Source organism: Lycorma delicatula, chromosome 4 (assembly GCF_047948215.1).
Source record: "Lycorma delicatula isolate Av1 chromosome 4, ASM4794821v1, whole genome shotgun sequence".
NCBI classification, from domain to species: Eukaryota; Metazoa; Arthropoda; class Insecta; order Hemiptera; family Fulgoridae; genus Lycorma; species Lycorma delicatula.
Window position 1 is genome coordinate 18,756,530 of NC_134458.1, and position 204,787 is coordinate 18,961,316.

Consider the following 204,787-nt stretch of genomic DNA (forward strand, 5'->3'; position numbering starts at 1 on the left):
CATAATTGTTTAATTTGTTTGCTCCCTCTGAGACCAAGCTTTCTTATTTTCGTATTTTTCTGGTATTTTTTCTTCCTACTACACGATGACTTCCACGACATATGCAATTTCCCTGGATAGATTGGCTAACACGAGCCAAGGTTTGGCGGGTGCTGGTCCAATATCCGGCACCTCGCCGCAGATTGGCGAACCTCTCCTGCGGCCAGAGCAGGAGAAATTAGAGCGACTTTGATCTGATGTGTTTGGCGCATTAGAGAATGATAAGGCGCGCAAAGTAAACAAGGAGAATGGATAAAGTCGATGGCGAAACATTCGTTTCCTGTTCGGCGCGATGCGGCTGGAACAGGCCAGATAGGTGGGCCAGATATCTTGCTTGCAGCAGGCTTCGAAAGAGGCAGTAGTAGCCGAAGTCACTTTGGCGAGCGCATCGTCGTTCAGGGGGAATGGGAAAAAAATGGGGACCATTCGAAGGAAGGCAGCTATGCCTTCCTTCGCTGTGGTAACCAAGAAGACGCCGCCGGCCATCCGTGCTAATATAAACGTCCCTTATGCGATTCAGAAGCAACCCCGACGGGCCAGTTCGGCTGTATATGTTTCCCAAGGAGGGAAGCAAAATGACTTGGAGAAAAAGGCCAAGAAAGTACTGCGGCCAGTTGTGAACATCCTGCAGGTCAGGCGTCTCAAGCGGATTACTGGTGGTGTTATGCTCTTGGTGGCGAACAAGACTCCCCCAGCATGCGAGATCTCCTGCGCAGTCGAGACCGGTGGTTCATCGGCTTTGGCTGCTGTAGGATCATTGATCATGTGTCCCCGTTGCACTGCATTAAGTGCTTCGCTTTTGGCCACTTGGTCAAGCGATGCTCGAGTGAGTCTCTCTGCCGTCCCTGCGGTAAGGAGAGTCACAAGATGTGGGACTGTCCTGTTACACAGGAGAATCAACTGACCTGCCTTAATTGCACTAGGGCCGGCAAGTCGGGTGAAGAAGTGAAGCATGCCACCATCAGTGTAGACTGCCCGGTGAGGAGGAGAGCCTACGCCAGGGAGCTGCAATGCACCTCCTATGAGTAGGCTGAAGATAGGCCAGGTGAATGTATCCCGTTCCAGGACCTCCCTCGACAACTACGTTAGAATCGCGGAGAAATCAAAATAGACGTAGTATTAATTCAGGAGCCTTATTGTATACGTAATCAGGTCCCAGGGCCGCGAGGATCAAAAATCTACATAAGAGTTGAGCTGGCCACGTATGGGCTGCCACATATGTGGCGAACCCGGGTCTTGAAGCACTTTTGGTGACACAGTGTTTGACTGAGCACTATGTATGTAACGAAATCAAAATTGGTAGGGAAAGCATGTTTGTTTTCAACATATATTGTCAGTTTCGTGACCCGCCAGGGAGATACATTAATGTACTGCGGCAAATTGCTCGTACGTATGAGAATGTGAACCTTGTGATCCTAGGCGATCTTAACGCGCAGTCAGCGCTTTAGTACGGCGAAAGAGTTACTGACAAAAGTAGGGCATATGAAGAGGCAATCATTGAGTCGAGCCTCAATGTGCTGAATCAGCCTTCCAGGTTTTGTACTTTTGAAACTCTACGAGGGAGTGCTGACATAGATCTGACTGTGTAATAGACTTGCGTTGGGCAAAAATAGTAATTGTAGGATACATCCTGAACAGTTTAGCGATCATCGACTGATCGTGCTTAAATTTTCTCTGGGACCTGGTGTGGGGGTCGCTCTCGCTGTGGAGGGACGGCTACTCACTCGAAAAGCAGATTGGAGATGAACTCCTGCAAGCTACTGATTGGGAAGTAGAGGCCTCAATGCCGCGTGCAATAGGGGCATTGAAGTCATTTGCCTGGTGGATGTAATGCAGCCTATGACATAGGGTCAGATATCGCGTCGGTATGGTTTCCCACGGTATACCCGATTTAACGTAACTTATGTAATGTATATGTACATAACAGAACCGCCGTAACGGAGATGCAGTGACTGATTTAAAGCGAGATTTCTGTAGTCGTTTTGAAGGTATGGCTTAGTCAAACAAGGCAAACAAGGTAAACAGGTTTACCAACGATAAAACCTGGCGAAATGATATTTTCTAAACCAAACTTAATCTTAAAAATCTGATGTGGAGATCACATGACTTCTTTGTACGCCTATTAAATTGCATATACACATTTTTTTCTAAATGAAAAATACATAAAATTTTATTTCATTAATAACTTATGATATTTTTCTGTTTTTTATTGTTGTTATTGCATTCTTATGTATTGTATTTTTTTTTACAATCAGAGGTTAATAATAATTAATAAATCAATATATTTAAATTAAAAGAAAGAAAAAAAAGGAAGTTAAGTCGGTTTCGAACCGATGTGCCTTCCCGTTGTAAGATCCAAATATATCATTAATTAAAATTTTATTTGGCTATAACTCTGGAACAAATGAAAATAAGTACCACTTATGATATATCGTTAAAAAACTCTCAATAAAGGCTTATTATTGCAGTTAAGAAAAAGTACAAAAATCCAAATTTGTTTGATTTTGGACTTTTTTGGACACTTTTGATCTAGTCGATTGCAATAAAAAGGGGAGGTGCACAACTAGATGTTACAACAGTCCTAAATCCAAAATTTCAACATCCTACGGTTAATTGTTTTTGAGTTATGCGAGATACATTCATACGTACGTTCCTACAGATTCACGCCGAAACTAGTCAAAATGAATTCAGGGATGGTCAAAATGGATATCTCCGTTGAAATCCGAAATTTTTCGCGATCACAATACTTCCTTTATTTCGTACAAGGAAATAAAAATGAAAGCAGTAAATACTCGATACGGACGTTCTCTGTTAGCCACTGTATTAACAGACGCCGAAGGGCAGTCCTTAATACAGTCCTTATTGCTTCTAGTTAGATACGCTAATGCCTTCACCGATGAGGAATTAACACAGTTTAAAACCCCAGAAATTAAGTTACGTTACAACGGTATAATTAACAAATCACACAATCTGACAATAACAGAATAATACCGCATTCCATATAGATTTAATGAGTAGATGCAGTAATAGTAGTTAATTAGTAGGTATTAGTAGCTGTGTTGTATGCCGATGCAGAACTAGGTCGATTCAGTGCGTTATAGTGGAAGCGAATACCGTGTGATCTAATTGCGATATTTATAGAGGAGTTAAGATTACATATATTAGATCAACTAAAGTAATTCATGAAATAGAAACTAGAAATCAGACGGATGTAGATTAGATTAAGCGAATTACAGTAGAAATGTACGAGTATCTCGTATCTCTCTCGATTTATATATTTATTTTTATAATGCGAATGAAATAAACGAATTACATCGTCAGTTTTGTTTTTACGGTCGACTATTAAAATGTATACGGACTGGTGGTACTTTCTTAAAGATTGTTATTATCACGCTTTCAATCGGTTCACCAAACAAGAGGCAGAAACTAAGAGAGTAAACCTCAGCAAGTTTGGAGCAAAGCGCTATAGTAATTCTCTAAGGAATGAGCTTAAAGATCTGCTTTTAAGTTATGCGGTATCATCCAAAGCATAGAATTTTATATCACCTCGATACACCTTACCATTCGGTAGCTACTCTGATGACGTCACAGCATAGCAGTGCCTCGGTAGTAGCACAGTTCACGGTTATACGACGTCATAAAGTTAGTAACATACCTCCATACCTCAAGGTCGTATGACGTCACTAAACTTTAATCGTTTCTTCACTGTATGGAATGGCGTTGGGGGTAAAATCTGTGCTAATATCAACACCAGACAATATCCCTTATGCGCTCATATTGACTCAGGTATCTGCCGTGACAGCCTTTAACATGGATTTCGTCAAGTCGATCCTGGTGACCGAGTTATGTGCTAATTTAACACCAGGCACGACCCCTTGTGTGCTAACACCAAAACCAGGCGACTTCCTTCATAACCTCACATACACTCAGGTTCAGCCCCTAACATAGATCACACAACAAAGGGGGAGGGGATAAAATCTGTGCTTGAAGCGGTCAACTGTATCTACTCCGGTGTGAAGGCGCTTGATATAACTGCAAGAGAACGGAAGAAGATTAGAAAGTCGGATAGGTGTAAAGATGAAAAAAAGTTTTACGTATGAAAAAACGTACGTCTACGTTTCACTGTTACGTTCAGCGATTTAATCGGCTTCAGTAAAAATCCTTTGCACGGCACACAACAATAATAAACACGAGACTGCAGATTTACTGAGGATAAATATATGTTTTTTTTTTAAACTAACACTGAAAATCTAGACTGTTCACAGTTACTTTCTTTAAACTATTGCAGAAACATAAGGACATGGACCGATCGATAAAAATCTAAATTAATTTAGTATACCTCTAAAAATATGAATAAAGTACGCGAGCTGTTCAATAATAATTGAGAAAAAGATAGTTTTATACGATGGCAAACTATTCAGAATATCTATTATGTTATCACTGTTTCTGACGATATAACGTGTAATGTCTTAGTCGTCGAACAAATAGCCTGATCAAAAATAGCTACATTAAATGTAATCTACTTACAACAAAAATAACAGCGGTAAATTTAAAATGTTTATTAAGTTAAAAAATAAATTTCATAACTCTTTAAGTACGTGACTTAAAAACTCGGTTTTGAATCCTTTATTTATTATTAGCGGTCGAAATTTAGAGCGATTAAAATTTCGGACCAATAACGAAATAGCGGTCGCAAATCTACAATACAGAACTGTTTATAACTGAAAGTAAACAGTGCGACGAGGATAATATCCAGGATTCTTAGGATCAATAATTATATAAAAATATCATTTTTAAACAAACTCTTTCCTCAGAACTCTACAGTATACTTGGTATAATAAAAATTTATATTTTTTGATATCGGAGTATCCAATTTTGAAGTATGAAGTACTTTTTACCTATAGACCGCCAGAAGAATTTCAAACAATTTTGATTTTTTAATAACTGCAACTACCGTCACCGTTTTGTATTCTTCAAACAGTCTTTTACTCTGTGTCACTTGCATTATCGAGACGAATTGTTTGATACCTAATTCATAAAAAAAATCGGTGTAGCTGTTCGAAGTTACAAGAGCGCAAAGTTACACTCGCACAAATAATTCACCGTCTGAATATATAACTTTTGGTTCTTTTGTGTAGTCAGATAAAAATTATAAAAGATTGTGGTTTTAACTGAAGTTTAATTATACAAGAGAGTTATTCTTGTAACGACGTGAGAAATATTACACGGTTTCGTTTCTTGTTTTTTCATACAGTAGTTTACGAAACTAATTTTATTGTGCAAATAATTATTATTTATTTTCCCGGCGAATATACTTAGAATAACTATATTAAACGGGAAAGTACGGTGATTCTGTCAAAAATGGGTTTTCGGGTTTTTTTGCAAATCTTTACGTTTTAAGATCAGGCGAGTTCATCTAGATCGAAAAAAAATTATGCATATATCAAAACTACGTAAGTATGTGTGTCGCACTGCTTTTGACCTTATATCTCAGGATCGACAGAACCGATTTTCTTCAGATTCGGTTCAAATATTTCTATATTCGGGGCATTGTTCGTATTCATTTTTTTTTTCAAAATTCGTTTAGGAGGTAGGGAATATCACGAAAAAACCTATTTCTTCAGAGACGATTATTGAGAAAATGTTATAGAAGTGAATTTTTTACCTACAATTCATATATAAAGAATCCAAAAACTTATTTTAAAAAAAACAACTCCCCGACTCTTAAAATTGAAGTATATGTTTTATTTATTCTTTCGCTTTATCACCCTTCGGATTAAATATTTTCAAAACGTTTTTGAAATATGTTTGATATATATAGAGCTATCGAGAAACGTTTACAGTTTTTTAAATTATAAACCCTTGACCTTAAATGCCGAAAAAGTTTTTGAAAATTTCCTTTTTCTTACTTTAGCCTTTATCGAAATGAGTGTTAGATTTTACTTAAGCGAATCCGTTAAGCTTAACCTATATATGTATATTTTAGGAAACATTTCCCCCGCACCGCTAAAAAATTTATATCCTGCATAATTGTTTTTTGTATAACCCTTTTAATTTTTATTATTAATAGCCGGGAAAGTCACACGATACTTTGTCAGCTCTTTTTTAAGTGCGACAGTCATTTGAAACCACAGATTTCAAACCGATTTATTGTTACCCGTGAAATCTGAGCTGCAGGCACAGGTAACGTATACGGAATCGAATCTGTATTAGTTCAATCCGTAGATCGGGTTGATAAAAATCAACTTGATTTTATCAAAAGATAAAATTCCTTTTAACAGAATTAGAAGAGGGGCATAATTTTAACGGTTACGTAGAATTTTAAGGTTATCTTGGTATTTTTATCGTGAGATAGAATTCGTTATACAATATAATAGTAATAATAATTCGTACTACGATGCGGTTCAATCTTTATCTAATCATATTCTACCTTAGAAACGATTTACCAGTAGTAAGCTACTTGTTTATCGATAAAACGAAACTATAAATTTTGATTTATTCGTTATCAAGCTGCAGTTATCATTTATCGAAGATAAATTATATTTATTAACGTAAATTATTCCTTCTATATGTCTACGGTTTGCCGTTACTGTTCCCTATACAGCTTGTAATAGCAGGAAGTAAAGTTTAAAATTCGTGCTTTAATTTTCTCTATATTTTTGTGTTCTTGCTGATTCAGATGCTTAAGAACGGTTATAGATATTTTAAAACTACGTTACATTTTTTTATGTTGACCTCAAACAAAACGGTAAGAAATTTATCACGACTTAATTTAAAAAAAAGTTAATTATAAATTTTTAACACTGTATTTCATTTTAGCGTTCAATAGATTTATTAACAAGTAAAACAAGACAATTTTCTTAATTTTACTTGTACGATTACTTTTTATCCACGCGTAACTTTGAGAATCTCAGAACTGATTGCGATTACAGGCATCTACTGATCGCGAGTTTTAGGGATTTCTTTATGATGCTGAAACTATTCTATATGACTGCTTTATTTAAATAAAAAAAAGGTTATCTTTAACTAATAAAATAATTTGAATTAGAAAGCGCGATAAAATAATATTTTCCATAAAAATAGAAGCGCCTTCCAGTTTTAAATCGGTACAAAATTATTCAGGGAAATTATTATTTTGACCTGCCGCGGAAAAAATTCTATAAAACTGAATATTTGCTTAGACATATTTTCTTCTACAATAATATTTAACAAGCCGTGTCAGATCTGACCGATTTTTGAATACTATTTAGTAAAACGGTGTCTAAAATAATCCTTTCTTTTATAATTACATACCCCTCATCAGATTAGTTTTAAAGTAAAGAACCGAAATGTTCTTAGCAAAAATGTTCATGAAACAGTTTTTTTCTTAAAACTAGATTCTTGCAGCAAGAGGAATTTTAATTTTAAGAATATAACCACGACAAAGCGAATATTCTACCCCATTCTTTTGTGTCTGTCGTATCAGGAGTCTGCTGGCCGATTAGAGGCCTATTTGTTCTGTATTTTCTCCAACATCTTTACCGAATGTACCTTTATCGAGTTGTAAATCTTTCCCGAATAAAGATTCGGTGTTAAAAAAGACAATTCTATATTTTTTTATTTAACCGCTAGAAAGCGCGTATATAAAATCGGGAAAATCTAAAATGTCAACTACATACAAAAAAAACCTTGGTTTTAAAATTCCATTTACAGCCAAAGTTTGATAAATAATGAAGAAAAAAATTGTTTTCGGACGCACAGACTGCCCGTAGGATTCTACATACAATAAAGGAAATTTCTGTCCTCTGATTTACATTTAGAGTAATAAATCCGATGCGAGGGTTAAGACGGTTCACGGCCCGGCTGGACGGGTTACATTTTATCGGTAACGATTCTTTTGTACCGTTATCGGGTTCTAATTAACAACAGTCCTAACCTGGCGATCAAGAGGTAAGATCAAGAGGCCCAGCACATAAAAAAATTACAAGGAATGCGGCTACCTAAGGCCCTCTAATAGAAAAAAGGCTTCAAAAGAAGATTAGACATAGGATAATATCTTTTTGAAAATCGTGTAAGTCAATCGGCTGAAATTTACAACACAAAACCGTCGAAGCGGCGCAGTCTCAGAGGGGTCGCTCCGACATTTATCCAGGAATATTTCAGCGCTTGTTCGATTGCGCCGAGCCGACCATTCGGTAGTAAACGGTAAGTAAACGTAAAAAAAGTTAATTTTATTATTTTTGTACGTATCGATATGCTTACCCGGCGGTGATACGCAGCTATTGCAGCCGTTTACCTCATCCGTTTTCCTTTACCGAAGACATCATTTAATCGTCTCTTCTGAATCATCCGCTCCCCTTACCGTCTTCTTCTTGACGTTCCCCTTTTCTTTCTTCGTTGTGAAGTCCACCCCCGAACCTTTTGTGGCGGCCGATCGTCACGCGTACTACGCGCGTTCCCGTACCCAAGCTGTTACATTTCCATTTCGACGCGCGCTCTAACGACGAGTCTATTCCCGTTTCTTCCGTAATCCTTCGGTTACTTACAAGAAGATCAATCAGAGAGTCCTCTGACATTTTCTTCAAAATATCATATTTGTCGTGATTCTTCTTTTCAGGTTTTTGTTCGACGTCCAACCCTCTGCGCAGTATGTAACTTCACTCTATAATTGAAGCGAAAACTTGTTTTTTCGTTTTTTAAACTACGCTGGAGTTGCAGAGAACAGAGAATATACAAGTATTTATAACACAGTATTAAAATTTTACCGTTATACCTTGACATTACTTATAGAAATTAAGGCTATTTGGTTATTTAGTATAAATACTGAAGTACGATAATAGATTTATTTTACTACATCGTACGAGTATAAAAAGGATTACTCCTTTTTTATGGATATTATAATTTAGTTCACGATTATCTTACGATTAACATTTTTAACTGTAACAAAGTTTTACGTGTTATTAACCGACCGATTCAGTGAATTTATGTTTAATTATTATTATTATTTTTTACGACTGAAAAATTTTTATATTTGTATTTCAGGGTCTAATCGTAATATTACTGTCTACGTATAACGTAGCGCTTTGCTCAAATAATATTATTTATAAATATAATGAAAGGATCGATTTTAAACAATTTCTTCATAACGAGTTACATAGAGCAAAAGTTGAAATAACAAAAAGTTTTCTGGGATCGAGTCACTTACATAATAAATTTAAAAGAGGTAAGTATACCGAATTGAATTTATAATATCGTTATGGGAGGACGATCGGTTTTAAAGGTATATTATTTTTATCGAATAATTAATAATGCGACTATTTTACAGCAGCGTAAGAGAAAAATGGACTCTGAATAATTATTGAAAACAGTCGCGATCGATAATGTGTGTGTATTTTATCGACAGAAAGACAAGTAAAGTTCCAAGGAGGAAAATGTGGCCCTCCTCTCCCTTATAAATTTGATCTCGATGAAAACCAGTGTCATATAGATTTATTGCCGTGTCCTGCTTCATTCCGCTTGTACTTGTAGGTATGTGTTGAATACGGAATAAATCGGTGACAAGATCCGAGTCTGTTTTACTTTAAAAAAAAAATTAACTTTGCTGTATTCTACACTATATATTATTCATTTAATTTACAAAAAAATCCAAAGTTTTTATATTTAAGAAAGCAAACTACCAAATTGTAATTCAAAGCTGCGAAAAGGAGGACGGTCTTATTTTACTTAATTATACTTTTGATAAAAAATGTAAAATTTTTTCTATCTCTATTCTCAATTGTCAATCGTACACGACGTATTGTCGATCGTACGTATGCGAATTATACCCGAATCGAATGAAAGAAAAAAGTTAAAATTTAATGAGAAAAAAGTAATGAAGGTTTTTCTAAAGGTAAAAAGTAAAAAAAAAATTCGTTGAAAAAATAACATTTTATTAAAATCAAATTAAAATTTTTGCCCGCGACTACACCAAAACGTAGCGTTAAAAGATTTTCCTTAGCCTAGTTCTCTTGATGCAAGACAATTTATAATTTTTCCGATAGCTTAACAAAATACAATACATGCACGACTGTACGATACAATAGGTCAGTAAAACAAAGAAAAGATATAATCCGATTCTCTCGTAACAATATTAAACGGTTGAAAAAACGAGTTGTAAAAATGAATTTATTTAAAGGAAAGCGATAATGAGGTCCCCGGCTTGAGGGAGACCGATCTTAAACTTAGTTTATTTTTTTTAACTTTTTTGTCCGAATTACCTTACTCTACTCAAAGATTTTTGTTCTCATGTCTACCTTGTATGGGTAGCGTAATCTCTACGTACATTATAAATACCAGTATTATAAAGACCGATGAGGTATGCGGTCGTGAATAAAAATTGATGTTTAGACATCAAACGTAAAGTTTCATGTCTAAACATTATAGCTAATAAAATGATATGATTGCAGCTGAAATTTGCTTGCGATAAACACGCAGCAGTATGCTTCGCTAAAGATTAAAGAATTGAATTTAGAAAAAAAATTCATTTCTAAATTTAGGTATCGCTAAAGTTGTTTAATGTAGGTTTTTCTTCAGGAACGTCAGATTTAATATCTACAATAAAAAAATGTTAAACTTTGCTGGTTAATTAATACATACTTCTTCTACAATTACTTAATTATTCCTAAATGGTTTTTCAGATATTAAGATGTTTTAAGTGTACAAAGCATTTTTATTAAAGATCATCAAATTTTAGTAAAAATTTATTTGTACTGATATATTCCTTAAGCATTCTAGTGTTTATTTGCAGTTTTTTAACTGGAGAAGTCTGAATTTAATAATTGTTATTGTGTTAACCGTTTTGAAACCGCTAAAAATACTAGTTGCCGTTTGTGTATTATAACACTGCGGCAGCTGCATCGACTGACCGTGACCAGAAAGGGCTCTAGTTTGCTCATATTCCTTTTCGTCCGATCGAGTGTTAGCCACGATACAAAGTAAACAAACCTGTGTAATACACGACGAACAGTATCCCAGTGATTTCATTCTTATTAATTAAAACGGTATCTAAGAGACTCGCATTACAGATCGGACGTGAATGAAGACAAATACAGGTAGATAATTTTTCCTAAAGCTGATGCGACGATTAAAAAAAAATTTACTCCTGCCCAGGAAGTTACTGCGGCTGCATGTTCTTTCTCGTTACGTACGACGCAGAAGATTTGTTCCGAAGCAAATCGTAGTGTTTTCGCTAGCGTAATCGACCGACCCGTTATTTGAATCTCCTAAGAAAAACATTTTACATAAAAATCGGGTTACGGAATCAGACGGTCCGATAAATCCGGTGTTCGGTTCAGAAGTTCTACAAGCGAGGGCAGCACCCGATGATTACAAAAATAAAAGCGGTTTTGAGCGATAAAATAAATTTCGGTGGATCTAAGCCCTCAGTTCCGGTAATTAAAAAAAAAAACTGCTGTTTGAATACCGAAGATTAATGACGCTAGGAAATTTTTATTAGAAAGAAGAGACGTTGTCGCTACAGGAATTAAATTCTTAAGAAAAATGCATTCTGTAAAAAAATAAAAAAATATCCTCGATCCGTGGTTTACCCGAGCGGAACTCAGGTGAATCAAAATCATTCCAGAAATTATGTGCGGCAGAATAATGCAAGCAGCGGTTGTCTTTGAGTTCCTCTCGGAAAAGAAACACGATTATCTGCCGCGCCAGATCCTTCAAGCTTCAAGGTTTTATACAGAGAATGCCGAGAGTTAATCTTTTAATCGAATCGCAAAGGAGATTACCACCAGGAAACAAACAATAAAGTAATGTTACGCTAGAGTGATTTATAAATTTGCTGCAAAGTTTGGAAGAGGCCTGCGTAACGGTTACGAATAACGCAAGTTACCGTTCTGTGCTTCTAGACAAGAACCTAACAGAAATAAAAAAATTAAGCAAAATAAAAAAGTTAGAAATTATATCCTGGTTAAACGAAGATAACGCACAGCATGACGCTTATCATACGAATCCAGAGATCCTGAAGATTGCCGATCGGCACCGGCAGAATTACCATATATACGAGCCAGACGAAATCGCAGTACAGATGGAACACAAGGTAGTAATTCTACCACCTTCCTACCGTAGGTAATATAATCCCTTAGAGCTAATTGGGATCCGAATAAAGGGAGAGGTAGAAAAAAAAAAAAAATTGAAATCGAAGGATAAGAAATTGTTCGAGGACGCTTTAAAACTAATGACGATAAAGGACTGGAAGAAATGTGTCGAACATTCTGAAAATTAAAAGGAGATTTTTATTAGAGAAGTTTACGAAATGAAAGTTTACGACAATATTTAATAAAATTATATGACGATAGTGATGACAGCGATCGATCGAGTGAGGTAAATTCTGAAAAGTTATGTGTAATTATACTCGGTGCAGGAACTAAGATTATTAGATCAAATCTTTAAATCAAAGATGTAAGGAAAAACATGTTCCCGGGCAAACAAATATTTCATCTTTTTGCCTACATATAAACTGCCGAGATAATTTTCATTTTAAGCATACGTGCTTTATTTGTTATTCTTACTGTATGCTTTTTTATCTTCACTGTATTAAAATTAAATTACCATTTGTTAAAATAAAATAACTATTATTTTATATAAATAAAGGATATTTAGATTCTTTTGGCAGTTAACATGCTTTTAATTTAATTATACTATTTATTAACATAAAGAAATAAAATTGAGATTAAATATCTACTAGAAATATACATCCGAGTGCAGTAAATAACTTTTAAAACATTATTTGTAATAAGAATTTACCGTTTGTAATACTATACAGCAGTGATTCTCAACTTTTTAGCCCCACGACTTCCAAAAAGTAAACAAAATATATAATAAAAAATTCGCTACCCCCCCCCCCCCCACCAGCCACAAACCGATGAAACCTAGTTAAAACTATTTAGCTGCGTTGATAGCGACGAGTATGAACATGGAAGTGTATAAACATGAGCGATTTACAGGTTCTGACTTGATGTGTAGTGCTCCTTATAATTTGATCAGCTTGCATAAAATTCGCTGCGAGAGCGTCATGTTCGAACATCCATATGATACGTTTGAACACGTCATCGTAAAACCAAAACCTTAGAATTAATTATCGAAAGATAACTACATACATTGAGAAATCAACAAGCTTCTATTTGTAAATCAAGCCGTACTGATACAAGTACACTTGAAGCTGTCTAATCTCATAGCATTAAGATGTCCAGACCCATATCATCACAAAAAACTCATATCGCCTGCTGCAGTTGATACGGTCAATATTTTAATAGGCGTGGAATAAGCCAAAAGATAGAAGAAAATGCCGCTTTCTAACAACACAGTATCAAGACGAATCGATGACGTAGCTGCCGATGTTCGCGATCAAATAATTCAGCTAGTAAGTTTAAGTGAATTTTTAGTATTTAGTCTGATGAATCGACAGACGCGGCAAAAATTTCTCAGTTCTTACGTTTTGCGAGATAGAATGCGATAGGGACAGATCGATCAAAGAAAATATGTTATTTTCCAGATGCCTCACCTGGTCTTGCAAAAAGATAATGTCTCTTTGATGTTTTTTATGAAGGTACTAAAAACTATAACATAGATCATTGGAAAAAAATGTATTATAGTATGTAATGACAGGTGATAACAGGAAAGAACAGTGGCTTTCTGAAAAAATCAAAAGATCGTCTTATACCGAGGGCGGAATGGACACACCGCTTCCTTCACCGACATGCTCTTGCCACAAAAAATATGCCGGAAAATCTCAAACAAATTCTTTGTAAAAATGGTTTATTTTATACAAAGTCTACCGTAGGTTGTTTGCTAAAGCTTTGAAATTAGCAAAAAGAAAAAATCTCTTCTTTTCCATACAGAAGTTAGACGGTTATCGTGGACGAAAGTGTTAACCCGGTTATTGGAATTGCAAGATGAATTAATATATTTCTAGGATAAACAAAGGATATTCTCAATGTTTTTACAGAATAATGAGTACATGTTGCCGTCGACTTACTTAGCTGATGTATTTTCGAATTTAAACGACCTGAATGTGAATTTACAAGGACGCGATAAAAACATTTTATTAATGACAAACAAAGTTCACGCTTTCATTAAGAAGCTCAATAACTGATAACTCGCCTTCAAATAACTCGCCTTCAAAGCCAAAATTTTGATGTTTCCGCTCACTTCCGATTATACTGAGAAAAATTTGGATGAAGAAGACACTATTATTCACTTCAGTTCGGATAGCATGAAGATCCATTTGTGTTAGCTAAAATTCAGTCGGCGGAGTATTTCCCAGAAGATAAAAATGATTTCTCGAAGAGATGGGTACTGAATCCGTTCAGTGAAAACGTTGCACCTGCTAAGTTACCGGTTGGGATTCACGACCGGCTCATCGAAATGTCTGCCGATAAAACGTTACAATTACAATTGACATCTGAAGATTTAGATAAGTTTTGGCTCGCTTATCGAAGTGAATATGGAAATTTAGTCACAGAAGCATTGAAAATATTAATTCTTTCACCACGTCTTCCCTCTGTGAAAAGGGTTTTTCGTGTATGATTGCACTAAAAACTAAATATAGGAATCGTCTTTCATCAGTTAAGAACGATTTGCTTTTGAGTGTATTTCTAATATAAATCCACGTATGGAGAAACTTTTAAATGAAAAACAAACGGAACCGTCTCGTTAATTTATTTTCTTTACATGCGTGCTTATAAATGTAACTAAAATGTTAATAGTAATTTTTTTTTTCATAAAATGATTTCATTATTGTTTACGTGTAAAGTTGTACGCTAATTTTGCGACCCCCCCCCCTTTCATATCACCGCGAACCCGTGGGGATCGCAACCCCTAGGTTGAGAAACGCTAACCCACCGGGTTGGTCTAGTGGTGGAAGCGTCTTCCCAAATCAGCTGATTTGGAAGTCGAGAGTTCCACTGTTCAAGTCCTAGTAAAGCCAGTTATTTTTTACACGGATTTGAATATAGATCGTGGATACCGGTGTTCTTTGGTGGTTGGGTTTCAATTAACCACACATTTCAGGAACGGTCGAACTGAGACCGTACAAGACTACACTTCATTTACACTCATACATATCATCCTCATTCACCCTCTGAAGTACTATCTGAACGGTAATTACCGGAGGCTAAACAAGAAAAAGAGAGAGAGAGAGTGAGGTTGAGAAACGCTGCTATACAGCATCTAAGGGAAATCACACCGAAGGACATGGAAGGGATACACGCGGTAGAAATGGACCCGCCTATATTTATCGTATTCACTGTAACACTAGAACAACGTAAACTGTGGGTGCTCCATCAATACCGTCGAGTAATCAACCATATTGTGCGCATAATATAACATTAGATCACGTCATAGTATAAAAGAAGACCAGAGAAATCAGTAACTGGTTCCTTTCATTCCAATTTTCATTTTTCTTGTCCGTTTCTTTACTACAGTATTTGAACTTGTAACTCTATATCCTTCTTTTCTGAAAATATCACTTTGTTAGATTAAACATAAATTTCATACGTTCTTGTGAATTTTGTAATCGGTATTTAAATAAACATACATTTTAATGTGTCTGTAATGAAATGTATTCATAATTATAAAACATTTTGTAAGATTTATTTTTTGTACTTTTCAGATTCTTTCCTACCCTTAAATGTCTCGTGGAACAGAATATTGGTAAATAATAAAACTGTCAGTACACAAAAACAATATGCTTTTAATGAAATATTTTTAAATGAAGGAATACTTTATATTGTAAATGCTAGTGAACAAAGCACTGGAAAAGTTGATAAAAATACAGAATTGGTTTCTCGCGGTTCTTTTACTTTTTTAAAGGTTTGTTTCTATTTGTGTATATGTACACAAAATTAAGTGTGTGTGTATATATATATATATATATATATATATATATATATATATATATATTTATTTATTTATTTATTTAGGTTAAACTTTTTATAGTCCATTTTTTCCTCTGTACGTAAATATCTATATATACAATATATAATATTCCTTCAGCCTCCGCAAAGCACAGAATTAGAGAAACAATTTTACCTTCATTTTTTACATCATCAAAACGCTTTCGGGCCTAAGCCGATCCTCAGTGATATCTTTTATAAATACTTAAACTCTTTACAATTTACATAATAACTTTGTTAGCTTTTTACATTTTGTAAAAATTGTTTTTTTTTAAATTAAAATAAATTAAAAAAATCTTTAAAAACATTTTAAATTTGTTTAAATTTGTTCAGTCAAGAATGAAAAAGATCTTTTTCATTCTTGACCGAACAAATACAATTTTTACAAAATGTAAAAAGCTAATAGAGTTATTGTGTAAAATGTAAACAGTTTAAGAATTTATAAAATATATCACTGAGGATGGGTATAGGCCCGAAAGCGTTTTGATGAAGTAAAAAATTAAAGGTAAAAGTGTTTCTGTAATTCTGTGCTTTGCGGAGGCTGAAAGAATATTACATTTTATATATAGATATTATATATATAATATATAATATTATATTATATTATATATATAATATTATATTATATTATTATATTATATATATATATATATATATATATATATATATATATATATATATCATACGGTTTAATTTTAATTGAAAGTTTTGTTTCAGAGATTTGATTGGAATAATCTTCAGTTATTTTTACTTGGAAGTAAAACAGGTGAATGTTTTCTGTATACTTTATCTTCTGATTCCGGCGATAAATATATTCAACTGCCTGCACTGCATCACCCGAATTCTAAAGGAAGTTATGCTGTAGATGGAGAATTTTTTTTGCATAATAATAATTTATATCTTTTTCTGATTTACGATACATCAACTCATGAAAGTGTAACCTCAGTGTAAGTGGTAATTTTATTTAAAAAAATCCCTTCCGGCACACAGGAAGGCGGAGGTAGATTTCACCGGTGCTAAGTAGGGGATAAAAAATATTTCCACCTTAAAGTTAAGAAAAACTTCAAATTTACTCAATACGACAACGGTTGCATCTAAAAAAAAGTTTCACATGTTTAGCATACAAGCCCCATCTTCTTACAATTCCAGCAAAAGTTTGGTCAACCCTTGCTGTAAGGGTTAGTCATATCAAAAATTATTTCAGACAAAAGTTTTAGGTGATATAAAGAGAACTAACGACCACTTTAAACCGATTCGATACTGTGCCTATTAAAGGAGGTATGATTTTTTTGGTCTTTAAAACCCCATTTTTCCACCCTCTGGGCCAACGGTTGGTGATATCAAAAAACTTTACTTAGTTAAGTTTTAGGCCCTTATCCAAAGAATAGTAAGAACTTTAAACGAATTCGATATTTTACTTAATAAGAAAGTTATAGCGATATTTTGTTTTTTCGAAAAAGTCCCTCTCCCATTTCCACTTCCATGGTCCGATTTTGGCCGTTAACGAACTCGACCGAGATTTTGGAGCGAGTTATTTTTAAGGAACAATTTGAAAGTGTTTGGCACAAAATGATGGCAGTTATCGTGTCCACAATAAAGTGAAATATATTTATATATAGATATATATATATAAACCTATATATAAACGTTTGAGCTGACTGTGGTTTTGGGGTTTGAGGGATGTAAAACGCGAAGATATGTCGGAATTTTCCAGAAGTCGAATCATGGTACCTATTACAATAGGTAGCTTTCTTATGAAATTTACCTAAAAAAAAGAAACATCATAATATAATCTTTTTAAATCATACAATATATATTTTAATTATAATTACATTCTTTCTCTTTAATATTTGTTAAAAACTACTGATATTAATAACTGCATTTTCATACTATATATTAGTGCATTATAAACGATATGGTTTTACATAGAATAATTCGATTTTATATAGAAATATTAGAAATATAAAAAAAAACTGATAGTATGAACATGTGCTCTCAGTCATGTCTTAACAAAACTAATAGCAGATCGTGATGATACTGTCAAATATGATCGAGATAGCATATTTTTCTTTCCTACAGAAAAAATTGTTAAAAAAGCAGTATGGACTAAATACTTTACAAATAAATAAGGAATTGCATATTGAAAAAAATTTGAATTTATTTGATTTTTGCAAGAATGAATTCCATGAAATATTTTCAGTTTTATTTATTGTTTATATGATGAAAAAATTATTTCAAATGATACCCTTTAATAACAGGCTTTGTGCAAAGCAATTTGCTGTTGCAGAATTACAACGATTGGCTTTCATTAAATTGCTAACAGATACATTAATTTTTTTCATTTTTCTTAAAAAAATATTGAATTTAACTGTAGTTAGAGGTAATTCTTTTTTTATTAACCTGAAGTGTTCCTGAATAGAGCGTATATGTATTGAAATATATTCATAATGCGATACGTTGCGATACAATCTACTTACATTGTAGGGTTTTTCAACAAAAGGGGGGAAAAATAATTAATATTATCAGTATCACTCTAACCGTTTGGTCTCAGCCTTTCTAAATGTGTGAAGCATCTGAATAACACAATGTAAGAGTCGCTTTCTCCGAGATTAATCATTTTTATTGTACAGTCAATCTCAGTGGGAAACAGAATGAAAAATGTCACTTCTAAGGCTGAATATCACTTGCATTTTGATGGGTTCAGAATACTGGTAACTAACTGTCCAGTTACAGAAAATGGAAAACATAACCTAAAGTTTAACTCTAAGTAATCTTCGTCAGACTAAATCACAATAATTTATTTTTGTAACAAAATTAATATTTATTTCTTTTTTGTTTTTTTTAATATTTAGTCTGTACAAGTGGCAGAATATGTATTTTGATACTGAAATAGAAGATGTATCGACCAAAGGAGCAGTTGGAGTAACATCATTAATATATGGTTCTTCCATTATAATTGTTGTAATTCAATCTGGAAATGATGAAAGTAATCAGGTATAAAGTTTGTACGCATTTATAAAAGTTACTAATAATAAACATTATAATCACTTTTTAGGCGATAACATACATTTTCTTACCGTGCAGTAACGGTCATAGAAATATTATGTATACATATATATCTATATAAATAAAAATGTAAATGTTCGTTTGTTCAAAATCTTAACTCTTCTAAAGTTCTTCACCGATTGCTTTGAAATTTTGACACAACGTTGCATCCGAATACGCGCGTGTTTTTATATACCTACTATTTATAGACCTAAGATGTCACATCTGTGACAGGTAAAAACGTACTTTTTTGAAAAAAGCTCTATCTGTTGGACGTAAAAGCAACACACGCTATACTAAATATTTTACGATTCCATTTCAATGTTTCCGATATGAGTATTCGCTATAACTAAAAAACTACTGAACCGAATTACACGCAGGGAAAAAGGCAGAAAGGGAAAATCGAAAAAGGTAAAAGAGAATAAGGGAAATGGAAATAGGGAAAAGAGAAGTGAGGAAGGAAGGGGAAATGGGGGAAAGTGAAAGGTAATATGGTAAAAATGAAAATGGGAAAAGGGAAAGGTTAAATTTTGTGAAGTTCTGTAATGTTCATTTTGTTAATGTTTTATCAAACTTTCAATTGTGTTTATTTAATCTATATATATACTCAAATCTAGCAGACTCAGCAATTCTTTGTTATTGCTAGATTTGAGTATATATATATATATATATATACATACTTTTTTAACATATATTAGTCTTTCTTATGGTTGTTGAACTTCTAAAGCATCGGAATTACAGAATGTACTATTTGTTAACCTAAGTTATTTCCTTGAGTTATTTTCTCTGAGAGTAATAATTTGTACTATAGAGTCAATCCCAATTTATCAATTTTACAATTAACATCATTAAGGGCTCTTTTTAAATTATTGAAGGTAACAAATTTTTAAACCTATTAATAATAATAAAACTAGTAGTTAAATGTGAACTTGAGATTTTGGGTAAAGTGATAAACTAACCTGATATCTACCCCGACGAGTAGGACTGTTCTTTTTTAGTACCTACCCCTTACTTTATGTTGAACCCTTCTTCCCTGTTATTGGTTCTGTGAGTACAGGCAGGTCTGACTGTTAGGTTCTTCATGCTTAAAACATCAGGACCTGAAGAATCTTGGTATCCTGTAAGAAGGACTGCCTATGTATCGACTTGGAGAATTTTATTTCCAGTACCTGTTGGCTGTACTACTAGCCTAATGACTGTGTGCCTATCAGGTAAAGTCGGACCTCATAATCCCCCTCCCAATTATCTGGACAGTATGAGATGACCTTCCTCAAGGTCATTTCATATTATCCTGAGGACTTATTACCACAATTAAATTTTAATCTAAGTTAATGAAAGCAAAATGAATTTTTGATGCGGGAAGGCAGAAGATGTTTGGTGTAGTGGGAGCAACATAAAGATGTAAGCTGTGAGTACATTTTGGGGAGATAATAGAAAAGCACTTTCTTCTTTTATAGTCTAGTCTACATGTTGGCTGGCAGAGTGAAATCTAGCTGTCCTATGAAGAATGATCTTTTACAGTGTTTTTATAGGTTTTTTGGCTACTCTTAGTATTTTTATTGTTTGGTCAGTTAATGTTATAAATATAACTTCCCAGAGTTGTTTACTGAGGCTGATACTTATAATTTTTCAGTTTTATAAAGCTGTAACTTTTGTAGAAACAATCTTCTCTCACACTCATACAATGGAGGAAAGTAGTGTTTGTCTTCTTCAATGATAATTGACATTCAGCCAAATTCAGTCATGAAGCTCTAGTATTATTTCTAAAATATTCAAGTTCTATAAATTATCAAGACTTATTCATAAGTACAGTGCACCTTAAGTACAGAACCTAAGACACCTTAAGTACAGTGCAAGATACTAAAATTAAATACTATTTAAAAGTAAAGCCTAGATACCACTCAAACTCTTAGATTGTTTTGAATGTGTTTTTTGACACTAAATAATAATAATATATCACAAAAATGAATATGGTTATTTAAAGTAGAGTGATGGCAAATCTGAGACTAATTTAAGTTGCCAGACAAAATATTCTTTCTTACGATTAAAATTCAATAAATTAATCGAGTAGCTTACAATGACAAGTAAACTTTGACCAGAAATCTGTTGTTATCAATTTCTATATTGATATTATTATTCTCTTTATTGTTGTTATCAATTGAATAATATTATACATTTTGGATATAGATTCCCCAATATTTTCTATCTTCTTCAACAGTTTTTACTTTTTTGTTGTGAAATGCGCTCGCAACAAATTAGATGTCAATTGATTCAAAATAAGATGCTTAATGTTTTATTTAATACAACATAATTTTATATAACTGTTAATTACAGAGAAACTAATGATTTAAAAATAAAATGGTTGGCTTTATGATATTTCAGAAGGTAAAATCAGCCCCCATTTTTTTTACACACTCATGTGTGTTTTTTTTTCGTGTGTACACTTTCAGTGTACACACTTCATTAAACAGTATTGAGATCTATTTTAAAGTTATACATTTCTGTAAGAAACACAAAAGATAATGAAGCAAGATATGGTACAAAATAAATATACTTTAGTAGGTAGATTTCACTTACTAGAGTTCGATCAAGTAACAGACTATGATATTGGAAAAGTTGACCTTTGAGGTCAACCAGTCGATCAAATGGTCATTTATATCCAGCTATCAACTTACAGACATCATAATTTATATTCTGAATAATCAATTTCCAAAAAAAATTGATACAAATTTTTATTAAACTAAAAAATTCTTATCTTATTTAACTTTCATGAAAAATTACTAGCTCAAAATTGGTAATTTCATTTTATATATAAATAATAAAAACAATGATTATATTGAGTAAGGCAATGAGCTGCACTCTTTACTACTTGATCATTCTATAACAATTGGATTGTCACAGAGAGTAGCATGCTGGAAATTGAAGTTCTGAAGTAAAATAAAATACCAATGGCAAAAGCTATATTTAATAAAATTGACAGAGATCGCTGAAGATAAACGGCACTGGGTGCAGTTTCACAGCATGCTCTTGACATTTGTTATTGGCTAATGATTGTAATAGTTGATACACTTAAAAATTGTTATATTAAAAAATATAATTAATATATTTTGGATGTATAAGAAATAGAGGTGTGTTTTTTACATAGTGCATTTTTATTTTATTGGTTATTTTACAGACTGGTTCACTGGTTTTGAAATTTTCTCGAAAAGATCAACAAAAGATTAAACTAGAAAGAATACAATTTCTACCGACTAAAAAGCCTTATGGTGTCATAAATTTCCGATTGTTTAATAACAAGTACATTTTAGTTAATGAAAAGGAATCTCCCAGCAAAATATATTGGTGGGAAGGTATACAAATTCATTTGTGAATAATCGATTTCAATAATTATTTAATTTAAGTCTGTATAAATTGCTTACTATAATCTTATATCAGAATTATGAACAATAATTTTATAATATTGTACGATTCAGTTAAATTTTGTAAATGCAAAACAATTCATATAAATTTTTGAAACAAAAACATGTTATTTCTTGGAAGTGGATAAAAGTAGAACAGTCGGCAAAGCTAGACATAAAACTTCATTTTGTATATCGTAAAAATGAATTGACTTTTTTCACAAAAATTATAGAAAAACTGTTTTGCAACAATTTAAAGTTTTGTTTTGAATGGTTTCTAATTTCATGTATATAATCAGTTTCCACACAAAAGACTGCTTTCATGGTCCAATTTGAAGTACGAATAAACAATTATGAAAATATTTTCATAATGAGATGTAAAACACGATTCTAAAACATTGACTGACCTTACAGATACCTGATGCATATCACATTTATGAGTGATAATTTATTAAAATTTTATTGACTTGATGAATTTTATTATAGCCTATCAACTTTTATAAATTTTAAAGAATAAATGTAATGTAAAGTTTTCTTAAAATATAAGGTCTGGTTATAAAATCATAGGTCAGAATCTTTATTATCATGAAATATTAATTTAGAGTTTGCACTTAAATTGCTAAAAAGCATTTTGAAAATGTTTTTTAATTGTTGAACTCTATTAATTCCTGTAAAGTATCTAAAGATTATAGTGTAATTAATATTGGGGTAGAGCAGGAAAAAAGTTAAAATCTCGATACCTAGACCTGCAACTCCTAACTATCTAACTGGGTTATGTCATGTTACATCCCATTTTTTATTTCATAAAATAATATAGGTCAGCTAAATTTTATCATAGTATACTCGTATTAGTTTGTTATACTTAAGCGACAAGAATGTATTATTGTTCATTTTTTTGACTGGTTAATGATACAGTGAAAAGTGGTTAATGATTCAATTTTATATTGAAACATAAGTTATGGAAAAAACCTAAAACAATATATCCAGTTTCTTGATTTCAAAGCTGAAGGGATGTAATCAAGTGAAGGATTTTTCATATCTCAGTCATGTCTAAATTATGAACAATGATTTCATAAAATTCTACTGTAAGTTAAATTTTATTATTACTTAACATTTTCTATATATATATAATTTAGTAAAATCAATTCTTTTTTTTATTGTTCCCCATATCTTCTTCTGTAGTAATATATTAAAGACTAACAAGTCAAATTCAGCAATCCACCACAGTACAGAGTGTAATAATATTTCTTACCTTATTATTACTTCTTCATTTTTCATCAAAAGCGCTTTTGAGGATTTTCCCTCATTGTCAGTTGATCAAAAAATTAAAAACTTCAACATTACACATTAAAAAATTATACATTAAGAATTTTAAATTATCACATACATAGTGTAAAATATGCTGTTAAAAATTAAACATTCTTAATAACATCAATTTTTTTATATTTCCTATACATGCCTGTGGCCAGCCACTACATACAGTACCACTGACAGTACTCTGTGTAATGGCTGGCCACAGGCAGGTATAGGAAATTTAAAAAAAAATTATAAAAAAAATTTGATGTTATTAAGAATGTTTAATTTTTAACACTTAATTTTAATTTTTGACTACATATTTTACATTATATATGCTATAATGTTAATTCCTTAATGTATAATCTTTTAACGTGTAATTTAAAAATTTTTAATTTTTTGTTTAACTGACGATGAGGGAAAATCCTCAAAAGCACTTTTGATGTACAAATGAAGGAGTAATAATAAGGTAAGAAGTATTATTAGATCCCGTACTGTGATGGATTGCTGAACTTAACTTTTGGTCTAATTATATATTTATATATTTTTTTTTTTTAGAAAAGATTATTTTTAAAAAGTTAATAGTGATACAAGAGTCTGTATAAGTAATGAAGTTTCAAATTGCATGATATCATTTTTATATCTTTTCACCAAAACTACTGAAAACCTTTTAAATTTATTTTTCTATAATTTTTGGGTTCCAAAATAACATTTTTTATGCAGGTTTGACAGCATAATAAAAGCTGGGGTATATAAATTCAAATCAATGTATGTAAACTATATTGTTAAAATCCATTGGCTGGTTAACATAACTTCATTCTCCAGCTATATTACCTACAGTAATTTCTTACAATTCTATAATTTGGTTGAATTTTACCATTATCTATCATTTTTTCAAAGTTAATCAGAATATACATTTATTTTTTCAATTGGGTTAAGATGCAGTTATATATGCAGGTAGAAACAGAACAGAATTATTTTTATCATGAAATAATTTTTTTTAATTTTTCACCTAAATATTGAAAAAAATAAAATAATTTCTAACTTATTACTTTCGAATACTTCATCCACCAAAATAATTGTTTTGACAATGGAATAAATTATGAACACAAAAAAAATTTATTTAAAATTTTAAAAGACGCTGTGCCTCTTATAATTTACACAATTTTATAAAAGTTTGGATTTATTTAAAATGACTGGTTAGAAAATTCAGATTTACCCAGGTTAGTAATGGTGAATATTCCAATTAAATAAAAATCAGATTAAGAAAGTAATTTTTAGATAAAAAATTGGTGTGTGAATACTGGTTTTGAAAAAATTATAGCATGCTTGATAAGTAATGTTTTAAGCATCAACAAGTAACTTTTCTGAATAAAAATTAATGAAGTTGTTTCCTTCCACTGCTTAAAACAATTGTTTCAATCAGTAACAGGATATTTGTAGTTTTCATTGTTCATACAAAGCCTGTCTGTAATAAATACGATTAATTTTTTTAATTCTCGTTAAATCATTTACAGGTTTTTAATTTCCATTCTTTGGTAAACTGGTGGAGATTAGAATATGATAACTATTATAGATAAGACAGTTTTATTATTCTTCTGGCTCTTCAAATTTTAGAAATCAACCACAGTATTTATATATGTTTTAATTATATATAACTTTATTAAAAATAATAATATGTTAAGGTTTAGTCCAAATTTTATTTTTTTTTTACAGGTGGTGAATTTACGGAATGGCTTGAAGTTCCACATATTCTGATGAATAAATCTGTTATTTCTGGGTATATTCATGGTTACACATTACTGTTAATTTATGAGAATGTAAGTCAATAAAGTTGTAATAAATTTATAGTTTGCATAGTCATATGGATAGGAAATGGAGTTCCAGTAGTCCCTCAGGCAGAATCACTGTCTCATTCAGCCCCCAGTTAACAAACTGCAGTCATACTGGATGGGGGGTTGAACTAGAAGGTATTAGTGAAGCAACATAGATGGAACCAGGATCAGCAACTGATACATTTCCCATTGTACTTATCCAAGAAGAAGTGATAAAGGATATGGTAATGGGAGGGGAATGGTGGTGGAAGGGGACATGAACCTGCAGAAGAATGGTTTCTGATTAGGTAGAGCAAGGTATTTTACAGAATTGCTCATTGCTAATATTTTGCTTCTAGCTTTTTAAACGATAATACTTTATGATTTCTGTTTGAATTGATTATTTATGACTAGACTTATCAGCTGCTGTTACTGACTTATCTGGGGTTCTTTAAGGGAACTAGGTCTAAATTTCATTGCGATTAACACTTTTAGTGGGAAATTTGTTGTTTATTGCCTCAAATTGAGACATTCATGAAATTGGCTCATTTAATTGTTAGAACTAGGCGCAGGGTCTTCAATCCGCGGTTAGGTTTCTAGCTTAGTTCCTGAGGGCGACGTGGTAGCTATAGGTGTCCGTTGTCTTCTTCAGAAAGCATAAATCTAAAACTATCTTGGGGTGAATTTACCGATGTAGATGTCCCTCGGGGCATCTGCATTGGTGGCATCTCAGCAGGGCCTGAACTGAACGCTGTGGTATGTGATCAGTTTGAGGGCGAGAAGATGTCCTTCGTTAAAGCCACTACTGGTTAGGAACGGAGGGGGTGGTGTAGCGACCGGACACGCTACAAGGCGGGATCTTCTCCCCTTGTGGGGGGGGGAATCAAGATGTTACTGACCTATCCAGTACTCTGTATCTGTTGGTAAGGTTGTACTTCTCTGTTGTTTTTTTCCTAAATAAAACTATTCTCAGATTTCTGAAGAGCTTCCTTTTTGATCACACATTGCATGCTTCTTTTTACTGTTTCTGCTTAATTATTTGTAGTATTATATTGTTTCATCCATTTAGCTTTACATTCTTTTTTGGAGCAGTTGTGTCCATTAAATATTTAGCTTATGTTTTGGTAAGCATAAATTATTAGGATTACACAAATTCGAGATTCAAATCAATTTGTTTTGTTTTGAGTGCACCTGAATTTAAAAATATCCCTTTCAAAAAATATTAGGCTACTATACGGGTTGTAGCTCAGTATTGTACATCTATCCTGCTACTTATAAAATACTCTTCTCCAGTGAAGTGAGATATATTACATACAGAGGCTATATTTTATTTGCCGAAGATAATCTGCACAAAATAGCAGTCTTTAGCACAAAGAAAATTCACCGAAATCAGTTCAAATTGCAATTTGGCATACATACTAATACAGTTTATTCAGTTAAATACAATCTTCTCCTGCCCCTACACACAGGCTTCTTTCATCATTCAAAATAGTGCTGGAACTCAGTTTTTGTCACCGGTTTTCGTACATAATCTCTCTGTAATAGTTTACTTCATTAATAAGTATTTTATTCGGATTGGCTTGTAATAATACACTATTAGGTCACATCAGGAACAAACATTTTATGTGATATATATATTAAATTTGTTTCAAATGTCATATTTCAGTGACCTCTTAACTCTCGTTAGAGAAAATGAAGTCACATGGTGTTGCCAGATGAGTATGATGAGTCATCTAACAACAGGATATTTTTTGTTAGTAAAATTTTTGTCACAATAATCATATGATGAATTGTAATGAAGTGCTGATGCAAGAACTAACAAATTTTCATAAGGATTGGCTCTCTCTTTCCTCAGATTTGCTTCTTAAGCTTGATAAAATTGTTTTTGTTAAAGCATCAGTTGACTCTTTGACCATCAGGAAGCTATTCAGTTAACTCCAATTCTGGAATATAAAAAATCATTACCGTGAATTTTTATTTGCTTTTTTGAAGGATGTGGTTTAACTACCAACACCAGCTAAATGTAATTACCAACTCCAATAACTATAGGTTTTGTTGGATCCTGTCCAAATGTGTTATCAAATCAGTAAGCAGTTTTTCTTTTGGTCCACTTTGACTGCTCCTGAATCAGCATTTGGACAGATTTTGTGTCCTCAGTTTTTCTAAACATTGTCCAAAAAATTATCATTTACAATTTTTCACTGTTGTTTTAATTGTGAATCAATAATCATTTTAGACAACTTCATTAATCTTTTAAACCTTCCTTAATATTTTATTGATCTCAAATTTTTGTTCATTTATCAGTCTTCACAGATATTTATACTATGATAACTCTCTCTCTCTCTCTCTCTCTCTCTCTCTCTCTCTCTCTCTCTCTCTCTCTCTCTCCCCCCCCTCTCTCTCTCTCTCTCTCTCCCTCTCTCTCTCTCTCTCTCTCTCTCTCTCTCTCTCTCTCTCTCTCTCTGTGTGTGTGTGTGTGTGTGTGTGTGTGTGTGTGTGTGTGTGTGTGTGTGTGTGTGCGCGCGTGCGCGTGTGTGATAAATAATATAAAAAACAATCATTATTTACTGTTATTTATTGTTGTTATATTTTATATCCAGACACAGATTACCTTGTATGTGATGACATGGAAAGATTTGAAAGAAGTCGGGTCAATTTCATTTGATGATGAAATCATTCATTTATCTATAGATTCTACCATATTAAAGGTTGTTTTAAAAAAAGAAAAAAAATTAACGTTTAAAGTTATAGAAATATCTGTAGAAGCTTCAGAAGGAGGTATGTGTAATATTAATTTTTTATATCTTTTTATGGAGAATTTGATTTATTAAAATTTTCTTTTTAATTTTCCTGAATTTATTTTAATGCTGAAAGTGTGTCTTTAGAATTATAACTGACGTTTTAATATTGTAGAACCTTCTGATTTTTTTTATTAATTAAAATGTTAACTTTTAAGAAAATTTAAGTTCAGAGAAAAAAAATATTTAGGCTTCTGTACATATTTCATTCTAGAAATGATTACACAGAATAGTCAGAATCCAACTGTTTTCTGATACAGCAGAGAGCACTGATCTTAGCTGGGCATTTGTGTTGCAGTTTCTAAATATATAAATTCAGAAACTGCAACTGCTATATTTATGTATTTAAATTTATAAATATTTTATTATTATTTTTTTTTTCTGAATTTTTATGGGCATCGACTGCTAAGGTCATTCATTAGCCCTCGTCACATTCTTTAAAAGAAATTACTATCACCATCTGGATCGTTATATGTAAGGGTGTAAAGGGCCCTTATATTTTATTTAAAAACACAAACTTCACAATAAACATTAAGACATAAAAGACAAGGACAATCACAAACACTTACGGGGTGTAAAGGGTCCCAATATTAAAATTTGAGATAGGGTTCTCAAAAGACCATGAAATTAAAATTTCAACTTATCAATACCATTTCTTTCTTTATATATATATATATATATATATATATATATATATATATATATATATAAAACTACCGCTTAGAGATTCTTTTATCACAGCTTTAAACTTTCATTTTATAGACTTTTAAGAAGTCCACTGGCGTGTAAAAATGCAACTATATTTTCTTCATTTCCATTATCCAGATCAGCACTAATATTATTTCTAAGACGGAACCTCTTTCTGAGATCCTCATATATGGTACACTCTTCTATTAGATGCTTGATTGTCAGTGTTTTATTACAAACACCGCACATTGGTCTCACTTCGCCGGTTAACAAATATAAATTTGTTAGTCGCGTGTGACCGATTCTAAATCTGGTCACCGCTACTTGTTCACGACGAGTCAACTTAAAGTCGCTTTTCCATTTATAAGGAGAAGTTTTTACTGAGTTTAATTTTGTATTTAAACTCCTCCATTCAGCATTCCACTTGTTTTTTACTATGTTTTTTAGACGGTTTTTAACATCTGCCACTCTTACAGGAAATGCATCCAAATCATCGCAGACTGTTGCCTTTCTGGCAGCTTCGTCTGCGATTTCATTACCTGTAATATCAGCATGTCCCGGAGTCCATACAAATACGCATCGCTGTCCTCGTTGTTTTAGAACGTATAAAATGAACAGGATGTTTGCGATTAGGACATCCTTAATGTTCTTGTTCCGAATTGCGACAAGTGCACTTAAAGAATCGGAACATATTAACACTCTCTCTTTGCAATAGTGTTCAGTGTAGCGAAGAGCTTGCTGAATTGCAGTGAGTTCTGCCGTGTAGACACTGGCCACATCTGGCAGTTTCCAAAAGTGGGCTTCTCCATTTACATATATTGAGCATCCAACAACATGTTCGGTTTTAGAACCGTCAGTATAAATTCTAATATGTTCTTCGTAACTACTGACGGTTGCCAAAAATTCCTGTTGGATGATCACTGCTGGTTTCTTTTTTATTTCTCCTTGAGAGATATCCAAACTTGTATTTACCGCTGGCAAGAGCCATGGCGGTATTTCTCTAGTAGAAATTGCCAATGTATCTGGAAAGGCAATTTCGTATTTACTTCTTAATTCGTGGTACCTAATTCCGGCTGGTCTGGAATAGGTAGCACGACGTTCGTATAATGCAGCCATAGGATGGTTATTGAAAAGTTTATTATTTATATGGGCAGGATAAGCCCATATATTTGCTGCGTATCTTAGTAAAAGGATCTCTCTTCTATAATGTAGTGGCATTATTCCGGCTTCAGACATCAGACCAGCCGCCGGACTTGTGCGGAAAGCACCGGTTGCATATCTTATTCCGCTATTATGAACTACGTCTAACTTTTTTAAATGCGACTTTCTAGCGGATGAATATACGATACATCCGTAGTCTAGATTAGATTGAACCAATGCTTTATACAATCTCATTAATGTCTCTTTGTCTGAGCCCCAATTTAAGTTCGATAGACATTTTATAATGTTTAGGGCTCTTTTGCATCTATCACTCAAGTCCTGTATATGTAATCCCCATGTAAGGGATTTATCCAATACTAGTCCTAAATATCTGACATTGTCTTTATATTGTATTGGATTATCATCAATCGTCAACGCAGGACTTTGATGAGGAATTCTCTTCCTACAAAAGTGTACACAGCACGTGTATATCTGAAATAGTTGTGCACTGTTTCATTCAAACCAAATCTTTTTCATCTAACTAATAATTTCAAGTAATTTTACAGGTGCATATTAATATTTTATTTTTATTTCAGTTTTTATCACAAATGGTTTTACCACAACATATGATCGTTTATCTGACTGCATGAATAATGTGGAATCAGAAATGTCTACTACAACAAATAAACTGCATTATATTCACAGAAATTTTACCAACATGTTGTTTACAGATTCTGAAATTATTATCGATGGAAAAATTAAAGGTAGGATTCCAATTGGTTTAAAAAGAATTAAATAATTTGTATTGTTTTTTTTATTTTAAAAACTGTACAGATAGGTTGTGTAACATATAATTGTGCTTCTAAAATGTATTATTACAAATGATCAGTTGGTTTACTGATGTTTAATCTTGCACATTAAAGCAAAAAATGTATGTAGAAGTCTTTCAGCTCAAATCCTCTAATGATTGTTTTATTAACTTGTGAATAAACTATACATAATAAGATTGAAATAAAAATGTATAATAATAATTATTATTATTATTGTTATTACCATGAAACTGATATGGCTGTTTACACTTAATTATTTTTATTCAAAGAACAAGAATAAATGCTATGATTTCTTTATAAAAATTTTGTTACATAATTTATTTATATTTTTATTATTATAAAAAAAAGTTCTAAGTTCGTATCATTACTCTCAAAGAAAACAACTTGAAATAATGCCTGATGAATCTCAGGTGATGCAACAGTAAGTTCTAATGTAAAAGTCAAGATTTTTTTAAATGTAAAATATAACTAACATGAGTCACTTATACGACAGTACAGATTACAATGCTTTCATTTTACTAGATTAATTAATTAAAGTAAAATTAAAAAAGAGCATGAATCATTCAATGGCATTCTTTCATATAATTATTGTTAATTAAATCTAATAATTTAATCTGTGGTCATTGATTCCTGTAATCTTTGATATATTCTTAATGAATGCCTGACCTCTTGAAATGACAGTTAACTAATTAAACTTTGACAAATTTTCAGGTTATTTGGAATATCTAGGTTAATATTATATTAATAAAAACATATTTTCAGCAAAATTCAGAATAATTTGTTTATGTTCAATAGATTTGTATTCTTTATTTTGTTGATTTACAACTTTTAGATAAAGTGCTAATGTATAAAAACGCTCAGAAACTCTGATGAATTTGAAACTGATGTTAAAATAACTCTTTATTTTTATTATGTAAAGTTATAGGAACCAACAGCAGTGTAAATGTAACAACAGGATCTGTTAAATGTATGAAGACAGAATTACAATCAAGATTACTTAATAATTCAATTCATAACTATTTAAATGATTTAGCTGATCGCTATGATAAATTTTTACAAGTCATTAAACAAACCAATGAAAGGAATTTTAAAAATAATTTTGATGTAATATTTCAAAAAAATCTTTTTCTAAATTATTTAAAAATAAATCTGATCAAAGCTTTTAGTATAAATGGTTATCATATAGATGATAATAAATTTTTAAGGCTGAACAGAAGTCAGAATTTGAATTATATCAAAACAAAATTTGTTAACATTGATTGGCTGACAACTAACACCTTAGCAACAAAATTTATAAATGGTGAGTGATATTGTAATTATGTAACTTCAGGAAAGTAAAGTTTAGTATGAGTAATTACATTTTATTTTTCTGTTACTAATTCTTTTTTTTTAAGACATTAAAATCCTTCTGTATTTGTTTCATCTGTCAAATAGTAAGGTTTATTTTTTTTTACATTAGAATTAGTTTATGACTAGCCTGATGACAGTTAACTACACTTGCTTGACAGATGAATTCAGATTACAAAAAATGATTCTTTTAATTCTTGGTATATTCTTTACATGCTCAATTAAATTAAGCTAAATACAACTTTACTGCTATTATATATTATGTAAATTAATACTACAATGCCAGTAATAAACATAATTGTATTAATATAATTTTTTAGCATATAATGATTGAGATAACTGTGTTTTAGATCTGATTCTCAATAACCTAGATGATAAAGAGTGGTCACATCATGTATCTGTTAACAACTTGACTTGTTATTACTTAGTATTTAGCAAAAAACCTTTAATAAATAATATTGACTTGAATGATGTTGTGCTTATCAGCAACATAACTAATATAGCTGGGTTAAAGAAAAACACATGTGTAGAAGCACCAAGAATTTCACTTAACAACATTAATGAAGTAAGTTTTATTAAAAATCCAGGAGGTAAAAGTTTACGATAACATTTTTTTTTTCAGTTTTTTGTTTCACAATGTTTAAATTAGTATGTACATATGCTTTGGCAGCAGATTGATGTAGTAAACTGGATTTAAGTTCAGAATTGTAGAATGTCAGTCTATATTTCTGTTAAGCTATTTCAAATTCTTTTAATTAAACATGAAATGAATTTGTTTCTCTCTTATAATGTGATCTGCTTCTCTGGTAACATGATGTAACATATGCTATCCCAAAAATCAGAAACATCCTTCCAAAATCTAGTAAAGCAAAGAAAAGAAACTACCCGAACCCTAAGGAAAGTAAAAAGACAACACCATAAAGACACACTGAAATCAATAAAAGAATAATTTAAGAAAACGCAGTCAAGAAACTACCACAAAACCCTAAAAAAATAACTCCAAAAATATGGACCCCCCAACCCTACAAATGAAGAATGAAAACCGTAATCCAGCCCATAACAATAAAGCCTACATGGAAATGCCAGCTAAATATTTCAATAAACTCCAAAATTGCAAAGAAACAATAGAATTCCTAAACTTTGGCACCAGCACCCCAATAACAGCACCACCAGAAAACATCAAACCTCTCACAATAAAAGAAGTCTACCAAGCACTGGATGAGATGAAGAATTACAAAGCAGCAGGAGATCTGGAAACCAGTGGTGGCTCGGGTATGGGCACTGTGGAACTGCAGCACCCCCTGTTTCCACTTGATATTATCGATAACATTTAATATGAGTTTTTTTTATTTAATTCTTTCTTTATATCTATACATTATATAATCCTTAAGCTTAATGTCAGTAGCCATCCCCCAGTTTATGAAAAAGATACAAAAATCATTGTATGGAACTGTGTGCTTCACAGTTCCAGCAGCGTGTGTTTGACTGTTGTGCGCATGCACACATAGGCAGCTGCATGCGAAGCTGCAAGGGAGAGAGACCACTGCCACTCCCACAGTGCCAACCCTGGCATACTGGTGGAAGGTAGTTTTTTTTTTTACTCCATGTATGTATGGAACATTCCTTGTTCATTTCCCTTTTCTAGGTTAGTTGGTGGAAGGAATATGAAAGTGGTTTAGTTATTTTTTCAGTAGTGATAAGAAGATGGCAGAAAGCAAGGACATTTTGATTGCTAAATCTGTCTAAAAACATGCTGGAAGGGCAAAAGAGAAGGTAATTAGTAAAAACTAATTATGTATTTGTTTCTATGTACATAGAAATTTAAATTAAACACCGTTGGACATTTTTAGTTATTATCTAACAACACTAAAAAATATTATCTGCATTGACATTTTATTATTTATTCAGTTACCATATTCTTGAATGTGATAAAGTGTAGAATTAGATTATTACCCTACTTCCAGTTATTCTATTTGTTCTATTTGAATCATTTTTTTTAGATTCTTTTAATTTACAGAAAACTTTTAACCATGGCCTTGAAAAGGCCCAGAAAAAATTTTCTGGAGCAGCACCCTCTCTAATTTTAGCTACGAGTTGCCACTGCTAGGAACATGCAGGAAAGCCAGCAAAAATCACCCTTCATCAACAGCTTGTCAACATTTTGAACAAAGAAGAACTACCAGAACACTGGACAACAGCCCTTATCCACCTGCTGCACAAAAAAGCAGACAAAGCAGACCCTAACTATAGGGGAATCTCACTCCTACACAAAACTTAAAAAATTCTTTAAAAAATCATCCTGAACAGGATTGGTGTACTACTTGAGAAAGAACTAGGAGAATACCAGGGAGGTTTCAGACCCTGGGGAAGCTGTCCAGACCAGATCTTGAGTCGCAAGCTAATAATGGATTACAACAGAAAAAGAAACAGAGATAGAGTGATAATGTTTTTAGACTTCAAGATAACATACAATTCCACCCACAGAGAGTCTTTACTAAGAATTCCAAGACATCTCAGACTACATTCCAAATAAATAAACATGATAAAACTAACCCTCATACCCTCAAGTCAAAAGTGAAATTCAGAGGTGAACTCTCGAAACTGTTTGAGATAAAAGAGGACTGCGCCAAGGGATGGACTTTCACCACTGTTATTCAACTTTGGAAATGCTAATGAAGGAATGGCTCAAAAAATGCCCCCAAAAATTAAATAGGTCAAAAATTCAAAACAAACGGCCTTTGTTTCACCATGTACTTGGCACTGCTAATGAATGATTTTGTTGAAGCTAAAACACAGATATTAGAACATCAAAACATTATTCGAAGACAAAAAATATGCTCCCAAAACCAACACAATTAAAAGAAGCAAACATAAACAGTAATAAAGTCAAGATAGTAACCCAATCAAAATACCCTAGAGAAATAATAACAAACAACCTAAATAAAAAAACCTCAATCAAAAACAAAAACAAACAAACTAACTAAAGCACAGAAATTAACCTGATACACCTATAGTAAAAAAAGTTTATCCATAAATGCAAAAATAAGACACTACAACACAGTTATAAAATCAGAAGCCACATATGCAGCAGAAACTCTTCCACCTGAACGCAAACAATCAAAAACTGACACAGACTCCAGAAAATCGAAAGAAGAATTGGAAGAACCTGCAACAAAAATTACCAGAAAGATGGGCAGTGTTGGATTGTGCCCTACAAAAATGTGTACAAAGAGTTAGAACCCATCAATACAATACATAAGAGGAGACTAGGATTTTGTAGACACATCATGAGAATTAAGATTTGAGACTTCTGAAACAGCTGGTACAGCACAATCTCAACTCAAATAACACCAAAAGAGAATGCAGATGGTTCAGAAAAATAAGAGATCTGAAGGAAATTAGCCTTACACCAGAAGATACCAGACATGATAAAATTAAATGAAAAAAATCAAGGATTAAAACACTCGTTTCACACTCACTAGAAAGAAACTCACAACACAAACATTTTCAACACCAGAAAAGGCACCAAGATTGGAACATATGAAAACATACTGGGAGGACTGCAAGGCCAAAACATTCCCTTCGAAAAGACTTGGATAATGGACTGACTAAAGTGATCCTATGTGATCATAAAAGATGAAAAAAAAATGGTGATGTGCATTTCTTGTTATATAAACTATTAGTTGTATAAACTAAATAATATGGAGGGAAGTGGACTAGATTTAATGGTATTGTGACTGTCACAAGTAGTCTAGATTGCAAAAAATTCTTGTTATAGAATTTCTTTCTAATTATTATCAGAAATGTTGAAGATAAAAATAGACCGATTAGTTAAAGGAATTGTTTGTTTTAAGTAATCTAAAAGTTCAGAAATGTTTATAAACTCATATTTTGCTTTAAGTCAATCTACTGGTTCAATAAACAACACCCTTTCTTTATTATTTTTAATATCCATATCTTTTTTATATCCTACACTTTCAATTATTTGCTTTTTGCATTCTAATCTTCATTTTACGTCTATCTTACAGTTTTTATTCACTTTACTTAAATCATACAAGTTTCATCTATTATGTTATTCTAATAAGATTTTGGTGTTAGCCTCTTTGTATTATTCCATCTGATGTGTCTTAAAACATTTTCATTTTAATCTTTATCAACTCACCATATTTTCAACATTCTGATAACAATTCAAATACCTTTTTTCCTGGACATTCTTATTTTCATATTGTTTACATTTACCTGTCATAAAGCATTAAATATTCTTTTTAAATATCACTTAATAACTCTGAAATATTCTATTTCTTACTAATTAACTATTTTTCTGCAGTATGGCTTCCTTTGTTTGCTGGTATCTAAAAAGATACTAATAGGAACATAATAGATGTTATAAACCATCTTTACGTTTCATATATACTTTTTGAGGTTTACTACCTAAAATAGAGTACCTTTTAAGTTCTAGTGTTCCTTGATCTTAAGTTATAAGATTTTTTTATCTTACTTGTGATGTTTCATTAATTTGTTTTTTTATAACTTTTGTAGATTTAATTCCTCTCTAGCAGAACATATATTGTTGAAATTATTCTGAATTAGTTTCAGTTTTAGCCAACAAATTATCATAGTATACCCTTAACATTTTTTTCTTCATTATACTGTTATTTTAGTAAAATATTTTTGTTGACTGAATCTAATTTTAAATATCATACACAGTAGGTCTGAAAAGTTACCGAACTAAATTTCTGTAGTCGATACAAGTAGCACCATTTCTCGGAGAAACAAGGAAATATGTAGTACGATGTCTGACGAGTGTGTGTACAAAATTTCATCACTCCAGTCTCGAGTTATACTCGGCCGTGTACGTTGTGTTCATGTGACCTTGTACGAGCTCGCGACATGGAACAGAGAATCGCAATAAAATTTTGTATTTGACCTCAAAGATCTTTCGTTGAAACTTATTTTATGATATAGTAAGCACTCGGTGATGAAGCTGCATCTCTTACTACAGCATATACGTGGAGTAAGCGGTTTAAAGACGGTAGAGAGTCGTTGGATGACGACGAACAGCTGTTCACAACGAAAACGTTGCAAAAGTGCGCGTGCTCCTGCTCGGGCCTTAGCAGAAGAGCTAAACATCGGTAAAGATGCGGTACGTACAATTCTAATAGGAAAAATGAACCGTCGAAAGGTGTGCTCTCGTTTCGTTCCACACTTCTTGATCGAAGAATAAAAACAAACGCGTCTTTCTTGCGTTCAAGACTTCGTTGAAATTGCCGATAGCGACCCGAATTTTTTTATATCAATTGTAACGGGATAAAAATTGGTGCTTCATGTATGATTCGCAAACGAAGCGTCAATCCGCTGCTTGGTTGAGTCCTGGAGCTTAAGACCGGCGAAAGTCAGGCAGCAAAAATCAAGAGTGAAAACTATGTTGATTGCATTCTTCGACTCAAAGGGTCTGATTCATCATGAATTTTTCCCAACTGCTCAAACCGCGAATTCTAAATTCTATTTGGAAGTAATGAAACGCCTGATGCGTCGAATCCGGCCCGAGTACAGGGATCCGGGCAGTTGGACCATCTTGTACGACAATGCCCCAATAGTTCTAACCCGTTATTACGCAAATAAAATCACCGTCTTACCCCATTTGCCCTATTCACCCGACTTGGCTTCAGCAGACTACTTTCTGTTCCCGAAACTCAAGTTGTTGATAAAAGGCCACTTTTTGGACTACATTCCAGCCATCCAAAGGGCTTGCATCGAGTAGTTAAAGGCGATCCTACAAAGTGATTTCTTCAGGGCGTTTGGCGGGCTCTATCGGTACTGCAACGAATGTATAACTAAAGAAGGGTTCTATGTAGAAGACTGGTGTGAGTAAATTCGTTTATATTTAAATCTGTATTTTTATTTAAATTAGTTCAAGAACTTTTCAGACATACTGTGTAGAGTACTTGACTATAGCCACTCGATCGACATTAACCTGTAGACACTCTGTAGTTGACATTTACATTTGATGTCGCTTAAAATGTTGAAAGAAACACTATAGTTGAAGAGGAAAAAAAGATGTTAAGAATATTCTTTTTCCTGAAAGTGAAACCAAGTTAAAAGAGTATGTATTAATTACAAAAAGAGATGCTATAAATACTTGTGTTTTATAACAACATATCTGGCAGGAAAATAACTGGTACAAAACAATGAGTTTAAGATGGTCAATGAAAGAAAATTTTAAGGTTGAGTCCAGCTTGTCAGTCAGTGAACATGCACACAAAGAGAATCAAATTCTTTCTTCATAAGCAGAACACTAATTAATATAAAAACATTATGATTGGAGCTTCAGGATGATAGCCAACAATTCTAATGCGAAGTAAAGAAAAATTTTGATTATAAAAATTAGAGCAGAATATGCAAATAAAATTTAAAAAATATAAATGTTTTTAACTGTAGTTAGTGATCTAAGAAAACCAAATCATTAAACATGGCTTTAGCCATTGAAATTATATCCTTACTTAACAGTTTTTGGTTTTTAGGATGCTACTCCATGAGCTGTGCAAGTTTTTCTGGTACCATCACTTGTTTGGAATGCAGTCAATACATTCTTATCCATGACCTAGGTCACTTCTTAACATTAAGATTCATTGGAATAGATCGCATCTTACTTTTAAACATTCTTTGTTGGAAGTTCTTATTCATCTACTTTTTTAAGAATAATTTTTATTAATTTAATGATTATTTTCTATACTTTATAATTTTCAGATTACTTTCATGAAGTGGTTTGATGAATTAACGAGTAATCATTTGAACACATCCTGGTTTCATCTGGATGGTGATACTGAAATTCATCATTTAAATGCAAATTATATTGATAATATTGAAATAAATACAATTTTACAAAATATATTTGTACCTGATGCCAGTAATAACATCATCGGTAAGTTTAATAAAGTATTATAATATTTTTCTAAAACAAAAATTATAATTTTTAACATTTTTAGTTTTACAGAGCATTACAAATATTTTATTTTGCTGTTGGAATTTATAATTTATGTCGGTACTGTTAGAGCTTTGCTTTTGAAATGGAACTTGACAGCTTATTTTTCTGAAATAGAGAACATTTTAGAGAATTTTGTAACGTATTAATATTATTAGAATATTGGAGAAATTCATTCAAATTTTGTGAACTTTTCTTTAGGAATCAATGATATGTACAAAAACATGAACAAAAATTCAGATTCAAAGTATACATAAGTTTAGTCAAAGCTGTTACTATAAAAATGAAATTCCTAAACTAATTTTTATACAGTACAATTAGTATTTCTTTGGTTATATTATTGTACATCTTTCTTTAATGTAAAAAAGAATTGTAGATACTAAAATAAAATGTTCAAGCTTGTTTTAAACTTAGTTACTGAACAAAATGATAAAAGAAATGTTTGATTATATGTTTTTAGGTGTTTAATGAATCCATAACAGGGTTAATCACTTTAAAAATGGATCAATATCTATTTATTTTTTTACTTTTTTTATTATTACTTTTTTACATTTGTAAATTTAATTCCTCTCTAGCAGAACGTATATTGTTGAAATTATTCTGATTTAGTTTCAGTTTTAGCCAACAAATTATCATAGTATACCCTTAACATTTTTTTCTTCATTATACTGTTATTTTAGTAAAATATTTTTGTTGACTGAATCTAATTTTAAATATCATAAAGTACTTAACTATAACCACTAAATGTTACCAACATTAGCCTGTAGACACTCTGTTGTTATTGACATTTACATTTGATTTCGCATTTGAAAGAAACACTATAGTTGAAGAGAAAAAGAAATGTTAAGAATATTCTTTTTCCTGAAAGTGAAACCAAGTTAAAAGAGTATGTATTAATTATAATAAGAGATGCTACAAATAACATCTTTTTTTATGACAACACATATCTGGCAGGAAAATAACCGGTGCAAAACAATGAGTTTTAAGATGGTCAATGAAAGAAAATTTTAAGGTTGAGTCCAGCTTGTCAGTCAGTGAACATGCACACAAACAGAATCAAATTCTCTCTTCATAAGCATAACACTAATTAATATAAAAACATTATGATTGGAGCTTCAAGATGTCAACCAACAATTCTGTGTGATACAAAGAAAAATCTTGATTATAACACCAGAAGCCTTAAATTTATTTTTATAAAATATAAAGCAAAATATAGAGTTAAATTACAGAGCACTTTCAACTTACCTAAAATGTGGTAGTTGTTTTCCTTTTTTGTTTGGCAACTGGAACATCCCTCTTTAGCATCTGACAATAAACTGCAAGCATTCTTACACTCCACTGGTGCTGGCACCTGTTTTCCATTACTGAGATTTGCTAGCGGAAGTGTTCTTTAAGTTCAGCACTGACATTGCCTGGAAACAAATCCAGGTGTGAATCCAAGAGTGAATTTTTAGGAACATATTAACAATCTGTATATTTGTATGACTGTACTAATTCATCCACAATGTCATGGTAGTTGGGGATTTAAGACTTCCTAAAAGGTTTTGCACAACACTTTTGATTTGGCTTAATGTTCTTTGAATTGTTCAACTCTAATCAAAGTTCTTATTTGGGCCCGAAAAAAATTCCTTCCCTAATTTTAGCATCACTAACACAAGGAAATTTTTCTTTCAAATAATGAAATCCAGCACCATTTTTATCCATCACCTTAATAAAGTTTTTGAAAAGCCCTGCATTTATATAAAGTGGAAGTAGAAGAATTTTTTTTGTCAAGTAGTGGGAGAATATTTATTCAGGCGCAACTGCTTCATACTTTGGCCATTACTTCCTAATGTAATGATTTGTCTGGTCCTTTCTGTCCCATTCACACAAAAAACAACAAAATTTAGTGTAACCAAGCTGCAAACCTGATAATAACACAATAACTTTTAAATCACAAAATACAGTCCAATGGTGTTGTACTGAATTTTTTCTAACAGTATTTTCATATTGTCATATGTTTCTTTCATGTCAGTGGCATAAGTTAATACCACAAAAGAAAATTTGTTTATCATTTTGTAAAAGGACAGCCTTTAAATTAGTTTTCAAAGAATCTGTTAACAGTTTTCATTCAGTAGAGTTATGTTCAGGATGAAGTGCATCCATGACAACACAAATATTGTTACAGTACACTAAACTATTTCTTCAGAATACAAGTTTGAAGCTCTTCTTGACAAGACACTTTAGTGTCGGTTACGGAGAAGATTCCAGCCGTTTAGCTAGATCCCAAAAGCTTGGCTCATTTCTTCAGGTTCAAATTCTGAACAAGGTTGTTTAATTCACCTTGAGTTATCAGATGAGATTCATGAGAAGATGATTCTTTTTCAGACGTAGGATCATCTTACCACTCGTGTTGAACACCAGTGGCTAGCTCATATTCAGATTCATCTTCTAAAGTTTGATGTGTTGGAGGATGTGGTATAGGTAAGTCCTCACCATGAGGCACTGGCCTTATAGCCAGTGCCTCACTAAATGCCAGTGTCACTAAATTCGGATACAGCATTGTGTGTTTGGATTTACTACTTATTCTTTTTATCTTCTAGTGCAGAAATAACAGTTCAACAAATAGTCTTGTGGTTCACACCACTCCACTGGTATGGCAAAACTCGTGTGCCAGATTACCCCTAAACTCAGTCTGTCAGACATATCATGTAAGTCAAACAGCAGGTGTGAGGGGCTCAGTTTTTATCTTGTTCCCCCAACTTTACAACCAAAATGTAATTCCTAACATTTTTAACCAATGAAGTCAAATTTCATTGTTTTTTTTAAACATCAAATTCCCATACTCATAACATAAGTTAACCAGATAATTTACACACTTTCTTGGCATATTTATTCACTAACACAACACATATGACACAGTAATTATAAATTACAAAACAGAATGGAACCACAAAATATGTGCATACACAACAAAGATTTAAACAATACTGGTGTGTTAATTGTATGACTCAAATGACTGATCTGTGCTAACTTGCCTACAGTAAATGAAGAATCGTCATGCATATACAGCTATTGCTTTCATAATGTTATGTTTGTACCCCACTTTCTGTTACAAATCATTTGAAATGCTCTTTTTTGTACGTAAGTTTTACTTTAAAAAGAATACACAGAATTCTGCAAAATCAATACTTCAAAAATTGTTAACTGATGTGACAATTTTTGCATTGTTTTTAACACATTTTTTGCAATGGTCTGTAAACAAATTATTTCTTGTTATTGTTCTTATTGTTGTTGATCATCGATCGTTGTGGCTCAGCTGGTCCCAGGCACATTATAAGCAGGCGCATTATAAACAGGAAGATGAAACACATTGCCACATAACATTTCACAATCTCATCCATGCCCCCCACCTTGAAGAGGTTGCTTCAAAAATACTACATAGATATACACAAATAATAATGACAATATTAAATAAGTTAATGTCTAATGTTTCCTTCAAAAGAAATTGGCAATAAATATAATTTGTTAATTGGTCTCTTCAATACACCATTTGAAGTCTTGATAGTGACAACCCAAACCTTGTTATCTTCTGCTGGATGAAGTTCTACAATTCAGGCTACTTTCCATTGTAAAGGGGAAAGAGAGTCTTCCTTGATGATAACCATGTCACCAATGCTTAAATGTGGTGAAAAAGTGGTCCACTTTTTTTTTCTGCTGTAGGTCATTCAAGTAGTCTCGCGACCACTGTGACCAGAAGTGTTGTAACAACTGCTGGATTTGTTGCCAGTGAGATAGTTTATTTGCTGGAAGATCAGATATGGAAGATTCAGGATTAGTTGTGAGTACATCACCGATTAAGAAGTGAGAAGGAGTTAAAGGAGAAAGATCGGTTGGGTTATCTGAGAAAGGAACTAATGGACATGAATTTATGCATGCCTCTACCTGTGTTAACAATGTTACAAACTGAACATAAGTTAAAACTGATGTTTCATGATACATTTTAGGTGTGTTTTGACAAGTTTCACTGACAACTCCGATAAACCTCCAAAATATGGAGCCTTGGGTGATATCAAATGCCATATTATCCCTTCTTGGGATAGAGAAGTTAAGAAAGAACTCTTGAATTCCTTGTACTTCTGTATATCAGCTAATTCTAGCAGTTTTCGCTGAGCACCAACAAAATTAGTACCGTTATTCAAGTACATATCTTTGGGTTTCCCCTGTCTTGAGATAAATCTTTGAAGTGCTGCCAAGAAAGACTCTGTAGTAAGATCTTCTACTAGTTCTAAATGTAAAGCCTTTGTACTAAAGCAAATGAAAAGTGCAATATAACATTTCACTGGTGTAGCTCCTCTTCGTTAATTAATTTAACATAAAATGGACCACAATAGTTTACATCTATGGTGTAGAAAGGACAAGGTGGTGTCTGAACTCTTGATCTTGGTAAATCACCCATAATTTGTGTCTGAAGTTTTGAATTTACCTTGAAGCATATGATGCGTTGACTGAAGATTTTACTAGCTAAACTCCTGCCATTGATCGGCCAATATTTTTGACTAATAATGTTTAACAATAACTGTGGCCCTGCATGAAGCATTTTGATGTGAAAATGTCTGGCAATCAAATTAGTAAATGTACGACTCTTTGGTAAGACGATGGGGTGAATTTAATCTGGATTTAAATCTGAGTACTGTAATCTTCCACTGACTCATATTACATTGTTTTTGTGTAAGAATGGACTTAGAGAAATGAGTTTGCTGGTTTTGGTTAGTGGTTTTCTTAGCTGCTAATTGTTAAGCTCACTTGGAAACAATTCCTTTTGCACAATCTTCACCAAAGCATGCTCTGCTAATCGAAGTTCAGAAGCTGATAATGGACCATGAAGTCACAAATTTTGTGCTTGAGAATTATTAATAAAGCGTAAACAGTAACTCATTACATGTTAGGCCCTCGTAAAACTAGAAAAATTAACTCATTACATGTTAGGCCCTTGTAAAACTAGAAAAATTATTTAAATTGATCATTTGGTTTTCAGCTGTAACACATGATAACACTGTATGACAACGCTCTGGAATTTGATTGCCAATTGGTAGACTAACTGGCTCTTCTGGAGATTCCTGTGACATATATAAAAATGAAAGCCCCTCCAATACAAATCCGCCTTTGTAATCTCATCTGGCATTAAGCTTCTCAACAGATAGTCAGCAGGATTGTTTTGACTCTTCAAACGCTTCCACAAACTGATGTTGGTGTTATATCTTAGATACCTTGTTAGCAACAAATGTTGTCCAATGACAAGATGGAGCCTTAATCCATGCTAATGTTATAGTGGAATCAGTGTAATATGAAATTGAATCAACTTGAAAATGTAATGCATTAGCAGTTGATTTGTGTAGTTCAAATAACAACAAAGCACCACACAACTCTAGTCTGGGTAACAAAATTTTCTTTAATGGTACAACACGAGATTTTGATGTGACTAAATTAACAGTGATGATACCGTCATGGTCAATACACTTGAGATATGTACAGGAACCATATGTGGATTCTGAAGCATCTGCAAATCCAAGTATCTCTAACTACAGAACACCTTTCTGTTTAGGGACTATGGCCATTTAGACTTGAATTTTTGATAGCATATGCAATGATTCTTGAAACTGAGTCCACTCTTTAAGTAATTCATCAAGTACTCTTTCATCTATCCTAGTGAATAGGACCACAATTTTTGCATAATTAATTTTGCGGTTAAAATTACTGGACCTATGATTCCAAGGGGATCAAAAATCCTTCCGATTGCCGACAAAATAGTGTGTTTAGTTGTTTTTACAGCTGTGTTTTCTTCACAAAAGAAAATTAGAATACATCTTGTCTTGGATTCCACATAAGACCCAGTGTCTTGATCAATCTCAACGCAACCCTTAGCCACATCTTCTAATAGAATGTCAGATAGAATATCTGGATTGTTAGTGCTCCACTTTCTAAGATGAAAACTACCTTGATGAAGCAGATCATTTAAATCACGCCGTAGTTGTTTTGCTTCTTTATTACCTTGGCTCCAGTCATAACAATTACCTAGATGTGACTGGAAAGGCGGATTTTTCATCCAATGCTAACTGCTTTAGAGTTCTCGTTGCTAGGTAAGGAGCACTAGTGGTGCCATAAGAAATTGTCAGCAATTTAAATGTTTTAATAGGATCTTCTGGTTGGTCTCTCCAAAAGATTAGTTGTAAATTTTGTTGAGCTGATTGGATGTTAATCTGACGATATATTTTTTTCAATATTTGTTGTTACAATTTATGGATGTGTTCTGTCTGAATCTTAATACAATACTGACAAGATTTGATTGTACTGTTGGAACAACAATTGAGATGTCATTCCATGAAACACCGGAGCTTGTTTTTGAGGATGCATCAAATACTACGTAATTTGGTGGTTGTGGAATCTTACATTGCGTGATGCAGAATGTAATAAGCCTTTGATGAATTAGCTTCAGTCATTGTAATTTCCTTCATATGCCCTAGCTCCATATTCTTTCATGAATTGGATGTATTGTGAACGCATCTCTGGGTTAACGAATAAACGCCTCTCTAATGATAAAAATCTTTTGAATGCAGAATCCTTTGTTTCACTGAGCTCATAAATATCACCTTTCAAGGGAATTTGCACACAGTACCTTCCAAGATCATCCCTGAAGGTTGTATTCATATATAAGTCTTCGCACAATTTGTTGTTTCCAGTGTACTGCCTTTCAGGGCAACTATCATCTATGTCCCAAAATTTCTGAATGGTTTTATTGATGTCGTCCAACATAGATAGATGGCAAACTGTAGTTATGTGCAACATAGTATTGGTTTACCTAGTATTGGTTTAGTATTGGTATTACCTTGCCGGAAATGATCTAACCAAGCACGGTATTTTGAAGGGTTGGAGATGAATCATGAAGTTTTAGTCTTCTATCACATAGCAAGTCAAAAAATAACCCTGCTCCAATGAGCAGGTCAATGTCTCTCGATTGACTGAAATGAGAATCTACTAACTGAACATTAGGTAGCATTTTCATGTCTGATTTCTCAATTGACACAGTGGGTAAATGTTTGTTACTAGATGTTATGACTACACAATCTATAGTGAAGGAAAATGTATTAAATCTTGAGTTAATGACACATTTAACAACTTTAGAAGTTTTGGTAGTGGATGATGTTATTCCATTCACTTCTACATACACATTTGTAAATGGCAAGCCTACTTTTCTGAGCCTTCTCAGTCATAAAATTTGACTCTGACCCTGAATCTAATAGTGCACAACAAGATGAGGAGCCCCACGATGATCAAGAACAGACACTAGGACAGTAGATAACAACACTGAAGAAGAAACACCTTGGCGTGATATACATGACGTGAACACAATTGATTGATTTTGACTATGGATTCAGCCTTGGAAATTGATGTATTTGATTCAGGATGCAAAGATTTAGTTTTCTTTTCTGAATAATGCAATAACATATTGTGATGTTTAACACAAAGTTTGCATGAGCCTGCAGCACAATTTTTACTTTATGACCACCAGAAGAAAGGCAACACAGTTCTAACTTCCACACTTCCCTTTCTCTATCATTAATGGATAATGATTTGAACTTATCACACAAATACAATGGGTGGGAATTGTCACATAATGAACATTTCTTTATAGAAGATAAGTAATTAGACGTGGATATATTAATTTTTGATATTTGTTTGAGTTTTGATTGGGAATTTCCGGTTCGAGATTGTTTTAATAAGGGTGCTGGTTTAGATTCAACATATTCTATGATTTGACCTCTTTTTTGTAGAAATTTTATTAAATTAGATAAAACGGGCACATTATTAGAATCTATCTCTGATTTCCACTGACTGTAAGTAGTTTTATCCAACTTGCTGATAATCAAGTGAATTATTCGTGTATCAGTGTTCAGTGGGTTGACCTAATGTATGAAGGGCATGCATGACATGTTTTTGTACATCGGCAATTAATTTTCTAAAATTAGAACTGCACTCTTTGTCTCATTTATTTAAATAGACGTGTTTGTTGATTAAATAAATTTTGTTTTGAAACCTCTGCACTAAGAGGTCCCAAGCAATTTTATAATATTCGGATGGCCCTTCTAGAGATTGTAAGACACTGGCGGCATTGTCCCTTAAAGATAATTTCAGATAGTGAAATTTCTGACAATTAGACAGATTTCGATTGTCATGAATTAATGATTTAAAACTGTCATGGAATGATGGCCATTCGTCATATTCTCCCGAAAATGTGGGCAGCTTGATAGCTGGTAAGGAAAAGCGGGGATAAGCCCAACTTGACTCCTTATTTTCGTCGGTTGTTTCATGGTTTACACCGATAGTGTCAGCGTTACTGAGCTGCTGAATTTTAGTTTGGGCTAGCGTAGTTAATTGATAGAATGCATCTTCAAATTGAGCCGAATCATCATCATGGCTTTCAGAATCGTCTAAAATGTCGATTTCAAATTTTTCGAAATCCAATAACAATTCTTGAAATTTATCTAACCTGAATTTAAGCTGAGTAACATCATCTGATTTATTTAAGTAACTATTGAATCTCGTCATCTGTCCCTTAACTACACCTCGTTTTTTAATAAAAGCCTTAACTGTTCTGAACTCTCTATTTTTAAATTAATGATAATAAAGGTATGATTATTCACAAATAGTCGTATTATACGGCAGGAGTAATAATAATATTTAAAACAGCACAAGTTTTATGATTGAATAAAAGCAAGCACATGGAAATAGGAATGATTAAAAATAGGCTATTGTTTTAGGACGAAATGATATCTTAAACTATGACTAATCTGAATTCTTCTGGTCACAGGGCGTTGACTCAAAGATTGCTGGATGATGTCAGCGTAGGCTGTACGCAGTAGCCTATGTCACTAGTGATAAGTGTCGGATGTAACTAGTAGTTAAATTAACACAAACACGAAAATTACACTTGCATTGAATTTTTATTATACTTGATGGATAGGACGCTGGTCGGTCTTGACTATCCTGATCGGTAGGACCATTTGAATGATGTTAACTGATGTGACACAATTTTGCACTGCTTTAACACATTTTTTGCAATGGACTGTAAACAAATTATTTCTTGTTATTGTTCTTATTGTTGTTGATCACCGATCGTTGTGGCTCAGCCGATCACAGACACGTAAACACACAGAACAGAAACAGGAAACTTTAGATCGAGGATACCGGTGTTCTTTGGTGGTTGGGTTTCAATTAACCACACATTTCAGGAACGGTCGAACTGAGACTGTACAAGACGACACTTCATTTACACTCATACATATCATCCTCGTTCATCCTCTGACGTATTATCTGAACGGTAATTATCGGAGGCTAAACAGGAAAAATAAAGAAAGGAACAGGAAACTCATTGCCACAAAGCTTTTCACAATCTCATCCAAAAATGTTATCGCACAAAAACTGTAGGTCGGATTATGGAAAAATTCAGATTTCACTTTTGAATTCAGCATAAAAAGTTACATTAAGAGGACAGTAAAACTTTCATGAACCGAAAACTGTGTTTTTGCTGAAGCGGTGCAATTCTTGATGTTTTAACTTCATCTGAAAACAATAAATCATTTTACGTGATGGTTAAATTCCTGATATCATAGAGGATATTCAACAAGGATTATAGTTGAAATGTTAAAGAGCTTTCTGAATATCTTTGGATCACATTAGAAACTTACATAGGTAGATGAGTTACATCAAGATATTAGATGGTAGTTACTAATGAGGTTAGAGTACATTTTTACAGGTTTCTGTTGCTTTTGTGAAACAGATTATAATAATTTTTAAGTTAATTTAAAATATACATCTTTATAGATATTTAAAATATGAATTATCATTTAACCGATATTTTCCTGTTCATTTTGGTATATTTATTTAGGTTTTTTCAAACGGATAATATGGTATTGATAATATGTTGGTGCAGCATACCATCACGGTACTGATAATACTATAATAAGGTGAGTTTAATGGAATCGATATTAAAAACAGTTTAAGCCTTTAAAAGAACTAGTTTTGTTCTGTTTCTTGTACGCATGAATAGACCCTGATGCCTGCTTCTTTTTAACAAGAGTATATTATACCTGCAAATTACACATATAAATCAGACCGTAGAATAATTTTTAACTTCTACGTACACGAATATAACAGGCTTTTTGCCTGTTTTGTACGGTAATAAACTAAGAAATATTTTCTCATTCCCAATTTTCATTTAACCTGAACAAAAAAAAAACCTTTTTTGTATCGCATCGGTTAGACATTGATTTTTTGACAAAATTGCCACAATACCCTTTTATATTTCTTGAATATTTCAACCAGTTTAGACTTATTATTTGGGTCATTTTTAACAAATTTAATCATGTTTTATAATTTCTTTTACAGGCGATTTGTATTTTGAAAAAGGTTTTCAAGCAAAAAAACTTAAAATTCAGACCGTTAATAGTACTTATCAGAATCAGGTCTTTAATCCGTCCTTTAATGCAAAACAATCATCACCCGGTAAGTCGTAAATAAATAACCATTTCATTCAGACTAAAACAGATTTAGTATCTTGCATATTAGATTTGAAGTACAATAAATAGGTATAAATTGAGTAACCTCAGTCAAAGAAGCATTAGAAAATAAAAAGTTAATAGGTAAAGAATGTAGGTTATAAATCATATCGGTACATGAAAATAATTACTTGAAATAATAACGCTTCGGGTTCGTGAAGATATAATAGCGATATCGACGATAATAATAATAATCTATATTTTTGTTCAGATTCATCATTTGTTTTCTTTGTCCTCTCTCTTGCTAAATGTAAACATCTCCTGTCATTTTCTTCTTTCTTCTTATTTGTTAATGAACCAGCTGATCTTTATTGTTAGAATTATTAACGTATGAATTTTTACTTTCCTTTATAATGTGAAGGAATTAAAATGAAAATGTATATCTGTGCTAGCCAGAATGTTTAATATTCCATAAAATGTGGGATTAACCTAAAAGTCGTAATTTAATACAACGTTTAACTGATTTAATGTAAAATTAAAAAGTAAATAAAGGAAGCTATTATTAACAACTGATTATCCGGCATTACTTAATGTACACAGTTTACACAACCAACGAATTGCTCCGGGGCTGAAAGTGTTGTACGACTCTTCTTTGATAAATGAACACTGTAGTAGAAATTGTCAGTTTAACACAAACTATACTAGTACAATAATAAAAAAACAATAACATTGTAATATGAAAAAATAAAAATATACTTAATGCCGGTTTAGACTGCATACAGTACTTACAACAAAATATTTTAAAAACTAAGTTTACTACACATTGAAGTAGTATTTATAAGAATTACAAAATACTTTTAACTAGTTTAAGTTCGTTTACGGAACTTCTCTGGCTTTACCGGTAACTTTATTTGGAAAAAACTATTTCTATTATCGGGCAGCTAGCTATTTTAAATGAACATTATTTTTTTAAATATTATTTCAGCCTACCAAACGGGGTCACAATATTACTCTTATTTTTACAATTACAGTTGTGATTACTGTTTGTTCCTTAAGATTAATGTCTGCAATGTTCTGTTCGGTCCTTATTCAGCATCATTCAAACCATTTTTACCTCTACTATAACATTTGTTGTGATCGACCTGATTTTGAAATAATCGGCTCAAATGTTCCCCGTACGCAGAGCAAACCACCATTGAGGTATATTCTCAATTTCCTCGACAAAAATATAACTTAACACACGGATGTTTGTCTAAATCGATTTGTACGTACCTCAGAATTATGTTGTGTGTGTTGAGTTTTGCCGATTGAATTTAAGTCGATAGTTGTATCCTTCATATGATTTTAACAGTTTTAACTTCTCTTTGAAGTCGTGTTAAACTTCAAAACGTGGGGATAAAATATTGTAATTTGTATTGACTTTTTTAAGCCTTTTGACCTGTATTGTTTCAGTTTCCCTCCTAAACGCGGTAAGACTTGCTTAAACTACATTATCACAAATTTTCCTAGGTTTTATTATAATATCGGATACATAAAGCGCATTTTTCTCACCACTTCTGCATTTTAATGTGTTTAGATAAAAGATGTATACGTGAAAATCAACTCCGAGCGATAAAAAAGTACTACCGCAATATTACTCTTGACGCTGAAGTTGAGTTCTTAAAAACTATGACTAGGAAACATTAACGATTACAAATTTACGGCACGGTTTAAAATGATAGGTAATCGTAAATTATTTAACGCGTTTTAGATGTTAATACTGAAATGAAACGACTAGCACTAGATAGGGAATCTTGGAGAGCTGCATCAAACCAGTCAAATGACTGAAGACAAAAAAAAAAGATGTTAATAAAAGAATAACAAAGGAATTACTTACAGTTTGTTTGGCGAGTGGTGGCGCATGAGCTGTGCGAACTCTTGTCCTTATCAGAGAGAATTTCGATCTGCAGACAGGAATACACAGCAAACCGTCATCTGGGATCTTATATACCGGTAGTTAATATAATATAGTTAATCGTACGTAGTTATACGTACGATCGTGTATAGTTTAGGACACTCGACTCCATGATTTCGTTTTCGCCAAAGGTCTGTATGTCCCTAATATATTACACTTCAGTAGCTAATCGTAAATTTACTTCGGTAAAGCAAAGTTTATCTTTGACCTTGTCTTAACTGTGCGTAATTGTATGATCGTTATGTTGACATTAATTTATGATTATTTTTATTTCTAAGAATCGTTACCTCACGTCCAATGTACACGATTAACGACACTATACGCAAATGAAACGTATTAAACAAAAGCCGTTTATAAATCATTTCGTAAATCTTAACCGTTTGATGTCAATAGAATCTAATTTGTCTGCGAAATAATAAAAAAAAATCTTTAAAAAATATTATGAAAATAATACATTAGTATCACGATCATAATATTTTAGTAGTAACGATTGAAGTACTTTAATCATAATTAGTAGTAATTTAAAAAAAGTAACTTATTAAAAAACCTTAATACCAAAATTAATCGATTTATATTATTACACCGTTTGCAAATCGGTTCTATAAGTAATTTTTTACTAGTACCTAACACACAACATATTTCATTTCTTTCCGAGTTGTACTATATGTTCGACTCCACTCAGTATGTCCTCTTCTTCGTCATCGCTGTCGAACTGAGAACAGTTTCATGTAATTTTAAAATAAATCTCTCAGAAATTTCGTCTAACATCGGTTGAAGTTTTAAATAATCTGTCACAATTTTCCAGTTTTGCAAACTGCCTTCACGAAGTTTACATTTATTTCTCTAAATTCTTCTTTGGCCGGTTCTGTTGTGTCTTCCAAATTGATCTTTACATTCTTTTGGGCAATGTAATTTTTAACACGTGCCCAGACATTATCAAAAGCATTTAAGTCGGGATGATAAGGTGGTAATCTGACAATAGTATGTCCTTTTTTAGCAAACAAAGAATCTATTTTTACGTTTTAAATCGCGGTTAGTGTAGTTTAATTGGCGTATAAGATTCAGGTTTGAACATTTCATTTGAAAACGATATCTTGTTTTTATTGAGCCGGTCGATCGTGTCTTGGTTTTTTGAATTCGAAGTAGGGGCTAGATTTGTTTGAACGTTGTTGTACGGTGCATTGTCCGTGACTATCATAGATCTCGGTGACAGATTCGGTAGCGATTGAGACGCAAACCGTTTTTGAAAATTATTAAAACTCATATCGTCATGGTAATCGCCCGTTTTTTGACGCGACTTAAATATTAGAACATTTTCGATAAAACCGTCTTCTCCTTCCGCATTAACTATTACTGCTGGATTCCCCTTAAAAATGGGATCTTTCAGTCGGTCTGAAGAACCATAAGTCCACGCATGACCCTTCGCGTGGGAAGAATGTATTTAGGTTTCATCTACTTATATAATTGGAGGATTTTCTTCTCTGTACCGCGATATGGAGCGCAGATAATGCAGCCATTTATCTCGTATATTATCGTTTTCGAAGAAAACGTTTCTGTTGTTTGCAGATTTTTTTCCATCGGAAGCCTCTTCCTTCAAACGTTATTTGCTCTTTTTCTAATGGTAAAAGTTTCCTCAGAAAGGAGTGTTCTCCATGCCGTAAGTGAAACTCATTTGCCGTCCTCCGAATAACACCTTTGTTGAAATCGTACAGGTTAGTTTTCGACTTCTTCCTTGGCCGTTTTTTACGAAGAGTACTGAATTCACTTCCACTACTTTCGTGTTGTTCTTGTCGCTTTAAAATGCTCTGAAAGGATCTAACGGATTCACTGGTCGCTTTAGAAAACGAGTCTGAATTTGTTTTAAATGTTTTGCTTCTCCTTCGGCTTCTTTCTTCATAAAATTATAAATATTGAGAATAACCGCTCGAGTCTGACTTTTGATAATCCTTTTTCCCCCCAGTTTTACCGGTTTTTGCCGACATAATGGGATTTGCTAAACTACAAAAAACTAAATTTACGAACAATTGAAAAAGTTAACTAAAAAATAACTTTTCTTTAACGACACTAACACTATTAATAAACTTATTAACAAATAAAAAAGGTCGATTATGTAAGTATTAAATCTAGTTATCGGTTATAAAAAACGTATACAATATTTTCAGAAACGTTCGTAAACACGATGTTTTGATCTCAACTGACAAGTTGTTTACCCCCATTGCAAACTATTGCTGCGATGCTACGGCGCATCCGATTTCTATCCACCACCGTCGAAAAAATAAGCTGAACATGCGTGTTTTGTTGTTGAACAGGGTGGTTCAAACGGTTTAGTTTACAACACTTATTGACTTCAAACAAGTTCCACACGAACACCTTTTGTGGCGCATAAAATATCTAGATTACTCGAATTCACACCACATATTACGAAGAATATCTGGAACGCTACATCGCTTTATTTCATTTTTTATTAACTGTTAATATGCGCTGGATAATTTACATTCACCCTCTGTTTATTGAAACGTTCCTTAAATTTAGAGATGCAGTATTTGTCAAAAAAAAGAACTTGATGGCAGTGTGGGAACATAAACAATGATGTATACTACATCATATAAAAAGTAAAATAACAAACTAAAGCGTATAAAAGAAAGGAATTCACCGTACCGACTCGTTAAGGAAGTTACTTGTTTTTTAAAAACCCTATAATAAGAAGCAGAAGATACCAAAAAAGAAAGCTTATGAAAATTATATTAGCTCTGAGCCAAGTAAGAGTAAAACACGCGATAACTTATTAGGTGTGAAAGAATTGTGCGACCCAACTTTTTCCAGTTGAAATCAAACCGATAAATTTCACGGGTACTGAATGAAGTATGTAAAAAAAGAAACGGATAAAAATTTTGCCACGGGTAATAATTATATTAATAGTTACATTTCCAGTATTATTAGAAAAAAAACGTTGAGTTTGACTGGGTGGCAGTTAACGAGAAACAGGCTGTAATGAGAGCCTTTGCGATTCAAATTCCACTGATATTTATAGTACATATAATAACTTTATTAAACAAACTGTAAGTTCTATTATTACATTTTTTGATGAATCATACTTTGTCGGTGAAACCTTTCTTTGAAGGCGTTATAACTAAAAAATATCTGGTACATATTTTAATACATGTTAAACAAGGATGCAGGAAAATTCAGTTTATTTAATCGGTAATAGTTAAGAACTGTTTAATAAAGTAATATTGTTTTTTCAGTAGAAAAATCTTTTAATGTAATTCTAAATAATTTTGTTAAACAGCAACTGTTCTGCATAGTCGTACGGGCTCGTAACCGATTATTGCAATAGCACATGTTAGAAGTATTCTAATGGATTTAAAATCCTAAAATTAATTTCCTGAATTTAATCGGAACGAGCGCTTTAAGTTTTAAATATTTCAACTCGTTACGGTTTGTTACTGCAGCTTATCCATTAAAAAGCATTACATTTAATATTACACCTACATTTAACTGGTTGACTACGGCATGTAGTAAAAACATTCTGTTGTGCATCGATTATGTTGTCTTGTTCGTGTATAATATTTAGGGTTAGATAACACTGATTCCTTTTATTTTTATTTTAAATGGCGCAAAATATTAAGTTAGCACTGAAGAACGTCGAACAACAGCCAGGAGTTTTTAACATTACTGATTTACAGGAATAAAATCATAATAATGTTAAAATGTGACTTTGATCGCTGGCATTTTACCGTTAATTGACAAGATTCAATCCTGAGACGCATCAGGAATTTTAGAACCGTTTAGTTGTAGCGGGTATAGTTTACGTCTTATCCGAACTCGGATTCATTATTATTATTAATCTCCAAATTTTTACATTTCTTGTACGGTTATTAAATTAGGATCGTTTTAACCGTGCGCAATTTCTTCCCGATTAGTAATTAAAAATTTCTAAGTTGGGTGAAGTCAGTTTAATAATAAGATTTGCTAAGTAGTTCCGTCGATTCAATAATCATCTTTTCATCCGTTGTTGTTCTGATATTCCGGGGTATATTGTTTTCTGATTCAACCGTATAAGAGATTTTCATTGTATGAAATAAAATATTATTACGGTTAATATTTTTATAAATTTAAAACGATCGTTAACTAAAGTTCTAAACTGAAATTTTTCTATAGGTAATGAAAATTTGGAAGTAAAATACAAAATCGGTGAAAGGGGAGAGAGTAATCCAGACGATATTTACCTAGATAAATTTCAGACTGAAGGCTGCGTTCAGGTAATTAATTTATCACTTCTTTTAAATTAAAATTAATTACAGTTTTAAAGTAATAATTATATTATTTTTTTTTGTATTTGAAATTTTTAAAGTCCACTGAAAATATTTTACCGTGCAACGAGGAAGTATTATTTTTTTAAATATCACAAACGTATTTAAAAAATAGAGAAAAAATTGATAAATCTCGTTATTGATAGTTTATTCTTTATTTTACTTTTACAATTACTTATCTGACTGAAACTCAATCGGTAGCGTCAGCTAAAAAAGGACTTCTTTTCTGATTTTTCTTCCTAATTACAAGGAAAGTAAGAGGTTTATACAAAAGTAATTCACCTACCAGGTAATGTTAATATAAAAACCGTAAATGAAAGAGTAAGTGTCGAGTGGAACTCGAATAAAGTAGATAATCTCATAAAACGTTCCTCATCGTAAAAAAGTATCTACTTGACGGTCGCTTCCTGTACTTCGATGTTTCATAATCCGAGAAGTTACTTTAATAAAAGCGACAGTTTTTTACTTTTCCTTGAATATATACAAGGTTCCAAAGCTCTGTATGCTAATCTTATAACAAGAAAACTGTAACAGTGGACCGAGACAAGATTACACTTCGGACAATACTTTTGCTTTTGGACCTCTGAAATATTAGTTTACCCGATATAGTATTCGGTTTCCATTAAATATTATATTAGTTTAATTGAGCAAGCCGATCGCACATTCACTGTCAGATGCAAACGCACCCGCGCACGATGTAGAAATCAAATTCAACCTACGCTAACCGCTTCGTAGAAGCAGGGTGCAGAAAAACTAAACGATAATTACAAAGTTAACATAATTACAAAGTGTAATATATCAAACCGAGTGTTTACGCCAATGCGTAAAGCAGTTTTAAGTTAATTCAACTGGTTTGGTATTTGACTTATTTTCATCTAAAATTTAACAGTATTTCGATCTAATGAATATTTCAATTATAAAGAAGAAATTTTTCATACACTGAAATTTATGCATTCCATTCAACATACGTATAAATATATGCTCAGTTGATTTTTATTTATGACTTTTGTATTGATTATTTATTAAGATTTAACTCTGTATTATTTCATGTGTATAATGTTTAAAAAAAATAAAATAAAAAAATAAGAAGAACAAAACGTAAACATGTTACATTCACTCGGCTCCTTTCGGATGCGCTCGGCTCCTGACGATCTAGCGGCTCTTCACAGTTCACACAGCTCCTTTCGGATGCACTCGGCTTCTATCGACATCACTCGGCTCTTTACAGTTCACCCGGCTCCACCTACACTATATAAGCCGGCTCCCCACTAGAGTCAGGTCAGAAGAACGAAGAGGTCTTCGGGAGAAGAAGAGGGAGAAGATGAAGAAGAAGGAAGACCAACCACTCGCCTCAACATCACGGACTGGAGTCCGGAACAGAGCCCAGCAGAGATGCGACCTGAAGGGCAGCCATACCAGAAGCGGATGAAGAGCTTCTACACAACCTCTCCTATTTTTCTAACTTACAATCTGACAAAATAACCCAGCAATTGCGACTCCTCCGGAAAAGGGGACGCATTGCTCCCTCCTTACAGGTAGTGCCCCGTTGTGGCGTATTCCTGCTAGCCTATTAAAGAGTTAGCACCGAAAGGACTTCAGTGGACGGTCTGAAGGGGAATTACGTCGGGAGGACAGGCTTTATAAGCCTAGCCTTCCGCGGTCGGCCCATAAAATGAGTTCGATAACGCTGGTTCAACAACGGATTGGAATGCAATTAAATCCGTCTTAAATTCACTATAATAATAATATACAAAAATTGAAAAAATTAGATCCGAGATTAAAAATAACCCTTTTAAAAAACAAGCCCGATTAGAAAGATCCAGCAGCAAGGGACTCTGTCCAGGTTCTGCGATGGAGTAGGGAGTAATAGACTCCTGCCAACTTTGCATTCCATGCATTCCGAGTCAGGTCATTCTTTGGCAGCCTCTCGTTGAGTGTTTTTCACTCTCGCAGTCTCTCGTAGTGTCATCTGGCAGTCTCTCGTCAGTGTCTCTCTCAGTCTCTCTCTGATCACAGTCTCTGACCATCATTCGAAGAATCATTAGTGCGTCTTACAATTCTAATATTGTTTAGTCAAAGTTTACACTTCATGCAGTTAACAAGTAAATTACACATATTCTTCAACAATGAATCTTTTTATTGTATGTTAAAGATCCTTTAAACATTATGTTTGTGCTATTTCTTCTCTATAATTGTTAATTGTATGATAAAATATTAACTTAAGGGAATTTATATAGACATATATAAAATGCACGATTGTGAGATTATATTTTGTGCAAGTGAATATCAAGATATTAGTGTTTTTCGTCCGTTAACCTCTTTGTTATTATAATCCAGATTACATCCTGCGTAAGTGAATATCAATATATTAATGTTTTTCATTCTACAGTAATCGTCTACTAAATATTAAGGTAATCCTCTGTTAAATAATAAGATAGTGTTATTATACTCTGTATTGTTATTATGCACTGTGTTTATCTAAAAGAAATATTTAAGGTAATAAGTTTACCTATACTTTACTTAAGGATTGCTATATATAAATATCGCACAGGGAGATGTTTGTGCAAAGCATTTGTCTTAACAAAACAATAATATGTAACAATGTATTTATGCATTTTGTTTTTATGAACATGGTTATATAATTCTGATTTTCATTCTGTTAAAAATAAAGTCCAATTTTCTTTTGGCAAAAACGAGCTATTTGTAATTTAATTTTGTAACTTTCCCCAACACCGAGCGTATCATTACCTCAGCATCGAACTACGTTATTAATTCAGTAATAATTATTTTATCGAAGATAAATAACGATTAATTAATATATTTAATATAAGACGTTAGCGAAATTATATTCGAATAATTTCATATTTAATTAATTATCGGACGAATCATTTTTTATACGTATAATTTTGGTATAGCACTAATAATGTACTTATTGTATTTTGGGTACGTTTGCTTTGGGTTAGTGTTATTATTTTTTTAATTTTAACGTCATATAACCGATCTGTTATCGACTGATTTTCATCGTATGTTTTTCTGATTCTCTTATTTTAGGCTTATGAAGTGATTTTCGATAACGGCAGTTTGTTTACCGGCAATGAAATCGTACCGATTACATCTTTGGAAAAATTATACTGGATATCAAGTAAAAATCAGGTTTGTTAGTTTAATTTCACATATCTAACTTTTAGCATTAAGAGTATTGTACCCGACACCGCGAAAATGGAACTTAATTACGCGGCCAAAAAAGGCTTGTTTTTCTTAGAATATCGTTATCGATGCGTGCGTACTATTATTTTTCAAGGACTTATTATTATTAGTAATGTAATCCATTATTCAGTGCGAGTAAAAAACAATTACAGATGAATGCATTTTTAAAAGAGTTTTGGTATAACATTTGAAAAACAAATTCTGTACGTTTTAAACGATAAATAAAATAATCGCAAGCGATGGAAAATGTATCGTTTAAAACGATGAATATCATTACTTCATCGCTCGTAAATACCATTCGTAAATTTAACATTTTTAATCGTATTAAAGTACCGTATTTATTCGAGTACCCCCGCACTTTTTTTCTTGGAATTGGAGAGAAAAAATATGGGTGCGGGGCTTGCTTGAAACATACCCTTTAGCCAGGATAATTTACATAAAGTAAAGGTTTTCTTAGAAGTACCTAAATTCAATCACATAAATATAGTTACATTAGGCTTTCGTTTATCTATACCGGATGCCGCTTATACAGAATATATCCTCAATTATTAACATCCTGTTCATATTATCAATAGGAACGAAGTTACAGTATTTTTATAAAACCGATTCATTCTCTATAGGCTGCATCCGGTTCTAATGACACCACAGTTACAGTATCAATTACCTATCATCGTCTTGTCTATTCGCCATAGTCATTGTACTGTTTGTATATGTAGACGGTTATGTGCATTTTATCTGTTTAGTTTATCTTGTAAAGTTTAATACGGTGATTTATTTTAATTACGGCATTAAAATGAGTAAAAAAGAACAGCGTCTACGATCTTTTACAGTAAATGAAAAACTGCACGTTATAGAAGAGGCTGAAAAAATTGGAAATCGGGCGGCAGGAAAAAATTTGACGTAAATAAAAGCTGCATTCGAGACTGGCGTAAGAAGAAATAACTTCTAGTGAAATACACTGGTAATAAAAGAGCTTTTTGTGGCTTAAAACCAAAATACACAGACATAGAAAGAAAATTGTATGACTTTGTTATGGAAAAAGGAAATGCGGTTATGCTGTCACGACAGAAATGTGTCAATCATATGCTCGTGAAATCGCTAAACCGTTGCATAAAGTTGATTTTAAAGCAAGTTGTGGATGGATAACACGATTTTTTTCACGAAATGATTTGTCAATAAGACGAAAGACGACCATTTCTCAACGACTTCCAGACGCTTATGAACAAAATATATTACATTTTCACAAATACATAATAAATCTTAGAAAAGATATAGGCTATTTGCCTTCTCAAATAGGAGACGGTGATCAAATCCCTGTATATTTTGAAATGCCATTTGATAAAATCGTAAAGAAAAAAAGTGTTACGATTCGCACTGGTGGTAATGAAAACCAAAGGTAGTATTATGCTTTGCATTACTTCTGATGGATCAAAATTACCTCCGTACATTGTTTTTAAAAGAAAAACTCTTCCTACCGTACAGCTAAATGGAGTTATTATCAGAGCACAGGAATCAGGTTGGATGGACGAAACCTTAATTTTAGATCGGATCAGGTATGTATGGCAAAAGCGACCAGAAGATTTACTTAATAAAAAAAATACCGGTATGCTAGTAACGGATAGTTATCGGGGGCATACGACTGATAAAGTCGTATGCCCCCTCAGACGCCATACCCCCTACAGCATAATCAATGACGTATTAATAATTAAAAATCTTGGCTTAGGTACACTATAGCCAAATAGGCTTTTACGTAAGTCTATACTAATTCTATCAGCATCTTTCTTGATTTTGTCACACTCTTTACTCTTTTTCCTCTTCGCTTGTGGCGAATCGGAGGATTCTAAACGAGGGTGTTTACATGGACACTCTGCCACGTTTGATTGTTCAATATTCATGAACGGTTAATCCCTTCTGTAGCAAGGCTAGCTGCCGCGGTACACCCCCACTCCAGGGCTACTAACCTTGGAGGTCCGATCCGGTACTCCGGTGGAACCGGCATATGTCCTGGCAGAGAGCGAATGCGCAGTCTCTGCACTGACTCCAGGCTCCTACTCACCGAAGCTGTCAGAGCTCCCATGCACCGACATACATGGGCACTATTGCTACATGCTTGCCATCGCAGGGGGCATGTGGACAACGGAAGGGTCTCAGTTACACCTGCAATAACATTGACCCTGGCCGCCACATCGCCAGCTCTAAGAGTGGTATGAGTCCATTTCCAAAATCGTTTATTATTCAATTTCCTGCAGGTAGCCGAAAAATCCAGTCCGTTTAGTGACCTGAAGTTGGAAACAGGTCAAAGGTAAAAAAACATAACCGAGGAATTTACTCGGAACCCCGTTAGCCAGCTATATGTAATGCACGTAAGTACAGCTGTTTCCGCCCTGGACGTGAAACATAGATGTTGTGTTCAGGACGTGGGGATTATCTACCTCAGGGCATTATTATTATTTTTTTTTTATCTGAATTTTTACGGGCATCTACTGCTAATGTCATTAGCCCTCGGCACATTCTTTAAAAGAAAACTACTATCACCATCTGGATCGTTATATGTAAGGGTGTAAAGGGCCCTTACATTTTATTTAAAAGCACAAACTACACAAAACATTAAGACACAAAAGACAAGAAAAATCACAACACTTACGGGGTGTAAAGGGCCCCGATATTAAAATTTGAGATAAGGTTCTCAAAAGACCATGAAATTAAAAATTCAACTTATCAATACCATTTCTTTCTTTCTTTCTTCAACGAGTCTCGTTTATAGTTTGATTAAGCACCCTCAAAGCGACCAGAATCGTCGTTGAGCAGTATATCAGTCGCGCCAGGGTGCCGTGGCAGTTGAATCCTTCTTAAAAACAGGCTACAGGCATGCACCGCGCACACCATAGCCTCGCGCCCTCAAGCCAGCTTTGAGGGTCCTCCATGCCATCATCGGACACACCCCGACTCACTGCTCTTGAATGCAGGTGAGCCAAAATGACCTAAACAAGAAAGGTACCTCCCGTTACTACACGTGCCACGCTTCGAGACTTCCACATTTAAATGAAACCACCTCTTAGAGATTTAACACAGCTTTAAACATTCATTTTATAGACTTTTAAGAAGTCCACTAACGTGTAAAAATGGAACTATATTTTCTTCATTTCCATTATCCAGATCAGCAGTAATATTATTTCTAAAACGGAACCTCTTTCTGAGGTCCTCATATATGGTACACTCTTCTGTTAGATGCTTGATTGTCAGTGTTTTATTACAAACACCGCACATTGGTCTCACTTCGCCGGTTAATAAATATGAATTTGTTAATTGCGTGTGACCGATTCTAAGTCTGGTCGCCGCTTCTTCTTCACGGCGAGTCAACTTAAAGTCGCTTTTCCATTTATATGGTGAAGTTTTTACTGAGTTTAGTTTTGTATTTAAACTCCTCCATTCAGCATTCCACTTGTTTTTTACTATGTTTGTTAGACGGTTTTTAACATCTGCCACTCTCACAGGAAATGCATCCAAATCATTGCAGACTGTTGCCTTTCTGGCAGCTTCGTCTGTGATTTCATTACCTGTAATACCAGCATGCCCCGGAGTCCATACAAATACGCATCACTGTCCTCGTTGATTTAGAACGTATAAAATGGACAGGTTGTTTGCAATTAGGACATCCTTAATGTTCTTATTCCGAATTGCGACAAGTGCACTTGAAGAATCGGAACATATTAACACTCTCTCTTCGCAATAGTTTTCAGTGTAGCGAAGAGCGTGCTGAATTGCAGTGAGTTCTGCCGTGTAGACACTGGCCACATCTGGCAGTTTCCAAAAGTGGGCTTCTCCATTTACATATATTGAGCATCCAACAACATGTTCGGTTTTAGAACCGTCAGTATAAATTCTAATATGTTCTTCGTAACTACTGACGGTTGCCAAAAATTCCTGTTGGATGATCACTGCTGGTTTCTTTTTTATTTCTCCTTGAGAGATATCCAAACTTGTATTTACCGCTGGCAAGAGCCATGGCGGTATTTCTCTAGTAGAAATTGCCAATGTATCTGGAAAGGCAATTTCGTATTTACTTCTTAATTCGTGGTACCAAATTCCGGCTGGTCTGGAATAGGTAGCACGACGTTCGTATAATGCAGCCATAGGATGGTTATTGAAAAGTTTATTATTTATATGGGCAGGATAAGCCCATATATTTGCTGCGTATCTTAGTAAAAGGATCTCTCTTCTATAATGTAGTGGCATTATTCCGGCTTCAGACATCAGACCAGCCGCCGGACTTGTGCGGAAAGCACCAGTTGCATATCTTATTCCGCTATTATGAACTACGTCTAACTTTTTTAAATGCGACTTTCTAGCAGATGAATATACGATACATCCGTAGTCTAGATTAGATTGAACCAATGCTTTATACAATCTCAATAATGTCTCTTTGTCTGAGCCCCAATTTAAGTTCGATAGACATTTTATAATGTTTAGCGTTCTTTTGCATCTATCACTCAAGTCCTGTATATGTAATCCCCATGTAAGGGATTTATCCAATACTAGTCCTAAATATCTTACATTGTCTTTATATTGTATTGGATTATCATCAATTGTCAACGCAGGACTTTGATGAGGAATTCTCTTCCTACAAAAGTGTACACAGCACGTTTTTTTCTGGTGACAATTGGATTCCGTTATTCCTTGCAACTTCATTTAGAGCATTGATCGCTCGTTGCAATTTGTACCTCACCATAGCAGTCTTGTTGCTTGCATACGCAATTGCCAGATCATCAACATAGACGCTTTTGCTGATTTCTACTGGAATGGCTAATATCAATTTATTAATGGCAATGGTAAACAAGGTACCGCTCAACGGCGAACCTTGTGGTATGCCATTTTCCAAGATGCTTTCACATGAATATTCATTGTTGACGCGTACTTGGAAGGTACGGTCATTCATATAGTTGCTGAGCAGTACAGGCAGATTGCCACGAATGCCACATTCATGTATCTGGAGCATTATACCATGACGCCAGGTCATATCGAAAGCCTTCTGAAGATCAAAGAAGACTCCGACAAAATGTTTCGTTGTAATGAAGCTGTTATATACAAAGTCCTCTAAGTTGATCATTTGATCAGTGGTAGAATGGTATTGCCGAAAACCTGCTTGATACGGTGATATCAGGTTTTCTTTTTCCAAAACTTAGAGGAGTCGACTATTAATCATTGGATTAGTAGGCCGTTTTACGGGCCTACTGATTCTGAACTAAACTAGTGCTTACGGTAATTAATTATTAATGTAATTTAAATGAACGAATTATATGCTTTACTTTCTGAATATTTACGTATTTTTTTTATTATATCTGTTGTACTTAAAAATACCGGTGTATACTCGATTATTTTGTTTAGATTTTCGGCCCGGAAAATCGTTGTGCGGGGCTTATTCGTGGGCGGGGGGTACTCGAATAAATACGGTATTTACAAGGAGGTATAAATAATAGTCGACTTCAAAAGCAGTTTAATTTGTAACTATCCATTGATAACCTTGTAACTGCAAAAGACTTATTAAAATGACCGACAGATTAACGACAAAACAACTTACAACAGATATGTAAATACTATAAATCCTCATCTGTAAATCTTAGCGATTTCATCTCACGGTAATAGTAGTTACCTAAAACGTTTTCTGAACTGTTAAAAATTAGGTTCTATTTTGAAAGCTTGCTACTTTTTCTTTTTTTTACATAAAACAGAACAAAAAGGCTGATATTTTACGATTTGTTTTAACGTAAATGCAAAATTTTGGCTAAATCGGGCGGTAAATAAATCCCTAAAACCGAAATAAAATTAGGAAACTAGTATTACTTTTCCTTAATTCCTGATACGTTTGTCTTATTTCTCCAGTCGTATTCAATTTAAAAGGTAAATTATACAGACACAATTATTTCAAAAGATTTTAAAAACGACACGCGGGGTTGTGACATCGTTTTGATATTTATTGATGTGTAAAATGTTTACGCCTATTAAAATACTTTAATCGAGCCAGATCTTAACCGAGAAATTTTTTCATTAAAAAAAATACATATTCAAATAGAATTAATCGGAGACTGAAAACCGACGGAGAGTTGATCTACCTGTAATTACGGAGGCTAATTATTGATTTACAGTTATGCAGGATGTTACAATCGCTGGACATGTGCGGTCGCAGTTTGTCAAACGATTATAAAAGCTAGTTTCCACTTAAAAATGCTTGTAACATTGTTTGCTAAGTTTCTTTTTTAGATTTGTTGAGCGAAAACAATAATCTTTTTCAGAAAACTTTAAATTTTGATACCGAGCACAGGTCTCGGTCGATGTTTAAAGCCTGTAAGTTCTACTTTGATACCAAAGACAAATGGTTTTCCTGATCCCTAAGTTTTACCTATGAATTTCAGTTAAATATATTGTTCTGATTTAAAATTAATAATCTTAAAATAAAAATTGTAGTTGCACTTCCCCCACCTTTTGTTATATGCGGGGAATGGAGCAGCCGTTAGATTAGGGGTAAGTTCATTTATCCCGTTATTTCATATCATTGCAGTCCGATTTTTCTCTTTTATAAAACTTTTATTGCGGTATATTTTATTTATATATATATTATTTATTTATACCTTCCTTTAACGCTGTACAAAAGCTATGCGATTTAAGTAGTTAGGAGCATCCGTTTGACACGTAAATCGATACACGGGCTAAATTATTCGTTAGTTAAAAATTGTTAAATCGTTGTTTATAAATTCTTTCTACTGCTGTATTATAACTTTTGAATTTCGCGGCTGGAACCTGTATCGTAACGAGGGTCATTATGATACAGGTGTTCAAAGCCTACTCCTTTCTACCGGAAATCGATCACAAGCGGATATCGTTTAATGTATCGGCTGTTTTTTTTTACTTTGAGTTTTATCCGATTTCGTAGTTAGCGAACAGAGGTTAATTTGAAAGTACAGCAATAGATAACTAAATTTCTATATTACACGTTTAACCTTTGTTAATTACGTCGGATACTAAGGAAGAAATGTCTTTAACGCCGGTCGATGTTAAAAAAAAAGCAGAATTTATGGCCGACAACCTATCTCCACAGAAATGTATTGATTAATATATTTTTTGAAAAATTATAAAAAAATATTCCGTAAACAATGTATTCTATCGTCGGTTTAAATCGATAATCCCAGTATTTTCTCGACCGCAGAAAAAATACGGTATGCGACTCTCTACAGTGGCCGTTAATGCACTCTTGCAAAGTTTACGACGCTCACCGAGGCTCGTGTCGTAACTTATTTCGCACTTTTGCGTTAACAGCTATCGCTATATGGTCGTCGCATAATGTATTATTACACGACTGTTTGTGTAAGTACACCGATCTAGTGTTATTATAGCCTGTACAGTACATTTATCGGAAAAAATAGTTAAAAATGAAAAATTAATTTATGAAAAATAGTTAATTAGTAAACAAATTTGGGCTGGTGATTACGCTGTCGAACGTTTACAAATGTATTCGTACAATCATTAATAAAAATTGATGACGATTATGCCGGATGGAAAAGATTAGGGAAAACTGATCTTTTTCAAGTTACGATGATTTTGTGCAACTCTGTGTTTTTACACGACTGCCCAAAAAGGATTGTAATATATTTAGGGTGTATGTTCCACCGTAGCAGCTTAACAGCTGAACCGATTTTGATGTATGACCCCGCGTTGGAATCTTTACATAACCGGGAGGCTATATATATGTACTTATAATAGTGGAGATTTGCCGGTAGAAACACAAATTTTAATGAACTATGAAAATCTATCACTGTGTGAACTGGGTTTGAACTGAATGATTCACGGTTATTCACTAAATTTTGTTGTATCTTTGCAACCGATCTTCCGATTTTCAAAGTTCGGGCGCGGTATTTGCTAGAATAGTACAAAATCACGATGGAACCAACCAAAACAATAAAAGCAATGTTTGTCAGCAATGTTTATTTTTTGGCAGTCGTGTTTTTTTCATTCTTAATATTTATCTTTTGCTTGTAAAATAAAAGTCTGTAGCTTCTTACAATTTAAAAGAACTAAACAAAATAAAAATCGGGCTATTATAAACTCGCTCAGAATTCTCTTTACATTGCAACTTATGGAAAATTGTTTTATCTGATAGCAATGATAAAAAATAAGTTTAAAACACTTCACCGTAGAGTTTTTTAACCGATTCACCACGAAGCTTACAAAGAAGCTTGTACCTGGGAATAAGAAGATAGAAATTTGTAGCGTATGAAAAATGTCTTACCTGACCGGAATTCAAACCCAGGAACTCCGGATGAAAGGTGAAGATGCAACCACCCCGCCGCGAAAATCGGCAGTGAGTTTTACTTTCTTCATTTATTTGAAGAAAACAGGTTTTTTTTAAGACTATAAATTTAATATTTAATGAAAATCATAAAATTTGGTCGTTACTCTGAAAAAATTTGTTTTATAACAAACGTTTTTACTTATATTTTTAAAATTATGTGAAATGAATCTGTTTTTATTATGTTTAATTTGTATATGTATTTTACCGGTTTCAGATTATTCGAAACGCAGTAAAATCTTATAATAAACTGTATGTCGATGGTAATATGAAGGATTTAAAAACTATCAACGGCATTAATATAGATGACCTTCTTGATGCTGACGATGTAAGAAAAATAAATCGATCGTTGTCTTTTAAAAATGTTACAATTGTAGGTAATGTAGAATCAAAAAATTCAGATGGAAATCCAAAGTGTTTCGACATAACAAAGTTAAATCGATCAGCTACTGCATTATCGTCAATCGACTTTGAACAGGTGTGTGGTATCGCATGAAGTTGAAACGGAAAATTTGTTATTTTTAATGATAGCTGTTAATTTTTACAGGAGTTGCAATGGGAGGCGGCAGGTCTGTCTTCGCTTCCGGCGGACCAGATCAAACGTCCAGTCAACGTTAAAGTGAAAGTCGGTCGCTTATTCATCGTGTACTATTAAATTAAGAGCAAAATTAGGTCTAAATTACCGTAGTTGCGAACAACAAATTTTGCGAGTTACGAGTTAGTGCTGAATTTAAACTCGTAACAAAGTTACATTTACAGTCATTCGTAGCTAGTTAAATTAAAGTACTGGATTAGGCGCGGGGTTAGCGCTTCCGCGAATTCGGTTAGTTAGTTCTGAGGACAACGAGTACGACAGAAAAGAGATGTCCGAAAGAAGCCTGCAGGGAAGGCAAAGGCCGAGCGAAAAATCACTGATATAAATGTCTATCGAGACATTTGCATCATTGACATCCCTACTGAGGCCTGGCTGATGACTGTGAATGTAATCAGTTAAAGCAGTGGTTTCCAAACTTTTCCGAGTCGCGGCGCCCTTTTTCAATTAAACTTTTTCTATGGCGCCCTACCCTAAGTAAAAGTATGACTCTCGTAAATAAGAAATAAAAATAAATAAAAATCTTGTATCTTCATTACTTTTTTACTTTATTAACATTAAATTAATAACTTTAAATGTCTTGGTTCAATTAATTACGAAGCTTTTACAATATTTTGCGGCGCCCCTGTGAGGAAGCCGCGGCTCCCCAGGGCGCCGTGGCGCACAGTTTGGGAATAACGAGTTAGAGGGTCGATGAGACGACCTCCGTTAAAGCCCATCCGGGCTTGAACGTGGAGGAGTGGTATGGTGACCGAAATCGCCACAAGGTGGGTGTCTTTCCCTACAGAGGTTGGGATGTTAATCTTTACGATCGTGCGACCGTGCTAATTTTTTTACCGCTGAGTTGTTGTTAGACTCATTTGATTATAGCATTCTACTAGTTCGTATAAGATCGATTAGGAGTAGATCTTCCCGTTCAAGTCGAGTGAAAAATTAGGTCGCGTTAGTTATCTCAGATAAACTGGATTATGTAATTCTATTAACGTAGATATATTTTAATATCTAATGTATGTACAGAATACTCTAATATATTTATTTACAGCTATTAAAAAGTTTCAGTGTTTTAAACATTTCATATTTTGTATCATAAATATGAAGAATATAAACAGCCTGCACTAAAGTGTTATTGAAATAAAAGAAGGCAGATAGATATAAAGCGGTCAAAAGTTGACGCTAAAACCCGTTTTTTGTTAACGAAAGTAATTTTTTCAATAAAATAATTTTTAAAAAAATTAATAAGTTTTTAGGAATATATTACTCAATTCAAAAAATCGATTCAACACTGGTGATAAATAATGAGGGAATTTTCAATAATCCATGAGATTATACATTACATAATGTTATGTAACAGAGTGATGACTTATCGTCTGGCCTGTCCGTATTAATATCAGTTGATTGTTTCACGGCGCCTGTCGCTACAAATCGATTACAATCGTATTGTCTTTCCAGCGACGACACGTCGCTTTCATCCCAGTCCTTTGTATTCAAACTTTTATTTTCTAGGCCTTTTAAGATATAGAAAAATCGAAGGCGATTTTAATGCCTGGTCGACCGAGTGGGGACCTGCCAGGACAAACGCAAGAGGTTCGGTGCTTATGGACATGATTGCAGCACTGGATTTAGTAGTGCTAAATGTTGGCGATGCATATTCATTTCGGAGAGGGCCCTTGGGCTTTCTAATCGACGTGACTTTTGCCTTTTCTGAGCTTGCTGCCCGCATTGCAGACTGGAGAGTGTGGGAAGGCTACACGGCCAGCGATCATCAAGCGATCTTGATGACACTCGCTGGCACCGGAGCTGGTAGTGATGGACCACCTATATTCACGGGCTAGAGCACCAGGGACTTCGACTGTTTTTACCGAACGGCTTGACCTACGTGCAGTACGTCGGGTCTCCACGGCGGAGGGGAAAGCCACATGTCCTGCCGATTGTCTTGAAGAAGCCTGCGAATTTCTCCCACGTAAGTACGTCTGCAGGGGTTATCCGTCTGCATATTGGTGGACTGCCGATATAGCAAGGACGCGAGAAGAATGCCACCGGGCTAGAAGGCATATGACAAGGGCGTACTTGCATTCGGTGAAAATCGTATACGCTGAGCTGTATAAGAAAAAGAGGAGAGAGCTTGCTAAGCTCATCGTACAGTCAAAGAGAAAATGTTGGCTTCAGTTAATCGAGGAGGTGAAGACGGACCCGTGGGGGAGGTTCTATGCGGTTCTAATGAAGAAAGCAGTAAGACCTAGAGCTACAGTTATGAGGTGTCCGCAAGAAGTGTTGAACGTAGTTGATGGGCTCTTCCCCTCGGGGGATGAATTACTCCGGGAGGTAAGAGGCGCGGCTGGGACTGCACCGCTGTTTACCGATGCACAACTGGAGACCGCGATCACAGGAAGATCGTCGGCCAGGGCCCCTGGCCCGGATCTCCTGCCTAATATGGTTATGAAGGTAGCGGCACGGGCTGAGCCAGAGGCGTCTTTAGAGACATACAACGCCTGTCTTAACGAGGCAGTTTTTCCTGGTAGATGGAAGCATCAGCCGTGCTGGTAGTTCCTAAACCGGGGAGGGATTTGGTACTTTCCTCCTCGTACCGGCCGCTGGCGATGATTGATGCGCTAAGGAAGGTACTGGAACGTATGCTTCAGCAAAGGATAATTGGTGTACTGGAAGAGCAGGGCGGGCTCTCCGCGAATCAGTATGGATTTCGCCGGAGTAAGTCCGCCATCGATGCTGTGGCTGTTGTCTGAGACTTGGCGGGAAGAGCCTTGAGGAGAGGTGATGGTAGGATCTGCGTCCTAGTTACACTGAACGTACGAAACGCGTTTAACTACATTCACCACTCAGCAGTAATGGGAGTAATGGAGGACCTTCGTGTCCCTTCTTACCTGCGACGGATGGTGCGAAATTACCTCATCGGACGTCAGATGATCTTTAGACTGCATGATGAGTATGTTGAGAAGAACCTCGATAGAGCGGTGCCACAGGGTCGGTCCAAGGACCGACCCTGTTTTATAATGGAGCGTTTCGGGTTGTTCTCCCACAAACGGTTACATTATTTGGCTACGCAGATGATATAGCGTTGCTAGTGGAGGCGGAAACAAGGTATATGAGGCTGTAGACAAAATAACTGAGTCGTATACAAGGATTAGTGAGTGGATAGCTGGGGTAAAACTGGAGTTGGCTTCTGAAAGGACGGAGATGGTGGTGATCTCTGCCGGCAGGAGGAGGCCAACTTTACGTCTGATCCTTGATAGCAGAGAAAGTTTATTTCAGGTGGCCATAAAATACTTGGGAATCTGGGTTGACTCCAGACTAAGATTTAGTACTCACGTACTCCGGGCTTGTGAGAAGGCGGAGAAAACGAGGACTCTTATTGCTAGCCTACTTCCGAATACAAGAGGGCCCACCCAACATAGGAGGCAATTTCTTACTGGTGTGGTCTATTCAGCCCTGCTATGTGGCGACGAGTTATGGGAGATACGGGCTTGTGTGTTGTTGTCGGTGTATGTGTTTGACGTGCTGTATGTGTTGCTTCCAGTAGTGTTGTTTGTGTGGTGTGTGACATTGTTGGATGTTGTTATCACTGTGTATGTGGGCGATTCCCCCTTCTTCTGATGAAATGTTTTTATAAGCAGTCCCAGAAAGGGGTAAACCATGGGTGGAGGTCTAGTCGGTAATGTACATACGCCCTTGGTTATGACTGGCGGAACCTGTTAGCGAGCCCGACACTGCTTAGGCACCCGTAAATGGAGTACCTCTTTAAAAAAATAAATAAATAAAAAAACAAATATATATATATATATATAGAAAAATAACATTTAAGAATCTTTTAACACTATCGACGACTTCAAATGAACCTTCGATAAGACATATTTTCTCGTTTAAATTATTGACTTTACTGAAATTGCTTTATATATATTGCTTATATCATTATTATTTACACTACGTTTAAATTTCTTTGTTATTTCTAAAAATAAACAATCGTAATGGCCGGTTAAAGTAAACGCTCCTGTTATTTTACGTGCAAATAAAACCGATTCATTATTTAATACAAGAACTAAAAAACTGTACCGACAAATAAATACCATTTATAGTAACCGAATTCGGTAATTATGTAAATGACAGTAATAAATGAATAAGTAAATCTAAATTTAAACGTGAAAATAAATCGAATAAATCCGTAAAATTAAACGAGACTAAAGTAAACGTAAATATAACTTTAATGTTTACATCTGTTTGAGTTATAACATAAACAAGAATACTTAAAAGAAAGAAAAAATTTAATTATAAAGTCGTTAAGTATGAACAAAAAATAATGTAAAATAACAAGTCCGATTCTAATATTCATAATAAAGCAGGTTTCTATAAAATAATATCTGGAGCCTAAAACTAATAATTCTACACGAGTAAAGCGAATAGAAATGTAGAAAAAGGTTTTCGGGAATATTTACAAGGATATAGATACAAAAAAATGTATCCATTCATTCCGAACACTTTAGGGAAAATAAACAAAGTACTCGTATTTTCAGTCGAAGAAAGTATCATCGTAAGAAATCGTTAATAACAAACTAAAATTTGTCGCATTTGAAAAATATATACATCAGAAACAGCAGCGCGAAAGTATAATTAATAAACAAATAAAATTCAATCAAGGCAATCGAATCGAGGAAATAACATATTTAACTTAAACTATTCAAAAAATAATAATTTACGTTTAAATATGTTTCTAAAATATTAGTTTTATTATATCTGTTAGCAGATTGAAATAGCAAAAGAACAAACAGTTTATTTCATTCACTTCAGTATATATGGAATTAAAAATAAAGTCTATATATATATATATATATATATATAATTTTGACAAATCATAAATAAATATGTTTTAATATAATTATAGAATTTAATAACGACTGAAGTTTTCCACCTATCTCTCTTTTCATTGAATTTCAAGTAAAGGTTAGCTAAACGAGGGCCTGTATCGGTATACTTCAGTTTATTTATTTTTTAATGGTCCTAGAGAATTTATCTCTGCTATTTCTATAACGATACATATAAAAAAAAAATTGTAATGTAACCGATAAAAAGTGGAATAGCACAGCTAAAACTGTACCGATCGTATAATCTTACCTACATATTTGCAATTTTAATTCTAATCATCGTCCGCTTAATATTTTGTACTTATTCCGTTGTAGGTATTCAGCTGTTTCAGTTATGTTGTGTGTAAATGGACATCGAAAGAGAACAGGTGTGCCTTTTTCGCTGCGTTGTTCTTGTTTTCTAAGTTATATTCAAGTCAGACGATCACCTAATAATTATTTCAATTAAATGTTGACTCTCGACAAAAAATGTTTCAGGATCATCAAGGAAAAGGTTTACAAGAAAAGAATACAGATAAACTCGAAGTCAGAAGAGGTGACATCTACGACTTATCACATAAATTGGATGATTTGGCGAAAACTCTTGGTAAAATATTATCTTCATTTATTAATTTTAGACGGTCTGTAAATTTCAGCATGTAAGATGTAATTTGCGTTTCAAAAAACGCTGTCAAGATTATTTTATCGATGTTCCCTTAGGTTCTTACTTTGTTTTCAGGCAAGATAATAAACTAAACGCTTCCTAATTTGATTTTTCTTTACATTTGTAGCATCTCAGGAAGTAGTTTCATTAAATTTAAAACAGGATGAAATATGCTTAAAACACTTACGATGAAATACGCATTTAATAAGCTGGCTCATGAAGATTGCTAAAATTATTAGATGGTGCAGTGCATTTTCCCTCTGGATCGGTAATAGCAAGGTGGTGTGATATGGTAGTTAATTTCTATGGTGATCGGTGCAGCCGTATAAAAAAAAGTACATCCTTCACCGGCTGAATTATGTTTTTTTTTATAAATCATAATTTTACACTCGTTATATATCCAGTATTTACTGATTTTAGATCTAAAAGATTTTTTTTCTTGGTAAGGGTTATTGTTACTGAACTGTGATTATTATTATTTGCCGACATCACGTTCTGACAATTTTATCTTTTAACCTTTCTTTAATTGCTTTATTGAACGCGATTCAGACATTGTCATTTTATCTGTTAACGCGCTTCAATTTCCAGGATTGTAGTACTTGGGTTATTCCAGTCGTGGAAAACCATCAATTGCGAGAAGATACAGCCCGATTAATAATCCATGGAAAATTTGTGCCTAAAAGAAAACTTTATACGACTAAGGTTTGAGTAACTATCGCGAGGCAAATATAAAATATTCTACTTTTATCCTTATAAAATATCCCTACTTTTAAGTGAGTGACGGTATTATAATATCGCGTAAATCTCATTTAAAAAAATCCTATTCGATAAACAAAGTAAACGTAATTGAAAACATCATTTCATTAGACGATTTTTTGGCGACTAAATTTTATTTAGTTTTTCGGCTTCAGTGAATTGTTAGTATCGTTTTTTCTCTGAATAATTTTTTACACGTTCTATAAAATCGCCCAGAACAAGGGTAAGCTCTTTTACATTTTCAATCTTTTCGTAACCAAAGGTATCATAGACGGGTTCAATGACGTATAACTAATGAAAACTTTTACAAATCTGATTTCTCATTAAATTAATTTTTAAATAACTTAAGGATCTGCAGATCGACACACTATGAACGAGAATACTTTTTTGCAGGCTATTATTTGTTTAAGGAAAAAGCGCCTCTAGTATCAGTTTTACTTATATCCATCATTTTTAAAGTTATCTTAAAACGGATTAATAGTATAGAAAATGGTATCGTGCAACTTAAAGTACGATGAAATCTTCACATAAGCCTAACCGTTAAAGAGCTATTTGGAAAAACCCACTAATTTGTTTGCTTTTATTGTGATTTTTAATCCAGACATCAGAAAATAAAACCTTGATGTCGCATTTATGTAATATATCAAGAAATGTAACAGAATAATAAACACGGTTTTTATTTTTGTTCGTTAACAGTGATCGAAATTTTTGTTAATTAATTACTTTAAATACGTGTATATATATATATATATATATATATATATATATATAAAACAATCGAGAACTTGGGAAAAAATTTATTTCAAAATACAAAACTTGCATAAACATTGCATGTAAACTTGCATGTAAAACATGGCCTCGGAGTGAAAAATGATGTCTTGACATTCTCAGTACTGTATGCCAAATCGACCTGGATCTTCCCGGAGGCTTAGATCCCGCAAAACATTTTCTGCAACCGATTGAAGAAAAATCACGCTATCATTTCCTTGGCGATAGTAGACATAAAATACATAGTTCAGATCAGACCCTCTCCATGGAGACAATTCTTCACATTTTTTATACGCTTATTAATAGGACATCTTGTATCAGAAAATCTATCATATCTATTTGCTCTCTACCGCTCAAAACCGAAAGGATGTTTATAAAAATGTATAAGCCGATACACAGTGTTTAGGATATTTTCACATTTACTTTATATGTAATTTTTTTATTTTATAAACAATAAATACGTACTTTCAAGTTAACGTAAATCGATTATATTACATACATATATACAGTTTGTACTTTCACAGCGCCGAAGTAATATTATGCAACCTCTTAATTGGAAATAAGACCTAGCAATAAAATATTTACATAATTTTTGAATAGCGTATAAAATGTTACATTTCATACAGCATTATTACATCTCTGTGTATGAAAGGCTTTTATTATGAAATAAATTATACTATATCATTTCATTTCTTATATTATTTTTCTCAGTTGGAAAAATTGAAAAAGAGCCAAGCAAAAAACCTTTTAGGTCTGGGGAGCTCTAGGAGATTTCGAAGTCAATTTAAATATAAAAATCATTCGGTAAATAACTTCTGCGCTCTATGTAGCTTAACTCTATTTAGCTTATCATTGCCCTACAGTAATGCTGTCTACAGTTTGTTTTTAAACTTTCCAATAAGTTCTGTAGTTTGCATATAAAAACATTCATTGCGATGTTAAAACGAATAGCAGCTATTAAATGATAATTACATTAGTGAAAATGTATTTATACCGTATAATTACTTTCTAATAAGTTTATTATTGTAGATAAATATATTATTATATTAGCATGCGTCGTCTTATCGGGAAAACTGTAACTTCTCTCGATGACAGTGGTACGTAATATAGAGGACCTGGATGAAGGCAAAATTCTCAACTGGACTTCGTTGCATCGCCAAAGTAGCGTAGCTTTCGTTCGTAGTCTTCCATTTAGCGCCTGTAAGATTTTTCCGATTGACCTCTACGTTACAGCAGACCCGGTCATAATAAAATCTAACAATTATATTGTATATTGAAATACTAAATACGTTTACTTATTAACAACTTATAATTGATTTATTTCGATTCGATCAGGATAATCTTGAAAAATTTCACATGTAGACGCCTAAATGTTTACGACTGTATTTTATATTATGATGAAAACTTCAAACAGATTGAAATCAGAGGGTTAAAGAAAATTATACTGCGGTTACGTTCATTGTACGGGTTGGGCGGGAAGTCTCTTTAGGCTAGTTATGAAATTATTAGGATAGGTGAGGCTTACCTTCTAAGGATCTAAAACCACTGTGCGGGTTTCACCAAGTTAAAAGCACGGCTGAATGTGCCTCCATGTCCGGTTGTTCATCCGCATCAGCATGTCAGTGGTGCTTGGAGCTGCTCGTTGTTGACGTATCTGTGTTTTCGGATCTCTTTTTTACAAAACCCCAAGTGCATTTGCAGGTACGGTGAGGTCAGGGCTTCTTGCTGGCTAAGGTAATGGAGTCGGTAACTCTGCTGACCCACGTCCAATCTAGCGATTCGGAAAAATTTCATCGAGGTGTCTGCGGACATTCAAAGCAAAATACGCTGAAGGACCGTCTTGCTGAAACGTAAAGATCTTAGCGATCCCTTTTGCCGTTAATTCAGGAGCAATCACTCGTCGACCGTTCTCAAATAACGCTGTTGATTAACTGCGCTATCGAAAAAATAAGGACCAAGATGTTCAGCTGACATCCCAGCTCAAATCATAACATTAAGCGGATAGTGTTCGATTTCCTTAAAAAAGTGAGGATTGTCTTTCGCCCAGAAATATACATTTCGGTTTCGCCAGCTTCGATAAATCTCACACTCTTCTGAGTGCATGACGTTCTTTTTATCGTTTGCTCTCGGAAAGCGTTCAAGCAGTAATTGACGCGCATAAACACGTCGATCAGATTATCTTCATTCGACTCATTAACTGTGGTTGAATGAAAACATTTAACGTTCAAGTCCTTCTGCATACGGTCTCGCATTGTCGATCTTGGAATGTCTAACTCTGCAGAACGTTTGCGTGTTGATTTCATTCGTTTAATCGATGTCTCAGCTCGAGTGCTCGGCCTCCTGCTGCGTAGCGCATCAAGAACACTTCCCGTTGCAAAAGCCTTCTTCTCACCCGTGACGGTGACGATTTCCCAAAACACACAAAAAATCATACATAACGTTTTCCAGTATTTTACCAGTGCGTGGACATTCGTGGATCCACACACAAGCTGACAAACGCTCTTTCACAGTGAACGCTCTCGTGTGGTTGAAGAGTCATAAGAGAAAACATATTCACAGTAAAACACCAACGAAAAATTGGTGTTTTCATTTCATCCTTTGTTTACACTTTATACGTCGTTCCTCACTCGACTACGACTAAGGTCATCCCACCACGAATGAACACGGCGGATGATCCCCACCACGGCTTATCCTCCCCACCTTTTCCAGCAGCAGTGAGCGATATTAGCGGTGAGAATTGACAGCAGTAAAGCCCGATTAAGGGCATTTATTACAGTGTAAAGGGACTTCCCGCCCACAAGTTGTAATAAAAAAAATATATGTTTTTGTTTTTAAATATAATTTACTAAAATAATTATGTAATTAATGTGTTTTAAAATTTTATTTTGTGTTTACAGAAAAACATTTTGTAACAGAACGAAAACATACCTTTTATGGTAATGTAAAAGTCCAAGGGAATATTAAAATGGATTACATCAACGACGTTGTCGTATCAAATTTTTCTAATAAAAATCTGTATTATCAAAAAAATTCTAAGCTTCCAGATATCTTAGGTAGGTAAATCATGACTTCAATTGTATAATACATCTCACTTTACCTTAAAACACTTAATAAATAATAATAGGAGCTTTCTTCGTGACAGTGAGATTCAAGACGTTTTGTGTAATTGCATCTACAACATTGTAAGAAATCAATTACACACTGAAAATTATTTCTTATGAATAGTTATTTATTACTTACTATTCTAATGATAAATTGTTTCTAATGAAAATTATTTCTTATAACAAAAATATCTAAATGAATTATTATTCTGTTCGCTACGTAATAATACATTGTACAGATTATGTCAGGAATGGATATGTACATTACTCCACAGATAAAAAATGAAACTCTCCCATTAGTTGCAGTGCTTGAGATCAACTGAAACATTGATCAGAGCAATATCACACAATACACAATTAATTATAACATAACAAAATAGATGTGATTAAAAATTCATATTAATTATAAACACAGTAAATAATAATGAATGTTATTATACAGTGTTTCATTTTAATCGCCCCAGGCGATTTTCTCGTAAACTACACACAATACGAAAATTTACATAAAAAAACTTACTCGGATTGTAGAGGGACACCTCAAAGTGATATTTTATTTGATTCACTTTGACACCTCAAAGTGATATTGTTAACCTTATTTCAAGGTTAACACAATTTTTTCAACTGAAAGACCTATTTCTGACCCCACCAATGAAAAGAGCATGAAATGTTACATTGAAATATGTGGTCACACATATGAACTTGGACATTTTTTGAAGGTCATACGGCTATCCATCAGAGATTATACGATAGTGTGAAGTCATTTGTATGCTCTTTCCCAGAGATTTTGAGATAAATGACCTGAAATATAATAAATATTCCAGGAATATTGTATGACCTTCAAAAACGTGAAACTCGTGTAACAATCTCCGTATATTATTAAAATGAAACACCCTGAAAAAAAGATAGATCCAAGGTCATATTGGGACCACACATATCAATATAAGTTTTTCTGCTCATTTCATTGGTGGGGTCAAAAATAGACCGTTCCATTTTAAAAAATCGTGTTAACCTTGAAATAACTGTCAAGGTCAAGTTCAAGGTCAAATTCAAGATCACCTTGAAGTGTCCCTCTCCAATCTGAGTGACCTTTGTTAGGATCATTTTTTTTGTATTGTGCGTAGTTTACGAGAAAATCGCCTGAGCAATGAAAATGATACAACTTATGAAAACAGGAAGAGGGTTTTTCTTTGTTCGGGATAAACAAAAAAACTACTCGATCAATCGCAACAAAATTTTAACCCATGTTTCTTGGCATAACTGAGAAGGATTTTACATATGTTTCATATCGAAAAATTTCGTAAATATATATATACGTACATATGAAGTGGAGATTTGGGTTGAAACACAAACTTTAATAAATTGAATTAATGAACTGTGAGTCTATCATTGTGTGACCTAAGTTTCAACTGAACGATTGGAATCATCGAATGAATAATATTACAAAAATAACAGAAATAAATTTACCTTAAATAAAATAATATTAGATAAATTTAAAAAATATCTATTTAACAATAATGGGCTTCCCGTGGAGAATGCGTGTGAGGTTAGGAAGGTGAGGTGATGCTAGCACCTCGTTAGACCAATCATCATCATCAACTGGTAACAAATGGGGGTGCTGTTTGGGGAGGTGCAATAGGGTGCTCTTATAATATTTCTGCAAACAGTCGTCCGATTTTCTAAATTTAAACGGGGTATTTGTAAGTAGGTTGAAGGCTAACTTTTGCATGCATCAGGTGCACTCTCCATCTAACAGATCACGGTTATTTGGAAATATATATATATACATATAAAGCTTGTCTGTTAGTTCGTTATCGCATCACACGAAAACCAACCGACCGATTACTTTCAAATTTTCAGGATACGTTCGTGTTATCCCAGGGAAGGTTTTAAGCCATCGACCGAGGCCCTTGCTTCCTTGAAGGTTAAGATATTCAAAATATCTATTATTTCTTCACCCCCAAGGAGGGTAAATTAAAGATAATCATTAAGGAAAAAATCGATTAATCCTTTTACTTTATTATTATATTTCCGCCACCATGGCAATGAAATAAGTTATGAATTTTTTGTCATCAAAAATGTATGTACTTTAGTTATCATAGTTACTATTATTCTATCTTTTGTAATTTAGTTCCTTTTTCAGGTTTCTGTAAAGCCTGAATACTATAACTATTATTTATCAGTATTATTCTCACAACCATGAGATAACGTACAGTGCGGAGGTCCAGGGGGGAGCCATCTGGGTAAATTGGAATGGCGACGCCGATCCCCCTGGCAAATTGGGAATGGCGAGCGAAGCGAGCTCTGCGGTTATGGGGTAGGCCCCCCTGGCCCCGAGGAGCCCCTGAGTTGGCTCCGGGATTCGCCTGGGCTGACTTGAGCCCCAAGGGTCCAGGTTCTGACTAGACAGGCCGGCTAGTAGGCTATATTAAGATACTAAATACGCGTATAACAAATAACTACCAACTAAATCACAGTTCAGAAGTCGTTTCGATGAAAATTATTTTTTGAGAAATTATCTACGCACATGTTAAAATGGAGCTGTAATACATTTTGGATTTTTTTTCAAATTTTTAATCTGTATTATTTAAAAAATTATCAATAGAGTAATATTGTTTCTGTAAGAGTTTCTCATATAAGTACAGTTTCTATTGCAGTTGATAAAAAAAATTTCCAACGGGTTAATGATGATTTTATAATCTATTTTTACTAAGTGTATTTAAGTGAAGTAATCTTTACAGTTAGTAAGGAGTGTGTTGTGTTGTTTTATATAATTTTACACATTTTACAATTTTACACAATATAGTTAAAGTTGAACTTCTTTTTCAGCCAAAAATATAAATGTAACAGAATTAAATGGTGTACCTTTTACCAAAATTACCCGTTCTGGAACTTATGTTAATGATAGAAAAATAATAAAGAAATTGAAGATTATAAATGATATAAACTTAAAAGAGATTACTGCTGAAAAAATTAATGATATGAACTTGAATTCAATACTGACAAAGGTGAGTCAAGTTACATTATTTGCATGCATAATAGTGGCTATTGAGAATTTTTTTTCTTTTTAATTCGATTTTGCTACCTGACCAGATTCTTTTTTATTTTTCTTTGTTGTATTTAAATTTTCACATAACAAAAATCACATTATTGTATTTTAATTCAACAATTCTTCATTCATTTTATTATTATTGTTATTATTACTATACGCACGGCTGCCTTGCGAGTCGCTTTCCTGTTTCGGGCGGTTTCCAAGCCTGCCGTTCTGGTGGTTGCGGCGTCATACCCATTGGTCTTTTCGCAAGGGAGTGCCATCAAGACTGGCTGCGATAGGATCCTATGGCGGCCTCTGCCAATGGACAAACACTTGGGTAGTAGCCAGTCCGCTGATCTACGAGTCCCTGGAGCTTTCTGCTTCCGGGGAGTCGTCTGTTAGACGCAGGCGGAAACCCGGGAAAAAGTGGTGGTCCTCTGACCTGAGAATGCTGCGCGCAAGAGTTAGAAACGCGCGTAGAAGATACCAGCATCGCCCCCTAACGGGGATTATCGTTGACGACGTGCGCGCTGAGGGTCTGCGGATCTACCGTTGGGCCCGTAGTGAGTATGTTCATGCTATCAAGGAAGCCAAACTCAAATTTTGGCAAGACTCTATGCGCGAGTTGCAGCGCAACCCCTGGCAGGTCGCTAAGTCATGTTACCGGGATACTATGTTTTCAGATTCTCTAGAGGATGAAGCAGAAGTCGGGGCGTCGGGCGGATGAGGCACCATTCACGGCTTAATTGATGAGATGACGTATTGTTTGATGAGAAGTTGCTGTTTAGCAACCACATTAGGCAAGTAACGGCGGACGCCATTTCAGTGATCAGCCTCAGTGAACTTAGGAGAATTGCTCGGAAGGACTATCGGTTGTCTGGCTGTCAAATGTACATGGTGTACCGAGGTGTCTTCGAAAGCACGATCTCTTATGCGGCTCCCATTTGGGTGCATAGGTTGGATATGAATAGAGCACTTGTTAAAAATTTAAGGAGTGCCCAGCGCAGAGCCTTGATTGCAGGCACTGGTGTTTTTAAAACAACCTCCTACGAGGCTACCACCGCATTGGGAAAGGCTCTCCCAATAGATTTAGTGGTGAAAGTTCGGGCAGCCATATGGAAATTGCAAAGAGGCCGGGAGGCCGAGGTATTTGGGATGCGGTTTCCAGACGGGCCAGTACCGGAACGGAACGGTGATCATAATGCACCGGATCTAAATTTCGTTCAGTTGCCCATCTCCCGCCTGTGGAAGAGGTTGCAGAGCCTCGCGATGGAAGCATGGCAGCTGGAATGGGACACCACAACTAAGGGAAGATCCTGTACAAGTTTATGCAGGATCTCGGGGGGATGGTATGCCTCGAGTTCGTTTTTAAGAGAACGGGTGCCCAGGTGCTCACCAACCATGTTAATTTGAACCAATATCCGTTTCGATACCGCCTGGCAGCTGATGAGCTGTGCGTCTGCAGGGAGGTCCAGTCAGATGAACACCTGATGTTTGACTGCCCTGCTCTTGGGGGGGGGGGGCAGAGACCGGGCCACCCTGGAAATTAGAGATCAAGGGCCACTCGCAAGCGGCGAGTTAATGTCGCGAGAGCCGCATTGTCGGACCGTGCTATGTTCAACCGACATCAGTAGTTTACTTAAGGGAAAGACTCCTAAAGCACTGCTGTGGGAAGCTAACCTTGAGATATATGGCTGACCACTAGCCAATTATTATGGCTCCAAGCGCTTTAATATGGTGGACAGGTACTTGCTGACATTCAGCGACCTAGGCGTGGCAGCGAATTTCTGTCTTGTCAAGAGTAAATTTTAATTTATGGATGTCATATATATATTTTTAGTAGTTGATGGGGTGCGCCTATCCATTTTAGTAAATATATGACAAGTGAGCGGTTGAGACACGTAAGCCGGTGGTGTGTGGCACCGCGCTTAGTCCGCTCACGCTGTTAGATAAGTTCTAGGAGCTATTAAGGACTCTCATCGCTAAACTGTTTCGAGGTTCAGTAGCCGTTTGTGGCACAGACATTCGGTCTTATGCATTAGGACGACATAATGCGGTGGTGGCTGGAGAAATTACAAGCCAACCAATTCTCTGGCGTACGGGCTGTGGAACCCGTAGATATAGACCGAGTGGTTTCTCGAATAGCACTGACAAAGGCACCGCGGATTGACCAGCTTGACCCGGACATATATTATCATCTGCTGCCTGTCATAAGAGAGCCGCTTGGCAGGGTGTTCTCGGAGTGCCTTAGCTGGGGTTGCTTTCCGACTTATTGGAAGGTGTCTTTGGTGAGGGTGCTCTTAAAATCAGGAAAGGATACTAAGTGAGGTCGGCAATTATCGACCCATCAACCTCTTTCCGGTGATCGGCCAGATGCTTGAACGGCTGGTGGTGGAACGGCTCTGGGAAAACATCGATACGAACGGTTTTCTAAATCGAGGCCAACACGGCTTCATGAAAGGGGTTGGCACCGAAGATTGCATCTTAAACGCTCTTGACCAGGTGGAAAACGCCGACTGTAAATATGTTTTGGCAATTTTTATTGATATAGAGGCAGCATTTCCTTTCTTGTGTTGGAGTTCTGTTCATTATGAGTTGGAACGTCGCAATGTTCCCGTAGCCCTAGAGGCCGTGGTACATGACTATTTGTCTAACCGTACACCTCTGTTTAAGGATGCGCGCCTAGTTGTGGAAAAATCCGTCATCAGGGGAAGCCCGCAGGATTCTGTTCTCGGTCACTTGCTGTGGAACTTGGTATTCGACGGATTTCTGGGATTGACATTCCCAAAAGGGGTCACGGCCCAGGCTTTAGCTGATGACTGTCTCCTGTGAGTTCGTGGTAATTCACAACCACAGCTAGAAAAACGGTCGCAGGCGGCTTTGTCAAACGCAGAGGACTAGATGGACATGCAAAATTTAAAGATTTCTGTGCCCAAGACGAGGTTTATGCTTCTCAAGGCTGCAGACAAAGTATCGTACAGTCGTAACCCCCATATTAACTATAAAGGGTGTGCAATCAGCCGAGTAAGAGTGCATAAGTACCTAACTGTTTTGTTTTATGAGAAGTTGCTGTTTAGCAACCACATTAGGGAAGTAGCGGTCGACGCCGTCTCTGTGATGCACAAGCTTAAGAGGATTGGTCGTCATTTGTACATGATGTACCGAGGTATCTTCGAAAGTATGACCTATTACGCTGTTTGGGCGCACAGGTTAGAAAGACCTCGACTTATTCTTTAAAACTTTGGGGGTTGGCGTCCCCACGGGCTTAGCCTCTGCAGCTTTTCTTAGAGAAACATGTACTTGGAGAAACATGGCTTTTTATCTCCAGAACTGTGTGGTTTCCGACAAGGACGATCTTCCATTAAACAGCCATACAAAACGCTTTCCTCAATCGCCAGCACCTCGTCGCTATCTCCTTTGATATTAAAAAAGGCATACGACACAGCCTGGCGACGTGATATTCTTAACACCCTCAAAGAATGGGGAATCAAGGGCAATATGCTTGCTTTTATCCGGGGATTCTTAAATCACCGAACGGCTCGTGTTCGTGTGGACGATTCGCTGTTAGGTAGTGTCATCTTGGAGAATGGAGTGCCTCAAGGTAGTGTATTAAGTGCCACCTTATTTTCTGTAACCATAAACTGTATTACCAAATGTGTGCAGGCTTCTGTCTCATGTTCTCCATTTGCTGACGATTTTGCTATTTACATTGCGAGCCGTTCAACACCCACAGCAGAGAGACTACTACAGAACGCTATATCTCACCTTGAAGCTTGGTGCAGAATATCTATGGGTTTATTGCCAGCGATTATTGAGACTGTCTCTCGCAAGACAGTTCTGTAGCCCCCGACAACAGATAGTAATAGAAGACACTGGGCTTGCAATAAAATATCCCTATAACACTGAAATTGCATAAGATGAGCCCCCAGATGGGCGCAGTGTACATTATTGTGGCCTCACAGACACCTTTATAAAGAATCCGTATGGTACGGAAATTCAACCCCCAATCAGGGTCGACTACCCTACGAACACCAAGAAGGCATCAGTTGCCTTCTTTGCGACATACTGCAGGTGCTCCTTGAATTGAAGTTTCTCATCAAGGATTACAATCTGATATTTTTTAATGATGACATACTTTACGGAAGGTCGCCCATCACGACTTGTGGATAACGAGTCGCGGCTAGGCGACATTTCAGAAACATCATAGTAGTCTTTTCTGGGCTAAAGACCATCTTATGCTAAAGACTCTACGACCTTAGTACCTTGCATGCCTGTATTGCTCGGCATTCTATCTCATTCCTCGAGTTTCCTTTGACCAGCAGCAATTCATCATCTGCGTAAGCGATGATGCGGCAACCAGTGGGCAATCTCAACCGCATCAGAGAGTCGAATTCGACAATCCAGACGAGAAGATCTATAACACTGCCCTGTGAATATCCTTTTGACAGGGTCTTTCTTACTTCCGACCCGCCGTTGCGAAGGACGATGGTTCGGTTGCTGAAGTAGCCCGAGAGAATCTCTATCTCATTTTGCGTGCAACCACGCCTCTGCAATTGGAACGCAGAAGGCCAGCACAGATTATTGAAAGCCTCGGATATATCCAAGAAGACACCAATAACATATTTGAAAACACTAGTAGATGCTATGTCTAATACCTTGAGAATTACGTCCTCTGTGCCCTTGCCCGGGCGAAAACCATACTGGTCGTCCATTAACAAATGATCGGAAGTTAACCTACTATTTATTCGGAGGTACAAGGCCTTCTCGAAGACTTAACTATTAACGGCAAGAGTGTCAGAAGCCAGTAAGAAGAGCTTACGGTGCGATCCTTGACGCCACCTTTGGAAAGTAACTTCAATACACCACGTTTCCAACAAACTGGAAAATATCCAGCGAAGAGCATTCTATTGAAAACCCTAGTGAGGGACCTATGATTATTGACAATGTGCGAACAAGGAGCTCCACCGTGATACAATCATATTCGGAGGCTTTATTCCTACCTAGACTGCAGATTACTTGACGGATATCCGCCTCGGTAATCTCAGAACACTGAATCTCAGAACTAAAACTTGCAACTTTCCTTCGGACTCGGCGATGATACGAGGTTTCACCAACCTCAGCATCATCTGGAAGTAGGTCGTTCATCAGAAGAGTGAGAACACGATCCTTATCTATTACAACGCCGTCCTGTGTCGAGAGAGCCGACAGAAGAACGTCTTTTTTCTTCTTATGCCAGAAAACTCTATAAACTACATCCCATGGGTCCTTATTTACCTGGTCTTTCACAAAAGAGGGCCAGGAATCTCGCTTAGAAGACCTAATCTTATGAAAGTACTCGGTCCTTGTTCGGCGATAGCCCACAAGCAGAGCTGCATGTCGATCAGGGTCGCCCTTACGTTGTGCGGCTCTCCTGAGCCGGCCCACAGTCTGCTTTATCGCAATCAAGTCCCGAGTTCACCAGCCGGCTACTCTCTCTCGGCCTGTACCTCGAAAAATGGATTGATCGGCGGCTTCAATAACTGCCGAAGAAAGACTCTCTGCCAGGTTCTTTAACTGGAGCTCGTCCAAGCTTCGAGCAAAGCAAACACCCAAAGCCTGGCCGCAAGAAGATTAAAAATTTATGCCAGTCCGCTTTTCTGTGCAGGAAGCGTCCCCTTTGAACAGGAATGTTCCCATTATAAACTTCCCGCAGCCGTTTCACTATGTCAAAAACTATTAGCCGATGATCACTCGCGCAATCATCAACTACAAACCAGCTCTGAATCCTACCAGGGATATACTTGCCAATGATAACTTCAATCTTGGTACCATGGAAGGCCCTACGTCCATTTATCGTGCCGGCATAGGTAGCAACTCGCTCGAAATATTGAAAAATCTAAATTATGCTGCGCGATGACACCTTTGACCAGTTCACCGCCTTCATCCGTGATCCCACTGTACCAAAGAGGCGATTTGGCGTTCGCATCAAAACCTATCAGAACAAGACAACCTAAGCATCCTATCCCATTTTTCCAAATGCTGTTCAGTGGAATCCCTGTACTGGATGTACGAACTAACAACTACTTGGTCCAAACCATTCACGGCAAGCTTGACAACGACATGATGCGTGTCAGAGGGCTGCTACGAAAACACTATCAACGACTTCCTGCACAGAATTTCGACTTTATTGTCTTGTCCAACGAAAAACCTTTTCCATCCTTAGAAACCTGGATCACCCTGGACCATGTACGGGTGCTGTAGAAGTACGATATCCGCTATTCAACAAACTCACCTAACTCTGGTTGGACAACATAGGCACCCTGGGCGTTCAATTGACCGAATCTAATCATCCAGAGAGTAGAAATACCCTCAACTGCCCTTAGATAGCAACCACAATCCCTATTATTGACGGAGTGCCTGTGATTCTTGCGCAACCTTTTACAGTTGACACAAGACGGAGTCTCTTTCTTTTGCGGACAGTCGTCCCGCTTGTGACTTTTCTCACCAACGCATATTTGAAAATTTGGCCCTATGACCGATCCTGCAGACAAAACATCGTTGCAAGATGTGAAAATTGGAGATATTAAAGAGACCAGCAAAGGGCTGGTTGTAGTTGCAGACAATAAGGAGACAGTCCGAGTCATCAAGGACTATCCGGCCGTCAAGAAACTTGAGGTGAAAGTTGATCCCAAAAGGAAACGTAAGTCCCGGATCATTGTCTACGACATTGACCGCAGTTTGTCCGATGAGAAGGTGCTGACTCTCATAAGAGAGCATAACACCGATTTGGACAAGGCTGCAAGATTTGGACAAGACGTGGCAAGATGTGAAATCAACATAAATCCTTCCCTCAGCTAAGAATTTCTGGAAGAGATCAGCACCTACTTCAAAAACTCCGTGATACCGCTGGGTATCACGTTTACCGGTCTTGAAAACCATCCTACATTCCTTCTCGAAGGCAGCCTTGTCCAAGTCGGTGTTCTGCTCTCTTATGAGATTCTCTCATTATCTCTTATGAGATAGCGCCTAGGCTGTGCTGGAGCCAGGACTGAAACCGGTTTTTGAACAACTTTGACCTCCTTGGACTGGGAGGCCAAATTTTCATAACCTTCCGCCAATGCAGACAGAACCTCCTTGAAACGCCGAATCTTTGGAATCAATTTAGTTCCCACCATTGAGCTGACGCTCCGGGGGTTTTCTACGAAAACCAATAGATTATCTAGCTCTTCTTGCATTGTTCTAACCATCGAGGCAGAAATGCCTGGTCTGCCCTTCTCGCTTTGAAATTTTTCCACTAGTGGATTTGCCTTAACTGCCCGGTGAGCACTCCGGTGCCATCGAGGACCCTTCATCCTCTGATGTCGAGGAGGTCGAAGAAAAAAGCTCCGGCGACCATATCTCCGTTAGACAGCTTGGAGTTTTGTACAAGTCTTAGACAAGTACAAAGCCGTTGTCCTCCCTGGACGTGGATCGTACATGTTGGGGATGATTTTTTTTATATGGGAATCGATTTCTACGGTCATTAGCCCTCGTCAGATTCTTTAAAATAGGGTTTAAATCACCACTTTTTTTAAGAAGAGGAGGAACCTCATTTAAATCTCCTGGGCAGTGTCGGGTTCCGCCAGATGTTATTAAATGCGTATGTGTTCCTGCGCACTACCGACTAAACCTCCACCCCTGACTACCCTCCCTTCTGGTACAGCTGGTGTGCATTAAGAGGGGAATACGCCCTCACACACATTCAGACACCACAGTCAACAGACACGGACCTTACACCCACAAAGTTCCAAACATGAGACTAAAATCTCACTACGCACTCCACGATATCCAATCATCACTCAGAAAACATACCTCACGGCGTATATTCCACACATCACATCAAAGCCATTCACATTCAATCACATAAACAAACACCTCACAGACAATTAAACACTACACCGTGCTTACCTCACGGGTCACCATCGGATGCGGGAGCGGAGTGCCCACGACGTCATCGCACCCAGGCGATCCCCACACGTACGCGGAACCCCCTAGGCTCTAAGCCGCGTGCCTGTCCGCCCCCACACCCTCCGATGACCCCTTCTTCTACCCCTGCGAGACTTCTTCCAGACGTACTCCTCCATGATCTTCCTATCAAACCTTGCTACAGCCGTCCACTATTCCGCGCTTTCCAACATGATTTGCTGCAGTTCTTCTGGGAGGAACATTTCATAAGAGCCCTTACATTTTATTTAAAAACACATAACGCTTAACACTCGTATATATTACTACACTGATAACACTTACAGGGTGTAAAGGGCCCTGATATCAAAATGAGACAATAAATAACACACAAAAACAAAATGATAAAAACTAATATCTTAACAATACCAACATTATTAAAAAAATATCCTTATTGATAGAATAAAAACTACTTCACATAGAGATTCCTTAAACAACACTTGAATTAACTTATAGACTTGTTAATAGTCCACTGGCGTGCAGATACGGAATTATATTTTCTTTTCCATTTTTTAGAACAGCAGGAATATTATTTATTAGACCGAACCTCTTTCTGAGGTCCTCATATATGGTCCACTCTTCCATTAGATGCTTGACTCTAATAAAGTAATAAAGTAATTTATTACAAACACCGCACATTGGTCTTTGGTCGCCTGTTACAAATATGGATTTGTTATTCGTGTGATTCTGAGTCTGGTCACCGCCACTTGTTCTCGGCGAGTCAGCTTCACATCGTTCTTCCATTTGTATGGAGAAGTTTTAACTGCGTTTAGTTTCGTATTTAATCTTCTCCATTCATTACGCCACCTGTTTCTAATTGTAGTAGATAATTTTTAACATCTGCCACTCGAACAGAAATTATATCCAAGTTATCACAGACTGTTGCCGTTCTGGCAGCTTCGTCGGCGCTTTCGTTTCCTGCAATACCAGCATACTCTGGAGTCCATGCAAATACAGATCGCTGTCCTCGTCGATTAAAACGTGCAAAATGGACAGGATGTTTGCAATAACGACGTCCTTAATATTCTTGTTCCGAATTGCAGTAAGTGCACTTAACGAGTTGAAACATATAAGCACTCTGTTTTCGTAGAAATGTTCCGAGTAGCGAAGAACTTGCTGTATGGCAGTAAATTCTGCCGTATAAGCGCTTGCCATATCTGGCAGTTTCCAAGAATGGGCTTCTCGATTTACATATATGGAGCATCCAACACCGTGTTCATTTTTAGAACCGTGATTATAAACTTTTATGTATTCTTCGTAATTGCTGACGGTTGATAAAATTTTCCTGTTGTACGATTACTAGTGGTTTTTCTTTTATTTCACCACGGAAGAGATCCAATCCTGTGTTTACCGCTGGTAAGAGCCATGGCGGTATTTCTCTTGTAGAAATTGCTAATGTCTCTGGTAAAGCAATTTCATATTTTCTTTTCAATTCGTGATACCGTATTCCGGCTGGTCTGGAATAGGTAGCACGACTTTCATATAATGAAGCCAAAGCATGATTGTTAAATGTTTAATTATTTATATTGGTAGGAAAGGCCCATATATTTGCCGCATATTTTAACAATAGGATCTCTCTTCTATAAAGTAGTAGCATTATTCCGGCTTCCAACATTAAACTAGTCACCGGACTTTTACGGAAAGCGCCTGTGGCATATGTTATTCCTCAGTTATGTATTACGTCAAACTTTCGTAAATGCGACTTTCTAGCGGATCAATATACAATACATCCGTAGTCGAGCTTCGATTGAACCAATTCTTTATACATCCTCAGTAGTATTTTTTTATCTGAGCCTCAATTGATGTTTGATAAGCATTTAATAATGTTTAGGGCTTTCTTGGATCTAACAATAAAATCCTGTATATGTAATCCCCATGTAAGGGACTTATCTAATAATAGGCCTAAAAATCATACATTATCGTTGTATTGTATTGGATGATCATCGATGGTCAAGACAGGACTTCGGTGAGGAATTCTCTTCCTACAGAAGAGTATTCAGCACGTTTTCTCTGGTGAAAAATTGAAAACATTATTCCTCACAACTTCGTTGAGGACATTATCGCTCCTTGCAATTTGCACTTCACCACAGCTGTATTGCTGCTGGAACACACAATAGTCAGATCATGGACATAAGTACTTTAGCTGATTTCTGTTGGAACGGCTAACATCAGTTTATTGATGGTGATCGTGAACCAGGCACCACTCAACGGTGAGCCTTGTGGTATGCCATTTTCCAGTTTTTTTCTGATGAATATTCATTGTTAACACGCACTTGAAGAGTACAGAATGGTTGTTCATATAGTTGCTGAGTAATACTGGTAGATTGCTGCGAATACCCCATTCATGTAATTGAAACATTATTCCATGTTGCCAGAATCAAATGACTTCTGCAGGTCAAAGAAGACTTAATAGAGTGTCAAGACTCAAATATTACGTCAAAGAAGACACATCATTTTCTTGTGAAGCTTTTATATATGATATTCTCTAAATTAATCATTTGATCAGTAGTCGAGTGGTATTGCTGGAAACCTGCTTGATGTGATGATAAAAGATTTTCTTTTTCTAAAACCCAAACAAGTTGATTAATTATCATTCTTTCAAAAATTTTTCCCATAGCCCACATCAAAGATATAGGACAGTAACTATTGGGATCTGTCAGATTTATCTTTCTTTGGAACTGGAACAATATGTGCTTTTTTCCTCTGTTGTGTGTACATTTCATCTCACCATATCTGATTATATAATTCTAACAATCTATGTTTTGCAATGGTATTCAGCTGCCTGATCATGACATAATGAATTTCATCCGGACCAGAAGCTATATTGCCAGCTTTCTCCAATGCTTTCATAAGTTTTTCTATATCGAAATGTATATTTTATGAATAATTCATTTTAGTTCTGAAATTTAGCAGACCCTCAAATTCTGTTTTTTCGCTCTAAAAAATTCATCATAGTTAGCTGTTTTGCCGGCTTCTTTGAAATGATTGGCTAGTATCTCTGCAACTTTGTTTGGAGTATCTCTAACTTCATCTTCATATTGAAGGCATGTTATGGGAGTAAATTTTGTATGTCCACAAACAGCCTTCACTTTCTTCCAAACGTGTGATGCAGTCATGTGTCTGTTAATGGATGACAGATATTGTTGCCAGGATCGTTTTTTAGAATCTATCATAAGCCTTTTTGCATACGCCCTGTATTTTTTAAAGGCATTTAAATTTTCTAATGTTCAATGCTTCTTTAAAGCATTATATGCTTTATTCTTTCTTTTATAGCATTCATTTATTTCATCATTCCACCACAGAACGGGTCACTTCTCGAGTTTCCCAGATGTTCTGGAAATATATCTTGATGCCGAGTCAAATATGGTGATATAGCATCGACATCAGCTTCGATAACCCCAGTTGTTTCAGAGAGTATCATATTAGCTTTGAAGCTCGTCCAATCTGCCTTATTCAACAGCCATCTTTTGGAGATGGGCTATATTTTTCTTGTAACATCAGCTACAATTTACACCAAATTGTTACTGGAAATTTTTGAATGTTCTGGAATGCTTATGGAGCGGATTCATCTTTTTATATCATCTATATGTTAGATGGAAGTTCTTTGTAGTTAAAGTAACTGTTTCAAATTCATATCCTTTATGTACTATTAGTCTGTCTAAATGATACGATTTGACAAAATTAATACTTGGATAAATGCAAATCATAGTGCCTAAATATTTATCTCACATAGAATAGAAAAAAAAACATGTTGAAGTTCTTTTTACCCCAATAATTTGTTGCAGGTTGTAAACGGATCCAAATCAAATACTGTTAAAGGAAAGAAAGTATTTCAGTCTACGCTTATTATCGAGAACAATTTAAAAACTGAGAGTGTAAATTTTGTTCCTATTCAAGATATGTTTACTAATTGTTTTTCAAAAAGGGAATCACAAGTTATTATGGCAAAATACAACCTAACTAATGTTTCAATAGGTAAAATAAGCTATTTTCAATAATAATGTTTTATCTTAAGCCTTCCTGTCTAATTCAAGCAGTTAGCACATTTAAAAATAATAACAACAATAATACTGTCATTTGTATAGTATAAACATTTACAAAAAAAGAAAAACTAAACTGTAAAACATACAAAGTAGATTTATCTTCAGTCCATACTTTAATACAGTATTTCCCAGACTATATATCCAGTATACCAGGGCTGTCTCAACGGTAGTCAGGGGCACTGTAGCTATTGAAATTAACCATTGTTATTCTTTTACCGGTACTACTATAAATGTTTTGCCTGGGTATCAGTATTTCTTTTTTAATTTTATTTTTCATTGTTTTTATCCTTGATTAATAATTATGAAGTAAATTTTGATGAATAGAAATATTAATGTTCACTATAGATTCCATATTTTGATGTCCAGTAATTACTTATATCTTTGTATTGCTCAGGCACTATATTGCCAGGAACATACTGCTTGGACAATAATAACACTGATAAACATAATTTTTGTTTCCTAACATACAATACATGATTTTAATCTATTTTTTGATGATGAAAATGAATATAAACTCAGAATCTTTCTATCACCCACCATTTTTGAAAAATTTTTTAATTTTAATTACAGGATTTTTTTCATTTTTCAACATATAGTTAGCACTTTAAGCTCCTATATTGTATTTTGTTAGCTCATTTTTTGTCGTTTAACTTTGTTGACATAATCTTTAAATTACAAATAAACAATACTAGACAAAGAATTAAATCATATCATAGTTACATATTATGACATCATATCTAATACTGAAGAGTGAGCCTTCATGGACAAGATTAATCATGTCTGTGCAGGTCAAAACATGTAGCTGAAAACACAACTGTACTGTTTGTATTAAGCACTGGATTTAGGAAGGAATTAATTTTGTTCAGTCTTATTGCTGTCTTAAGTTTGTTAACAGTGCAGTGTCATAATGCCTCGAAATTGTGTAAATGATGTGGATGCCTTTTGTTATGTATGTGGTGAGTTTACCGCAAAATCAAATAGAAAAAACATTACACCTTTAATTAAAAAAGCATATCATTTATACTTTCAATGTAAAATTGGTGATCAGTATAAGACGTGGGCTCCTGACATAATATGCACTAATTGTTCTGTATATTTAAGAGAATTGCTGAAAGATACACAGAAGGCTTTGCCATTTGGTGTACCTATGGTTTGGCGTTAACAAAAGGATCATGTAACTAATTGGTTCCTTTATTTAACAAGTGTGTCTGGAATATCTAAAAAATCTAAACATACTTAAAATATCCTTCATTGCAATCTGCAGTCAGGTCTGTACCTCACAGTGAAATTATTCTAGTTCCTGAGCCACCTGTGAATGTATGTTTCGAAAGCAGCAATGAAGAATCAGGCAGTACTGAAGAAGACAACAATGATTTTGATTTTGAATTATCTTCCAATAAGCCACATCTTATATCACAAGGTGAATTAAATGACTTGGTTAGGGATTGAAATTTATCAAAAAATCAAGCTGAACTGTTAGGATCAAGACTGCAAGGTTGGAACAAGAAAATACAAAGTTTTTGGGCTTTTGAAGCCAACAAAAAGAACTTTCTCAGTACTTTATTGATAAAAATAATTTGGTTTATTGCAAAAATATTGATGAGCTTATGTTGCCCTTAGCACAAGATCATAAACCTGAGGACTGGCGCCTTTTCATAGATTCGTTCAAGTATAGTTTAAAAGTGGTTCTACTACACTAGATAAAAAATATCCTTCGATACCAATCGTTTATGGTATTAATTTGAAAGAGACATATGATCTGATGAAAGACATTCTTGAAAAAATAAATTATAAAAAACATAGCAGGAACAAATGTAGTGTTTTGAAAGTTATAGTGATTTTGTTAGGCATGCAGTTAGGCTATACTAAGTACATGTGTTTTCTTTGCGAATGGGACAGCCGAGCAGGGATAAACACTATGGTACCAAAGAGTGGAAGAAACGAAACAACTTAACTCTAAATGGGAGAAATATTATTGATGAGCCCTTAGTTGAATCCAAAAAAATATTTTTACCCCCTCTCCATATCAAGCTAGGACTAATGAAAAATTTTGTAAAAGCAATGAACGAGGATAGTCCTAGAATTTTGTACATCAGGCAGAAATGTAATGTTCAGGCCGAATGTAAGTGAAGGAAAAATTAATGAAGGAATATTTGTTGGTCCTCAAATAAGAGAGTTGGTCAAAGATGATATATTTAACTCGATGTTAAATAATGTAGAAAGTGCAGCTTGGACTTCATTTAATGATGATTGCAAAAGTTTTTTCAGCAAACAAAAATCCGACTATTACCACAATATTGTTAATCAACTTCTTACTTCATACAGAGCTAAGGATGTAATATGTCTTTGAAAATACGTTTCCTCCACTCACATCAGGATTTTTTCCCAGACAACCTCGGAGACATAAGTGATGAACATGGTGAATGTTTCCACCAAGACATTTCGATTATGGAAAGCCACTAAAAAGGGAAATGGAATACTAACATGTTAGCTGATTACTGTTGGACATTAATTCGGGATGTGCCTGGAGCTATTTATGAAAGAAAAGCATCAGCGAAATCATTCTTATACAGGTATGGCCATGCAAAATTATAAATTTTACAGATTTTATCTATATTTCCCCTTATTTTTTTTTGAAACATAATTTATTTAAAACTAAGGGTAATAGAAAAATTGTATTTACAGATCTGTAATTTATGCAAAAAAGCAATTAAAGAAATGTATCACTTAGAGAAACATTAAAAAAATTTTTTTTTTACTTTCAGTGTAACCATCTACTACTTGTCATCCAATCAATCGTGTACCTTTGATCGTTTTAATTCATTTTGGATGTTCTTTCTTATACGTTTTGGCTCTGCAAATAAAAAAATATTATTTTCAGACTATCCAGTACAGTTATAAGATGAACAGAGAACTATTAAATGTTTATTTGATTAAATTTTTTAATAATAATATTTATATTTAGAAATAGGAATATGAATGTGTGCATCTGCAAACAAAAAGAAATTAAGAAAACTTTAAAAGTATTAGAAATGCTGCTTAAAGGTTATGTACTCTGCCAGTTAAAAGTGGAATCATTCAGACTGATTTATATCAGATATCATTGGATATTATTAAAAGAAAAGATTTCTCCTTGTCTTTTGGCTGAGAAGACAAAGATGAAAGAAATTTTTTAATGATCTTTGTTTCAGTTTTATTTACTTGAAATTATCAAATTTATACACATACAGATACATAGAAAAACTCCTGTTTTCAGTTTAGATACAATATTTCTTTGATTTTATATATAATGAATATATGTTTGTAGGTGATAGAAACTACTTGTAGAATTATTTTAATTCAGTGATCTACAAATACATATTTTTTTATGTAGAACATGTGGATTTATTTCCAATTTATTATTTTTTTTCCTAAGACTGTTAAGTGGCTATGGAACTAATTAGTTAACTTTTTTTTTGTATTTATTATTATCATTATTTCTCAGAATTAAGTAGAAATTTATTTTTACAGATTCATTGGAAATTAATAATCTAAATGCAATTGATATGCTATCCTTGATAGATACAAGTAGTGAAGACATATTTATTAATTCTTCAGAAATGCATTTTGAAAAATTATTTATCAGTGGTAATATTACTGCTCAAACTGTTCATCACGGCTGTCATTTACCAAAGGTAAAGACATAATAGTAAAATAATGATACTTGATCATCTAGGAATATTTATGCAGTAGACTGTGTAAATTGCCAAGCAATAATTGCTCCTATTTGTAATATTTAACCATGCTATTGTGTATTTAGGTCTCTCACTGTTATTATACAGCACCCCTTAATTTACTTTCCTGTAGCATTCAAAAACTTCTCTGTATTGCCTTCTAAGTTTCATGTTTGAGGAGAGTGCACAAAAAGTACTTTTCTCTACATACTTCCTATTTGTTCTATGGTTTTTTATCTCACCACTAATGGCTATTCTTACTCAATTATTCTCTGTTTATTCTCACTCCAATATAATGTACACCCACTTCTTAGTTCTTTTTCTCCTTTACCTTTCACTCAGTCCTTAAAAATTTAATCTTTTTTCCATTATGCACTCTTATTCCTTTCAACCCTACCTTTAAATGACATTACAATCATTATAGCCAACTCTAGTACTTCCTCTTTACCTATCATTCACCTGGTTGTATGCTTACCATGGTAACCTAGGTATTATTCATCACTTGCAGAGGATGCACTAATCTTGTTCTACTTCTATCATGAAAATACATAATATACAAGTTTCATATACAGTAATGGCACTGACTCAAAGGCCATCTCACAGCTACTGCCAGCAAAAATAAAGATGTCAGGAAAGCTTAATCCCCTAGCCCTCAAGTCTTCTAATATTGTTAAAGTTATAAGTTGTAATAATATAAAAGGATAAGCCAAGAGGAGAGGCTGAAGACAACTTCAGAAAAAGTAATAAAACTACTGTAGACAATACCCTAGAGGAAAAGATTCTGGGGTGCATAAAAGAACAAAAACGATTCGAGATAGGCTGCTTGACATTGCAAAACCATGGGAAGGTGCGGCCATCATATCCCTATATCAAAAATTAAAAACAAAAAGTAGAAAGACAGTGTCAGTATCAATTACATTTTAGTTACATTTTAGTTTAGATAACTTCTTTCTTATCAGTTCAATTTTAATATTTAAAAAAAAATTATTACTTTAAATAAAAAATAAAAATAAGTAATCTTAACTGAATTGCAGATTTTATTGGTGCTGATAACTTACCCTTTCTTTGTGAAGACAAAAAATTAAAACGCTTTTTATTCATCAACGGTAATTACTGTTTATTGGTTTAAAGAATTTGTTTTTTCTTGAATTAAGATCTTTATTCAGAAATTAATAAGTACAGAATTTTGTTATGAACTGAATAATTTTGTAGTGAATGATAGCAAATAAAATTTTAAAAATTTCATTATTTTGCAACAAAAGTTAATCTAAATGCTATATAGACTGATGCAGTGTAATTTGTTTTGTAGCAAATTTATCCAATTTTTTTTGATAAATCTAATAAGTGGCAATCCATTGACGCAACAGAAAATGTACATTGGAATAACAAGAATGAGAAAAGCAAAGGAGCTATTCAGACATTATTTGATGATGCAGTTGTTAAAAATCGTATTCAAAGGATTAGTGGAGCTGTTACATTTAGTCAGGATCTTATTGCTTCTAATGTTTACACAGAATATAACATTAATTTTACAAATGTATCGCACATCATTTCCGATGCTGTACTTACAAGCAAAAAAAAACAGGTAATAATTTAATTAACTACTTATTTAGTTTGCATATTTTCCAATAACCACTTTTTTTTCTTTTTTTATTTTTTTCTATAAATATATTTCTTTATTTAAATTCATCAGTCAGGTAATGTATGTGACCTACTATCAAATCTTTTTTTACACAAATGTTGTAAAAAGAAAAGCCTTGCCGCAAATCAAGTAACCATGTAACCTTCTCTGCTATCACTGAAAAATATTCAAAAAGTCCTTGTTCTACCACGTCATGATCACTTTCAGAAAATATTTCATCTGACTTTGAATTTTGGGGATTGATGAGAGAGCAGGTGGTCAATGTGATGAATAAATTCCTCTCCACAACCTCTGTTGCACGGGAAACTAAACTTAATAACCTACCTAGACCTAAACCTAGTCAACCATAATTTCCAAATATGTGTCTACACAAGTTGTTTCTGCTAAGCTTTAGCAGATTTATGATAAAACTTGAATGGCTTTTATGTATATAGAAAAAAGTAACACAAGATTAGTCTCTTTCCATGCATGCAGGAGCATTGCAAGATGGATCGGAGAATTTTAATTTGCAACAAGATTGGTGCTCCTCACTGCCATAACTCTGTACGGGATTGGTTGATTAAATGTTTTCCCCAATTGCTGGATCGTTCAGCGATGAACCTGATGACACAGCTTGTTTGTGGTGGCCTCTGTGATCATTTCATCTGACCCGATGTGATTTTTTTTGGGGGGATTTTATGTGATTGTCCCTCTGCTACCTACTGATCTACCTGGTTTGAGGTACAGGATTGAAGCAGCCATCACTTCTATTTCTCCAGACATGCTAGTTAAAATATATCTCTTCTATCAGTTGGATGTGTGTCGCATGAAGAAAGGTGTTCACATTGAATACTTGTACGGAAAACTTGCAAGTTACTCTTTCATTTTATTTGCGATTCATTACTGTATGTCAAAGTTAAAAGATATTAAATAGTTTTAAAACTCTGATATCTTTTTTTTGTACACTATTGTAACACAGTATTGTGTCTGATAATGATGAAAAATCATTACAGCTAATACATCAGTGATACTGATATAACAAGTACCTTATAAAAATTCTAACCTATTATTTTTGATACTGAAATTTAACTAACTACTGGACATTATCTATCGAAGAACAGTCGGTGAATGTTCTACAGTTAAAAAATAAATCAGAAAATAACACGGTTTAAATCAATGTCTCAACCATCGGTACGAGAAATAATACTACCGGTACCTGAATAAATTGGCCTGCAAAAAAATTAAGCTTTAAAAATATGAGAAAAAGATGAACGTTAAAAAATTCAAAAAACGGTAATAAAAAATTTATATAATTATTTAATAATGTTCTGTACATATATAATGGTGAATACCTGTGAATATTTAATTTATTGAATACATCGTGTTTTTGCACAATCGGCAACAATAAACTACCCCGCAACGCATGAAGTGTAGTAGCGGAAGATATCAAAACAACGCCGTACTAAAGAGTGCGGCTTTAGCGGTACCTTTGTTTATGACAGCTATGCGCACGATCAATTTATTGAAAACATTACATACACAATTACATTCTTTACTTTACGCAGTCGACTACTAGTGTTATAGTGAAGCGGTTTACCTTTAATTATTGAAACAACATAAACTTTTATTCCTCTTAGATGAGTAAAAAAAATCGAGGAACTTTATTTATTTTTTCCGCACTGAAAGTTGTACTCCAGGAAATGGATATATAGAAAAATCGATCGAAGCAGAAAATTAATGTCCCCAAACCAAAGCAATAAATCTGCTTTCACAAGACACTGCAACGAGTACTTGAAATACGGTTTTATACTTTGGCCGGGTTCTACAGACGATGTACGTCCGATGTGCATAATGTAAGGAAGTTAAGAATAATGATACCATGAAACCGTCCAAATGTTACAACATTTAAAATCAAGACATCCCGAATTATAACAGAAAACACTGGAATATTTTGAACGACAAAAACATGAATTTCATCTCCAAAATAAACAATTTTAGGAAACTTTTATTCAAAATAAATAACGATCGAAATAAACGTACATATTTAGTTGCACTTTGTATAACCAAAACAAAAAAAAATCGTTCACAACCAGAGAAAATAATTAAACCACTGTTAACTGGTGTTTGCAATGAAATGTTTGGACCCACAGCTGCAGAACAGATCAATTCCTCTCTCAAATGATACGATTAGTCGTCGAATTGAAACTATCTGAAAATATTGAATACCGGTTAATAAAAAGTATTAAAAAATCACTGATGTTTGTCATCCAGATTGACGAATCATGTGATATTTCTAAAAAAAAGCTATTTTGTTCTGCTACGTACGGTGCATTGACTATTTTTCTGAAGAAATGAAAGAATTTTTATTATTTTACAAAGATTTAGATTCCAACACAAGTTCCGAAATTTTTTATTCGTTGAATTCGTATATTACTAACCGTTCCTTAAACTGAAAAAATTGTATCGGTATGTGTACCGACAGAGTAGTAAATATGACCGGCAAACATTGCGGAGCAACAAAAAGGATTCAAGAAATCGCTTCTCCTGATATATTACTAGCACACTGCATAATACATCGCCAGCACTTAGCAGCCAGAAACGACAAAAATTGTTAATTTCGTAAAGAAAAGCGATCTTAACTCTCCATTATTTGCCATTTTGTCAAGAGGTAGGAGCAAAATACCAACATCTCTTACTACATGCAGAAGTAAGATGGCTCTCGCGAGGAAAAGTGCTTACCAGACTTTACGAATTAAGGACGGAAGTGGAGTTTTTGGTAGAAAAACAGTCTCCATTATCAAAATGTTTTTCCAATTTGTATTGGATTGCGAAACTGCCGTATTTAAGCAACATATTTTCTTACATAAATGACTTAAAACTTAAGTTTGCAGGGAAGTATGACAATTACAGTTAATTTATTTAACAAAATTGATGTTTAAAAAAAATTCAATTTTGGTTAAACAAACTTAAAGAAAATAATCCTTAAGTATTTAATTCTTAATACGATTTTATTACTACACAAAAGGAATTAATAGCCCGATAATCTGATTGTAGTAATAAGTCAACATTTGCACTCATTATATGATGGATTTAAAAAATATTTCCCTACAAGCATAAACTTGCAGATGAATTTTTACGGATAACTAATCCTTTTATTAAGAATAATTGCAATAATATAAATTTAAGTAACAAAGACCAATAACCTCTCTTCGAACCGCATTCAAACACATTAAAAACAATGAAAATGTTACTTCCCTTTGCAAGCACAAATTTGTGTGAAGCTGAATTCTCAGCTATGACACTTATTAGAACCAAAACAAGAAATCGTTTATCAATAAATTCATCTCTTCGATTAGGTTTAACAAAATTACAACCAAACATCGAGACAATTGCGCAAAATGTGCGACAACAAATTTCTCACTAACTTTCATTATTTACAATTAGTTTGTAATATGATTTGTTTGTACTACCTATTTTTAAATAAAACAAACTACATTTATTTTTTGATTTTCACTTACATATTGTTTTGTTGTTTATAGATAGAAATGATATCAATTAATATTACGTATATGTAAATTTAATTACCAATAAAATAAAAATATGATTATAAGTATTTTCTTTTTTCTCGTCAAAAAATCTAAGCTTAGGTTCTGCTGGTCTCTGTATATTTTTCTATAATTTTATCGGTCCACCATAAAAAAAGGGTTGAGAAACACTGGTTTAAGTCATTACCTTTATTTTAAGTCATAATATAGAATAAAATCTTTGAGATTTGTTTAAAATATGTATATTATAAAGTATTTATGTGTCTAATTTCCAAGGTTAACAACAGTTTATTACTGCCGGCTGTAATAACCTTTAAAAAAGTATTTTGTAGTGTATAGTGTTAGAAATTGGTATTGATGACAAGTGCCAATAAATATCACATATGTTGCAATCCTTAAGAAGTACATTTTAAGTTAACGAAATATAAAAACTTTCCTAACAATTTTAAATAATATTTTTTTGGTTTCTACAAAATATTGGACTAATGCAGATTTAATTCACTTAAAATAGTGAAATTGTTCAAAGAAAAGAATGATATTTACTACATTTTCTTCATATACTGAATTTTATGTTATCACCAGCTGAAAAAACAATTACTATTCAATCGTTTACTACTCTATCTGTTATAATTTCAGTGGATTTATTTGTTACTTAATTTGGTTCTCTATTAACAGGTTATAACAGGTGAGAAAATATTTTTAGCATATATTTATTGCGACTATATTACCGTATTAGAAGATGCATTTATTGATGCCATTGATGGTATAAATATACTCAAATTAAATGGAACTGTTATTAAAAGAAATACAAATCAAGTCATCGCTGGAAAAAAATATTTTGATAAAGGCTTCAATGCTTTCATCTTCAACACGGGAGGTATGATTAAATAATATCAGGTCGGAAACGATATCTGATCCATATCGCTAGTTTAATAAGTTTTAAGGTTACTTTATTTTTGTTTTTGCTGAAGAATATAAACAATGAGTAGGGGAAAGTTTCTTTATATTGTAATGGAAACGAAAACAAGGTTTTGTTTTATACTTCAAATAAAGTTTATTAAACCAAGTATGTGCTGTTTCGAACGACTAGCTGTTTTTAAAAGTAAAATCATAATCCCGTTACTGTAGAACTTCTGTGTTATCTGGACAAAAAGATAAATGATTTTCAGACCTCTTTTGAAACCAACTTTATATCGTTAATCGTTAACCTTCTATCAAACACACCAAATTTTTTAATACAGTCACTTGCCTGTTGAATTTTATGAAACATATTTTTCATCGATTATGATTATTTTTAAACCCATATTTCTTGCATATAGTGTTTTAATTATTATAAATAATATTTTAAAAGGTAAATACATTTAATAAAGAAATGATTGCCGATAATATATTTTTAGAATGTTTGATATTTTTTATATTCTCACATTTAATCGATATAAAATATTTTTTTTTTAATACGTCAAAAATATAAAGAACACGATAAACATTTTTCTAACAGATTTGAAATAGTGCTGTAAAATATTTGTTAAGGAATGTTTTTGTAGCATTTATTACGAAATACTTGGGCAAATGTTTTTGGCAGACAAATTTTTTTTCCACATGCGACTGTTGTGTTACACATTCCAGTCAAGTACCTTTGCTTTTTTCTGAGATCGCTGTTCATTTTGTTATTCTGCAGGATTATATTTTCTAAAAAAAAAAAACTGTCTATTGGCAATGATAGCACGCATAGCTTCCTTTTTCATTTTGTCCATCAATAGGTTATGAAGAAATTTTCGTCAACGTATTTTAACATAAAATTATCTGCTATCGTCATTATAGAATAAAATACAATTAACGATAAAGAGAATACAACTAAGGAGATTGATGTGAATAACCTTCTGGTTACGGTTATTCCTGAAAAAAAATTATTACACGTTTTATCAATAGTACCCACTCCACCTTCTGTAGTATCGTAGTTGGCGATAACGTTTGGTTTTCTGCTTGCATGTCTATTTCAATTTCTTTGTACAAAGAAGATATGAGTAGTAATGATTTATTCATTTTAGATACATAGCTCTGCAGTGTTATATTTTTGAAAGCCAAAAATGATAGGGCACGTTTTTTTTTAAATATGAGCTTCAAATTTTGAGGGGATTACTTTTTTGTTTTTTTTTCAAGCGGTTCCAATAAATGCAATGTTTTTCAATAGGTCTTCAATCAAAGACTACTGCTGGTCGTATCAATCATCACAAGATTTCTGTTTTGAGTTTTCTATTGTTCTAGTTATTGGTTTTACTGTGTTTGATGGGTTGACATTTAATGTCTACAATTAAAATTAAAAAAAGAAAACAGAATTTTGTACTACTTTCACGTTGTTAATAAAATTTTGAAAACAGAATAGCAAGAATAAAAGGACTGAAACACAAGGAGGCAAAAACCAAGCAGAAAAATTTACACCTGTTTGACAAAAATTCAACAGCCTGGGTAACTGAAAATTAAGAGAGTTCAACAGAGACTGAAACCAACAGTAATCTGATGTTGCAGGTCAGGAAAATACAGTGAATGCATCAAAATTTCCTGGCCAAACTCTCTAAATTTTTGACGGATCACCAAAAATGTGTTCGGAGTGACGTTGTAGTGATGGAAAGAAAACACCTTTCCTGTTAATCAATTCCAGTCACTTTATCTTGATCCCCCAGTGTAATCTTTTTGTTCAACAGTACATGTTAGAGAATAAACTGTTGACTGGCTGTTGTTTGGTTGTGAGCAGCAGCTCACAATGAACAATTCTTTTCTGATCCCACAACAAACAGTATCACGTTTCTTCATGTCAGTCCTGGCTTCACCACAGTTTGCCGAGCTTCATCCCACTTCGACCAGGAAACAAGATGTTGTTGTACGTGATCCATTTTTCATCGCCAGTTATATGCCATTTCAATTTTGTTTCGTTTCAGCAATGATTTGCAGATAAATATTCAATCCATTATCATTATTAAATTATGTGGCGCCCAAAAATCGAGTTTTTTTTTATCAGCCTTCTTCAAACGGGTTAAAACTGTTTTGTGGTTGATGTTTAATTCCTACTGATTTGCCAGTCATGTCAATATTTTCCATGATTTCATCAAAACCTTTTCAGTCATTGGCCAACCAAAGTGAGGTGCATCACTGACATCTACACTTCCAGACTGAAGAAGCTTGAATAAGTTTTGTGCCACACATAATGATACCAAATCATATCTGTAAACATCATAAATATTTTTAGCAGCCTGAGTTGAATTCTTCATATTCATAAGAAAATATTTATAACTCATAAGAAAAATACTTATCACATAAATCAGAAATTGTAACGATTGGTTGCTTTGCTTTTGGTCATGTATTTTTAAGATAAATATTGTATTTACCACACATCATATTGATGTTAGAGCTACATAAGAATCACCACAAATTAGAAACGGAAAATCATCATAAATTTTACAGATAAAGATAAGTTTTAACAAATAAAAATTACGACTAAAAAGAAAATCCAAATAAATAATCTAGCATTCTTTATTCCTTATATAACAATAAAAAGAAATGTTTTAGTTAATAATTAATTAAGGCAACAGTTATTCACATATTCTCTTAATGACTACATAATGCTTACGCCTGTGCTATCTTAATAATGTAAAAAATATTGTAATAAGCTAAGGTATTATGATTTAGACCTAAAATATTACTGCTTAAGAAAATTATTTGTCATACTTAGATTTATTAGTTATACTCTCATCAGTTAGGCCTGTGACATGCATAATGACAATAATTATATACAATTATATTGTAGTTATGCACAAACTAATCAGTATTATATGAAGAATTAACTTTACGTAGAACAGAACTTCCAAAAAATGATTTAACCTTTAACTGGTGAGGTGACATCAAAATGACAGCACGGATCTAGTTACTACCTGATTACCACCACCCTTGATTACATAATGAAACGTGCTTTGCAGTAGCTGGTTATTTTTTAGACAGTTAGTGTGCCGTGCACTGAGAATTTTTATAGTGTCTGATTTTTCTCAATTGAGTGTCTGACATAAAACTGACGTGCTCCCCATTTATGTAAGTACAATTTCCTTTTGTAAAATGATCAAATAATGCGGATTTTTGCTTAAATATTCATTTCTGTGCACGTAGTTGTTTTAATTTCATTAGCAAATTGTATTAATTTTTTCCAGTGTAAAAATGAACGTGAATGATCAGAATTTCGAAGAAGCAATGCTTCGTGAACTGGATGGATGGGAAAGCGAGGATTCAGATATTAATGAACTAGTTACAGGTCAGAATAGGGAACAAGGTGCAAATGATAATAAAGAATGGGCTAGAGATGGAAATCGAGAGGTGGTTGCTATAGGAAATGAGGAACAAGCTGTTGATAGGAATGACTTGTCAGCGAACATGGCACAGATTTGAGGTCAATGTTTCAGGAGGTGGTGAAAATGTAGGGATTGATAAACATGGGGAAGTAGATGAGAACATTTATCTGAGTAAATCCAATTTTAAACAGTCTAAGATCTAATGTAAAACTAAGAAGAAATGTTCAAGTTACGACACAAAATATATTACGAATTGATAACAGGCGTAATATTCGAAATGAAAGTGAAACTGGAGTATGGAATAAATTATTTTCCTATTTTAAAGTATTTCACTGTATTAAAAAGTGGTTTAAAGTATTAAAGATGTTTTAAAAACCTCTATTCGCTTAACAATAACTAAAATTAAAAATTTACTTAAAAATGACATAAAAAGTAACAAAAAATTAAGGGTGTCAAAATGATATCAACTCACTGTATGTCGCTGAAACATCACCTCACCAACTGAAGGTTAATCCTTAATTGACGAGTATAAAACTACACCGTCATAAAAATTACTACTTACACATATTGTTTTAATAACATAGATAACAGATTGTTACGTTGGTATGCAGGTATGTAAATATGGATTATGTAGGTAGGTTTTGACTGTTAAGATTTGCATAAAATATATTGATTTTGTTGCAGGAAGTGTAAATGGAATACTCACCAAACAGATTGTAATTACCAGCGAAACTAAATTTCTACCTTATGTTACATTTAAGAATCTTGAAATAACTCACGATTTTAATTTCAGAATGATTGATTCTCATAACCTAAAAAATATCCTGTCTGAAAGGGTTCTCATAAGAAATATGAAAACTAATGAAAAACATATTATAAACAGTGAACTGACATTTAAAAATGTTATTATAAATGGTGATGTATCTGTTTTTAATTATTAATATGAATTTAGATTTATGTTCCAGAGATATTTTTTGAAAATTTATTTTATCAACATGGTTGTCAATAATTTTTGTTATTTTGGTACACTTTAATTAGCAAAGTAATCACCGATACGTGCAAGAGTTAATTTATAAAATGATTTTCTGGAGGTAAAAATTTATGTCACCAAAAACTTGCACAACTTCAAAATACAATATTTGTTATAATTGAGGTTAAGAATAAAATAAATCCCAATTAAAACAATGATTTGGTGGATCACAATGATCCACCGGGTTAATAAATGAATGGCACTTTTATTTAACCTGAAATGAATTTAATGCAGGCTGAAACATGTCATAAAAACTATTTTAAATTACAATTTTACCTAAGATTCCTAGATTTTACCTAAGGTTTGTTTTGTGGATTTTGCTAAATATTCACTCACCAGAATAAGTCCAGAATAAAGTTCCTGGACTAGGTTTGAAAAATTATATAAGCTTACTTTATTTTAAAATGGCCACATTATGTTTAAAATTGTGTTCTTGTGAATATAAACAAAATTTCAACGCCCTTAAAGTACTAGTAATGTTCTCTTCCTGAAAGTTGTACAGTACTACCAACAGTTTCACTTAGATGTCTTCAACTGCATTAAAATAACAACCTTTCAGCTTCAGTTTGACCAATGCAAAAACACAGGGACTATATCAGGAAAAATATGTGTCTTCATGCGCATTCATATACGATTTATAGTATATATACCCATTTATATTATTAATTATACTTTGGAAACTAAAAAAACCTTGCTAAAAAATTGTGAATTCTTAGAACACTTTTGCCAGTTATGTTCATGATCAGATTTAGCAAATAGAACTTCATTTTACTCTTTAACTAAAGTAATAGAAGTAGACAAAAGGACAAGTAAAGGAAAAATAGAAAAAGTAAAAAATTAGACATTTGGTGACGGAGAACTGGAAGCGCACAATGAAAATAAAAGGAAGGATAGCAATGGCAAAGGAAATCTTCATTAAGAAGAGAAAATTATTGTGTAGTAAAAGTCTGGACTTAAGAGTTAAGAAGTTAGCCAAATGTAATATATGGAGAGTCTTGTTAAATAAAAGTGAAGCACAGATGATGAGGAAGAGGGAGAAGACTGGATCGAGAAGGATGGACAAAGTGAGGATTGAAGAAGTAATAAACAGGATTAAAGAAGAACACTTATGTGCAAAATAAACAAAGAAAAAGAAACTGATTGGGACATGTGGTTAAAAGACGAGTAATCTTGACAACTGCATTCAAAGGGTCAGTAGAAGGAGAAAGGAAGCAAGGGGGAAAAAAGACAAAGTTATAAATGAGATGAAGGTGGAAACTAAAAGGGAATCAAGAAGAAGTCCTGGGACAAAATGGAAGGTAACAGCAGTAGCATAAGGGACTTTCTGCCAGGCAGAATACCAGATGATAAAGATATTAATAATATGGAAATTGTTTTCTATCAAAAATATGCTTTTTTTAAGGAGGTGAAAAACCTACAATCAACCCGAAGAATGTTCTGAAAGCCAGATGAAACATTTTGAGAGTTTTACTGGCTGATTTACTACAGTTAACAATTAATTTGATGAAAGCACTTGTTTAAATTTATCAGCCATCAGAGAGTGGTACTAACATGACGTTATAAAACTGTAGAGACTGACTGAACAGATACACAATATCATGATGCTCAGTCAAGTGACTGCTTAGCATACATAGGAATATTAACCTTCAATTTTCTGCACAGGTCTGTCATTAAATATAGTATGGGAATTTTCTGACACTTTACACATCTGTACTGGATTCATATGATTCATAGAAATTGAGAACGAACACCACTTGTGTTTAGATAACATCCAAAAAAACTTAACCCAGACTTGCATAAGTCTGTATTTTAAAATAAAAAAAGATAAAGACCTCTGTCACTACTAACTAAAACAATAAATACAATCTTAATACTAATACTTCATCGCACAAACTTCCTAATGAAAAAATATCTTTCATATTTTATGAAAATATAAAGTTTTGGTCATGATTTGAGATCATATATATAATAAAAACATAAAATTTATGAAAAACATTATTAAAGTAACCTCATTCATTCAAATCACTTTAAGTCCATCTGTAGCTGTAGGTTCTGAATAACATTCACAATGCACTTCATGAATGTAACACACATAATCTACATAATTTTCTTCTAATTCTGATAATGTTTCTCTTTATGTTACTAAATAAAATCTTGTTATTTTTAGTTCTGCCTAAAAATAATAAATTAACAAAAAATAAAATATATCAAAAGAGAATGCATAACGATTAATTATCTATGTAATTGCATACTTACATAGATAAATAATATCTATGATCATATTTATTGCATAAATTTTTTTCACAATGCAGTATTTTTAACACTTTCCTGTATATTAAGCTAAATTGTGTTTTTAGAATGATGATGTGTTTTACAGAATAATTTTTTTCCTTTTTTAATAAAAAATTGAACCACGTTTACTTCAAATGAATATATATATTATATTTACATTTTCAACCTTCCTCAGCAAAACCCATAGTGTTTACATAAAAGTAGAAGTTATGTTTGCTACATGAAAAGTGACTGTATTGTACACAGTGTTTTGATTTTACAAAAAATATCAGCATTTTTCACTGATGCAATATATATTTTATACTATAATAAAAACAGAAAATCTTTATTATTTGTTTATAGGTAAATCTATCTTCGGTTCTTTGAATAACATCCAAATTAATGATGTGATAGTAAAAAGCAACACTTTTTCACTGAACAAACGTATGCTGCACAATTACAAAATATTTATAAACCCTTTACAATTTCAAGGCAAATTAGATGTAAAATGTCTGAATGAAGAAGACTTTTTAAGTTCATACGATTTAAGTATTTTTTCTGATAAAGATTTAACAATCACTGGCAATGTTGTAAGTATAAGATTACTTATATAATGCGGTAAACATAAAACACATATTCATAAACTATTTGTTAAAGTATATGTACATACTTGTTAATTTATCCATACATAATCAAGTCAATACTGTATTACATAATTTTATAAAATACTACACTACTGTTTCAAATTTAAAATTCAGCCGAATTAAACATAAGTATTTCAGAAAAACAGAATAGACATTAAGTTACATTAAATACAGCTAAACTGTAATGAAGAAATGGTTTTGTTAAACTCATTTTTGCTTTAAATTAATGAATGCTATTCACATACATAATAAATTAACTTTACCCAAAAATCAAAATTGAATTTGATTATTAAAATCAAATGAGGAAATTTACAAAAAAGGAAAATATTTCACAAAGAATTAAACAGCAAAGAATAACTTTTCATAAACATATTTTTTAAATGAATAATAATAAATTAATTAAAAAAGATTTTTGATTTTTACAACAGCAAAATAGTTAAACCAAACTGGTTCATGGAAACAGAAAAACACTTTGAAGAATAAAATATTTTATTAAAGAAAAAGGTTTATAACTTTGAATTAAAAAAAAACTGAAAGAAAGAAATGAAACATCTAGAATATGATGAAAGCCTGATAATTACAATGTCCAGAAATGCAGAGAAAATGCTGAAATATGGAATCTTAAATTGGATCCAAAGTTGGCAATAACAATAAAAAAACGTAATTCATAAATTATTAACTGAAATTTTCAGTATTAGATTATGAATGATTTACTAGTAAATTATCTTCACATCGTGCACGCAGTAGTAACTTAGATTGTGTTTAGATAGCTCCCTACTAGCATGTTTTGTTGTTCTCTACATTACTACACAATTGACTGGGTCAATTTATTTGATAATAATAAATATAAAATTAAATACAATTTAATGAATTCTCAAACTTTAGGGAAACATTCTACATAAATTAGCAAAGAGCAAATAACAAAATAATGTTTACACTACTTAAAATAAATACTGACAAATACTGCTTACACGGAAGTTGGTATTGACAAAGGAAAACAAAATAGCTATTTTAAAAAGATACAAAATAAAAAAGAAATTGTTGATGGAGGGTATCACTGAAAATGCACTCTTCTTGAGAAAAGTAAAAACATCACCTTATGTGTATTAATATTTACATTGATTTGATTAAAGTTACGTAACAAACCATGTTACACATAACAAATACGTCTAACAAAATTCATATACAAATAAATTATAGCAGAGCCTTCCAACATAGTGCTTTTTCTTCTATTTAACAGCCGTACATCTACTCCCCTCTGCAAACACCTTGCTATAACTGCTCGCTCAGCTATATTGTCAAAAACCACCATAAACATGCCAAATTAATAGCAAGCTCAATGTATACTTGCCAATTAACATAAAAATTACAGGTTGATTCATCATCAGTTACATAAATACAATCTTGGTTAGTCATTGGTTGTCATGATCACTAACAGTTTTGACTAATAACATAGGTAATGCATTAACTAAGATAGTAATTATTCAACTTACATGTATGTATGTATATATATATATTTTTTTATTGCATTTTTTTATAATCAAAACCAACTTGAACAACCCAAGTACAGAATTACAAAGTAAATGAAATGACACTTACCTTATTTTTCTTTTCTTTATTCTAACAGCACTTTCTCAAGATCCCGCATCATCAGTTGTACATAAATTATATAAAATTACATATCAAAAAAACATTTTTTTTTAGAAAAAATTAAAATGACTATCATTCATAGAAAATATGAAGTCAATTAAGTAAAATAATTACATATGCAATATATTTATATATTGTTACCACATATATGCCTAATTTAATATCGGCAGATGAACATGGTAGCAATGATGTGAGCTGGCACACAGTATACGGAACGCGCTGATACAAGCATCACTCCCACCATAGCAGCACTGCAGCCCCACCACTCTCAGGCTCCAATAAAAAAGCATGCACGAGAGTGAATTTCCAATTCATCAACCACCACCTGGAGAAGACCAAAAGAAGAAGAAAATGGAAGAAGTTCCCTGGCCGCCTCAATGTGGGACCTCCCAGTGGATACCAACATCCCTGCCAGAGCAGCAGGCCTGGCGAGCCTCCTCAGGGAGCCGCTGGACATGGACGCTACCTTCCCGCTCCAGCTCACCAGGCTTTAATCGCCCTGGCTGGCGGACTCAGCAGCAGTAGCCGCCCCAGTGTGGGGATTGCTCAGGGAGAACCGCCTCGGCTGCACCAATGAAGGATGACCAACGCCGACCCAACACTGCCATGCTGTAGTGGGGACCCAACTGCGGCTGAGGGAAACCCGGTCTGACTTCAATGGACAAGCTGCAACTCCCTGACTTCACTGGAGACCAGCTTCCGGATCCAACAGCTCTTCTCAGAGCTAATGCAAAAAACGGCCCTTTTCAGGGCCATCAGAAGGTTATGAATTACAATCTATCGAAGCCATTCAATGACAACAGCCCTTCTCAGGGCTACAGGTTAGTAATTACAACAAGCTGTCGAAGCCAATTGACGACAAAAACGGGCCTTTTCAGGGCTACCATAAGGTTAGTAAGTGCCACGTGCCATCGAAGCTATTCAGCTACAATATATATATATCTATATATATATCAAACACAAAAGTACAAAAACCAATTACCACCAAGAGTACAGAATTCAATAATCCTTCTTACCTTATGCTTATTTTTTTTCTAATAGCGCTTTTGAGATTTTCCCCATTAGTTAAACTTTTTCTTCCAAATCACACATTAAATTCAAACTATTAAAATTGTAACATAAAAATATGTAGTCATAAATATTAAAAATGTATAATTGAAATTTTTTTTATGTGGCTAGCCACACATACAGTACTGTACTGAAGTTATTAGAAATTATTTAAATTATATAAATGCGCTGCTATCTAAGGCGGTTTTGATGAGAAAGTCATTATCAAACTCTGTCTATTAACCAAATTAAACTTTTGTCTATAGTTGTATATATATAATACTTTACTAAAATATTTAATTTTTTATTATTACCACACCCTTTTACAATTTCTTCTATATTTAAATTTGTATCTGAATCGGTGACTGAATGTTTATTGATTATTAAATGGTCTGCAAGATTGGAGAACCCTAACTTGTTTTATAAGATCTAAAATGTTCTGCAAACCTTGCCCTAAATGATCTACTAGTTTTCCCACTATAAATTTTGTTACAATCATTGCATGTTGTTTTATAGATACCACACAAATTATTAAGACCATTATCATCATTATGCATTTTTAAATGTTTTATTATATGATTGTATGGTCTATAAGCTATTTTATATTTTTTATATCATTGTAAACATTAACCAAGTTTTCAATAATGTTGTTTGTTAGTATAGTAATATAAAAGTGTTGAAAAATATTGATGTGTTAAAAGTGTTAATTGTGTTATTGTAGTGTTAAAAGTGTTGATGAAAATATTTATATTAATATTTTCATCAACACTTTATTATTTATGGGTATCTACGTTGTTTCATTATTAGATTTTAATTTGTTTATTACAAATATTATCAATTAATGTAATGTTACATCCATTTTTACGGCAATACATTTTATAATATCTATTTCTAAATCTAATTTTTCTTTATTATTATGTGTCTAATGTATTGCTCTATTAAAAATGCTTGTAAATGTAATCATTTTGTGTGCCCAAGGATGATTCAAACTTCTGTTAATAGTTCTTCTGTTAGTTGTTGGTTTCCTATATACAGATGTTATAATTTTATTACTTTTACTAATTTCTGTGTTAACATCTAAAATTTTTTTCTGTATTTGTCAGTTTTGCAGGTAAATTTTAAATTATTATGATAGGAATTAAGTTTTTTTTTTTTTAAATTACTAAGTGTTCATTATTTATAATAGGTTCATAAACTACCAAAATATCATCAACATAACTGAATTTTATGAATACAGGTAATCCCATACACTATTCTATTCTCATATTCCTGTAAATAGATTTCTGCCATAACAGCTGATAATGGAAATCCTATGGATAGTATTATCTTGTGTGTCAATTTGTTGTTAAACTCAAAATAATTTTGTTGACATATATTTCACATACATGCCTACCCATCCTAGATAACAATATTTTATCCCCACCCTTGTTGTAATAGATCCCCTTACTCATATGACTCATCTTATTATTAAATATTTAAAAAAAGTACGAATCCATCTTACCAGCAATTAATTTTGAACTTCTCAAGATCTTTCAGCCTTAGACCATCATCAGGAGATTAAAATATATTATAAAATAAAGTTAAGAAATTAAAAATATTAAACGGTCATGACTGATTGCTAATTATCAGTAAAATGATTGAAATTTATAGTGTAATCTGGTGGAATAAAATAAAATCAACGGGAACCATGTTGTACAAATAATATTTATTTGAATTATTATATCTTTATATCTATATTTAGGACATGTTTAAACAATAGATGATCTTTAAAAAAAAATTGGTTTGTGTGAAACTACATTTCACATGAGATTTGAGCATGACAACGTCTTTGATTGTAATGTCAAAAAAAAAAACTTGTTATCCTTATGAAGTAAACACATGTTTTTTGAGAAATGAACATCAGCAAGAAAGTTTGAAAAAAACATTGATGAAAAATTGCATACTTTTATGAACTGAATCATTATTACTGAATTATCATTATTTTGTATAATACAAAGGAGTTAATTGAAAACTACAATTTTATCGATAAATTAACATTTATTTGCACTCATTAATTCAAATATGTTTATTACTTAAATTAACAGATTATTTACAAGTACCAATGGGCTATTAATAATTTATGGCCGCAATTGTTGTGTAATAAACAATGAAAACCACATTAACTTTTCACTTAACTTTATTAACAGTTCACGTGTAGGTGTAAGTTGTGTGCTGCCATTGTCTCACTTCTACTCGGACGCATGGGACATTCGAGTGGAAGATAGATGTGGCACAAACCGAACGCTTAGGCCGATCGTGCCTCTCTCTTGCTCGTACGCTCGGCTCAGGCGGAACAGGATAATGAGTCATGCTTTTTCATGTGTGCTGCCGGCATTCATCGATTTATAAGACGTTGTCATGTCAAAAAATTTTGCTCATTAATTAGATTTTTTTGGTTACTGTAAACGTCATATTTTTCTAAATTAGATGTATTATAATACATCTAATTATGAGATATGTCTAAAATTTTCATAAAGTATTTGGGTCGTATGTATGACCTTCATCTAATATATGTTTCTAAAGTTAGAATTTTCTGGTTTATTGTTTTTTATACTACTACCCATGTGTTCTTTTGCACATATAGAGAATTTACAATTGGTCATACAAACATACATCATGTTACAATCTTCACAACTCAAACTATATATCCCTTGTTTACCAATATTAGCATCATTATTACATGATATCTTATTATAATTATTATTAATACATTTTACTAATTTATTATTTGTAGTATATGCAAGTGTTATGTTAATATTTTTACACAACTTTTCAATTCCTAGACTAAATGGAGTGCATACATTTTCTACATATATATTTTCCTTTTTATCTGGTAATAATTTTTTATTGTATTAATTTTATTATTTATTTTATCGTATAATTTATTTATAGTATTAATATTATAACCATTAGCAATAGCAATATTTTAAATTAATACTATTTCTCTGTTTAAAGAAACTTTATCATTTTTGAGATAATGTATGGCTCTATATAAAAATGCATTAAAAACAGCCATCTTTTGGGACCATAGATGAAATGAACTGAAATTAATTATTGAATCATTTGAAAAAGGTTTACAATATATATCTAGATTTATTTTGTTTTTATATATTTTTATATCTAAAATGTTTTAACAATTATCATTTTCTATTTCCATGATAAATTTTATGTGTATCAATTTTATTAAACTTATCTAATATTATATCTGACATAATATCATGCTGGATTAGAATTTTTACTATCAGTATCTTCTAAAAATTGTAGGTATACTTTCTGCCAAAATTGCTGATGACAGTTCCCCTATTGCCAAACCAAATGGTTGTTTATAACATTTGTTATTAAAAGAAAAAAAAAAAACTACAACCACAATGTAATTTTATGATGTCCATTAATTTGTTTATATAATTTATATTTAAATCTTTATTATTTTTTAAATGTTTTTTAATGATTGTTAAAGTTTTATTTATATCTATATTAGAGTACATATTGCAAATATCTAAAGATATACATTTTGAATTATTATTTATGTTAATTTTATGTAAAAGATCTACAGTATTATAACTGTGTACATGTTGGATCCCAAAAATTTTGAGTGATGATCACAGAACGCAGTGAATAACATCAGTCTTAATGTTTCTCACGTGTTACGATAATGAGGGGGAAGAGTTTTTAAAGTCTATCATTACTGGAGATGAGACTTGGATCCAGTATGACAATCCAGAAACCAAAGAACAGTCTAAGCAGTGGATGCAAACTTTTTCTCCAAACAAGCCGAAAAAGTTCAAACAAACAATGAGCAACAGGAAAACAATGGCTACAATTTTCTGGGGCCATCAAAATGTTTTGTTGGTGGACTTTATGAAGCAGAGAACAACAATAACAAAGGAATTTTATTGTGAATCTTTATGTTGCCTCTGCAGAGTGATCCAGAACAAACAAAGAGGCATGCATGCTCTCATCCAGCGTGGTTTTGATCCACGACAACAAACAACCACCCTATGCCAACGTGATTCAAGACCCTCTCAAACAATTCAAGTAAGAAGTTTTTGGCCATCCACTGTATATAGTCCAGACCTAGCACCTCACCTCTTTCAAGAATTGAAGGCATGGTTGGGCAGGCAACACTTCGCCACCAATGAAGAACTTCAGGAAGCTGTCAAGATGTACCTTACCTCACTGACAGAAAACTTCTTTGAAGAGAGCATCAGAAAGCTGGTGTTACGATCCAACAAATGCCTCAAACATTTTGGCAATTATGTAGAAAAATAAGTTAGATACTACTCAACTTTTATTAATAAAATCATTTTGTTATGTAAATGTGTCTTTGTTTTATAGCCCATCATGGTTAAAAAAACACAGTCTGTCTGTGTGTGTGTGTGTGTGTGTGTATATATATATATATATAAAACAAACTGGATAACATGTTTAAAAAAAATATGATGTGTGTGCGAGTGTATTTCTGCTCAAAGAACATCATATAATGATGATTTCTTCATATTTACAATGTATAAATACAGTAATTGTTTTTTTTAATTAACTGTATTTTGTTTCAGAAATTTAATGGCAATATAACAATGAAGAGTACTATTTACAGTACATCTACTAAGAATAAATCAACTGTCAGTTTTTTAAACTCTAGAAAATCGGATTTAATGAATTTCATAAATTACTTACTTAAAAGAAAATATTATCAAAATTTTAATTATACTTAGATCTGAATACTGAAAACTGTTATTTCATACTGTAGCTGTAAATCTGTTGTACGTAAGATTAAATGAATTTGCTTAAGTAAAGTTTATTTCGTTAATTTGTGTCAAATTCCAGTTAAAACCACTTGCTGTGGTTGTACCAGTCCTGTAGTATAATATATTACACTGTAATAATTTTTTGGAAAATGTGAATAGTATACTCATGTTCAACAGCAGTGTCCAAAAACGAAGCTGATCACAGTATATATAAATATAAAATTGCACTTTTCACACTTGAAGAAAGATAATTCTTTTATAAGCGATTTGTATTCCATTCTTTGTATGTGAATTTATTAATGACCGTTTCACAACTAGCTGTACTTATCAAATCTTCAATGGTGATTTTTAAATATATTCAGTGTCTTAATAACCAAAATCTCAACACCTTCGACCAATTTTAAATTTAGAAATATTAGATTTTATAAAAACAAAATATTATATAAACAAACACAATACAAATCAAACATGACATTTGATTCCATAACAAAGGAGGTTTTTTACTATTCAGATGTATACTACTACCATTAACTACACTAAGGAGCCATATAATTAGCTCCAAAAATACTTTCTAGAACTACTGCATTTATTTGAAAATAAGACCCTTTTGATTGTACGACCCTCCAAGTTTTAGAAAAAAAATTTGTGAATGTTGGACCCATCAGTTTGACAGGATGTAATTCATAGAAAAGCAGTTCTTCGGGAATTTATTTGTTACTGTACATACAGTTAGTTAGTTGGCCAAGTAGAAACTTTACCCTTACTGGTATTTGCAAAACAATGCTATAGTATTTCATGAAAGGGGGGAAGGGATATTGACCTTCACTCAGTAGTAGCTTCAATCCTACTACCTGTTTTTTTTTATTAGTAAAACAAGATCTTTGGTTAGAACAGTAGCAACTTTATTGAAAGTGAGTTTCCCTTGTAATTTGTCTGTGTTACGGGTAAAATGAATTCACAGAAAAGTTTCACTGTAAGGTTTAAGTTGGATATTTTGGAAGTTGCTGAAAAAATGGTGTACAAGCAACAAGTCGAGGGTATTCGGTACAATCAAACATGATTTGTTACTGGAGAAATCAGAGATAAACTTAGAGCCATGAAAAAAGGAACTCTATCTTTTCATGGCCCTAAAAAAGGATGCCATCCTGCAGTGGATGATACAGTGATTGAGTGGGTGGAAGAGAAGAGTGCTGTGTAGTGACCTGTGAAATGATACAAATGAAAGGGCTTGAAGTAGCAAAACACCATGTAAATGCGAGTGAGCTTAAAGCCAGTCATGGGTGGGTGGTGCGATTAATGAGAAGAAAGGGGTACTTTGAGGTAGACAACTTCTTTGTGCCAACGACTACCAGCAGAATATACTAACAGAGTTTTGGAGTTTCAATGACATGTACTACATGAAAAAGGAAAAAATCAGTACCTCATAACTCAGATTGGAAATGCCAATAAAACATTTGTCTTTTCTGAAATGCTGTGGAACACAAACTATAAACAAAGTGGGCAAATCCAGTTTACTAGTAGAAACAGCTGTAGCAGAAAAAATGAGATATACAGTTATGTTAGCTATTTTATGCAGATGGAAAAAAATTGCCTCCTTATGTTATTTTTAAAAGAAAAACTCTGCTGAAGGGAAAACTACCAAGAGGTTTACATATTCACATACAAGATAAGGGGTGGATGGATGGAAAACTAATGTGCAACTGGCTAGAAGTCGTTTGGAATCACAGCCCTGGAGCAATTTTGAAGAAATGAGGCCTTCTCGTTTTACATTACTTCCATGGCCATCTTGAAGATTCTGTAAAGAATTGAATCAATGAAATGCACACAGATGCTGCAGTTATTCCGGGAGGCCTCACTTCTGTGCTGCAACCTTGGACGTGAGCACCAATAAGCCGTTCAAGAACCACGTTAAGAAGTTTTACACTAAATGGATGGCAGATGGACATCACACATTCACAAAGAGAAGACAAATGCAGAAACCTTCAATAGAGCTTCTTTGCAAGTGGATTGTCAAAGCCTGGGAGGAAATTACTTGGAAATGATAATCAAGAATTTCAAGAAGACTGGCATCTTCTGCACACTGGATGGAACAAAAGATCACCTCATATACAAGGATTATGACGATGCAACTGAGGGAGAGACTGACATCAATGATGGTGAAGATGAGGATGATGATGAAAGCAGCAGTGACTCAGAGTAAACAACTGTGTTCCAGGTAACACAATAACTGACTTTCTGCATTGTTAAAATAATGGCAATTGGTTTGAACTATAAATTTGTAAGTCATTCATTTCTGTTTTCAGACATACCAGTACCTGTGAACCTGAACAAAGCCATGCCACTTATGTCAAATAGCACGCATCCCCAAATGACTTTTTTATCTGTATAACTTACAATAGTTAGTGTTTAATAAAGCATACTAAATTCATAGTTTGGTAATACAGTTATTTTTATTTTAATTTTCCAAAATACCTGTTTGTAAGAGACACCTCAAATACAAGACCCTCCCCCAAATTTTGGGTTATAATTTCATTAACAAAAGGGGGTCTGGTCTTATTTTCGAGTAAGTATGGTATAATTTGATAGCAAGATATTAAAAAATATTGCTACCTCTTTCATAATGCAGATCAATGAATTCTAGCTTATGCCTATTAAACAAATATTACCACAATCTGGCAGAATACTTGTATAAGTAACTGTGTCCATTTCACATATTACACTATGAAGATCTGTTTGTATACTATTAACACCAAATATTCATTGTAGATAATGAATTAAGTCAAATAAACAAATTAGTGTGGAAACCATGGTATTTAGAATAAGATGTTATGTATCAAAATGGATGTGTAGTAGCTGCAAGGATGACATCAGTGGTAACAATTCATTGTTTGGCCAGATGTACTGCTGCTCCATACATTATTTTATCATGTTGTTGTGTTTGTTGTACTGTACTTTTCAAAATTATACATTATTTTAACTTTATTTCTATTTTTTATACCTAAACTTTTTTTAAACAATGATTCTGAAAATTTCTTACATCACCTAGGTTTGTAGATTTTAACTAAAACTAAATGAAAGGCCAATTTTTATTTTTGACAATAATTCTGGTAAGGTTAGATGAAATGAAAACGGAATTGATTATCTATTTTGATACTACTAAAAATAAAGTTACACAAATGCAGATAAGACATTTTTGATAAAGATAAGAAATTTTACGCAAATGCTGATAAGAAATTTTCAGAAGTTTTCAGTTCATACACTGGATTTTTAATAAAAGCTAGCTAAATGCCAGGAAGGATTTGAAATTCACTAATAAAATTACAGAAAATAATTTACTATTTACTGGGGCTGAAAAACAGAATGTAAAAAGAGTGGCTGAATTTCTCTTTCAAAAAGTGTGGCAATGGATATGTCACTTTTCCTGAAAATGACCATGATTGTAATTTTTTGTGAACAACTGATGTGACTTTCATGTTATAGACTTAAGAATTAGATTATGACAGTTGTAATTTCACTTTATCATGCAAATATAACCAGGGTGTTATATATTATATTTCTCATAAGAGTCCTCGGTTTTGATGACCAATCCTTACTGACAAAACTGTTCATACAATAGAATCCTTCCTCCTTAATCAGAATGTATCTATATCAGAAAACTGAAATAGTGAAGATTATGACACTATAAATGTTGATGCATTTAATATGGATGGATGTGAAGGACTGGACTATGAGATAACTTACAGTAACTGGAAATGAGGTTGAAGATGAAGATTTAATGCCCATAACTGCGATTATGGGAATGTGATTTATGCTAGTTACAGATAACAAAAGAGCAAAAAAACCTGCTTAAATTGGTAGAAGACTAAATACCGTAATTCACAATAAAAGATTAAGATAATAGTTAAGTATGGTCAACCAACTATGTTGTTCATTCAACAGTTTCAAATATATCAAGCGCAAAAGCTGCTTTTTTTATGGGTTCATCTTATGGATGGTTGGGTTTTTTCATTAAATTTGAAGAAAATTTTAACAGATTTCACACAAATGTTTGGGCGAATTGCAGCTTAGAAGAGATAAATTTTATTATGGATGTCATATATATTTTTAGTAGTTGATGGGGTGCGCCTACCCATTTTAGCAAATATATAACAAGTGAGCGGTTAGGACACGTAAGCCGATGGTGTGTGGCACCACGCTTACTCCGCTCACACTGTTAGGTAAACTCTAGGAGCTATGTTAGGATACTGGTCGCTAAACTGTTCAAGGCTCAGTCGCCGTTTGTAGCACAGACATTCAGTCATACTTTAGGGAGTACGAATAGTGGTGGCGGGAGAAATGCCAAGCAAACCAATCACATAGATATCAAGAATGTGAATGAAATATTTTCTTGAAATATTGAAATTATTAATTAATTATCTGTGTGATACATCACATGATAAAATAAATACAAATAAAATCCCTTCTTTACTTCCATATAAGTTAATTTTTAAATATTTTTTCCTTTCACAGAATTAAGAAAATCATGAATATTAAATAACTATATTAAATATTAAAAACAAACAAAATAACTATTTAATTGGCAGGAATAGCATGATGTTAAAGCAAATGTTATAAATATCCAAATATTTCTATAGTATTTTTAACACCAATCGAGATACAATGGGCAAGTTGAAAAATGTTAACAAAGAAATCATCTCCAACATCAATAAGGAAGCTATATGGAAAGTTGAATCAAAGATGAAAAAACAAGTTGACATTTGCATCAAGTGTTCAAGATGGACAGTTTCAGCAACCGTTGTGAGATTTATATGAAAAATATTTTTAATTTGAAATTGTTGACTGATTCAATAAATTAACTGCTTTAAACACAAGTCACATATCATGCATACTTGCACAGAGTGCATAAAACAAAATAATTATAATATATACAATTTACTATTACTACTACTAAAGTAAACAACTTAATGTATTTTCCATCCATACCAGTTCTCTTATAGCAACAGAGGAGGTTATCTGATAAAATTAATTAAGTAGAATTTTATAGAAATAGTGGGAGAACTTACTAAAGAAAAAACAAAATATTCATACACATTTATGTAAAAGAAATTACCAATCTTCATAACCTTGGACGCATGCTTATAATCAAACTTGCTCGATTAAACAAATTAAAAAAATCCTGGGGAGGTTTAACGAATTAACTTTATAAAAATTCTATTATTTTACTTGTACTAAGAGAAAGATAAACAAATTACTACTGAACATACAAGTTCTATAAGGTTTTCCCTTACTAATTCCTAATAAAATTATACTTGTAGATTTTTTAAATTTCAATAGAGTATAATAATTATCTAACTTGAGTTACATGTCTCGGACAGCACAAATTGGGGATACTATCTTTCTAAGGGAGTTGGGAGATTACAGAATTAAACCAAGGTGTTTACCCAGGTTGTTTTTTGTATTATTCATCTTGAAAAGGCAAAAATATTGTTATGAAGTCTTGATATCAAATTCATGATAGGGACACTAAAATTGTTCCCAGGGCTCTAAATATAAATTATAAATAATTAGTAATATATTAGTTAATAATAATTTAAAATTTATCATTCAAATGAAAAAAAATCGAGATTATAAAACACATTCAAATGATAAAATCTCATATTTTATAAATTACATCTAGTATTTCAAATGACATCACAGTAATATGAATGACTGCAATGCTTTCTGAATACATTTTTTACAATCCACCAAACTTTTTTTTGCCTCAGCGATGATGTTTCACTTTTAAACAAATATATCAAACTTGTACTTCTTACAGCTATTTACAAAAACGCATAGTAAAAACAGTAACTACTGTCTTTTAATAATGCCTTTTTTACTAAGGTATATTTTCTCTATATTTAATAACAATGGCAACTGATTAAAATTACGAGCAATTCCAAAATTTCATGAAATACCAGCAAACAAAATATAAAATAAGCTTAAGGTGACAAAATGTAGTACAAACAGGCCATGAACTTTCTTGAAAGAGTTGACTACTGTAACAATACAGTAAAGAACATTACTATAGTAATTAAAGAAGAGAATAAAAAAATATATACTTCTTTTTTAAAACATCAATCATATATTATATTTTACATTAATTTAAGTACTGAGAATCATTGTATACACACAATAGTGCAAAATAAATTAGACAACAAAATAATTAATAAAAACAATAATACAAGATAATGCAGTTAATTGCTATTTAATGCTCACTTTGTCAGGCCTCCATCATATGCATAATCAGCTTTATTGTGCATCATTAGACAATCATCTACAAAATAAAAACTATCTGAGCGGGTCTCAAATGGGTGCGAGATCATTTCTGAAACTAAAAAAAAAAAAAAAATAATTTTACTATAACATACTAGATCAATGATCCTCAGATAGTTTTCAAGCAAGAAAACAGAATGTGGAAGAGAGCAGAAGGAATAGTTGGAATAATCAGCAAACAACCATATTTACAACAGGTATTACTATAATTACATAAACTGAGGTTATATAAAATACAATCAATAAACAATACTCTTATAGGTTTAATAGGTAAAGTAACAGTATTTTACTCTATCTCAAAAATCAAATTCTGTTATATTTAATAGAATATAACAGCCGAATATCTACTGAATTATGTTTAGACCACAGCGAATTGCAATAACGGGTAGGAACACTTAATCAGTGATAATATTATTTTTCAATCATTACAGTACCACTAACCACTTAAAATACACTCTATATCCATTAACTACTTCACACTAAGTCTGAAAGGGCACCTAACATAAATATTAACTTCAACGGTTTAAAGAAGCCAGTTAATAAACATGTTCCTTTTTTAGAATTACACCTGTTAAGAAATAAAAATAAAAAATCCCTTTCAGCACGCCAAAAGGCGAAGGTAGATTTCACCAGTGCTAAGTAGGAGATAAAAAAGAGATTTCCACCTTAAAGTTAAAAAAAACTTCAAATTTACTCAATAAGTGGCTGCATGTGAAAAGAAGTTGCTGTAAGGGTTGGTCATATCAAAAACTGTTTCAGACAGAAGTTTTAGGTAATGTTTAGAGGACTAATGATCACTTTAAACCGATTTGATACTGTGCCTATTAAGAGTAGTATGATTTTTTTGTCTTCGAAACCCTATTTTTTCCACCCCCTGGGCCAATGGTTGGTGGTATCAAAAAACTTTACTTACATAAGTTGTAGGCCCTTATCCAAAGAATAGTAGGAACTTCAAACAAATTCAATATCTTACTTAATAAGAAAGTTATAGCAATATTTTTTTTATCAAAAAAAGCCCCCACTTTCCATTTTGGCCGTTAACGAACTCAACTGAGATTTTAGAATGAGTTATTTTTAAGGAACAATTTGAAAGTGATTGGTGCAAAATTATGACAGTTATCGTGACCACAAAAAAGTGAAATAAATATATATAAAACCTTTGAACTTATATATATAAAATTTTTAAAATGGTTTTGGGTCTGGGGGATGTGGGGTGAAGATATGTCAAAATTTTCCAGAAGTCGAATCATGGTACCCATTACAATAGCTAACTTTCTTATTAAATCTAAAAGCTGAATCTTTTCAAAAATAAGAAAAGAATGACATTAATTAATAATAATGAGCCTACTATATCCATAAGCTGAGGCTCTCTGGCATGCAAGAATGTTTATTTTGTCATTACGGATTAATCATTATACTATTTAACAATTAATAATCTAATTGTAAATAATCATGCACGAAACACATAAAATTCCTTTTCTGTAAAAATATAATAAACATAATATTTTTTTTTGTCTCAGTCATTTGACTGGTTTGATGCAGCTCTCCCTATCTAATGTGAGTCGTTTCATTTTGGTATACCCCCTACAACCTGCATCCCTAACAATTTGTTTTACATACTCCAAACATTGCCTGTCTGCACAATTGTTTCCTTCTACCTGCTCTTTCAATATTAAAGTGACTATTACAGGATGCCTTAAAATGTGGTCTATAACAGTCTGTCTCTTCTTTTAACTACATTTTTCCAAATGCTTCTTTCTTCATCTGTTTGCCGCAATACCTCTTCATTTGTCACTTTATCCACCCATCTGATTTTTAACATTCTCCTATAGCACTGCATTTCAAAAGCTTTTAATATTTTCTTCTCAGGTACTTCGATTGTCCAAGTTTCACATCCATACAAAGCTACACTCCAAACATATAATTTCAAAAATCCTTTCCTGACTTTTAAATTAATTTTTGATGTAAACAAATTATATTTCTGACTGAAGGCTCGTTTTGCCTGTGCTATTCAGCATTTTATATCCCTCCTCCTTCGTCCAACTTTAGTAATTCTATTTCCCAAATAATGAAATTCTTCTACCTCCATAATCTTTTCTCTTCCTATTTTTACATTCAGTGGTGCATCTTCATTATTTCTACTACATTTCATTACTTTTGTTTTGTTCTTGTTTATTTTCATGCGATAGTTCTTGCGTAGGACTTCATCCATGACGTTCATTGTTCCTTCTAAATCCTTTTTACTCTCAGCTAGAATTACTATATCATCAGCAAATCGTAGCATCTTTATCTTTTCACCTTGTACTGTTACTCTGGATCTAAATTGTTTTTCAACACCATTAACTGCTAGTTCTATGTAAAGATTAAAAAGTAACGGGGATACAGAACATCTTTGTCGGACTCTCTTTCTTATTACGGCTTCTTTCTTACGTTCTTCAATTATTACTGTTGCCGTTTGGTTCCTGCAAATGTTAGCAATTGTTCTTCTATCTCTGTATTTGAACCCTAATTTTTTAAAAATGCTGAACATTTATTCCAGTCTACGTTATCGAATGCCTTTTCTAGGTCTATAGATGCCAAGTATATTGGTTTGTTTTTCTTTAATCTTCTTTCTACTATTAATCTGAGCACTAAAATTGCTTCCCTTGTCCCTATACCTTTCCTGAAAACCAAATTGGTCTTCTCCTAACACTTCTTCCACTCTCCTCTCAATTCTTCCGTACAGAATTCTAGTTAAGATTTTTGATACATGGCTAGTTAAGCTAATTGTTCTGTATTCTTCACATTTATCTGCTCTCCTGCTTTCTTTGGTATCATAACTATAACAAAGTCTAATAGAACTTCCCCTTTTTCATAAATATTAGACACCAGTTTGTATAATCTATCAATCGCTTCCTCACCTGCACTGTGCAGTAATTCTACAGGTATTCCATCTATTCCAGGAGCCTTTCTGTCATTCAAATCTTTTAATGCTCTCTTAAATTCATATCTCAGTATTGTTTCCCCCCTTTCATCCTCTTCGACTTCCTCTTCTTCCTCTATAACACCATTTTCTAATTCATTTCCTCCATATAACTCTTCAATATATTCCACCCACCTATCGACTTTGCCTTTTGTATTATCAGTGTACCATCTTTGTTTAACAGATTATTAGATTTTAATTTATATACCCCAAAATTTTCCTTAACTTTCCTGTATGCTCTGTCTATTTTACCAATTCATGTTTCTTTCCACTTTTGAACACTTTTATTTAATCCACTCTTCTTTCACTAGTTTGCACTTCCTGTTTATAGTATTTCTTAATTATCGATAGTTTCTTTTACTTTCTCCATCACTAGCATTCTTATATTTTCTACATTCATCCACCAGCTGTAATATATCCTCTGAAATCCAAGGTTTTCTAGCAGTTCTCTTTGTTCTGCCTAAGTTCGCTTCTGCTGATTTAAGAATTTCCTTTTTAACATTCTCCCATTCTTCTTCTACATTTTCTACCTTATCTTTTTTACTCAGACCTCTTGCGATATCCTCTCAAAAATCTTCTTTACCTCCTCTTCCTCAAGCTTCTCAAAATTCCACCGATTCATCTGACACCTTCTGACTCTCTTCAAAGGTTTAGGTTTCGATTTTATCCTTATTACAATAATTCTATTGCTATGCATTTTGAAATACTCTACTCACTTCCCTATCTTCTTGTTCATTACAAAACCTACTCCTGCCTGTCCATTATTTGAAGCTCAGTTAATTATTCTAAAATCACCTGACCAAAAGTCGTTCTCCTCTTCCCACTGAACCTCGCTAACTCCTATTACATTTACATTTATCCTATCCATTTCCCTCTTTAAATTTTCTAACCTACCAACCTTTTTTAGACTTCTAACATTCCACGCTCCGACTCGTAGAATGTTATTTTTTAATCTTCTGGTGACCCCTTCCTTAGTAGTCCCCACCTGGAGATCTGAACAGGGGACTAGTTTACCTCCAGAATATTTTACCAAGGAAGGCACCTCCATCATTTTTATATGAAAATGCAGAGAGCTACATTTTCTTGGAAAAAAAAGCAGCTGTAGTTTTCCATTGCTTTCAGCTGCAGAGTACTCAGAGGATTGAGTGATGATATGGCTGTTTAAATCATCCTGACCTACACCCTTAACTACTACTGAAAGAGGTGCTGCCCTCTTTCAGGAATCATTCCTCAGTCTGGCTCTCAACAGATACCTCTCCTATATGATTGCACCTTCAGTCCAGCTATTCTGTATCACTGAGCACTGAAGCCCCCTCACCAACGGCAAAGTCTCACGATTCATAGAGGGAGTATAATATTACATAATAGAAATAATAGGGAGTACATAATATTAATAAACTGTTACTCAGGTAGCTCCCTCACATAACTTAAGAGGAAACAGAACAATTGTGTGCTAATACAGTTGTGGTGGTTGCCCAAGTCTTGGAGAAGTGATGATAATGTATGGAGTATTCCATCTTCATACATTATGCTTGTACATTTCCTTTTGGTAGTAAGGCTGTTTACACAGGACCCCATACAAACCAATGTAGTCTATACATATAAAGAAGGGAAAGTTAGTTAACTAGCTATCTGAGGTACAAAATTTACCATAATGTTGAGTACTGAACCCACCAGGTTGGTCTAATGATGAATGCGTCTTTGCAAATCAGCTGATTTCGAAGTCAAGAGTTCCAATGTTCAAATCCTGGTAAAGGCAGTTACTTTTATATGGATTTGAATACTAGATCATGGATACCAGTGTTTGGTGGTTGGGTTTCAACTAACCACACACCTCAGAAATGGTCGACCTGAGACCGTACAAGACTACACCTCACTTAACATTCATACATATCATCCTCATTCATCCTCTAAAATAATACCTGATGGCGATTCCCAGAGGCCAAACAGGAAAAAAAATGTTGAGTATTGACGACATAAACATTAATTAGTTTGAGTGTGCCATTTGCAATCAGCTGTCTAAGTGCAGCAGGAAATCTGTCCCATTCAACTTTTTCAACAATCTATTTCTTTTATACCTCAGTAATCATATGATTACCATAAGAGAAGATTAGCTTATGGTCATTCTCAACTTGTTATCTTCTTCATCTGAGGTGCAAACTGGGTTTTCTTGCCTTTGTTTTCAATTCCTGCTGTGGCCACAGTCAAGGTAGGGATGCGGTCAGAAAATATCTGAACGATTTTCTTCAGTTCACTACAGAAGTTACAATCTTACTTGCCTGTCTTCATATAAACCAAAGCCAGTACAACTGCTGCAAAGAAACATCAGGTTGCACCAAGTTCTGCAAGTTAAGTGTTTTCTTAAATTCGCTGTGTGCAACCATAAAGAACAATAACCATTTAGTATTTATCTTTAGAATCATCTTATAGTCCTTAAACATGGAAGTCTTGACTGAAGTGAATGTTCTCCAGTGCAATCTGTGCATTTTCTGCCGGCAATACACACAGCTCTTCATCCCTTTGGTACTATGGTATGCACAAATCTGTGGTTTCTGATAAATGATAGTGTGATAGAACACCAAAATCCTGACATTGAAAGCAGCTTCTGCAGTTTGGCCAACCACTATAACACATTTTCTGGAACAATATCTACTTTGTTCCCATGAGAACCAAGGAAAACAGACCGCTTCAGCAACAATCACACATATTGGATCTAAGAACAAATGGGTTCAACCTGGTACCAAGAGGACATAATTCAAGACTCACTAAGTAGAGCCATTCACCCTTTGCTACAATCTTTGAAAAAAATTAAAAGTACAAAAACGGTCAAATAAGTATGAAAAAGTAATAAGTCTGGAATACTTTCCACCTTGGATGATGGCTACAGCGATTAAAGCATCAAAATGGCCAAGTGTTAATGTGAGAAATGACTGAAGTAGTATTGTCAGTATTAATGTTGTGAATATAATGTGTAAACATTTAGTACAGTTACCATATTATCCGTAGTTTGGTGCATAGCAAGAAATAGGGCTGCCTCCAGTTAGACCTGTGGAGTTTTATTCTGTAAGATTTTCCTAAAATCTTACAGAATAAAACTTCCCTTCAATAAATACATTTATAAAAACAGGATTATAGTTCACAAACAATATTGTCCAAAACAATATCTTAATTCTTAAGGGGTGGTATACAGTTCACATTTACTGTTACTTAAATTTTAGAAAAATTAATCACACTAAATCAGGAGCAGTAATTATTCAATAAAATAATGATTAAAAAAACTGCTTTCCTCTTTTTTCATTGTGAGTCTAAATATACATCAAAAGATAGATTAATTTTGAACATCTGATAAATTATTGAATAATGAATAAGTTATAGATATAACGAATACCTATTTTGTAAACATTATACCCTATACGTAACTACAGAAACAAAACATTACCGATCAAATAATAAAATTATAGTCTCCACAACAATTAATATTTTTTTTTTTTTTTTATATATTAATCGAAATGAATTTAGAAACAGTATTTCACTATAGTTTATAAAAATACCATATACTGCAGTCCATAAAATAAAAATATAGTGTATTTGCTTTTTAGTAGAATATGCTATGCCACCCACATAGAATAGAATTGAGCATTCAGCTTCGCCATATAATTTCTGACACCAGTCCAGAGAGGGCTAACTAGATAATTATCTAGTTACAACACAACTGATGTCAAAGGCTCTATTCACTTGTACAAAATGGAAGTTTAAATGGAAACTCTTAAATTAAATAATAAAAGCAGATAGTAAAAAAAGAGAAATACTAAATAAAATACAATTAATTGTAAACAAATAAATACAGACTGAAACTTACCTAATGATGGTGAAAGAGTAGGAAAATGATAAATATGTTCACAAGTATTACTGCTATTTGGAATGCAAAAACCAAATTCAAAATCAAAACTCTTCAAGAGTGTATCTCTAAAGAAGTGCCTTTCTATCATCCGAAATTTGGATATAGGTCGACTACCCACTGTGAATTCAACACTGAAATGAACAGAATTACGTTTACCATTAGCTGAGAATATACGACAAACCAACACATATCATTATTCAAGTATTTTTTCAGAATTTATATGAAAACGCAATAATGAACGAAGAAATAATTTGTATGAAATAACAATTATAAAAAAATATATAGAAATATATATATACCTATACTAAAATATAAAGAGAAGGTTTTTGTTTGTTAAGGATAAACAAAAAAACTGCTGAATTAATTGCAATCAAATTTTTATCCATGTTTCTTGGCATAACTGAAAAGGTTTTTAGATATATTTCATCTCAAATATAAATATATATATATATATATATATAATAGTGGAGATTTTCCAGTTTAAGAATAAACTTTAATGAAGTGAATTTATGAACTGTGAGTCTCTATCACAGTGTCAACTTGAACTGAATGATTCAAATGAATATTACAAAAATAATAGAATTAAATTTACATTAAATAAACTTAAAAAATTTCTGTTTAACAATAATGAGCTTCCCATGGGGACTGCATGTGAGGCTAGAATGAAGCGGTATGGAAGCACTTTGTGGGAGGAGACCGATCATTACCAACAACTGGTAAAAACAGAGTGCCCCTGGGACGCTGTTTTGAGAGGTGCAATGGGGTGCTCTTATAATATTTCTGCAAACAATCGTCCAATTTCCAAAATTTAAACTGGGTATTTGTTAGTAGGTTGAAGGCTAACTTTTGACGCATCAGGTACACTCTAGATCTAACAGATTATGGTTATTCGGAAATGTATATATATATATATATATATACAGTGGAATTCCTATAAATCGAATATTCAAGAGAATAAAGAAAAAATTTGACTTACGGAAAATTTGAGTTAGACAACATACATGTTATGAAATTACTACCCGCTGTAAAATATACAGCACTATTTAAGAAAATATTGCATTTTTTCCATCCATATAGTCTTATTATATCACAGCAATATTATTGCATGACATGATTCAACATTATAACTACGGTATACAGTGTGTACTACTGGTTAGTATGTATATATAGTATGTATGTAATTAGTAAGTTAAACTTAACTAACCTGAAGAGTATTCTATTACCGCGGAAGACACTAAACAAAATGTAGGCTAATAATACACATAAAAATACTGTACATTAATCACATTTTTTATCACCGATAATTTATTGTACAAAAATTATAAATGAATGAAAAAAAATCCCGTTTGACATGCCAGAAGGCGGAGGTAGATTTCACTGGAGCTAAGTAGGGGATAAAAAAGATTTTCACCTTAAAGTTAAGGAAAACTTCAGATTTATTCAATATGACAATGGTTGCATGTGAAAAAATGTTTCACTGATTAGCATACAACAAGCCCCATCTTCTTACAATTCCAGCAACATTTTGGTCATCCCTTGCTGTAAGAGTTGATCATATCAAAAATTGTTTCAGATAAAAGTTTTAAGTAATGTTTAGAGGAGTAACGACCCCACTTTAAACTGATACTGTGCCTATTAAGGGAGATATGATTTTTTTTGCCTTAGAAACCCCATTTTTTCCATCCCCTGGGCCAATGGTTGGTGATATAAAAAAAAACTTTACTTAGATAAGTTTAGACCCTTATCCAAAGAATAGTAGGAACTTTAGACGAATTCAATATTTTATTTAATAAGAAATTTAAAGCGAAATGGTAGCTTTCTTATGAAATATACCTGATACAAAAGGCCATACTTATTATGAATAGTAAAAAATATCATTGTTGTATTGTATATAAAAAACAGTTCAGTTTTAAATTTAAGGATTGTGTTTTTTAAGATTTTTCAAATAAAATAAAAACAATATTAAAATTATAAAAATTAAATAAAAAGTGAAGAATAATTGGTTCTTTCGTTAAAAAATAACTGAATTTAATTAAAATTAATTTAAAAAATTGTTGATAGTTGTCTGACTCTTCTGATGCAGTGTAGACAACCAATTTTCTATATTGGCCATTGCAAAAAAACCAATTCTGGTACATCATCTTTTGAGCCAATGAATCGTTGAATAGACTCAACATTATCTGTAACTTCCATTAAAGTTGGAGGCAGTACACAGGGTAGTTCATCACTGTCATTATCCGAATATCAGTCTCTATGGTGTCATTCTCATTTGCCTTTATGTTAATCATATTGATTGCAATTCTTTGTCAGTACGGTATTCGGCTGCTACCAATCTTCATCTGTAGAAACACAATCCTGAAAAGTTACGTCACTGGGTACTTGCAAAAAATCGGAAACTGATTGCCATTAATTGTCATCACCATCACCACTATTGTTGCTAGAACAAAGGTTTTCACTGCTAGTTTGTTCACATTCCAACAAAATAACAGGTTGTTGTGAGTTTTTAAGTCCAGCTTTTTTAAAACAGTTAAAAATTGTTAGCTCATTCACATCATTCCAAGATTTTTTAACTTCCCACAGACAATGAAGAAGATTAATTTCTGGTTTTAGTTTCTTTTCAACTATCTCTAACGTTTTCATTATAATCCTTTTTCTGTACATCTACTTAAAATTTTATAATAGTGATCCAATCTGAATAACCATTTTTCTAAAATTTCACTAGTAACCCATGCTTTTCTACTGCCTTCGTACTGAATAGGCAAAGATTTAGCATTAACGAAACAATGTGGTTTTTTCGATTTACCAATTAAGAGATGTTTCAACTTTTCTGTCCCTGACATGTTTACATCTAAAAGAATTGTGAGGTGATCTTTATTTCGATTCCCAACATAGCATTTATCACCTTTAAAAGTTAAAGTTTTGTCAGGTAAACATTTGTAAAACAGTCCAGTTTTGTCAGTGTTAAAAATGTTTGATTGGTTGTATGTGGTCATAATTTCTTTTAGTATACTGTTTATCTACATATTACAAACTTCTTCATATACACTAGTACTTTCACCACAAACATTTTTAAAAATTATTCCGTACCTATCTCTAAACTTATTAAGCCGACCCAAAAGGTTAACTTATAAACCTATTAAGCAAACCCAAAACACTAGCTTTGAAATACATACAATTGAACTTTCTCGCAAAGTACTTGGCTTTTTCACGTAAAATTGGTCCACTAATAGGTAAATTTTGATCGCGAGTGTTTTTAAACCACTCTAAAATGCATTTTCAACATCGGGATACTTGACAGACTCTACCCTTTTGATAACACCTGAGTTATGAAGACTACAATCTTTTAAAATTGTTTATTGGTTTTTGTAAATCATTGTAAGCGTGTTGGGTGGTATACCAAATTCCAATGCACTCATGGTTTTCTTCTTTTCTCCCTTGCCTACTTCCATTATGAGCCTTATTTTATCATCTAATAACAGAGTTTATAAATTACTATTCAACATTTTATAAAAAGAACAGAAAGAGTGTAAAAACAACTAACCAAACTGACTAAAAACTGAACCTAATTGTATAAAAACTAAACACATAAAAATCACTGTAAGAAAAGAATAAGAACACCCTTGTTTACAGTGGCAACAAACCCAAACAGACATAAAAAAACTATGCATACAAGCTAAGACAGTTATAAAGACATTGACCGACACTTCTTATGATAAACGAATTCCGTGAATACAGATGCGTGATATATAACACTTCGCTCCCGTCTTTACTATATGTTGATTCATCCTTTTTTTGTTATCGCATAGTACAGTGAATCATAGTATAGTGAAGTGAATCATGCTTGTTTCATATTTCTGAACTGAAAATAAGATTGTTATTATAGGTCTAATGTTAAACTTGGGTTTTTTATTTTATTTTTTCTAACAAAGTAATAAAATTTGTACTTCAACTTATAGGATTTTTGTTTGAGTTAAAGGAATTATATTTCCATATAACATAATACAATACGGCTGGGAATTAGAATAAATTTCAAGTTGTAGAAATTTCTGAGTAGTAGGTATTCCAGTTACAGGAATTTGAGTGTGTATATATATATATATATATAAAGTTTATTATCGCATCACACAAGAACCAACTGACCGATTACTTTCAAATCTGGAGGATACATTTGTGTTATCCCAGGGAAGGTTATAAGCCACTGACTGAGACCCTAGCTCCCTTGAAGGTTAAGATATTAAAAATATTCATTATTTCTTCCCTCCCAAGGAGGATGAAGTTGTTGATTAAAGATATTCATTAAGGAAAAAATAGAATAATCCTTTTATTTCATTATTATATTTCTGCTACCATAGCAAAGAAATAAGTTATGAATCTTTCATCATCAAAGGTGTGTGTACTTTAGTTACCACAGTTACTATTATTCTATCTTTTGTACTGAAATCTGAAAATTTTTCAGATTTCTATGAAGCCTGAATACTATAATTATTATTTTCACTATTATTCTCATAACCATGAGGATAACGTACAGTGGAGGGGTCCAGGAGGTGGAGCCCTATGGATAGATGAGAATAGTGACTGAAGCAAGATTTGCAGGTGTCCAGGGCGCCGGTCCCCCTCACTAATTGGGAATGGCGAGCAAAGTGAGCTCTGCGGGGCACGGGTTAGGCAACTTGGCCCCAAGGACCGCCTGAGTTGGCTCCAAGATTTGTCTGGGCTGACCTGAGCCCCAAGGGTCCAGGTTCTGGCTACACGATGGGCTGGCTAGTAAATAAATATATACATATATATAACTGCTACTGTCTCATCATATGAGTTTACAGTTAAAAATATTAAATGCTATTTGTGAACTTGCTCATGGTCACAATATCTTCTTATTAGAAGCAGATTCATTTCTTATTAGAAGCAGATTCCATTACTTTTTCACACTTGTGTAAGAGATATCTGTCTTTTCAGTCATTTGATAAAACTGATTATCTATTTCTAGTATTGCACATTACTGGAAGTTGGAACTCTGGTGGTTTAGTTCAATATAATTTAAAGTTGAAGTGAACGTTCAAATTTTTTAATATTTCTCTCGGATCAAGTGCCATTGTCAAACTTCAGTTGTACATTAATTACACATTCAACATTGTTTTTTTTTTTTTACTATATGTAATTTTTACAAGACTATGACATTTTAATTTGTTATTAACTTCCAATATATCTTCCATCTTGGAAAAAAGTATTTGTTTTTTTTTTAATATGATCCATACAATTTGACTTTTGTACATCACACTTACATGTAAATGAACTGAATAAATTTTTATTTTTAATTTTTACTGATCAGACCTATTTAATTTTTTATTTTTTGTTTATCACATATATTTTTTATACATGCATACATCAAAGTAGAAGTAAGTATAGTAGTTAAAAGTGCAAGGAAAGTAAATAAACTGAATCTGGAAAAAATAATAATTAGAAAAGAGGTAGTTACAGAGGAGTTATTTCAAGTGTTTAAGGGAAGAAATATAGAAAATAACAGTACCGATAAATTTCAAATGAATATAAAATATGCACAAAAACCCAGCAAAACAAACAACTGACCTCATTAAGGAAAAATGGATAAATAATTCATCCACTATTGGAGAAATTATTGAATGAAATAGAAGAATACAAAGGCAAGAATGATGAGGAAGATAAGAAGGTATATAGAAAAATGAACAAAGAATAACAAAAAAAAAGATGGCTTACAGATGGATACACAGACATAGGTTTAGAAAGAAACAAGCATTATGAACTAATTCATAAAAAGTTAAAAACAATAACATATAGTAAGTGCAGGTAGAGACATTAAAGAAATTACCAATAAGATAGCATGAGATGTAATACAGAGATATTTACAAAAATCTGATATGGACACCACATGACTTCCTTGTATGCCTATTAAATTACACATACACATATTTCGCTGCACTTCATTTAAACTTACTTCACTTGAAAGTGAGATAGAATCCTCCAATTCTTTAATAAAGTGGACAGTTACACAATTGCTGAAATATTAGTTTTTATTAACATCACATACTTATACAATTATTAATTCAACAATCTTACATGAAATATTAGGATAGAGTAAAAATCCCTTTATTACTTGTATTATTAGTACTTCGTGAGTTGCTGATTAACAAAAGTTTTAGATTTCTGGTGTATCATACAAACAAAAGTTAATAATAATTAAACTATTCCGTTTAGTGAACTCCTGTATACTGGTTACAAATATTAATTTCAACCTAGCGATGTAAAATATTCAGTTTTTATTATTTTTACTTTTACTTTTTATTACAAAACTTACAGTTTTGATTATTCGGTGAATAATCAAAAATGAAAAAGAAACAATCATACAGGAAAAAGAAATATATCATGAAGAAATATATCTCAAAAAACAACAAGAAGATTAATATAAAGGGAAAGGAACCGTTAAGAACAAGGGAAGAATAAAAATAATTAAGAGAAGATGATAAATATAAAGAGGAAGAAAATGTTAAAACCAAAGAAAGAATAAAAAGATTAAGAGAAGATGATAAATATAAAGAGAAAGAAAACATTAAGACCAAGGAAAGAATAAAAAGATTAAGAGAGAATGATGAATATAAAGAGAGAAAATTTGAAAACTAGAGAACATGTACACAAGTTAAGATCAGAAAAATTATATCAACCCAAAGAGCGATTAAATGAAACAAGATGATGATCAACTACAACTTAGGGAAAATATTGTCCAACAATATCAGAGGAGTAATGAACTAAATGATAAAAATTTTTTGCAATTTATTAAAGATCGGGCATGTATGCCACGCCTCAGTGTATATGTGAGGGTCTGATTTTCCATCACCCTGTAGTTAACTTTAATGTAGGATAAAATTAAACAGAAATTCCAGAATAAGTAAATAAAATTAACAAGAAATTAAATTAGAAAATCCAAAAATAAAACAATTCGAAATTACAATTTTCAATTAATATTAAATAATCAGATGTTTTACCAAATCTATTACATACATACATATGTAATGCCTATTAAATTACATTTACACATTTTTAAAAGTACATAAAATTTTATTTCACTAATAATTTTTTTCACTTTTTTTATTATCATTGAATTATTATTTATTGTAATTTTTTTTTACAATCACAGGTTAATAATTATTAAAACAATACATTTAGATTAAACAAAATTAAAGGTAAAAAAATAGATAAAAAAAAAATCAAAAGGAGGTGAAGTCTGATTCGAACTGATGTGCTCCATCTATACTGTGCTCCAGCTGACATCTGAGCTGCTACCATTGTCGTCCGCCGATATTAAATTAGGCATACATGTGGTAACAACTCCTCCCCGTCTATGTGGGCGCATACAGATCCACATCTGAAGGATCTTGTTGTAGTAGAATCGTCAGGTCGTGGTGTGCAGGTTTCAGCCTGGAGATGTGTACCTTTAGCCGGGTGCCTTTCTGGTCAATTTCAAAAACTTGCCCTGTTTGTTGAAGGACAATATATGGGCCTCCCATGGAGCCTCGAATCCTGCATATCGACCATCGCGAGCAGGGCAGGCGTGCTGTCTGACGAACACTTGGTGGTCTACCTCGAACATCGGTTGGTTTTCTCTGATGCCTGTGAACTTCTTTTGACAATAGACCTCCTAGTGTGCTGCTGCCTTTTCCTCTTTTTCCTCAATGGGTTGAGGCGGTTCCTCTGCTTTTGGGTGCTGCCAGTCCCCAGGTCTCTTTAACTGTCTCCCATTGAGCAGTTCGCTTGATGGCGTGCCGGTCACTACGTTAGCCCGATTTCTTAATGCGAACAGCACTTGTGGCACACTCTTATCTTAGGTTAAGTATTGGACATCCTGTTCCGAGGACTATTCTCAGTGGTTTCTTCACCTCCTCATTTAGACCATCCATGGGATTCGCCTGTGGATGGTATACGGGCTTAGTCCAGTGTGCAATGTGTCGTTGGCGGCATAACTTCTTCCACTTCCAGCTTGTGAGCGCAGTCCCATTGTCTGTCAGGACGACCGCAGGATAGTCTCAGAGGCAAAACAATCTTCCTCCAAAGAGCTGAAGATGGTGTCCGTGTCAGCTCGAGGAACGGGCCTAGCCTCTACCCAGCGGGAAAACAGGTCAGTCACCACCATTAGAAACCTGTTACCTCATCTCATTTCTGAGTATGGACCCATTAAGTCAACCACCACATGCTTCCAACAAGCTGTAGGCCTCCAGGGTCGCTGATTGTCTGGTGGAGGGTTTGGCTCTCATATGTAGCAGGCGCATGTGTGGCATTCCCGTATGTACTGCAGAACGTCCTTCGTAAGGCCCTGCCAATCATAGTATTGGCGGATTGCCCGCGGTCTCTTCTGTTCCGGGATGACCGGCTCCTGGAGCACGGTGGTAGTGTCATATGACAGCCGAGCGACTGCCAGATGGGACGTGCACTCCAACTGGTCGGGGTCCTGCCCTAGAGCTACGTCTTGCTGTCCATACGATGCCATCTTCATCCACTCTGAGGTGGGTGCATGTGGCCGAATTTGGATCCTGGTGTAATCGTTGGCACTTTGGATCGGCTTCTTGTGGTTCCCGCATCTGTTGGAACAGGAAAGTGGTGACAACTTCTTAAAGTCAAAGTGTAACCACTCTCTCTTCTTGGCCACATTCAGGCAGGTGTAGTCTATCTTCATCCCGCACCATCTTAATATTTTCTTCTTCCACCGGTTCTCTTGACAACAGATCTGGTAGTTCATTCTCCCAGCCAGGACAGTGATCTAATGTAAACTTAGAACCAAACAAACTCTGAACCAATAAGGCTCAGTGAACATATTTTGTTTTCTGCCCGGTGGCCTGCCTTATCCATGTCAAAGCCTTGTTGTTCGTTCTGTGGATAAAAGTTCGGCCTTCGAGGTATGGTTGATAGTGTTTGATTGCTCACACAAGGACAAGACATTCGAGCTTATTGGAGTGATATTTTTTTTCTGCCTCTGAAAGCTTGGTGCTAGCGTATGAGATGACTCTTCACTCCCCGTTCTTGGCTTACTGGTAAAGACGGCTCCCAGCCCTCGCTGGCTAGTGTCAGTTTGCAAGACTGTAGGAAGCTCTGGATCTGGCCAAGATAACTTCAATGGTCTGCTGAAGGCCTGCCGAACAGCTTCGAAAGCTTGCTGTGCAGTCTCTCCATTTCCAGTGTTTCTCCCACAACAGGTCAGTCAGTGGTGCAGAAATCTCTGAGAATCTTGGGATATATTCTCACAGCCAGTTACAGGTGAAGAGGAACTTCTGCAGCTCCTTTCTTGACCGAGGAGTCTTGTGTTCGATGATGGCATGTAGGTGTTGCTGCTGTGAAATATTGTCCATGGGTGTGATTTCATGGCACAAAAATGACACCTTGTCTGGACCAAATTGGCATTTCTCCAAAGAGCATGTGAGGTGGTGAAGTTGTAGGTGTTCCAGAACCAAGTCTAGGTGGTGTAAATGTTCTTCCCAGTTACTACTGTAAACAATAATGTCATCCAGGTAGGTACACCAAGCAGCACTGGAGGAGGAGGCCAAAGAGAACGTCCTGCATTAGATGCTGGAATGTGCTAGGTGCATTTTTCAAGCCAAACAGCATGACTCAGAACTGGTATTGGCTGCCATCTGGAACTGCAAAGGCTGTATGTAAAAGGTTTGGCTGATTTCTCCAGGGGTGTCTGCCAACAGCCACTTTTAAGCTTGATTGTTGAGAAGATGAGGGCGCTTCCCAAGTCTTTAATAGTCTCATAGATCAGTAGCAGTGGTGAGTCCTCATTTTCCAAGATGTCATTCAGATGCCGGAAGTCTATACAAAAATGTGGTGAAGAGTACTTCTTCTTAACAATGACTACTAGAGAGTTGTAAGGCGATGTTGACGGCTCTATCATTTCTTGCCTCAGCATTTTACTCACTTGTTCTCTTACAGTCTGTTTCTTTTCTTTGCTATACTGGCACATCAGTAAGCGAAATGGCCAGCTTCCTTCCCGAAGTCAGATCCCTTGTACTGCTGACCGAGTTGGTTGCAAGGGAGTGCTGGAAAATACTCCCTGGTGCCGCTTCAACACCGTCTCCAATCTTGTCTTTACCTCAAGGGATGCTGTACTTTTCACTGCCAACCAGCCCACTTTTGATGCCGCAGGTTTGGGTTGACCATGCGAAAAAATGATTTGCCCCGGAACTAGCAGAAGTGTTGTGGGAATTTTTGTGCCGCCACAGAGAAGCTCTATTTGCACCGCTCCCATGGTGCGGCAGGAAGTAGAATTCAATCCCAGATCTACCTTTGTGTTGCATTGTGTTATGCAACCAATAAGATATAATGAAGGTAAAAGCTGTGGTAATCAATGAGCTCCCAAGAAAATAATTGAAAGTCTTAATGCAATACAATTACAAAAGATATAATTTATGCCTCAAGAGTTAGAGTATAGCCTTAATTTACTGTAGGAATAAAAAGCAGAGGAAAAGTTTCCCTTAGTCATAACTAAGGAAAATAGAACCATTTCTGAACCTATGTTTGCATGAAACTTTTTTATTTATTTTCACCAGAAAAATATATCCTGAAATTATTTCCATTTCTTCATGAAACAATCTGTATGTGCAGTGTGGCCGGGCCAGTCACCGTATCCCTAAAATTAACAAAAAGTATGAGTTAGGATATGTGTTTAGAATATACAGTATTTTCATTGCAGTCAGTTGGCAACAGTTTTTTACATCACACACTGACTAAAAGACGGTTGTGCTAAAATAGCTGACACGAGTAATTACAGCGTCGAGGATCAGTTAGTGATAGATAAATGAATGGGTTCATGAACGACAACATATGAATCATACAATGAAGCTAATTAGTGATAAGTTTTGGCAATGCTTTAATGAGCCACCATCACAAAAAGCAACAATGTTGGCTTGGGAAAAGTGTTCATTTGAATTAGGCAGTGTTAAAGGTAGGCCACAAGTGGATGAAAGTTAGCGTGGTAAGAAACATGAGCTGCTGTTGCAGTTTTCATTGAACAATCTCCTATGAAATAGATTCGTAAATGGTCAGCTGAACTTCTTTATATACCGACAATGCAAGACCGCATGAAAAAGGATTTGAAAGTTAGGCCGAAATGGCCCAATGAACATGGAAGAAAAAGTCCGATGTCCCCGTACCAACCGGTGCTGATGGAGCGAGCAGATGATATGGAGCAAGTGCTGATGGTTGCCGGCGATGCGGGGTGTAGCGCAGCAACGACAGAGGAGGAGAGGGCCTTCCGACGGTCAAGGAAGACGTTGCGCTCACTGCGCCCCCCGCTGACTTCCTCTACCGACCAGTCAGAGGAGGAGGCAATGGACGGTTTTGGGCAAGCTCAGGGCATGGAAGCGCAGGAGGGAGGTGAGTGAAGACACGGAAGTGACCCACCACCCGACCATGAAGCCATGGAAGTGATGGCGGCGGTACAACGCGCACTGGCGGGAAAGACGTCTGCCAGGATCACGTCGGTTCGCCAAGCATATGGCCAGACGCAGAATGCCACTGTGGTGCTGCCGTGGGAAGAGGCGAAGTGGTTGACGTCCACCGGGAGGCTCCTTGTAGGGTGGCAATCGTGTCGAGCGGAAATACGCAGACCCGACATCAACTGCTTCCGATGTTGGGAGACGGGCCACGTTGCGGCACACTGTACGGGCCCAGATAGGAGAGCCTGTTGCTACAACTGCGGGGCGACAGGACACAAGAGGGCAGAATGCCGGGAACCCACCAAATGCGTGCGTTGTGGAGCGAATGGGCAACAGGGACTGTAAACACCTTCAGAAATGAAGTGTTTACAGCTCAACGCAAACAGAGCCGTGGCTGCCCATGACCTGGCATGGGTAGCAGCGTTGGTTGGGGGATACGACCTACTGCTGCTGGTTGTGGAACCCAACCAGCGGCTGGTTAACTCAGGCCACTGGTATGTTGACCTGGATGGCGATGCTGCTATCCGGAACGTCACCGGGAGGTTCGCAGTCACGAAGGTAGTTAGAGGTAGAGGGTTCGTGGCTGTGGACATCGATCAACTCACGGTGATCAATGGATACATCTCTTCCAACAGTGGAATAGATAGACATGAAGAATTTGGCGGAGACCTGGAGGAATGCATACGGAGGGCAGGGTTCCCGGTACTGTTGACCGGGGACTTCAACTCCGAATGCACTGAGCTCGGAGCGCGCCGGTCCACGCGGAGAGGCTACACCCTAGCTACAATGCTGGTGGCCGCGGGGCTGGTGGTCGTGAACACGCCCAGGATGCCTACATACGACGCAAGGGGTGATGGATCAGTGTTGGATCTGACGGCGGCCTCGGATAGGGTGGCAAGAAGGATAGTGTGCTGGCAGGTAGTAGAAGACGATTTTCCCAGCGACCACAAAGCCATAATCTTTGAGATACAAGGAGGCCGAAGGGGCATAGCAGAACAGGACCCTATCTGGAGGCCGTCGGAACAGCAAGCCGCGACGGTAGCGGATCAGACGGCGGCCGAGGTGGCCCGTAGGCGTGTTCACACCCCCGATGGGTTCATGGCCATCCTACAGAGAGAATGTGTCAAACAACGACCACAGCCTGGAAGACTGGCTGTTTACTGGTGGAACAGGGACATTGCAAGACTGCGTGGAGAAGCCAAAACAGCAAGGCGGAGGATGCAGCGCGCACGACGGAGGGACTCTGAGCGCCTACAGAAGGAAACGGAGGTGTTCCACGCGGTGCGAAGCCTTTGTAGAGCCACTAAGGCTGCCAAACCAGAGGCTTGGCAACACCTCGTGGAGGACCTGGATCCGTGGGACAGGGCCTACCAGATCGTCACCAAGAAGTATGGTAGGCGCCTGACTCCATTGACAAGGGAACAGTCTCTCGCAGCGATAACGGAGCTCTTCCACGTCGAAGAGGAGGAATGGGAACCGATAGATGGTGATCAACAAAGGCGCTTCACTGTAGAAGAACTACAGTGGGCGTCCAAGAAGATGAGCCTACGGAAAAGCCCGGGCCCAGATAACATCCCTGGGTCCATCGTGAAGGTGTTGGTGGATAGGCCCCCGTGGACGCTGCTAGACATGTTCAATGGGACATTGTCCACGGGGAGTTTTCCCGGCTGTTGGAAGGAGGCCAGGTTGGTCCCCCTCCCGAAACCGGGAGCCGAAGAAACCGGGAAATACCGGCCGATCTGCCTCATCAACACGATGGGAAAGCTGTACGAGAGACTGATCGCTCAAAGACTGCGGTCGGAGATTGAGGCGGGCGGAGGTCTTTCCCCTGATCAGTATGGCTTCGTTCGGGGAAGATCGACCGTCGACGCCGTACGACGGGTGCTAGAGTGGGCCAGAGTCCAGTCGGTGAGCACGTGACGACGAAGGAAGATCCCATTGATCATTCTCCTAGACATCAGGAATGCATTCAACAGCGTGCCATGGGGAGTGATCATGGAAATACTCCGGGAGAGAGGGATCAGCGGCTACTTGCTCGCTGTAATAAATGACTACCTGCATGAGAGATCTCTGCGGGTACGCACAGAGGAAGGAGAAGATGACTTCTACATGTTTGGAGGCGTTCCGCAGGGGTCAGTGCTTGGGCCTCTTCTTTGGAATACCGCGTACGACGGCCTTCTGCGGGAAGAACTCCCGGAAGGATGCCAGTCGGTCGCGTACGCAGATGACCTCGCGCTGATGGTGTCGGGACGGACGGAGGAGGAGGTGGAAGACAAGGCAAACTTGGCGGTGGCAGTTGTCAGTAGATGGCTGGGGGAGAGAGGACTACGACTGGCACCGCACAAGACGGCGGCTGTCCCGATCACCGGCAGAAGAAGACTGAGGGGAATGTCCTTCATGGTGGACGACGTACGGGTCCACACGTCCGGTTGCGCTAAGTACCTGGGCGTGTGGATTGACAAGAATGGGCTGTTTAACACCCACCTCAGAGAGGTCACGAAGAGGGCCGTGCAGGTACAAGACGCTCTACAAAAACTAATGGGCAAGAGCGGACAACGGGCGAGCAAGCGACGGCTGATCCTTTCAGTGGTTTCCTCCGTCTTGCTGTACGCGGTCCCGACCTGGAAGGAAGTACTTTCGAGGAAGAAGAACGTACGGATGCTAGCCTCCCTTACCAGAAGAGCGGCGATACGCATAACATCGGCGTATCGCACCGTATCGGGATGCGCAGTGGCAGTCATTGCAGGGGTGCCTCCCATCGAGCTGCAGGCCACGCAGTTGGTCTCCATATACGAAGGGACGCCGAAGGCGGAAGCCCGGAGGCAGCTGATGGTCAACTGGCAGGAGACGTGGAGAACAGCTGCGGCTGGAGCATGGACCAGGAGACTGATCCCGGACTTGGGACCGTGGGTCAGGCGGAGGCATGGGGAGGTAAATTACTTCCTCACGCAGTTTCTGTCTGGACACGGGGAGTTCGTGGTCTACCTACATCGGTTCAAGAGAAGGTGGCACCGAGGTGCTTCTACTGCGGCCAGGATGATACGCCGGAGCCCACCTTTTACGAGTGCGAAAGGTGGGCTGTGATCCGGCGTAGGCATGGCACAGATGGCCTCACTCCAGAAACAACTGTAGCTCACATGCTGAAAGAGAAGAGAGAATGAAAGGCGGTACAGAGCACGGTGGCTAGCATCCTGAAGACGAAGGAGGAACATGGAAGAGAGTGGGGAGAAGACTTCTAGGCGCGGGTAAGCAGCAATGTCCCTAGCGAGTTTACTGTGTGTTTTTTCTATTATGTATTTTATCTTTTGTGTTGTATTGTATTGTGAATTCATTGTCACTGTGGTTGGTACTCTACGGCCGGCTCGAGATGACAAGCATGATTGCTCCAACTGTGTGCAGGAGGCCCACGGTCAGAAGAGGCACCGCCGAAGAGGCAACACGAAGTGTGAGTTTCATTTATTATGTATTTTCCTTGTATTGTTATGAATGTGGTATTATTTTATTTTATTGATTGTGTTTCCGTTCTTGCTAACGGCTACAAGGGCACTCACAGAGAACGTGCCCGCGGATTGCGGAAGGAGGAATCTTCGCTATTGTCCTGATTGTGTTTTATTTTATTTTACTATATTTTATTTCATTTCATTGAGTTGTTTTGTGTTTCACTGCTGGTTGAGGAGTGCAATCGCAGCCAACGTGATAGTGGTGGCTGACTGCAACGAGAGCTGCCGCAGCAGCGGGAAGTTATTGTGTTACTGAATTTTATTTTACTGTAGTGTGACCGCGGAGTAGTAGTGAGTTTGTTTTATTACTTGTGTTGTGTCCTGCTGATGGGTGTGAAAAAAAAACAGGGGATGAATCGTGGTCACCGTGCAGGGCTAGGGAGGCAGCCTGGATGCAGAGGACACTTTGGCTCCTTCATATGCAAGAATGAAGGTTAGTCGGGGTACTCCGATGATGCATTTGGGACCCTCAGGTGTGAGAGGGGGGACGCGGCAGTTTCTCAGTGGAGGGATGTAGTGGTCGTCCAGAAGGGAGGGCTACTGCATCTTGATGAAGCTGAGAGGACCTCGATGGGACGCCACAGAAAAAACAAGACAGGGGGGCAGTCGACTGCCACAACACTCCAACATTCCTGCGCATAGCCTAACGGCAGAGGCCGGGGATGTTGGGGGTGTTTAAGAAGGTAAAAAAAAAAAAGAAGGCTTTATTAGAAAAATTCCCCACTGCAGTGCACTGTGGAAAAATGCTTTTTATTACTGACGAATGTGCAATCTATCGCAGTTCGTGTGCCAAGAATGTGTTATTTTGGGCAAAAGAAAATCCTTATTACTAGAATACTATTACAAAATATTATTATCCTTAGGGTCAGAAAGAAATCTACCGCAAATAATAATATGAGCTGGAATGACAGCTCATTTGTTTGATTCTTATTTTTTTGACAAGCCAGTGAATGCACAAACTTATTTAGAGATGTTGGAGGTATGGTTAATATCAGAGCTTCCAGAGAAGGATCTCATAGAATGAGTACAGTTGCAGCAGGATGGAGCACCTGCATGTTTTCTCTATCAGTCCGCCCATTTCTGAATGAAAAATTTCCAGGACGTTGGATTGGCCGCAGTACTCCAGCATCAACAGCTCCGTTATCATGGCCACCACGAAGTCCTGATCTCACCACAATTCATTCACCACCAGACAATTCATTATGGGGAATTATCAAGGCACACGTATCTGTGCATGTTGCTACACCACAAATGAAGAATTGTGTGATGCTGTGAGGGACGCCATCTGTAACATAACATCAGAAATGCTCCATCGCATGTCACAGAGGATGTGGTGACATATTGAATTGTGCATGCAATGAGTGCAAACAGACAGACCCACTGGACATTAAAATTAATACTATGTATCAAGTGAGTAAATAAAATAATTCATTATTATATAGCATTTTTCATTTGTAACTCATTACAAATCTTTAGTTCTAACTTTAGGAGGCATGGTGACTTCCTGGCCACCCTTTAAGATATAGCAAAAATCAAGATCAAAAATGATCAGAGGATTAAAAGACATCTCTCAATTGGCAAATTCAATTTAATTACTGTACTTGATGGATCATTTATTAATACTGGTAATAAATAAAATATTATAGTAGATACTATTTTTAAATTATTTATAATATATTCTATAAATTGACAATATAAACGATTAACTAAAAAATACAAAAATAAAAACAAAACACAGAATAAGCCACAAAAATTTCAATATTTAATATTTTGATAAAAATAAAAACAGAATGTGAGTTTAACATTAAGCAAACTACCACACTACAACTTACGTAGCACCGACAGTCTTCAGTTTTAGAAACTGAGGAGTAAATTGGTAGCGTACAAATCGGCCTGCATTGGGATCAGGAATCTCATCATTTTCACCATCATGTTCTGTAGCTACAGAAGCTGTTTCATCTGGTCCTAAAGAACATTAAATATTCAAATGAAATGAAAAATTCAAATATATTAAAATCTATTTACTGGTAATGAATGTAATACTGGAAACACCAGATACAGACAACTACTGTTCATCCTATAATGATAACTTAAGTAAAATGTAAAACAATAAAATACTGATCTGCATAATAATGTATTTTCAGCAAAGAGCCAAATGAGCTCACTTTAAATTGTTTGTAATTTGCAAGGAAGTCAAGTTAAATGTAGATTGTAGTTTCAAAAATATGTGTAATTATCTTTGTGAAAACTTCTGAACTAAAAAAACTTTTATTAATATCTTAAATTAGCAGAATTGTGAAAGACTAAAATATGACTGGCTAAAGAAAAGAGATAAATGAAAAAATTATTGAGAATAATGTATTGTTCAAAATAATACTGTTGAAAATAATGTATTGTTCATTATACATTCAGGCAAAGTATGTTGGTATGAACAATAATAGCACATGGCTCAGTAGATAAAAGAAAAGCAACTGAGCCAGCTTCAAATAAATTCTACTATTTGAACATGCTAAAATGGGAAAATACTGAAGAATTAGGAATGGTGATAAGAAATAAAAGGCAGAAAAGACAAAAGATTAGATCAGAAAAGACATAAAAGGCACTAAAGATCTGGTACAAGAATTGATGCAAAAGTCCTGCGACATCAGGTAAAGAATTGACCGAGAAACAAAGGGGTAAAGAACAGCCCTCTGCGGAGCCATTGTTTGTCTTCGCTTGCACGAATAGGTGATGGTGATGAGGTACGGGGACTCTTGACCTCCCAAGCTCAAGGCACCTCGGTGGTTGTGTAATACTTAATTGTTGAACCGACTCAGATTCTCCAGAGAGGAACGGTAAAATAGGAGTTTTAGTCAGTAGGGTGCGGGCACACAAAGGCTCTTAATAACAGCATCTGGCCAAACCCGTGCGAGTCTGATACTCTCACTTGTGGGGGGGTATATAAATAGTATTTCTCTACAACATTGATAACAAAAAAAGAGAAGAAAAAGTACTTAGTGGAAGAGATGGCAGCCCGCCCTGGGGCTGATATGCATGAATGAATTTGGTGGGTCCACGTTTTTTCATAGAACAAGACCTGGTCACACCCTTGACTTGAAATTTGTTAGTGGGTCATGTGGTCGCAAGGTTGAATGGAAACTGCTGGAGGAGAAGATGCTCACGACCACAGATGCGTTGAAGTGGTCGTTGGGGTTCTCAAGTCTCTCGGGCCAGTAGGGTGCTCCCGTGGTAGCTGGAACCACTGTTGGTGCCGAGATTACGAGGTGTTTGAGAGGAGATTGGATGGATATAACAAACTGGAGCAGGAAGGACTGCACAAGGTCATCCTCAACACCTGTAGAGAGATCCTGAGAGGGTGAGACAAGTATAAGAAGCATAGACCTGTCTACTGGTGGTCTCCAGTCGAAGAATTCCAGAAGAAGTGAAGTGTAACAAGCTCCGTTGGTGTTTGACTAAGAAACGAAAATGTGAGGCCTCACCGGGGATTGAAGATGCAACTCAGAGGTTAAAACTGGCCAGGAAAGAACTAAAGAGAGTGATCATTAGCTCAAAGAGAGCAAAATGAGCTGAGCTCTGCGAGAATTGGACGAGAGTATGTTTGGCGAGAGCTACAAAATAATGAGAGGCAAATTTGGGAGAACACTACCCAGGCTACCTGGAGATAAACTGAGGGGTGTTCTGAGTGGGCTTTTTCCTGCAGACATGAATTGGCGGCGCAGAGAGATGGTGGTAGAGGAGACACTTCCGTTAACATGCGAGGAGTTAGAACATGCAATTTCAAGGCTTACACCGCGGAAAAGTCCCAGCCTGGACGGCATCTTGGTGGAAGTACTTAAGGTTTTTGCAGAAACGTTCCCACTGTTGTTTTTAGACTCTTTCAATCAGTTGCAGTTCAATACAAGAAAATACCTGGAAGTTGAAAGTCAGCACATCTGGTGTTAATCCTAAAGGAAGAGGGAAAATTCAGACCCATTGCCCTTACAAATACATTAGGGAAGGTCTTTGAGGCCCTATTGGCAAGAGGTCTGGAGGTGGATTGGAATGATGAGGAGGTTGGTCGAATAAACAGTATGGATTTTGTAAAAAGAGATCCACCTCTGATGCAATCAAGAAAGTGATGGGAATGGTGAATGAGGTGGCATCAGGTACTCGACATACGAGTAAGATTCTGCTGGTAATATTAGTAGACTTAAAAAACGCATTTAATACTGTGAATTGGGAATAAATAATCAGCCATCAGCTGATAAAAAAGGTGGCTCCCTACCTGATAAGGATGGTCCAAGAATTCTTGACAGGTAAGGAGCAGATCTCTTCAGAAGAAAGCACGGAGATCATTATGACCATGGAGAGGGGGGCCCCCAGGGGTTGGGCCCCCTCTTGTAGAACGTGGTCTACGTCAACTTGCTCTGGACAGGAGGCTCCCTGCGGGAGTGCACTTTGTGGCACATACGGACAGCTTTGCTAAGGGGGTCACAGTGAGGTCGGTCAGAGAGATGAAAGCCTTAGCAAACAATGTACTGGTAGATTTGATGCAGTGGCTGTGCAGACGTGAGGTCTTGGAAGTATCTATGCATAAAAACGAAATTTTGCTGATGACGGGTAGGAGATGGATGCCAAGATTTTCAGTTAAACTGTTGGGCACAGAAGTGACCCCTCCTGAGGAGAGCCAAATTCCTTGGTGTCTGGCTCGATGAGATGAGGGGGTTTACAGCAAACGTAACGAAGATGTGTCAAAAGGTTGAGAGATTGACTTCAGCAGTTGCCAGACTCATGAAGAATGTTAAAGGTCCTAGAGCCTCCAAAAGAAAGATTACTGCGACTATGGTGACCTCTGCAATCATGTATGCAGCACCATGTGTGGTGTGAAACCCTTAAAATTAAGTGTAATTGATATAAGATTAATAGTGTCTATCAACAACTTGCACTCGGGTGGTGCAGGCGTACGGATCAGTGTCGCTGGAGGCAGTGCTGGTGATAACGGGAATGCCTCTGGTGAACCTGTTGGCAATTGAACGTCTAGAAAGTTATGAGGGTAGAGACGCCGCTGCCAGAAGAGAGTTAATCAAAAAATGGCAAGAGATTTGGTCCGACACAGTTACTGGTAGATGGACCTTCAGGTTGATACTGTAGATAAAGACCTGGATCGAGAGGAGACATGGAGGGGTTGACTTTTGGACGATCCAATGGCTTACAGGTCATGGATCATTCAAGGTCTACCTCCATGCCAAAGGCAGGCTTGGCTCACCTCTGTTGCTACTGTGATGATGAGGACGATATAGAACACAGTTTTCTTAGATGTCCAAGATGGGCTTTGGAGCAACCCTTTGATAGGGCAGTTTCACCTGAGAAGGTGATGGAAAGTATGATCAGCTTATGTGCAGGTTGGGACAAGTGCTTGAGATGGTTCAAAAGAGTTCTCTCGGTGAAATTACAAGAAGAAGGAAGAGAATAGAGTAGTGTGCAGTCCCAAAGCGGGGGGTGGAAGGCCAACCCTCAGGGGTGGCAGCAGGGGTCTACCAGGACTGTCACTGCTGGGTGCCACCGAGGGGATGCTGGAAGCCCTTCCAGAACGACCACACCTGGAGTACCTATAGGCATGCGTGGTGATAATGTGTAGGTGGTTCTGCCATCATGCCATGGGAGGGGGGTTTCAGTGGGTGTCTGCCTTATGCAGGAAACCCCACACACCCAGCGCTATGGGCTGCTGGGAGTCTAACGGCAAATTTTCCCTCCTACAATGCAAAAATAAACAAAAATGTGTATACTATAAATTACATCATACAGAAAGTTTTCCATAGTACAGCAGTTTTTTGTGCAATAGCAATGAGTTTTTGTTATTCTAATAATGTAAACTTCGTTTGTTCACAAAGAACAAAGATAAAAATGTGCAACATCTGACACAATTAGTCTATTTAAAAAATTCAGTTTTAATATTCAGAGAATTTTATTAAACTGAGCCCAGAATTTTAATCACACATCTTTATATCAATAAGTTTAAGAATATAAATGTAATTTTACATGGGTGAAATAGTGTAGAATTATCAAACACCTTTATCTGAAATCTTTTAAGAAGCAAACTGACTGTTACAAGAATGAGCTGGATTTTGAATAACCACTGCCTTAAACTCTCCAATATGCACTATTAGTATATGTACTATTTATATACATTTTTGCACCAACCAGTCATCTATTCTGGATATTATATAACACTGAACATAAACTGCATGATAGATAGTTCCACTGAGCAAGAGATTTCACCCATCACTCTTTAGGGTTAGCTCCCATTGCTGATTGAAAACTGTTACATTCCACTCCTTCACTTGTTAAATATTATGTCAATGGTGTCACATCTCAATCAGGATATTTCAATTACAATGATGGTAACATAAATACCACCAAAGTGTTCATTCACTCACACAGAACTAATCAAGTAGACATTTTAAATTAGAATAAATTAAAAATACCAATATTGACAGAACATGGTTGCACTGTAGAGGAATTGTCTCTGGCTCATTAAGGAAATTTTTATTTATAAAATAGTCATTGTAAAAAAAAACCCAAACACATAAATGAAAATGGTTTTCCAAAAAGAAAATCTTTTTCTGTAAGAGTTTAGCGAAGGGAAAAATCTAACATATATTAATAGATTATGTACACATATTTGAGGCTGCAGCTGTTCTACTTAAAACTTATTATTTCCTTTATACAAATATGTATGAATCTTTTAAAACTAAATCATATCTTATATCTACATTATAAGATAAGATAATGCAAGTACTTAAGATATAACAACAAATAAAAAATGTTTGTATAATTGGCTAAGCAAATTTCTGCCAAAAAAAGACAACCTTTCATCCTGAAAGGTTGCCATTTTTCAGGATTTACATCCTGAAAGTCATTGTTAGACTTTTATCAATGTACTACAAATTTTTAAATCTTATTTGAAAGCTCCCAGAGAGGCATTTACTTCTAAAAATCAGCAGCACAGTGAACAGCACTTCCTGTTACACATGTTGAATTGAGAGGGATAAAGTATAATTTTTATTGTTACATGCTGAAAATTCTGTGGTACATTTCAATCATTAAATACACACGGCTAATCAAAATAATTCTGTTTGAAGGGTTTCTAAGTCTTGAATTTTAATCATGTTTATGTTTACTGCACTGTAATGTATATAAATAAAATACACAAATCTAAAATTAAAAAAACTCTGTGATTACCTACATTTGTGAACAATAAAACAGTGAAGGCAAGGTATGACTGTAAATGATATTGTAACAATAAATGAATTTTCAACTTCCGATCAAAAATGGTAGATGGAGGTGTAATATAATGTAATACAGAACCAGACAATTTTAAAAAAGGTATAAAGCCCAAGGGCAGTAAAACTATTTATTCATGTCCTAAATGCTATATCACAACTTATGCATGCGAAGACAAACTGAACCAGAGCTTGAACGCTAAACATAAATGAACAAAAAACTATTTCTAAGAGGTATGCTCAGACTCTTTAAAGAAAATCCCATTACTTCATACGATTGAACTTGACTGTTAAGATTGATGAATTGGATTTTTAAACCAAAATATAAAATCAGATTTAATTCATGACAATAGTTGCTTAGCAGCACATCCATGAAAAATGTCTTAGTTACCTAAATGTTGTTTTACACACAACTGCAATAACTCTTTTAAATAAGATTTACAAGAGCATCAACCAAGATACTGCCATAAGAGATTTGTGGATATCATACAAAAGCATAGAAAAAACATTCTCGGTATGAAATTCACACAATCGATTATAAACCTGAGTAAAATCCAAACATCACCAAAACTGTGTTTTGTGGTTTCAATCCCTACAATTAATTCATACTCACAGACCAGTCAATATGGGAATCTGAAATGAAAAGGAAGAGCTTGAAGCTCATAAAAAATGCTAAACTCTTATTTTTGCAAGCTGCTATAGCAGTGGTGGTATATGCATACACTAACGTACACGATAAAATATTTCAAGGCTTATGGCAGTTGGCCTACTGAGAACAAACTTTCTTTTTTTTTTCAGAATGTGTGATAAGGTTATGTTCAATACACTATTTAAATTAAACAAAATATGTATGTGTTGTAATATTTAAATATTATATATTAAACATCATAATATGTAAGTTTGAAGGTATGTATTATTTGGTAAGTTATCACTATCTACAACAGATACTATGGAAAACTAGCCAAAGTAACAAGAGAAACTCAAAATTGATAACAAAACACAATCAGTAAGATGGTTAGGATCAAGACTAAGGACTATACTGTTTTATCATCACTAACTACTGATGGTAAGGAAAATATCAGATTCAGAGGATAATCTAAGATTGTATGTCCCGTTATTCTGCAGCTTTCACCACAAACCAAATAGAGAAGATATGTTATCTGAAAATATTCAAAAAATTTACTTTGAATTCAACTGCATTAAAAACGTCCTCGAGTACGCACTTCATATTTAAATACCAAAACCCTAAAACTCATACAAAAATTAAAACAATAATATGAAAAAACAATTTGATGTGGACAGCACATGACTTCCTTGTACGCCTATTAAATTACATTTACACATTTTTTTTTTTTTTAAAGAAAAGTACATAAAATTTTATTTTGTTAAAAACATTTGATATTTTTCTTTTTTTCTGTTATTATTGAATTATTATTCATCGTAATTTTTTTTTCACAGAGAGGTTAATAATTATTAATAAATCAATATATTTAAAGTTAAAAAAAAAGACAATGAAGTCTGATTTGAACTGATTGTGCCTTCCCCTAAGATCCAAACATTTCATTAATTATAATCTTATTTGGCTATAACTCTGGAACCGGTGAAAATAAGTACCATTTATATGATATATCGTTGAAAAGCTCTCAATGAGTGCTTATTACTGCAGTTAAGAAAAAGTACAAAATCAAAGTTTTTTGGGATTTTGGTCTTTTTTGGGCACTTTTAGTTGAGTTGATTGCAATCAAAAGGCGAGGTGCACAACTAGATGTTACTACAGTCCTAAATCCAAAATTTCAACATCTTACAGCTAATCGTTTTTGAGTTACATGAGATACATACATACGTACAGATGTCACGCTGAAACTTGTCAAAATGGATTCAGGGATGGTCAAAATGGATATTTCCATTAGAATCTGGAGACCAAAATTTTTTGTGACCACAATACTTCCTTTACTTCATACAAGGAAGTAATAGACTATGAGAATAAGTTTTAACACTTACCAGGAGGAATGCTAGGTTTTGCGATTTCAAACAACACTGTACCGGTCTCTAAATCCCTTATTTTGAATCTCACAAAGTCAATATCATAAATATTTGCATCAGGAGAACATAAATAATCTGAAAACAAGAACCACAGACAACATCCTGAATTTTATCTGATGAATTAAAACAAAAACCATAAATGAAATAATCAGTCAAAACCAAGTTGCTATATCATCACACAACATCTACGGTAACACAGTAACCGTAGTAATACACACAGAACTTCTGTGAAGTTAGAAATTAGGTGAAATAGCTCATAAAATAGACCACAATTTCAGCCATAAACATTTAATTTACAATGATCCTCTAATCTTAACAGTAAGTTAATACGTATATTTTATTTGTTACACTGAAGTTATAATGAACTGATTAAACTGTATCACACGTTTCCACAACATATAATTTCAAAGTCCACAGAACTTCATAAAAATGCAAAAAAAAAACAGGAAATATAAAAATCAAGACTGAAATTTGGCAATTTATTTGAAGAGCTATGTCAATCAACCCTTTAAATTTGAAGGAATTCTGTTGTAAAATTCTTCAGTTACAATCAGCCAAATGTTTTTGAATGTTTGGTCTAAAATTGGAGTTTTTTTTAATTTACTTAAAAAAACAACTCATTTAAGAAAAAAAGAAAATGTTTGGAGACAACCACTAAATTTAAAATTGAACAAATAGAAACAGGTATTTTCATTAAAAAAGTAAAGCAAATTTTGCTTGAGAGAATAAAAAAATATATGCATCAAAGTTATGAAACATAAAAGTGAGTGGACAGTATTTTAAAAATAAAAGAGTAAACATATGGAAGAAATAGTGGAACAAGAAAACTGTGCAACAGGTTTGATACATTAGGGAAGAACAGAAAAGTAAGAATGAAGCTTAAAAAAAGTATTTTGGAAAAAAAAAAAGAAATGTCTGAAAGGTATTTACAAAGTTGGACACAGGCATGAATACAAATCAGCTTGATAGAGAGAGTCTATGATCCTCAGACATCTGGTACGATCAAAACCCTTGGATGTAGTAAGTTTGGTACTTTAAAAAAAAAATATTAGAAATGTGTCAGAAATATAAAGCACTAATATATCTTGCTGAGAAGAATATTTAATTAAAATTTAAAAAATTACTTCTTACTTCTAAACAAGAAAATAAATAGAAAGGACATTGTCTCATGAAATCAGGAACTAGAATTTGAAGATCATGTGATCACAGTAAAGGAGACAAATAATGGCACCAAATTTAGAAAGAAATTAAACATATAGAGGGATGATTAAGTGCAATGGTTGAACAGAATACTTATATATTAGATGCCATAACCTTGTAGTGGTAAACTACTTGTAATTTACCTACAAAATATCATAGTATTTCTAAAAAAAAAATCAGCAAGGTTTACCTAAAATGAAGAGTGAGGTGGTTCTCATAATCTTCTTTAGAGCTGATTGTACTTTCCACATAAGCATGTAAAATCGACCAAAATACAGATGGTATTCAATGCCAGCCAGTGACTGTCTTACTTTGTTTATCTAAGAAGCTGGCTACACAGAGTGATTAGAAACTATATAGCTATCTCTCAGGAGCTGATTCTATAACTAGAAATAGGAAAAAAGTTCATATAGACATAGGCTCGAAAACGCTTTTGTTAAGAGAGTTATGGCTAGCGAAAGATTTCACCCAGATTTCAGTTCCCCTGGGGAAATGAAGGCTTCCTGAAATTCTGAGAAGCTTTTCAAACATGACACTGTTGATAAAATATAATTATTATAAATATAATATTAAAACCAGCTTACCAATATATTATTTGATTTCCTCAAACATTTTCGGCTATTCTGCCATTTTCAGGAGGAATTTATAATTTATAATTAAAATACATAAAAAAATATAAAATTCACAAGATAAAATTAGAGACATAACAACTGATCATCATAAGAAAAAAATTTGTAAATGTTAGTCATAAGTAATTAAAATAATTACATCCATTTTGTAAGTGTCAACTGTTATAGTAAGAGTGTAGATAACAATGGTAACACAAAACAGACGTAATAATTTTAATTTAACTAATGACTTCAACATTTACAAATTTTTATCTTATGATGATCAATTGTTATGTCTCTAATTTTATCTTGTGAATTTTATATTTTTTATACATTTTAATTCTAAATTATTATAAATTCCTCCTGAAGATGGCAGACTGGCCAAAAATGTTTAAGGAAATCTAATAATATATTGGTAAGCTGTTTTTAATATTATATATATATTTATAATAATTCTGAGAAGGTAAATTAAATGGCGAGTTTAGTTGTTTCTTATAGTTTTTGATCTGAAAATGTTAAAAAAAATGGGTTCCAGAACTGTAACAAAAATTGGGGGTAAAAATAACATGTTTTTGGGTTTAACGTAAGAAAACTTTGTTAAATGGTTAATTAAGTGGTATTTTTTTCAATTAGAAATGTAGAAAATTTAATTCTGAAAATATTATGTAAATTACATTTTTAAAAAACAAAACAGAATGAATTGTGAAAAAACATCAGCATGAAATAACTAATTTTGTCCATACGTTGGAAACAGCTTTGAACATAAAATATAATTTAACTTTGAAAACAAGGGAAAATGACATTAAAAATTAGTGAAGGCGTTAGTAATTACGTTCAAAGTTGCTTGAAGTGGCCCCCATTTTGTTCAATACAAGATTTCGCGTGATGAATCCATTCTTTTTTATCATGTCTCATAACATTAGGAGTATTCTTAATAGTTTCTGCGGTTTCAATTATGCGATTCCTTAGTTCCTCTTGGGTGTTAATTCATTTTGAATAAAAAATTGACTTCATCCAACCCCATTAAAAAATGTCTGATGGCAAATTGAAAAATGTCTGATGGCGTGAGGTCAGATCATGTTGGCCATTTCACTCGATCATTTTGACTAATCCATTGTCTACCATATGTATTATCTAAATGATCTTTTAGAAGAATGAGACATTAGAAAAATGAGGTGTCCCGTCATGTATGAACCACATCTCTAATCTGTTTTAATAAGAAATACCTTCCAAGAGGGAAGGCAGGTTTGTTTCCAAAAAGTTTAAGTACGCTTCTTCTGTAAGCATCCTTGGTAAGAAAAATGGAACAATCAAATTATCATCTAGAACACCAAACTATTCATTAAGTAAAAACGTATGCTGTAAATGTCTTGTTGCAGTCTCATGTGGGTTTTCATTAGCCCAAATATAGGTGTTACAAAAATTTATTATTCCATTTCTTGAGAAGCGTGATTCATCAGTTACCAGAATATGACGAAGGATATGCGATTTTGTACCCATTTTCTAGCTAATCATCATCAGAATATCTTCTGTTTATTATGATCTTGTGGTAATAAGTCTTGTACCCATGTTGCATGGAACAGATACAACTGTGCCTTCTGAAGAGACTCCCATAAGCTTGACTGGGAAATATTTAAATGCTGTGATACCTGTTTGGTGCTTGTAGTTGACGATAATTGTATAACATTTATTATTGCTTATTAATTATTATGGTTTCTCACACTTCGTTGATGACCAGTATCTACTCGTTTTGGTTTAAAACTGCCGGTTTCTCTAAGTCATCTCTCCACAGCTTCAAATGTTTTGCTCTTTGATGTGAAAAAGTATTATGATATTCTTGAACTGCAGCCACACCATTCTCGTTTACTTTACTTAAATTAATATCATGTCCATATACTCTTCAAATGAATGCATAAATGCGTGTCTCCCATTATATTTTAATAAAAAATTTCATTAAATTTTGTAAAAACTATTTTCTCAATTGTACACAGAATCTCACAGATACCTTAATACAATACAAAAACCACCATCACGATTATTCAAACACTGTTTCAAAAAGTTAATTCTTGATCAGCTGATATTGCCAACCTGTGAAAACATTCTGATAAAAAGTAGTAAATAAATGATCAACTGTTATTTCCAAACTATGCGCAAGATTAGTTATTTCATGTTGCTAAAATTTTTTCCATAATTCTGTCCGTTTTGTTTTTTAATGAAGTTAAATTTCAATATCCTGTATTCAATTTTTTCTTAAGTAATTTACATGAATACTTTCAGAATTAAATTTTTTACATTTCTAATTGAAAAAAATACAACTTAATTAACCATTTAACAAAGTTTTCTTACGTTAAACCTAAAAATATGTTATTATTTACCCCCAATTTTTGTGTTTTACACCAGATATCTTTAAAAATTAATGGTAGTACAGTTCAGGGATCCATTTTTTAATATTTTCAGGTCAAAAACCATAAGAGACAACTAAATTCAACCCTTAATTTACCTTCCCAGAATTTCAGGAGTCATTTCCCTGGGGAAACAAAATTCAGGCAAAATCTTTCACTAGCTGTAACTTGCTAAGAAAGTGTTTTCAGGCCTATGTTTATGTGAACGTTTTTCCTATTTTTTGCCATAGAACCAGCTTCCAGGAGTTTTGAATCACTCTGTATAATAACCATCATTTCTCTCAAAGAAACCAACTCTTGACTATCTCAGTTGCAAGAAGCAACTTTTTTAATAGTTTCTTATTAGTTCTATCAAAAAACCATGCATCATTTTATGCAGAGCCTCCATTCAACAGGGAAAATAGAATCTTTAATGACAAATAAAGAAAAATTGTACATAAGATTAAAGGATGGAGATCATAAAATGGGAGAAAGGAAACAATATGATAAAAACTGAGTGTTACCTTATCAAAAATGAGTTGATTTATGACGGTTATAGTAATTAGGTTACATAGGTATGTGTTTATTTGTTATGTTTTTATATACATAATTACAAAATTTGAATTAAATTACATGCTCAAATAGACCACGGTTCAAAATACCTCCAAAACCTTAGCATTTTATGCCGAATAAAATATTTATTTTCTAAAGAACTTATAAAATTATTTTTAGATAATAAGTAATATTATTTTATTTTAATACTTATCTATCGGCTCATTAAAAAAATTTACCTATATTTTTCCTTTTTAAAGAAATACACAGATTTAAGTCTAAGGTTTTTGACATTTATATTAAATGGAAATCTGTTTTTATCTTTAAAATGATTTTATCCATAGATAACTTGCTATTAAAATACACAAGAACAATTACTTACTTTCAGTAATGCAAGGCAACTTTAAAATGTCTTCTGGAGTCACAACACTTTTCTTTAATAACATCTCTTCAGTTATTGTGTTAGCTAAAACACAAATAATTATAACTAAATAAATATAAAAAATTTACTTAATAAGGAATTTCAAGTGTTATTTAATTAATGTACATTATCACTTTACAAATGCATATGCATGAACACACACACATACACACAATTAAATAAAAAATTATATAATTTAAAGCTTTTTAATTTATCTAACTAAAAAGAAACACTATCCTCTTTTATATTAATTTTTTATGTTTATTTTAAAACATATGCCTGTGATGATGGATCCACCAGAAATGCATGAAGGTACTATTGAATGGTCTTATGATAGTATATATTTTTTTCTTTTTCACTCCAAATAATACAGAAAAATAAGTTACAGGACATACAATAAGGATCTATTTATTAATTATAAAAATTAATAAAACACAGTGACCATACAAAGAGTAATAATATTTAATGTTTAATTTATTTTACAAATGTAATGTCACTAAAACAACAGGTGTAAGTACAGATTTAGATAAAGTAGTACACTCATTATTGTTAAAAAGTTATTACAATAACAGTAATTAAATATGTACAGCAATAAATTTTATGATCAAAGAAAAAGTAAAGCTTACACAAAAATTCATAAAAACAATATTAATCATTAATATTGGTACTAATAAATGTATTAGTAAAAATAATACCACTCTGTCAACCTCTACAGCAGAGTAACACCATCTCAGTCTTTTATCCTGGAGGTCCTGAGTTTAAATCCCAGTCAGGTAAAACATTTTCATAACCTACAAAATCACCATTTCATATTTCCATGCACAAGCTTTGAGCTTATGTTGTGAATTAGGCATAAATATGTAAACATTTAAATATATGTAAAACAGAAAAACACATTTAGAAATAATTTAATACAATTATCTGGTGAAATAACAGTAAATAACTACTAAAAAAGTATCTTCAGAGAAATGTAAAAATCATAAGTTTAGTATTCACAGTTATATTATTATTAATTACTAGAAGATACTATTTTGTGTCAGGAATATAGACAAATTAAACAAGGTTCTGAAAACTTACTATAAATACAATAAACATTTTAATTTTAACAAATTATAAATCAATATCCAGAATATTTCTAACTTAGTTATATACAAAAGCAACCTTTAATAATGAAAAAAGTAAATAACTTATAGAATTGTTTGATGTATCACTGAATACAGTACATCTTCAAGTTTCATTCCCACCTAACATCGTTAGTTCCCAATGTTCTCACTAGGCGGCATACAAGAATAAGTAATTCCATCAGTCATCACGGAGTCGTATACCAGCTTAAAATGTGCTCGGTGTTGTTTGTGGTTTCCTGAATCTAAATTGGCTACTACCGTTCAGAGACAATTCATGACTAAATATCACAAGCAACTACTTTAAAGACGATCTGTTATTGCTCGGTGCAATTGTTTCATTAATACAGGATGTGTACCGCACAGGATCCCACATCAGAGTAGACCTTCAGTTTCTGAAGCGGCAACTAAACAAGCGAGGCAGACATTCATTCATAGTCCAGGTAAATCAACAGGATGCACCAGCTTAGAATTGAATATTCCTAGGCTTACAGTACGGAGGGTATTACATAATTGATTGTCATTTTAACCCTACAAATTACAACTGATACGAGCTTTGAATGAAGATGATAAAGAAAAACGAACTGAGTTTTGTGTAAACATGTTAAATAAAATTGAGATTGAAGAAAAATTGTGTTCAGTAACAAAGCAGCCATTCATACCAGTGGTAAAGTGAATTGACATAATGTTTGGATATGGCATGAGAGAAATCCATGTTACACAATCGAACATATACAAGACTCGCCTAAGGTAAATGTTTTATGTGCTGCAAGCTATCACAAAATTTTTCAGTCCTTTCTTTTCTGCTGTCAACTGTAACTGGCATATCGTACATGGACATGCTTGAATATTATTTAATACCACAATTACAACAGGATATGGGCACAGAATTCATTTTCCAGCAAGATGGTGCGCCATCACATTATCATCATGCAGTTGTCGCATGTCTCAATAGCAAAGTGCCAACTTGGATTGGATATGGTGGAACAATTATCTGGCCACCGCGGTCACCTAATTTAACTCCAATGGACTTCTCTGTGTGGGGTTACATTAAAGACAGTGCTTGTTCCTTTATTTCCAGGAAATGTTGACAAGCTGCAGCACAGGATAACAAAAACAATAAAAGGTAGCCAACCATATTGAATATTTATAAATGAGATTTGAAGATATACTGTATTGAGTATTGTATCAAATATTTTTGTAGTTACTTACTTTTTCATTATTAGAAGTCACTTTTTATAACTAATTTAGATAAACTCTGTATTTTGATACAGTTGATAAATTACTTATTATATTAGATAAACAATTTTTTTTTAAATATAGCTCTTCTGTAAATATAATGTAATTAACAAGTAATTTTATTTAATTGTATTTACCTAATTATAATTTAATAAGTTGTAAATGGAGGGCCACACAAAATCGTTCAGGGAGCAGAGTACCATCAACAGGACCTCTATTGTTATTCTCTGACCTCTATTAATATAATATGAGTCGTATTTTATTAATCAGTTTGTTGGTGGAATTCCTATCCGCTAGCCCAGTGAAAGTACCTAGCCTTACTGCATTGCCTTACTGTAGGATAGGCTGATTTTATTATTGGCCAAGGGCTCTCCATTCTCAAGTTAAAAATCTAGTCAATTTTAAATTTCTCTACTCATGATTTTAGTGCCATTGAACTCCCCCCTTCCCAGTCATCAGAAAGTTGATATAGTTTATGAACAGTTTGGATGCATTACTATTTCAGATATAACATAAACAAACAAACTCCTGTAATATAACTGAGATATTACTAACATTATAGCTAATAGCTGGCACGTAAGTAAAAATACGATAACTTAAATGTAATTGAATTTAAAACCAACTTTACAACCCATTAAATCATACTGAATTTTATTAATATTTAAGACTTCCTTAACTATTTAATAATCATGCTAAAAATTTACTGGTTAAAGCCAGTAAATTTTTATGTGCATTCACATACGCGCGCACGCGCATATATATATATATATATATATATATATATATATATGAAAATCATTTAACAGTAAAAAGAAAACAAAAACTTCAACACATTTCTGAAAATAAATTTTTACACATTCACAATTTTCTTTCAATCCTCCTTGGGTACATAAACTACATGTATAAAATCAAAAATTTTAGAATAGAAAAACAAATTACCTTCTTTTAGAAAATTTAAAACTTTTCAGTCCTTCATCAACAATGAAATTCAACACTTTTGTACAACTTTCTTTTTTTTTTTAAATAAATAAATATACAAGTGATTTATGGCAAGTGGCCTAATTTAACATCCTATGCCCAACATACAATTGCATCAACAAACAAATTAAAAATCTCAATACTCATGCAAATAAAATAATTGTTTTTTAACTAAATTTTACTTTAAATAATGTAATATATTTACTTTAATATGCAATTTAACCTAATTGCATAATCTATTTCTCAAAGTAACAGCACAAAAAGTAAAAAACAGTATAGCCCTTATTATCTATACTACAATTGCACATTATTAGGCTATCTTCTGCATTTTGGTGGGCTTAGAACGATGAAGAATAATAGTGTTCAGCTTACTAACAAAGCCTATAGGAAACTACTCCATTTTCTTCTCATTTTCCCTAATAAGAAGCTGATAATTCTCTACTAGAACAACTGTGCCAATCTTGGGAGTTTTATGTCCCATGTTAGAACATCATGCTTAAAATTTGTTTGGTTATGGTTTCTAATAAAAATAAAATAAACTTACATCAACATTGAGCAGCCATTATCTCAACTACTCTTAATCTCACAGTCAGATAATCAATGAAGTTAAATAACACTAAGCATCTTCTCAAAGATAAGGAAAAGGAAAACTATATCAGCCCAGTATAAACAAGTTTAGATAAACATGTTTAAAAATTCCATTTACAAAATATAACATATTTACAAAATAATACAATATTTACAAAATAAAACAAGCTTTACAGGAAGAATGGAAAGATCACAATCACCTAAAAGTTCACATAGAGATAAGAATACAAAGCATAAATGAATCTATTAAAAACCCACAAAAACGGCTCATTTTTCAAACTTTGCATCTCATTATTTACATAATCTCTGTATAAAACATTACTCAAGGGCACATATGACTAAATGTAAAAGATTCAGTTAAACAAAAAATAAAGTAAAGAACTGTTCCAATCATTAGAAATTCTGAGTAATTACTTGATTGACTTCAATTTTTTTCATACATCAATACACAATAGTAGATACGTGTAACATCAGAAAAACACAAAATCTAAATGTCACAAAGCAGGTTTGGATAGCGGGTGACCTGTGTGAGGTCAAACTGTGTCACATTATCATTACTCTAGTCAATTAGGGTTGTCAATTTAGTCAATTAGTTTTGTGAGGTGCTAACCTGTTCAGATGCTAATCCATTCTGTGGAGGGAGGTTAGAGTTAAGGTTGGAGTCTTGTAGAGAGGTTAGGAATAAATTACAGTACTTATATATTAGCCCGTTGACAAAAAAATTGTAAACTTTTGGGTTATTGTTAATATCACCTGACATAACCATTTATATTTATTTATTTTATAAGTATAATTTAACCAAACTTAAACCACATTTGCTAAGCTTGACTAATTAACACAGTAATGTTTTAAGTATTTAAAAATAATAAATTCAGTAATTACAGCAATTATTTATTACTTACATAATCAAAACATTACTTAATTAGTCAAGGTTAGCAAGCATAGGTTAAGTAATATCTATAATTATAACCAATGATGCTTATATTTTTAATATGTAAAATATGTTAATGATCCAATAACTTTTAAAGTATTTTCAAAGTTACGGGATCATTATGGTTATGGTCAATGGACTAATACTTAACCACCTAAATTACCAAGGTATGGCGATACTTAACACCATACCAAAGGAAATTGGTCCAAATTTATATTTAAATGGAAATATAGTCGCTACAGAGGGAGACTACATCACATGTTCTATGCTATTAGTCAACTGTATGAAGAATACCACCTAATGAAGAGTGCTGTCAATCATTTTTCATGGCTGATTCTGATGACTATTAAGGTTATTTTATGGTTTATTCCTCTCTCCTAAAACTTTAACCTTAACTTAATTCTAATTCTAACCTTAACTTATCTCAATAGAACGGATTAGTATCTGAACAGGTCTGAAAAAGTCAGTACTGATAATGCAACACAGACTTTAACCTTGCACAGGTCACCCGCTGTCCAAACATTTAGATTTTGTGTTTTTCTAATCCTAAGTATATCTAATGTGGTATGAACAAAACTAAAGTTGATCAAGTAATTGTTCAGAATTAGAGCCAGTCAAACATCAATCACCATAAAACATGCTAACAAATCCTAAGTGGGTACAAAATTTAAAGCTTATAATATACATTCAGTATACCAAGAATGTTTTAGAAAACTTCAACATAACATGACTTAACAAAAAATATCTACACAAGATTCTTTACAATATGTAGAGTAATGTAGAATGTAATCAGCAATGCATAGTGCAAAAATATTGCTTTTAAAAAAAATCACATCAAGGATGAAATACACCAAAATCTTTTCAAAGAAATACAATGTTGTAAATTATATTACAATGTTTAGTGATGGGAATAGAAAGAAGAAGAAAATTAAAAACAAGTAAAATTCATAATGTAAACTGGTTTAAATGTTATGGAAGAGTCACTATAAATAAAGGTCACCAAAAGATCTCATATGAGAGCAACCAACCACTTACAGCATTAAACAAATTTTCTTTTGCAAGTCTACAGCTAAGAAACACTACTATACGTGGATATTTTGGACAGTATATAAAATCACTGTAAATACTACAATCAATATTAGATAAACTTTTATCATACAATATTTACCATTAGATCTTTCTTATAAAATAAGAATTAGTAACGCATAAAGCATAAACGCTAAGAAAACCAAATTCTAGTTGGTCTTTGTATCTTATATAATGACGAATTTTCTGAACATTTGAGACTCACTTGCAATTAATTACATTAAAAAATAAGGCACATATGCACTCAAATCACTGAATTACACACCTCACAACTTTGAATAAAGTTTTCCACTTGTGATGGTCTAACTTGTTAAAAATTAATTAATACTTATAATTTAGATGCTAGAGTTATAAAAAATAACAAAAAATCAACCTTGAACAATAAGTCTAAGAAAAAAGCAAAGAATACTTCCAAACTTTTACAGATTCAAGGAAATAATCATGAATCAACTGAAAGAACAGAGAATGGTGTTGGCGGCGACGGAGCAAAAAAATTACGTAAATATCTGCAAGAACTTTAAAATATAAGTCAAAACACAGTAACAGTACGTCTATCAATGATTGTAACGGCCCATACTTCTTGATAATATTTCAGGATTAACAGGGCGCAAAAAAACTCTTCTGCCACAGAATAAAACTAAATTAGCTAAATGATAAAGCACAGAAAGAAAGAATAGTTAGAATTATTAATAAATTAATACAAATACTGGATAAAATACATATATGGGTGTGTGAGTCTATGTATATATATATATATATATCTTGGTATCTTCTTCGATCGTAGAAAAACAAAACAACAAAAAATCACCTACCTAAATTCTTTGGTGCCTTCATTTGCATACCCATAGAATCCTTCTCATTTCGACTCACACTCGATAATATGACACTCATTTTGAATAATCTTGAAATAAATAACAAATTAAACAGAAAGCACTAATTTCATCATCACGTGAAGAAACAATTTCAGAGAAGTTACGACTAAGTCTTGAAACATTTATAATAAACAAACCCCCGAAGCAAATGTCATGTAGCAGTGCTGCCGCCAGATACGTCAAATTATATACAAATTGAGAAACACTAATACTATTTCAATTCTATAAACAATTAATGTCAATAATAAATAATTTATTTTTTAAGGAAATGATATGCACTTTTTTAATTTTGGCGTATACTGGTACTTTGTATATTATTTTGCAAGGTTTTATGATCAGAAAAAAGGAAACCGCAACGGAATACTACAATCGATAATTTCACTGGTTGCTAGAGAAGCTGATTACAACAATCATGCTGTATGTACAAGCGGTACTACTGGTTTTAACCTGAACTAAATACGTTAAACACTCATCATAATAAATAACATTAACAGAATATTAGTTCATAATTTTTTTAAACTTATTTTAATTTTTACAATCAAATTGCTTCAAAAAAATTTACTGTAAAAGATGATGTTTTAAAAATGTTAAGTACAAAAGCCAACTTGGCCCTTGAATCTTGTAAATGTTTCAAAACATTTCCAACAACGACATTCCAACATTTCCAACAGAATAATAAAAAGAAAAAGGAATATTCCATGAAGAAAAGGTGTATCAACGTACAGAGACAAAAAAAGTTACGGACTTCCACCGTGATAAGACAATAGCCGAAAATAAGGCTTACAACAGTTACCTTTGTCTAAAGATTAAATAAATAAATATTTTATTCTGATCGGTACATATATCACATTAGGAATGAGTAGGTTTGCTATTCATTAACTCCAAAAGATTCTTTTGAAGGAAAAAGATTCCATTATAAAGTAAATTAATGTTAAAAATTTATCCATCTCTTAATATTACTTTGAAATAACAGAAGCTTTGAAAAAAATTATATGAAGGTAAAAGTGCACTTCAGAAATTTAACATGGAAGAAAGTTGCTTTGATAAACATAGAGTAGTTGAAGACTAAATAAAATTGGCCTCGAAAATCAATTGGAGCTGTTCTTCGATTAAGTGCATCAGAACGGTCACGAAGTCCGTTTTTAAAAAAGTTGTACAAAGGATGATGCGATTGTGTTTTAACGGGACCTCAAAACAAGATTCGCCGCTCTAAACTGAAATTCTTGGAACAGAATTTGTGGCAAGATGGAATCTAATGCCTAACACTGTTGGCCAAGCTGAAGAGAAACGTTATAATCTAACCAAGCCTCGTACTGGGGCTCGATTTCGATTGGTATCAGTCTTATTGCTACTCAGAACTCGAAATATGTCTAAAATGTTAAGGCACTGCGTTTTTAATTTTTTTATACGCTTCGTTCATGCCATCTTTTCATCAAAATATAGGCTTACAAATGTGTGAATAAATCAGTAATTTCTGACAGTTAAGCGAGACATAAGTATTTTTAGCCTCCAAACATTTAGTTCTGGCAACTGAAAATTTGAAACCCTTTGGCTTAGCCCAGTATTATCAATTTTTTTCTGAAGAGAACATTCAGCAATGTCTAAGCAAAGAGCCAGTGCATATATTTAAAATTTAATATACAGAAAACCTTGCACTGGTATATTTACAATTTCATGATGCTATTAATAGGCATCAGTATCTAACACTTCCTAATGACATTCTATTTTCTAAATTAAAACTTTCCAAATCTGATGTCCTAATGAATAAACAAAAAATTAGGTTATTTTTTAATACCTCAATAAAGCTTAGTGCATGGCTTCATTTTTTTTTAAATTGTTAAGAATACTCCTTCACTAAGTTTCTCTAAATTCTCAACATACTGTTTTTGCATTTTGATTAATTTCTATTAGTTCTTAACTATAGCTACATGTAAAATTCTGTAAACAGGCACTTTAACAAAATCTAAGCATGCGTCTACTAACAAGCATCATTCTGTCAAGAGTGGTAGATTTCTCACTTAACTTACCACATGTCATGTACAATTTGTGAAAAAGAGCCAGTACTGTCAGCCCATTGATGGCAATCAACATGTAATTCAAAATGCTACACTTTTATCCAAGTTTGCTTTCTTTAATACTCACCTTTTTAGTTTGATTTATACATCTAATGGTAAATTATGTCATCAATATTGACCTAAGGTCATCACCATCTCAATCTGTAGAAGTGGAAGATGTGGATAAACAACTGAGTTATCAATGTTTATCCATCAGATAATGAAAGAAGGAAACATGAACCATCAGTAAGACAGAAGCCTAAGTCTTGTCTCTTGTTTTCAACAGTATGAGCTCATTGCAAGCATGAATTTGAACCCCATAGAATATGACAACTATTGAAGTTACTTGCTATTAACAATGCAAGAGCTTGGGACAGCAGATTATGCAAATCAAATTCATTTAATTGGAAATTTAAAGGTACTTACTAACAAATCGTAACAATGGATTTTGACTGAAGGTAATGGTCTAGGGATGTGAAGATTTTTGGAGCTATAACAAATTTAACTATGCAGTTATACTTATTTGACTTCTCTGTAAGCTCTTTTGTAAAAATTCAGTCTTCTTTTGGGAAACTAGTGTAGATATTGTTCCCATCCCTAAACAGATAGTTTGTAGATGGGAATGAATGGTTGTCATTCATCCAACAATCTCTCCACATCCATATGCCCACTGGAGAGCACAGAGCCTTAGTTCAGTATTCTTGTTGTGTTGGAATCTGTTCAGTAGTAAGAATGGAGACTAAAACTTTTCATTCATCACAAGAAGAGTATCCTTTTTTGTAAGTCTTAATTGTGGCTACTGAAAATGAGACATTGTGGTTAATCAAATGGCAACAGAGAAATGATGTGATCTCTTTAGTTATCAGCATATGATTATTTTACTGTTAAAAACAACTCCAAAAGTAAGCATACTACTTCTAAGTATCCTGTGATAAGTGATTTTATGCTGATGGCATAAATGAAGAGAAAGCCAAAATAAAATTTGAAATTAGTTATGTGGGGATTCAGTAAGTACACCACACAATAAACTTATAATAAGTTCGCCATTGGAAGAGCATCACATTCCAATTCTTAAAGTATGGCTTCAAAATTCTTCTGGTTCGATTACAGTAAATGAACATTTTTATACATTTTATTCTTTTTCTAGTTAATAGTAAAAGATTAAAATTTAACAAAAAAATATAAAATTGTTTTTGTATTGTATTTTTTATTTTGATTAATTTTTGTGTTGCTGAAAAATAAATTTCAGGATAGATAAAAGATTTTAGTTATTCAAGCAATTGGTACATTAATTATTACAAAGTATTTAGTTTTTGTAAGGAGATTAATTTTCAGTATTAAGTTTATACTCAATTTTTGTTCATGTATTAATTAAAAGTAATTAATATTTTGTATTATTTTTATTTGTAATTTTTTTCTTTTTTGAGATAAGTTTAATTTTTGTGCAGTCCATTAATTTATAAAACATAAAACTGTTAGCATGTACTTACGCATAATTTCACTTGTGATGAGATTTATCTTTGAAATTTTCTTAATTTATAGACGTAAAACATTTTATTTTCTTACACTGGCTGTTTAGAGTTTTATTTTTTTAATTGTTTTCCTGAAAAACAAATTTCAGCACAGATTACATACACAAGTCACATACAAGTTGTGAAAAAGAGTGAGTTTAACCCATCTTAATTACCAGTATTTGTTCCATAACTCATTTCTAAAACCATTAATATTTTGTGAACTATGTGTTTACTGTTGGCTAAATGCTTTGAAAATATGTGAAGTACAGCTTGGACATTTTTAACATTAAATATTTCTAATAAATAACATTAAAAAATTAATTTTTCCTTTTTAACTTGTATGTTATTTTTAAAAAGCATTGAACTGATTTTAAGCCAGCCGTCATAAGTAATAAAATTATAATTTTCTTGTGACTACAAAAACTTAAGTAAAGTTTGCTAACCATTTTAAAATAAAACCTATTTTTTTATCTTTTGTTATTTCTTACACCCATTAATATTATCAGCAATAAGTGCCAGTACATAGCTCAAAATCCAAATGCTATCATATAGATGTTAATATTGACAAATTAAAATTAACTAATATGGAATTAATTTTTTGTAGATATTCATAATATAGTTATAAACAATCAATGGTAAACATGTATATCATAATGACTTGGATAAGATTTAGAAAAATAGAAAACTGTCATAATAATAAAAATCAAAATGACTGGTACAGAATGAGTGTGATCTGAAGTTCCGTGGAGCACAGTAGGCAGTGAACAAGAATATACCATACAATAAAGACTATGCACATGCATTTGGCAGATGTTCACAAGCCAGATGAATACTGAAGTACTAAACTGTAAGTATTTATCACAAAGCACTGTAAAGCATAATACAAACTTCTTTTATAACTTCAGGACAAAATTTAAATAAATGATTATTAAAATATAAATAAATGATTATTAAAATATATTGACTTAATTTTCATTAAATATAACAAAAGTACTGGGTGTTCAAATTAAAAGAAGTCTCATCACCCAGTAGTTTATATTAAATACATATTTTTGTTAAAATGCTTAATTGGTTTGAGATGGGTAAAATAATGTGGGACGTTGGTATGACTGGGGCTGGAGTGGGAAGGACCTTTTATTGCCTGTAAATTTGAGTATTGCTGGTCTGTGTCAAACACTGGCTTTTGATCAAGATTGCATTATCTATCGTGTGCTGTTGTTTGTTACACTGTTGAAGAACATGTATTCATCATGATGGAGAATTATTTAGAGATGAAATCTTACGTTGCGTGTCGGCAAAAGTTCAAGGAGAAATTTGAAAAGGAAGCACTAGTGAAAAGTGTTATTCAGAAGTTAGTTAAATTTTATGAAACAGGTTCAGTGTTAAACCAGAAATGTGCCTGACACAGGTAAGTTTTAACAATGGAGGTTGTATAAGACATTAAAGCGGCAGTCATGAGATCTACTTATAAATCTTTGTGAAGACTAGGCTGAGAAAAGAACATTTCATTAGGTTCAGTCCACACTGTAGTAAGGAGAATGTTGAAACATTATCCATGTCTAATGCAGGTTTCAATGAGCAAACTAATGATGATTATCCTAAAAGGGTTCACTACTGTCAATGGTTCAAGAACTTCATTAGAGGCAACAGAAGTGTTAGATGCCAAGTGGCATTTTAGATCAAGTGTACTTCACAGATGAAGTGTGGTTTCAGCTCGGTGGGTATGTTAATAGTGAGAAATACTGGACCTAGGGTACTGAAAACCTGCACAATTTCTTTGAATCTCTCTTACACTCACAAAAAATAGGGATATGGTATTTGGTTTTAAGGACCCATGTTTTTTGAAAAAAAAAATGGATGCTGCTGTTTGCTAAGAAATTATCCAACTTCCTAGATTTACTGAAAGAGGATGAGTGTGACTGCTGGTTGCAACGGGACAGTGCCACTTACCATACAGTTCGCTCTACTATGGAGATGCTACATAATTTTTTCAATGGAGGAATTATTTTTGAAGGATTGTGGCCATCAGGATCCCCTGATCTGACTAATCCAGACTTCTTTCTGTGGAGTTATTTAAAAGAGATTGTTTATAGTATCCACACACCCTGTGGGAGTTGAATACAAACATTACCAATACTATCCAAGGAATAGACAGGATACAGCTAACAAGAGTAGCATGGTCAAACAAGTGTGTAGAAGAGGATGGACATCATTTTCAACACTTTCTGTAAATTATTATGTAAATGTTTGTCAATAAACTATTATTTATAGACTAAATTAAGTGTTGGGGCTTCTTTTAAGTTGAAGACTCTGTACAATGGCATATCATGTAGCAATTCATAACAAAAGCTGTAAATGTTTGCTACCAAATCACACCTACTGTGCATTCTATCAAAATGTACATTTATTTATTGCAATCAATAAAATTATTCTACATATTCATTCACATCACCTTTCATTCATATTAAGATACTCTAATTGATAAAAAAAATTACAGTACAAAGCACAATTCCATTTCCATGAATATCTCTGGACACAATGGATGTTCTGTCTTGCTGAAGTTTGCTCTCGCATTATCAGCTAAGATTTTTTTGATACACACTGATATTTTATTGAAATAACCAATCTTCAATTCTGTTTCCTGATAAATTCCAAAGTATTTTTTAATTATAAGAAATACAAATAACAATAAGTGAATGGGGAAATTAGATCTGCATTTTAATTGAGCCTTTGTGGAGATGGATAGTATCCAAATGAAAATTATTTCAGAATCTCATCCACACACATACAGATACCGCAAATTGTTACATATACCATAAAAAATATTATTAAATATAGCCATAAAAAATATTTTAAATAAGAATTGTTTAATTCTTGAATCTATGAAATGTAACAAAAATTCATCCATAAAAATGAATAAATACCCAATTAATTTTCAAAAATATTTTCTCTGAAAGTTGCTAATAATTCTATTTGCACTAACTTAAATCAGTTCATAACAATTTAAAAAATGAGAATTTATTTTAAAAAAGTCCAAAATGTTATCTGGATTGTAGATGTAACTGATTCAGTTATTTATCTTTATTATTATATGAGGGTAAGTCAATTACCTGCAATTTAGTTATATTTTTGTTTATGTTGGTAGTACTGTAGATGACGCTATGTGGTTTAATTTTTGTTATGTCTGTGCAGGTTAGATGCTGCTAGGTTAGTTCCATTATCGCTGCCCTACCGTTAACCGTGGCTGCTCTGCTTTCAGTTTGCATCAAAAAAGAACAATGTTCAGTGATCCGTTTTATGTGGTCGGAAGCTGTATCAGGGGCCGAAATTCATAGAAGACTTTTGGTACAGTGTGTTGTTGCAACGGAGTGTCTACGAATGGATTGAAAAATTCAAAAATGGTCGCACAAGTGTTATGCACAATGAATGAGCCGGACAACCGTTTGAAAAATTGACACAAATAAGGAAAACATTGAGCATAGACGTGACATGGTTTTCTTAGACAGATGAGTAACTATAGATGAAGTGGCACATCGTCTGCAAATTAGTCACGGTTCTGCCTACGAAATCATCCACAACAGACCTGGGTTTCATAAAGTCTGTGCAAGATGGGTCCCAAAACAACTCATACAGTTGCATAAACAAACGCACTTGGACATCTGCCAAAAGCATTTGGATCGCTACGGTAATGAATGGGACATCTTAGACAGAATTACCACTGGTGACGAAACATGAATCCATCATTACGAGTCGGAGAGTAAATGGCAGAGTATGGAATGGAAACATCCAAATTCGCCCTGCAAAATAAAGTTCAAGATCCAACCATTCGCAGGAAAACTGATGCTTACAGTTTTTTTGGGACTCACCAAGGCCCAGTACTGGAACATTATGAGGAAAGGGGCACTACAATAAACTGCGCGTTACAGTGAGATGCTTACTGCCAAGCTGAAGCCTGCAATTCGAAGCAAACGCCGAGGACTGCTGTCGAAAGATGTTGTGTTGTTACACGACAATGCCCGTCCACATATTGCTGTCCACACTGCTGAAACCTCCAGAAACTCAGCTTTGAAGTACTGGCTCATCCTCCATATAATATAGTCCTGATCTTGCCCCTTCTGACTACCACTTGTTTGGTCCACTCAAAGAGGCATTACGGGGCCATCGATTTACCTCAGACGAAACAGTGAAAGAAGCGGTGCATTCCTTGCTTGCGGCTCAACTGAAAACCTTCTTTTATGAGGGCTTCAGAAAGCTTGTGCAATGATAGACCAAGTGCGTTGAAATGCAAGGGGACTATGTTGAAAAATTATGTACATGTCAGTTTCCTATTTGTATTGCAATAAAATTTATAACTACATTGTGGATAATAATTGACTTACCCTTGTAACTAGGGACCGGAATATATGCATGAAAAGTGTCAAAATATGCAACTTTAAATAATAAAAAAAATTGTAATTTTTAGTTTTTTAATTTCAAAATCAGCATACAACTAATAAGTAGTTGAATAACATATCGTCGATAAATTCGATAATTAACAATTATTTAAATTTTTTTTACTTTTGCAAACATAAAGAATTAGAGGTACTGTTTTGCAGCTGCTAGTGCGCCCTAAGAGTCGTGCAGCTAATAGGTTTGGCAAGCTACAACGTAAGATTTCATTTATTAACAAGGTACCCTACCGAAAAATATTGTAAATATAGCGAAAATATGCATAATCACTAGATTTTAAGGAAAATATGCAATAACCGGTGAGAATGGCTTAATATGCAAATGCATATAATCCGGTCAGTCTCTATAACTATGATACTAAATGCTTTTAAGAAACATACAATTTTAAAAAAAAATCTGTTTAACATTTACATGCCAATAAACTAAAGTAAAACACTAAATCCTACTTGATGGAAACTAGTGTATAATGAACTTTAAAAAAGAATGATATTGTAATGTTTGGTGGCAAATATTTTTTTTATTCTTACTCAAAATGAACAAAGATTTTCTAAAATTTATCTTACAAGTTTGTTATTAGTTTTGTGTTAATTTAAAACATTTTATTTAAATTGTCCAGTTAATAAAATGTAACTACAAATAATAATCTATTCTGAACCATTATATAGATTTGTTGTATTCCAAAAAAATCCTAATGATTGTGAATGAGATACAACTGGGTTCTGGAAAGTTCTCTAGAAAAACAAGAATTATATGTAAAATATACTAGGAAAATCGGTCCCCATTCCTTTCTCTGAATCCAAAACAATTTGTGCATCAAAATCAAGTTTACAATAATGTAGTAAATAAATGATATTCAGCTTTATGAGTAACACTTAAGTCTGTTTACAATGTGGATTGGCGCCTCTTAACGTGCAGCTAAAAAAAAAACCTGTAGCCTTTTATAAGAAAGACTAGGATAGTTTAAAACAAATGTTTCTAAAGTTTTTTTAGCTGGAAAACAATTTTGTAGATTAACTATTACAGGTAGGAGCAAAAAAATAATTCCTATTATAAAGATAGGAATTTTACTGTACATAACAGCAATTTGTTAATATTACAAATACTGACTAATGATTACTACTGATCGATTAATGTAATTCAGCTGTTTCCTTCCTTCTAAGAATGCAGTCATGATTGGTCAAAAGAAACTAGATTTCACTCAGTCATGTAGCATCTATATTATGCAGGCTATTTAACACCAGGGGAGCTACCATTCTGGCTAAAGTGTTTGTCAAGATATACACCAATAATCTTATAATCAATCAAACTTATAGATTTTTATTAGTAACAATTCATTTGTGAGTAACTCAAGTTATTCACAACTCAGATCAGAATCAAAATTCATTGGGTTTGTACTCTGGTGAGATGTGTTTTTTATTGCATAAGAAATTTAGATTCTAAATAAAGTGAAATTATTACAATATAGTTAAGAAATACTTTCTTTCGTAAGCGAGTAGTAACAGTTGGAAAGACATTATAATTTGTTAAAAGAAGTAATGAAAAAATTGCATAATTTGCTGATAAATACAAAAATATCTACCAAATCCATTGTGGATTTGGTCAACAAACTGTACATGATATTGTTAAAAAACAACTAATGTCAGAAAAAGGGTCAAATATGAAAAACTTGCAAGACCTTCTCAACAATAATCTTTTAAACATGAAAATGTTGTATTCAAGTGGTTTCTCCAAAAAAAGGGCAGAAGGAACCTCACTATCCGGTAAAATAATCTTAGATAATCAAAATGTCTTTCTTTTTTTTTAAAAACTAGGTTCTAATTAAATTAAAGTTTTTCTCCACTGGTTAAAACATTCTAAAAATATGACATAAAATTAGAGAATTAAAAATCCATGGAGAACTCAGTTCAAATAATGTTGCAACAATATTTTTCAACAAATAAATTATAATTTATTACAGATCAGAAAAATTTGATTCCAGTTCAAATTTACAATGATGATGAATCTACCCTTTGTTTACAAGTGATCCATGCGTACATGTATTTTAGCTTAGATGCAAGAAAATGTGTCACAGATAAGCTATCAGGTGTGATAGGCTGAAATGCATTATTACATTACAAAATGTTTATGAACGGTTAAATATGGATTTAATAAAGGGTTTAAAAAAAAGGAAAAAATTATGACTTCATTTGTAAGCAAACAAAGAATGAAGATGACAATAGCTTCAGATCCTACTCAGAATGATGGAACTGTTGATAGGGAATGATCTGAGAAAAACGTAGTACAAAAATTACTTAAAATAACAAACCTTTTGTAAAACAGATATTTAATATTAATTTTATTTTATAAAAATTATTTTAGAAATCAAACATATTTTTTCTTTCTCCATATCGAGGAAGTTTTATTTTAATTAAGGTTTTCAACTTAATTAAGTCTTATTATTCACTGCTGACTTTCCTCTAGTAACAGATGTTCTATATTTTTAATTTCTTAGAAGTGAAAATTTTGGTTATTACTTGAGAACTACCAGAGAATTATTCTTATTTATATCAGAGAAATAATTACCCTTCACCTTAATTAATTACCATAAATACTGCTAAGATCGATTATGAAACTAACATATGGAGTAAATTGAGATAATAAATTTAAACCAAGGTTCTTAGGTTTTGATTACTATCCAGAGTATGCATGCAGACCAAAGGCTTGATTTACCAATTGAGAACGATCAGTTATTATACAAAGAAAGCTTTTCATAACAGCTCTATAGGAAATAAAAGAAAGGTGTCCTCAACCAAGAGTTGCGAGTTAGCAACCAGTCCTTTCTGACAAATCAATAAACATAAATTGTAATCAAAACATATGTAATGACTGTAACTAAAGGTAGAAGCATAAACTGATCAAAAATAAAAAAAAAAATTACAGTTTGCACAGGAAACATTTGAAAACTAGTGTACACTGAAGAGAAAGTAAACAAGCTTATTTATTCGGTAAATAGATAGTCCTCACACTTTTTTCTGTTCAAATATAACAAACTGATTTATGCACAAATTGATAGTTACAAAATTTGGACTATTTTTTCAAACCGAATACTGCAGGAGAGATTTGCCTGACTTGAGCGATAATATTTGATCTTTATTAGTCCTGGCAAGCAAAAGTGATGGATCTGTGCAAAAAGCTGAATCTTAATCTATACAAGTCAATAACTATAAATAAAATTAACACCTAACACCATACAGAATATTTTAAATGATGTTGAACAACAGAGATTTTATTTTGATCGCAATAATTATCCTTGAAGTTTTAAGTAACATGGTGATCTTACTTCCGTAAAACTTTAGCTGATATTGATACAGTTACCTATTTCAAATATGTAGTAGTTATGTTAAAAATGTAATTACAACTTAGCAATTTACATAGTAAAATGATTATTAAATATACCAACGGATCAAAATATACAGTCTAATATTTCTAATAAAATGGCCAAAATAATCTATACTGGTGATTGCTGTTTTTAGATATTAAGGATATTATGTAACTGTACATCTGAAAGATTAATAATATTACATTATGAAGAACAGTGAAATTATATAAATCAATATTATCTACATTTTGAATTTAAAAATAATCTATGTGGTGCTTGTATAACAAGCACCAACAAAAGTTTTTATTGGTGAAAAAAATTAACATTGTTAAAAAACTGTTTTTCGAGTGAACCAACAAACTAGGACTTATCTGTGGGCTACACAGGAGAATTAAAAGAGAATCTCTAAAGGAGAATTAAAGAGATAACAATTTGAACAATAAATCGTGGAATTAGGTTCCTAACAAAAATAAAATTGCAAAAGGAAAGTTAAAAGATAGCCTTGTTTGTCAAATTTTCAGCTATTTGATTCTTTGAGCAGTGACTGAGAAGTTGGTCAGGACTGAGTGTTAACTGAAATTTTAACGATGAAAGAGACTATCAGGCTCAGAAACTGATAGAGGAAGCAAAGATATCCCGTATTATCAAAAGGGATGTTTAAACTTGACTTGGGAAGGGTTCTTGAAATCGATAAGTGTTTAATAACAGGTGCCAATAATAGAAAATCCACTCGCACTACTGCAGGGTTTTCATACAAAAATAAAACATGAATGGTAAATGTTTGCAGCTGAAGGAGGTCAATCAAAATTTCTATACTAATTTTTTATCAAAAATTTGCCATGCATCTTATAAATAAATAATCAACTGAACATTTTTACAGACCTTCTTGAGAAATATACAATTACATAATACAACATACAGACATGTTAATTGTGAAAGAGTTTGGCCAAAGAGGCTGACATCTGTGTACCAATTGGTTGGATTAATGGTAATTAACAACTGAGGAAATAGATATTTTTTGCTTGGATAAAAAAAGTTTTTTCTAACTTATAGGGAAGAAACCAAGGTCATGTACTCATAATTAATAAAAACTTACATCAGAATGGCATACAGGGTATAAAACGAATAAAGTGAATCTAGTTTACCTTCGGAATTCACACCAGCAGTAGAAAATAATTTCATAATGAAAAAACAAATAAAATGATTTTAAAAAAAAATCAACAAATAAGAACACAAATATATATTATATTATAAAACATTATATGTGCAACAAACTATAATAATTAAATACTACAATACCAAATTAAGTCAACTATTTAAGTTACAATTTCAGTTTTGTAACAAAAGTATTTACAATGTGTTTTTATAACCTTTTTTTTAAATACAAATTTAAAATTTACATTTAAGCAAAACTCACTGGTTAATTCATCATCAATTTGCATAAAAATATATAAATATTTACTTTTTTCTGGCATACCATTTCATTTAAAAAAAAATTAACAAAGAGACATTATCCATAAACTAAACAAACAAGACAGCAAGGAGATAAAAAAAATATATGAAATGAACTTAAATTAGCTGATTTAAAAAAAAAAAAAGAAGGCAAATTTTCCATTTTGCTTTTAAGATTAATAACAACAAATAAAAAACAATTACGATGAATATTAAATTACATTATTTTAATTCCTTAATAATTTAGAAAAAAAATATTAATAACTATATCTCTTAAAACAAGAAAAGAAACACCATTTCTAAAATTTGTCAGAAATATTAACTGGCATTTTATAAATTACAGACTAGAAAAAAGACTTCTTTTTTATCTGTATATGCATAAATTTAATTGAATATAAACTAAAATACATTAATTAATTTTCTTCACAACACATTGCTACATCCATCCACGCATATGCACACACTCATTATAGTAAGTATAGAATATTTAATTAATATATAAAAATGTTTGTACTAAAGCGACGGCACCAAAATTTGTCTTCTACAAAAATTATTACACAAATTTAATTTATAAAATAAATAAAAGAAATACAGTTTCATAAAACATTCTTTTGTAATATAAAGCACTTAATGTATAATAATATATAATGCACAAGAGACAAACTGTTACTGATAATAAACTTGTTCAGAATTATAGTATTCGAGGAGAATTTAATATCATAAGGTTTTATACACATATATATTACTTTATCAATAATAAACAGCCATATATAACATTAATGCACTATTTTCCATGAAATAAAAACAAAAATCGTTTTTATACTACATTGCCCATATATGAAAACTGTTTTAAACGCCATATAATCGATTTTATGGTAAAATAAAAATACTACAAAAGTATAATTTAAATAACTGCTTTAAGGGAATATTACCTAAGGGAAATAAATGTTAAAACTAATGACTACATAAGGCACATGACTATTTTACAATATTTTCTTAATAAATAAACCGGATTATTTTTATGAAAACAGAAGGTAAAACATAACTCTTCTGTTAATAAAAAAAAAATCCATTTTCAATATGCTAGTAAAGTTAATTAACTTTATTTAAGATAAAAGAAATGTGTTTAGGGTATCTATTAAATTCTTATCTCTATAATATATTTCCTTGCCTTTGATAAGCTGCAACTCTGGCATCAGCAAATAATAATTCAAAAAGTACAGAAAAAGATTCCTATTATTACTATGATGTCAAATTCTTGTAGTACTCATATGGGAGCCACATAAACATTAAATGGATAAAAAGTTTTAATAATAAGAAAAAAATGAATTATTGGACAATCTCATATAATTCATTTTTTTGCTTATATAGTACTTGTCTGAGAAATCCTTAAAAAGTTAAACCAAAAAAATATTTGCACCTACCTAATACTGATGTTATCAGATCTTGAATTTTATCTCAACTATGTGGATACAGCTCAAACTAATCTAAATAACATTCTTTTTTATCAGATCATAAATAATTTAATCACAAATTTATTTAAATCGGGTTGTTTTTTAAAAATAAATATGTCACATGTGTATACCTTTTTAATTACTAGCAGCTGACCTTAAATTCACTCTGTGCAGATATATTTCTAGGAAACAAATCAGAATATGAATGCAGTAACCTTATTTAAAGGATGTTTATATATCGTTTTAAAGTATAAGATAAATAGAAATACTTTTAATGATAATATTTATAAGGTAGATGCTACCGCTATTTACATACTGAATTTTTCATCTTAGTATTTTAGAAAACATAGTTTGTAAAATAGAAAAAGTTATTTCTAAAATAACCCGCAAAACAAAACTAATCCTGTTAATATGATTCAGTTTCGCTTATTAAAAAACTGTGACCGTCAGTAACTGAGTGGCAAGAGCTATTAATCTCTTTAACTAGTTATTTTTAATGATTAGTGTTAGAACTAGTGAAAGAACAAACAACATTTTATGTTGTAATGATGTTATATATTCATAAATATTATAACTGAATCTAAATAACCAAACAGGACTAAAATTTACTGGTTTATGCAAGTGACAGTGAAGTAAAAAAATACAAATTTAGGATGCAATTGATACATCACTGAATAGTAGATATCCGGAGTGTACGGTACGATTTCAAAATACTGAATTCAGCGATTCAAAATTTAGTTACATTATTTAAAATTTATTTCCATTTACTAAGTAACAGGAAATACCATACATGTTTGATTGATTGTGTTCTTATCTACATCTACACAGATTTAATTGCATGTCTGACTTCCTTCATAGTAGTCAGCGACAGATGTTATTAGTTCACATAAGTATGCACAAATATACATTTACATACCTAAACTCCGAACGTTATGTAAACCAAAATTTTTCCTTACATCAAATTTATACAGGTACAAAACTTAACAAAGAAGATCATAGTTCTGCTGGCTTCAATATCTTTTAACGTTAAATTAAAAAAATAATAAATAAATAAAGGCTTACTTTGAATACTGGTTTCAGTTGAAACAGATTATATATAAATAATACTGTATGAAATAAAATGTGAAAATTGTAAACTTATGATAAAACTTTTGTTCATTATTTTTCTTTCTTTTTCTAACAGAAAAAGTCATTGTACCTAACTGGATTAATACTACCTTTTTTTTTATAACTTTTGAGTAAACATGCTAATTAAACAAGTTTATAAAATTTGCAGTGTATGCATATTAAGATACTGTTAATTTAACAGACTTGAAATGTGATAATAACATTTATATGGCTGTTTAGTATGAATAAGCTTTACATTTTTTGCATTCTGAAATTCAGAATACATAAAAAATGTATTCTCCATAAGTGTATGCAAATAAATACCAAAAATGAAAGATTAATGATAAAGGGATATTGTAAAATATGTCTACCGGCTGTTTAAAAAAATGTACAAAATATAATGAAAATAAAATGCAACAGTGGGTTCAATAAGTAAAATATTGATTTAGTATTTAGGTTAATCTTATTTAACATGGCCTGTTGGTATATATATTATATAAAAAATTATAAATCCACTCACCAATAAATATTTGTATAAATTTACATCCTATTGCTTTCAGAAAATTATTTCTATCTTCAGGGATGTATCATAACAAATTATACATATAATAATAATACTTCACATAATAAATGAGTTAGATAAATAAATCGTCAATTATTAAAATCAAGTCGTATGTAATGCATCTTGTCAGTGTGGTACTCACAGTTGTTATGTTTATTATAAGGAAATCAGTTTGGCCAACATAAGAATTAATAATTATTATTTAAAACTTGTCTGAATGAAATATCATTTTCAAACTTGGTTTGCTTGTTTATCAGTCTGTTGTTAAAGTGTATGTGAGATTTTTCTAAAATATTTGTTTTATATATATATTACTGGAGTAATCAAGTAAATTAATAAAATTGTTAGGATCAAAATTGTGATTCAGATGTGTTTGGCAAAGTTACGATTTTCCTGCGTATCCTTTGTTTATACAATTTAAATATTCTTTAATTCTGATTTAGAAGGATCGATCAGTCATACTGACGTATTTCAAATCACAGCTTGCATATCCCAAACTGTATACACCCTGTTTGTCTAGATTACATTTATTATTGTTTTTGAAGGATCTCTATTATTTATGTAGTTCATTATGGTGTTATTAGTTACACAAGCAGTTTTTAATCTGAATGATTTAAAACTATTATTAAATTTTCTATGACTTATATTTGATTTTAACATAATTATTTCTGTTATTATTATTTGCCTCCTCTATGAATCATGAGACCTTGCCGTTGGTGAGGGGGCGTGAGTGGTCAGTGATACAGAGTAGCTGGACCAAAGGTGCAACCATATCGGAGAGGTATCTGTTGAGAGCCAGACTAAGGAATGATTCCTGAAAAAGGGCAGCAGTTCTTTCAGTAGTTGTTAAGGGTGTAGGTCAGGGCGATTTAAACAGCCATATCAACATCACTCAATCCTCTGAGTACTCTGCAGCTGAAAGCAATGGAAAACTACAGCTGCTTTTTTTCCCAAGAAAATGTAGCTCTCTGCATTTTCATATAGCAATGATGGAGGTGCCTTCCTTGGTAAAATATTCCAGAGGTAAACTAGTCCCCCGTTCGGATCTCCGGGTGGGTACTACTAAGGAAGGGGTCACCAGAAAATTAAAAAATAACATTCTACGAGTCGGAGCGTGGAATGTTAGAAGTTTAAAAAAGGTTGGTAGGCTACATTTAAAAAGGGAAATGGATAGGATAAATGTGGATGTAGTAGGAATTAGTGAGGTTCGGTGGGAAGAGGAAGGCGACTTTTGGTCAGGTGATTTTAGAATAATTAACTCAGCTTCAAATAATGGGCAGGCAGGAGTAGGTTTCATAATGAACAAGAAGATAGGGAAGAGAGTAGAGTATTTCAAAACGCATAGCGATAGAATCATTGTAATAAGGATAAAATCAAAACCTAAACAGACAACGATTGTTAACGTCTATATGCCTACAAGCGCCCATGATGATGATGATGAGGTAGAGTGTGTATACAAAGAGATTGATGAAGCAATTAAACACCTAAAAGGAGATGAAAATTTAATAATAGTTGGAGATTGGAATGCAAGCATTGGAAAAGGCAAGGAAGGAAATATAGTGGGTGAATACGGGCTGGGCAAAAGGAATGAAAGAGGGGACAGACTTATAGAGTTTTGCACGAAGTATAATTTAGTAATTGTCAACACCCAATTTAAAAATCATAATAGAAGAATATACATTTGGAAAAAGCCAGGCGATACTGCAAGGCATCAGATAGATTATAAGATTAGTTAAGATAAGATTAAGCAAGATATATTAAGACAAGATTAAGCAGATAGGTTAAGCAAATATTTAGAAATCAACTCGTTGACTGCAAAACTTACCCTGGAGAAGACATTGATAGCGACCATAATTTGGTGATAATGAAATGCAGATTGGGGTTTAAAAACCCGATTCATCAGATGAATCGGTGGAATTTAGAGAAGCTTGAGGAAGAAGTAGGTAAAGAAGATTTTTGAGGAGGACATCGCAAGAGGTCTGAGTAAAAAAAGATAAGGTAGAAAATGTAGAAGAAGAATGGGAGAATGTTAAAAAGGAAATTCTTAAATCAGCAGAAGCGAACTTAGGCGGAATAAAGAGAACTGGTAGAAAACCTTGGGTTTCAGACGATATATTGCAGCTAATGGATGAACGTAGAAAATATAAGAATGCTAGTGATGAAGAAAGTAAAAGGAACTATCGACAATTAAGAAATGCTATAAACAGGAAGTGCAAACTAGCGAAAGAAGAGTGGATTGAAGAAAAGTGTTCAGAAGTGGAAAGAGAAATGAACATTGGTAAAATAGACGGAGCATACAGGAAAGTTAAGGAAAATTTTGGGGTACATAAATTAAAATCTAATAATGTGTTAAACAAAGATGGTACACCAATATATAATACGAAAGGTAAAGTCGATAGATGGGTGGAATATATTGAAGAGTTATACGGAGGAAATTAATTAGATAATGGTGTTATAGAGGAAGAAGAGGAAGTTGAGGAGGATGAAATGGGAGAAACAATACTGAGATCTGAATTTAAGAGAATATTAAAAGATTTAAATGGCAGAAAGGCTCCTGGAATAGATGGAATACCTATAGAATTACTGCGCAGTGCAGGTGAGGAAGCGATTGATAGATTATACAAACTGGTGTGTAATATTTATGAAAAAGGGGAAGTTCCGTCAGACTTCAAAAAAAGTGTTATAGTCATGATACCAAAGAAAGCAGGGGCAGATAAATGTGTAGAATACAGAACAATTAGTTTAACTAGTCATGCATCAAAATTCTAAACTAGAATTATATACAGAAGAATTGAGAGGAGAGTGGAAGAATTGTTAGGAGAAGACCAATTTGGTTTCAGGAAAAGTATAGGGACAAGGGAAGCAATTTTAGGCCTCAGATTAATAGTAGAAGGAAGATTAAAGAAAAACAAACCAACATACTTGGCATTTATAGACCTAGAAAAGGCATTCGATAACGTAGACTGGAATAAAATGTTCAGCATTTAAAAAAAATTAGGGTTCAAATACAGAGATAGAAGAACAACTGCTAACATGTACAGGAACCAAACAGCAACAGTAATAATTGAAGAACATAAGAAAGAAGCCGTAATAAGAAAGGGAGTCCGACAAGGATGTTAAAGAACAATTTAGATTCGGAGTAACAGTACAAGGTGAAAAGATAAGATGCTACGATTTGCTGATGATATATTAATTCTAGCTGAGAGTAAAAAGGATTTAGAAGAAACAATGAATGTCATAGATGAAGTCCTACGCAAGAACTATCGCATGAAAATAAACAAGAACAAAAGAAAAGTAATGAAATGTAGTAGAAATAACAAAGATGGACCACTGAATGTGAAAACAGGAGGAGAAAAGATTATGGAGGTAGAAGAATTTTGTTATTTGGGAAGTAGAATTACTAAAGATGGACGAAGCAGGAGCAATATAAAATGCCGAATAGCACAAGCGAAACGAGCCTTCAGTCAGAAATATAATTTGTTTACATCACAAATTAATTTAAATATCAGGAAAAAACTTTTGAAAGTATATGTTTGGAGTGTCGCTTTATATGGAAGTGAAGCTTGGACGATCGGAGTATCTGAGAAGAAAAGATTAGAAGCTTTTGAAATGCGGTGCTATAGGAGAATGTTAAAAATCAGATGGGTGGATAAAGTGACAAATGAAGAGGTATTGCGGCAAATAGATGAAGAAAGAAGCATTTGGAAAAATATAGTTAAAAGAAGAGACAGACTTATAGGCCACATACTAAGGCATCCTGGAATAGTTGCTTTAACATTGGAAGGACAGGTAGAAGGAAAAAATTGTGTAGGCAGGCCACGTTTGGAATATGTAAAACAAATTGTTAGGGATGTAGGATGTAGGGGGTATACTGAAATGAAACGACTAGCACTAGATAGGGAATCTTGGAGAGCTGCATCAAACCAGTCAAATGACTGAAGACAAAAAAAAAAAATTATTTGTTAGTTTTGTTTTTTGCCTTTTATGTATCTTTTGTTTTAGTATATAATTCATTTATTAAATTTTCATTACATCCATTAGCTGTAGCGATATATTTAATATTATTTAATTCATTGTTTAAATTTATATTATTATTATTATTTTTATTATGTATTAGATATTCTATTGCTGTTTAGATTAGGGTATTAAATGTTGCTATTTTATGATTCCAAGGATGAAAAGAGTCATCGTGACTTTTTATCCTTGGAATCATAAAATCAACATTTAATACCCTAATCTATAGAGCAATAAAATATCTAAAACATAATAATAATATAAATTTAAACAATGAAATAAATAATATTAAATATATTGCTATAACTAATGGATATAATGAAAATTTAATAAATAAATTATATACTAAAACAAAATATTTACATAAAAGATGAAACATAGCTAACAAATAATAATAATAGAAATAAATATGTTAAAATCAAATATAATATAAGTCATAGAAAACTCAATAAAAGTTTTAAATCATTCGGATTAAAAACGGCTTATATAACTAATAACAAAATAATAAACTACATAAATAATAGAGATCCTTCAAACACAATAATAAATTTAATCTAGACAAAAAGGGTGTATACAGTTTGGGATGTGCAAGCTACGATTTGAAATACGTTGGTATGACTAATTGATCCTTCTAAATCAGAATTAAAGAACAAATAAATTGCAAAAACAAAGGATACATAGAAACATCTAACTTTGCCAAACACATCCTGGATCTAAATCATTATTGACCCTAACAATTTTATTAATATCCTTGATTACTCCAATAATATATATAACAAATATTTTAGAAAAATGTCACATATAGTTTAACAGCAAACTGATAAAACGAGCAAACCAAGTTTGAAAATATTTCATTCAGGCAAGTTTTAAATAATAATTTTTAATTCTTATGTTTGCCAAACTGATTTCCTTATAATAAACATAACAACTGTGAGTACCACACTGACAAGACGCATTACGCACGACTTGATTTTAATAATTGACGATTTATTTATCTAACTCATTTAATATGTGAAGTATTATTATTATATGTATAATTTGTTATGATACATCCCTGAAGATAGAAATAATTTTCTGAAAGCATAGGATGTAAATTTATACAAATATTTATTGGCGAGTGGATTTATAATTTATATTTGTAATTTTTTATGTGATTTAGTATTTCTTTGACCTAAAACAAAATTAAAAAAACTTGATGCAAACTTAAACTAAGAAAAAAATGATAATACATTCACTAAATGAAGAAGAAAGTCCTATATTAAATATATAATCTGTAAACAAACAGCTTATAGAAAACAGCTATTCTGTCTACATCAACAGCTAAAGGGACAGTTCATTTGCTGGTCAACAGAATAAAAATCTCAAAAATACAAACCTTTGTGATGACAAACCAAACTAAATTTTATAAAAACAAATTTAAAAACTTCCTACAAAGTTTCATATACAGTTTGTAATTGCAAAGGTTTTATATTTTTAAATTAATATCACTGTCAACTGTCACAGACAAAAACATAGCAAACAATGATTTCATTTTATGCACTACAAAGTAAAATTATGTAAGTAAATCAAAACATATATTTTATGTGAAAAGGGAGTGAATTTATTGACTATTACAGATAAACATTATTGATCTTAAAATCTGTGATTTCTCATCATCTATTTTGGACTGCGAGCAAATGTATAATGGAATCTAATGTATTAATATTAAGGGAAAAACATTATATAATATAAAAAAAGTTATTTCAAAAAGCAAAAACTGAATTTCTTTAGTTCCACCTCTACTGATATTCATATGATTTGAACAAAATAAAAATATTAATCCTGCAGAAGTTTGTTGTAAAAAATATAAATATTTATCAACCTACAAATATTAAAAACTATCATTCACTTTATTACATAAAAAGCTGATACCAATTCTCAAATTGATATTTTCATGATTCAAGAGATCCACAGATAAAATAAATCAACAGAAAACCTTTTCCAATATCTACCCTGAAAAGAATTAAGAAAATGTTCATTATGAATCAATCAATTTACTTGCACTTTAAAACAGAATGAAGTCATATGCCACAGCTATTTACTATTAACATTATAGAAAAAAAGATAAAAAAGAAAATAACTATTTTATTGAAATTAATCTTTTTAAGATTCATAATATTCCTCTGTACTATTAAATTGTATTTTAAATTCTACTAACATAAACCATGTGCATGATTTCATTTTAGACAGTACTTTTTTAATATCTTTATTTTATTGTAAAATTTAATAAAATGAATTCAATCATAACTGAGGATCTGAGATCGTGCAAAGTACTATTAAGATACAATTAAGGTATGAAATGTCTTATCTCAAGTCTGTATTAGGTGGTTTATGTTAATAGAAATTAAAATAAAAGAAAATAAATAAGATACATTTATCTGCATCAGCATTTACAATGCTGCAGCTTTCATTCATCATGCTGACAGACATCAATTCTACAATCCGTCATCATCAGTCCTAATTTTGAGGTACATATTTATAATTATTTTTATGATAAAAATAAATTAAAGGTATTTCATTTATAAGACTAAGAGGGTTCGTAATAATGTCTCAACAGAAATCTATGTAACAAATAACCTCTTTTCAGCATTTTGAGAAATAACTGAAAAGCGACTAACTGATATTTTATAACTAGTTTATTTTTACGATTTACAATATTTAAAATTATTTATAATCTCTCAGATACAGCTGTAGGAATTCAATTTTTTTTTTTTTTGAGGGGTGAACTCAAAAATTTATGAGAAAACATTTTCTAATATTTATCAGATTTACCAATCAAAATATGTTTTTCATTAGAAATTAAATTTTATTCAATATTGCTGCCTCACTGAACAAACTCCACACTGTACTAACATAATGGTGTCAAATTATAAATTTTTCCAATTTATTTTAGTCATGTGAACTTAAGAATAATTAAGGCTAGAACATTTTATAAATGAAATTCTTCATTCTTGAAGCTGATGTAAATAAAAAATGTAGAGTAATATAAAAAAAAGAAGAAATTTATAAAAGATATAAAGTAGTGTGTAAATAAACAAATGACAATGCACTTCATGCTTAATAATAGTTCAGTTTGAAAAAAAAAAAAACTGGATGACAAACAGCTGTGCAAATATCTTACATGATAAACTAAACGACGTAAGACTACATCAACTGCAGTAAGAAAGTCTGTTTAATTTAATTACATTAAAGTTTTCTCACTGCTATCGATTTTAAAAAATTGTTTTAATATTTGCTTCAAAACTGAACATAATTTTCCTTTAATATTAAAACTATTTTGTGGAATACTTAATAATTTTATAAATGAAGACTTTCTAGAATAGAACTTAATGATCTAACATACAAACAGCTATTTAATGTTAATATTTTGACATTTCATAAATGCATGCATGTTGATATGTTATTATAGGATGAATCGCATATCTCACAAGACTGAGATACAGTTTTAAAATAATGTAGAAATAAGTAGTTTTTTTATACCCACCAATTTTGTGTAATCCACTAATATTAAAACAAAAAACCCCTAATTTTAAAACATTAAATAATATTTCTTTAACTATTAATCTACTTTTAAATGGTATTTTAAAATGAAACTACTTTTGTTATACATCCATAATTGAATGGGAGCAAGGCTCTCAAAACACTACAAATTGTAATTAGTAATGTTTGGGTCTACAATAAAATTAACTTCTGAAATTAATAATAGATATGTTTCACATCTTTTAATTTATTAAAGAATAATTTGTATAAATTACTTTTTCTGATTTTAGTAACGTTTTCAAATTACTATACACATTTTATTTTATAAAGTACTCTTGTATATTTAAATATTGTAAAGTGTCTATTAATTAAAATAAAATATATAAGAAACAACATATTAAAATCATCTAGCTAAACCTGGCACACGTCAATCCAGTTAACTGGCATATTATTGTATATAAACAGAGGATTATATTGCTAAAAACAGTATCACTAAAATGGTAATAGCACAAAGCAGTGGGTGATCTGTTTGCAAAATAGCAATTAGCATCCTACTGTGTGCAAGTAGACCCCGTTATAAACTAAAAACAGCAGCACAAAATAGCAACCTGTTTGCAAAATTCAGTTATTTCTATGATTAGGCAAATATTCATTTTAGAAACATACAGTTTCGGGATGTACAAAATAATTTTATTACTTTACATTATGTATAATATTATTTTTAACAATATTAAAAATTATATTGTTAATTAAAATTTTTTGATAAACATGTTAATATCACATACTTATTTCTGTTTTTAATTAAACATGTATCTTCTAATATTGTATATTTATTTATTTATATAATATCAGATTAAAGAGTATCAAAGCATAGTGAAATGATGCCAACAGTACTCTGTAAATGCACCGGTAAATGTGTACACTCTTGAACAGACTCAGGCTGACCATTCCTGAGATGTGTGGTTAATTGAACCCCAACTACCAAATAATACTGGTATCCACATCTTTAATCTAAATCTGTATAAAAGCAACTACCTTTACTAGGATTTGAATCCCAGAACTCTTGACTTCGAAATCAGCTAATTTATGAGTTTATTACTAGATCGATCTGCAGGTTGGTGTAATTCTTAAAAGAAATGATTTAAAATAACTACAGAAACACACATACACATTTACTTAATTTTTTTTATAAACATTTTAATAATATCACTTATTTGTTTTTATGTTTTTTGGATCAAAATTTTATTTTATGAGAGCTTTTTAATAATTTTGAAAACTAACATATTTCTTTAATTTCTTAGTTTTAGTTTAATATATTTAATGAATTAATGATAATTTATTAGTTATAAAGCTTTCTATTTTAGTATATACTACATCACCAATAAAAACACCTCTATTACTCTTGCTAGTTTAACAAACAATGAAAGGAAAGGTGAATGGAAATACATTGTTTTATGCATTTAACTGATAAAACATTCTACAACAAAAAGATCTTTCTACATGTGTTTGTAGAACACACATTAAGAACAACTGCTTGATGTTTGGCACAAAGATTATACTTTAGAATAAAATTAACTTTTCTGTACATGAAACTGTTATATCTTGTAGATAAAAAAACAAAAACAATTAAAAGCACAGTCAGTTCTCTCAGTGGACATGAATGGAAAAAACAAAGACAGTATCATGAAACATGAATTAAAAGCATGCACAAGTAAAAGAACTACTAAGGATATCTTGCAATCCAAAAGGAAAAGGATATATACAGAAATAACAAATTAATATTGATCTAAAATATTAATATTTATTTGTTTATAAAGATAAATATATATTAATACACAAAACCAAGGCCAGATCTAGTGTACTGGCAAGGCCTGACCACACAGATCTGTGATAAAGATCAGGTGGTTCTGGTTTTAACAGCAGGGACTGTTTTTATAAATTTAGTTAAACTGTTAACATTACTAAAAATACATGATGCACACTTTTTTTATGCATTTGTTTTCTTCTAGTTTTTTCAACAAAATTTTAATTTTTTGTCTTAAAATAATAATGAAAGAACTACAATTAAAAAAAAAAAAAAAATTAAATAAAAAATTCAAAAACATTTAATGTATTTGAATAATAATGTACTTGATTATATATAGATCTCCCCATTTACCTTGTCAGAAATAATAAATCTAAAAGATATATTTTTGCCAATATAAATATTCTTTTTACAAATAGTTTATTTAATGTTAACTTTTACAAATTTTCTGAATTATATTACTCATTACTTTCATAAGATTTAGAAATGTTCTGTTGACATTTAAAACTTTTTTATTTCCTTTGAACCTTCTACAATAGCAGGCAAGTTGTAACTGCTGATTTTATATTATGGACTGCAAGGATTTGTGTTCAATAAAAAAAAAACCAGAAGGCTAACTTAAATGTTAAAAATATTTTTAAAACTTTTTAATTTTTGATTTAAGGTATAAAAAGCAGTGGGATGTGATTATATGAAATATCAGTTAATTAATAGTTAAACACATATTTTAATTTTAAGTCTTCTTCACTCTTATAATAATTTCTCTGTCATAAAGTTTTTGCAACTGTAAATTTTGTCCTACATATTTAAGTCCTTTTATTTTATTTTCCATGTCTAGAGAATGAAAAAAGCAAAAAAACGTGGAAAGTAATGGAAACAACTTTCTAATGCTAAGGAAGATTTCATATTACAAAAAAAATTACATGAAACCCACTTACTGTAATTGATATAAAAATTATACAAATTTTAGCTTAAATAATTTTTAAATACGTTTATAACTACGGTCCACATTTTCACAACAAAATCTATTTTTTCTGAACTGTTTTAATACTTTTCTTTATCCAGGCTGATTTTATAGTAAGAATGTAACTTCCTCTTCGAGTCATATATTAAAAATAACACATGACTGATTTCAGTCTAAATCATTTCACTATTTATAGATTAATTTAACATGAATTAAAGTAAAAGAGAAAAGACTAACATTAAAGGGGTCCTAATGTTAAAAACTCAGGGATCTTAAAGATCCTAAAAAACATAAACAAATAAAAAAATTATTACTTTTTTTTTACATCAAATGACAACTATTTCACTTATATATAAGAGAAACAAAAAATGTACTTCTGCAAAATAAATATTCTATTTATATTAGTCATCTATAATAATTAACAACATAAGCACTATTAAAAGGAAGGAATTATCAAAATCTTGAAATAATATCATTAATTTTACTTATAAGTACATTTCAAATAGAATCTGTAACGATAGACTGCAACAATATAGTTACAATAAAAAAATATAACTATCAGATTTCTGATACAGGACAACAAAATAAAATCATATAATAAAAAATGTGTAGGTACAACCTGTGCTGTTCTATACATTACAGTAATCAAACACAATGCATTTATTATAACTTTAATTCATGCGGCTCATAATACAAGATAAATTTAATATCAGGGTTGAGTTTCAAGTGATGATAAATGGGTATTTCACAGAATAATTCAGTTCCACAGACCAAGTACATAAGCAAACTAATAAGGAACAAGGATTCCTTGTTTTAATAACATTTGCAGACGAGTTATTTTTTATGACTACTACTTTATAAATCACATCAGTAGGTAAACTGCGGTAATTTACATTCTAATGATTGAGAACCAACGCTAAAATAGAAAAGAAAGTATAATGTTAACAAGATATCATTATTTCTAAGGCAACAGATTGGACAAGAAAACGATAAATATGAGAGAGGGTTGGTTCTCAAGAGGAAAAGAATACAGAAAATAAATAAATTCATTGATTAGATAAAAACTAACAGAACTGTAAGTAAAATTAATGAAACAAAAACATTTTAAATAAATATTATAAGATGATACAAAGAAACAGACAATAAAATATATAAGTAACTATAAATTAATTTTAGATCACAATACATTATGACAATACAGAAAGTAAAACTGTAATGTTTCTTTACAGATTATTTTGTTATTTAAACATACACTGTATAAATTAATTACAATTTAAAATCTTTTCTATTACATATACTAGTAATGTTTTATAAAATACATACGTAAAAAAAAAAAAGAAAGTAACAATTATTACATTATCGACAATAAAATTAACAATTCAACAGTAATGAAATTAATGTTTTATGCAATTACAAGTGCTAGTAATATGTGTGTAATTAATATTAGTACAGTTCATTGTACTCTTTCTTACCTGGTAGAAAAATATAACTAACCTCTAATAAAAAAAAATAAATAAATAAAAGATCACATATAATACAATTATCACTAGTCCTTAAAAAACAAAACTGTTTGAGTCAGCACTGCTGAATAAAAAAAGGAAAAGTAGACAGTCTTATTACAATTAAAATTTTGTAAGCCCAACATCTATCACAGTGGGTGTCAATTAGGCAGTACAATTACACTATCAGTTAACAGTTTTATATTTTTTGTAAATTTTATTGCTTATAATTCTGCTTTAGAGTTTTAGGAGCCCAAAAATCATATTATACTAACAGGAGATATCAAATATACAAATAAACTCTTATTTTTTAAATAATACTTTTAAACTCTACAATGTGTTGAACAATAAATTTAAGTTAACGTTTTGACCGACACATATAGCAAACTGTATTTTAATTAACTCTTCAAAAACAACTGCTTTTTGGCAAAGATTGACTGTGCTAAGAAAAAAGAAAAATTATAAACGCTTGCAGTATCATATTGACTTAAAAAACAGCATTTACACTTTGAGTTTGTTACTTTCCACCAAATGCCAACATATGTCTACTGATTCTTTACTTCTTATGTCAACAAATATACAAAATTTGAATGAACTTAATTCTGCTCTAAAACCTAATAATAAAATGAATTTAATCAGAAAAAAATGTTAAGAGTTTAATAACATTTTGTGAAAAGCAAATATTTTGTGAAGTGTGAATTCAAATCTTACTTACTATACACTTATTGTATTTTCTCAGAAGATAGTTCTTAAAGTTAATTTGTTTCACCTTTTAAACTAGATTTTTACATAAAAAAATTTTTTATTTCACCTAGTACATATAAACACAATGCAATTTATCAGGATAATACATCAACTAAAATAAATAATCTAGATTAAGGAGGGAATTCTTGCAATATATACTTCTTTATTTTCTGTTTAGCCTTTGGAACCATGTAAGGTATTACTCCTGAGGATGATATCTATGAGTATAAATGAAGTGTAGTCTTGTACAGTCTCAGGTCGACTGTTCCTGAGATGTATGGTTAATTGAAACCCAACCACCAAAGAACACCGGCATCCACAATCTAGTATTCAAATCCGTACTAAAGTAACTGCCTTTACTAGGATTTGAATGTTGGAACTCTCGACTCTGAAATCAGCTGATTTGCGAAGATGCGTTCCCACTGGACCAACACGATGGGTTGCAATATATACTAATTGCTATAAACCTCACATTTATAAATTCTGCCTTATATTAAAAAATAAATGGGTAGATATAACTGAAGTTCCTTGAAAGCTAACAAGTAAGTTACTAGAAGAGACCATTTTACCTATTAAAAATAGATTTCTTGGAAGAAAAAAAATATATTTTCTTCAGGATACAAGATGTTGCAACATTGAACTCATATATATGGAAGTTTTTTTGTGAAAAGAAACGAAGAAAATCTCTTTTGAAGTAAAATATATTCAAAGAAGTACTGTAAATGATATGGTTAATAGAGGAGAATTTGGAACAATTAAAAAAATTGAACTAAGACAGACACCGGGTCCTTCTGGTATTAATTAAAAGGCAATGTTATGCCTACAGAAAGAAAAAGGGAAGTGATTATAAAAAATAATTATAAAAGTGCACTTTGAGTAGGGAATCGAGTATTCCCTTTATTGGGGAATGCCAATCAGAACAAAGATGCTTAAAATAATGAATTTCTAGTGAATTCTTGCAATGTCTAGCAGATTTCAGTGTTTTATTAATATCATCCATATTATGACTTTAAACTTTTTTTTTACAAGGTTGGTGTGGAAAGTGAGTGTTAAAAAAACAAGTTAACTCTAGCTTAGACACAGAACTATATACATTGTAATCCTTCTCATCAGTTTCCACACACACACTCTGTCATGTGGTGTTTGTAGTACCCTTTCTCAACAGTTGTTCTGATTCCAAATCACCCACTACCAAAATTGATTTCAAAGTAAAATCATTTCTTTCTTTAGTAAACTACACTGAGCTATATCAAAAAAAAAAAGAAAGAAAAACAGATTGAAAAACATGATAAATGTATTAGAACTTCAGATGAAACAATTTATAATACAACAGCTACTTGATTAATACATTTTTGATGACTCCAACTCTATAGCAGGATAATTATACTTTGGTCAGAATTTTTATACCTTTTAAATATTGAAACTAATTCTAATTTAACACAGTTAAAATTTTAAGTATATGTTTCCAAGCAATATTTTTACATATTAACCCTAGAATGGTCAGGCTGGGTCTCTGATACCCAGCAGTTTTCATTCTCAAGTATTTTTTTATTAAAAGTTATTGTTTTGAAATCAACAACACTCATGTACCTTCCCTAACATCTGCAAGAGGTTGCTAATGTGCCTGGCAACTTATCGCACGTGGGCCTGACTATTCTCATTACTAATTTCATTCTGTGTCAAATATATAATGTTTTAGTGTTGTATATGTAATTTTAGCCAGTTGTATCCTGTATTGTGATTAGTATAAACTCTACTGATGTTTTGATAAACTGAAAATAAAATAAAATTGAAGTTTATAAAAGTAAAATTGACAGAATTTTATATGACGATTTAGGTAAAGTTGATGATTCTGATGCCGATCTGGACTTCAAACTATTTAGTGACCACAATAGCAATAGTGAATGTGAATTTAATGAGGGAGAAACAGAAACTGTAGAACTAGAAGGGCCTTCCGTTTCCAGTATTCCCACGCCTGCTGATGCAGATTCGGGTATGTTGCAATCACGTTTCTATTTGGATAGATTTAAAAAACCAAACGAGGGAAAGAAGTTTTCCCACAAAATATAGGTGGCACAACATAGTGTCCGTACATTTACCTGCCTGGATGTAAGACATCCAATGAATGTACACACACTGTTAGAATCACAGAAATTGTTTTTCAATGAACCCTTGATTAACTTAGTAGTCAAACCTACAAATATTTTTATTAACTCCATAAAACAAAATTACTAACGTGATTCAAATATTGCTAGAACAACAACAAAATGAGCAAAATAAAGCCTTATTCTGGTCTGTTGTACATAGCTCTGCATGGGAGTAAAATGTACAATGATGAGTTTTGGAGTACTGATGGGACTGGAGTTAAAGTTTTTTTAGAGCAATACATGTTTGAAGAGATTTACATTTTTGACCTGTTGTGTCAGACTTGACAACATAAATACCAGAGAGGAAAGAAAACGCTATAGATAATCTTGTTGCATTGAGGAGCCTTCTTGACATCATTACCTCAAGTTGTAACAGATATTTCACTTATTCTGAAAATGTGACTACACAAATTACTGGTCTCCCTTACAGAGAATCCTGCAGATTCAGGATGATGTACATCCCAAATAATCCTGCAAAATATGGGTTAAAGGTTTACATTTTAGTTAGTTCTAAGATCAATTACGTGAAGCATTTCGAAGTCTATACAGGTCTTCAGCCAGTAATAAAGCTGATGAAGTTGTTTTGCAGTTTATAGACCTTGTAAAAGGCTTCGGATGAAATCTGACAATTGATTTAACTTCAACAGTTACTTGGATGTTGAAAAATGACAATAAGCTCAGCGGAGTAGGACATTAAATAAAGTTAAATATGAAGTTCCTCCAGAATTTTTAGCAAAAAAAGCAAAATATTTTAGAATGTTTGCTTTTCAGGAAGCCTTCACATTAATTTCATATGTACCTAAATGTGGAAAATGTGTGTTAACTTTTCTTGTCAATGCATGATGGTAATGAAACTGACCCTGAAAATGGTGATATGAAAAAGTCAAGCATAATAACATATTAAAAGAAAATTAAAGGCGGCATTAATGTTGTTTGTGGTGGTGAATATACAGTAGCACAGGGTATGAAACAATGGCCTTTTTGTCTTGTTGCATTTTTGAACATTGTGACACTTCGTACTCAGTTCAAACTTTGAGATTATGAAGAGAAAAGAGTATCTCCATGACAATGTGCGCTACATGACAGAAATTCATGCTATGTGAAATTCGGCATCTTGCTTCAAGCCTTTCTGGTACAAAGAGAAAGGTAGCTCATCCACAACAAGGAAGAAGAGGAAGATGTTACAAATTTAAAGACAATAGAACCAAGTATTTCTGTAAAAAGTGCAAGGTGTGGTTGTGTCTGAAGCATTTGGAAATGGTGTGTGAAGACTGCTTTGAAAAGTAAAGAATTTACTGATAAGTAACTTGTTTATTTATCATGCATTTCCCTTCTAATCTACCTACATCAAATATACCTTATATTCTTACCTTTGTAAATATGTACTTAAAAGTACTATTAGAATAGGAGTTTTCATTTTTTAAATAACTTTTTTCAAAATACTTATATTTTTACCAAAAAAATATTTTTTTAAAAATTTTCTTAAAAATAGTTAAAAAATTTCAAAATGAAACATTATCTTATAAAATCTTGCATCTCACTAGATATTAATTATTTGATATTAAATACATTTAATATTGCGTTTTATTTCTCAGGTCCAACAGACCCAGCCTGACCGTTCTTATAACTTTTTTCCACCCAGCCACCCTAGGGCTAAGTACATAAAACTGGATATAAAAAAGAAAACACTACATTTTTAAAGTAATGTCTATCCCTCATTTTGGGCAGAATTAAAGTAAGAACATTATTTTGATAATATTCTATTTTCATGCAGTCCTGAATTTTAACCGGTTCTTACAGTGACTTCTAATTTGAAAATCATATTTTTATTTAAGTTAAAATAACTAACATAATATTTAATGCAATACTTTTATTTTAAAATCTTATAAAGATGTTAAATTTTAACATGCCATAAATTGCTTGAGTTTCACTCTACTTTTATGCAATTTTTCATAGAAACGTTTTTGCAATCGGTAATTTAAATTATAAATAACAGGATCATACCACTACTCAGTAAAAAAATAAATAAAAAAAAAAACAAGACCATAGTCACAGAAAAAAACATGCTAATACAAGTGCACATTTCATTCATTACACAATGTAAAATAATAATAGTTAAAAAAAGAAACTGATACAAATGCAAAAATTACGCCAGAACACAGTATAACATACTGTCATAAATACAAAAAAACATGACAGGCGATAAATGTTCCTGTAACCACTGTGCAAGTCTAGAACCTAAACTGAGTAAACTACAAAAAAATTATATATATTAAAAAAACCCAAACACTATTACAAATGAATGTTTCATAAACATGCATAAAATCAGTAGAAACAAATATTTATATAAATTACTTTAATAAAAGTTATATTATAGATGACTGTTCATCTGATGCCATGTAAAAATTACACAAAACAAAATCACAAATCGATCGCATTAAATCACTGCTTATTATTCATATTTAATTATATCTACCTAAATACACATAGGAATCACTTGTTTAATAAAAAAGATCTTTTGCTTATTTGAAGAAAAAAAAGTCCCAAGAATTAATTAAATATACATAAACGTACAGAAGGATAATAGTTATTTTAATAAAATTTTAAAAAATTCACAGAGCATTAACAAAAAAATTACAAAATCGAACTCATTACTGGGTCGCTAAAAATTATTTCTTAGCTCATTAAGTAGGATCTTACAAGTCCTGTTTTAATGAGCTTTTCTAATCTTTCTATTAAAGAAATTTATTAAGTTATGCCATTGAAGAACAAGAATCCGTTTATACGTATTTACTGAATTTGAATATATTAGAAACTACATTAAATAAAGGACTATATATAAAGTGCTACCAAAAAGTTCCTGAAATATCCTAGTTTAGCTATTCATTGTTGTCCACTGACGATCTGGATTTAAAAAATATTCAAAACTATAAACTTTTGAATGACAAACAAATAAATTTTTTTAATAAATATAATGCTTTGATAACTTACTTTAAAAGTAAGCTAATTTCAATAATCTTACTTTGAAAATATTAAAATTTTGCGATTAAAAGTGTTTTGAATTAAGTTATTAAAAATGTTTCACTTGTAAAAAAAAAAAATCAGTTTGGTTTGTCAACGCAAAAGTTTAGTTTAGATATATTAGCTTTGAAAAAAAAAGAAGGATGTAGCACATATCTATTAAAAAAACTTTGTCTTAAGTGTGCTTCACTCAGCGTACCCGTTTTTATCTATGTTTGAGCTATGCTTATCTTTATCTTAACTTGCTTATCTTATTTTTAACTTTGATACCATCTTAGATTAAAATCAATAGATTCCTTTCATATAATGTATGAAACTGTTCATAATATAATAAGGAGTTTACTTCTGCTTAAATATATGCAGAAAGTATGACTTCAGTAAAAGATCAAATTAAAAACATCTAGGCATAGATGTCTAACAATACAGAACAAGTGTGCTATCGACAAACATTTTTTATCAACAGACGACACATCACATAGCCTTTCACTGTTCAGCCAATCTGCATACTAAGTTCATTAATTTCTGAATACATCTGCCAAGGAAAAAGGAAAATGTTAGATTATGAATTATTGAGGGTTTCTTTATTATTATAATACACTAAATTTTAAAGATTTGGAAATTTCAGTTAATGCAGTTTGATGCTCTCACAACAGAGTTTAAATTAAGTCCTCCCTCTGATGGCTGTTAGATTTAATATGAGTATAAATATATTAAAAACACGTGCTACAAACAACACATCTAATTAATCTGTTCTAAACAGCAAAACTCAAGTATCGTTGAAACTGTGTATATGGTTCAAGCTGTACCAACTTTATTCTTTAAAATTTTTGTCAAGAATTGAGAATTACCTTAAATGAAGTTTTTAACCGGCTGAGGGGGAGACAAAACATTATTATATCTTAAAATATTTTCACTCATTTACTACTTACATATATTTAACTTCTTCTTTTTTTTTTAAAATGAAGTATATAACAAAAAATAAGTCACTAGTAACTAATAATTAGTCTATAAAAATATTTAAAAATTTAGGTTTTTTGTACATATGTTGAAATCAGGGATAATTTTGTTGGCAGCGAACAGGTAATAAAGTGTTCTGGAAAGATGTGATTGGTATTACACAAACCTGTAACTACAATTGTTTAAAAAAACAAAACAAATTTATTCAATACAATGGAGTAATTTATACCGATAATATTATTATATGTAATAATTGAATTCCATATTTATCAAACTGATTTTCACGTGACGGAAAAACAATTTTAGATTTTGCAATGAACTTTTTTTATAAATAATTTTTTGTTATCGACTGTTGAATTAAGATAATACATAAAATTGATTTTTATTTTAATGCAAATTGTATTATTAAAAGATACCGAATACATTTTATTAAATTTTCTTCATATAATTTGATGAAGTAACTATCTATTTTTATTTATTGATTAATACAGCAATTCATACTATACTTTCAATGTTAATAAAATAATTCAATTTTACTCCCTTCACAAAATCAGTTACATACAAAAAGTACATAAAATATTTATTTGTAGTAAATTATTTTATAAAAAAAACAACTTAAGTAGTAAATAATTTGTGCAGTCAAAGATAACTGCACTGTTATTTTATTATCTAATTAAAACTTTTTTACTTATTGCTATTATAAAATAAAATATAATTTTTTTGTGTTGTATTAAATTAAATCAATTTTTGGTTAAATTATTATAAAGTAAGAAAAGATTCATCGCAAATAAAATGGATCTAATTTGTATATTATTATAAATAATTACAGGTGTATATGCATTTTTTTTGTCATAATTTTTCAGATCTATTACACTATTATTCAATTAAAATTTAATGCTTCAAATTTATCTAAGGTAAAGAAAAAAACTAGTACAGTAGTAATCGCTAAGTAATAAGATAGAGTAAAGATGGTTTTACATATATATTAAGTAACTTAAGGTTTCTCAAGATCAATTATGCATAAAATCAAGTATGTAACTGGTTTTGTAACTTTCAAAATCAATTGATACAGAATGTAATGGATAAAGGAAAGTTCCAAAACTCGCTAAGAATTTTCAATCGCAGAAAGAATGACATGTAGGTGATATAAATGCTGGTAACAAATGTCTTGATGCAGAATGAGTAATATCATGTAATCTGTGTTAAAAAATGATGACAATGGTAGATATTTTTGTCAGTTACTCGATTCATTCGACAAAATTTTGCTGCATACTATAACTCTTTTCTCAACATATAAAAAATTAAATTACTGTGTTCAAAATGCCTACCATATTAGAAGTTACTTGTAAATCCTTCCAAAACATAATACTCATTTCTCTTACATACAAACCACTTTTGTATTTCAACCAATTCCATAAACAAATTACGCTACTGAAATACTAATATCAACTAATAATCAAAGATAAGGTTATATAAATTGATTTTTTTTTAAAGGAAAATATTCCAGTATTATATTTCTGTGGAAGTGTTTTTCTAAAAAAAAATGATAATATTATTTTGAATAAAACAAATTGAAATACGCCTCTACTAAAACCATGTACTTCTTTCCTTTCTTGCATTCTAGTAATCTGAAGTTATGTAAAATCATATTTTTTTCTTTGTAGAATCATAAAACAATTGCCTGGTCTTAAAAATGAAAATAGATGATATACTGTAAACTTTTAAAAAGCTCGATTTCAGAAAAAGTATACAGGCACCCTTGAGGATTGCAGAATGGAAATACTTAACATTTTTGTAATTATTCTATTATTTTTTTCAAGTATTTTAAGGAAGTGTACATCTTAGAATCAGCACGTTAATATAAGGATGCTTTAAAGGAACGCTTACAGACGCTGTTCAGTAGCTTTGTCTTTCAACCCTTCTGAATTAGGTTCCTTTTCTATTTTCTCTAAAATCAAATTGACTATCATGAAAAAAAAGAATCGATGAGAATAAGTATTACAAGACGAGTTGCAAATTTACAAGTGAAGTGAGTGATAAATATTTACAGGTGCTACCTAGCGATGAAAAAAAACATTGGAAACAATATGAGGACTGTTAAAGGGACTGGCAGTAGATAAATCTAATTCACTTAAATTATATCAGGAAATTTTAAGTAGCACGGTATATAATGTATATGTAGAACTATATACTATAAAAATACAAACAGAGTCAAAAATTTTGATGTAACAGTATAAAGCAGAGTGAACCCAGAAAAATTATAATATTTCATTATGTAATTATACATAGGACATATATTAAAACAAAATATTCTAAATATGTGCATACGATTTCAGTTTGAAATTAATTTTATAATAATAACAAGGGCTTTACTTCAGTAGCGGTCATAGATTCTATTTCAGTATAAATCTATCTACGATTAATAATAACTATACGATTAGTTAAAATATTTATATGGATTTTACTAGCACAAAACCGGATAGTGAATTAATAAAGAGAAAGACCATTATTAAAAAAAAAAAAAAAATGGATATTCATCACAGAAGGATTATTTAATTGCATTTAAAATTAGCAATTATTAGCACATGTTTGTAAAATAATTAGGTTTTTAAAAATGTATATGGAATTCTGTACATTTGAAACAAATATGAGAATCATATGCATTAAGAGAATGAAACCAAGACC

General features: G+C 33.0%; 2 protein-coding genes across 4 annotated transcripts; one reads left to right on the forward strand and one right to left on the reverse strand.

The window, feature by feature from the left end:
- The first annotated feature begins 6,645 nt into the window (after window positions 1–6,645).
- Window positions 6,646–118,068, forward strand: LOC142322572 (uncharacterized). Its single transcript, XM_075361647.1, has 27 exons — window positions 6,646–6,787; window positions 9,061–9,241; window positions 15,680–15,879; window positions 16,680–16,909; window positions 18,815–18,956; window positions 22,183–22,357; window positions 25,415–25,518; window positions 28,113–28,290; window positions 30,734–30,901; window positions 31,887–32,267; window positions 32,665–32,879; window positions 39,062–39,236; window positions 46,383–46,514; window positions 49,722–49,838; window positions 55,947–56,047; window positions 59,150–59,251; window positions 67,864–68,124; window positions 73,587–73,695; window positions 78,174–78,329; window positions 81,204–81,382; window positions 93,174–93,363; window positions 96,942–97,105; window positions 98,454–98,729; window positions 102,986–103,187; window positions 107,329–107,559; window positions 110,309–110,535; window positions 117,879–118,068. Exons 1-27 carry the CDS (start codon window positions 6,719–6,721, stop codon window positions 118,035–118,037), a joined length of 4,824 nt encoding a protein of 1,607 aa, XP_075217762.1. The 5' UTR covers window positions 6,646–6,718; the 3' UTR covers window positions 118,038–118,068.
- A 6,100-nt stretch (window positions 118,069–124,168) lies between these two features.
- unc-119 (unc-119 lipid binding chaperone) lies at window positions 124,169–192,127 on the reverse strand. Of its 3 annotated transcripts, XM_075362435.1 has the most exons (7): window positions 192,002–192,127; window positions 171,028–171,140; window positions 160,630–160,713; window positions 155,465–155,581; window positions 148,034–148,166; window positions 131,204–131,376; window positions 124,169–124,440 (listed from the first exon to the last, which is right to left on the reverse strand). In XM_075362435.1, the coding sequence occupies exons 2-7, from the start codon at window positions 171,029–171,031 to the stop codon at window positions 124,322–124,324; spliced, it is 630 nt and encodes a 209-aa protein (XP_075218550.1). In that variant the 5' UTR covers window positions 171,032–171,140; window positions 192,002–192,127; the 3' UTR covers window positions 124,169–124,321. The 3 variants fall into 3 exon arrangements, with proteins under 3 accessions (XP_075218550.1, XP_075218549.1, XP_075218551.1); XM_075362434.1 differs by lacking the exons at window positions 171,028–171,140; window positions 192,002–192,127 and adding an exon at window positions 167,424–167,889; XM_075362436.1 differs by lacking the exons at window positions 155,465–155,581; window positions 171,028–171,140; window positions 192,002–192,127 and adding an exon at window positions 167,424–167,905.
- Window positions 192,128–204,787: the final 12,660 nt, after the last annotated feature.

Coding starts and splice junctions, on each gene's coding strand:
- LOC142322572 (XM_075361647.1), top strand. CDS start 6,719: ATGCTTAAGAACGGTTATAGATATTTTAAAACTACGTTACATTTTTTT. Junction 6,788..9,060: donor TGTTGACCTCAAACAAAACG/GTAAGAAATTTA, acceptor TTTGTATTTCAG/GGTCTAATCGTAATATTACT. Junction 98,730..102,985: donor TTACAAGCAAAAAAAAACAG/GTAATAATTTAA, acceptor CTCTATTAACAG/GTTATAACAGGTGAGAAAAT.
- unc-119 (XM_075362434.1), bottom strand. CDS start 167,502: ATGAGTGTCATATTATCGAGTGTGAGTCGAAATGAGAAGGATTCTATG. Junction 131,377..148,033: donor CTGAAGACTGTCGGTGCTAC/GTAAGTTGTAGT, acceptor TGTTCATTTCAG/TGTTGAATTCACAGTGGGTA. Junction 124,441..131,203: donor TACTCTTTCACCATCATTAG/GTAAGTTTCAGT, acceptor TTTTTTTTTTAG/TTTCAGAAATGATCTCGCAC.